This window comes from Chiloscyllium plagiosum, unplaced genomic scaffold (assembly GCF_037043375.1).
Source record: "Chiloscyllium plagiosum isolate Xiang-an unplaced genomic scaffold, Cpla_swu_hap1 HiC_scaffold_1, whole genome shotgun sequence".
Classification (NCBI taxonomy): Eukaryota; Metazoa; Chordata; class Chondrichthyes; order Orectolobiformes; family Hemiscylliidae; genus Chiloscyllium; species Chiloscyllium plagiosum.
In genome coordinates, this window is record NW_028270139.1 from 129637157 (window position 1) to 129925514 (window position 288358).

General features: G+C 42.8%; 1 protein-coding gene and 1 long non-coding RNA gene across 2 annotated transcripts in view; one reads left to right on the forward strand and one right to left on the reverse strand.

Moving 5' to 3' along the window:
• Window positions 1-239347: 239347 nt before the first annotated feature.
• LOC148152211 (uncharacterized) lies at window positions 239348-240645 on the reverse strand. The gene is made up of 3 exons (XR_015759422.1): window positions 240595-240645; window positions 240359-240497; window positions 239348-239565 (listed from the first exon to the last, which is right to left on the reverse strand). It is a non-coding gene; the product is annotated as an uncharacterized LOC148152211 (long non-coding RNA).
• A 47344-nt stretch (window positions 240646-287989) lies between these two features.
• The window catches only part of LOC122564980 (RNA-binding E3 ubiquitin-protein ligase MEX3C), a 49507-nt gene continuing 49138 nt past the window's right edge, over window positions 287990-288358 (forward strand). Inside the window, exon 1 of the mRNA XM_043720601.2 lies at window positions 287990-288358. This exon is cut by the window's right edge and continues 1208 nt beyond it. The gene's annotated coding sequence lies outside the window, so the exon portion shown is untranslated.

The following is a 288358-nucleotide window of genomic DNA, read 5'->3' on the forward strand; positions in this document are numbered from 1 at the left end:
AATATTCATGGTGTGGTATTACAAGCAGGAACTGACCGCTGGCTGATGTGAAGCTGCTGACTTAACCTCTACATCTTAACTCTCTTTCAGAAAACCAACATTTTGTATCCTGACTAATCAGCCATCCTTCCTGACTTGTTTCCCCCTGCTCTATACTCTCTGCAAAAGTCCAATCCCACACGGTGTCTTTTCAAATCACTTATATTTATTTGGGAACTCCAAGTGGAAACTTCACTGAGACTTCAGGCAGATTAAAATCACTTTTAGATCATGACTTATTGACAGTGGAATGAGTGAACTCTAAGTTCATTGAGATAAAAGCAAATTAAGAAAAATTAATAAATGAGACTGAAGGTCAACTGCAAGGCAGGAACTGCGATCGTGAATATGTAAAGATTTGAACTTCAGCACTTAGTTCATCAGTTCTTTATTTTTCTTTCACTAATTCTGACATCACTCCTTCTTGTTCTTGCTCACTTATTCACATGGGAGCTATCTCAGCTTGACTGAAACAAATGCTTTGTTCAGATGATTTAATTGGAGCCAGACCAACATTTCCAGTGAGACCGTTTGGTGAACAATTTGCCTGCGTAGGTGAACTCAGAACACAGATTTATGGAAAGCCAGCTTGAATGCATAATTTTGTGGCTGTCTGACATGAAATTCATGATATAACAGGAACACTGGCACCAAAATATTGAGGGGTCACCACTTGTGCATTGGAAAATTTTCTGATGCAATGCAAGAAAGAAGTATAAAGGGAGGAGCTAAGAATTAACTATCCTTTTACTCTAATAATAGCTACTGAGTATGTGCATAAGGAGGTATGTCTATGATGATATGATCATATGGAACTGAGGCCAGGTTTGTAAGGTTCTAGAGATGTCTTTTTTTTAACCAAATCTCCTTTCTGATTATACTTTAATAAAGATTGTTCACTGATTTGGGTGTAAACTAGCTTCCATCAACACCCTGATACTGGCCTGATAGAACAACACAGAGGAGAGGGGGACAGCATTTATTTATCATTTATTAAGACTACCAGAAGTTGCAAAGCACTTTCCAATCAATAAAATATTTTTGAAGTATAGCCACAATTGTAATATAGAAAACACAGCAGCCAATCCAAACACAGCCAACTCCCAAACACAGCAACATGATAAAGTCAGATAATCTTCTTTTCCAATATTGATGGAGAGAAAAGGAGAGAAGGATATTGGCCAGGAAATGAGGAATAAATCCTCTATTCTCCTTCAAAAAAATATGCAATGGGATTTTTTTACATCTCGCCAAGCAGGTGGATGGTCCCTCTGTTTAACATCTCAGCTGAAAGGCTGAACTTCCAGCAGTGATTGTTGTGCTGAAGCCATGGAGTGGGTCTTGAACCTGGTGACTCAGAGAAAATTGTGCCCAATCTAAGGAAGTGCTATTCCAGGCTTCCTGCCATGTTTTGAGGCAGGTGCCAAATGACCATTTGCTCAGGCTCACTGCTTCTTTGCAGTTGCTGCCTCTGCAGTCCATTTGCTGGACAATATAGAAAGGCTAATCAAAAAGATCTGGCAGCCAATACATCTGCCTTTTAGTGCCTCGTGTTTCTATTTTCATCAGACTTGTTTTCTCATCAGTTCCAATTTGAATTGTTTTATTTCACTTTGACTGCTTCCAGCCAAATTGTTCTCTTGGAGCAATTTTTCTTTTTACTTTTTTTTCTCTGCCATTGACTTTTCAGCCAAACTAACCCTGAATTGACAAGAAGATCTTCCCTGTGCTTTGCTTCAGTTATTACAAAGACAAGTGGTTACCATTTACTCTCTATTCTGATATTTGATTCTTTCCACTTAAACCCAGGAGCACTCTCTTCTGTGGACCGATTACTTTGAAATTTTAGATAAGTGGGGGTCTTCTGTCATATTTGGTACACTTTATATAACCAGCTCTGCTGCCGTAAGTTCAGTCTGTAATGTACAGACACAATATCTTTGAAATGTTGGGGCTGATTATCACTTTTAATATAAAATGCATGTACATTTGTAATTAATTATTTTGACATATCAGCAAATCTATATCTTCCATTTGAGTATAATTTTATCATTTAACACAAACAGATAATTTGATGTGCTTAGTTTCAATATCTGCAATCTTTCAGAAAGTACATATATTTTATATATCCCTTGTATTCAATTTTGAATATTAATATCTCTATTTTCTATGTCAGGCCTATTCCTCAGCAACTGAAATGTGTGAACAGCTCATTTAATCTTGTAAGTACAAGACATTACATGCACAGAGTAATTAATTGGAATGAGCTATTAAGGGTTCAGACACCAAATGCGAATATGGAGCATTCCACTTACAGAAGTACTCAATTACCTTTTATGTTTAGTTTTTTTTTCTGTAAACATTGCCTCATGTGAGCAATTAGATTTCACCTATATTGGCATCTAACTCTGAAACCTGAGTTCTACTGTAGTCACAAGGTCAAAATCCTGGAACTCCTCCCACGAACGGCATTGTGGATCGATTGTACGTACAGCACATGGATTGGAGCAGTTCAAGTAGGCAGCTCACCACCACCTTCTCAAGGGCAATGGGGAATGGTCAATGAATGCAGACCCAGACAGTGATGCCACACCTCACCTATGAATAAAAGAAGTTCAGACTGTGAGAAATCAAAGTTAAGGAGAAATTTCAGCCAATTTTAATCAGTACTGAGCTACATGAAGTAAGTCCCCTTAATCTAGCATTAATTGGGAATAAATTCAAATTAAAATTCAGATATCTCACAGAAAAAAAAACTGTAAAAATGCAACACATTCTCTGGAACATTTGAGGTGGACAGCTCATTTTGGGCTATGTCTTATCAGTATAACAGATTAGGCAGACACTCACATTGCAGATGGCAATGCTGCACCTGACCAGATAACTGGTACCAGAAACAGCAAAGTATTTGATTATTCCGTGCTGATGTTTTTCTCAATAAGTATAATCCAAGTATTTGGCTTCATATGCTAACTATCTTCTAAAATGTTATTTATAGTTCAATAATGTGCCCATCATAATTCAGAATTTAAACTGGCTGATTTCCCACTGAAACAGTTATTGTCTTGTGATAATGGGAAGTGTCTCTTTCTCTCTCTCTCTCTCTCTCTCTCTCTCTCTCTCCCTGGAACCTCCATTGTACTGAAGCTGTGAAAAGCTCAAAAACCAGACAAGAGATTTTCTTCAAAGCTGCAGTTGTTCTCATTGCTTTGGAGATGTGGAGCTGCCAGCGTTCAGATCAGAACTAATCCTCCATAGAATTCTGTTTTTACAAAGCGTCTGCTTTCTTTCATTCTGAAGCCACTAATATTTCTGAGAATGAAGTTCATTGCCCTGAAATGTTAACTCTGTTTTTCTCTCTATAGATGCTATCTGGCCTGTTGAATGTTTGTAGCCTTTTCAAGTTCGATTTAATACCCATTTTCGTATCTTAGTGAGACATAAACTAGATTTTCTAAAAAGGGGGTTACAACAGGAGTAAGATACTACCTACAAGCTAAATGTAAGGTACATTTTAGCAACCCTGAACTTTGAACAAACCACATGCCTAAGTCAGCAGAAATGACTGGAGAAGAAGCTCATGGAGTACGCCCTCCATACCCATGGGAGATATGTTCGAGCTCCTACTGCGGAAGACTGAAACCATAGATAGGAGCAAATCCATTCATTTCAATGGGAAATTGACCTTCCCAGCAGCCTCCTGGTCCCTGGTTCTGGAATGTTCCCTTTTATATATTCAGGCCATGCGAAACCACGGATAAGCAAAACCGCAGTAACTAGACCCACGGATACAGGGTCACCCTATACGTCCTAAGGCCTGCGCCAGCCTTGACAGCAGATGAGACAGTATAAACTGATACCAGCAGACAGGTTAAGAGAAGGATCTATGACAGAAGATTTCTGTTTATTTATTCAAGAATAAAATGTAAAAATAGAATCCCTACAGTGTAGAAAGAGGCCATTCAGCCCATTGAGTCTACACCAACCCTTCGAAGAACATCCCACCCAGACACTACCATTTTCCCATAACCCCACATTTACTGTGGCTAATCTGCCTGGCTTGTAAATCTCTGAACACTAGGGACAATTTTAGCATGGCCAATCTACCTAGCCTGCAAATCTTTGGAATGTGGAAGGAAAGGAGAAAGTGAGGACTGCAGATGCTGGAGATCAGAGCTGAAAACGTGTTGCTGGAAAAGCGCAGCAGGTCAGGCAGCATCCAAGGAGCAGGAGAATCAACGTTTCGGGCATGAGCCCTTCTTCAGGAATGAGGAAAGTGTGCCCAGCAGGCTAAGATAAAAGGTAGGGAGGAGGGACTTGGGGGAGGGGCGTTGGAAATGCGATAGGTGGAAGGAGGTTAAGGTGAGGGTGATAGGCCGGAGTGGGGGTGGGGGCGGAGAGGTCAGGAGGAAGATTGCCGGTGCTGAGTTCGAGGGTTGGGATGAGACAAGGTTGGGGGAGGGGAAATGAGGAAACTGGAGAAATCTGAATTCATCCCTTGTGGTTGGAGGGTTCCTAGGCAGAAGATGAGGTGTGGGTGTTCCAGAGAACACCTCTGGAACACCCACACCAACCAACCCAACCACCCCGTGGCTCAACACTTCAACTCCCCCTCCCACTCCACCAAGGACATGCAGGTCCTTGGACTGCTCCATCACCAGACCATAGCAACACGACGCCTGGAGGAAGAGCGCCCCATCTTCCGTCTAGGAACCCTCCAACCGCAAGGGATGAACTCAGATTTCTCCAGATTTCCTCATTTCCCCTCCCCCCACCTTGTCTCAGTCCCAACCCTCGAATTCAGCACCACCTCCCTAACGTGCAATCATCTTCCTGACCTCTCCGCCCCCATCCCCACTCTGGCCTATCACCCTCACCTTAACCTCCTTCCACCTATTGCATTTCCAATGCCCCTCCCCCAAGTCCCACCTCCCTACCTTTTATCTTAGCCTGCTGGACACACTTTCCTCATTCCTGAAGAAGGGCTCATGCCTGAAACGTCGATTCTCCTGCTCCTTGGATGCTGCCTGACCTGCTGCGCTTTCCCAGCAACACATCTTCAGCAATTTGCAAGGAAACCAGAGCACCCAGAGGAAACCCACACAGACACGGGGAGAATGTGCAGACTCCACACAGACACGGGGAGAACGTGCAGACTCCCCACAGACACGGGGAGAATGTATAGACTCCAAACAGACACAGGGAGAACGTGTAAACTCCACACAGACACGGGGAGAATGTGTAGATTCCACACAGACACAGGGAGAACGTGCAGACTCCACACAGACACGGGGAGAATGTGTAGACTCCACACAGACACAGGGAGAATGTGCAGACTCCATACAGACACGGGGAGAATGTGCAAACTCCACACAGACACGGGGAGAACGTGCAGACTCCACACAGACACGGGGAGAACGTGCAGACTCCACACAGACACGGGGAGAACGTGCAGACTCCACACAGACATGGGGAGAACGTGCAGACTCCACACAGACACGGGGAGAATGTGCAAACTCCACACAGACACGGGGAGAACGTGCAGACTCCACACAGACACGGGGAGAACGTGCAGACTCCACACAGACACGGGGAGAATGTGTAGACTCCAAACAGACACGGGGAGAACGTGCAGACTCCACACAGACACGGGGAGAATGTGCAAACTCCACACAGACACGGGGAGAACGTGCAGACTCCACACAGACACGGGGAGAACGTGCAGACTCCACACAGACACGGGGAGAATGTGTAGACTCCACACAGACACAGGGAGAATGTGCAAACTCCACACAGACACGGGGAGAACGTGCAGACTCCACACAGACACGGCGAGAATGTGCAAACTCCACACAGACACGGGGAGAATGTGCAAACTCCACACAGACATGGGGAGAATCTGTAGACTCCAAACAGACACGGGGAGAACGTGCAGACTCCACACAGACACGGGGAGAATGTGTAGACTCCACACAGACACAGGGAGAATGTGCAGACTCCACACAGACACGGGGAGAATGTGCAAACTCCACACAGACATGGGGAGAATGTGCAGACTCCACACAGACACGGGGAGAATGTGCAAACTCCACACAGACATGGGGAGAATGTGTAGACTCCACACAGACACGGGGAGAATGTGCAAACTCCACACAGACATGGGGAGAATGTGTAGACTCCAAACAGACACGGGGAGAACGTGCAGACTCCACACAGACATGGGGAGAACGTGCAAACTCCACACAGACACGGGGAGAACGCTTAGACTCCACACAGACATGGGGAGAACGTGCAAACTCCACACAGACACGGGGAGAACATACAGACTCCACACAGACACAGGGAGAATGTGCAAACTCCACACAGACACGGGGAGAACGTACAGACTCCACACAGACATGGGGAGAATGTGCAGACTCCACACAGACACGGGGAGAATGTGCAGACTCCACACAGACACGGGGAGAACGTGCAAACTCCACACAGACATGGGGAGAATGTGCAAACTCCACACAGACATGGGAGAACGTGCAAACTCCACACAGACATGGGGAGAATGTGCAAACTCCACACAGACACGGGGAGAATGTGAAAACTCCACACAGACATGGGGAGAACGTGCAGACTCCACACAGACATGGGGAGAACGTGCAGACTCCACACAGACATGGGGAGAACGTGCAGACTCCACACAGACACGGGGAGAATGTGCAGACTCCACAGAGACATGGGGAGAATGTGCAGACTCCACACAGACACAGGGAGAACGTGCAAACTCCACACAGACACGGGGAGAATGTGTAGACTCCAAACAGACACGGGGAGAACGTGCAGACTCCACACAGACACGGGGAGAATGTGCAAACTCCACACAGACACGGGGAGAATGTGTAGACTCCAAACAGACACGGGGAGAACGTGCAGACTCCACACAGACACGGGGAGAATGTGCAGACTCCACACAGACACAGGGAGAATGTGCAAACTCCACACAGACACGGGGAGAATGTGTAGACTCCAAACAGACACAGGGAGAACGTGCAGACTCCACACAGACACGGGGAGAATGTGCAAACTCCACACAGACACGGGGAGAATGTGCAAACTCCACACAGACACGGGGAGAATGTGCAGACTTCACACAGACACGGGGAGAACGTGCAGACTCCACACACACATAGGGACAATGTGCAGACTCCACACAGACAGTCACCCGAGGCAGAGAATCAGACCCAGATCCCTGGTGCTGCGAGGCAACAGTGCTAACCACTGAGCCACTGTGCTACCCTAAACAAAGTATACATAAATTATGGTGGGGTAATAAAGATTGATGCTGAAAATGTGTTGCTGGAAAAGCGCAGCAGGTCAGGCAGTATCCAGGGAACAGGAGAATCGATGTTTCGGGCATAAGCCCTTCTTCAGGAATAGATTGCCTTTCTGCTTGTTTCAGACAGAGATTTGTCTGGGTCAGATGGTGCCAGGAAGAGCTGGAAAGTGCATTAGACAGAATTTGTTCAGCCAGTCCAAGACTGACTCTGTCTGGTTGATTGAATAAACACACAAAGTTGATTGGCATTCCCGAGTGGTCCTCCTGTGGCCTGAGTTGGAGATTAGCTGCAACAATAGCGGAGTTGAGAAGGATGGTCCTATCAGATCCTGGGCTTGGCCCTACAAAGAGGTGAGTACATTTTATTTACCACCTACAATTAGTGCAGTAAGGCTACTCGAGAGCCACGCAGTTGATTATCAAAAGGACCTGAAGGGAGGACTCAGGTCAGAAGGTGCTGAACAGAAGAGGCAGAGTTAGAACAAAGAACAAAGAAAATTTACAGCCCAGGAATAGGTCCTTCGGCCCTCCAAGCCTGAGCTGATCCAAATCTACTGTCTAAACCTGTCAGTCAATTCCTAAGCATCTGTATCCCTCTGCTCCCCACCTACTCATGCATCTGTCCAGACACATCTTAAATGAATCTACAGTGCCTGCCTCTACCACCTCTGCTGGCAACGCATTCCAAATGCCCACCACCCTCTGTGTAAAATATTTACCGCATGTATCCCCCTTAAACCTTCCACCTCTCACCTTGTAAGCATGACCTCTCGTTATTGAATCCTTCACCCTGGGAAAAAGCTTGTCTCTCTCTACCCTGTCTATACCCTTCATGATTTTGTAAACCTCAATCAGGTTCCCCCTCAATCTCCTTTTTTCTAGTGAAAATAAACCTAACCTACTCAACCTCTCTTCATAGCTAGCACCTTCCATACCAGGCAACATCCTCGTAAAACTTCTCTGCATTCTCTCCAAAGCGTCCACATCCTTTTGGTAATGTGGCAACCAGAACTGTACACAGTATTCTAAATGTGGCCGAACCAATGTCTTGTACAATTTTAACATGACTTGCCAGCTCTTATACTCAACCCTGTACAATGAAGGCAAGCATATTATATGCCTTCTTGACCACTCTACCCACCTGTGTAGCAACCTTCAGGGTACAATGGACCTGCACTCCCAGATCTTTCTGCCCATCAACTTTTCCAAAGGCTCTTCCGTTCACTGTATAATTCGTTCTAGAATTAGTCTTGCCTAAATGCATCACCTCACATTTGTCTGGATTGAAAGCCATCTGCCACTTTTCCGCCCAACTCTCCAGTCTATCTATATCCTCCTGTATTCTCTGACAGTCCCTTATGCTTTCTGCCACTACACCAAGCTTTGTGTCATCTGCAAACTTGCTGATCATACCAACAGTGCCCTCTTCCAGATCATTTATGTATATCACAAACAACAGTGGCCCCAACACTGACCCCTGTGGAACAGCACTGGTCACCTTTCTCCATTTTGAGAAACTCCCTTCAACTACTACTCTTTGTCTCCTGTTGCTCACCTAGCTAGAACACCCTGCACACCATGTGACTTCACTTTCTCCATTAGTCTACAATGGGGAACCTTATCAAACGCCTTACTAAAGTCCATGTATATGACATCAACAGCCCATTCGTCATCTATCAACTTGGTCACTTCCTCGAAGAAATCTATTAAGTTGACAAGGCATGATCACCCCATACAAAACCATGTTGCCCATCACCAATAAGCTCATTCTTTTCCAAATATAAATAGATCCTATCTCTCAGTACCCTTTCCAGCAACATCCCCCCCCCACCGACGTCAGGCTCACCGGTCTGTAATTACCCGGAATATCCCTACTACCCTTCTTGTACAGGGGGACAACATGAGCAATCTTCCAGTCCTCCGGCACCTCACCTGTATTTAAGGATGCCACAAAGATATCTGTCAGGGTCCCAGCTATTTCCTCTCTCGCCTCCCTCAGCAACCTGGGATAGATCCCATCCGGTCCTGGGGATTTGTCACCTTAATAACCTCTAGCATACCCAACACTGATGGGTTGCTATTGGTAAGCAGAAAGTCATTAAAACTGTGAAGATTAGGCCAGACCACTCATTAGTAAAATGTTGCTGAAGTGTAAGGTATTGCTGAAAGGAGGGTTACCTCAGCAGATGATCCCACAGGAGTCAATGCTTAATTGGTTTTGAATTTGAGAAGCTGCATTCTTAGATTGAACTTACCAAGGCATTGGGATATTTTAGAATGCAACTGATAGATAGAAAGATTAGCAGAAAAAGATAGAAGCAACCGTAGAGGGAACTGTGCTGGAGATTGTAGATGTATGCCACATTAAATATGGGTCCGTCCATGATCAGCTGTTGAAAAAGATTTTTAAAGAAACAATTGAGTTCAAAACAGTCCTGAATAAGTTATGATGTGAACGTGCCGGTGTTGGGCTTGGCTTTCAGAGACCTGATCTTGACCAGTTAGGCCACTTACTGCCTTCTGAGAAAATCACCAAGTCTTGGCATAATCGTTTCTGAAATTGGGATCAATAAAGTTAAAAATCACACAACACCAATTTATAGTCCTAGCCAGTGACGAAACTACCTGATGAAGAAGCAGCACTCCGAAAGCTTGTATTTTCAAATAAACCTTTTGGACTATAATTGGTGTTTTCTGAATAAGTTAGACTGCAGTCTTTTCCAGCTTGATGAGAAAAATAAAGAAGTTGCAGACAAAAAAGGTGCAGGGTGAAAATGATTACCATTAGAAAATGCAATGTGCAACACAAGGAAAAATGCTGTAACTGGATATTCTAGACATTGATTTACAGACGGTTTATGAAACAACTTCTCCCCAATTTAGCAAAAATCAAAATATGTCAAACAGAAAACTATGGACAGATAACAGCTGTTTCAATTGCACAAAACAAGGCAGGACACCTTGAACTATAGTTGAAAGTGCTTTCCCCACTGTTCCACTTCTCCAATGTAGCGAGACAAAACTGACGTGCAATGTTACCCAGGACAGGGCAAATTCAGAGGCGGGTCAAAGTCCCTCCAATACAGTTAGAAAATGGGTCATGACCCTGAACCAGTCCCTTTCCTCCAGCACAGTAAAAGAAGTGCCAGAGAAAGTTGGATTGTAATAAGAGAGAGTTCCCACGACCATCACAATGTCAGCATTCCTTACCAACACAAAAACAAGGAATAGGCCACAAGCATCACAGATTCAAAACTGGTTTGATCAAAACAGTTTAACAAATGAATTTCTAGCCATGGAGCAAGTTCAACATGTTCCAAAACATACAGATAAGCAGGACTTTGGTAAGCATCTAATTTGAATATGTATGCATTTGTTCTACTTTCCAGGAGAAAAAAAGTGTAAGAAAGAGATATGAGCAAGGAAATAATGCAAGCACTCTTGTCACCTGGTGTTTGGGTTGCTGCCCCTTCTCAGATTAGAGAAGGTTAACCATTTCTGCTGACATACTGAACATCTTCTACGTGGCTAAATGTTTGATTTCTAAATTTAGAAATAACTGCAGCCACAGTGGAATTTGTTTTTGTATTGTTAAACAGGTCTCAAGATCTACCTTCTTACCACTATCAGGGGCCTGGAAATCTTGCAGATTACCCATGGACATCAAAGGCTAAAGGCTTTCAGAGACCTGATCTTGACCAGTTAGGCCACTTACTGCCTTCTGAGAAAATCACGAAGTCTTGCCATAATCGTTTCTGAAATTGGGATCAATAAAACAACCTGCTGTAATTGGTACCAGCAAAATGAGAAAGATTGTTGGGGAAGAAATGAACTGACCATGAACAAAAGCTGTCAGCTCAACAATTCTGCTCAACTACACATGAAAAACCCCTCAAGAATATTGTTGCTATAATTGAATTTGGGATAATTTTAAAAGAAAAAAACATCAAGAATCATATTCCAGAAGGTTACTTTTGAGAAAATGAAATGTGGCTTTTCAGAAAGAACAAAAAGGCAGTTAATAGTTTCTGAAACCACATCGTAACATTTAATTACTGTTTTAAAGTTGTGATGAAAATAAGTTTAGTTTTAAACGCGACAGTAAAGATTCTTCATTATTCCCGAATCAGACAGAATGATAGTTCATGGGATGGACCACTTCAAATAAAACATAATGATAGGAAAGCTACACAATATTGAATTGGAATAATTTGACTTAGATGCAGTTCAAAAAAAACGTATCAAGTGAAAGGAAAGTGTAGCTGAAATTAATTATTGACAGCATTCTCTTGGAGATATGTGCGTCACTGCCCATGAACCTTTTATTAAAGAGAACTGAGCTGGATGACTTGGCCACCACCAGAAATACTGGGGCCAGTTGGGGAGGATAGGTATGTTCCCCCAACACCCCTGGAATTTTAATCTTTTGAAATGATTATCTGAAAGCCCAGGATGCATGGCATGATCTTGGGATATGAGTGCAATTGCACAGAAGTGATTGTTACATTTGGAGTAAGAAACATAAGGAAATGCATGGTAAAAATACACTGAAGAACAGGTCTCAGATATGTTCATCGGCTCGACAAAATGGTTATTGTGCCCTGTAGAGCAAGAAAAGGCACTGACACATTATTCATAGAGAAACTGATTTTAAATCAATCAAAGTGGTCCTGGTGAGAGAGGGTAAAAAGTAAATTGTGCCAATTAAAGTTTAAAGGGGAAATACCATATTCCTAAATGCATGCTGTTGAAGGAAGAGCTGATGAATCTGGCTACAAGAAAGGGTCAGAGGCTAAGAATCCTACAACACCTACTCACCTCCTGGCTTCCACCATCCATAAAGCTCAGGCAGGGGTGTTATGGACTATTCTCCACTTCGTGGATGAGTGTTGTTAGGACAACACTCAAGAGACTAGACACTTTTCAGGGCAATGCAGTGCTCTTATTTGGTACTACATCCACAAGGATCCACTCCCTTCACCAACCACACTCAGCGACAGTATGTACTACCTATAAGACACACTGAAGAAATTTACTCAAGGTCCTCAGATAGCACATTCCAAGTCCACGACCTCTTCCACTTCGAGGATAATGACAGCAGTTCCATGAGAAAACCAAAGACTGCACAACACCCTCAGTGCTGTTTCTGCAGTATTGCTGTGTCAAAAGTCCTTGAATTGTCTCCCTAATGGCACTGTGAGTCTATCTATAGCACGTGGACAGCAGCAGTTCAAGAAGGCAGCTCACCAACACCATCTCAAAGTTGGACAGTAAATGCTGGCCTGACCAGGGTCGATCAGATCCCATAAATTATTTTTAAAATGAGCAACACAATCCAAATTAATCTTTACAATCTACATTGCTGAAGTTAGTGGATCAATTCCCACCCTCTTTGTGATGACTGCATGCTGTCTCGCCCAGTCAGTCATTATAATTGATTCAAATATGGGTCTGGCACAGCAAAACTCATTCTTGTCCTCACTTACTATTTACACTCGGATGGTAATCAAACATGTCAATTTTATTCTGGAAACAAGACAGGCTGGAAATCATAACGGGTCAGGCAGTATACATGGAGAGAGACCGTTTCAAGTCTAGATGATGCCCCAGTGCAGATTCCAACATCTACAGTAATTTGCTCCAACATTATATTTAATCAAATGCATGTCAATACTATTATATTGTATTTTCCTTCTACCTTCCATACACTGAACACAAGTGAATTTCCTTATTTGCTGATAGCACTAACTCATGTATGGTCAACTAAAGCCAGACATGACATATTCATGATGTATGTGGCTCATTCCACCTGGCCAGTGCAGTCAGTCTTTAATCTAGTGGGAAAGCCTTTCTTTAACCTCTCCCAGGGTGGTGGTCGTGGATTGTATAGACAGCAGGCCTACAGATAACATTGTTCTGCCTGTGATTCCACTCTCTGCTGATACTAGTTGGAATGTCAATGCGTTCAAATTCTAAGTCAGTATAAAGCTGATCACAGTGATGGCCTGAGATTACATCTACACTAATTCGAAAAATGGAGTTCAAACAGTTTACAGGAATAAAGTGGGTCAAAGCTTAGAAAGATCCAATTTCTATTACCAACACATGGAAGAGAATTGATTAAAATTCAGAAAACGCCTCCAGCTATTGAAGTCATATGTCGATTCAGATCCTCAGACATAGAATTAATAAGCCTCAAGAGAGATATGGGATTAGAAGGAATTTTATTTGCCCCCTGTAGAATTGTAGATTTTATTTTTGGAACAGACTTTAAACTGCAGCTGTGTTAATTAATGTTTTTAGATGAATATCTGGTTAAGAACAGGATTAAGTTCAGGTTGTGAGGTCCAATAAAGATATAGGGGGTTCCCAATTTACGAACACCTAATTTACCAACAGGCGTACTTACAACATGACCCCATACAGAGGTGTAATTTTAAAGATCCAATATACAAACATTTCCTGTACTTAGCAATGGCTATTTTATACTCTCCTGCATAATGCGCCGACTTGTTTACAAATCAACTTGTGAACAGACTCAAGAACAGAACCCATTCAAAATCCTGTATTGGTGACCACATGTTGCACTTCCAAGCTGTTGGAACTGAAACTTCACACACAAGAATCTACTTGTCGAGGTCCAATAACGTTCCCTCCCACGTAAGGTCAGAATTTATTGAATTGAATTGAATTTATTGAACTGAATTTATTGTCACGTGTACCGAGGCACAGTGAAAAGCTTTGTCTTGCGAGCAATACAGGCAGGTCACAGAGTTAAGTAGCATAGATAAGTAAATAATAGGTAAACAGTGGCAAAAACAAAAACACAGGTACAGGTAAATGCAAAGAGTTTGTGAGTCCATTCAGTATTCTAACAAAAGTACAGTAGAAACTGTTACGAAACTGGCTGGTGCATGTGTTGAGGCTTCTGTACCTTCTTCCTGATGGTAGAGGCTGTAGAAAAACATTGCCAGGGTGCGATGGATCTTTGAGAATGCTGGCGGCCTTTTTTTTCCCAGCAGGCCTGTAGATGGATTCTATATTTGAGAGGCTGGCCTTTGTGATTGCCCAGGCCAAGTTCACCATTGTCTCTAACCATCTCCGATCTTGAATGGTACAGTTGCCATACCAGGTAGTGATACATCCAGACAGAATAATCTCGATTGCGCACATATAAAAGTTGGCAAGGTTTTTCGCCGTCATGCCAAATTTTCTCAGCTGCCTGAGGAAGAAGAGACATTGTTGAGAGTTTGTAACTAGTATGTCCACATAAAGAGTCCAAGAAAGCTTGTTGTGGATGACCACTCTGAGGAGCTTGACAGCCTTCACTCATTCCACTTCTGTTCTGTTAACGTGTAGGGGGGCATGAGGAACATCCTGTCAAAAGTTAATAATGAGTTCCTTAGTTTTGCTGACATTGAGAGTTAGGTTGTTCTCAGTGCACCATTTTTCCAGGTCTTCCACCTCCCATCTGTGGTCTGTTTCGTCACCATCTGAGATGCGACTGACTATGGTGGTGTCACCAGTGAAATGGCATTAGTCTAGTATTTGGCAACGCAGTCATGTGTATACAGTGAGTACTGTAGGGGGCTGAGTACGCACCCCTGGGGGGAGGGGGGGCGGGGGGGCGGGGGGGCAGTGTTGAGTGTTAGTGAGGATTTTTGCTAAAGATTATACAGGGCTCAGTGTTTGGTGCTTTTTGGAATTCAGTTACTAAGCCATATGCAACATCACCTAAATATTCAGGTGTGGGTTGATAAGTGACAAAAGCATAAGAACACAAGTAACAATCAGACAATTCAAGTGCCAGGTAATGATCATCTCTAACAGAAGAGAATTTAACCATCCCCCAGTGACATTCAAAAACATTATCAACAATGAACCACCATCAAAATCCTGAGAGTCACCGTTTACCAGATATTGGATTGAACCAACATGAAAATACTATGGCCAGAGCAGATGATTGGGAATTCTCTGATGAGTAAATCCCCTCCTGACCTCCAAAATATATTCACCATCTGAAAGGCACACATCAGGAGCATGATTGAATATGCAGCAGTTGCCTGGATCATTGAGCCCCCAACCACATTGACACTATTCAGACTCAAAGCCCATTTGATCGACACCCCATCCATTACTGTTAACATTCATATTCTTCACCACTGGCTCATAATGGATGCAGTGCATGCTACCTGCAGATACTGGCAACTGACAATTTAAGTCAAGGAACAAGTCAGGAGAGATGCAGTGGCAAACATTTAAGGGCATATTCCAGAAAATGCAAACATACATTCCAATAAATAAGAAAAATTCTAAGAGGCAGATATTCATGGTTAGCTGAAAATGTCAAAGTATCAGATGCAAAAAAAACATATAATTCTGCAAAGAACAGTGGTAGATTGGACAGAATAGTTTTAAAAAGTGAAGAATTACTAAAAGATTAATCAGGCAGAACCAATATGGTTTGGTCAAAGGGAAATCATTACAAATTAATTTCATGAAGTTCTTTGAAGAAGAAACTCATGCTATAGATAAGGGAAACCAGTGGATGTATACTATTTAGAGTTCCAAAGGCCATTGATAAGGAGCCAGATCCACGGTTACTGTGGAAACTAAAGGCTCATGGTGCAGGGAGTAACCTATTGGCATGGATAGAAGATTGGCTGGCCAATACGAAGCAGAGGGTACAAATAAGTAGATCTTTTTCAGCCCAGCAGGATATTACAAGTTTCATGCCATATTTGTTGCTGGGGCCTCAGCTGTTTACAATTTAGAAAAATGATTTGGATAATGAGATCGAAGGTATGGTAGCTAAATTGACTGAAGGTATAAAGATAGGGAGGAAAGTGGGTTGTGAAAGGACATTAAGGAGTCTCCAAATGGATATAGACAGGTCAAGTGAGTGGGCAAAGATCTGGCACATAGAGTACAACTTGGAAAATTGCCCATTTTGGCAAAAAGAATAAAAAGCTTATTCTTACAATCGTGAAAGGTTGCAGAGGTAAGATGCAGAGAGTTTAAAGTGTTCTAATGCATGAATCACAGAATATTAGCATTCAGGTACTGCAAATAATCAGAAAAGCCGATATAATGCTCTGGTTTATTGCAAGGGGAATTGAATGCGATAGTGGTGAGGTTATATTTCAGTTATACAGTACATCAGTGAGAAATGTACACATTATTGGTCACCATCTTTACAGAAGGATGTTAATGCATTGGAAACAATTCAGGGCAGGTTGACTAGACTAATACCTGGGTGAGAGGAGGAAAGGCTAGACAGGTTAGGCTTGTGTTCTCTGGAGTTTAGAATAGAAGACAGATAAGAATCTGAGAGGAATTGACCCGGAGGATGTGGAAAGACTCTTTCCTCTTGTGGAGAATCTAGAACTTGGGGTCCGAGTTTAAAATTAAGAATGTACTAATTTAAAACAGAGATAAGGAAACATTTTTATTTCTGAAAGGATTGTGAGTCTTGGAATTCCCTTCCCCAAAAGGCAGTGGATGCAAACTCTTTAAATATTTTTAAGGCAGATTCCTGATTATCAAGAGGATAAAGAGATTATTGTGGATATGCAGGAATGTAGAGTTGAAGTTAAAATCAGATCAGCCATGATCTTATTGAATGGTAGAGTAGACTCGAAGGGACAAATGGCATACTCTTGTTCGTGTGTTCACACACGATGCAGCAACCTGTCAAGTCTCCTTCCACTGCATCTTTCAAACCCACAATCTCTACAATCTAGGAGGACAAGGGCTGAGGACATAAGGGAACATCACCACCTTCAAGTTCCCCTTTAAATCACATATCATCCTGATTTGGAAGCATACCAACAAGTCTTAATTGTTTTTTTTTTAAATTAAAAACCTGCAGTCTTCTCCCTAACAGCATTATGTGTGAAACGAGTAGTTTAGGAAGATTGTTCACAACCACCTTCGCAAAGATCATAGTCATAGAGATGAACAGCATGGAAACAGACCCTTCGGACCAACCCAATCAGATATCCCAACCCAATCTAGTCCCACCTGCCAGCACCCGGCCCATATCCCTCCAAACACTTCCTATTCATATACCCATCCAAATACCTCTTAAATGTTGCAATTGTACCACCCTCTGCGTGAAAAAGTTGCCCCTTAGGTCGCTTTTATATCTTTTCCCTCTCACCCTAAACCTATGCCCTCTAGTTCTGGACTCCCCGACCCCAAGGAAAAGACTTTGTCTATTTATCCTATCCATGCCCCTCATAATTTTGTAAACCTCTATAAGGTCACCCCTCAGCCTCCGACACTCCAGGGAAAACAGCCCCAGCCTGTTCAGCCTCTCCCCGTAGCTCAAATCCTCCAACCCTGGCAACATCCTTGTAAATCTTTTCTGAACCCTTTCAAGTTTCACAACATCTTTCCGATAGCAAGGAGACCAGAATTACAAGCAATATTCCAACAGTGGCCTAACCAATGTCCTGTACAGCCACAACATGACCTCCCAACTCCTGTACTCAATACTCTGACCAATAAAGGAAAGCATACCAAATGCCTTCTTCACTATCCTATCTACCTGCGACTCCACTTTCAAGGAGCTATGAACCTGCACTCCAAGGTCTCTTTGTTCAGCAACACTCCCTAGGACCTTACCATTAAGTGTATAAGTCCTGCTAAGATTTGCTTTCAGAGATGAACAAGAAGTTCTGGTCTTTTCAGTTATGTTCCAATGAGTCACTTAAAGAGATGAACATGGTGGTTTGGATATAGTTTTGGATTGGTTTCCCTGCAAGGCCTTTCCTTTTGAAATTCATTTGGTTGTATAGAGCCCAAAGTTCAGCAGAATGTTACAGACTATGCTGTGTCTATGCTCTCAAAGCCACATTAATTTGGATTGGAACTTAACGCTGACGCATAAGGTGAAAGGATAGATATCTCCATCGCTCAGTCCTTGTGAATGAAGTATTAACAAATATCATACATCAAAAATTATAGCGAAACTAAAACATTTTTAGGACCAAGAGAGGTTCTTTCCCTCCACGTGCTTGTCTCTTTTTGTTTGACCACAATCTCATGCAACATTTGGATGGGTATATGAATAGGAAGTGTTTGGAGGGATATGGGCCGGGTGCTGGCAGGTGGGACTAGATTGGGTTGGGATATCTGGTTGGGTTGGACCGAAGGGTCTGTTTCCATGCCTTCACACTATATCTCCTGATTTCTGGACACTTGCATGGCTTTCTCTGAAAAATCTTTCAATGATTCATTCACTCCTAGAATGCAATCATTTATTTTTACTGCCCATCTTCCTTGTTTTCCTGTCATTAATTTCCGCTAGTTGAACCCGAAAGACCTATCAAGTCTAAAATGATTCTATTTGTAAACCAGAACTAACTTTATTGACAGCAATTGTGCAATCCCACAGGGGATAGAGAAACTGTGCTAGTTTTGTGGCATAACATAAAACAACTTCAAATACTGCTCCATTAAGGAGAAGAACTAGCACAGCTCATTTTATTGCACTGGCGCTCAATCGTTTCCCCGTAACTTCTTCAGAAAATTTGCCATTGTGCTTGAAATATCATCAAGAAGTCTTGGTCAAATCATGTTACTGTGTTGAGCAGTCAGACAGTGTCGGAATTACAGTCAGAATTATTGTAGCCTTGGGAAATAACAGCCCAAGAGATTTTGGTAAAGGTCATTAGATGCAAAATGTCCAACTACTTTCAATCATTCTACTTTTGTGCGGAAAGGTTTGTGAACATATCTCCATTTCTCTTTCTCCTTTAACTGCAAAACAGTAGGTTCCCACAGCTCATTTTAAAAGTGCCAGGGTTTGTTGGTAGACTGGCATTGGGAAAAGGAACTGCCACCAACAATGACTGTCAAAATGAGGTTTGCTGCTTCTCTCTGTAGATGTTGGGGATACCAGTAATAAGGTGCAGATCACCTCGCATTCAGTTTGACCAACCTTGCAATCTGTTTCAGTACATGATTGAAGAGCTTCAGGGCAGAGGAGATGACCTGGGGGTTGCAGTGAGAGAGAGAGACTCACTGAGATTCTTGTGGAGAGAGGAGGAGAACTTCGTCAAGGTAGACATCCTTGCAAGAGAATTCTCAGTAAGTTTAAAATCAACTAGGCAAAAGTGACGACTGCAGATGCTGGAAACCAGAGTTTAGATTAGAGTGGTGCTGGAAAAGCACAGCAGGTCAGGCAGCATCCGAGGAGCAGGAACATCGACGTTTCGGGCAAAAACCCTTCATCAAGAATGAAGACAGGGAGCCTCTGGGGTGGAGAGATAAATGGGAGAGGGGTTGGAGCTGGGAAGAAGGTAGCAAAGAGTAGAATAGGTGGATGGGGGTGGGGATGAAGGTGATAGATCAGAGAGGAGGGTGGGGGAAGGTAGCAAAGAGTACAATGAGTGGATCCAAAAAGATGTTGGGAGAACTGAAGTGACTGTCTCCAGTCCCCATCACTATTAGGGATAGGCAATAAATGTAGCTTTCAAGGGATACCTACAACATCGAACATTACAGCACAGTACAGGCCCTTCAGCCCTCGATGTTTCACCGCCCAGTGAAACCAATCTGAAGCCCATTTAACCTATACTATTCTCATCCATATGCCTATCCAATACCATTCAAATGCCCTTAAAGTTGGTGAGACTACAACTGTTACAGGCAGTGAGTTCCACACCCCACTACTCTCTGAGTAAAGAAACTACCTCTGACATCTGTCCTATATCTATCATCCCTCAATGTGAAACTATGCCCCCTCGTGCTAGCCATCACCATGAGGAAAAAGGCTCTCTTATACACCTTTATACACTTAATGGTAAGGTCCTTGGGAGTGTTGCTGAACAAAGAGACCTTGGAGTGCAGATTTATAGCTCCTTGAAAGTGGAGTTGCAGGTAGATAGGATAGTGAAGAAGGTGTTTGGTATGCTTTCCTTTATTGGTCAGAGTATTGAGTACAGGGGGAGTTGGGACGTCAAGTTGCGGCTGTACAGGACATTGGTTAGATTGGTTAGGCCACTGTTGGAATATTGCTTGCAATTCTGGTCTCCCTCCGATCAGAAGGATTGTGAAACTTGGAAGGGTTCAGAAAAGATTTACAAGGATGTTGCCAGGATTAGAGGATTTGAGCCATAGGGAGAGGTTGAATAGGCTAGGGCTGTTTTCCCTGGAGCATCAGAGGTTGAGGGGTGACTTTATAGAGGTTTACAAAATCTTGAGGAACAAGGATAGGATAAATAAACAAAGTCTTTTCCCTGGGGTGGGGGAGTCCAGAACTAGAGGATGTAGGTTTAGGGTGAGAGGGGGAAGATATAAAAGAGACCTAAGGGGCAACGTTTTCACGCAGAGGGCGGTATGCATATGGAATGAGCTGCCAGAGGAAGTGGTGGAGGCTGGTACAATTGCAACATTTAAAAGGCATCTAGATGGGTATATGAATAAAAGGGGTTTGGAGGTATATGGGCCGGGTGCTGACAGGTGGAATTAGATTGAATTGAGATATGTGGTCGGCATGGATGAGTTGGACTGAAGGGTCCGTTCCGTGCAGTACATCTCTATGACTTTATGACTCTCACTGTCCACCCGATCTAACTCTCTGATTATCTTATATGTCTCAATTAAGTCACCTCTCAACCTTCTTCTCTCTAATGAAAATAGCCTCAAGTCCCTCAAACTTTCCTTGTAAGACCTCCCCTCCATACCTTCAACTTCTCTTTCCAATCCTAACCAGAGGCTAACAGATAGGTCATCCATTGCGCTACTTCCTCCAAACCAAAGGAGTAGCTATGGGCACCCGCATGGGCCCCAGCTATGCCTGCCTCTTCATTGGATATGTGAACAGTCCATCTTCCGCAGCTACACTGGCACCACCCCTCATCTTTTCCTCTGCTACATCGATGACTGTATCGGCGCTACCTCGTGCTCCCAAGAGGAGGTTGAACAGTTCATCCACTTTACTAACACCTTCCACCCCGACCCCAAATTTACCTGGACCCTGTCTCAGACTCCTCCCTCCCCTTCCTACACCTCTCCATTTCTATCTCGGGCGACCGACTCAACACGGACATTTACTATAAACCAACCAACTTCCACAGCTACCTAGATTACACCTCCTCCCACCCTGCCCCCTGTAAAAACGCCATCCCATATTCCCAATTCCTTCACCTCCACCGCATCTGCTCCCAGGAGGACCAATTCCAATACCGAACAACCCAGATGGCCTCCTTCTTCAAAGACCGCAATTTCCCCTCAGACGTGGTTAACGATGCTCTCCACCGCATCTCCTCCACTTCCCGCTCCTCTACCCTTGAACCCCGCCCCTTCAATCGCCTTCAGGACAGAACCCCACTGGTCCTCACCTACCACCCCACCAACCTCCAGATACATCGTACCATCCTTCGTCATTTCCGCCACCTCCAAACAGACCCCACCACCAAGGACCCCTCCCCTCCCATATCAGCGTTCCGGAAAGACCATTCCCTCCGCAACTCTCTCGTCAGGTCCACACCCCCCAACCAACCCAACCTCCACTCCCGGCACCTTCCCTGCAACCGCAAGAAATGCAAAACTTGCGCCCACACCTCCCCCCTCACTTCCCTCCAAGGCACCAAGGGATCCTTCCATATCCGCCACAAATTCACCTGCATCTCCACACACATCATTACTGCATCCACTGCACCTGATGTGGCCTCCTCTACATTAGGGAGACAGGCCGCCTACTTGCGGAACGTTTCAGAGAACACCTCTGGGACACCCGCACCAACCAACCCAACCGCCCTGTTGCTGAACACTTTAACTCCCCCTCCCACTCCGCCAAGGACATGCAGGTCCTTGGCCTCCTCCATCGCCAAACCATAGCAACACGACGCCTGGAGGAAGAGCACCTCATCTTCCGCCTAGGAACCCACCAACCACAAAGGATGAATGCAGATTTCTCCAGCTTCCTCATTTCCCCTCCCCCCACCTTATCTCAGTGCCAACACTCGGACTCAGCACCGCCTTCTTGACCTGCAATCTTCTTTCCGACCTCTCCGCCCCCACCCCCACTCCGGCCTATCACCCTCACCTTAACCTCCTTCCACCTATTGCATTCCAAACGCCCCTCTCCCAAGTCCCTCCTCCCTACCTTTTATCTTTGCCTGCTTGGCACACCTTCCTCATTCCTGAAGAAGGGCTTATGCCCGAAATGTCGATTCTCCTGCTTCTTGGATGCTGCCTGACCTGCTGTGCTTTTCCAGCAACACATTTTCAGCTCTGATCTCCAGCATCTGCAGTCCTCACTTTCTCCTTCCCTCCATACCAGGCAACATCCCAGTAAATCTCTTCTGAACCATTTCCAAAGCTTCCACATATATCCTATAATGCAGTGACCAGACCTGCACACACTACTCCAAGTGCTGCCACACCAGAGTTTTGTACAGCTACAACATGATCTCATGATTCTGAAATTTGATCCCTTTACTAATAAAAGCTAACAGTCCGTATGCCTTCTTAACAACCCTATCAACCTGATTGGCAACTTTGAGAGATCTAGGTACATGGACGCCAAGATCTCCCTGCTCATCTACACTACCAAGGATCTTACCATTAGGTCAGTACTCTGCATTCCTGTTACTCCTTACAAAGTGAATCACCACACATTTGTCTGCATTAATCTCCATTTGCCACCTCTCAGCCCAGCTCTATGTCCATCTGTAACCTACGACATCCTTCGGCACTATCCACAACTGTACTGACCTTAGTGTCATCTGCAAGTTTACTAACCCATTCTTCTATACCCTCATCCAGGTCGTTTATAAAAATGACAAACAGCGTGGACCCAAAACAGATCCTTGTGGTACACCACTGATAATTCAACTCCAGGATGAACATTTTCCATCAACCACTGACGATCTCGACCCCTGGGAGGGGTCTCTCGGTTCTGCGATCGGTCAAATAATCAACAGGAATGCGGACTGCTTCAGCAAGATTTCACAGTTTATTATGACGCCAGGCACAAGTTTGTCCAGCAACGCAGAGGTTAAAAGCTTCTGTGTTCCTTGAAGAAACTGCACAATTTCACTTGGAACAAAGGCAATTTTTATATGTTTCTTAAGAAATAGTACAGCCTTACTTACAGAATAAATCCAATAAATTGTAATAAAATGACATAATGGACAGCAGATTAACCCAGAGATATTTTCTAGGAAAAAAAGTTGTTTACTACACATTTATCTCTTCCCACTGCATTTCAAAGTTAACTGGGATGGTTAGTGATGTCCTATCTAGCTTAGTTAATTCCATACTGTGATGGCTCTATTGTCTGCTTTATCTTTTGATTCAGTTAGCTCAGCAAGGCAGGAATTCAGCCTTTAGCAGTGTGAGAAGCCATTTTAAACATTGTGTTAATATGCAGCCTGAAACCATTTTGTTATGTTACTTTGCATTAAGAAGCCATTTTGTGGTTAATAAAAGCATGCATAAAATGGTTACTCCTGACAACAGTCTAATTCCAGATTTTAGATCTTCACCACCATCCTCTGTCCTCTTATAGCTTGCCAATTTCTGATCCAAAATGCTAAATAACCCTCAATCCCATGCCTCTGTATTTTGTGCTGTAACCTACCATGGGGAACCTTATCAAACACTTTACTGCAATCCATAAACACCATATCAAGTGCTTTACCCTCCTTCACCTGTTTGGTCACCTTCTCAAAGAACTCAATAAGGTTTGAGAGGCATGACCCACTCTTCAAAAAACCAAGTTGACTATCCCTAATCAACTGATTCCTATCAAGATGATTATACATCCTATCTTTTATAATTCTTTCCAACACTTTACCCACACCGAAGCAAGGCTCACTGGTCTATCATTACCAGGGTTGTCTCTACTCCCTCCTTGATCAAGGGAACAACATTTGCTATCCTCTGGTCTTCTGGTACCATTCCTGTTGACAATGACAACATAAAGATCAAAGCCAAATGCTCTGCAATCTCCTCCCTGGCTTCCCAAAGAATCCTAGGATAAATCCCATCCAGCCCAGGGGATTTATCTATTTTCACACTTCCCAGAATTTCTAATACTTCCTCCTTGTGAACCTTAATTCCGTCTAGTCTAGTAGTCTGTTTCTCAGTATTCTCCTTGACAACATTGTCTTTGTCCAGTGTGAATACTGATGAAAAATATTCATTTTGCGCTTCCTCTATCTCTTCTGACTCCACACACAACTTCCCACTACTGTCCTGGATTGGCCCTAATCTTTCTCTAGTCATTCTTTTATCCCATATAATCCTGTAGAAAGCTTTTAGGGTTTTCCTTGCTCCTATCCACCAATGACGTCTCATGTCCCCTCCTGGCTCATCTTAGCTCTCTCTTTAGGTCTTTCCTGGCTACCTTGTAACTCTCAGGTGCCCTAACTGAGCCTTCACATCTCATCCTAACATAAGTCTTCTTCTTCTTGATAAGAGATTCAGTTTCCTCAGTAAACCACGGCTCCTGCGCTCGACAACGTCCTCTCTGCCTGACAGGTACATACTTATCAATGACTCGCAGTAGCTGTTCCTTGAATAACCTCCACATTTCTATTGTGTCCGTGCCCTGCAGTTTCCTTCCCCATCCTATGCATCCTAAATCTTGTCTAATTGCATGATAATTACCTTTCCCCCAGCTTTAGCTCTTGCCGTGCGGTGTATACATATCCCTTTTCATCACTAAAGTAAACATAACTGAATTTTGGTCACTACCATCAAAAGGCTTCCCTACCTCCAAATCTAATACCTGCCGGGTTCATTACCCAGTACCAAATCCAATGTGGCCTTGCTCTTTGTTGGCCTGTCTACGTACTGTCACAGACTTTAACAACAAGTGTGTGGAAGACTGCAAACTGAGGAAGTCAATCCAGGCATTCCCCAACAGGAAACCCTGGATGAATGAGGACATATAGAACCTGCTAAAACCAGGTGTGAGGCCTTCAGATCAGGAGACCAACTCAAATAAAAGGAATCCAAGGCTGACATTCACAGAGCCATTAAGAAGCCAAGGACCAATACCAATCCAAACTAGAGACCCAGGCAGATAGCCGGCGACTATGGCCAGGACTGAAGGACATCACAGGTTCTAAAAAGAGACAGTGCAAGATAGCAGATGATGACACATCCCTTCCTAATTATCTCAAAGTCTTCTATGTTCGCTTTGAACAGAGTTCCAGCAGAGAGGTAACACCTATTCCGACAAGTCCTGATGAACCTATCCCAACAATCACTGCATCAGAGATCAGATCAGTTTTCCTCCGTGTGAATCCAAGGAAAGCAATGGGACCAGATGGAGTACCAGGCCGTGCTCTCAGAGCATGCGCAGATCAATTGGCAAAGGTCTTCTCGGACACCGAGGAGAAAGTGAGGACTGCAGATGCTGGAGATCAGAGCTGAAAATGTGTTGCTGGAAAAGCACAGCAGGTCAGACAGCATCCAAGGAACAGGAGAATCGACGTTTCGGGCATAAGCCCTTCTTCAGGAAGCCATTCCTGAAGAAGGGCTTATGCCCGAAACGTCGATTCTCCTGTTCCTTGGATGCTGCCTGACCTGCTGTGCTTTTCCAGCAACACATTTTCAGCTCTTCTCGGACATTTTCAACCTCTCCCTGTAGCAGGCCACCGTCCCTGTCTGTTTCAAGAGGGCCAACATCATCCCTGTGTCTAAGAAGGCTCATGCAGCATGTCTCAATGATGACCGCCCCTTGTCCCTAACTTCAGTGATCACAGTGGTTGGTTGTGGCATTAATCAACTCCAGCCTCCCCACTACTCTTGACCCACTCCAATCTCCCCATCAAACCACAGATTCACGTCAGATACCATATCACTTGCCCTTCACTCCTCCCTAGAACATCTTGACACCAAGAACAGCTATGTAAGAATCCTACTCATTGACTACAGTTCAGCGTTCAATACCAATATCCCCTCAAGCCTGATTACCAAACTTAGTGATCTCAGACTAAGCCCCACTCTCTGTAACTAAATCCTCAGTTTTCAAGACCCACAGGCCACAATCAGTGAAGATTGGGGACAATATTTCATCGTCACTAACACTCAACACTGGAACCCCCACCCCCCCCCCGCCAGGGGTGCATACTCAGCCCCCTACTGTACTCACTGTATACCCATGACTGCGTCGCAAAATACAGATGGTACAGAAGCCTGAACACACCCACCAGCCAGTTTCATAACAGTTTCTGCTCTACTGTTGTTAGAATACTGAATGGACTCACAAATTCTTAACATTTGCCTGTACCTATGTTTTGTTTTTTGCCACTGTTTACCTATTACTTACTATCTACTTAATTGTGTGATCTGTCTGTATTGTTCACAAGACAAAGCTTTTCACTGTGCCTCGGTACACGTGACAATAAATTCAATTCAATTCAATTCCAATTCAATTCAAAACCCTCCTGCACACAATGGACAAAAACTGACCCATCTAAAGTATTTGACTATAGTATTCCCAGTCAATATTTGGAAAGTTGAAGTTCCCCCATAACAATTATCCTGTTACTCTCGCTTCTATCGAAAATCATCTTTGCTCTCCTTTCCTCTTCATCTCTGAAACTATTTGGAGGCCTATAGAAAACTTCCAACAGGGTGACCTCTCCATTCCTGTTTCTAACCTCAGCCCAGACTACCTCAGTTGATGAGTCCTCAAACGTCCTTTCTGCTACCGTAATACTGCCCTTGACTAACAGTTCCGCACCACCCCCTCTTTTACCATCTTCTTGCTCCTACTGAGACATCTAAATCCTGGAACCTGCAACAAACATTTCTGTCTCTGCTCTACCCATGTCTCTGAAATGGCCACAACATCAACGTCCCAGGGACCAACCAATACTGCAAGTTCACCTACCTTATTCCGGATGCTCTTGGCACTGAAATAGACACACTTTAAACCATCTTCTTGCTTGCTGGTGCCTTCTTGCAACCCTTATTTCGGACCTGCCTACTCTCAACCTCGTCTATCCTTGAACTACAATTTAAGTTCTCAACTCTCTGCTGAATTAGTTTAAACCTACCCGAAGAGCATTAGCAAATTTCCCCTCCAGGATATTGGCACCCCTCTGGTTCAGGTGAAGACCATCCTGTTTGTAGAGGTCCCACCTACCCCAAAGATAACACCAATTATCCAGGAATCCAAAACCCTCCATCCTGTACCATCCCTGTAGCCACGTGTTCAACTCTTCTCTCTCCCTATTCCTTGCCTCGCACCTACTTCCCCTAAACAAATAAAATAATAATTAAAAATTCTCAGTCATGACTCTCCCTCACCGACAATAGTCTGAGGCTGAATCTGATTGTACATCATAGTGATGTTATAATTAACCTTATGGTTAGCTTTCAAGTGCATATCCTCTCGATCCTGAAAGATGTTTACTTTGATTAGATTAGATTCCCTACAGTGTGGAAACAGGCCCTTCGGCCCAACAAGTCCATACCAACCATCCGAAGAGTACCCATCCAGACCCATTTCTCTCTGACTAATGCACCTAACACTATGGGCAATTTAGCATGGCCAATTCACCTGACCTGCACATAGAGTCATAGAGTCACAGAGATGTGCAGCACAGAAACAGACCCTTCAGTCCAAATTGTCCATGCTGACCAGATATCCCAATCCAATCTAGTCCCACCTGCCAGCTCCCGGCCCATATCCCTCCAAACCATTCCTATTCATATACCCATCCAGATGCCTTTTAAATGTTGCAATTGTACTAGCATCCACCACTTCCTCTGGCAGCTCATTCCATAACCCTATTTAAAATGGGAGAGAAGCAAAATGTGGGCTGATTAGCCTAACGCCTATTGTTGGAAAAGTATTAGAATCAATTATTAAAGAAGTAATAGCATAATTTAATCAAGTAGAGTCAGCATAGCTTCATGAAAGGAAATAGTGTCCGACTAATTTATTGGAGTTAGAGAGTCATAGAGCATGGAAACAGACCCTTCAATCCAATAGTCCATGTCGACCAACTTTCCTAAACTAAACTAGTCCCACTTGCCTGTTAAATGGAGGAAAACTGCAGAAAGCTGCAACACAAGGAACTTGGTAGTACTTGTGCACAAAACGCAAAGCGAGCAATAGGTGCAACAGGTAATCAGGAAGATGAATTGAATGTTGGCCTTTATTTCAAGGGAGTTGGAGTATAAGAGGATGTAAGTCTTACTGCAACTGTACAAGGTGCTGGTGAAACCATATCTAGAGTACTGTAAGCACTTTTGATCCCTTTATTTAAAGGAAAGAAATCTGTTCAAAATTAACTTATGGTGACTAAATAAGTCGATCTTCAATTCTATTAAATGAGACAATCCAGCCTATTCATCTTCTATTTAGAGTCATAGAATTATGGCATTGTACAGCACATAAACAGACCCTTCAGTCCAACTAGTCTATACTGACTAGATATTTGGTCCCATTAGCCAGCATTTGGCCTATATCCCTCTAAACCCTTCCTATTTATCCATCTATCCAGATGCCTTTTAAATATTGTAGTTATACCAGCCTCCACCACTTCATCTGGCAGCTCATTCAATACATGCACCCCCCTTTTCATGGAAAGATTGCCCTTTAGGTCACTTCTAAATCTCTTCCATCTCACCTTAAACCGATGCCCTCTACCCTCGGACAAAGATCCTCACTATTCACCCTATCCATGTCCCTCTTGTTTTATAAACTTTTACAACATCACTCCTAGGCCTCTGACTCCAGGGAAAATAGCTCCAGCTTATTCAGCCTCTCCCTATACTTCAAACTTTCCAACCCTGACAACATCCTTGTTAATCTTTTCTGAACCCATTCAAGTTTCACAACATCTTTCCTATAGTACAGGGACCAGAATTGAACGCAGTATTCCAAAAATGGTCTAACCAATGACCTGCGCAGCCATAACATGACCTCCCAACTCCAATACTCAATAAAGTCAAAATACCAAATGCCTTCTTCACCACCCTGTCCACTGGTGATAAGGAAATTTGCACTTGCACCCCTAGGTCTCTTTGTTTGGCAACACTCTCCTGGACCTTACCATTAAGTGTATATGTCCTGCCCTGGTTTACCTTTCCAAAATGCAATGCCTCACATTTATCTAAATTGAACTCTATTTGCCAATCCTTAGCCGACTGGACAATCTTATCAAAGTTCCGTTGTACCATGAGGTAACCTTCTTCACTGTCCACTACACCTCCAATTTTGGTGTCACCATCAAACCTACTAACCTTACCTCCTATATTCACATCCAAATCATTTATATAAATGAGAAGAAGAAATGGACCCCGCACCGATCCTTAAGGCACACCAATGGTCACAGGCCTTCAGTCCAAAAAGCAACCCTTCACCACAACCCTCTGTCTCCTACCTACAAGCCAATTTTGTATCCAAATGCTAGCTCTCCCTGTATTTCAACTGATCTAACCTTGCTAACCTGTCTACAATGAGGAACCTTGTTGAGCGCCTTGATGAAGTCCATATAGACAGCATCCACTGCTCCACCTTCATCTGTTTTTTTGTTACTTCTTCAAGAAACTTAATCAAGTTCGTGAGACATGATTTCCCATGCACAAAGCCACGTTGACTATTCCTGATCAGTCCTTGCCTTTCAAATACATGTAAATCCTGTCTTTCAGAATCCCCTCCAACAACTTATCCACCACTTACATGAGACTCACTCTATAGTTCCCTGGCTTTTCCTTACCACCCTTCTTAAATAACAGCACTGCATTAGCCAACCACCAGTCTTCCAGCACCTGACCCATGGCTATCAGTGCTACAAATATCTCGGTAAGGAACCCAGCAATCACTTCTCCAGCTTCCCACAAAGTTCTGGGATATACCTGATCAGGTCCTATCTTTTATGCGTTTTAAAACATCCAGCACCCCCTCCTCTGTAAAATGGACAATTTTCAAGATTTCACAATTAATTTCATGAGATTCCTCTTGCTTACATATCCTTCTTCACAGTAAACACTCATATGAAATACTTGTTTAGTATCCCACCCATCTCCTGTGGTTCCACACATTTCTCGCAATCAGTGGTATTTCATTTTTCACCTTAAAAACTACTTAATGTGAGGTGATTGAAACATCCCAGACGAATGTAGCATTGAAATGTATTGGCGATGTTTTGCCCGTTACTATTTACTTTCAAAATAAAGCAAGGAACTACACCAAAAACAACAGAAGAATGGCCACACACTGATTTGAAAAGGTTACTGTGCATAACCAGCAGAGAAAATCTTGCCTTTTTATTTTGCAGAGGGCAATAAGCAATGCTGAATTCTGATGAGTTGACAAAACATTTTTCATAATCAAACACCATTGTAATTGAAGGCTATTTACAGCCAGTATAAAATATTTGCTATAAATTGGGTGAAAATAACATTAACACAATGACAAGCATAAAATCACAGCAAGTGTAGTTGATGGCAGTTTTTTTCCAGTCTAGCATTTGGTTTAATCTTACAGTCCTCATGGATTTTTTACATAATTTATAAGTATTCAATATCTATCTCCTCTAATTAATTCTAATTATGCCCATTCAAGTTTTCAATTTCCAATTATGCTGGAAATGAGATGAAAGACTACCTCACTGGAGTTTTACCTTCGTAAAGGCAGAATCATGAGTGAAGACAGGGGGACTGAACAACAGTACAACAAAGGAAATTAATTGTTTTTCTCAATTGTCTTTCTCTTCATAGTTTAAATAATTGTAATCTTACCATTATGTTTATATGCAGGTTTGTGGACTCCCAGTCAGATCCATCTCTTTGGGAATGGTGTTTGATTAAAACCATGTAAATAGGAATTAGTGGGGTTAGATGACTAAATAAAAATGCATGTGAAGAAACTCTGTCACAAGACATCTACTAACAATACCTTTTCAATACACAATGATAATTTTGTTTTAATTCTTCAGAGAATACAGGAAAAAAAATCACCACTTAGAATCCCTCTCTCTTCCTCTGGCTCAAAGTGTTTCTTTTCTCCCATCTGATCATTATCCCATTTTCTTTCACTGTTTTATTAATACTACTGTCGTTTCTTCTATTCTGTATTTTCTCCTGTTCCACAAAAGCTCCACATATGGATTATAGTTGAATAAACATTTGACAAAAGGAAAACTTTCTCTGCAGTGTTCAATAAATTAGGCCTGGCCCCCAGTCATCTGATTAAACATATTCTATAGATGATGAGGAGGTGCTGGTGTTGGACTGGGATGGACAAGTTAAAAATCACACAACACCAGGTTATAGTCCAGCAGGTTTATTTGGAAACACTAGCTTTTGGAACACTGCTTTTTTTATATAAAACCTTAAGTTATCTTGGGAATGTGACTTGAAAGAAGTCCTGGGATTTACATATTAATGAATCAAAATCTGCAACCCAATCTAAAAGTTGAAAGACTTAACAGCAATCTAGGTTTGTTCAATATATCATATCAGTTGCATGACACTTTGATCCTGTGCTATAATTTCTGTGACCATTGAGACCACTAACTGCCGGTTCAAAGTGGAGAGGATCTCGAAGAAGATCGTGCATATCGACACAGACATCAAGTTTCTGCAGAAATGCAAGAAAGCAGGAAAGATCCCAAAAGGATTACAGATCACAAACCCACTTAAGTTGACCTACAACACAGACTACACCGAGACACTTTGCCGTCACTCCTCTCGCAAACTCATCAATCATCTCGTGCACCTACTCTACAGCAGGCGCCATAACCTTGAAATCAAGATAGAGTCCACACTCCCAGCTTGCACTTAAGATACAAACAATACAGTTACGAGACACTGCCAAGCAGATAAGGCAACAGAACTACACCACGTGCATGCACATGAAGAAGAAACTGGAGAAACTTGGCATTACCACCAGCAGTAGCCAAGCCTCCCCGGCATCACAGTTGAAAGCATTACCACAACGGGGAAATCGATCATCAACTTCTCAGACCACACTCTTCAACTGGAAGAGATTGAAGTTCTCACCTAAGGGCTCAATGACTGTCCCACCACCATTGGTCTTGCAGCAGACATGGAGGAATTCATCAGATGAATGAGACTCTGGGAACTCTTCCAAGATGTCAACAGTGATCCCAGTGAGAGAATTGACAAACCAGACCAGACTTCACGGAGGGATCTGTAGTGGAGTGAGCAAAGGAGGAGTCGATTTGGACCCCTCTGGAGGGTCGCTGCCCTAGGTTTGACATGTATGCTCAAACTGTCAGGAAATGTATAAATACCAGATTCATCAGCCGCACCCACAAGGTAGAGCAAAACATCACCGATCACAACCCAATGCCATCCAGACTCTCAAAACCACTGGCAACATTGTCATCAAACCAGCAGATAAAGGAGGTGCCATCATCATTCAGAATAGAACGGCCTACTGCAAGTAAGTGTACCGACAACTGTACAACCAGGAACACTTCCAAACAAAGAGCACACCTGTGAACTAAACACATTGGTCAAGACTTTCGATCTAGTCCTGCAGAGTTCCCTATGTTCTCTCATCCCACATACTTCTCGAAAGCGGACTTCTACTACCTTCCGAAGATGCACAAAACCAACTCACCTGGACGTCCCATTGTATCAGGCAAGGGGATGCTGTGTGAGAACCTCTCTGGCTATGTCGAGGGCATCTTGAAGCCCATTGCACAGGAGAACTCCAGCTTCTGTCGTAACACTACAGATTTCTGACAGAAACTCAACACCCACCGAGCATTCCTTGGCACAAGCTTCCCCAACAATGACAGAATTGCTACAGCAGCCTCAGTACTCAATACCAACAACTGCCAATCTCTGAGGACCATCCTACAACTCATCTGCTTCATCCCCGAGTGCAATGTTTTCATCTTTGACAACCAGTTCTTCATTCAGACACACAGCACAGCCACAGGGACCAAATTTGCACCCCAATATGCCAACATTTTCATGCACCAGTTCGAACAAGACTTCTTTGCTGCACAGAACCTCCAACACTATACACCAGATATATTGATGACATTTCTTCCTCAACGAAGAGTCACTGAAACAACTACACAGTGATATCAACAAGTTTCATCCCAACATCAGACTTACCATGGACTACTCTTTCGTATCTGTCTCATTCCTGGTTACATGCATCTCCATCAAGGATGGGCATGTCAGTCCCTCACTGTACCACAAATCCACAGATAACCTCACAATGCTGCACTTCCCTAGCTTCCACCCTAAACATATTAAAACAAACAAACACACACACAATTCTGAGGTGAACTTGCATTTGCAGAATTGTGTTTGCAGATATATTCTATTTTGCTCCAAAAGCACACAAAGTGCAGGCAGTCAATCCATGTGACATTTTATAAATTTCTACTTTGGAAATAGACCAGTCTGACTCAAGATTGGAATACAAACAAATTCTAACCTCACACCTTTAATGCATTATCTGAGCTGAGATGTCATTTTTGTTTATAAAATCTTAAGTCATCTCAAGAAAGCGACTTGAAAGTAGTTCTGGGATTTACATATTAATGAATGGAAGCCTGCAATCCATTCTAAGAGATGAAAGACTTAACAGCAATCCAAGTGTGTTCAATATATCGCATCAGTTGCATGACATTTTGAACTTTTGCTATAAATTTGTTACCTGACGAAGGAGCAGCACTCCAAAAGCTTCCAAATAAATATGCTGGTGTTGTCTGATTTTTAAACTAATATTTTATACAGTAGAGACTACTTGATTGCATTTCCCAGTCATACACATTTATTGATTGTACAGATGTTGCAATGGGGAAAGGTCCAAGTAATTCCTGTTGATCTGAAAAACAAACGCAGAATCATAGATTTTTCATAATGCCATTTGGCTCATTGTGTCTTGATCCATTCCCCAAATTAGCAATTTACACTTTTATGTTCATTCAGGAAATGTTGTTATTGCTAAATGGGCCAATATTTATTATCAGTCCTTAGTTGAAATTGAGAAAGTGGTGATGAGCTGTCTTCTTGAACCACTGCAATCCACATGCTGTAGGTAAGTGCACAATGTTATCTGAGGTGAGATCACAGAATTTTGACCCAGTGTCACTAAAGGAATAAAGATATATTTCCAAGTCGCCACCTTCTCAAGGGCAACTAGAGACAGGCAATAAATGCTGCCAGCCAGCAGCACCCATATCTCACAAGTAAATAAGTAAAACAAAAAGGCTGAATGGTGAACAGCTTGGAGGCAAACTTGCAGGTAGTGGTGTTCCCATGTATTTGCTGCCCTGCTAAACAGTAGTGATTATGCATTTGGAAGATGCTGTCTAAGGAGCTTTGGTCACAGGCCTTGCCATTAACGCAGCATTTGACCAAGTGTGGCATCAAGGAGCCCAAGAAAACCTGGAATCAATGCAGATCAGGGAAATAACACTTTGCAGGTTGCAGACATGCCTGACACAAAGGAAGATTGTTGTGCTTATTGAAGCTCATTCATTTAGTATCAGGAATCACTGCATTTGATCCCTGGAGTAGTGTCCTAAGTCCAGTGTGCAGCTGCTTCATCAACGACCTTCCCTCCATCATAAAGGTCCTTTAGAGAGGCAACCACTGATTAGGAATAGTCAGCATGGTTTTGTGCAAGGAAAATCATGTCTCACAAACTTGATTGTTTTTTTGAGAAAGTGACCAAAAAGATTGACGAGGGCAGACATTGCTTATTTGGACTTCAGTAAAACCTTCAACAAGGTTCCGCATAGTAGACTAATTAATAAAGTTATGCCACATGGGATTTAGGGTGAGCTTGCCAATTGGATACACAATTGACTTAGCAGCAGGAGATAGAGAATGGTGGCGGAGGGTTGTACTTCAGACTGGAGGCCTGTGACCAGTGGTGTTCCACAAGGATCGGTTCTAGCTCCTTTTTTGTTTGTCATTTACATGAATGATTTAGATGAGAATATAGAAGGCATAGTTAGTAAGATGTAGCATAGTTAGTAGATGACACCAAAATTGGTGACATTGTAGACAGTGAAGAAGGTTTTCTAAGATTATAAAAGAATCTTGATCAAATGGTTCAATGGGCTGAAAAATGGCAAAGTGGGACAAACATGAGGTAATGCATTTTGGTAAAAAAAATGGGTCGTGCTTATACAATTAATGGTAGTGCCTTAGGTAGTGTTGTATATACTAAAGGGACCTAGGGGTTCAGCTCCATAATTCTTTGAAGTTTGTGTCAAATGTATACAGGGTGGTTAAAAAAGCATTTAGTACACTTGCCTTCATTGCTCAGTCCTTCACGTAGAGGACTTGAGAAGCAATACTGAGGTTGCATAGGACATTGGTGAGGCCTCTTCTGGAATACTGTGTCCAGTTATGGTCGCTCAGTTATAGGAAGGAATTATTAAGCTGGAGACGATTCATAAGAGATTTACCAGGATGTTGCTGGGTTTGGAAGGTTTGAGTTATAAAGAAAGGCTGGAAAGATTGGGACTTTTTTCACTGGAGCACAGGAGGTTGAGAGGCAACCTTATTGAAGGGATATAGATAGAGTTAATGGTAGCTGCCTTTTCTCTAGGATGGGGGATTTCAAGACTAGGGGCCACATTTTTAAGGTGAGAGGAAAGAGATTTCAAAAAAACACGAGGGTCAAATTTTTTGCGTCAAAGCTGGTTTGCGTGTGGCATGAACTCCCTGAAGAAGTGGTGGATGTGTGTACAATTACAACATTAAAATAATTTGGATAATTACATGAATAGGAAAGGTTTGGAGGGATATGGGCTAGGAGCAGCCAGGTGGGACTAGTTTAGTGTGGAATTATGTTCAGCACGGTTGGACCGAAGAGTCTATTTCCGTGCCGTATGACTGTATGACTCTGTAAGGTCAGAGGTGGGGATATTTGCTTGGGGATTACAAAATGTTCAAAACTATTCATGACTCCTGTAGCAATCCATGTCCAAATGCAGAAAGACCTAGACAATATCCAGTTTGAGTGATCAATGGAAGTAACAATTGCACCACACAAATCCCAAGAAATCACCATCTCCAACAAGAGAGCATTTAACCAGATTTACTTCATATTGAATAGCATTACTGTGACTTTCACCAGAATTGGGAAAGATACACAATAAATCTTGAGTGAGTCTAAGGGAGTAGTGTGGGAGTAAGAATAAAACAGAAGATCTGTTACTTGGGTTAAAAAACAGGCGAGTTTCAATGACAATAGGTTTAATGGTGTATGGACAAAAGGAATGGAAATGGGACAAGTAAAGAAAAACAACGTATGTATCTAGAAGAGAATGCAGCCATTCTAACTCAAACTACAAGAAATCCAAGAGAAATGTGAGAGAAATACCAAATAAGCAAAAAAAAACAGAGAAAACAAAATTGGGCAGCAGCAATGAGCCAAAACTGCTGTATTCAGTGATGATTCTGGAAGGAGATAAAGTGCTCAATCGAAAGACAAGACGCATTCAGCTTCTTTAGGACATTCTTGCAGGCTCAGAAAGAAAGATCAGAGCAGAATCAACATGAAGAACTGGAAGTTCAGGGTCACTGGCTCAGATTTCAGAAGCTGTAGTATTTTGCTTTTGTATTTGTAGTTTTGTGAATCTGTTCTGTGTCTTATCTATTGCCTCAACATCCTGGATAATGCTTCAAGCTTGATCTTTCAATGTGCTATAAAGTGATCAGAGTTGTCACTGACAACACTTATTCATCAGTTTATATTTTAAGTATGTGAGTAGGTATGTGAATAGAGGTGTTATCGAATAAACATTTATCCGAACAGCTCAGATGATCGAGTGAGTAAAGTGAATGATGTCTTTTCTAATGTTTATAATGGTTCTAAGTAAATTTGAAGAAATCTATACTTGAGTTGCAAGCAACTACAAGTCAACAACACCGATTTATCAAAATACTTCAGTATTAACTAGCAATCTCATTCATTTCCAGAGGCCATATTGGAAGAAGAGATTTTATTTGAAATTGTGAGAGACTGTTAGAGAGAATCAGGCATTAACAAGCACTGTCATAAGTTTATGCTTCTGATTTCTGGGGCAGGTTCACTCTAGTCACCAATCTAAAAAAATGACATTGCCCTTTGCTAGATACTGTAAGGCAAAGATGGTAAAGTTGGCATTCCAGAAGGTTACACCCAAAAAGAATTTAAGTCCCTCATTATCTAAACCAATCATGTAGGAACTAAATGACCACCTCAGAGTTTATTATTGCCAGCAGCACAAAATTATTTTTGTGACTAGTCATGCCTTGATTCTGGAGGTAGGGAATGAAATGTCCTTCTAATTGTGCTCCATGTCTTTGAATGACTGGCAATATAATTGGCTAACAGAAGTAAAGCAACTCAAAAGATCATATTCTTAAATCAATGACAAAAGATACATGTGCAATGTTCTTGTTAAGATTTTATTAAGCATATAACAAAAAGCAGGAAAGCAGGGAGGCAATGATTTCCTCTGCAGCTCTGTCCAAATGCAGTAGGATCTTGGAAAAATAGTTTCAAATCATGCAGTGATTAGTATAATCAAATGGTGAAGCAGACTCTGGATTTCCAACAGATTTGTTTCCTTATCCACTCCTTCTGTTGTCATTCCATGGGATTGAGTGGCAAAAGATCTCAGTGCTTGGAGCAATTACTGCCCTTCCTCTGGTCTACATGGTGATGGGGATTTTGCCCCACCCTGCATGGTAAATCACTCTCAGGAAATATGTAGCTTTAGTTGTGACCTAAGAGCAAGGGCTCCACCTGAAGGTAATACCATCAAAAGAGGGAAATCCAGCCCCAGGTGTTAAGACTCCTTCTCCTGACACATCAGTGCTTCAAACAACTTTCCTGTTATCACTAACTTTATCAACAAATCATTGACTTGCACAAAGCTGGAACTAGAAACCTAATAATTGAGTTATTTTTGTGTCCTGTAACACCAGTAATACATAAGTAAATGCTTGCTGAGACAATATTAACAAGTGTAACAGAGTGCCCAAGTTAAACACTAAATTACACAAATTGATTAATCCACACATCCCAGATGAATTCATTTAATTGTTCTTTCCTGTTTCCTGTGTAAATGAATTGGTCCCCATGATAGTACTGTGCTTGCTAATCAGATGCCTGACGTAAGTATGCCTATAAGCTACAATAGGGCAGGTTCAGGTGAGTGCACCAACAGTCTCTGAGTCTTCATTCATTGCTGAATCAGCCAAGTATGTCTGACTGCCAATGTGCTGAGTTCAGCAAGGAACAAAACAACATCATTTTAGAACTACTTCAAAAACAAAATACTGTGAATTCTGGAAATCAGAAAGAATGAGTTTACTCGAGGGGCAGGAAAGATGGTGGACAGGCAGGCCAGAGGAAACAGATGGGAGGCTACCCATCTGACTAGCAGTGAAGGGGAGAAGTGTCCCTCAATGAGCGAGTCCCAGTGGTGATGGTAAAACAGCCAGGTTCATTAATGAGCTACTTGAGACTAATTATTGCTGAGCCTATTGGGATTGAATGTTGGGCTCAGGAATTTCATCAATACCCTGTTGTCAGCGAAAACAGACTAACAAATCTTGTTGCTTTTCCCAGCAGCCCATCAATACGACCCCTTGTTCATAGGTTAACAGTGCCCCCCACTTTTTAACAGACAAAGCATCAGGAAAGGAACGGCTATGGCAAGCCATATCTCCCCATCCACAGCCCTTCCATCTCACCACTCAAATCGCCTCTATTCAGTGAATCTCTGGTTGTGATTATTATCTGGCCACATATCTCCCTCCAGCGATCTTTAACAATAAGGTATATCTGTACTACAAGCAGCAGCTACCATCTCAAAAGATGCTCATGTCTGATTGACCAGCAGTTCTCAGTAACAGGATTTCTAACCTCCTGGGGCCTGAAGTCAGAGGCATTCTGAGGCTGTCCAGATTAGTGCCTGATTTAACTAAAATAATATTGACCCTCCCCGAAATATTCACCCTACTTCTCTTTCCTCAGATGCACAGACGTATTTCCATCCCTTTTTCCTTGAAACTATTTGGTGACCTCACAAGAACCTTATTGCAACTTTGAATTTTTGTCAAGCCTGTGCAAATTAGGAGAACAGTGAATTGTCCAAATGCTTTCTCTGTCAGTAGAACAGGTTCCCATATACAAAGAGTGGTATTGCTGGCATTTGCTGCCTTGACAGAATTTTTTACTGGTCTGTATGAAGAGCGGTGGGAAGAGGTTTCGAAAGAACATAAATTGGATCAGATGACTGGTTTCTATGCTGTATGTTCTTTATAAATCCATGTTAGGCAATTTGCCTGAAGGAAGGTGGGAAATCTGCAAACCCTGGGGAGCTCCATCAGTGGAGCATGCTGATCGCCTCAGGTACAGCTAAAGAATATGTTTCCCTGAAATTTCAAGGGACACCTTTGGGGGGTTATTTACATTTTAATTTCTGATCCCCCTCCCCCCACAGCATTCCTCCATGCAGCGAAACAATTTTGAAATTCAGGAACACTCAGCATTAATAATACAAAATATGCCATTACCATTTCACTGAAATATGCTTTGCATCTGTGGTCAGATAAATAATTTCGCTGTTCGAAAATCCTCGGGTGTTGCATCAAGCAGAAAAGGAGCAAAGGGAAACCTTCCCAACTAATATTTGCCTTTTACCCATAGGGATTCCAACATAACTCCTGTGGAAAATTGTCCCTTGTGCTTTTTACATTTTTTGTGTGTCAGTTTTCATTTCATTATGCCTTACTGTTGTTTACCTCTTCTCGTTTTGCCTTGCAAGGCCACTGTTGTTCATGCCTTTACCAACAATGGTCTTTCTGACAATGGCTGATGTCCTTACAGGAGAAAACCTGTTCAGGAACATGGAAGGAGAGTAGGCCATTCATCCCCTCTAGACAATTCTGCAATTCATTGAAATACTACTTGAGTTTTACCTCATAACTATTTGTCTGCCTTGGATTTTGTAACTCTTAAGAGCTTCCCAGAGGAAAGAACTGTAACATTTGGAAATAAAGCGGTGCCGTTGTGGTGGTGTCGAATAACGTTAAGATCCGGACAATTTCTGGTATGTTTGAGTCCCACCTTGGCAGATGGCGATAAAATATCTGAAATAAAAGGTGCTTTGTAATAAAAACCCAGAGAAAGTGAGCACTGCAGATGCTGGGGATCAGAGTCGAGACTGTGGTGCTGGAAAAGCACAGCAAGTCAGGCAGCATCTGAGGAGCAGGAGAATCAATGTTTCGGGCATAAGCCCTTCATGAAGAATGCTCCTGCTCCTGCTCCTGCTCCTCAGATGCTGCCTGACCTGTTGTACTTTTCTAGCAGGAGAAAGTAAGGACTGCAGATGCTGGAGATCAGAGCTGAAAATGTGTTGCTGGAAAAGCGCAGCAGGTCAGGCAGCATCCAAGGAGCCCTTCCTGAAGAAGGGCTCATGCCCGAAACGTCGATTCACCTGCTCCTTGGATGCTGCCTGACCTGCTGCGCTTTTCCAGCAACACATTTTCAGTACTTTTCTAGCATCACACTCTTGACTGTAATAAAAAGCTATCTGGTTCACTAATATGCTTTAGGACAGGAAACCAGCCATCCTTACCTGGTCTGGCTTACATGTGACTCCAGGTACACAATAATGGTTTTGAAACTTAAATGTACTTAGAGAATAAGAATGGGTAATTAATGCTGGATGAGTCAGTAATACCCATTTCCCATGAACAAATGATAAAAAAGGTCACACTGGCTCCATTTTGAAGGATACAAGATGAGTCAGACCAATTTCAAGTTCTGCTGGTTTTTGCTTCTGGTTGGAAGTAAAGTTGGAAAATTAAGATGACCCAGGACTTAGGGTGGGAATGTTTTTGGAGCAATCAATTAGTAATTCCAGATTTGGAGGAGGGAGAGCCAACTCTGTAGAGCGAAGAATAGCAGGTGAAACTGCAGACAGCATATTTTGCGCCTGGCTCATCGGTGTTCACTATATTGTTGGATGATGATCATTTCTGCAGGAGACAGTTAACCAATTTATTTTTCCTGAAATTTCATAAGCCACCTTTGCAATTGTACATTTGTCTTCTAAGCAGGATAATGAAGGCATAATCTAGGAACACACCAGTATCCTTTGCATAAGGTCTTGCTGTAGTGTTATAATGAGAAATATTTTTTATGATACTGTCTATTTCTTACATGATATTTTAAAGCGTTTCTGTACTTCATGAAATGTATTCCACAGTCTCCATCATTTCTTTTGGGAAACCTTGACTGTAACAGTTTCTGGCTGGTTTACTTTCCTAATTCTTTCTATTTGAAGTTGGGTGTTGATCTGCCAGCTCTTCTCTGCTCTCTTTTCCTCTTGCGTCTAGCTCTGTTTCATCTACCACCTTCTTTTCTCACGCTTGCTGGTATTTTTATGAATTGATGGCTGCATCTCTGATTTTTGTAACATTCTGTGAGTCTTTAAGATTGCATCAGAGTTATTCAACTCTGTTAGCAGTACTTTTTCTCTTTACTCTTTATAGGTCTGATCAATCTTCTGAGATCATACCTACCATCAAATGCTATTGTTCAGTTCTGTTGAATTCCAGGAAAGTCTGTTTTGCTTTTGATGAGAATTCTGAAATTATTGTCAATAGGTCCCTGGTGCCAGTTAATAGGCACCTATGTTTTCTTTGTTGCGAAAATATACTTTATTCATGAAACAATCTTTACCTGCATTCACAGATACCAAAGCAGCTCTGCATATCAAGAAAAACAAACGTTGGAAGTTGATATTCCTTACAGTTGCAAAAGCCAAAGGCATTTCTTACTCATGCAGGACTCCATTTACATTAATTGAGGCAACAAGAGAGTTTGCTAACTGAACAGACCCTCATTATGCTTCAGCAGAAAGACCTTAGATGGTAGTCTTCCCCCACCGCACTTTGGGGGCAGCTACCCCAAGCTTTAGTGAGTCCCTCACACAGAATCTTGGACTGTGCACTATATGCCAATGAACAACATTCATTCAAGGTCAGCTCTTTACATTGGGAGGCCAACAGGTTTCGGGGACACCAAAGAGTCGATGGCCCTCTAGGCACAGTCAATGTTTGTCTTGCTGTGTATCTCAGGGAACAGATCAAACAGCACAGAGTCCTGCATCACGGAGTTACTCCAGGGGTGATGAACCACTGCCTCTCTCTCTCTCCAGACCTTCTTTGCAAAGGCACATACCAAAAGGAGATGTGTGACAATCTCTTAACCAGCACAGCCGTTTCAAAGGCAATATGCGGTGGCAGAGAGAACCCGGACATACTTGAAGGATCTGACACGTGCTGCCCTTCTCCCCACCAGCCAAGATACATCTTGGTGCTTGCTGGAAAGTTCTGGAGAATGAGGAATTCTGCCAAATGACTCTGATAGTCTGCTGAGGGAAACAACTAACAGGATCCACCTTCCCCTTTTCCCACAGGGTCTTGAGAACTCCTCGTGCTGACCACTTGCTGAAGAACTTATAGTCAAGGGTGCTTTCTTTGCAAGACCTATCCTTCATAACATTGGGGGCAGGTGGAACCTCCGTGACACTTGGTATTTACCTACTGTGGGTCTAAGCACAACTTGGTGCAGCTACACACAAAAGTGGCCTTCTGGACTAGGGGAGCATTGGAAGCATCTTTCCACACACTTTTTGAGAGCTTTGTATGTGCTTTCCCTGCAGAAATTGTCCATCTTTGACCTCCAGAGGAAGTGGAAGAATGCTCAGGGGTCTGTAGTGATGCAGGCTTGGGGGATAGGCCAGATACAGCAATACTAAGAGTGCCTCACACCTGATGACCAGGTTTTATCTGCAATGGAGAGGGAGCAGTGCTCCCAAAAGCTCAGTTTCTGCTTCACCTTGGCACTGTGCTCCTCCCAAGTTTTGGCTCATGCACTTGCCCCCTCCAAACCATATTCCCAGCACCTTCAGGCAATCTGCTCTGATGGTGAATGGTATAAAGGATCGGTCAGCCCAGTTCCCAAAGAACATGGCCTCACTCTTGCCATGATTTACCTCGGCTCTCGAGGCTAGTTTGATCTGGTCTCTGATGCTCATGAGCCTGCGCACTGACAGAGGATCTGAGCAGAAGACGGTAATGTCACTCATGTACAGGAAGACTTTGACATGCAGGTCTCCACTGCCAGGAATAGTCACCCCTCACAAACTTGCATCCTTTCTGATGAACTCAGCAGCAGGACAATATACAACACATAAACAAGCCAGGAGAGAGTGGGCAGCTCTGCCAGACACCAGGTCTAATTGGCATCTTTGTCTGTTCACAACTGGCAGAACCCTCAAAATATTGCAGCCCTTTGTTATGATTTGGCTTTACATTAGGAGTGTCCAGGACTCTGCTAACCATTTTAACTACCCAGTCAGCTTCCCGAATTGCACATCCTCTTCTTCAAACTTGAGGACAGAATTAGCAATGCATTACAAAATCAAAGCATGTTTCCTTCTAAATTACCATCGATCAAAGGCAACTTCTCACTGGCTACTTCAACTGTCTCAGTTACTTTTCCTGCTGTGCCGAAAATTTTCTTATTTCCCTGGCTGGCAGTGCAGTAAATGGGGTTAATGGTTATATAACAATGGCTGGACTGCATCTTCAGTTGGAGTTTGGCTCAACCACTTGACAACATTTCAGGAGTAGGTGGGTGGACCTCTCAAAGCCTTCAGAAGCAAGCTGGCAGGCCCAAAGGAAGCTTAACCAAAAGTCATCAATTGTCGCGGGGAGAATGATGTGCTGAAGAGTCAGGCTTCGGCATCTTCAGCGGTGACATCCCACTTTCTGGAACTGCTAGCCAGAGTTCAGTGACTGGTTGCTTCCAGGATGGCAGACATGTATTCTAAATAATTACGGCACTCCACATTTTACAGATTGCTACTCTGAAAATGCCCCTTTCTCCAAAGTGCCAGAGGAAGTGGTGGAGGCTGGTACAATTGCAACATTTAAAAGACATCTGGATAGGAAGGGCTTGGAGGGATATGTGCCAGATGCTGGTATGTGGGACTAGCTTAGGTTGGGATATCTGATCAGCATGGACAAGTTGGACTGAAGGGTCTGTTTCCATGCTGTACGTCGCTATGACTCTACAACATTTCTCTATAACTCCCTGATTCCTAGGTGAAGATTGAAGGCATTAATAGCGCAGCACTGTTAGACAATGTGTAAGTAGCAGAAGTGTTTTTAAGATTTTTGGAATGTACACCTTAACTCTTCTCATTTCATGTGGCCTGATAGAGTCAAATAAATGGCTTCCTGTACTTTCTGGCCTTGTGCAGGGCTGTTGATTTAGCTCCCTGGGCTGCCTTTTGAGGTTCCTTAGTGCTTCCTTCAAAAGGCGGTCTCCTTGCTGCATCTCACTACTCACTCCAGCTCATGAAACTCTCTGCTCACCTAAAGACGTATAGATTGTGAATTTGGTTCACAAATATGATCATGATGATGCCTGCTTCGGGATTTTAAATCTGCCAAGGGGTTCCATGCCTCACCTCTAACTGAGTGAACTCTCCCTGAAGAATTTCTGATGCCCAGAGAATGCCCAAAGTATAATAATGAGGTTGACCACGGAGGTTATGTCAAGGTCAGTGTTCATGACATAAGTGGACATATACCATGTCAAAGAATGTGGTGCTGGAAAACCACAGCCGGTCAAGCAGGATCCAAGAAGCAGGGAAATTGATGTTTCAGGCATAAGCCCATCAGCAGGAATTCAGCCTGACACATCAATTCTCCTGCTCCTCGGATGCTGCCTGACCGACTGTGCTTTTCCAGCAACACACTTTGATCTCCAGCATCTGCTGTCCTCACACCCTGTGACACACTTGCAACTGGACTGAATCTTGCTCAGTAAATTATGCTCAGGTGTTGTTAACTATTTTGTCATAAAGGGTCTCACAATTAAACCTGGTTCTGCCCTCACTCAATGAACAGACTCTCCAGTTGGACGTCACTGATTCATCATATGATAAAGGAAAACTTGGATGGTATACTTTTCAACTGCTTAGCTCGCATGTTGAAACCAACCATAATATCACTTTCATTGCTCAAGCTGAGCCAGCAAGAATTGGGAACCAACGTCTGGACAGGTTAGCCTGTATGAGGTTGACCTGGATAATGACTTTACTGTTATGTCATTGATTTTTCTATTTGCCCCAAGCCTGTGACATTGCCATGTCACCCTACTCACTAACATAATTATATTGCATAGAATGTGCACACAGACAGCTCACACACACAGATATATATACAATGCCTATATACAGCTCACATATGTTTACACAAGGAACACATACAATCTGCACACAAACTCACATACAACATACAACACCTACAAAGACATGCATTCACAACTGCCCCAACAGGCACACGGACAGCACACGAAGTTGAAAACTTGATTAAAGAGGCAGACTTTTAAAAATGTCAGAAAGTGGGAGAGAGAAATGGTAAGATTTAGAGAGAGAAATCCTATCTACGTTGAAAATAATCTTCTGCAGTTCCTCCAGAACAAAATCAAGGGCAAATGTTACTGGACAGCTGAGTAAAGAGGCTATAAATGAACAATGTTCATTTTCCACAATTCACCAAGAAAGAGCACCTTGCAATGTTTTTGAATTGAAGATATTTTTTGAAGCTGTCTAGAAAGGGGACATGACAAATGGTAGCATATAATCTGAGGAAGGTAGTGTACTCAATTCAGATAAGGTAGTGGATATACAACAAATAAAATATATATGGAGAAATAACTATCTGGTTTTAATATTCCACAGACATACATCTTTTTGAGTCACACGGATTCTCAAACTCAAAGTTTTGAGTTCTACACACATCCAATGATCATTGTGAAATCTGAGAAAACCCCAGATAATCCTGCAATATCCATGTCCTTTTGCTATTTGCTTCTAATATTAAATATTATCGACAGCACCAAATCAGGCCACAAGCTGGATTACCCAATGCCAGTGAACCTAGCTGAGTCTTCTCACATTCTAATTATCCCTTCCCAGCCTGCCCTCTTTATTTGACTATTCCCTTCGCTTTCTCATAAATTTCAAGCCTAGCCTTAAAAGTATCAGCGCTATCTTCTTCAGCCACAGTGGGTTCTATATTCTCAATGCTTCTCAGTTGAAGACATTCTTCCTGAGTTACTCATTTGACCTAATAATGGCTATCTTATATTTATGCCTCCAGATGCAAAAGCTTTTAGTGAACAAACTGAATTCACCTCAGATCTGATTTTCCTATAAACATTGAAATGTTTAACCCAAGGATTATCCTTAGAAGTGCTGCTGCATATTAAACATTACGGTGGCTCAGTGGTTAGCACTACAGCCTCATAGCACTAGGGTCCCAGGTTTGATTCCAGCCTTTGGTGACTATCTGTGTGGAGTTTGTACATTCTCCCTGTGTCTGCGTGGGTTTCCTCCGGGTGCTCTGCTTTCCTCCCACAATCCAAAGATGTGCAGGTCAGGTAAATTGGCCATGCTAAATTGCCCATAGTGTTAGGTGCATTAATCAGAGGGAAATGGTTATGTGTGGGTTACTCTTCAGTGTGGGCTGAAGGGGTCTGTTTCCACACTGTAGGGAATTTAATTTAATGGCCAGGTGAGGAACAGTCAAATGGCTCCCCTCTTTACCTCATCTCATGTGACCCTAACAGGTCCTTTTGTGTTAGTTCCGTGAATATTTAATTGTTAACATGCTGTAGTTATGAAACAGACAAAAACAACTGCAGATGCTGAAATCCAAGGTAGACAAGCAATTATGAAAGAACCAATCAAACAAGATTTCTTGTGCTTAACAAAGGGTTATACACTGACTCTGCATGTGCATGAAGTCCAAACTCACAGAAATACGGATTACCGAGTGGGAAGGATAGTTTAACCAAATCAAGTTGATTAACACATGGGTAAACTTTAGATTCTGGATAAGTGGTGCTGGAAGAGCACAGCAGTTCAGACAGCATCCAAGGAGCATCGAAATCGACGTTTCGGGCAAAAGCCCTTCATCAGGAATAAAGGCAGAGAGCCTGAAGCATGGAGAGATAAGCTAGAGGAGGGTGGAGGTGGGGAGAAAGTAGCATAGAGTACAATAGGTGAGTGGGGGAGGGAATGAAGGTGATAGGTCAGGGAGGAGAGGGTGGAGTGGATAGGTGGAAAAGGAGATAGGCAGGTAGGACAAGTCCGGACAAGTCATGGGGACAGTGCTGAGCTGGAAGTTTGGAACTAGGGTGAGGTGGGGGAAGGGGTAATGAGGAAACTGTTGAAGTCCACGTTGATGCCCTGGGGTTGAAGTGTTCCGAGGCGGAAGATGAGGCGTTCTTCCTCCAGGCATCTGGTGGTGAGGGAGTGGCGGTGAAGGAGGCCCAGAACTTCCATGTCCTCGGCAGAGTGGGAGGGGGAGTTGAACTGTTGGGCCACGGGGTGGTGTGGTTGATTGGTGCGGGTGTCCCGGAGATGTTCCCTAAAGCGCTCTGCTAGGAGGTGCCCAGTCTCCCCAATGTAGAGGAGACCGCATCGGGAGCAACGGATACAATAAATGATATTAGTGGATGTGCAAGTAAAACTTTGATGTATGTGGAAGGCTCCTTTAGGGACTTGGATAGAGGTGAGGGAGGTGTGGGCGCAGGTTTTACAGTTCCTGCGGTGGCTGGGGAAAGTGCCAGGATGGGAGGGTGGGTTGTAGGGGGCGTGGACCTGAACAGGTAGTCACGGAGGGAACGATCTTTGCGGAAGGCGGAAAGGGGTGGGGAGGGAAATATATCCCTGGTGGTGGGGTCTGTTTGGAGGTGGCGGAAATGTTGGTGGATGATTTGGTTTATGCAAAGGTTGGTAGGGTGAAAGGTGAGCACCAGGGGTGTTCTGTCCTTGTTACGGTTGGAGGGGTGGGGTGCAGGATGTGGACGAGATGCGTTGGAGGGCATCTTTAAGCACATGGGAAGGGAAATTGCGGTCTCTAAAGAAGGAGGCCATCTGGTGTGTTCCGTGGTGGAACTGGTCCTCCTGGGAGCAGATCCGGAGGAGGGGGAGGAATTGGGAATACGGGATAGCATTTTTGCAAGAGGTAGGGTGGGAAGAGGTGTAATCCAGGTAGCTGTGGGAGTCGGTGAGTTTGTAAAAAATGTCAGTGTCAAATAGGTCGTCATTAATGGAGATGGAGAGGTCCAGGAAGGGGAGGGAGGTGTCAGAGATGGTCCAGGTAAATTTAAGGTCAGGGTGGAATGTGTTGGTGAAGTTGATGAATTGCTCAACCTCCTCGCGGGAGCATGAGGTGGTGCCAATGCAGTCATCAATGTAGTGGAGGAAGAGGTGGGGAGTGGTGCCGGTGTAATTACGGAAGATCAACTGCTCTAGGTAGCCAACAAAGAGACAGGCATAGCTGGGGCCCATACGTGTGCCCATGGCTACCCCTTTGGTCTGGAGGAAGTGGGAGGATTTAAAGGAGAAATTGTTAAGGGTGAGGACCAGTTCAGCCAAACGAATGAGAGTGTCAGTGGAAGGGTACTGTTGTGGACGTCTGGAGAGGAAAAAACAGAGGGCTTGGAGGCCCTGGTCATGGCGGATGGAGATGTAGAGGGATTGGATATCCATGGTGAAGATGAGGCGTTGGGGGCCAGGGAAACTGAGGTCTTGGAGGAGGTAGAGGGCGTGGGTGGTGTCTAGAACATATGTGGGGAGTTCCTGGACGAGGGGGGAAAGGACAGTGTCGAGGTAGGTAGAGATGAGTTCAGTGGGGCAGGAGCATACTGAGACAATGGGTCGGCCAGGGTGGTCAGGCTTGTGGATCTTGGGAAGGAGGTAGAACCGGGCAGTGCGGGGTTCCCGGACTATGAGGTTGGAAGCCGTGGGTGGGAGATCTCCTGAGGTGATGAGGTTCTGTATGGTTTGGGAGATGATGGTTTGGTGATGGGGGGTGGGGTCATGGTCAAGGGGGCGGTAGGAAGAGGTGTCCTCGAGTTGGTGTTTGGCTTCAGCAGTGTAGAGGTCAGTGCGCCAGACTACCATTGCGCCCCCTTTATCCGCTGGCTTGATACTGAGATTGGGATTGGAGCAGAGGGAATGGAGGGCTGCGTGTTGTGAGGGTGAAAGGTTGGAGTGGGGGAGGGAGGTAGACAGGTTGAGGCGGTTAATGTCCCGGCGGCAGTTGGAAATGAAGAGGTCGAGGGCAGGTAAGAGGCCAGCGCGAGGTGTCTAGGTGGATGCAGTGTGTTGGAGGTGGGCGAAGGGGTCCTTGGAAGGTGGGCGGGAATCCTGATTGTGAAAGTAAACTCGGAGGCGGAGGCGACGGAAGAATTATTCGACGTCACGGCGTGTATTAAATTCATTGATGCGTGGACGGAGGGGGATGAAGGTGAGTCCTTTGCTGAGGACTGATCGTTTGTCCTCAGTGAGGGGGAGGTCTGGAGGGATGGTGAAAACTCAGCAGGGCTGGGAGGTGGGATCTGGTGTGGGTGTAGAGCTGGGAAAGGGGGCGGAACTTGTAAGTGGAGTGGGTGTGATGGTCGGGGGAATGGGGGTGGAGTCATGAGCAGGGGTAGTGTTCCCCTCGGGGTTCTGGGGGGTGGGAATAGTGACAGTGGGGTCTGTGGGGGGGCATGTCAGCAGAATGCAGGTGAGTGGAGCTGGTGAGGGCAGAAGTGGTGGTTACCACGGCAGTAGGGGTGGCGGATGTCACTGAGCATGTGGCATCAGCGATGATGTGAAGGGCGGAAATGATGTCACGTGTGATGCATGATGAATTGTGAGGGGTGGAATTGGCCATGATGGGGGCGGAAGTGACAGCGGGGGTGGCAGCTGCATCAGCCGCATGGCTAATGGCGTCTGAGTAGATTGTGAGGCCAGGGGAATCTTCTGGAATGTTTGAGGAGCGCTGGCTATGGAGGTGGGTTGATAAAAGTTTGTTGTACTTACAATTTTTGATGTTTGAGGTGGAATTGAAATACTGTTTGTTGAGAGTATGAATTCTCCTGAGGATGTAGTACAGAGTGGGTCCTTTGCAATTCTGAGAGAGTGTGGCCCTCAGCTGGGGCAGGGCTGACTGTAGAGAGGTTAGGTGCCGGCGCATTGCTGCAAGCGTGGAGCGGAGGATCTTGAAGGAGAACTGTTGCTGGTGTTTTTGAATCTGTAGTCTGTACTGTTTGTCCTGTTTGGGTCCGAACTCTGCTGGTTTAAAGGTGGTCTGGAGTCCGTGTGGGATGAGTTGGTTACGGAGGCAGGCACTGAGGAAGCAAATGTGGCTGTGGTAGCGAGTTTGTTTCATGACATGGTTGAAGACCTTCAGGTCAGAGGAAATGACCTCGGAGTTGCAGTGGGAGAGGGACTCCGAGATTCTTGTAGAGAGAGGAGGAAAACTTCTTCAAGGCAGGCATCCTTGCAAGAGGATTCACAGTAGGGTTTAAATCAACTAGGTAAAAACAATGACTGCAGATGCTGGAAACCAGATTCTGGATTAGTGGTGCTGGAAGAGCACAGCAGTTCAGGCAGCACCAAGGAGCTTCGAAATCGACGTTTCGGGCAAAAGCCCTTCATCAGGAATAAAGGCAGTGAGCCTGAAGCATGGAGAGATAAGCTAGAGGAGGGTGGGGGTGGGGAGAAATTAGCATAGAGTATAATGGGTGAGTGGGGGAGGGGATGAAGGTGATAGGTCATGAAGGAGAGGGTGGAGTGGATAGGTGGAAAAGGAGATAGGCAGGTAGGACAAGTCATGGGGACAGTGCTGAGCTGGAAGTTTAGAACTAGGGTGAGGTGGGGGAAGGGGAAATGAGGAAACTGTTGAAATCCACATTGATGCCCCGGGGTTGAAATGTTCCGAGGCGGAAGATGAGGCGTTCTTCCTCCAGGCGTCTGGTGGTGAGGGAGCGGCAGTGATGGAGGCCCAGGACCTCCTTGTCCTTGGCAGAGTGGGAGGGGAAGTTGAAATGTTGGGCCACGGGGTGGTGTGGTTGATTGGTGCGTGTGTCCCGGAGATGTTCCCTAAAGCGCTCTGCTAGGAGGCGCCCAGTCTCCCCAATGTAGAGGAGACCGCATCGGGAGCAACGGATACAATAAATGATATTAGTGGATGTGCAAGTAAAACTTTGATGGATGTGGAAGGCTCCTTTAGGGCCTTGGATAGAGGTGGGGGAGGAGGCGTGGGCTTTAGAGACTGCGTTGTTTTCAGTCTGAATTTGATGGTCTTGATGCTTCTCAGTTAAAGATATAGGGAAGAGAAATAGTTTTTGGCAGCTTGGAGAGTTAAACTTTCTCTTTAAAATCTCTGACAGAGAGACAATCAACAATAGCAGGCAGAACTCAAAGCTGGCAAACTGAGAAAGGCCAACGGACCCCACATAATTTCTGTTACTTGGAGAATTGTGGAGAGAATCATTGGTTTCATAGACAAAGGTGTTGACTTGTCATGTGAATACTCTCTCGTTCTCTTTCAGTAATTTGAATTCAGTTGTATATTCCAATTGTAAGTTCATTGGTTTATTGATTAGTTGATGTCTTACAAGCTGTCTTAAACCAGAGTTCATTGTTCAAGCCATTAGCCTTTAATGATCTGTTTCCAAATGTTGAATGCTTTATGTGATTGTCATAGGTGCCTTGTTAAAGGGGCTGGAGATATGAGGATGTTTTCTCTTGTGGGTGAACCTCGAACTACAAAGTCTGTCTCTCAAAAATAAACCATTCAAAACAGAGATGTGAAGTTATTTTTCTCACCAAAGGTTATATTTCTGTGAAGCTTTTCCTCAAAAGGTGGTGGAAGGAGACTTAGAAATATTCAAAGGCAGGTGTAAATGGTTATATGCAAGTGGAAATGTAGGGTAATCACATCAGCCAAGATCTTACTGAATGGTGGAGTAGGGTGGAGGGGCAAAGTGAACTATTCCTTCTTCTAATTCATATGTTTGTACGTCCTCCTCACTGCTCAGATGGGCAGTGGTTTTAATGCATTTTTCAGGCTTGCAATCACTTTTCCAATTAGGTTGAAGTGAAAAATGTATGATAATGCAAATTAGGTGGCCATCTTATCTGAGTTTTTTTTCCCCAATTTATTCATTTTGTGGGATATAGGTGTCGCTAGTTGGCCAACATTTATTACCCTTCCCACGTGGTTGAAGATGCGCTCCAATGCATCTCATCCACATCCTACACCTCCGCTCTCAAACCCCACCTCTCTAACCGCAACAAGGACAGAACCACCACCATCTCCACCCCCCCACACCCCCCCCACCACCCCACCAGTCCTCACCTTGCACCCTACCAACCTTCGCATAAACCACATAATCCGCTGACATTTCCGCCACCTCCAAACGGATCCCACCACCAGGGATATATTTCCCTCCTCACCCTCCGCAAAGACCATTCCCTCCGTGACTACCTGGTCAGGTCCATGCCCACCAACAATCCACCTCCACCCTCCCCTCCTGGCACCAATTTCAAAACCTGCACCCACACTTCCTCCCTCACTTCCATCCAAGGCCCCAAAGGAGCCTTCCATATCCATCAAAGTTTCACCTGCACATCTACCAATGTCATTTATTGTATCTGTTGCTCTCAATGCAGTATCCGCTTCATTGGGGAGACTGGACACCTCCTAGCAGAGCGCTTTAGGGAACATCTCCAGGATACCCGTACCAATCAGCCCCACCGCCCTGTGGCCCAATATTTCAACTCCCCTTCCCACTCTGCCGAGGACATGCAGGTCCTGGGCCTCCTCCACCTCCACTCCCTAATCACCCAACGTCTGAGAAATAACGCCTCATCTTCTGCCTCGGAACACTTCAACCCCAGGTCATCAATGTGGACTTCACCAGTTTCCCCATTTCCCCTCCCACCCACTCCTCACCTTACCCCAGTTCTAACCTTTCAGCTCAGCACTGTCTCCATGACCTGTCCTACCTGCCAATCTTCGAGGAGAAAGTGAGGTCTGCAGATGCTGGAGATCAAAGTTGAAACTTTATTGCTGGAACAGCACAGCAGGTCAGGCAGCATCCAGGGAACAGGAGATTCGACGTTTCGGGCACAGGCCCTTCTTCAGGATTCCTGAAGAAGGGCCTGTGCCCGAAACGTCGAATCTCCTGTTCCCTGGATGCTGCCTGACCTGCTGTGCTGTTCCAGCAATAAAGTTTCAACTACCTGCCAATCTCCCTTCCCACCTATCTGTTCCACCCTCCCCTCTGACCTATCACCTGCACCCCCACCTCCATCCACCTATTGTACTCTTGGCGATCTTCTCCCCAGTCGTCGTTGTTAAAATGTCAGTCTGTTAGAAGTTTGATTTAATGTTTTTAGCTGCTGACATAAAACCTGATGCAAACATTCCTTTGGACAATTACATTTAAAAGTGGAGTATTAAATTCCAACTAACAATCCTCACATGGTTTGCTCCACTGTGGCATGCCAGAATTTCATCATTTCCGCACAATACTGGGAAAGGAAAATTCATTTTCATTTAGTACCTTTCAGTTAAGCTGGTATAATGCTGATTTGCTGAATAGCAAGAAAAGGAGAGAAAACAGCAATGGGTGCCAGATGATGAGGTTTCATGTCTCCTGATGGACTATGAATGAAACCTGCCATATATAAGAAGCAGCTGAGGGGTTGATGTGAAGGGACGATCCAAACAGAGGCCCAGCAATTATTTGGAGATCAGCATTAGAAGGAATATGAAAACACTCAAAATACATTGCCGTTTTGGTAGTATCTAGGGAAAATGAAGCAGGCTTAAAATTTCAGTTCAATTGCCTTATGTCTAATTGTAAGAAATTAGCTATTTAAGTTTATTGCTAAGTATAAACTTGCATTGTGAAAGGACAGGAGTTAAAAACAATTTGATAAACAGAACAAGTATTTGTTTCTGAGATGATGTGTTGGGTAGAGGGCATTGGAGTGAACTTCAACATGTTTAGAAATTAACATGCATACTTTATTCAGTTAATGTTAAAAACAAAGACTTCTAATCTTTTAACCTTAAGTGCCCAAATTATTATGCTATTGCAACCGACCTGCCTGCAAACATAGAGGAGGAGGAGGACAAGGGGAAGAGGAAAAGATGAATTAGTACATTCAAATCAAAGTAGTGTGACAAAGTTGATGATAAAAGAAACCCATTAACTTCTTAATATTTCAACTGATGTATGCTACAAAAGGTTTGGTAATAGGTGCATGAGGCTGCATTGTTCTTTGGAGTCATTCTGTGCTGTGGATGTCACTCCTTTCTTTGGGAACACCTGTGTCTCATGCTGCAGCATAATTACTGTGACCACGCCATTTCATTCATGTAATGGCAGTAATTTGTTCTGCCTTTCAGGACCTGGACAGCTGGTTCTATTGATGAGCTTGTCTAGGATAATCCCACCCTCCAACCTCAGACTAATGTATCCTTAGCAATACCAACCAATTCCATATTGCGAGGAAAAACTGCCAATTTATACCTTATTAGTTTAGCTTTCTTTATTACAGAATTTTACCTTTAATGTCTGCAAAAGCTGAAATGAATGGGCTACAGAATGCGGGTGTCAGAGCAGTTCAATAAAGATGTAAAACAGTTATGGAGAAGGGAATTGGGCTGTATAGCTGACTCTACAGGGGCTGCTTTTGCTCTTTATTATAACGAGTTGTGTGTTATTGTAATTTCTCAGTGTAAATGTGATCAGCTGAAACTTGTGACATCTCAGCAGCCATTACCTCCATCAAGATTCACTTGGTATTTCACCTCATCATTAAACAATAGGTCTGAGATTGTTCTGGAAAATTTTACTTTTGAGGAAATACAATAGTAGAATGATTCACACTTGAGCAGTATGTTGTGAAAATCCTAAGAAAAATGTAGGTTGTGAGTGTGTATTTTAGGATAGAATTGCCTCAGTCATTAAGATTTTAGAATCAATTATTAAGGGTAAAATGGCAGAGTAGTTGGAAGTGCATGGTAAAATAGGGCTGAGTTAGCACAGCTTCATCAAGGTGATGTCATGCCTGACAAATCTGTTTGAATTCTTTGAGGGGAGAATGAGTAAGCTATACAAAGGAGAGCCAACAGACATGATCTATTTAGATTTCCATAAGACCTTTGACAAGGTGCTGTGCAGGAGGCTGCTAAATAAGATAAAAGTCTGTGGTGTTCGGAACAAGGTACTGATGTGGATATAGGATTGGCTGACTAGCAGAAGGCAGAGTAGTGTAAAAGGGGTCTTCTTCAGGATGGCAGCCAGTGACTAGTGGAGTTCTGCAGCAGTCAGTGTTGAGACTACAGCTATTCACATTGTACGCAAACTACCTGCACAAAGCAACTGACATTGTTGCTAAGTTTGCAGATGGCACAGAGAGAGGTGGAGGGGCAGGCAATGTTGAGGAAGCGGGGAGTCTGCAGAAGGGCTCAGACAGGCCAGGAGACTGGGCAAAGAGGTGGAAGATAGAGTATAATGAGGGAAGGTGTGAGGTTATGCACTTCAGAGATGTACTGCTGACAGTGTATAAGGCTCTGATCAAACCACATTTGGAATATTGTGAGCACATTTGAGCCCCATATCAATAAAGTTAAAAATCACACAACACCAGGTTATAGTCCAACAGTTTATTTGGAAGTACTAGCTTTCAGAGGGCTGCTCTTTCATCAAGTGGTTGTGGAAGTTAAGATCATGCTCACAGAATTTATAGCCAAAGGAGCCCGGTGTCACGGAGATGCAGTAAACAGTCTTAGATTAAAAATTCCATCTTTTATAATATTATAAAATAAACTTTTTTTTGCAGAATTACATTTTATTTTGCTGCTCAAAAACTGCATGAATCCATATTAAACTCTGTAAAACTATACAGCGGGTGTGTCAGTCTGACATTGCAATGGGATACAGACAGACTTCATACCAATTGTTTAAAAAGCTGATCTATCTTGAGAGCGTAATTTAAAAGAAGTTCTGGGATTTACATTTCAAAGAATGGAACCCAGCATATCCCATTATTAAAGATTATATCCCAGACTAATGTTTTGTGGGCATGGGTTCAAATCCTACCATGGTAGATGGTAAAATTTGAATTCAGTGGTCTGGAATATAAAATTTACCTAATGGTAACTATGAAACCAAAGTAGAACTACAGAAAAAAAACTGTGAAACCACTCAGGGCAAGGGAAATTAGACCTTACCAGCCGTGCTCAGATATCAGTTTGGCTCCATTTAAAGAGTTCAGGCCTTTTAAAAGTTCCCTGTTCTGGAAATGACAACCCAACAAACATCAATGTTAAATACTTTCAAAATCTCTACTACTTCTTCCCTTCATTATACACATTCTTGTCTGGTAATTCAGACTTGCTTATTGCTCTAAAAATTGAACTGTACAATAAGTAGAATTAAGGGATACAAACAATATATCAAAATGAGATTTTAATACTAAAATATTTAAATTGTACAATTAGAATTATAAATAGACTGTAGCCTGTGCCGTTCAATTTGCCCAAAAGGTCATGCAACTTACTTGTTGAAATTTCAATTTATTTTATGCCACGTTCTGTTTTTTTTCTGTATTCCCTATTTTAGAACTATCTACAAAGATTTGCACACTTTCATCTCTAGCCCCAGACTATCTTATAAACACATGAATTCTCAGGAGCAGCAGTGTGTATTATCTACAAGATAAACTGCAGAAATCACACGGCTCCTTCGGCAGCACTTTTCAAAATTTGAACCACACAAGCTCGAAGGACAAGGGCAGCAGATACATAGGAACACCACCATCTGCAGGTTACTCTCCAAGTCATTCACCATCCATATATCACTGATCCTTCAGTGTCATTGGGTCAAAATGTTGGAATTCCATCCTTAATGACATTGTGAGTGTGTTTACACCAAATGGACTGCAACAGGTCAAGAAGGCAGCTCATCAACATCTTCTTGAGAGCAACCCCTAATGGGCAATAAATGCTGGCCCAGCCAACAATGCAAACATCTCTTAGGAGAATTAAAAAATATTCTGCTTTATTCTTTGCCTTTGAGACACCTTGTCAAATCCTCTCTGAAAAGGGGTTCCACAGTCAACTTTATTTGCAGCATCTTCCAAGAAGTTCAGGTGGTCTATCACATAGGACATTCTTTGTGCATCCACTTTTTAAAATCTTTCATGGAATTTAGGCCTCGCAGTCAGCAAATATTGCCCAATCCTGTTTGTACTTCAGAAGATGGTGAAGCATCGCCACATACTACAGCTTGAAGATGGTTGGACCTCAACCACTGCAAGGTGGTTTTCACCATCTTTGGACCAAGCCCTGATGCTAAGTTATCCTGGAGGAACCCAAATTGAGAAGTTTCTTGATAACACCACCTTCAGATTCTTTCCTTTATTATGTTTCTATTTCGACTAAGTGTGTGGGATTATAATTGGCTGAATTTAATTTGTTTTTGTAGTACAGAACATAATCATTGCTAAAGGGAGACATGAAAATTTAAGTTTTTCATCATGTACTCATCAGGACAATGATGCAAGAAACCTGACATGGAAAAGCAACTCCAACATATGCAATTTCAGAAAAGGATGTTGATTGGTTAGGCCATCATTGGCATAGGAATATAAATGTCAATAACATAGTTAAATGTCAATCTTGGTTCTCAAACCAGGCAGGTATCATCTGATTGCTTAGGGTGTTGCCATGGGAATGCAGCAGTGATTGAGAAAGTGATCATGATGACTGCCAATGAAAATGATGGACGGTAGGTACAAATGATTTCTGTTTATATAAAACAGGATCCCTTGTGGTATTATACATAGCTTCTAACACATGCAAATGCATCAATCTATTAATTGGTTTCCGATATAATATTTAGCACAATCTAGATTATTTAGGAAATGCCATCTAATGTTGGATGAGGTGTTCTGACCCTTGCAAGCACAGGCTAGTTCAGCGTGAACTAACATGCTACACACTCTGGTCACAAGGATATTTTGTTTATTGAGCATATCAATCTTGTCTGTTCTGAAGACTGAGATTGATAGTTAATTGGTCCTACTTGATCTCCATGCTAACAATGGGCCAATCAATCAGCAGCGTCTTCTCATGTTGTATAAATTGTGTTTTATTTTTCCCAAGTCTGTATTTTATTGTGTGTCCTCTTCCTGACAAGACCGTAAGATGTAAGAGCAGAAGTAAGTTTTTTGGCCCACTCTGAGTCTACTCTGCTATGTAATGAGATCATGTCTGATCTAATAATTCTAATCTCTTGCCTTATCTCTATAATCCCTGATTCCTTTATTGATTAAGAATATGTCTAACTCTGCCTTGAATATATTTAACAAACCTTGTGGTAAAGAATTCTACCATTTAACCACTCAGAAGAAAATAAATTCTTCCCCATATCTGTCTTAAATGGATGACTCCTTACACTAAGATTATGCCCCCTGGTCTATATTGTCCCACAAGGGAAACAATGTTTCTGTATCTACCCAGTATTCATCCCCTAAGAATAGTAAATGTTTTAATGGTTATCTCTTGTGTAGGCCCAATGTACAGAATCTCTCCTATAAGAAAATCTCTCCATATCTGGGAACAACCTGATGAACTCTCTCCAGTCTGCTTTCAATGTCATTATATGTTTTCTTATATAACGGTGACAAATATGTTCACAGTATTCCAGCTGTGGTCAACTAGTGCCTTGTAGAGTTTGAGTAAAAGTCCCTACTTTTATATTCCATTCCCTTTGAAATAAAGGCCAGCATTCCATTTGCCTTCCCTATTAACTATTGCACTTGGATGGCACTTTTTTGTGATTCATGCACTAGGATCCCAAATTTCTCTGTGCTGCAGCTTTCTGCAGTCTTTCCCCATTTGAATATTATTCAGCTCATCTATCCTTCCTGCCGAAGTGCATTACCTCACATTTTCCCAGATTATGTTCCACCTGCCAAGATTTTATCTGTCCAATTAACTTGTCTATATCCTTCTGGAGATTCCTGTGTCATCCTCACTATTTGTCTTTCCCATCTATTTTAGTGCCATCCCCAAACTTGGTGATCGTGCATTCACATCCGTCAACTAACTTATTGATATATATTGTAAATAATGGTGGCCCCAGTACTGACCCCTTGACTCTTCACTCCATTTTATTTTCTATTAGTTCAGTGATTTTCTATTAATGGTAATATAGTACCCCTAGCACCATGGGCCGTTATCTTATTAAGTAGTCTTGTGTGCGGTACCTTCTCACATGCCTTTTGGAAAATATGTCATATCTACTGGTTCCTCTTTATCTACCTTGCTTGTTGCCACTTCAAAAGAAAACAATAAATTAGTTTACCTTTGGGAGGCAATGGCCTAGTGGTATTATTGCTGGACTGTTTATCTAGAGGCGCAGATTGTGCAATCATCAGCGAACATCCCCACTTCTGACCTTTATGATAGAGAGAAGGTCATTGATGAAGCAGCTGACGATAGTTGGGCCAAGGACACTACCCTGAGGAACTCTAAGTTATTAGTCCAACAGGTTTTTTTTGGAAGCACTAGCTTTTGGAGCGCTGGTTGATAGTAAAGGAGTAGCACTCCAAAAGCTAGTGCTTCCAGTTAAACCTGTTGGACTATAACCAGGTGTTGTGTGATTTTTAACTTTGTACACCCCAGTCCAACACTAGGACCTCCAAATCCTGAGGAACTCCTGTTGAGATGTCCTGGAGCTGAGACGACTGACTTCCAGCAACCACAGCAACCTTCCTATTTGCCAGGTATGACTCCAACCAGTGGAGAGTTTGTCCCCAACACCCATTGATTCCAGTTTTGCTAGAACTCAATGATGGCAGACAGTTTTTAACCTGTCATATCTGCCACATTGTAATCTAAATGTAATCTAATTTAATAATATGAAAGGGAGTGTAAAGAAGTCTTTAAAAAAAGGGGCGGCACGGTGGCACAGTGGTTAGCACTGCTGCCTCACAGAGCCTGAGACCCGGGTTCAATTCCCGCCTCAGGCGACTGACTGTGTGGAGTTTGCACGTTCTCCCCGTGTCTGCGTGGGTTTCCTCCGGGTGCTCCGGTTTCCTCCCACAGTCCAAAAGATGTGCAGGGTCAGGTGAATTGGCCATGCTAAATTGCCCGTAGTGTTAGGTAAGGGGTAAATGTAGGGGTATGGGTGGGTTTCGCTTCGGCGGGTCGGTGTGGACTTTTTGGGCCGAAGGGCCTGTTTCTACACTGTAATGTAATCTAATCTAATCTAAAAAAATCTAATCTAATCTAATTGCTTCAACATTTCTGTATTTTAGATATCAAGCATTTCTGGAGGGTGTTTTCCTTCGGCCTTTGAAGTCTTTCCCAATTCAGAATGTTCACACGGTAGGTGACACTTGGACACATCAGAAGGCTGAGACAGACAGATTTTTAATTAGTAAGAAAATCAGGTTTGTTGGGATAAGGCAGGAAAGTGGAGTTGAGGATAATCAGATCAATCATGATCTCCTTGAATAGTGGAGCAGACTCAATGGCCAAATGGCCTATCTCAACTCCTGCAGCTTATGTAATGGAGGCCAACATGTAGTCCCAATTGGCATGAAAACATAATGCTGATAACAATAGCCTTTTAGCAAAGGTCTTCCTGAGCATGTTCAGAATTGTTTACTGTATTTTTAAATCAAATTTTATGGGGTAGATTCAATGTGTCAGCACAAACCGTTTTGCAACTAAAGCACAAATTTGCACATTCTGCACCTCATATCTCATGTCAGTGTTGCTAATACTGAATATTCTGCAACTGGAGAAAAAATGGCTCTCATTTATACAGCATTGTTCACCATCACAGTGTTCACCAAAATGCTTAGGAGTGATATAGGAATACTTGAAATGTAGTCATTGTTAGATTGTAAAAATATAGCAGCTGTTTTGTGCACAGCAAGCTCCCACAAATTGAAATGAGATCATCACTGGATAATCTATATTTGTGATGTTGATGGAGGGATAAGTATTTGCCAGGTCAACAGAATAATTCCCTGATCTTTCTTGAGATAGTGCCATCAGTGATGAATAATGATCCATGTTGGCCCCCCTCAGCATTACTGATGCTAGTTTTCAGCCAGTTTGATTCACTCCATGTGCTAAACGAAAGTAGTTGAAGGAACTCACCAGGTTCCATCAATGACACCGAGAAGGACAATGGGATACGTGGGGGAACATCTCCACTTGCAAGTTCACCTCCAAGTCACATGCCATCCAGACTTACAAGAGTACAGCACAGCACAGGCCTTTCAGCACCCGATGTTGTGCTGACCTCCTATCCTGCTCTAAGATCAGACCAACCTACATATCCTTCATTGTACTATCTTTTACGTCATGATCCAAGAGTCACTTAAATGTTCCTAATGTATCTGATTCTACTACCGTTGTTGGCAGTGTATTCCATGTGCCCACCACTTTCTGTGTAAAGAAGCTACCTCTGACATCTCCCCTAAACCTTCCTCCAATCACCTTAAAATTATGCCCTCTCATGATAGTCATTTCTGCCCTGGGAAAAAAGTCCATGGTTATCCACTCTACCTAAGCCTCTCAACACATTGTGTACCTCTATCAAATCACTTGTCATCCTCCATCGTTCCAATGAGAACAGCCCTAGTTCCCTCAACATTTCTTCATAAGACATGCCCTCCAGTCCAGGCAGCATCCTAGTAAATCTCCCCTGCACCCTCTCTAAAGCTTCTATATCTATCTTATAATGAGGTGACTAGAACTGAACACAATATTCCAAGTATGGTCTAACCAGGGCTCCATAGAGCTGTAGCATAACATTGCAGCACTTAAACTCAATCCTACTGCTAATGAAAGCCAACACACCATACGTTTTCTTAACTACCCTTTCAATTTGGGTGGCAACTTTGAGGGATCTGTGGACATGGACCCCAAGATCCCTCTATTCCTCTACATTCCCAAGAATCCTGCCTTTAACCCTGTATTCTGCATTCAAATTCAACCTTCCAAAGTGAATTTTGGAACTTTAAACTTTTCCAGGTTGAACTCCATCTGCCACTTATCAACCCAGTTCTGCATCCTGGCAATGTTGCAACCTACAACAGCACTATCTACAACTCCACCAACCTTTGTGTCATCAGCAAACATACTAACCCATCCTTCCACTTCCTCATCCAAGTCATTTATAAACATCACAAAAAGCAGAGGTCCCAGAACCAATCCCTGTGGAACACCACTGGTCATCGAGCTCCAGGCTGAGTACTTTCCATCTAACACCGCCCTCTGTCTTCTATGGGCCAGACAATTCTGCATCCAGACACAGGTTTTCCTTTGTCCCATGTCTCCTTACTTTCTGAATGAGCTTACCACTGGGAACCTTATCAAACGCCTTGCTAAAATCCATATACACCATATCTATTGCTCTACCTTCATCAATGTGTTTTGTCACATCCTCAGAGAATTCAGTAAGTCTTGTGAGGCATGACCTGCCTCTCTCAAAGCCATGCTATCTCTAATCAAACTATGCTTTTCCAAGTAATCATAAATCCTGTCTCTCAGAATCCTCTCCAATACTTTGCCTACCAATGACATAAGGCTGACTTATCTGTAATTCTCAGGATTACTCCTATTGCCTTTCTTGAGCAAGTGAATAACTTTTGCCACCTTTCAATTATCTGGCACTACTCCAGTGGACAAAGTGATGCAAAGATAATCGCCAAGGTGCAGAAATTTCTTCCCTTGCTTCCTGTAGCAACCTTGGGTATATCCTGTCTGGCCCGGGGACCTATCATTACGTTTTTTCAAAATTTTCAGCACATCCTCCTTCCTAACATCACCCTGTCCTAGCATATCACTCTGTTTCATGCTATCCTCAGAAATGTCAAGGTCCCTCTCAGTAGTGAGTACTGAAGAAAGGTATTCATTAAGGACCTCCCCTACTTCCTCTGACTTCAGGCACTATTTTCCTTGACTGTCCTGTATGGCCCTACCCTCACTCTGGCCATCCTCTTGTTCCTCACATAAGTGTAGAACACTTGAGATTTTTCTTTAATCCTACCTATTAAACCTTTTTCATGCCCCCTTCTAGCTCTCCTAAGTCCATTCTTCAGTTCCTTCCTGGCTACCTTGTAACCCTCTAGAGCCCTGTCTGATCCTTGCCTCCTCAACCTTAAGTAAGCATCTTTCTTCATCTTCACTCGATGTTCCACATCCCTTGTCACCCAAGGGACCCCAACACTGGTCTTCAACCGAGGGAAAAAGTGAGGACTGCAGATGCTGGAGATCAGAGTTGAAAAATATGGTGCTGGAAAACTCATGCCTGATGAAGGGCTTATGCTCGAAACATCGATTCTCCTGCTCTTCGGATGCTGCCTGACCAGCTGTCCTTTTCCAGCACCACACTTTTTGACTCTTCAACCAAGGGCTCAAGCATTTTGGGTGGTAGGGCTGTTTACAGTCCCATCAATTGACATGTCTCACCCTGGCTGCGTTACCGACAGAGCAACAGGCCAATTTCTCAAATTGGGACTTTCAATTGAGTGAGAAGCAGAGAGCCCATGGCCAGCTGATTAATATTCCTCATTATTAGTACTTGTCCGGTGCTGGGACAGGAAATTCCACCTATTGTTTTGGTTTACATGGTCCCAATTGCTTTTTAACTCTAAAGAAAATTATTAAGTGAAACTTCTTTTTAGCCTGGAATTTGCTGTTGGTCAATTATGGAAATTCTGAAGCTTGGATCAAAGGTGATACGGAAACCCAAATGCTTCACCAGAATCCTCCAAGGAAGAGAATCACTGCTCCTGCCTCCTCCAACATGTGACTTCCATTCCATTCTCTTGGTTGATTTTAAACTTATCATTCACAATATATTATTCCTTCTCAGGTTACTCAGATCCCATAAACAAATGAAGAAAAGAAGCCACTCAGCCCATTGTGTTTGTGCCAGCTCTTTATAGTAACACAAAGAGTAATCCTCTTTTCATGCTTTTGTGCTTCATGCTCCTGTATCCCTCGTTCAATTTTATTTAAAAATATAGAGCGGAATAAGCTGCAACAATACCTTCTCTGGACAAGTATTTCATGCTTCATAAACCATTTTTGTGAAGAATTGTTTTTCTCAAATTTCCTCACTTTCATGAAACAATTTTTAAATAGGTATTCTCTCACTCCTGCCATTCTATCCAATGGAAATGCTCTTTCACTCTGTTAAAATCATTCAAAATTTTAAATTCATATATACATCTATTCCGCCTATCCCAACAGACTGCAGAAAATGATAACCACCGAAACACAAAAGCAGATGCAATAATTCCCCAAACTGCAAAGGCTCATTTGCGAACAGCTTATGTATCAACTCTCATCCTAACCAGTTGCTAGTTGTTTCAAAATATCAGCAATTTACATTTATATATGATTTGGAGATGCCGGTGTTGGACTGGGGTGTACAAAGTTAAAAATCACACAGCACCAGGTTATAGTCCAACAGTTTTAATTGGAAGCACACTAGCTTTCGGAGCGACGCTCCTTCATCAGGTGATAGTGGAGGGCTCGATCGTAACACAGAATTTATAGCAAAAATTTACAGTGTGATGTAACTGAAATTTTACATTGAAAAATTGATTGTCTGTTAAGCCTTCCATCTGTTAGAATACAGTGATTGTTTCACTTCTTTCATGTGTAAATCATTAAACCTTATTTTTAAAGTTGCATTCTTGGGTTAGCTGTTAACAATGGTGATAGCTAGACAACATGTTGAAGGTGTTGGCCCCCTGTGTTCTCTGTCTATGCCATGAGGTTTAGATTGATTCTAATCTAAAAAGTGAGATAACAGAGTTCTACATGAATGCATGCAGTTTTTGAGCAAAGTACAATGTAACTCTGCAAGTACAAATTCACCCCACAAAATATGTGTGCATGTGGGTCTTTGTCTGTGTGTGTGTGTCTGTCTGGGGTGGGGGTTGTGAGTGTGAGAAAGTGTGTATGTGTGTATGTCCATACAACCCTGTCACGGTGGACGCTGCAAGACGTGTCAGATTGTGGACATAGATACCACTATTACGCGTGGGAACACCTCCCACCTTGTACATGGCAGGTACTCATGTAACTCAGCCAACGTTGTCTATCTTATACGTTGCAGGCAAGGATGCCTGGAGGCATGGTATATTTGGGAAACCGAGCAAAGGCTACGATAACGAATGAATGGGCACCGCACAACAATCAACAGACAGGATGGTTCCCTCCCAGTTGGGGAACACTTTAGTGGTCCAGGACATTCAGCCTCGGACCTTCGGGTGACCATCCTCCAAGGTGGACTTCGGGACAGGCAGCAGAGGAAAGTGGCCAAGCAGAGGCTGATAGCTAAGTTCGGTACCCATAGGGAGGGCCTCAACTGGGACCTTGGGTTCATGTCACATTACAGGTGATCACCATTGCACTACACACACACACACACTCTCACATACACACGGACACAGGTACACACAGATGCGCACACAGACACCCACACACACCCTTATAGATACACACACTCCCACACTCATACATGCACCCCCTCACAGACCTAAGACACTCTGCACTCACTACACACACACACACTTTCTCACACTCACAACCCCCACCCCAGACAGACACACACACACAGACAAAGACCCACATGCACACATATTTTGTGGGGTCAATTTGTACTTGCAGAGTTACATTGTACTTTGCTCAAAAACTGCATGCATTCATGTAGAACTCTGTTATCTCACTATAACCTGGTGCTGTGTGATTTTTAACTTTGTACATTTATATAGTTTTCTTCACAGTAAACAATATCAAAGATGGGAAAATGGGCACAATGTGTAAGGGAAGAATGAACAGGCAGAATAAATAAAACATAGGAAGGCATTTTAAACCAGAAAGGGAAAAGAAAGGATGAAACAATTTAGGGACAGATTTCCAGGAGGCAGTGACTCTACAATTGAACGAATGACCAATGCTACAAGGAACAAAAAGCAGCTCAGTGTAAGAGGAACACATTGCAAGAGAGGGGATTTAGGTTAGTCATTAAGCAAGGGTGGAATAGGAGTGAGAAGGAATTTGACGAATATTTTTCTGGGGGTCAAAGGGAACCTCTGAAGCCTAACTGGAACTGAGATCCTGGAAATTGAAGACTTTGAACAGGAGAGGACAGAATTAATGACCTTCTGAATGGATTGTAGCTATGGTGAGTGGAATCGGTCAGTTGGCTGGAACAACAATGATAAAGTTCCAATCTTTACATAGTAAATGTATGAGGTTACCATCTGGGAAGTAATGAGGAAAGAGCACAGCAGATGTGGCTGTCAACATAAAGAGAGACTATCTTGGTGATTGGCAAAGTTACAAAAGAAATTTACCACTAGATGAAGTAACAAGCCAGGTTTCTGAACTCCCACATTTTAGGAAGAGTAATGAAATTAAGAAAGGCACTCAAGCTGACAGGCAGCAGGCTGGAAGAACACAGCAAGCCAGGCAGCATCAGGAGGTGGAGAATTTGATGTTTCAAGTGTAACCCTTCTTTGAGACTGGGGTTGGGTGTAGGGGGAGCTGCAGATAAACGGGGTGAGGGTGGGCAGGGTGGTGAAGTGGGGATAGGTGAAGATAGGTAGAGGGTACAACCTGGTTGGTCAATGGGAAGAATGAATCCGGTTGATGGCAGCCCCTCCCCCTCCCCCTCCCTTCTACGAGCCACCAACTGGATTCTGATTGGTTCAGGTGAGACGATGGAAAGGTACAGATTAGCTAGAAAGGATTTAAAGAGGGAGTTAAGAAGAGCAAAGAGAGGACACGGGCAGTTTTTAGCAGGTAAAATAAAGGACAACCCTAATGCTTTCTATAGGTAAGTGAGGAATAAAAAGATGACTAGGGTAGAAATAGGGCCAGTCAAAGACAGAAGTGGGAAGTTGAGTGTGGATCATATGGAGATTGGAGTGGTGCTAAATGAACATTTCTCATTGGTTTTTACTCAGGCAAAGGGGAATATCGTACAGGAGAAGAATGAGACGTGAGATATTAGACTAGAAAGGATCAAGGTTAGTTATGATGAGGTGTTATCAATTCGAGAAGGAATGAAAGTAGACAAGTCTCCTGGGCCAGATGGGATTTATCCGAGGATTTTCTGGGAAGCGAGGCAAGAGATAGCGGAGCCTTTAGCTTTGATATGAGTCATTGTCTGCAGGTTTAGTACCAGAGGACAGGAGGATTGCAAATGTTGTGCCCTTGTTCAAGAAGGGCAGTAGAGCTGACCCAGGTAATTATAGACCAGTGAGCCTTACGTCTGTTGTAAGAAAGATTTTGGAAATGATTATAAGAGATAAGATTTAAAATCATCTAGCAAGCAACAATTTGATTTCAGATAGTCAACATGGCTTCGTCAAGGACAGGTTGTGTCTCACAAACCTCATTGAGTTTTTTGAGAAGGTGACCAAGCATGTAGATAAGGGTAGGGCAGTTGACGTGGTGTACATGGACTTCAGTAAAGCCTTTGATAAGGTTCCACATGGTAGGCTGTTGGAGAAAATGCAAAGGGATGGAATTGAAGGTGATTTAGCAGTTTGGATTAGAAACTGGCTTTCTGAAAGAAGGCAGCGAGTGGTGATTGATGGAAAATATTCAGTCTGGAGTCCGGTTACTAGAGGTGTGGCACAAGGATCTGTTTTGGGACCACTGCTGTTTGTCATTTTTATAAATGATTTAGACGCGGGCATAGGAGGATGGGTTAGTAAGTTTGCAAATGACACTAAAGTCGGTGGAGTAGTGGACAGTTTGGAAGAATGTTACAGGTTGCAGGGGGACTTGGATAAACTGCAGAATAAGGCTGAGAGGTAGCAAATGGAGTTCAATGCAGCTAAATGTGAGGTGATGCACTTTGGGAAGAATAACAGGAAGGCAGAATACTGGGTCAATGGAAAGATTTTTGTTAGTGTGGATGTGCAGAGGGATCTTGGAGTCCATGTACATAGATCCCTGAAAGTTGCCACCCAGGTGGATAGTGCTGTTAAGAAGGCATACGGTGTGTTAGGTTTCATTGGTAGAGGGATTGAGTTCCAGAACCACAATATCATGCTGCAACTATACAAAACGCTGGTGCGGCCGCACTTGGAATATTGTGTACAGTTCTCGTCACCTCAGACAGGAAGGAGGTGGAAGCATTGGAAAAGGTTGCAGAGGAGATTTACCAGGATGTTGCCTGGTCTGGATGGAAGCTGTTATGAGGAAAGGCTGAAAGACTTGGGTCTGTTTTCATTAGAAAGAAGAAGACTAAGAGGGGATTTGATAAAGACATACAAGATGCTCAGAGGATTAGATAGGATAGACAGTGAAAGTCCTTTTCCTAGGATGATGACATCAGTTTGTACGAGGGAGCATAACTACAAATTGAGGGGTGATAGATTTAAGACGGATGTCAGAGGCAGGTTCTTTACTCAGAGACCCTGCCTGCCAATGTCGTTAACTCTGCCACATTAGGGAGATTTAAACAATCTTTGGAGAAGCACATGGATAATGCTGGGATAGTGTCGGGGGTTGAACCTAGAATAGTTCACAGTTCGACGGAACATCGAGGGCCAAAGGACCTGTTCTGCACTGTATTGTTCTATGTTCTCTGTTCTATGTTCTAAATTTTCAGTTATTTAAAGTTTAATCCCTAGTATAGTTAAATACCAACAAAATCAGGTGAACTTGATTCTAACTAATGTCTGCTAATTTGTCTGCTAATTTAAAGGGTTTGCAACTCAAAGCTACAAAAATTATCATTGTACCTAGACTTTGCATTTGGTTTAAGCTCAAAGTGTCGTTCACTTAATAGACCTTATGCCCAGAATCAACCTGGTTTATTAGTATCTTAGTTTACATGTAAGTTTGTGGATGACACCAAAACTGGTGGCATAGTAGACAGTGAAGAAGGTTTTCTAAGATTACAAAGGGATCTTGATCAAATTGGTCAATGGGCTGAAAAATGGCAGATAGAGTTCAACCTGGATTAATGCAAGGTATTGCATTTTGGTACAACAAGCAAGTGTAGGATGTACACAATTAATGGTAGGGCCTTGGGTAGTTTTATAGAACAGAGGGACCTAGTGTTCAGGTACATAATTCTTTGAAGTTTGCATCACATATAGATAGTCTGGTTAAAAAGGATTTGCCATGCTTGCCTTCGTTGCTCAGTCCTTTGAGTATAAGAACTGGGAAACTATGCTGAGGTTGTATTGTACGTCAGTGAAACCACATCTGGAGTATTGGGTCCAATTCTGGTTGTCCAGTTAGAGGAAGAATGTTATTAAGCTGGAGAAGGTTCAGAAGAGATTTACAAGGATGTTGCTGGGTGTGGAAAGTTTGAATTATGAAGAAAAGCTGGGTAGGCTAGGACTTGTTTCACAGGACTGTAGGAGATTGAGAGGCGACATTGTAGCAGTTTATAAAATAATGAGGGGTATAGATAGGGTTAATGGTAGTTGTCTTTTCCTAGGATAGGGGATTTCAAGACTCGGAGACCACATTTTTAAGGTGACAGGAGAGAGAGATTTAAGATTAGATTACTTACAATGTGGAAACAGGCCCTTCGGTCCAACAAGTCCACACCGACCGGCTGAAACGCATCCCACCCATACCCCTACACCTAACACTGCAGGCAATTTAGCATGGCCAATTCACCTGACCTGCACATCTTTGGACTGTGGGAGGAAACCAGAGCACCCGGAGGAAACCCACGCAGACACAGGGAGAATGTGCAAATTCCACACAGTCAGTCGCCTGAGGCAGAAATTGAACCCAGGTCTCTTGCGCTGTGAGGCAGCAGTGCTAACCACTGTGCCACCGTGCTGCCCATTTAAGACATGAAGGGGCAAATCTTTTTATAGAGGGTGGCTCATGTGTGGAATGAACTCCCATCACTTTCTCTGGATGTGAGTGCAATTGCAACATTTAAAAAACATTTGGATAAGTACATGAATAGGTTTGGAGGGAAATGGGTCAAAGGCAGGCAGATGGGACTAGTTTAGTTTGGAATTAAGTTCAGCACGGACTCATTAGACGGAAGGGTCTATTTCTGAGCTGCATTACTCTATGATTCTAAGCTTTGCATGTGTGAAACGTTGCCTATGATTATATTTTCTTGTGGATATTGCATGCATTCACTTAATGCTAACTGATTTTGCATCTGACTGTCTTGATCCATTTTGAGCTATCGAATGGGAAAGCTTCATAAATTGAATTGAAGAATTGATCAATTTTTAATTATTTCTGGTTCACGTGTATTTTATTTCCATATCATCAATATATTCTGACTGTTGGACCAAGGATTCTAGACATCTATATCACATAGCTTATCAGGACTGCCAGAGTGTCTCTCTTCCTAATGCAGGAAAAAAGAATCTCAACTTTTGGTGAGTTTTGAATTTATTTTGGAAATGTTGGTCCGACCTTTTCTGATGCCTCTCTGAAAGCACAGTTTCTGTTGTGGTACAATTCACAGTTCTCTTCCAGACAACCATTCTTGAATCATAAACTTAGATAATGAACACCTACATGAAGTACTACTATAAAGCCCAGCCTTGGCCCCACACAATCCTATCCAGTGAGAATTGCTAGAAAACTATAAAGAACAAGACCCCTGCCTAACTATTGCACTTTATAACCCAAGAGTGTTGAGGCAATTGGGGATATCCTGCAAAATCTGCTTATGCAGCTTTCCTCAGACTTCTTGGGAAATGCTCTCCATAGCAAAAAGGGAAAGTCATCACAGTCTTACCAGATTATTCTCTCATTCAAGGAACTATTGGTAGTGGTTTAACCTGAAGGTCATCTCATCTCAGGCAAGGGGAGAGGTTGAGAATCAGAATCCTTTATGCGTAACCTCAGCCAGTGCAAGAAATGACCAATACCAGGCTGCAGGTATCACTCTGTATTGCAAACCATCAATCCAGCCAACTGAGCTAAACAATGCCTTGCACACTACAGTAACAAATACAGCAAAACCTGTTCAGTTGCATTTTTTTGTTCCTGCGTATCAAATATTCAGCTGCTTTGCATGTTGTTAGCTACTGGAGATAGGAGAGAAAGTGCATGGAAGAAAATGTTAAAAAGCATTGGAAAATGCAAAACAGCCTGCTGAGTAAAGCTGATCAGACTCATTACAGAATAAAACTATTGCTTAAAAGAGTATAATGTTGATGTGATAGTACATTCACTACTACAAATATCAAATCACAGCGGGAAAGCAACAAACAGGAATGCAGGATCAAACCAGGACAGGACTTACACAATTAATGGTAAAGCCCTGAGGAGTGTTGGTCAACAAAGAGACCCAGGGATGCAGATTCATAATTCTTTGACAAATTAGTGAAGAAGGCATTTGGTACACTTGCTTTCATTGGTCAAAATATTGAGTTCGGGAGTTAGGATGTCATGATGCAGTTGTACAGGACATTGGTGAGGCCACTTTTAAAATACTGCACGCAGTTCTGGTCAGCTTTCTGTAGGAAGGATGTTGTTAAACTTGAGAGGGTGCAGAAAAGCTTTGCAAAAATGTTGCCAGAATTAGACGGTTTGGGTTATAGTTAGAGGCTGAAAAGGCTGAGGCTCTTTTCCCCTGGAATGTCACAGGCTGAGGGGTGACCTTTTAGAAGTTTATAAAATCATGAGGGACATGGATAGGGTGAATATCCAGATCTTTTTCCATGGTGGGGAGGGGGGAGGGGGGGGGGGTGGCTGTTGGAGGGAGTCCAAAGCTAAAGATCATAGCTTGAAGGGAAAAGATTTTAAAAGGATCTGAGGGGTAACTTTTTCTCAGAGGGTAATATGTGTATGGAACAGGCTGCCAGAGGAAGTGGTGGATGCTGGTACAGTTGCAACATTGAAAAGGCATCCTGATTGGTGTATGAAAAGGAAGGGTTTAGAAGGAAATGGGCCAAATGCTGGCAAATTGGACTAGGTCAGATTGGGATGTCTGGCCAGAGTGAATGAGTTGGTCTGACAGGTCTGTGCCCGTGCTGTATAACTCTCTGATTCTATCAGAAATAGGAGTAGACCAATTGAACATATGTTACCTTGATCTTGCTCTACCATTCAATGTAATGGTAGCTGATTCTACATCAACTGCACTTTCCCATTTACTCCCCACATCCTTTGATTTTGTAAGAGATTAAAATCTTTCTATCCAGCCTAAATATTCTCTCCAATGCAAGTCTCCACTCAGTCGCGATCATGAATGAAGTCAGCACGGATATCCCTAGATGCTGCATTCTTCTGTTACTATTGTTGGAATTTTTCTAGTTCTAATTACCAAAAGCTTCCAGTTCTGTTTCAAATGTGTTTTCTCCTTTTACCCCTTGGAGAGTAATAACTTCAACTCCTATACCTCTAATTATGTGCAAAGGTTTATTTACTTCTCCAGCTCTGGCTTCATATCCAGTTTAGAAGTAATAATTCAAATTTTGTTTTCTCCAGGATGGCTAGTTTCCAAGATGGCCCATCACTGAAATGAACTCCTCCTGATCATTAATATTTTTGACTCTTTGGCTTCCTAATATTGCCAGGTTATAAGAGTTTCTCTTATAACCTTGGTGCTTCTATTAAGTTTTTATCTGTGCCTCATGGTATGCATGGGCACTTTTTTTCTCTAAATTCATGAGATTTGGGAGTTACTGGGTGGGCCTACATTTATTCACCATCCTCAATTGCCTTGAGAAGGTGATGTTGAGCTGCTTTCTTAAAACACTGCAGTCCATTTGATGCAGTTTCATTGTTTCATAGTATCATAATAATAGAAGCAGGAGTAGACCATTTGGCCCATCGAGCTTGCTCCACCATTCATTAAGATGGTGGCTGATCTACCATCATCTCAGCTCCTCCTACCTGCATTATCCACATAACCCTTATTTCCCCTACCATGCAAAAACCCATCCAACTATACCTTAAATATCCTTAATGAAGCCATCTCTACTGATTCCTTGGGCAGAGAATTCCATAAATTCACTACTCTTTGGGAAAAGCAGTTCTTTCTCATCTTGTTCCTAAATCTACTCCCGTTAATCATGAGGCTGTGTCCCCTAGTCCCAGCCTCACCCATCAGCGGAAACTACTTACCTGCCTCTATCATATCTATCCCTTTCATAATTTTATGTTTCCATAAGATCCCCTCTCATTCTTCTAAATTCTCGCAAGTACAGGCCCAGATGTGTGAACCTCCTCTGCACAGCCTCCAATATATCCTTCCTCAAGGAAGGAGACCAGAACTGCGCACAATACTCCAGGTGCAGCCTCACCAACACCTTGTATAATCCCTCTAGCAATGAAAGCCAATTTCCTGTTTGCCACACAGTTAGACACACACGAGGGAGGGAGTCCCAGGTTTCGACCCAGTATCACTGAAGGAACACTATATATTTCCAAGTCTAGATGGTGACTAGCTTGGAGGGGAGCTTGCAGGTGATGGTGTTCCCATCTATTAGCTGCCCCACTCCTTCTGAATGAAGATTTGGAAGAAACATAAGTGAATTTCTGCAGTGCTTCTTGTATGGTGCACTCTGCAGCTACCATGCATCAGTGATGGAGGGAAATTTGTGGATGTGGTGCTGATCAAGTGGGCTGCCTAGTCCTAGATAGTGTCAAACTCCTTGACTGTTGTTTGAATTGCTCTCATCCAAGCAAGTGGGGAGTACGCCAAGAAATTCCTGACTTGTGCCTTGTAGATGGTGGACAGGCTTCAGGGGGGTCAAGAGATGAGTTACTTATCACTAAGTTCCTAGGCTCTGATCTGATCTTTTAGCCACAGTATTTACTTGCATAGTTGGCTTCACTTTCTGGTCAATGTTAATGCCCAGAATGTGCGGTATAGTGGATGTGAGATTCAGTGACAGAAATTCCATTGAAGTGCAAAGAATGATGGTTAGATAGTCATGTGTTGGCGGCAGCCATTTCAAGGCACATTGTAGTGTGAATGTTTCTTGCCGCTTGTCATCTCAATCCTGAGTATTGGTCAGGTCTTGCTGCATTTAGACATTCCATATCTAAGGAGTTGCTAATTGTGCTGAAAATTGTACAATCATCAGCAAACATCCCCACTTCTCAACTAATAATTGCAACAAGGTCACAATGAAGCATCTAATGATGGTTGGGCCTAGGACAGTACATTGAGGAACTCCTGTAGCGATCTCCTGGAACTGAGATGACTGAACTCCAACAACATCAACCATCTTCCTATGTGCTATACATGCCCCCAATACCATTGATTCTAGTTTTACTAGGGTTCCCTAGTGTCACACTCAGTCGAACGCAACCTTGATATCAAGTGCTGTCAGTCACCTCATCTCTGGAATTCAACTGTGTTGTCCATGTTTGAACCAAGGTTGTAACAAGGTCAGAAGCTAAGTGGCCCTGATGAGACTTGCCATCACTTTAACTGGGTTGGATTTGTCTTGCTTTTTATGCACAGGACACACTTGGGCAATTTTCCACTTGTAACTGTACTGGAACAACTTGGCTAAGGCACAGCATGTTGTGGAGCACATGACTTCAGTACTATTACGACAATGTTGTTAAGGCCCATAGCCTTTCAGTGCATTTCCAGTGCTTTCAGCTAATTCTTGAAATGCAGAGTGAATACAATTGGCTAAAAAGTGGTATATGTAATGCTGGGGACCTCTTGGTGAAGGCTGAGATGAGTTATCCACTCAGCACTTCTCGCTTTAGATTGTGAACAAGGCTGAAGCATTTGATTTTACACTGATGTGTTGGGTTCCGTCATCACTGTGGACAGGGATATTTGTGGAGCCTTTGCCTTTTGTGAATTGTTTTGTTCATAACTAGATGTGGAAAGACTGCAGAGCTGAGATAAGATCTGTTGGTTGTGGAATCACTTAGTCCCATTTATCACTTAGTCCCATCTATCACTTGCTGCTTATGCTGTTTGGCCCATAGGTAGTCCGACTTTGTAGCTTCACCGGGTTGACATCTCATTTTTAGGTACGATTGATGCTGCTCCTGTTTTAGAGGGGACAGAGGCAGAAGACAGTAAATTATAGGCGGGTTAGCCTGACCTCAGTCATTGGTAAGATTTTAGGATGCATAATGAGGGATGAAATTGCTGAGTACTTGCAATTGCATAATAAAACAGGGCTGAGTCAGTATGAAATAAAAACTGAAAGAACTGCAGAAGCGGGAAATCAGAAACAACAACAGAAATTGCTGAAACACTCAGCAGATCTGACAGGACATTGGAGAGAAGTCAGAATTAACGTTTCGGGTCCAATGACCCTTCTTCAGAACTGATGGTAGCTAGGAAAATGTTGTCTTTTATGCAGAAGCTAGCGTGGAGGTGGTGGTTTAAGGAGTAAAGGATAAGTGGAGATTGAGCCCAAAGAGAGACAGAAAAGCAGTTGGACAAACAAAATGGGCAAGAAATTACTTCAGATGCTGGAATCTGTACTGAAAACAACAAATGTTTGAGATCACAGTGGATAAAACAGCATCCATGGAGGGAGACCAAGCGAATGTTTTGAGTCTGGATGACTCTTCATCAGAGCCAAAATGAAGTGTGGAGGGGGCAACATTTATGCTATAGTTTGGGAGGGGTAGGGATGGGGTAGTCTGTGTAGAGGGTGCTGATGGAGAAAAAATGTTGACAGTGAATCACTGCGCAAACTGGAGGAACAACATCTCATCTTCAAACTAGGCACTTTACAGCCTTCTGGACTTAATATTGAGTTTAACACCTTCGGATTGTGAACCAACTCTCAATTCTTCCCTTTCTTTTAGCTTGTTATCATGTCCTCTCCTTCCCCCTCCCGCCACTTACTGTCCTTTCAGATCTGACTGGAGACACAACATTGTTCTGCCATTCTCACATTCCAATCACTTAATCTGAACAATCGATATCTTTCCTCCATCAGCACCCTACACCCACTTCCCCCACTCTTCCCAAACTATTTAATAAATGCTGTCCCCTCCAAACTTCAGTTCATCAGTGCTAAAGTGTCATCTAGACCCGAAACGTTAGCGTGCTCTCTCTCCATGTCTGACCTGTTAAGATAGCCAACATTCGTTGTTTTTTTTGGATAAGATTCAGCCTGGGAGACTGAGTAGCTGCTAATGGGGACTATTAGTGGATAACAATAGGCTGTATGCAATTGCACACTATATGGCATGTGGGAGTTGGGGTGAGGAAATGGGAGAAGGTGCCTCAAGATGCAAAATTATTGTATTCGACCTTGAGACCAGAAAGCTTTAGTGATTCCAGGCAGAAAATGAAATTCTATTCATTCAGCTTGCACTGAGCTTCGCTAGAGCACTGCAACAAACCTTGGGCAGAGATGTTGGCCAGGAAACATGGCGATGTTTTGAAGTGACGGGTTGCAGTGTGTTGTGTCAGTTTGGCATTATCAAGAGGAGATTATGCCTGAAAATTCTGTTTGAAGTCTTTGAGGAGGTAACAAGCAAGTTGGACAAAGAAGAGCCAGTGGATGTGATCAATTTGGATTTCCAGAATGCCTTTGACAAGGTGCCGCACAGGAGCTGCTAAATAAGATAAGACTCCATGGTGTGAGGGGCAAGGTACTGACGTTGAGAAAGGATTGACTAAAAGGCAGAATGCACAGGATGCAGTTTAGGCCTTTTAGAGGGTGGCAGCTAGTGACTAGTGGAGTTCCACAAAGGTACATTTTGGGACCACATTATACATGAACAATCTCGATGAATGAATAGAATTTCATTTTCTGCCTGGAATCACTAAAGCTTTCTGGTCTCAAGGTCGAAGACAATAATTTTGCATCTTGAGGCACCTTCTCCCATTTCCTCACCCCAACTCCCACATGCCATATAGTGTGCAATTGCATACAGCCTATTGTTGCGGATGACACCAAAATAAGTGGATGGTCAAGAAGTGTTGAGATAGCAAGGAGGCTGTAGAAGGTTAACATACAAGTTCACTTGGCAGTTAGAAAGGCAAGGGCAATGTTAGCATTCATTTTGAGAGAGATAGAACACAATAGCACAGATGTACTGTTGAGGCTGTACAAGGCTCTGGTCAGACCGTATTTGGAATATGTGAGCATTTTTGGGCTGTGCATCCAAGGAAAGATGTGTTAGCGTTGAAGGGGGTCTAGAGGAGGTTTACAAGAATGATACTGGGTTGAAGAGATTATCATATGTGAAGCAATTGAGGACTCTAGGTCTGTAGTCAATGGAGTTTAGCAGGATGAGGAAGATCTGATTGATATTTGTAGAATATTGAGAGGCCTGGATTGAATGGATGTGGAGAAGATATTTCCACTAGTAGGAGAGACTAGGGCCAGAGCACAGCCTCTGAACGAAGGGATGATCCTTTAGAACTGAGATGAGTCAGAGGGTGGTGAATGTGTGGAACTCACTGCTGCAGGAGGCTGTGGATGCCAAGTTATTTAGTGTATTTATCAGAGATAGATATGTTCTTGATTAGCAAGGGGAATCAAGGGTTATGGGGAGGAGACAGGAGAATGGGGTTGAGAAACCTATTAACCACGATTGAATGGTGGAGCAGATTAATGGGCCGAATAGTCTAATACTGCTCGAATGGTCTTGTGGTCCTGGCAGGCCATCCTGCCCTCTTCATTTAACCAGGGTTGATTCCCTGGCTTGATACTCACGGGAGAGTGGGGAATATGCCAGGCCATGAAGTGTCAGATTGTACAATTCTGTAGCTGCTGGTGGTCCACAGTGCCTAGTGGATTCTCAGTCTTGAATTGCTAGACCTGTTTCAAGTGTATAGTATTTCACACAGTAATGGCACCACAAATCAGAATTAGGGGTATCCTCAGTGTGAATATAAAACTTTACTTCATTAAGGACCATGCAGTGGTCACTCACAGATTCATCTGCAAGAGTCAGATGGATGAGAATGAAGTCAAGTACATTTTTGCTTCTTATTGGTTCATTCACAAACTGCTGCTAATCCAGTTTAGCAACTTTGTGCATTAGGACCTGGCCAGCTCAGTCAGTAGTACTGCTATCAAGCCGCTCTTGCTGGTGGACATTGAAGTCACCCACCCAGAGTAGATTCTGCATCATTGTTACTCTTGGTGGTAAGCTAGAGAAGAAATTTTAAGGCCCTCAGCGGAGATACCTGTATAACCAACAGCCATGGGTAAAGCACAGAAAGACTGGAGGCTGGCTAATGTGGTGCCATTATTTAAGAAAGGCTGCAAAGAAAAGCCATAAAATAATAGTCTGATGAACCTGATGTCAGTGGTGGGTAAATTTTTAGAGGGATTCTGAGGGACAGGATCTACTTGCATTTGGAAAGACAAGAACTGATTAGGGCATTCAACATGGCTTTGTGTACGGGAAATGATGTCACACAAATTTGATAGAATCTTTTGAGGATGTGGCCATCAAGTAAGTGAAGGAAGAGTGGAAGATATTGCCTCCATGGACTTTAGCAAGGCCTTTGACAAGGTTCTGCATGATAGGCTGGGTTAGTAAAGTTAAATCACACGAGATCCAGGGAGAGACTACCTAATTGGATACAAAATAAGCTTGACTGTATGGGATAGAGGCTGGTGGGAGAAGGTTGTTGTTCAATGAGAGGTGTGTAACCAGCAGTGTGTGACAAGGATCGGTCCTGGGTCCACCTCTGTTCATCATTTAGATGGACGATTTGGATGAGAGTATAGGAGGCATGGTTCATAAATTTGCAGATGACTCCAAAAATAGTAGTACAGTGGATAACAGGATCTTGATCTACTGGGCCAGTGGACCAAGGATTGGCAGATGGAGTTTAATTTAGATAAAGGCAAGGTTTCGCATTTTGGTAAAAGAAACCATATCCGAACTTGCACAGTTAACAGTGGGGTTCTACAGAATGTTATCAGAGAGACCCATGGGTACCGGTGCATATTTCCTTGAAAGTGGCACCCCAGGTAGACAGTTGAAGAGTGTGGTGCTGGAAAAGCACAGTCAGGTAGATAGGGTGGTGAAGTAGGCGTCTGGCAGACTTGCCTTGCTCAGTCAGAGCATTGAGTACAGGAGATGGGACATCGTGTTGTGGCTGTATAAGACATTGATAAGGCCACATTTGGAGTACAGTGTACAGTTCTGGTCACCCTGCTATAGGAAGAATGTCATTAAACTGGGAAGAATTCCAAAAATATTTACAAGGATAAGACTGGAGGGTTGATTGAAAATGTGAAACAGGACAGGCAAGGACTTTTCTCCCTAGAACATAGAAGACTGAGGGGTGATCTTATAGAGGTTTATAAAATCATGAATGGCATAGATTAGATGAACAGCCAAGGAGTTTTTCCCCAGGTCAGGGGAGTCCAAAACTAGTGGGCATAGGTTTAAGATGAAAGGGGAAAGATTTAAAAGCAACCTGAGAGGCAACATTTTCACACAGAGCAGGTGTAAAAGTGGAACGAGCTGATAGAGGCAAGTACAATTCCAACATTTAAAAAATATTTAGACAGATATGTGGAAGGGAAAAGTATAGAAGTTTATAGATGGAAATGTGTTGCTGGAGAAGCGCAGCAGGTCAGGCAGCATCTAGGGAACAGGAGAATCGACGTTTCGGGCATTAGCCCTTCTTCAGGAATGAGGAAAGTTTGTCCAGCAGGCTAAGATAAAAGATAGGGAGGAGGGACTTGGGGGAGGGGCGTCGGAAATGTGATAGGTGGAAAAAGGTCAAGGTGAGGGTGATAGGACAGATTGGGGTGGGGGCGGAGAGGTCGGGAAGAAGATTGGCGGTGCTGAATTTGATGGATTTGACTGAGACAGGCTGGGGGGAGGGGAAATGAGGAAACTGGTGAAATCCGAGTTCATCCCTTGTGGTTGGAGGGTTCCTAGCCGGAAGATGAGGCGTTCTTCCTCCAACCGTCGTTTCGCTGTGGTCTGACGATGGAGGAGTCCAAAGACCTGCATATCCTTGGTGGAGTGGGAGGGGGAATTGAAATGTTGAGCTACAGGGTGGTTGGGTTGGTTGGTCCGGGTGTCCCAGAGGTGTTCTCTGAAACGCTCCGCAAGTAGGCGGCCTGTCTCCCCAATATAGAGGAGGCCACATCGGGTACAGAGGATGCAATAGATGATATGTGTGGAGGTACAGGTGAATCTGTGGCGGATATGGAAGTTTCCTTTGGGGCCTTGGAGGGAGGTGAGAGGGGAGGTGTGGGCGCAAGTCTTGCACCTCCTGCGGTTGCAGGGGAAGGTGCCGGGAGTGGAGGTTGGGTTGGTGGGGGGTGTGGATCTGACGAGGGAGTCACGGAGGGAGTGGTCTTTACGGAATGCTGATAGGGGAGGGGAGGGAAATATATCCTTGGTGGTGGGGTCCGTTTGGAGGTGGCGGAAATGACGGCGGATGATGCGCTGTACATGGAGGTTAGTGGGGTGGTAGGTGAGGACCAGTGGGGTTCTGTCCTGGTGGCGGTTGGAGGGGCGGGGTTCAAGGGCGGAGGATCAGGAAGTGGAAGAGATGCGGTGGAGGGCATCGTCGATCACGTCGGGGGGGAAATTGCGGTCCTTGAAGAAGGAGGCCATCTGGGATGTGCGTTTTTGGAACTGGTCCTCCTGGGAGCAGATGCGGCGGAGTCGAAGGAATTGGGAGAATGGGATGGCGTTTTTGCAGGGGGCAGGATGGGAGGAGGTGTAGTCCAGGTAGCTGTGGGAGTCGGTCGGTTTGTAGTAGATGTCCGTGTTGATCCGGTCGCCTGAGATGGAAATAGAAAGGTCGAGGAAGGGGAGGGAGGAATCTGAGATTGTCCAGGTGAATTTGAGGTCGGGGTGGAAGGTGTTGGTGAAGTGGATGAACTGTTCCACCTCCTCGTCCACTTCACCAACACCTTCCACCCCGACCTCAAATTCACCTGGACAGTCTCAGATTCCTCCCTCCCCTTCCTCGACCTTTCTATTTCTATCTCAGGCGACCGGATCAACACGGACATCTACTACAAACCGACCGACTCCCACAGCTACCTGGACTACACCTCCTCCCATCCTGCCCCCTGCAAAAACGCCATCCCATTCTCCCAATTCCTTCGACTCCGCCGCATCTGCTCCCAGGAGGACCAGTTCCAAAAACGCACATCCCAGATGGCCTCCTTCTTCAAGGACCGCAATTTCCCCCCCGACGTGATCGACGATGCCCTCCACCGCATCTCTTCCACTTCCCGATCCTCCGCCCTTGAACCCCGCCCCTCCAACCGCCACCAGGACAGAACCCCACTGGTCCTCACCTACCACCCCACTAACCTCCATGTACAGCGCATCATCCGCCGTCATTTCCGCCACCTCCAAACGGACCCCACCACCAAGGATATATTTCCCTCCCCTCCCCTATCAGCATTCCGTAAAGACTACTCCCTCCGTGACTCCCTCGTCAGATCCACACCCCCCACCAACCCTACCTCCACTCCCGGCACCTTCCCCTGCAACCGCAGGAGGTGCAAGACTTGCGCCCACACCTCCCCTCTCACCTCCCTCCAAGGCCCCAAAGGAAACTTCCATATCCGCCACAGATTCACCTGCACCTCCACACATATCATCTATTGCATCCTCTGTACCCGATGTGGCCTCCTCTATATTGGGGAGACAGGCCGCCTACTTGCGGAGCGTTTCAGAGAACACCTCTGGGACACCCGGACCAACCAACCCAACCACCCTGTAGCTCAACATTTCAATTCCCCCTCCCACTCCACCAAGGATATGCAGGTCTTTGGACTCCTCCATCGTCAGACCACAGCGAAACGACGGTTGGAGGAAGAACGCCTCATCTTCCGGCTAGGAACCCTCCAACCACAAGGGATGAACTCGGATTTCACCAGTTTCCTCATTTCCCCTCCCCCCAGCCTGTCTCAGTCAAATCCATCAAATTCAGCACCGCCTCCCTAACCTGCAATCTTCTTCCCGACCTCTCCGCCCCCACCCCAATCTGTCCTATCACCCTCACCTTGACCTTTTTCCACCTATCACATTTCCGACGCCCCTCCCCCAAGTCCCTCCTCCCTATCTTTTATCTTAGCCTGCTGGACAAACTTTCCTCATTCCTGAAGAAGGGCTAATGCCCGAAACGTCGATTCTCCTGTTCCCTAGATGCTGCCTGACCTGCTGCGCTTCTCCAGCAACACATTTCCATCTCTGATCTCCAGCATCTGCAGACCTCATTTTCTCTTCATAGAAGTTTATAGGCCAAATGCAGACAGATGGGACTAGTTCAGTTTAGTAAATATGGTCACCAAGGATGAGTTGGACTGAAGGTTTTAATTCCATGCTCTATAACCCTCATGCTTCCTCCAAGTGGTGATCAACATGATACGTCATACAATACTGATAGATCGGTTGTGGCATGTGGGAGTCAGCAGTAAGTTTCTTTGCTGATGTTTGTCCTGGTGACAGGAGGCCGCATGAAATCCAGAGTCAATGTGAATAACTCCAAGGGCAAGTCCCTACCAAGTGTTATAAGAGTGCGCTGACACCTCTGCTGGGTCTGCCAGTGTTCAAGACCAAGCGGTGGTGATGGTGTTGTCTGGGTTATTGACTGTAAGCTGTGATTCTGTGAGTATGACTACAGTAGGCTATTGTTTGACCAGAATACAAGACGACTCTCCCAAGTGTTGTAAGAACTTTTCAAGATCAACAAGGCAGTTATCATTTCCGGTGCCTAGGTGATCTGTCTGGTTTTATTATTTTGAGACTTTTTAGCAATTTGATACAATTGAGTTACATTCTAGGCCATTTGAGAGAGCAGATAATATTGAACTACTTCATTATGGGTCTGGAGTCTTGGAAGCTTAGAGCTAGAACAAACAGAGTTGTTGTCTCTGGTTTGTTGTCCGTGCCACATGCTAGTGAGGCAAACACGTGGCTACAGGGATGGTGCAGGAGGGAGGGTTTTGGATTCTTGGATAATTGGGGCTCTTTCTGGGGTAGGTGGGACCTCTACAAGCAGGATGGACTTCATCTGACCCAAAGGGGTACCAATATCCTGGGGGGGGAAATTCGCTAAGGCTATTGGCGTGGGTTTAAACTAATCCAGCAGGGGGATTGGAATCAAAATTGTAGTTCGAGTATAGAAAAGGTTGAGAGTAGGGAGGTCCGAAATCAAGTTTCGGGGACACAAGATGGCACCGGCAAGCAAGAAGTTGGTTTGAAGTGTATATACTTCAACACCAGGAGCATCCGGAATAAGGTGGGTGAACTTGCAGCATGGGTTGGGACCTGGGATTTCGATGTTGTGGCCATTTCGGAGACATGGATAGAGCAGGGACATGAATGGTTGTTGCAGGTTCCAGGATTTAGATGTTTCAGTAAGAACAGAGAAGATGTAAAAGAGGGGGAGGTGTGGCATGGTTGGTCAAGGACAGTATTGCAGTTGCAGAAAGGATGTTAGGGGACTTGTCAACTGAGGTAGTATGGGCTGAGGTTAGAAACCGGCAAGAAGAGGTCACCCTGTTGGGAGTTTTCTATAGGCCTCCGAATAGTTCCAGAGATGCAGAAAAAGGATAGCAAAGATGATTCTCGATAGGAGTGAGAGAGACAGGGTAGTTGTCATGGGGGACTTCAACTTTCCAAATATTGACTGGGAACACTATAGTAAGTACTATAGATGGGTCAGTTTTTGTCCAGTGTGTGCAGGAGGTCTTCCTGACACAGTATGTAGACAGGCCAACAAGGGGCGAAGTCACATTAGATTTGGTACTGGGTAATGAGCCCGGCCAGGTGTTAGACTTGGACATAGGTGAGCACTTTGGTGATAGCGATCACAATTCTGTTATGTTTACTTTCGTGATAGAAAGGGATAGATGTATACCACTGGGCAAGAGTTACAGCTGGGGGAAAGGCAATTACAATGCGATTAGGCAAGATTTATGAAGCATAGGATGGGGAAGGAAACTGCAGGGGATGGGCACATTAGAAATGTGGAGTTTATTCGAGGAAAAGCTTCTGAGTGTCCTAGATATGTATGTACCTGTCAGGCAGGGAGGAAGCTGTAGAGCGCAGTAGCTGTGGTTTACGAAGGAAGTGGAATCTCTGGTCAAGAGGAAGAAGCAGGCTTATGTTAGGATGAGATGTGGAGGCTCAGTTAGGGTGCTTGAGGATTACAAGGTAGCCAGGAAAGGCCTAAAGAGAGAGCTCAGAAGAGCCAGGAGAAAACATGAAAAGTTGTTGGCAGATAGGATCAGGGTAAACCCTAAGGCTTTCTCTAGGTATTAAAGGAATAAAAGAATAACGAGAGTAAGATTAGGGCCAATCAAGGATAGTACTGGGAAGTTGTGTGTGGAGTCAGAGGACATAGGGGAAGCACTAAATGAATATTTTTCGACAGTATTCACTCTAGAAAATGACAATGTTGTCGAGGAGAATACTGAGAAACAGGCTACTAGACTGGGTGGGATTGAGGTTCACATGGAAGAGGTATTAGAAATCCTGCAGAATGTGAAAATGGATAAGTCCCCTGGGCCAGATGGGATTTAACCTAGGATCCTCTGGGAAGCCAAAGGAGATTGCCGAGCCTTTGACATTGATCTTTTACTTGTCATTGTCTACAGGAATAGTCCCAGAAGACTGGAGGGTAGCAAATATGGTTCCCCTGTTCAAGAAGGGGAGTAGAGACAACCCTGGTAATTACAGACCAGTTAGCCTTACTTCAGTTGTTGATAAAGTGTTAGGATTTATAATCATCTGGAAAAGAATAATTTGATTAGCGATAGTCAGCACGGTTTTATGAAGGGTAGGTTGTGCCTCACAAACCTTATTGAGTAAACTGGTTGATGTGGTGTATATGGATTTCAGCAAGGCGTTCGATAAGGCTCCCCACAGTAGGCTATTGTACAAAATGCGGAAGAATGGGATTGTGGGTGATATAGCAGGTTGGATCAGTAATTGGCTTGCTGAAAGAAGACAGAGGGTGGTGGTTGATGGGAAATGTTCATCCTGAAGTCCAGTTACCAGTGGTGTACCGTAAGGGTTGGTGTTGAGTCCACTGCTGTTCATCGTTGTTATAAATGACCTGGATGAGGGCAAAGAAGGGTGGGTTTGTAAATTTGCAGACGACACTAAGGTCGGTGGACTTGTGGACAGTGACGAAGGATGTAGTAGGTTACAGAGCGACATGGATAGGCTGCAGAGCTGGGCTGAGAGGTGGCAAATAGAGTTTAATGTGGACAAGTGAGAGGTGATTCACTTCGGTCGGAGTAACCGAAATGCAAAGTACTGGGCTAATGGTAAGATTCTTGGTAGTGTAGATGAGCAGAGAGATCTCGGTGTTCAGGTACACAGATCCTTGAAAGTTGCCACCCAGGATGACGGGGTTGTTAAGAAGACATAGTGTTTTAGCTTTTATTAACAGAGGGATCGAGTTCCGGAACCATGAGGTTATGCTACAGCTATACAAAACTCTAATGCGGCCACACTTGGAGTATTGTGTACAGTTCTGGTCACCACATTATAAAAAGGATGTGGAAACTTTGGAAAGGGTGCAGAGGAGATTTACTAGGATGTTGCCTGGTATGGAGGGAAGGTCTTACGAGGAAAGGCTGAGGGACTTGAGGCTGTTTTCGTTAGAGAGAAGAAGGTTGAGAGGTGAGTTAATAGAGACATGTAAGATAATCAGAGGGTTAGATAGGGTGGACAGGGAGAGCCTTTTTCCAAGTATGGTGACAGCGAGCACGAGGGGGCATAGCTTTAAATTGAGGGGTGATAGATATAGGACAGATGTCACAGGTAGTTTTTTACTCAGAGAGTAGTAAGGGTATGGAATGCTTTGCCCGCAACAGTAGTAGATTCGCCAACTTTAAGTTCATTTAAGTCGTCATTGGACAAGCATATGGATGTACATGGAATCGTGTAGGTTAGGTGGGTTTCAGATTGGTATGACTGGTTGGCGCAACATCGAGGGCCGAACGGCCTGTACTGCGTTGTAATGTTCTATGTTCTATGTTGTACGTTCTATGGAGTCACATGTAAGCCAGACAAGTAAGGATGGCAGATTTCCTTCCCTAAAGGACATTAGTGAACCAAATGGATCTTAGAACAATGATCATCATTAATCTCTCTGCACTTTTATTCTTATTAATGCTCTCACTCATTTGAATTCTTTTAAGGTTTATGTGGTGTACTGTCTAATGAGAATCAGCTCGTACATTAAACAGGATGTTATTTATTGCAACTGTGCAACTAATTACAGGGGAAAAGAGCAGTTTCTATCTGACTACAAAGACTGTTCAAAGAACCCAGCCATTGCTCTTTCTCCGATGAGATTGTATTTTAATCTTCCATCTAGTCCTCATCCTTCAGGTGGTATTATTGAATTCAATTAGTATCAATGCTGTCAGATGCTTTCTGAACCATGTACTACAGAGATTTCCTGGTACAATATGATAAGATAGTCATTAAATATGGAGCATCAATTTTCAAATGCTGTATGATTTTAATACTTGGAAACTTCATTTATTAAAATGGCTTCTGAAAGGCAGGAAGAAAAATTTACTTAACATAGCACAGCAAGCTGTTTCGCCAAGCTTTGTGAAATTGAATGGAAAACAACCAAAAATATATCCCTTTCTATTCACTCAGACACAAAGCCAGGAACCTTGTCATAGGTGTCAGCAGTTCTTAATCATCAAGTGGGATACCCCTCAGTCAGGAGGTCCGGCACAGTAAGTCAACGACGGCCTCCGATACCAGTCCAAGGGCTTGTACGTTATCAGCTATCTAGGATGGTCATAGTCAGGCTCCTCTCTTCGTTAGGGTTGAAGAGCCAAAAGTTCAGCATCCCACCAGCTGCCTTGCCTCTTTTACCAATTTGTTTCCTACTGGAATGAGAGGAAACGGTGGGATTGAGAGAGGTGAGAGTGGCTGGCACAGCTTTAAAGTGCTGGTGCAAGTAGGGGAAAAGTGATGAATTGTCCTGAGTGAGTGAGAAGGCAGTGCAGAGGGTATGGAGGGTTGGTGAGGTTGGAGTGGGCAAACAAGAATGAGGGAAGATGTTTCATGCAATAATGGGAGAGCTACAGCATGAGCCTTAGTGCAAGATAGGTGCTGTACCAACGACAGAGTAAGAGTGAATAAAAATAGTGGAACTTGGTGCAGTGGAGAAGGTTATTGACCCTCTTTTGACACTGCTCCAGATGTATGAGACCACACTGCCCTGAGAGAGAAGCATGTGAAGAGGAACTGGGGATAAATACATGAGAAAAAAAGGAATAGAAGGGTTTGTTGATAGAATATGAAGTAAGGAGGCTCATGTGGAGCACATACAAAAGCATAGACCAGTTGAGCTGAATGGCTTGATTGCATTGTAAAATTTTACGTTAATATGCCAGAAGCAACAATAAATAAGAGTGCTCATAATAATGCAAACAGTGTGAATCAAACAGCTACAAAGCAGCTGCTTTATGAACTTCTGGTTAAATTGCACTTTGAAATAAGTGTTCCAGTGCTATATTTAGTCAGCACTAAAATGAAAAGTTATTTATGTGATCTGGGAGTCTCACATCTAGCAGCAGATTGCAAATGACTTATACATATTCCCATCCAAAGTTGTGTTACAGACGCTCAAGAGATTCAGAAGCAATTCATGGTGTAACATTGTCATTGTAAAATGTACCCATGTAGCAAACAAAAACGTTGCTACCAATATCACAGATGCTCAATTTATTTGGTTGTCCATTTTTCTTTTTCCCAAGTGAGTCTAGTCCACAAATAGTTTCTATTATGGGTTCTTGTTCAATTTAATTCTTATCTCCAACTTAACCCTTCAGTTTCTGAAAGTGCTGAAATAAAGTCCTAAAGGCCAGACATGGTTATAAAAGTTTGGATCATTAAATTATTGGGAAACTGATGAGATTGGAAATTCTCTGGTCAGCATTGATGAGTTTATTTCAAACTGAGATGTAGTTTAATATCTGACTTTAACTTGAAACTTAAAAACTGTAACAAAGAACTTCAAGCTCAATAATGAAAACTGACTGGAAGTAGAAGATAGCTGTCAATTGTCTGTAAGTGACTTCCTGAATAATTGCTAATTACTGTATGTAAGAATTTCTACAGGCAAAATGGTTTTGTTAAACCATACCTGTTGATACACAGCAAATTCAAAAGACGTACATCCTAAATAAAATGCAGGATGGAAAGACGTGATGCTTTTTGCCTCCAATACAAAAAGAAGTAAGAATATGATGAGAATTCTACATCAGCCCCTAATACAGGCTGTGAAGTGGTGAGTTGTACAAATGCAGGGATTGGGCAAGCCTGTAGCAATGGCTACATAAAAACAAAATAGTCATAATGAAAATGAAGTTCAGGACAGATATGGGCCGCATGCAGGCAAACGGGATTAGTTTATTTTGGGAACATGATTGACATGGACTGGTTGGACCAAAGGGTCTCTTTTCATGTTGTCTGACTCTGACACTATGGCTGAGAAGACAAATGAACACAACAACATTCAAGACTAGATAGCACAAAGATATCAAAAAGACAAAACTAAAGACTTTGAATCCAATTGCACTGATTACTCATAACAAAGTAAACACATTGATAAAGAACATTGAAGTAAATGAATACAACAAGATAGCTATTACGGACACTTGGCAACGACACAGCAAGGATTGGTTCCTGAATTTTGAGGCATGCATGACATTCTAGAATAGGAAGTTGGCGAAAGCTGGAGTCTCGGGAGTTTCAGCTCACAACTGAGGAAAACACGTTTGTAAAGTGCACATGGTTGCTGAGGTTCGTGCTGTTGGTTCTCTCAATTCAGAACAGGCCCATGTCTGGAAGCTGTGGTTCAGATAGCACTTGGTTGGTTTCCCCGCCTCTCAAATGTCCTTTGTTGTGAAGACAACCTTGGTTTGACTTCCACATTCAGCTTCTCTGTTCGGCCTCTGTGGTTCTTTCTTCTGAAGCTGCTTTTTGGGGCAGGAGCCTGTGAGGAAGCTGTTTCTGCAGAAACTTGTTGCTGAAGAAAGCTCTCCCTCAAGTCAGATTAAGCGAGCAGTTGTACAGACTGTATACCCTGTTATCTCTGCTCAAATCTGTCTTGTCCATTGCATTTCTTTTGAGGTCACTTGGCTTCCTGGCAGTATGTGTGAATGTATTTTGATTGAAATTGATTGTTCGGTATTTGTGTAGGTTTTATAATGTCAGCTGCTGGGTAGCCTGATGTGTAAAAGTTAGTTTCAGTTGAGAGTGTTAGGTTTGGTTGATTGTTCTCTTCAAGCGGAGGGTGAATTGGACTTCCAGGGTGAACGATAAACCCAGACAGAAATCACCCTGGCTCTGCATGTGTTTGTTGCAGACTGTGCTGAGGATCTTTAGTTGATTGGGACTTTTGCTACCTGTAGTATTGGTCAGACCAGGCCTTTGGTTCCCTAAAGGCTTTAATGGACATTAATAAACCAATGGGCTGTTAAAACAATCAACAGCAATTTCACATGTATCATTATACTTTTAATTGGCTTTTTGAATTCCGCAATTGGCTGTGCTGGGATTCGAATCCAGGTTCCTAGAACATTAATAGGGTCTCTGGATTATACCATAATGCCATCGCCACCCTGCAGAAATGCTGGAGATCTGAAATACAAATAGAAAGTGCTGGAGAAACTCAGTAGGTCCAGTCGCATCTGTGGAGAGAGAAACAGGGTTAATGTTTCAAGTGTAATGTGATTCCATTTCAGAACTAAATGGTGTTAGAACAATGGTGTGTTTTGTGTTGTAACAAATGGGGAGTAAGACCAAGTGGAACAAATGGTAATGGTACTCAGACCAAAAGGCAAAAAAGACCTTATCAGACCCTCGGAGGGAAAGAGAAAGCAATGGAAGTTAACAAGCAGATTCAAACAAAAATTCCATCAGAGTCATCTTAGACTCAACCAACATATTTATAGTGAAATAAGATATCTGACCTCCCCCAAGACCACCCACTCAAAACAGTCGACTTGCCAAAAGAAATACATGGATCATTAAATCGATAAAAGACAACATGAAACTAAAATAAAAAGTGCACAAAGTTGTAAGAAAACACAGATTAAGCAAGTAAGCATAACATAAAAAACAATAAAACCTTTTGAAAAAACAAATAAAACCAGCCAAAACGAAGTACGTAAAGATGTTTCTGAGTGGTATTGTTAGAAACAAAAATCAATAAAATTTAGACGTGACCACCAAAGCTGAAAACAAGACAATTTATTACGAACTTGTAAGTAAGGGCTTCAATTGCATAAGCAAATGAAAGCAAATTAGAACTCAGGTTAGTGTACAGTTATACCCTTTGAGCTGAGTGAGGTCATCTCTCCAGACTACTAATTACCCAATCTCTCTTACTGTGCCATACCACTGCCCAGCTGCGCTCCACCCTATCCTCGGACATTTCATTAACTTGTATCATTTTGTATAGCCCAAGCATTTTGGTTATCTCAGTTTTTTGCTGAAAACATAATTTTTAAAAAGAACTTATTTGCTATAATAATTACACACCAAAGTTAGTATTTAATTAACCACAATTATACACTGAAAAGTAGAGATACTCTTCCCTAAATACCTGCAGAGTTAATAGTTCTCTTGCTGTACCCCTTTTCTGTATGCTTTTTCTATATCTGCAAAAACAACACTTTTCCCCAATTCTAACAACTCCCCCATTTCTTTTCTTTTACCATTTGTTGTTTTTGCAATTTTTATTTTCTGCCCTCTTTTCACCCTAAGGTGTAGAGGTTCACAATCTTGCCAGTTCTGCTCTCCTAAGTCTGTTTTTTTTTCAAACTCTAGGAGTAATCTATTACTCTCTCTTTCTTGTGCGCTTATTTTGTCATGACCATCATTGATTGTTGTCCTCCTAAGGACATTATCAACTTACTCATTATCCACTTTAACACGTTAAATCCTATAATTAAACCTATTATTATCAGTAATACATAAATGCCTAAATTAGCTAACCATTTTCCCCAACCGGTCAGTCCCCATTTCTCATCTTTTTGAAGTTTATCCTCAATTTCTTTTATATTATTTATCTTTTTCTTTACTATTTCTGCCTTATCTTTCACTAGGGAAGAGGCGTCTGGGATGAAGGTGCAGCATTCCTTACCAATCATACACAGGTTCCCCCTTTTTCGGCCAAGAGATAGTCTAGAGCCATTTGATTCTGTAAGGCTGTTAGTCTTGTGGCAATCATTTCGGTGGCTATGGCCGATATTTGAGACTTAGTTTCTCCCATTACGTCGGCGGTATTATTAATTAATTTCTCAAGGGCATCTGCCAGTTTATGTATCTCTACCCCTGCCCTTGCAGTGCCGTAGTTTGGGAGTAGTGTCCACAACAGATGGTCAGAGACCTCTCGGACCAGGAAGGGGAGGGAGGTGTCAGAGATGGTCCAGGTAAATTTAAGGTCAGGGTGGAATGTGTTGGTGAAGTTGATGAGTTGCTCAAACTCCTCACGGGAGCACACCCCCTCCGTCCACACATCAATGAATTTAATACACGCCGTGACGTCGAACAATTCTTCCGTCGCCTCCGCCTCCGAGCTTACTTTCACAATCAGGATTCCCGCCCACCTTCCGAGGATCCCTTCGCCCACCTCCAACACACTGCATCCACCTGGACACCCCACACTGGCCTATTACCTGCCCTCGACCTCTTCATTTCCAACTGCTGCCGGGACATTAACCGCCTCAACCTGTCTACCCCCCTCCCCCACTCCAACTTCTCACCCTCACAACGCGCAGCCCTCCAATCTCTCTGCTCCAATCCCAACCTCCCCATCAAGCCAGCAGATAAAGGGGGCGCAGTGGTAGTCTGGCACACTGACCTCTACAATCCTCGGACGCCTCTATCCCATCTACTACAGTATATTCATTGTGCTTTTTACCCTCAATCATCTGGGAGGACCCATCGATAAATAACCGAGCTCTCGCATGCGACGGTACGTCTCTTAAGTTCATTCGCACTTTAGTCTGATATTCAGTAATATCAAGACAGTCATGTTCTGGGTTGCCAGGGGCCACCCCCCTTTCTCTGCCACAGAAATGCAGCTGGAGTCAAGCAACTGTCTGTGACTAACACAAGGTCATCCTGTTCTATTAAGATTGTCTCATATTTCAAGATCCTAGAGTCTGTGAGCCATTGTCCTGCATTCTGATTTAAGAATTCTTTGCCTTTTACTCCAGAAACCTTGAGATCTTTGTTAGTTAATTTAACACCGCTAGGTCTAAAGCTTAGGGATGATCGTGCTGCTCCCGTATCCACTAAAAATACCGTTTCCTCTCCTTCAGGTCCCACCTTTAAATTTATCAAGGGTTCCCGGTGGGTCTCCAGGAGGGAAGCCCTGACTCCCCTAATCTTCATCAAAAGTCATCAACGAAACTGCCTGTCTCACTTCAAAGGCTTTCATAAAATTCTGAGATCTAGGTGCCGCCACTTTAATACCCAAAATGACCATTTCTCGAAAGTCCCTCATTTTTCCTCTATCGTGTTCATCCATATCCTTCCAACGTGGTCCATATTGGGGAATTTGTTTTTGGCTGGTATCACTCCCTCACCCACCGGATGTCTCTTTTCCATTCCCTCAGAGCAGTTCTTCTAATCATGCCCCTTTCTTCTCCTGACCGTACCTGATGTGGGGTGCTGACCACTAAAATAAGTTTCCGACTCTCCTCTACCAATAAGGCTATTGCTGCCACTGCCTGCACACACTCTGGCCAGGAATGTAGCTTTCCGTTCTTTAATTAACAATGAATTAATGCAGTCATGTTTTAAATTAACCATGAATCAATATGACAGGTAATTGAGAATGTATGAAGGAATCCTGCCAATTAATATTGATTCAGGCTAACACAATTGAATTATATAATATATAATTAATAATTAATATTTAGGACCTTTTGTAGTTAATTCAATCCCCAATTTGGTGGCAATATCTCGTCATGAACGCAAAACTGATTCTTCATGCCTCTCATCACAAAACTGTTGCCATAATCCGATTACCTTTTTTTTTGTTCCCACTCCCTTGGGTTTAAAATTTAAGGATGACCTTGCTGCTCCCGTATCGACTAGGAAAACTACGTCCTCTTTGTAAGGTCCCACCTTTAAATTTATCAAAGATTCCTGGTGGGTCCCCGGGGGCAGGAACTCCTGACACCCCTATTTTCCATCAAGGTTCATAAACGGCACTGCTTTTAGTTCCTTTTTCGGATCTGGACACTCTCTCTTAAAGTGACCTGTCTTTCCACAGTAATAACACCCCGCCTGTGGGGATTTCTACTTTGATCCTTGTTCCTGTCTAACAGACCCCTTAACATCTCCTCCCCGATCCCTTCTCCTCCCCTTATTTTCAACATACTGCCCGCCACCATTCCAGTTTCCTTATCCTTTTAGTTTTGTCCTTTTCCTTATTGCCTCATCAACCGTGGCTTATCATTATTCTTGCCTTCTGTTTCTGCTTCTCATGTTACTTTGCCAGATCAATTGCTGAGCCGATTTAACCAACTGAACAGCTTTAGGGCAACCTCATGGCCATTCCTCATCACCCAATGTCTTGATTAGACCTTGACTTTTTAAAGAAATATTGCAATATTTCTTGCTCCCTGTAATCTCAAATTCAATTTATCAATTTATGCTTGCTTTTCTATAAAGCCTGTTCCTAACTATACATTTTGGAATCTTACTTGTAAATATATATTTATATTTTATAAATTCATTTAATCAGTGTTTAATATTCAAAATGCAAAATGCACACAGTTCCCAACTCTGAAATCCACCACAATCACCCGGTTCCAGTCCCCCGATTCAAATCCAAAACTAGTCCTCCCAAGTAGTCCTGACCAGTCATTGCTCAATTACAATGCTATAGGTCACGAAATAACCAGAGCTGCTTTAAAAAGGATTTATCTATTCAAGTTAAAACTTCAACTGTCCTCCATAAATCGCTTTTATGTAATGATAAAAGAGATTAGTTAGAAACTGATAGTAAGGCAGTCATGATCTGTAAAAAGAGCAGGAGTTAACATTTTATTTCCTTAATCTTAAAAGAAATCATGTTAAAATTTCCATAATAGAAATCAGATTCAAAACAATCCCGGATCTCAAACTCCAGGGAACAAAGCACTCACTCACCAACGAACAAATGTGTATTCAAACCGAATCACAAAGGGTTAAACTTTCTACGAGCTGTACAGCTCTTTTCTCTCTCTCTCTCACACACACACACACACACACACACACACACACACACACACACACACACACACACACACACACACACACACACACACACACACACACACACACACACACCCCGTGTCTCACAGACACGTTGAGTTTCCCGCAATGACCCCTCTAGCTTTTGAATATTTTTCTGGACGTCTGGTCATAAGCTAGTTACGAAGTGCACCCTCAGTAGCCCTTCAGCTACTAGCCCTTCTGACACGAAGCATAATCTGATTCCTCCTGACTGTAAGGCTGTTTGTCATTTACATTTTATCATTTGTTTTTTATCCTTTCCTCGCGTCCGAGGATTGTACTTCCAATCTCTTAACATTTTTCCCAAAGGACTGTCCATTGGGATGTGGTCCTCGGATGTCCCTCTCATGTCCCCTTCGACACTTAAACAACTATTCTTATTTCCCATTTTAATACTCGGCCGTTTCTTTATGTAATTTAATTAACCTTACTGAGGTCCGGTGTCACCTTCTTCCACACCCACTTCAGGGTCCTGACCTTCGCGTGGGGGATTTTCCCCTCTTAACAACCGGTCTAAGGCTGGGTGATCGAATCCGGTAGACATCTTACTCATCAGATTAATCTATCCAATTAAACACTTTATTTTAAAAGTTGCCAATTTCCCGTACTACTCGTACGTCCCGTACTTCTCGTACGTCCCCGACCACCTAAGGTAACCCCGACCACCAAGGTCATCCCAACCACCAAGGTAATACTTAAAGGTCCGTTTTCATACCTTGGTCTGTGCACAAGAGTTACCTGGTCAAATGCGCTCCATCCCGCGGCAATACCCGGCAGCAACCATTGTTGCTTACCCAGTAACCACTGTTGCTTATCCAGACCACTATCACTGCTCACCCTGGTTCGCCCAGTTGCCTGGGTCTTGTATACACTATACACAAGAGTTGTCCTGACCAAACCCACCGCGTGTCAGTGTGCCCTGTCCCACGGCCCCAGTCACCCAGAGATATACAAATATATCTTGCCCGGGTCTTCTGTACACAAATGTTACCCAACGAAACCTGCCGCACGCCAGTCCATGGCAATGGCAGCAACAACCGTTGCTTGCCCCGGTTGCCTGGAGATATACAAATATATCTTACCCAGGTTTTGTGTATAAAAGAGTTACCCGACCAGCCGTGTATCAGTGTTCTCTGCCCCGCGGTGATAGCAGCAAATACCGTTGTCTACCCCGGTCGCCCGGAAAATACTTATTCAAGACCTTTTTCTTACCCGGGTCCTGTGCACAAGAGTTACCCGACTGAACCCGCCGCGTCTCAACCCGTCTTGTTTCCAGGGTCTCAGTCCGGATCTTGCTCGCCCAAAGCCGCCTTGGCAACAAGGGGAAACTAGAGATCGCCGAAATCAGCGAGATGCACCTTCTCCGTTTCTCCAAGAATGCCAAGCGACCAGAGCTTGGGATCCCAGACAAGCCCCCAAATCCGTTAGAAACAAGTTCAATAAAATTTAGACGAGACCACCAAAACTGAAAACAAGACAATTTATTCTACGATCTTGCAAGAAAGGGCATCAAATGCACAAGCAAATGAGCAAATTAGAACTCAGGTTAGTGTACAGTTATACCCTTTGAGCTGAGTGAGGTCATCTCTCCAGACTCCTAATTACCCAATCTCTCTTACTGTGCCATACCACTGCCCAGCTGCGCTCCATCCTTATTACTTCCCCCTTCCCCAAGTTGGCAACCTTCCTCTCTGTAAGTGCTGACACACACATTATTTTGTCAACAGTACATCAAGATCTGGTTTAACATTTTGTATCAATTCTGCTGGTACATTCCAACCTCGGACATTTCATTAACTTGTATCATTTTGTATAGCCCAAGCATTTTGGTTATCTCAGTTTTTTGCTGAAAACATAATTTTTAAAAAGAACTTATTTGCTATAATAATTACACACCAAAGTTAGTATTTAATTAACCACAATTATACACTGAAAAGTAGAGATACTCTTCCCTAAATACCTGCAGGGTTAATAGTTCTCTTGCTGTACCACTTTTCTGTATGCTTTTTCTATATCTGCAAAAACAACACTTTTCCCCATTTCTAACAATATCAAAATCACTAAAAACATTTACATTCATGAAAGGGATAAAATGATGACCAGGAACAATGTACAGTCCTTGAAAACTGCTGATATTGTCAATAAAATAAGGAAATGATAGCCATGTTCAATAACTATTTTGTTTCAGTTTTTAATCACTGAAGAGTTCAACATTCTGTAGACCCTAAGGAAATCAATATTGGAGGGGTGGGTTTATAACAAAATTAATGTAAGCAAAACAATCATAGAAAAGAAAATTATGGACTAAAGTGTGAGAAAGCACTGGGACCACATGGTTTCCATCCCAGTGTTTTAAAATGTTTTAAAGTTTAGCCATGTACAAGCTCACATGCCGCCAGTCAGACGATGCCTTTTATTGTGCACGTGGAGGGACAGAACCAAAAACAAACACTTCTCAGGGTATGTCGGTGACACAGTTGATAGCTTATCATAAATACTACTGCACATCTGTAAACATTTTACTTTGCAGGAAACTAGCTACACAGCTTACCCAGCATTAGCATCATCCCTTATTAGCACCCTGTCTAAGGGAGTGCTACTATTTCCCCAGCATCCAGGTTAACCTAACGTCTGCTCAATGCACATTATGAGATCAGCACATACTGGAAAGAACTTCAAACAGTTGAAAACATTCACTTTTAGCAAGTCAAAATGAAGCATAAACAAATAAATCGGGTGGCAAGGTGGCTCAGTGGTCAGCACTTACAGTATCAGGGCTCAGGTTTGATTCTGCCCTTGGGTGGAGTTTTCACATTCTCCCTGTGGCTGTGTGGGTTTCTTTCCATAGTCCAAAGATGTGCAGGTTAGGTGGATTGGCTATGCAAAATTATCCATAGTATCCAGGGAGGTGCAGGCTAGGTGGATTAGCCATGTGAAAATGTGGGTTGATGGGGTGGGTCTGGGTGGAATGCCCTTCGGAGGATCAATGAGGACGTGGTGGGCTGAATGGCCTGGTTCCACACCGTTGGGATTCTACTAAATAGAAGCTGCATTTACCTCTGGGAATACTGTAGACAGGTACTGCTTGTCTTTTGAGCGTCTCCAAAGCCATCTACAGGATCTGGGTGTCAATTAAGTCCTATCTGACTGATTGCACTTGATGCTGCTGTACACTATCATGCGGAAGGTGACATTTCTCCTTCTCAATCTTTCTTGGAGGAGGACTGCTGTCTCACAGCTCTTCAGAGTTAGTCACATCCCCTTATGTCTGCTCCAGTTCTGCAGAGTACAGTACGTCAGGATAATGCAACATACTCTGTACAGCAAGGTTCCCCAGACTGATCCAAAAATAACAAAACCACTTCATCAGGAAGCCAACTGTCTGCTTCACCATGGCCCTTGTGGAAGAGCAGGCTACGTTATATATATTCTGGATTAGTGGTGCTGGAAGAGCACAGCAGTTCAGGCAGCATCCGAGAAGCAGTAAAATCGATGTTTCGGGCAAAAGCCATATATTCACCTCAGTCAGGGGTTTCTACAATGGAATCATCAGTCACGGTCACAGAGAGTAACCCTCATCTTCCAGTAACCATCCTTGGAAAGAATCCATCCCTTGAGTTGAAACAAGACACTAAAGAATTTTAGGATTTGATATCATTCCAGGGCTCCTGGCATAGACTTCAAGATGTCACACTGAGAGTCAGAGATGACTTGCACATTGACCTTTTTCTATTGATGAAGTTAACTGTGTTATGATATGGCTGTCTCAATGTAGCATGATTCAGTCTATAATGTTTAGTCACATGAAGCATTGTGCTGCACTGTTCCTCTGTTGCGTCAAAGGTGCTTATGACCATTGATGATCCCGCTCAAGGTAGCCCATGTTCTCCAATACACTATTGTTTACCTCTTAATAGACATGATTTGGAGATGCCAGTGTTGGACTGGGGTGTACAAGGTTAAAAATCACACAACACCAGGTTATAGACCAACAGGTTTATTTGGAAGCACTAGCTTTCGGAGAGCTGCTCCAGTTGTCAACCACCTGATGAAGGAGTGGCACTCTGGAAGCTAGTGCTTCCAAATAAACCTGTTGGACTATAATCTGGTGTTATCTGATTTTTAACTTTGTACACCCCTTCACAGAATTTTACAGCACAGAACCAGACCCTTCGGTCCAGCTCATCCATGCCGACCAAGTTTCGCAATATAAAGTAGTCCCATTTGCCTGCATTTGGCTCATATCCTGCTAAACCTTTCCAAATCATATATCAATCAAATGTCTTTCAAATGTTGTAATTGTACCTGCATCTACCACTTCCACTAGCAGTTCATTTTACATACAAAACACCCCCTGTGTGAAAAGGTTGCCCCTCAGGTCCCTTTTAAATCTTTCTCCTCTCAGCTTAAAATTATACCACCTTGATTTGAACTCCCCCACCCTAGGGAAAAGACCTTTGTTATTCACCTTATCTATGCTCTTCATGATTTAATAAACTCCTCAACCTCCAACATGTCAGTGAAAGAAGTCCCAGCCTATTGTTATAACTCAAACAACAACATCCAAGTCAATTTTTTCTGAACCCTCTCCAATAATATCCTTCATGTTGTATCTCCCCTCTTCACAATTATTGTTCCCTTTGCATCTCAGCGCGCTGCTTCCAATTCCCAGAATTGACTTCCTCCACTTCTCTACCACAGCAGGGACTCCTGATAACCCCATTGACTTTCATTGAGCTGAACCCCATGACCAACTGTGGTCCATTCCTGACTAATTTGGACAGATAGCCCCATTTGATGAGTGGCCAGATGACTTTGCTGAGACTTTCTCAACTGCTTGCACTGGACCTTCAGGACTGACCATGGTCCATTCCCTGAACTGTAGTGATACATTCCCTGACTGACTACCCAAAGTGGCCAACTGATTATGTCCAAGCCCTTAAACTGAAACTGGATGTTGCATTTGACTTACAGTGCAGGGACCCACCTTCCTAAATGTTGTCTCCCTTGAGGTGACTGAGGGTTATTGCCCCTGGACTTTAAGAATGGCTGACTTGTTGAAACACAGGCAGTGTATTTGCTGCATATGCTGTTGGTACATGACGCAGGTATGAGATTAATGTAGTACAGTGTCATACAGCAGCATGTCTGCCCTTTTGATTTATGAATGCTGACAACCACAGCAAGCTGCTTGGCTTTGTGTCTGTGCTAAAAAGGTACACTGTGCCGTTAAGTTCCAGTTGAGGAGGCAGAGCACGAAAAGGCAGGGCAGGGCAAGGCAGAGATACTGTGAGCATCCAAGTAGACACAAAGTGAGTGAACCTTAAGATCAAGCAAAGAACCAGAAATGCATCCTATATGAATACCTAAGATAAGTGCCTGCATGCAAGCTACTCTGGTAACAGCATTGCAATGTAAAGTGACCACGTGCTCTTAAATGCAACATTGTAATGCAAAACCATATTGTAAGTGGTTTGGTGATGTGCCATGAGCATGAAGAGATGCCAGTATATAGAATCCTGACAGTACAGAAAGAGGCCATTTGGCCTATCGAGTCTGCACCAACCATCTGAACAGCATCCACCCACATACAAACCATCTATCTATCCATGTAATTCCCATTTCCCTATGGCTAATCCACCTAGCCTGCTCGTCTCAGGGCACTATGGACAATTTATCATTGGGCAAAAGTGAGGACTGCAGATGCTGGAGATTAGAGTCAAGATTAGAGTAGTGCTGGAAAATCACAGCAGGTCAGGCAGCATCTGGGGAGCAGGAAAATCAATGTTTCGGGCAAAAGCCCTTCATCAGGAAATCAAAACTTTGATTTTCCTGCTCCTCGGACGCTGCCTGACCTGCTGTGCTTTTCAAGCACCACTCTAATCTTGAAAATTTATCATTGCCAATCTAACTAACCTGCACATCTTTGGACTGTGGGAAGAAACCCACACAGACACGGGGAGACAAACTCCCCTGAGGATGGCATCGGTCCATGGCACTGTGAGGTAGAGTGCTAATCACTGAGCCACTGAGTACATGCCGGATGTCAGCTTCCATGATTAGGTGGTACAGGTTACTGCCCATGGAGTGTGCCATGAGATGGTGATGTCTGCTGTCTATGATGGATGGATGGCTGGAGGACCAACCTACGAAGTAGGTACACCAGATGACTGCTCTGATTTTCATATCAGGAATTGTTGCCATCAAGTTTCTGTCCAGCAATTGGAGCATAGTTTCCACCAAGTCTCTGTATTTTCCCATTATTTCTCAATCCACACCAGGGAGGGGAAAGTTTGGCCCTATACACTATATTTACTGATACTATCAGTTGGACTTTGATGTTACTTCTTTTTTCCTTCAAGATCCAAAGCTATTCTCTTGCCCAATTCCATGTGACCTCACCAAGTTGGACGTTACTTAATTCTTTCAAACCCTTACCCCTTATACAACAGAGCAGGGCAAAAGGACAACAAGCATAGATAAATAAACATTTTAATTCTAATTTGTGTCAATTCAATTATAGAAATAATTAATGCTTTATTTGCATTCAATAAATCATGTAAGGAAGTTGCAAAATGAGAAACTACATCATTGTTGATTACTATGTCTAATTAACAAACCATTGCCATAAATTTATCCAGTTTAACAGAATATTTCTTCCATTTTACAGAAATAAAAGCATATTCAGAAACCAATACCAACTTGACTGCTTGAAAGAAAAAGGCAATTTTTTGTTTATTTGGAGTTCAGCTATGGAATAACCCCTGGAGGGGTTACAAAACATATTTTCCGCATACTTTTGCAGCAAGTCAGAAAAGGTCAGGTTTCTTTTGGGAGAAGAGCACATCCCCAAATACCAGCATTCCTTCTTCAAATTGAAAAAAAAAGTGATACCATTTTTGAACTATGCTTGATTCTCATCCCTTGCCAATATTCTGAATTAAAACTATTATCCTCCCTTTCTCTGGTACACAATGAAAAGGATGAGTCCCCATTGTGGCAATAAGAAATGCAGCTCCAAGTGAATTTCTAGAGTCTATTTTTGCTTCTCTCCCCTTTCCCCAAATGCTGCAATTAGAAGAAAAGCCTTTTAATTACTTGGCTGTTTAGCATTAAGTTTTCTTGAAACAAGTGCACAGAAACATGTCCCAGTGATCTTGATTCCAAACTATTTAACATGCTATGACTTGTCTTTGATGTACAACTGAGAGCTGCAAATGGAATTGCAGGCACATTAACCCTGAAGCTGAAGCATGCAGTAATTGCAATATCAGTCAGCAACCAAAGGCAATTAGGTTCAGTCTCCATTCTCCCAGACCCAATTGCAAATATGAATGAACAGAATTGTTTTTTTTTTAGTTGGAGAGTGGGCAGGTACTTAATTTAACATCGCTTTGGCAAGACATTAGATTCAGTGATTCATATCTAGTTTTAGAGTCAAGATGCACCTTATTCTAGGATGAAGGTGGATTCCAGCTTTATCATGTTTTTAGATCAAACTGTCCATGTACTGAATACCAATTTTTTTTTCTTTATTTCTGTACATAATTAACCTTTAGACAATAGACTACAAAATGATATTTTGCATCTAAAGCAGCAACATGTTTTAAGAAGTCTTCACTCGAAATGCATTCTGTATTTTCACATGCTTACTTCGCTCAAAACTGTTTGTTATAAATGTCCAAACACTTGTACTGGTGGCAGACATTGTTTTAAATAGTTTTACAATATCCTCTCTTATTTTGCAGTGATACCATAAAGGAAAGTGCCACCTTTTGACATTATCATAATTATTAAGTGAGCTGTAAATCTTCCTACAATTTATTTTGAAATACAGAACTATTTGCTTCTGTATATAGATTCTTCTGATTAGCATGTGGAATGGTAAATATTATAAAGTAATGTGGCAAGTTTTTTTTCAGGATCACAAGCTTGAAAATTCCTTTCTTAGGTGACTATTCAAAAGAACAGGGAGAAGGTGAGGACTGCAGATACTGGTGATCAGAGTCGAGAGGGTGGTGCTGGAAAAGCACAGCAGGTCAGGCAGCATCCGAGGAGCAGCCCTTGTGCCCAAAAGTCAATGCTTCTTGGATGCTGCCTGACCTGCTGCGCTTTTCCAGCACCACACTCTCGACATATTCTAAAGAACAGTCAAGAATGGGAACTGAATAGATCAAATGAATCCTACAGCTGTTGTTATATAAGCACTCCTTTAGGTTATATTTCTGCAGTTTAGCTTTGCAAGAACTAGCTCCTGGTGTTTGCACAATTAAGGTCTGGGTCATTTTTGCACAATGTTTATAAAAGATGACTGTTGAGAGAAAAGCTGAAGAATGCCTCGACCAATACCTGAAACAGATGAACTAGTCATGCATTTTATTGAAGTTTGTGACATGCTGCTGTACGCTGGTGCACTGTCTGCTGTCTTATCTATTACAATAACAGCTATTCTTCAAAAGTATTTTAACTTCAAAATGCTTTGGAATGTTCAAAAATTGTTGGAAGCACTTTATAAATGCAAATTCTATTTTTCTTTCTTAAATGTACAATAAAATGGCTTCCTGAAACTTAGCCTGAACAAGTACCAATGTAAAAGTTACATAGGCTCCTGTGAAGGATGGGAATATTCCGCACACACTCATCCATCATTCCCTGAGTGAAGAAAACGTTGTGAAGATGAATGGTATTAAAGTACCAATAGTATTCCACAGATTCACAGATACTAAACCGAGGCTGAAGAGTACAGTGAAAGAAAATCTTCCAGTTTATATAATGGGTAAAACTGCTGACTCCAGGCTTCTATTGTTATGACTGTTAAGGTTTCAGACTAGTCACAGAGTGCTTGTATATTGCGTAAATGAGGAATTTTTAAACCCAACTCTCACAATTTCATTCTTAATTTTGCTTATGCCCCCTTCCTGAGGCAAGATGCTAGCCTGTCTGTCTGGCAGAAAGCAGACAGTGGGGATAAAAGGGGTCCTACTCAGGATGGCAACTGGTAACAAGTGGTATTCCACAAGGCTCAGTGTTCGGATCACAACTTTTCACTTTATACATTAATGATCTAGATGAAGGAACTGAGGGCATTCTGGCTAGGTTTGCAAATAGGTAGAGGGACAGATAGTGAGGAGACAGGGAGGCTGCTCAAGGATTTGGACATGTCGGGAGAGTGAGCAAAAAATTGGCAGATGAAGTACAATATGGGAAAGTGTGAGTTTATATACTTTGATAAGAAGAATAGAGGCATATTTTGTAAATGGGGAGAAAATTCAGGAATCTGAAGTGCAAAGAGACTTGAGAGAGTTTTTAGTCCAGGATTATCCCAAGGTATAGGTTGAGTTGGTAATTAGGAAGGCAAATGCAATTATGGCATTTATTTTGAGAGGACTAGAATATAAAAGCAGGGATTAACCTCTGAGGCTCTATGAGGCTCTGGTCAGACCACATTTGGAATATTGTGAGCAGCCTTTAGCCCCATATCTCAGGAAGAATGTAATGGCTCTGGAGCATGTTCAGCGGAGGTTCAGGAGAATGAATTTGAATAAGAATTAGAATCCTACAGTGTGGAAACAGGCCCTTCAGCCCAAAAGTTCCACACTGATCTTCCAAAGAGTATCCCACCCAGACTGATTACCCTCCCCTATTACTATACATTTTCCATGACTAATGTAACTAACCTACACATCCCTGAACACTATGGGCAATTTAGCATGGCCAATTCACCTAATCTGCACACCTTTGGACTGTGGGAGGAAACCGGAGCACACCGAGGAAACTCACGCAGACACGGGGAGAATGTACAAACTTCACACAGACAGTTGTCCCAGGCTGGAATTGAACTCGGGTCCCTGGTGCTGTGAGGCAGCAGCACTAACCATTGAGCCACCATGCTGTCCAAAAGGTCACATGAATGAAAAGCTTAATATATGAGGAACATTTGAGGACTTTGGGTTATACTTGAGAGTTTAGAAGGATGAGGGCTGATCTAATTGAAACATACAGAATGCTCTATGGCATGGACAGAGTAGATGTTGGGAAGATTTTTCCATTGGTAGGAGAAACTACGACGTGAGGGCACAGACTTAGAATAAAGGGAAGACCTTTTAGAATGGAGATAAGGAGAAACTTCTTCAACCAGAGAGTGGTGAATCCATGGAATCCACATGAAGGCTGTGGAGGCCAGTTCATTGAGGATATTTAAGACGGAGATAGATGAGTTCCTGAATATCAAATGGATTATGGGTTATGGGAAGAAAACGGGAGAATGGGAATGAGAAACTTATCAGCCATGATTGAATGGTGGTGCAGACTTGATGGGCTAAATGGCCTAATTTCTGCTCCCATATCTTATGGTTTTATGGTCTTATGTCCCATTCACAACTCACCTTCCTACCTACCTTTATGTAATTTGCAATTGGAGATACCATACCTTTGGTCTCTTCATTCCAGTCATTTATATAAGCCCTAGCACTAATCCCTGTGACACATCATTTATGACATAGAGTCATAGAGTCATAGAGATATACAGCACGGAAACAGACCCTTCAGTCCAACCTGTCCATGCCGACCAGATATCCCAACCCAATCTAGTCCCACCTGCTGGCACCTGGCCCATATCCCTCGAAACTCTTCCCATTCATACACCCATAGATGCCTTTTAAATGCTGTAATTGTGCTAGCCTCCACCACTTCCTCTGGCAGCTCATTCCATAGACGAATAGCTCTGAGTGAAAAAGTTGTCCCTTAGGTCCCTTTTATATCTTACCCCTCTCACCATAAACCTAAGCCCTCTAGTTCTGACTCCCCCAGCCCAGGGAAAAAAACTTTGTATATTTATCCAATCCATGCCCGTCATGATTTTATAAACCTCTATAAGGTCACCCCTTAGCCGTTGATGCTCCAGGGAAAACAGCCCCAGCCTATTCAGCCTCTCCCTGTAGCTCAAATCCTCTAACCCTGGCAACATCTTTGTAAATCTTTTCTGAACCCTTTCAAGTTTCCAATAGGAAGGAGACCAGATGCACGCAATATTCCAAAAGTGCCTAACCAATGTTCTGTACAGCTGCAACATGACCTCTCAACTTCTATACTCAATACTCTGACCAATAAAGGAAGGCATACCAAATGCCTTCTTCACAATCCTATCTACCTGTGATTCTACTTTCAAGGAGCTATGAGCCTGCGCTCCAAGGTCTCTGCGTTCAGCAACACTCCCTAGGACCTTACCATTAAGTGTATAAGTCCTGCTAGGATTTGCTTTTCCAAAATGCAGCAACTCACATTTATCTCAATTAAACTCCATCTGCCACTTCTCAGCCCATTGGCCCATCTGATCAAGATCCCGTTGTAATCTGAGGTAACCCTTCACTGTCCACCACACCTCCAATTTTGGTGTCATCTACAAACTTACTAACTATGCCTCCCATGTTCACATCCAAATCATTTATATAAATGATGAAAAGTAGTGGACCCAGCACCGATCCTTATGGCACACCACTGGTCACAGGCCTCCAGTCTGAAAAACAACCCTCCACCACCACCCTTTGTCTTCTACCTTTGAGCCAGTTCTGTATCCAAATGGTTAGTTCTCCCTGTATTCCATGAGATCTAACCTTGTCAAATGCCTTACTGAAGTCCATATAAATCACATCTATCGCTCTGCTCTCATCAATCCTCTCTGTTACTTCTTCAAAACTCAATCAAGTTTAGTGAGAGATGATTTCCCATGCACAAAGCAATATTGACTATCCCTAATCAGTCCTTGCCTTTCCAAATACATATACATCCTGCTTCTCAGGATTCCATCCAACAACGTTCCCACAACCAACATCAGGCTCACTGGTCTATAGTTCCCTGGCTTGTCCTTACCACCTTTCTCAAATAGTGGCACTACATTAGCCAACCTCCAGTCTTCTGGCACCTCACCTGTGATTATTGATAATAAAAATATCTCAGCAAGGGGCCCAGCAAGGGGCTCCACCCTTCAGGCACTCTGCCTGGATTCCTGATGAAGGGCTTTTGCCCGAAACATCGATTTTACTGCGCCTTGTATGCTGCCTGAACTGCTGTGCTTTTCCAGCACTACTAATCCAGAATCTGGTTTCCAGCATCTGCAGTCATTGTTTTTACCCCATTTTTGCCCAGCAATCACTTTACTAGCTTCCCACTTCATTCTAGGGTACACCTGATCAGGTCCTGGGGATTTATCCACTTTTATGTGTTTCAAGATATCCAGTACCACATCCTCTACAATTTGGACATTTTTCAAGATGTCACCATCTATTTCCCCACATTCTATATTTTCCATGTCCTTCTCCACAATAAACATTGATGCAAAATACTTGTTTAGTATCTCCCTCATCATCCTGCCAATCTAATAAAAACCCATTTATTCCTACACTCTGCTTCCTGATAGCCAGTCAATCTCCTATCCATGCCAATATGTTACCCCACAACATAGGCTTTTATTTTCTGCAATTAACTTTGATGTGGAACCTTACCAAATTCCTTCTGGAAATTAACAGTACACCCACTAGTTTCCCCTTTATCTACAGCACAAGTTACTACTTCAAAGGACTCCAATAAATTAGCTGAACTTGATTTCTTTAGGCAAAACTAAGTTGGCTCTGCCTGATTACCTTGAATTTATTCAAATGCTGTTATAATATCACATCACTTGTGATGTTTTCTCAATGACAAATGTTGAGTGAACTGACCTGCAGTGTCCTGCTTTCTGTCTCCCTCCCTTTTCTTATTCGAGGAGTTGTATGAGCACCTAAAGGAATGTTCATTGAACCACAAGTTTTGGAAAATAAAACCAAAATGTTAACTATTCCACTTGCCATTATTTTTAAAACCGTAGGAAGGAATCCACTTGAGAGCTTGACAACTCACAATTCCTACAATTTACTCGGTACAACTTCCCTGGTAATTGTAATTTTCTTGAGTTTCCCGATTTAGAGTTATTTCCAGATTGCAACTTCTATTGTCTCTAGTGAAGTGACACAAAATATCTGTTCAACAACGTTATTGTTAGGTTTGTTAGTGCTGTTGGGAGCAGGGAAGGGAACACCATTATTAATTCAATAGGGATACCGAATTCTTTAGTCAGGGCAACAAGGCAGAGTGAATTTAGCCTCATTAAGCATCCACTCCCTCCACCATCGACCTTCAGTAGCAGCAGTGTATACTATCCACAATACGCACTCTAGAAATTCACCAAAGATTCTCAGACAGCACCTTCCAAACGTATGGCCACTTCAATCTAGAAGGACAAGAGCAGACACTGCATGCGAATACCATCATCTGCAGCGACCCCTCCAAACCACTCATCATTCTGACATGGAAACCTATCGCCATTCCTTTGACTGGGTCAAAATCCTGGAATTCCCTCTCTCGTTACCGTGAACTAACGGACAACACATGGACTGCAACACTTCAAGAAGACAGCTCAAGGGCATCTTCTCAAGGGCAACAGATGGACAATAAATGCTGGCTAGCCAATGACATCCACATCGCACGAATGAAAAAATATGCCTTATAGGCTCTCAAACAGTCAACAGGCAAGTGAGGGCTTTCCTGATGAAGGGATTTTGCCCGAAACGTTGATTTTCCTGCTCCTCAGATGCTGCCTGACCTGCTGTGCTTTTCCAGCACCACTCTATTTACAGCATCGGCAGTACACACTTCTGCCTAGGCAAGAGAGGGGCCTATAATGCTTAATAGGGTGTGTAAACATAATAATAAGGTATTTATATTAGAGGTTATCAACTGTTCCAAATTTGATTGGGATAGTTTAGAAGGGGCAGATTTCTTGGAATGCATTCAGCATTTTAAGTAAACATGTAGATGGTGCCACAAGGTATGCTGCAGTGCTCGTGCTAATTCTGAGGAATGAAGTGGGCAGCACAGTGGTTAGCACTGCTGCCTCACAGCGCCAGAGACCTGGGTTCAATTCCCACCTCAGGCGACTGACTGTGTGGAGTTTGCACATTCTCCCTGTGTCTGCGTGGGTTTCCTCCGGGTGCTCCGGTTTCCTCCCACAGTCCAAAGATGTGCAGGTCAGGGGAATTGGCTATGCTAAATTGCCCATAGTGTTAGGTAATTGGTGGGTTGCGCTTTGGCGGGGCAGTGTGGACTTGTTGGGCTGAAGGGCCTGTTTCCACACTGTAAGTAATCTAAACCAAGTCAGACAGGTGTTCAAGGTGTCCGTGGGACAACATTCTGGTGATTATAACCATAACACCACAGATTTTAAGTTTCTTATGGGAAAAGGAAAAGATGGTCTTCAAAAGGGGGGTTTTGGATGGGGAAGGCATATTTTATTAAAATTTGGAAGTATCTGGCCTGAAGAAGGGCTTATGCCGGAAACATCGATTCTCCTGCTCCTCGGATGCTATCTGGCCTGCTGTGTTTTTCCGGCACCACATTTTTCAACTCAAGAATCTGGCCAAGTAGACTGTGAATGCAGCTTGAGGGTAAAATTTCGCAAAACAGCAGGGGTGTTCAAAATGGAGTTGGGAAGAGTACAGAACCAACATGTTTCCCTTAGGGTCCAATGAAGGAGTAACAAGCCCAGAAAATCCTGGATGTGTAGGGGGTAAAATTCAGGAAAGCATAAGAATGAAAAGAGAGGTGTTTAACAGGTACAAAGGAAACAATTCAACGGAAGCTGTGGTAGAGTATAGACAGTACTGGTTTGATCATATGAAAGCAACTAATAGGTGTGAGAAAACTTTGGTGGGTAAGATCAAGGACAATCCCAAGATATTCGATAAGGATATCAAGGGGAAGTGGACCACCAAGGAGAGAGTAGAGGCTATTAGAGACCAAGGGGACAATCTGTGTGTGGAGCTGGAGGATATTGATAGGGTGTTAAATGAATATTTCACAACTGTCTTCACTCAGGAAAAGGGGATGTAGGTACAGAATTCAGGAAGAGGAACTGAGAGGTTTTTGAGCAGATCAACAAAGAAAGTGAGGAGGTATGGAGATTTTGGAAGGCTTAAAAGTAGACAAATCTCCAGGTACAAATGAGTTATATCCCAGGCTGCTATGGGAGGCAAAGAAGGAAATTACAGGGGTTCTGATCAAATCTTTTAAATAATCTCTGGCCACAGGGATGGTGCCAGAGAATTGGAGACAGTTCATGTGGTTCTACTTTTCAAGAAGGGTGGTATAGATAAACCAGGAATTAGAGACCAGTGAGTCTCACGTCAGTGATAGGGAAACTATAGAAAAATTCTAGAGAAGAAAATTAATCTCCATTTGGGGAGGCAAGATTTAATCAGGGATAGTATTATGACATGAGGTAAACCCTCCTGCTTAATTTAAACCAGTAACACAGAAGAGATTTACCCCATGCAGTAATCTGTGAAACTTGGAGAGAATAACAGAGAATAATTAACTAACAACTTTGCACCTCCTTCCTCTAAGAAGAGAAAATGAGGTCTGCAGATGCTGGAGATCAGAGATGGAAATGTGTTGCTGGAGAAGCGCAGCAGGTCAGGCAGCATCTAGGGAACAGGAGAATCGACGTTTCGGGCATTAGCCCTCCTTCCTCTAACCTATCTTTTACCTTCTACAATACTAATCTGATAAAACCCTTGATTAAGATTTACCAAAAATTCCAATTTTGAAAACCAGCCAGCTGTCGAATCTTCTATTTGGATCTTCCTGTATCGTCTTTTCTTCTTCTTAGGGATTATGCTTCACCGGTCACTGATGAATAAAAGTACCTTTAAGAGAGCGTTTCTCTGGGCACTCTGCAGATGTCATTGGCTTGGCAGTCCTCCTTCCAACTGTTCAATTTTCCCTGGTCTTATACCCCCAAAGCATTGGATTGTGTTATTGGCTTTTAAGATTGTCAATATACTAAATTCAAACATGATTGGAGTTTGGTATTTTGGGGGGTAAAATTTAAACTAATTGGCCTAATGCAAACCTGTCATTTCCAGGCAACCCAGCTAATCTAGCTTTCGACCAAATATTACATTGTTACCTTATTCAGAACACTTGGTGCTGTAATGTAGTTCTGCTATCTTATAACTCTCTTAAAGGTACAGTACACCCATACCTTCATAACAATAATCAGCATGATATTTTCAGAGGGAGGTCATACCTAACAATTTGATTGAATTTTTTGAAGAGGTAACCAAGTGTGTGGATCTGTTTCCAATCTGATGGTGTTTTCCCAATAACAACTAACACCCTCATAATAATTACCAACAACTATTGTTAGTCTCTCAACACTATCAATTGGAATTTCCTTTTTTAACTTGTTCAAGGCAATACAGGCATCACTGAGAGGGCAGCATTTGATTCCAATATCTAATCTTCTTGAGGCAGTGGAGCTGACTTCTTAAACTGCTGCAGTCCTTAAATAGCAGCAGCTACAGTGCTTTTATGAAGGAGGTTCTAGGTTTTGACAGTAGAGGAAAGGCAAGATTATTACATGTCAGCATAGTGAGTGACTTGTTTATTCACTCATGGGACATGGACATTGCTGGCTGTTCCTAGTTGTCCTGGAGAAGGTGGTGGTGAGCTACCTTCTTGAACCATTATAGTCCATGTGCTGTAGGTTGACCCACAATGCCCTTGAGGAAGAAATTCCAGGACTTGACCCAGCCACATTGAAGCAACGGCAATATATTTCCAAGTCAGGATAGTGAGTAATTTGGAGGGGAGCTTGCGGGTGGTCATATTCCCAGGTATCTATTGCCCTTGTCTTTGTAGGTGGAAGTGGTCGTAGGTTTGGAAGGTACTATCTAAGGAGTCTTGGAGAATTTATACAGTATATCTTGTAGATAGTAAATGCTGCTGCTACTGAGCATCGGCGGTGGAGGGAGTGGATCTTGTGGATGCAGCACTAATCAAGTGGACTGCTTTATCCTGGATTGTGTCAAGTGTATTGAGTGTTATTGCAGCTGCACTGATCTAGGCAAGTGGGGAGTATTCCATCACACTCCTGACTTGTTCCTTGTAGATGATGGACAGGCTCTGGGGAGTTAGGAGGTGAGTTCCTTACTGCAGTATTCTGACCCTCTGAATTGCTCTTGCAGCCACTATATTCATAAGGCAAGTCAAGTTGAGTTTCTGGTCAATGGTAACTCCCAAGATGTTGATAGTGGGGGATTCAAGGATGGTAACACCATTAAATGTCAAGATGTGGTGGTAAATTGTCTTTTACTGGAGATGGTCATTGCATGCCATTTGTGTCGTGCAACTGTTCTCAGCCCAAGTCCTGCAGATTGTTCAGATCTTGTTGGATTTGAACATGGACTGCTTCTGTATTTGAAGAGTCACTATCAGTGCTGAACATTGTGCAATCATTGGTGAACATTCCCACTTCTGACCTTATGATGGAGGGAAGGTCATTGATGAAATAGCTGAAGGTAGTTGGACCTAGGGCACTACTCTGAGGAACTCCTGAAGAGATTTCCTGGAGTTCCAACCAGCAGAGAGTTTGCCCCCGATACCCATTGATTCCAGTTTTCTGGAGCTCCTTGATGCCACACTCAATCAAATGCAGTCTTAATGTCGAGTGCTGTCACTCTCAACTCACCTCTGGAATTCAGCTCTCCTTTCCATGTTTGAACCAAGGCTGTAATGAGGTCAGGAGCTGAGTGGCCCTGACAGAACCCAAACTGGGCGTCACTGAGCAGGGGTTGTTGACGTTGAGCAGGCGCTACTTGATAACACTGTTGATGACACCCTCCATCACTTTATGATGATTGAAAGTAGACTGTTGACGCAATAGGGAGAGAGTGAGGTGTGCAGATGCTGGAGATCAGAGTTGAGAGTGTGTTGCTGGAAAAGCACAGCAGGTCAGGCAGAATCTGAGCAGTAGGCCGGAGCCCTTCATCAGGAATGGAGAGTACAGTGAGAGAGGAACTTACTGAGATCTTTGTAGAGAGAGGAGGAGAACTTCTTCAAGGTAGTCATCCTCGGAAGAGACTTCACAGTCAAGTTGAAATCAACTAGGAGAAAGTGAGAACTGCAGATGCTGGAGATCAGTGTTGAGAGTGTGTTTCTGGAAAAGCACAGCAGGTTAGGCAGCATCCGAGGAGCAGGAGAATCAACGTTTCGAACCGGAGCCCTTCATCAGGAACGCAGATTCCGGCCCGAAATGTCAATTCTCCTGCTCCTTGGATGCTGCCTGACCTGCTGTGCTTTTCCAGCAACACACTGTCGACACTGATGATGCAATAATTGGCCGGTTTGATTTATCCTGCTTTTTATGTATAGGATGTACCTGGGTAATTTTCCACATCGCTGGATAGATGCTTGTGATGCATCTGTGTTGAAGAGCTTGGCTAGTGGTCGTGGCAAGTTCTGGAGCACAAGTCTTCAGCACTACTGCCAGCATGTTGTCAGGCCCATAGCCTTTGCAGTACCTAGTGCCTCCAACCATTTTGATATTGTGTGGAACAAATTGAATTGGCTAAAGACTGGTATCTGTAATGTTGGGGACCAGTGGAGGAGGCTGACATGAATCATCCACCCAGCATTTCTGAATGAAGATTGCTGCAAATGCTTCAGCCTTATCTTTTGCAATGATCTGTTGCGCTCTTCAATCATTGAGGATGGAGATATTTGTGGATCCTACTCCTCCAGTGAGTTGTTTAATTGTCCACAACCATTCACAACTGAATGTGTCAGGACTGCAGAGCTTAGATCTAATTGACTGGTTGTGCAATTGCTTAACTCTGTCTATCACATGCTGTTTATGTACTGGCATGAAATTAATCCAATTTGATAGCTTCACCAGGTTGACATCTTATTTTTAGGTATGCCTAGTAATGCTACTGGTGATGCCCTCCTGCACTCTCCACTGAACCTGGGTTGATACCCTGGCAGATAGTAATGGTTGATTGGGGGATATGCCGGGCCATGAAAGTTGCAGATTGTACCGGTGTGCAATTCTGCTGCTGATGGCCTACAGTGCCTCATGGATTCCCAATCTTGGGTTGTTAGATTTGCTTGAAGTCTGTCCCACTTAGAATGGTGATAATGCTGCACAATACGATGGAGATTATTTTCAATATGAAGTCAGGACTTTATATCCACAAGTCGGTGATAATTCTTACTGATACTGTTATGGACTTTTGCATCTGTAGCTGGCAGATTTGTAAGGATGAGGTGAAGTATGTTTTGTCCCCTTGTAGGTTCCCTCACCACCTGCCAAACTGGTAACTATGTCCATTAGAACCTGAGCAGTCCAATCAATAGTACTGCTTTTGAGCCACTGTTGGTGGTGAATGTTGAAATCCCTAACCCAAAGAACATTTTGTGCACTTGCCACCTTCCCAGCTTCCTCCAGGCCTTGTTTAACATGGAGGAGTACTGATTCACTAGCTGAGGGAGGATGGTATATAGTAACCAGCAAGAGGTTTTGTTTGCCATGCTTAAGCTAAAGCCATGAGACTACATAGAGTCCAGAGTCAGTGGTTGTGTTCCCATATATCTGTTGCTCTTGCCCTTCTAGAAGTTAGAGTTCATGGGTTTGGAATAAGGACCTTGGGTGAATTTCTGCACCACATTTTGTCAATAGTATACACTGGTGCTGACTAGGGACCTTGGGTGAATTTCTGCACCACATTTTGTCAATAGTATACACTATTGCTACTGTGCAATAGTCGAGGAAAGAGAGAATGTTTCTGAATATGATGCCAATTAGGCAAACTACTTTGTCCTGAATGGTGTCCAGCATCTTGAGTATTGCTGGAGTTGCACGCATCCAGGCAAGTGGGAAATGATCTATCACACTCCTGACTTGTGTCCTGTAGATATGGATAGATCTTGGGGATCAGGCGATGAGTTACTCGCTGCAGTATTCCTAGCCTCTTCTTACCTGCTCTTGCAAAAACTGTATTTATATGGATAGTCCAGTTCAGTTTCAGGTCAATAGTAAGCCCCCACGATGTTGGCTGGGGACTAATGACCAAAGGGAGGTGCTTCTGATCAATTAATGAAAACGTTTTATTCGTCCACACAAGGTCTTGAATATATTTGCCTGTGTCTAATGCGGACCATCTGCAGTTACTTAGGACTTTCAAATGAGCTTTAGAGAGAGATAGATTGCTGGATAAAATGAGAAGTTAATCAGCGAGCTTAGAGTTCCAAAGCAGTAGATGTGGAAGAGTATTGATGAACCAGATACTCTTCTTCATATGTACTTTTAACATGTGTATTCAGTCATTTTGCTTCATGCTCTCATATTTAGTAACAACTCCTACTGTTATTGTTTTTCTATTTCACAGTTGCACCAGCACCTCCTCACTTTCTTGTCTATGCTACATTTTCATCCTGCGTTTTCATCAACTCACCTAATGCTCCCAATTCTCGCTTCTGTCACTTTAGTTTCTTATTACCTTGATAACAGCTCCACCCTTTCACTCCTGTTTCTCAGGCTAAGGTCATCCCATCCAGCAACTCCTATATTTTTAAGCTCAGCTGCAGCTTCACCACAATAAATAAGTGATAAACTCTGAGATAAACTCTAAACACCAGCCCCTTCCCAATGACTGTGTCTTCATATTACACTTAACAATGCAGATGATCCCACCGCAGCAAAGATAAAGATAGTTGTGCAATTATGTGGATTATTTTCAAATACCATTCCATATGTGCCATTTTATGGTGTTATTATTTCTTTAAGTTCTACCTAGACTAGCAGAGTGATTATCTAAGCAATTGAACTGAAACATAATACCTGTCTCTTTGATATGTTTAAATCCATAATAGTAAACAAAGCTGTGCCTGTCAGAGAAATAACTCTTATAAATTATTTCTCTGACAGGTGCAGAGAATGCCCTTTTTTTTAACACTGATCATGTGGCCTCTTGAGACTGAATAAAATAGTGATTTAAAATGAGTTTGGGGGTAGCTGAAATTTAGCTTTTTAGTGCAATTCAGCAAGAAATATGTTTTCTCCATAATTAATGAGCCACTAACAAAATCATTTTTGCAGAATTCCGTTGTTTTAAAGCTGCAATACTGTTAGTGGCTCATTAATTGTGGAGAGAAACAGGCTTATTTCTTCATTAAAGAAGCAATTCTCAAGAGACCTAAGGTTATAAACAGTAGGTCAACTTGTATTTCCAAGATTGCTCTTCCACAGAGGAACAAACTTTTTTTTTGACTTATGTCCCAGCAAAGATCACAGATGTTATAAATTGAAACATTCATGACTTCAGGATATGAAACATTTGGGTCTTTGATCAGACCTGTTCATCGGTAAAAACTTTGTCATTTAATTCAATATTAGTCTCTGCCATAACGTTGCTAAATAACAGAGCTGTCACTCTCTGATTGGACAGTGGCTCCAAGTGGGTGAGACTTTCTGGTCAGGGGTCCTAATTTGAGCTGAAAGCTAATCAGGTGCCTGATTGCATGAAAATCCAGAGGCTTTTACCTCAATAGTCTGCAGTTGTTGTCTTAGGAATATTCCCTCCTTCAACAGGAAAGCCTCCCACATCTCAAATGTGGACTTCCTTTCAAATAGCTGTGTCCAATCCACATTTCCTAGCTCCTGCCTAATTTTGATATAATTGGCCTTGGCCCAGTTTAGTACTCTTCCCTTAGGACCACTCTCTTCTTTATCTACGAGTATTCTAAAACTTACAGAATTGTGGTCACTGTTCCCAAAGAAATCCCCACCACAACTTCTACCACTTGTCCTGGCTCGTTCCCCAGTACCAGGTCCAATATGGCCCTTTTCCTTGTCAGACTATTGACATACTGCTCAAGAAAATTCTCCTGGCTACTTCGTACAAATTCTACCCCATCCAGACCTCTGACGCTAAGTGTATCCCAGTTAATGTTGGGAAAATTAAAATCTCCCATCACCACTACCCTATTGCCTCTACATCTATTCATAATCTGTTTGCCTATTTGTTCTTCTACCTCACACTCACTGTTGGGAGGTCTGTAATACAACCCCAACAGGATGACTGCACCCTTCTTATTTCTCAGCTCCACCCATAATGCCTCACTAGCCAAGCCCTCCATAGTGTCCTCCTTTAGCATAGCCATGATATCGTCCCTGACCAGCAATGCAACTCCACCCCCACTTTTACTTCCCTCCCTGTCCTGTCTGAAGCATCTATATCCTGGAACATTTAGTTGCCAATCATCATGCCCTTCCTTAAACCAAGTCTCTCTGATGGCAATAATGTCATATTCCCAGGCACCAATCCAAGCCCTAAGTTCATCTGCCTTACACACTATACTCCTTGCATTAAAGTAGATGCATTTCAGACCACCAATTCTTTTGTGCTCACCTGCTCTCTGCCTATTCTTCCCTTTATTAATGCTATCTTCGTAATTCTTACAGTCTCCAGTCTCCACCTCACTTCCTACTTGTTTTCTCTTCTGGTTCCCAGCCCCCTGCCACATTAGTTTAAAACCTCCCCAACAGCAGGAGCAAAAACTCCCCCAAGGACATTGGTTCCAGTCTGGTTCAGATGTAGACCATCCCTTTTGTAATATTCCCACAGTCCCAATGTCCAACAAATCTGAACCCCTCCCTCCTCTCACCATCTCTCAAGCCACATGTTCATCCTGCCTATTTTTTCATTTCTACCCTGGCTAGCACGTGGTACTGCTAGTAATCCCGAGATCACTACCTTTGAGGTCCTCCCCTTTAACTTCTCTCCTAGCTCCCTGAATTCTTCTTTCAAGACCTCATCTCACTTTCTACTTATATCGTTGGTGCCTATATGCACCAAGACAACTGGTTGTTCACCCTCCCCTTTTAGAATGCTTTGCAGCCGATTGGTGACATCCCTGACCCGAGCACCTGGGAGACAACATACCATCTGTAAGTCCCATTTTCGGCCACAGAACCGCCTATCTACTCCCCTCACAATAGAATCCCCTATGATTATGGCCCTACAAGTCTTTTCCCCGCCCTTCTGAACAGCAGTGCCTGCCACGGTGCCATGATCTGGACAACTGCTGCCCTCCCCTGGTGAGCCATCTCCCCTAACAGTATCCAAAAGGGTATACCTGTTTTGGAGGGAGATGACTGCAGGGCACACCTGCACTGCCTTCCTACTCTTTTTCTGTCTTTTGGTCACCCATTCACTGTCTCCCTCAGCAATTCTAACCTGCAGTGTGACCAATTCACTAAACATGCTATCCAAGACCTCCTCAGCATCGCAGATGCTCCACAGTGAGTCCATCCGCAGCTCCAGAGCCGTCATGTGGTCAAACAAGGGCTGCAGCTGGACACACTTCTTGCAAGTGTAAGAGTCAGGGACGTCAGACATGTTCCTAAGCTCCCACATCAAGCAAGAGGCAATTGCCATGGGTCTGAGGCCCCCTGTCATTGTAAGCTTAGCTTTATATGAACTAACTAAAACCAAACAATGAACTTAAATAAATGAAAAAGAAAGATAAAAAATAAAAGCCTTACCTTACAGGGTCTTTTTCTTCTGGTTAGAGGTGGGGGGGGGGGTGGTGGGAAGGAAATACTACACGTGTAGTGTCTCAGGTTTCGCCACTGCCCAAATATAAATTAAGCTCTTACCTTCCCAGCAGCCCTTGCTTCACTCCTCCTTCTCTCCTCACTGCTCTGGCAAAATGGAGGCCCGACTCCCGAGGTAAGTCCCTTTTTATGCGGGAAAAGTTACCCCTCCCAGCAGCCCTCGCTTCACTCCTCCTTCTCTCCTCACCGCTCTGGCAAAATGGAGCTAGGCAAAATGGATGAGAGGAGAAATTGTACGACTAGCCAAGAGGAAAAGGGAAGCGTACATAAGATCTGGGCAGCTAAGAACGGAACGGGCCTGGAGGAATATCGGAAGAGTAGGACAAGTCTTAAACAAGGAATCAAGTGGGCTAAAAGGGGTTATGAAATAGCTTTAGCAAACAGAATTAAGGAAAATCCCAAAGCATTTTATTCTTATATAAGAAGCAAGCGGGTAACTCGAGAAAGGATTTGTCCACTAAAAGATAATGAAGGAAGGCTGTGTGCCGAACCTGAGAGAATGGGTGAGATTCTGAATGATTACTTTGCATCAGTGTTCACTGAGGAAAGGAACATGATGAATCTTGAGATTAGAGATAGAAGTTTGATTAGTCTGGATCACGTTGGCATAAGTAGAGAAGTTGTGTTGGGTAGGCTAGAGGTTATTAAGGTGAACAAATCCCCAGGACCGGATGGGATCTATCCCAGGTTGCTGAGGGAGGCGAGAGAGGAAACAGCTGGGGCCCTGACAGATATCTTTGTGGCATCCTTAAACACAGGTGAGGTGCTGGAGGACTGGAGGTTTGCTCATGTTGTCCCCCTGTACAAGACGGGTAGTAGGGATATTCCAGGTAACTACAGACCAGTGAGCCTGAGTCGGTGGTGGGAAAGTTGCTGAAGAGGGTACTGAGAGATAGGATCCATTTATATTTAGAAAAGAATGAGCTTATCAGTGATAGGCAACATGGTTTTGTGCAGGGGAGATCGTGCCTTACCAACTTAATACAGTTCTTCGAGGAAGTGACCAAGTTGTTAGATGAAGGAAGGGCTGTTGATGTCATATACATGGATTTTAGTAAGGCGTTTGATAAGGTTCCCCATTGTAGACTAATGGAGAAAGTGAGGTCACATGGTGTGCAGGGTGTTCAAGCTCGGTGGATAAAGACCTGGTTGAGCAACAGGAGGCAAAGAGTAGTAGGGAGTAGTCGAAGGGAGTTTCTCGAAATGGAGAAAGGTGACCAGTGGTGTTCCACAGGGATCAGTGCTGGGGCCACTGTTGTTTGTAATATACATAAATGATCTGCAAGAGGGCACTGTTGGTATGATCAGCAAGTTTGCAGATGACACAAAGGTTGGTGGAGTAGCAGAAAGCATAAGGGACTGTCAGAGAATGCAGGAGGATATAGGTAGACTGGAGAGTTGGGCAGAAAAGTGGCAGATGGCTTTTAATCCAGACAAAAGTGAGGTGATGCATAGAGGCAAATCTAATTCTAGAGCGAATTATACAATGAATGGAAGAGCCTTGGGAAAAGTTGATGAGCAGAGATCTGGGAGTGCAGGTCCATTGTACCCTGAAGGTTGCTGCACAGGTGGATAGAGTGGTCAAGAAGGCATATAATATGCTTGCCTTCATTGGATGGGGTATTGAGTATAAGAGCTGGCAAGTCATGTTAACATTGTACAAGAAATTGGTTCGGCTGCATTTAGAATACTGTGTACAGTTCTGGTCGCCACATTACCAAAAGGATGTGGACGCTTTGGAGAGGGTGCAGAGAAGGTTTATAAGGAGGTTGCCTGGTATGGAAGGTGCTAGCTATGAAGAGAAGTTGAATAGGTTAGGTTTATTTTCATTAGAAAAAAGGAGATTGAGGGGGGACCTGATTGAGGTTTACAAAATCATGAAAGATATAGACAGGGTGGATAGAGATAAGCTTTTTCCCAGGGTGAAGGATTCAATAACCAGAGGTATGCTTTCCATGTCAGAGGTGGAAAGTTTAAGGGGGATATATACAGCAAGTATTTCACACAGAGGGTGATTTGGAACATGTTGCCAGCAGAGGTGGTAGAGGCAGGCACAGTAGATTCATTTAAGATGCGCCTGGACAGATGCATGAGTAAGGTAAAAACAATGACTGCAGATGCTGGAAACCAGATTCTGGATCAATGGTGCTGGAAGAGCACAGCAATTCAGGCAGCATCGAGGAGCTTCAGCAAAATCGACGTTTCGGGCAAAAGCCCTTCATCAGGAATAAATGAGTAGATGGGGAGAAGAGGGATACAAATGCTTAGGAATTGACCGACAGGTTTAGACAGTACATTTGGATCGGCTCAGGCTTGGAGGGCCAAAGGGCCTGTTCCTGGGCTGTAAATTTTCTTTGTTCTTTGTTCAAGATAAAAGATCCACGCCAGGTTTTTATGAAGGCTGATGCAACTGACCTCTACATTCCTGGTCTAGAGAAGGGACAAATCAACCAACATTTCTGTTCCTGACCATTTTCCAATAACTCCTTCTCAAAAAGGAGCAGTGTGAACATAAAGAGTCAGACCAAGTTTGACATGTGATCTTTAAAATGGTCTGTTCACAGCAATAGCATCTTGCATTTTATGTCATCTTTAACTTAATAAATATTTTAAGCATGAAAGCGAAAGCAGAATCCTGAAAATCTGAAATAAAAACAGATAATGCTTAATATTCTCCAGGCTATGATAGTATCTATGGAGGTAAGCTTTCTGTTCTTTTATCTTTCCATCAGAGAAAATGCCAAATTCATTATTCACCCCATGGAATGCAGGTATGTTCTCCCACAATTTGGTTTTCAGGAGCCTAATGGAAGGATGCCTGTGTGCTAATACGTCAGCTAGAATACCAGAGAGAAATACAATGAATTCCAGAGGGCTTTGGCTCAGCTGAGTTGATCTCTAAAGAAGTGAATGAACCATAAAGATTTCTTAAAACAATGGAACTCTTTAAAGTAAGTGACAAGTAGAATTGAGTTCATAGCATAAGTAGCTATAAACTGTATTTTTAGTTAATTGTGCTGGCTTTATTGAATTCCTACAAATTCAACATACTGATTCCTGCAGCAATTGCATGGGAGGATCTATATAATTCTATACAAATTATGGAGAATACTTGGATAATGTGTGGGTGAATGGAAAAGAAGGAGATGGGACCAGAGTGAGAAAATGCAGTTGCAGTGGTGCAATATAAATATTGTCATACATTATGTCATGATATGTGTAAGACCTCTGATATGCCATGCACATTGTTAAATCTTAATTGTGTCTCCAAAACATTTTCTCAATCTCAGTTCAATCAGTCAACCACTGCTCAAAGGAGTCAGGACAAAAGAGTTACAATTGGTTTTCAAAACCAGAAATTTCAAAATAACTGTTTAACTACCAACATCAATGCTACGGAAACATGCAGTGTGATAGCTTTAATGTTCAACTATCTGATTTTCCTGGATAATTCAAAAACTGATGTGTAGTTTTTATTGATTATCTTTTTGCTCTTATCTCTTATTTATAACCTGTATGTGTTTTGCTTTCCATCTATCTGTGTTTTGCTTTACAATTTGTTCTCATGCTCAGTCATTAATAAACTCTCTTTTTGTTAATTTAAGAAAGCCTGATTAAATTCATTGCTTTTATCCACAAGGAAAGGAATCCTTTAAAATATTAAACTTGTTGCGACCAATCAAGTGGGGGGGGGGGGACTAACCAAAGGATACTGCTCTTTAGAAACTTCCTCATCATGAGGTTAGCAGTTTGAACTATCTCATCTGGAACCATCACAAATTGGGGAACTTCACCCCAAGAATTGGTCAGTACAGATATTTAAGCTGGATGATCTGTTTCTGTGTTGCAGATTATATGTAAACCCATAAGTAGATCAGTGTTCCTTGAATCTTTTTTTGCGTAAAGAACCCCATTTCAGGTGAAATGGTAATGGCCCCCAACTAAATATAATACAATATAATATTCATAATATGAACGAGCTGAGTATAAAGAGCTTTAGTAATGATTTTAAGAGATCAGTTATTTACAGAAAGCAATTATGCAGAAAGGAAAGTAAATAGACTTTTTTTGCTAGAGGAGTTGAGTACAGGAGTTAGTAAGTCTTGCTGCAACTGTGTACAGCCTTAGTGAGACCATACCTGGACTATTGTGTATACTTCGAGGAGAAAGTGAGGGCTGCAGATGCTGGAGATCAGAGCTGAAAATGTGTTTCTGGAGAAGGGCTTATGCCCGAAACGTCAATTCTCCTGTTCCTTGGATGCTGCCTGACCTGCTGCGCTTTTCCAGCAACACATTTTCAGCTATTGTGTATACTGTTGGTCTCATTAAGGAAGGAAATATTTGTCTTGGAGGGCTGCATACAAATTCAACATACTGATTCCAGGTCTGATGGTATTGCCCTTCAAGGAGAGATTGTGGTCATTTGCCCCCTCTTCTGTAAAGTTTAGGAAAATGAAAGGTGATCTTATTGAAATGTAGAAACTTCTGACAGGACTCAACAGGATAGATACAGGCAGACTGCTTCCTTTGGCTGGGGAGTCTAGAGCGAGGGTACATAGTTATGAGGTAGGCCATTAAGGATTGAGATGAGGAGGAATTTCTTACTCAGAGGATGATGAATCTTTGAAACGCTCTCCCTCAGAGGTCTGTGTCAATCATTGCATATCCAAGACAAGGATTGATATATTTCTAGATATAGAGACTATGAGAATAATGTGGGAAAATAGAAAATGGGGGTTTTGTTGAATAGCATAGCAAGCTCAAGGGACATGTCTTCCCATTGACCAAATCTGCATGCAATGCTCCAGGTATGGTCTCACCAAGGCTCTCTATAATATTGATCAGACATTTTTACCCTTATTCTCAAGTTCTCTTGGAATAAAGGTCAACATTTTGTTTGTTATTCCTGCATGTTAACTTAATGGCTGACTCCCATTTTTAATTCCTACCTTTCTATATCAGTGGCATTGTTTTACCTGCTTTTCTTTGCAGTATTTCATTGGCTAGAATCAGGAGAGCGCGGGAGCACAGGAAGAGAAGAACGTGAAGAAAACACCAGGAGAGCAGAGATAGCAAAAGAGTAATAAGGAAGCAATCATGTGGTGGTGGAGGGTTGTTTTTCAGACTGGAGGCCTGTGACCAGTGGAGTGTCACAAGGATCGGTGCTGGGCCCTCTACGTTTTGTCATTTATATAAATGATTTGGATGTGAGCATAAGAGGTACAGTTAGTAAGTTTGCAGATGACACCAAAATTGGAGGTGTAGTGGACAGCGAAGAGGATTATCTCAGATTATAACAGGATCTTGACCAGATGGGCCAATGGGCTGAGAAGTTTAATTCAGATAAATGTGAGGTGCTGCATTTTGGGAAAACAAATCTTAGCAGGACTTATACACTTAATGGTAAGGTCCTAGGGAGTGTTGCTGAACAAAGAGACCTTGGAGTGCAGGTTCATAGCTTCTTGAAAGTGGAATCGCTGGTAGATAGGATAGTGAAGAAGGTGTTTGGTATGCTTTCTTTTATTGGTCAGGGTATTGAGTACAGGAATTGGGAGCTCGTGCTGGGACTGTACAGGACATTGGTTAGGCCACTGTTGGAATATTGCATGCAATTCTGGTCTCCTTCCAATCAAAGATGTTGTGAAACTTGAAAGGGTTCAGAAAAGATTTACAAGGATGTTGCCAGGGTTGGAGGATCTGAGCCAAAGGAAGAGGCTGAACAGGTTGGGGCTGTTTTCCCTGGAGCGTCGGAGGCTGAGGGGTAACCTTATAGAGGTTTACAAAATTATGAGGGGCATGGATAGGATAAATAGACAAAGTCTTTTCCCTGGGGTCGGGGTGTCCAGAACTAGAGGACATAGGTTTAGGGTGAGAGAGGAAAGATATAAAAGACACCTAAGAGGCAACTTTTTCACGCAGAGGGTGGTACTTGTATGGAATGAGCTGCCAGAGGATGTGGTGGAGGCTGGTACAATTGCAACATTTAAGAGGCATTTGGATGGGTATATGAATAGGAAGGATTTGGAGGGATATGGGCCGGGTGCTGGCAGGTGGGACTAGATTGGGTTGGGATATCTGGTCGACATGGACAGGTTTGACTGAAGGGTCTGTTTCCATGATGTACATCTCTATGACTCTATGACTCTATGTTGAGAACAGAGGCATGCGGGAAACAGAAAGGGCAAGAATGCTGTGAGAACAAGAGTCTGAACAGAGCATGAGAGGAACAAGGGGGGCACATAAACAAATTCAACTGTACACTGTAACAAGTCTCCTAGACAATATTTCTTTCAGCCTGGGAGATCTGCCCACTTGGTTAAATGCTGTAATAACCCTGCTTTCCTCATTTGGTGATATCAGTACCACTGACACAGGGATTTAGTGCTCACCTCATCTCCTGGGATTAGGATCAGCTTTGGTAGAGATACAGAATGGAGTGAGGCAGGACTAGGGAATTCAGGAATTAGAGACAGGAGATTGATCTATCGATCAGACAGGTGTGCATGCTTTAACAAGGTTCTTGAGTAAACTTTGCTGAAACAAGCACATGACCCTTCTTTGCATGGTTAAATCAACTTAATGCTACTTAGGATGCCAACAACAATAGGGACCAATATGCTGGTCTACGATATGATTCAAGAGTTTAAGCCTTGAATTTAAAAAGCATACTCAACCGATTTTACACCCCAAAAATAGCCAAACTTCAATTGCAGTAAAAACATTCGCATCTATCATAAAGGATGTGACACATAGGAAACAGAAAACAATGATTTGGCCTGAGTCAACTGACAGGAAATAAACCTTCAGCTTTTGAGGATGTTACTAGCTGAATAAAGAGAAGCCAGTGGTTATGATATATTTGACTTTCAGGAAGATTTTGGTAAGTTCCCACAAAAGAGGTTAGTAAGCAAAATTAGAGTTTAGTGACCGAGGGAAATATGGATTGAGAACTAGTTAATGGACTGACAACAGAGTGAAGGAATAAGTGGGCCGTGTTCAGGTTGGCAGGTTGTGACTAATGGGGTACTACAAAGATTCATACCAACTATTCCAATCTACATCAAAGATTTGAAGGTAGGGATCAAATATAATATTTGCAAATGACAGGAATCAGACTTGAAATATGAGTTGTGAGGAGGATGCAAGCAGGCACAAAGGGATTTGGAGATGAGATGTGAGTCAGCAGAAATTTAGCAAAAGTAGAGGAAGGCAAGATGATCCACTTTCAAATCCTGTTAGATACGAATATAAAGAGTGTTACTTAAATGGAGAAACGCTGAAAAGTGTTGAACTCCAAAGAGACTTGGGTGTTTTTATTCATGACTAATTGAAAATAAACTTGCAAGTACAGGAAACAATTAAGAAGGAAAATAGTATGTTGGCCTTTGTTATAAGAGATTTTGAGAATAGGAGTAAAGACGCCAGCTTGCGGACACCTCCTCCTACTGCCCCCTTGACCATGACCTCCCACCACCAAACCATTATCTCCCAGACCATCCAGAACCTCATCACCTCAGGGGATTTCCCATCCACCGCCTCCAACCTCATAGTCCCACAACCCTATATAAATGGAATTCCCTATATAAATGTCACCTTTTTTTTTTGATATACACTACTTAAAACCTACCTCTTTGACCAGATTTTGGTCTACTTCCCTAATGTCTCCAACCTCATAGTCCCACAACCCCGCACCTCCCGTTTCTACCTCCTGCCCAAAATCCACAAACCTGACTGCCCCGGCTGACCCATTGTCTCAGCCTGCTCCTGCCCCACCGAACTCATCTCTGCATACTTCGACACGGTCCTGTCCACCTTAGTCCAAGAACTCCCCACCTACGTTCGGGACACCACCCACGCCCTCCACCTCCTCCATGATTTTCACTTCCCCGGTCCCCAACGCCTTATCTTCACCATGCACATCCAGTCCCTGTACACCTCCATCCCCCATCACGAAGCCCTCCGCTTCTTCCTTTCCCGCCGTACCAAACAGTACCCTTCTACGGACACCCTCCTTCGACTGACTGAACTGGTCCTCACCCTGAACAACTTCTCTTTCCAATCCTCCCACTTCCTCCAAACCAAAGGAGTAGCCATGGGCACCCGCATGGGCCCCAGCTATGCCTGCCTCTTCGTAGGATATGTGGAACAGTCCATCTTCCGCAGCTACACTGGCACCACCCCCCACCTTTTCCTCCGCTACATCGATGACTGTATCGGCGCTGCCTCGTGCTCCCATGAGGAGGTTGAACAGTTCATCCACTTTACCAACACCTTCCACCCCGACCTCAAATTCACCTGGACCATCTCAGACTCCTCCCTCCCCTTCCTTGACCTTTCCATTTCTATCTCAGGTGACCGAATCGACACGGACATTTACTATACACCGACCGACTCCCACAGCTACCAAGACTACACCTCCTCCCACCCTGCCCCCTGTAAAAACGCCATCCCATATTCCCAATTCCTTCGTCTCCGCCGCATCTGCTCCCAGGAGGACCAGTTCCAAAACCGTACAACCCAGATGGCCTCCTTCTTCAAAGACCGCAATTTCCCGCCAGACGTGATCGACGATGCTCTTCACCGCATCTCTTCCACTTCCCGCTCCTCCGCCATTGAGCCCCGCCCCTCCAACCGCCACCAGGACAGAACCCCACTGGTCCTCACCTACCACCCCACCAATCTCCATGTACAACGTATCATCCGCCTTCATTTCCGCCACCTCCAAACGGACCCCACCACCAGTGATATATTTCCCTCCCCTCCCCTATCAGCGTTCCGAAAAGACCACTCCCTCCGTGACTCCCTCGTCAGGTCCACTCCCCCCACCAACCCAACCTCCACTCCCGGCACCTTCCCCTGCAACCGCAAGAAATGCAAAACTTGCACCCACACCTCCTCCCTTACTTCCCTCCAAGGTCCCAAGGGACACTTCCATATCCGCCACAAATTCACCTGCACCTCCACACACATCATTTATTGCATCTGCTGCACCCGATGTGGCCTTCTCTATATTGGGGAGACTGGCCGTCTACTTGCGGAACGTTTCAGAGAACACCTCTGGGACACCCGGACCAACCAACCCAACCACCCCGTAGCCCAACACTTTAACTCCCCCTCCCACTCCACCAAGGACATGCAGGTCCTTGGACTCCTCCATCGCCAGACCATAGCAACACGACCGTTGGAGGAAGAGAGCCTCATCTTCTGCCTGGGAACCCTCCAACCACAAGGGATGAACTCGGATTTCTCCAGTTTCCTCATTTCCCCTTCCCCCACCTTGTCGCAGTCAAATCCCTCAAACTCAGCACCACCTTCCTAATCTGCAATCATCTTCCTGACCTCTCCGCCCCCACCCCACTCCGGCCTATCACCCTCACCTTGACCTCCCTCCACCTATCGCATTTCCAAAGCCCCTCCCCCAAGTCCCTCCTCCCTACCTTTTATCTTAGCCTGCTGGACACACTTTCCTCATTCCTGAAGAAGGGCTTATGCCCGAAACGTCGATTCTCCTGTTCCTTGGATGCTGCCTGACCTGCTGCACTTTTCCAGCAACACATTTTCAGCTAAAGATGCCTTATTACAATTACACAAAGCCTTGGTGAGACCAATCCCTGTATTATGTGCAGTTTTGGCTTCCTTATCTATGGAAAGATATGCTTACCATAGAGAGAGTGCAGTGAAACCTCACCAAACTAATTCCTGTAATAAGTGATTGTCCTATGAAGAAAAATTAAATACTCTAAGTCTTTATTCTCTAGAGTTTCGTAGAATGAAAGGTGATCTCATTCAAAAGGTTTAGAGGGATAGGGGCCAAACAGGCAAATGGGACAGTTTAGTTTGGGAAACTTGGTCAGCACAAACAAGTTGGACTGAAGTGTCTGTTTCTGTGCTGTATGGCTCTATGACTCTAAACATACTAAATTACTACAAGGCTCAGCAGGGTAGATGTTGGAAGGTGGTTTTCCTTGATTAGATTAGATTCCCTACAGTGTGGATACAGGCCCTTCGGCCCAACAAGTCCACACCGACCGTCCGAAGAGTAACCCACCCAAATCCATTTCCCTCTGACTAATGCACCTAACACTACGGGCAATTTAGCATGGTCAGTTTACCTAACCTGCACATCTTTGGTCAGTGGGAGGAAACCGGAGCACCCAGAGGAAACCCACGCAGATACGGGGAGAATGTGCAAATTCTCACAGACAGTCGCCCGAGGCTGGAGTCAAACCTGGGAGCCTGGTGCTGTGAGGTAGCAATGCTAACCACTGAGCCACCGTGCCGCCCCATGTGAGTGTCTGGAATGGGTGATGCAGACTCAGGATAAGGGAGAACATGATGAATCTTTAGAACTTTCTGGCCCGAGGGCAGTGGAGGTTTGATCATAAAACATAGTACAGTACAGCACCAGATCAGGCCCTTCAGCCCACCATGTCTGTGCCAACCATGATGTAATTCTATACTAATTTCATATGCCTGCTCACTGTCATGATTGTAACAAGGTTAGCCAGGTGGACTTCACAGAATATGAGTTCTCTAATTGGGGCTATTAATCTGGTCCAGTTAGGAAGCTTTGGCTGACACATTAGAACAGGAATGTTAGAGGTTCTGCTCACTCTGAGAGCTGGCTCTGAAGAAATTGGATCAGAGTCAAGGACTCTGCATGTGTAAATGAAGGGTGACATGGTGATGGTGAAGCAGCCATAGAGAGAGTTATTTCCCTGCAGCAAGGAGAAATTAGCAACCTTGGAAGGAATTTGCTCATAACAGTCACCTTTGTGTTGGAGTAAGCATTTCTGGCATCATGCTGTTATTTGGGAAAATTGATCCGTTCAATTCTGCTGTTGAAAACTAAGCCTATGTGGAAAGAATGCGTTATTCTTTCTGGGCAAATGGCATTGGAACAGAGGAAAAGCAATGAATAAACCTGTGACCAGTGGTGTGCCACAAAGACAGGTGCTGGGTCCACTGCTTTTTGTCGTTTAATATAAATGATTAAATATGGTCATAGGAGATATAGTTAGTAAGTTTGCAGATAACATTAAAATTGGAGGTGTATTCGACAACGAAGAAGGTTATCTCAGAGTACAGAAGGATCTTGATCAGATGGGACAATTGCTGACAAGTGGTAGATGGAGGTCATCTAGATAGATGTGAATTGTTACATTTTGTAAAGGTAAATCAGGGCAGGACTTAAACACTTAATAGTAAGTTCCTGGAGAGTGTTGCTGAACAAAGACACCTTGGAATTTGGGTTCATAGTTCCTTGAAAATGGAGTTTCAGGTAAATAGGAGAGTGAAACAGGTATTTGGTATGTGTTCCTTTATTGGTCAGAGCGTTGATTGTAGGAGTTGTGAGGTCATGTTGCTACTGTACAGAACATTGGTAAGGCCACTTTTGGAATATTGCATGCAATTCAGGTCTCCCTCCTATTGAAGGAATGTTGTGAAACTTGAAAGGGTTCAGAGAAGATTTACAAAGATGTTGCCAGGGTTGGAGGATTTGAGCTATAGGTAGAGATTGAATAGGCTTGGGCTGTTTTCCCTCGAGCATCGGAGGTTGAGGGGTGACTTTATAGAAGTTTATAAAATCACAAGGGGCATGGATAGAATAAATAGACAAAGTCTTTTTCCTGGGATGGGGGAGTCCAGAACTAGAGGGCTTAGGTTTATGTGAGAGGGGAATGTTTTAAAAGGGACGTAAGGGGCAACCTTTTCACACAGAGGGTGGTGCGTGTTTGAAATAAGCTGCCAGAGGAAATGGTGGAATCTGGTACAATAACAGCATTTGAAAGGCATCTGAATGGGTATATGAATAGGAAGGATTTAGACCAATATGGGCCAAGTGCTGGCAAATGGGATGCAAGTAATTTAGGCTATCTGGTCAGCATGGACGGGTTGGACCAAAGGGTTTGTTTCGGTGCTGCACACCTCTATGACTCTAATTCTCCTGATGGCTTATGGACCTGCCGTATTTTCAGTTATTAGAAGTCTAACTTTCTCTGAAGTACAAATACTAAAATCTTTGAAGACTTGATGGATTTAGTTAAAGAATATTATGACCCCAAGCCTCCTCCAATTCAGAGATGCAACCATTCCAGAAACAGGGGGAATCCATATTGGGAGTTTTGACTAGATTAAGATGACTGACAGAGGCACGTAACTTTGGTTTAACCCTTAATGAGATACTGCGAGTCCACTTGGTACATGGGATTAATGATGTAACCATACAAAATCACCTATTGCTGAAGCCCAACAGGTATTCAAACACGCACTACAACTAGCTCTACCTTTGGAAAATGCAGCAAGTGGAGCATGAGTTCCATCATGGTATTCTGATGGAAGTGGACAACATCGCTAGGCTGACTGAGCTTGGGGAACACCACCTGAGTGAAAGCAATTGCAGAGCCTCACTCAGAGCATATGCTGAACCGAGGGACTCTAGGTCAACCCAGAGCCAAACCTCAAAACCAAGCCATGCCTTGACCAAACGGTTACAATTTACTTCAGAATCCGGACCGGCAAGCCATTGTAGTTGCTGCCAGTATGTGAACTCGAGACAGCAAAAGAGTCTCACTGGACCTAAATGGAGTAAGATAACTTCTCAACTGGTATCCAGGAGAGCACACAGCATGGTAAGTCCACCTATATGATTAGATGCCCTAAAGTGTGAAAACATGCCCTTTGGCCCAACTAGTCCACACTGACCCTCCGAAGAGTAACCCACCCAGACCCATTCCCCCTAACTCTATGGGCAATTTAGCATGACCAATTCACCTAACCTGCACATCTTTAGACTGTGGGAGGAAACCCATGCAGACACGGGGAGAATGTGCAAACTCCACACAGACAGTCACCCAAGGTGGTATTGAACCCGGGTCCCTGGCGCTGTGAGGCAGCAGTGCTAACCACTGAGCCACCGTGCTGCCCCAAGTCTGGTATTGAAAAGTTAAATTGCTTAGCAGCAACCAAATCAGGACCAATCAGAATGAACAACTGGTTAAATGGTCACCCGGTTCTAATGAACATCAATATTGGTGCAGCCATCTCAGTGATTGCAGAACCAGTCTTTAGCAAAATTCACTCTGGACGCCAACTCTTAAAGTTTCCACAAGGCCTTGGCCAGACTGAGAACCTGTACAGATTAGGGTTCAACTTCGATTCTGGTCTCTTATGAGGAGCAGTTGTTTAGTTACCACTGATTGTAGTAAAAGATTTGAGCCCAAGCTTAATGGGGTGAAATTGGTTGTGAGATTCACCTTGATTGGCTTAACATTGTTCATTAGAAAATGGCTGCCTGAGTGAAGTCCTTATTAGATACCTTAATGTTTTTCAGAATGGTCTGGGGACTATCAAAGAAACCAAGGCCACCTAGCACCAGGAAGCAATTCCATCATTCTGCAAGACCTGATCAGTGTCATTGTCCTTAAGGACAAAAGTAGAGACAGAAATCAGAAGGCTGGAAAGTGAAGGAATCGTCCATCACTGCTCGTACTGATGTAAAGACCAAAGGATCAGTTTGCCTTTTTGTGGATTTTAAACAAACAATAAACCTATTTTCAAAGCTGTATAAATACTTGATCCCTTGCATAGAGGATTTATATGCAAAGCTGACATGAAGGCTGTCCTTCACAAGCTGAATGTGAGCCATGCATATTCACAATTGCAGTTAGATGAGGATTTCCAGAAGTACATTACAATTAATACCCATAAGGGTTTGTATCAATATACAAGACTGCCATTTGGAGTATTGTCAGCATATGCAATTATTCAGGAGATGATAAACATTTTATAAGGTCTACCCCAGGTCGCCATTTATCTAGATGACATGCTAATGACAGGGAAGACCAATAAGGAGCACTTAGAGAACTTGGACATAGTCCTTAGATGTTTCTCACACACTGACATATGCCCAAGATGAGAAAAATGTGTTCCAGGCACCCCACTTGGGTTACAGAGTCGACAAGGCCAGGTAACACCAGTTACAAGATAAAGGTGATCAAAGGTGCCCCAATTTACACATCTGTACCTGAGCTTAGGTCTTTCCTTGGGCTGGTAAAATATTACAGGAAGTTCATCCATACCCTAGCATTTGTCCTGTGCACCTTTGTGGCAACTCTTAAAGGGTCAGCTTTGTAAATAGTCACAAGCCATAGCTTTCAAGGAAGTGAAGAAACAGCTATCATCCTCTAAGGTGTTGGAACACTCTGATACCAAGTGAAATCTGGATGCAATGCTTCCCCATACAACATCAGGGTAGCATTAGCTCATAGGTGGCCCAATGAAGAGGAACACCTAATGGTGTATGCATCCAGGACTTTGGCTAATGAAAAGCATAAATACACTCAGATAGAGAAGGAAAGTTTGGTGGTCATATTTGGAGTCAGGAAGTTCCACCAATTCCTCCACAGACACAAATTTGTAATAATCACAGATCACAAACCCCTGCTAGGTCTAGTAAAAGAGGCCAAAGCTGAGCCGCCTATAAACTTCAGGCTGAATTTAGTGTTGGGCTCTAATACTAAGTAGAAGTTGGAACTCCATCTGGGAGGCCAAGTAACAAAGAGCCACCTTCTGCTGGCAGATACAACACCGGTTATAGCACCACTGGAAGAGTCTATAATGGTTTTAAATTTTCTGGACACCACCAGTCACAGCTGACAATATCAGATTCTGGATGCAGAAAGATCCAGTCCTGGCAAAATTGAAACAGCTGGTGGTTATGGAGGAAGCCTTTTAGGACCTGGCGAGGCCAGATCACAGTAGGGGATACTATGTTATTATAGGGAGCAAGAGTGATTGTCCCGAGCAAAGGTCACAGCCAGATACTGGCCGCACTCCTCCAGGGTCTTCCAGGGGTTTCCAAAATGAAGAACATTTAGAAGAAGTTACATCTGATTGGATGCAGACAAAGCTGCGTTGGTGGGCCAGTGCCCACTATGCCAACAAGGACAAAAAATTACCGCCAGCAGTTTCCCTACATCATGGGAATGGCTGGGTAAACCCTGGACTTGGTTACACACCAACTGTGCAGGTCCTTTCATGGGCTGAATGTTCCAAGTCATTATGGGTGACCACTCAAAGTGGCTGGACATACACACAGTTCATTTGTCAAACACGAGATCAACAATAGAAAAACTGTTCACATCCTTTGCAGGCTCCAGGAAGTGTTGGCTTCAGATAACCAACCATCATAAACCAGCAGGAAATTTGAGCACATCCTAAAATCAAATTATATTTGTCATTTAAGGACAGCTCCATACCATCCATCATCCAACGGTGATGGGATACCTGCCTCTGTAGAGTTATTTCACACATGGTCTGTATCCCTCTGTTCCCTGCCTGCTCATGTGTCTGTCTAACTGCCTCTCAAACGTTGTTATTGTATCTGCTTCTACCACTTCCCCTGGCAGCACATTCCAGGCACCTCTGTGTAAAATGTCTGCCTCACGCATTTTCTTTAAACTTTTCTCCCTCTGTCCTTAAACCTATGCCCCTGAGGTATTTGACATTTCCATCCTGGGAAAAAGACTCCAAATATCCAACCTAACCATGACTTGCATAATTCTATATGTTTTTTAACAGGTCGCCCCTCAGCCTCTGACACTCTGCCAAAAACAATCCAAGTTTGTCCAACCTCTTCTTAAAGCTAAAAGTCTTCAATCCGGGAAACAGTCTGGTAAATCTCTTATGCACCCTCTCCAAAACCTCCACATCCTTCTGTAGTGAAGTGACCAGCAATGCACACAATATTCCAAATATGTTAGATTTCTATAAGGGATACGGGGAAAGTGCTGGAGTATGATGAAGAACTTCATGCAAGATCTCATTGAATGGCAGAACAGGCTTGACGGGCTGAATGGCCTACTCCTGACTCTCTTTATGATGTTGCTTTGTAACATATACTAATTTCAATTCCCGTGTAAACATATACGTTTTATTAAACATTGTCTCAGCCAGATCAGGCCCACCCCATTTGGAATTCAGGCACTAGAACATTCTCATCACATAATAAGTAGTACAAATGATGGATAATGTCTGTACCCATTAGGGACTTTCTCATCTCCCGTTAAAAGCATGCAGGTATCATAAGTATCATTTGCTGCCCTCAGAATTAAAAGCTGAAAATAATGCTCTGCATGAATGAACCTATTAAAAGCTAAAAAGCATTAAGTGAAACAACTTAGCAGCTACCATTTCCAATAACAAATTTCTAAACATTTTCCCAGTGGCACACTTCGGAGATGGGTTGTGCCATCATTTGAACCAGAATGTAAATCACTCCTCTCATAATTATCTACAATCCCAAATATTTTGAGGGATTTCGTTGGCTGGTGTACATTGTCTTTCATTCAGATTGACAATGGATAAACTGAATCTAATAATAGTGGCACACTTTACATCATGCTGCCAGAGTTCATGGATGTTTTCAGCGACTATTCTGGAAATTCCACCTTGCTGCCAGCTCCTGGAAACTGGGTGATTTGTTAAACTTGAGATAAGTTGAAAAATCTCAAGAAACTGTGCTGGAACAGAGGAGAAGTGTCAAATGTAACTCCATTGTTGTGGTTCTGTTCGCCGAGCTGGGAATTTATGTTGCAGACGTTTCGTCCCCTCTCTTGGTGACATCCTCAGTGCTTGGGAGCCTCCTATGAAGCGCTTCTGTGTTGTTTCCTCCAGCATTTATAGTGGTTTGTCTCTGCCGCTTCCGGTTGTCAGTTCCAGCTGTCCGTTGCAGTGGCCGGTATATTGGGTCCAGGTCGATGTGTTTGTTGATAGAATCTGTGGATGAGTTCCATGCCTCTAGGAATTCCCTGGCTGTTCTCTGTTTGGCTTGTCCTATAATAGTAGTGTTGTCCCAGTCGAACTCATATTGCCTGTCATCTGCTTGTGTGGCTACTAAGGATAGCTGGTCGTGTCATTTCATGGCTAGTTGATGTTCATGGATACGGATCGTTAGCTGTCTTCCTGTTTGTCCTATGCAGTGTTTTGTGCAGTCCTTGCATGGGATTTTGTACAGTACATTGGTTTTGCTCATGCTGGGTATCGGGTCCTTTGTTCTGGTGAGTTGTTGTCTGAGAGTGGCTGTTGGTTTGTGTGCTGTTATGAGTCCTAGTGGTCGTAGTAGTCTGGCTGTCAGTTCAGAAATGTTCTTGATGTATGATAACGTGGCTAGTCCTTTGGGTTGTGGCATGTCCTCATTCCACTGTCTTTCCCTTAGGCATCTGTTGATGAAATTGCGGGGGTATCTGTTTTTGGCGAATACATTGTAGAGGTGTTCTTCTTCCTCTTTTTGCAGTTCTGGTGTGCTGCAGTGTGTTGTGGCTCTTTTGAACAGTGTCTTGATGCAACTTCTTTTGTGTGTGTTGAGGTGGTTGCTTTCGTAGTTCAGGACTTGGTCTGTGTGTGTGGCTTTCCTGTTACATTTGTGGTGAATTCTCCGTTCGGTGTTCTCTGTACCATCACGTCTAGGAATGGGAGTTGGTTGTCCTTTTCCTCCTCTCTAGTGAATCGGATTCCTGTGAGTGTGGCGTTGATGATCCGGTGTGTGTTTTCTATTCCTGTGTTTTTAATTATTACAAAGGTGTCATCTACATATCTGACCTAGAGTTTGGGTTGAATTTGCGGTAAGACTGTTTGTTCTAATCTTTGCATTACAGCTTCCGCTATGAGTCCAGAGATGTGTCTCAGTCAAATCCATCAAATTCAGCACCGCCTTCCTAACCTGAGATCTTCTTCCCGACCTCTCCGCCCCCACCCCAGTCTGACCTATCACCCTCACCTTGACCTCTTTCCACCTATCACATTTCCGACACCCCTCCCCCAAGTCCCTCCTCCCTACCTTTTATCTTAGCCTGCTGGACCAACTTTCCTCATTCCTGAAGAAGGGCTTATGCCCGAAATGTCGATTCTCCTGTTCCCTGGATGCTGCCTGACCTGCTGTGCTTTTCCAGCAACACATTTCCAGCTCTGACCTCCAGCATCTGCAGACCTCACTTTCTCCTCAAAGATTTCAACCTACTGTGAATCCTCTTACAAGGATGCCTTCCTTGAAGAAGCTCTCTTCCTCCCTCTACAGAGATGGGTGAGCCCATGGGTGGGCCGTTGATTTGTTCATACAGTTAGTTGTTGAATGTGAAGTGTGTTGTGAGGCACAGGTCCAGTAGTTTGAGTATGCAGCCTTTGTTGATAGGTTCCCCGTCTTGTGTCTGTTCTGTATGTCCAGCAAGTTGACTATTGTTTCTCTGGGTAGAGTTTTGTTGATAGAGGTGAACAGTGCCGTTACATCAAATGAGATCATAATTTCTTTCTTGTCTATGTGCATATTTCTGATGATGTCCAAGAATTCCTGTGTTGACTGTATAGAGTGTCAAGACAGCTAACAATCCATATTCATGAACACCAACTAGCCATGAAATGACATGACCAGCTAACCTTAGTAGCCACACACGCAGATGACAGGCAATATAAGTTCGACTGGGACAACACTACTATTATAGGACAAGCCAAACAGAGAACAGCCAGGGAATTCCTAAAGGCATGGCACTCATCAACAGATTCTATCAACAAACACATCGACCTGGACCCAATATACCAGCCACTGCAGCGGACAGCTGGAACTGACAACCGGCAGAGGCAGAGACAGAGTTAACATTAGAGCATTAAAGAAAATTAGCATTTAGGTGCTTTATCTGAATGCTCAAAGCATTCATAACAAAGTAGATGAATTAACAGCACAAATCATCGTAAATGATTATGACATGGTAGGCATAACAGAGGCGTGGTTGCAGGAGGTTCGGGACTGGCAGTTAAACATCCAAGGATTTACAACTTATCGAAAAGGCAGGGAGGTGAGCAGAGGGGGTGGGGTTACCCTGTTAGTTAAGAATGAAATTAAATCTATACCATTAAATGATATAGGGTCAAATGATGTGGAGCCTGTGTGGGTGGAGTTGAGGAACCACAAAGGCAAAAAAACCATAATGGGAGTTATGCACAGACCTCCCAGCAGCAGGGAGAATTAGACAACCATGGCTGATGAAGGAACTCAGGAAATGTATCACAGAAAAACAGAGAGCTTATAAAGTGGCCAAGAGCATTGAGAAATCAGAAGATTGGGAAGACTACAAAAACAAACAGAGGATAACATAGAGAGAAATAAGGAAGGAGAGGATGAAATATGAAGGTAAGCTAGCCAGTAATATTAGAAATAATAGTAAAAGTTTATTTCAATGCATAAGAAACAAACCAGAGGCAAAAGTAGAGATTGGTTCACTCCAAATTGAGGAGTGTGTTGCTGGAAAGGCACAGCAGGTCAGGCAGCATCCGAGGAACAGGAGAATCGACGTGTCAGGCATAAGCCCTTCTTATGCCCAAAATGTGGATTCTCCTGCTCCTCAGATGCTGCCTGACCTGCTGTGCCTTTCCAGCAACACACTTTTCAACTCTGGTCTCCAGCATCTGCAGTCCTCACTTTCTCCGCACTCCAACTTTATGCAGCGGACAGCTGGAACTGACAACCGGAAGCGGCAGATACAAATCACTATAAATGCCAGAGGAAACATCACAGAAGCGCTTCACAGGAGGCTCCCAAGCACTGAGGATGTCACCTAGACAGGGGACGAAACGTCTGCAACACAAATTCCCAGCTCGGCGAACAAAACCACAACAACAACGAGCACCTGAGCTACAAATCTTCTCCCAAACCTTGATGCAGGAAGGCTAGTATTGGGAGAAAAGGAAATAGCTGAAGTACCTAATAAATACTTTGTGTCAGGCTTCACAGTGGAAGACTTGAGTAATATCCCAACAATTAAGGAGAGTCAGGGGCAGAGTTGAGTATAGTGACCATTACAAAGGAGAAAGTACTTGATAAACTTAAAGGTCTAAAAATTGATATATCTTCTGGCCCGGATGGGCTGCATCCTAGAGTTCTGAGGGAGGTGGCTGAAGAAATAGCAGAGGCTTGGGTTGTAATCTTTCAAAAATCACTGGAGTCAGGGAAAGTCCCAGATGATTGGAAAATCACTGTTTTAACTCCCTTGTTCAAGAAAGGATCAAGACAAAAGATGGAAAATTATAGGCCGATTAGCCTAACCTCGGTTGTTGGTAAAATTCTAGAATCTATCATTAAGGATGAGAATTCTAAATTATTGGAAGTGCGGGGTCGAATTAGAACAAGTCAGCATGGATTTTGTAAGGGGAAGCCATGCCTGACAAACCTGCTAAAATTCTTTGAAGAAGTATCAAGTAGGTTAGACCAGGGAAAACCAGTGGATGTTATCTACCTAGACTTCCAAAAGGCCTTTAATGAGGTGCCTCACAGGAGGCTGCTGAGTAAGATGAGGACCCATGGTGTTGGAGGTGAGCTACTGGCATGGATTGAGGTTTGGCTGTCTGAAAGAAGGCAGAGGTTTGGGATAAAAGGTTCTTTTTCGGAATGGCAGCTGGTGACAAATGGTGTCCCGTAGGGATCAGTGTTGGGGCTACAGTTGTTCACTTTATATATTAATGATCTGGATGAAGGAACAGGGGGCATTCTGGCGAAGTTCGCCGATGATATGAAGTTAGGCGGATAGGCAGGTAGTTCTGAGGAGGTGGGGAGGCTACAGAAAGATTTCGACAGTTTATGAGATTCAATGTGAGCAAATGCGAGGTCTTGCACTTTGGAAAAAAGAACACAGGCATGGGCTATTTTATAAACAATGAGAAAATTCATAAAGCCAAAGTACAAAGGGATCTGGGAGTGCTAGTACAAGATTCTCTAAAGGTTGACTTGCAGGTTGTGGTTAAGAAAGCAAAGGTAATGTTGCCATTTATCTCAAGAGGATTGGGATGTAGAAGCAGTGATGTGCTTCTGAGACTTATTAAAGCTCTGGTTAGGCCCCATTTAGAATACTGTGTGCAGCTTTGGGCCCCACACCTCAAGAAGGACATACTGGCACTGGAGTGTGTCCAGCGGAGATTCACACGGATGATCCCTGGAATGGTAGGCCTAACATACGATGAACGGCTGAGGATCCTTGGATTGCATTCGTTAGAGTTTAGAAAGTTGAGGGGAGATCTGTTAGGAACTTTCAAGATAATGCATAGCTTAGAAAGGGTGGACGCTGGGAAGTTGTTTCCGTTAGGCGGGGAGACTAGGACCTGTGGGCACAGCCTTAGAGATAGAGGGAGTCAATTTAGAATGAAAATGAGGAGATATTTCTTCAGCCAGAGAGTGGTGGGCCTGTGGAATTTACTGCCACGGAGTGCAATGGAGGCAGGGACGTTAAATATCTTCAAGGCAGAGATTGATAAATTTCTTAATCTCGCAAGGAATTAAGGGATTTGGGGAGAGTGTGGGTAAGTGGTGCTGAAATGCCTATCAGCCATGATTGAATGGCGGAGTGGATTCGATGGGCCAAATGGCCTTACATCCACTCCTAGTTCTTATGGTCTTATGGTCTTTAACATTCCAAGTCTGATGGGACTCTTCTCCTTTATTTCTGGATTTTTGTTTTGTCCAATATCTAGAACCACTCACTTCACTTTGGATTCTGTTATACCTGTGGTCTCTAACCTCCCTACACTCTAACCTTTCTCTGACCTACTTTCTGCCTTTTTGCTTCTTTGCACCTTTCTCAACAGCACAAAACTCATTATATTTTCACTTCGCTGAAGAGTCATTTTGGACTTGAAACATTAATTTTGTTTTTCTCTCTCCATAAAGCTGTCAGATCTGCTGAGTTCCTCCAGCATTTTCTGTTTTTTTTATTTCCTCACCTCATGTCTGGCTTTCATGAAGTCAAATTGTAATTGATTATCTTGATTTGTCAACAACTCCGTTATGGTTGAATTATTGATATTTTTAATCAACATGTTCTGACATTACTACACACCTCTGGAGCAGGTCAGACTTGGACTCAAATTAAAGCAAAATACTGCAGATGCTGGAAATCTGATATAAACACAGAATGCTCGAGAAACTCAGCAGGGCAGACAGAATCTGTGGAGAGAGAAACAAGAATAAACATTTTGAGTCCAGTATGAATCTAGTTGGACTTTAGTCCTTTTACCTCAACGAGTTCCTTTGTTCTGGTAATAGGAGATAGTGAGTACTGCAGATGCTGGAGAGTCAGAGTCAATAAAGTGTGGCACTAAAAAAAGCACAGCAGGTCAGGCAGCTTCGGATGTGCTTTGTCCAGCACCACACTTTATCGACCTTTTGCTCTGATAAACCTAATAACTAATGGGAAAAATAGCTTTTACAAAAATATTAAGCATTCATGCTACAACATGACTCAATTTAGTTTCTAGAGTTTCTATGCATGAACTCATATGACAAAAGTTTTTGTACAATTCATTTGGCTCCTTTCTCTCCTAGTTAACATGTAATCCAAACAATTTTCATGTAAAGAATAAATCCCTATACACAATACATGCAAGCCACTTAAGCTTACCCTAACAGCTCATTATGTAAGCAACTGCAGAAATATATGAAAGAGATGATCAAAAAGTTTCTTGAGCACATGTAATGAGGATTTTACAGCATTTTGGTACTTCATCGTAACATTAATAGCAATCCACAAAGGATCAAATTATGTCACCTTGTTTTCTTTTATGGCTTCAAACGAGTAAGTAACTGAATAATTAATATTGATGGTGTAAACAAACAAATGATTGTAGATGTTAAGTATGTGTCATATGCATGAGATTCGAAACAAAGCTTAATCATTTCCAATTTGACTGTAGTCAGGCTCAGAGGTGTACCATTTCAGATGCCAATATCCAGAATGGAACAGCAAGGAAATTCAGGCATTAAAGGGAGAACATGTATAAATCAATCGTTTTGCAATGCTGCTTCAAACCTGCTGCACAAACTGTCTCTGTTGGTTATCACAGCTACACATACAAGAGTGGCGAAAGGAGATCTCCCTGAAATTAAAGTGACACAGAATGGGGCAAATTTAAGAACAAAACTTTATTCAGTACCTAAGTCATCTTGCTGTTTTAACCACATTTTAAAAAATGATATGTAATTATTTTTTTATTTCTTCTCCTGCGCTGAATACCTTTTTACTTTGAAAGTACACTTCTGGTACAAAACTAAGTGCCATTAAATATGGACAAATTTCCATGATTGAATTATCTTTAACCTATTTTGCATATTATGCATAAATACTGGTCAAAATGCTTCAAACTTTCATGTTTTAAGCAGGAAAAATGGAAGTTCCATTCTTCGCTCGGGCTCCAGTTGTTTATGATGATTACCTCATGCTCTGAACAAGTTTATGTTCTGGCGTACACAAGAGTGAGAGGCAATTTTAGTATGAATTGCTTTTGGAGAAACAGTGTCCTTGCTGCACAAACAAGTGCAGATTTCTGACTGTCTCTTCACAGGAGATACCAAGTTATTCTCATTTTAAAAACAGCTACAAGTTGTGTAATTGCAACTTCTCATTGGGCTGAATTTTAACCACAGGCTTTGGGACCCCAGTGTCAAGATCAAATGGAAATCCCAGGCCCAACGTGTTGTACTGTTCCAATCCCCATAAAGAGTATCTCTTAATTGACCACCTCCATGTCCTCCACCTTAATAAGAACAGTGAGTAGGCACCCAGTTCTGCAAACCACATCAGAGAGCTGGCACCTACAGAGATTAGGAATGCCACAGGAATATATACTGAGTGATCAGGGACTCAATTCCCCCAAAGCTGCCTGTTTTAAGTTGGCAGCCTTCGTATGAAAAATTAAGCCAATTTGCAAGTAGAAAAATGCCAATAAGGCTGCAGACACACCCATAATTTTTACCTTTCCACTATCTTTGCAGAAAGCAGTCAAAGCACTGCCCAGGAACGTATCAGATTAATAAATGTTGTCATTGCTCAGTTCACTGAGAGCTCAGCAGACAGTCCTAGCAGGATCTGAGGGTGGATGGATCCCCTTCTTTAATGTTAGGCTTCAACATGGATGGGAATTTTCAGCTTGTTTTCCCAGGAGAGTTCAGCCCAATTTGTAGCACAAAGTCCACTAGATGCAGCTCCATTTCCTTCTGCTATTTAACACCCACATTCTGCCTCAGGAATTCTGTGACACATGAGGAAACTCAAGCCTAACTCTCTAGAACAAGTGTAAATATCTTCGAATCAGATCATGGATCAGCTACTGATGAGGAAAGAATGGAGGTTGTGGGGAAAGAGGAAAAGGAGGCTGGAATAGTGACTATGATAAGGAAACAAAAGGGAAGCAAGGTAACAGGAAGTGAGAAATTACTACAAAGGGGTAATGGAGAGTGCAATACAAAGTGGTGAGAAAGCTCAGATGGCCAACGCAGATGGATAAAAATCAGAAACCTTCCACTAGCTCAGAAAATCATTAACAGAGAGCTAGGTCTGGCAGGCAGATGTTTGCAGGATTTTGTGATGGTGGTTTAAGCTGAGGGTTACCATGCCTAAGGCAACAGGCGAGGTTGAGAAGGGGAATTCTTTATTTTAACCTTGGTGCAGGAATTAAACCCACACTGTTGGTGTCACGTTGCATAATAAACCAGTCTTTCAGCCAACTGAGCTCAACCAAGCCCCGCCAGCGATTTACCATAATGGTGCTGACTCAAATTCAATTGCAGTTCAAACATTTCGAAGAACTTCAATTTACATTGATTACTTCAAATATTCCTGTGCCATGGTAGTAGTGTCCCTACCTCAAGACAGAAGGGCTGGGTTCAAGACCCAGCTGCTCCAGACATGCGTCATACATTTCTGGGAAAATATCGACATTAATTCCTCAAGGCAATGCAGTGTCCAGTAGGACATGTGCCTGTAACAAGAAGGAAACAGTGTTAACATGTTAGGGATTTGGAAAATAGAGCTGTTTCACTTTAACAGCTTTCTGCACACTGTTTCCACCAGTGTTAAAATCTTTCCTTTTGTCTCTGAACAATGGCTTTGAACCCATAACCTTCTGACTGAACAGTAAAAGGGCAACCATTGGATAGAGGCTGAATATGAGTGAGACAGCGTGCACCATATTAATCAGAGAAAAGTAACTACAGGGGCAATTCAGGGGTTGAGACAAAAGATCCAGAGCCAAGAGTTCAAACCCATTACAGACTCGGTGAATTAAATAAATGTGGAATTAAAAGCTACGTCCATGATGGTGATCAGGAAGCTACCAGATCGTCAGAAGAATTTATCTTGTAAAATAATATATTTTAGCAAGAAATCCTGCTATCCTTAGCCACCCTGGCTTTTATGTGACTATAGATGCACAGCAATCCAGCATATACTCGTGATGGTCAGTGAGTAGGCCCAGTGCAGACTCGAGTGAGCCAAGCAGCATGGACTTGGTGCATTGGCTTCAGACATGAGTTTGGGTTCCTAGCAGCTTCTGCTTCGATGAGGTGGATCTAGCACTGACTCATGGCTGCTGCGGCAGAGGTGGGTTTGGGTTCCTGTAGTGTCTGCATCTAGACTCATGGAGGTGCCAGTGGAGGTGAGTGTGAACCCAGGGTGAAACCGGCAGCAGTGGCAGTGAAGTGGATTCATGCTAGCAGTGGAGTCGAGTTTGGGCCAGTGTGGTAATCGGCTGCACTAGTGGCACCTTCATTGGTGAGGTCCAGGAAGGACTTATAGTGATGTCAGTGGAGCAGCAACTTTCATTCCAGCGGTGGCACAGCAAAGTGTCTTGTGCCTGGCCACCAGAGTCATGGCCTGTGGAAAAACACTTAACAGAATGTAAAGTCAAACACTTTTTGTTTACTTCTTTATTCTTCAGTCTTTATATTCTATGTTTTGGTTTTTAAAATATATTTTAAGATGGCGACGGAGAATGATGACACTGTATTTTGTAACAAAATACATGTGGTAATAAATAAATCAAATCAAATCAATCTGAAATACTTTGTGAATTTGCCTAGCAGCCGTCCAGCTATATCCAACCACAAAGATAAAGTCTAATGAGAATAAAACCAGAAAGACCACCTGGCTCAGATAAGACACCAGACTTAATAAAGGCTCACACAGCCCAATCGATGCAGCATACGCCATCTCACTGATATTTGGGGACTTGAGCTAAACGAAGGAAGCGGTCCCTCAAACTTGACAAGCAGCAGATTGATGCTGGATGCATTCGAGAAATTTCAGCCTCGTCCATAACCGCAAGCAGTGGTGACTGCCAGGGGAGTAGTCCTGGGAGTTATCCACATTGATCCTGGACTCCAGGAAGTCTCAAAGTGTCAGGTTTATCATATGGCCCAGAGAACAATACCTTTGCTTAAAGAGTTTTTGATTTTAACAATTCCTTGATGACTTCCATATGCTAAATCTACAGCACATTACCCCAACAATGTGGAATGACAGCTCATTTGCTGCATAGAATGAGATCAGAAATGATTGTGCAAGTGAGCGAATTTCAAATATAGTGATAACACTATTATTTTAGCAATTTCCTTTGTAGACACACTCTCAAACATAACTTCTCAATTTGACAATTCCATAGCTATTGCAATGCCACACCTTGTTTTGTTACCAGTTAGTATCAGCTAGTTTTAGTCACTTTGGCATTACATTTAAGACTACACTGAGATAGACAGATTTTTAATCAATAAGGGAATCGAGGGTTATGGCGAAACAGCAGAGGAGTAGAGTCGAGACTTATCAGATCAGCTATGATCTCATTGAATGGTGGAGCAGACTCTTTGGATCGAATGGCCGACTTGTCCTTTAACATCTTATGGTTATATGCTTCATTTTTGACAGCACTACATCATTATGTACCACTGCATCATGTGATATGACGTAAAAAACCATCAAGTGGAAGGTAACTCAATTACTCAAACAGGCTGTACACCAGGCCAAATAATGTTCAATAATTTGTACAATGCCTATTTTGAATGCAAGACCTTTTGGATTGGGCATAATTTGTGTGCGGAACATCAAAACAGATAATCCAGCAATCATTATGGTGATGGGCAGCTCACTAATGTAGTTAAGGTATTTTTTTAATGATTAGTTGGACTAACTATTAGCAACAGATGTCATGGCATATATTCCACTGGGTTGAATTTGTCTGTCTGGTATTCAACATGAGTCTTATCAAATGATCATCTTATGTTCTGGATGAGTGGATGGCTTACTTGGTGCATAGTTGAACACTGGATTAGTGGTGCTGGAAGAGCACAGGAATGATGAAGGGCTCTTGCCCGAAATGTCAATTTTACTGCTCCTCAGATGCTGCCTGAACTGTTGTGCTTTTCCAGCACCACTAATCCAGAATCTGGTTTCCAGCATCTGCAATCATTGTTTTTACCTTTTTGCATAGTTGAACACGTTTACTATTGATCTGCAATCACTTATTACTTCAAATTCACCTGCAGACAAGTAGAGATGACAGTGTCAGCTATCCCATGAGTTTGAAAACGTGTCTCTCTCTCTGTGTTTGAAAATATGAACATATTAAACACCAGTTAGAATCAGAAGTACTCCTTTCGGGTCCACAGGCGTTAGTGAGCTGCCCATCACCACAATGATTGCTGGATTATCTGTTTTGATGTTCCGCACACAAATTATGCCCAATCCAAAAGGTCTTGCATTCAAAATAGGCATTGTACAAATTGTTGAACATTATTTGGTCTGGTGTACAGCCTGTTTGAGTAATTGAGTTACATAAAACATAGAAGAATACAGCGCAGTACAGGCCCTTTGGCCCTCGATGTTGCGCCGATCCAAGCCCACCTAACCTACACTAGTCCACTATCCTCCATATGCCTATCCAATGCTTGCTTAAATGCCCATAAAGAGGGAGAGTCCACCACTGCTACTGGCAGGGCATTCCATGAACTCACGACTCGCTGAGTAAAGAACCTACCCCTAACATCTGTCCTATACCTACCACCCCTTAATTTAAAGCTATGCCCCCTCGTAATAGCTGACTCCATACATGGAAAAAGGTTCTCACGGTCAACCCTATCTAAACACCTAATCATCTTCTACACCTCTATCAAGTCACCCCTAAACCTTCTTTTCTCCAATGAAAACAACCCCAAGTGCCTCAGCCTTTCCTCATACGATCTTCCTACCATACCAGGCAACATCCTGGTAAACCTCCTCTGCACCTGTTCCAGTGCCTCCACATCCTTCCTATAGTATGGCGACCAAAACTGCACACAATACTCCAGATGCGGCCGCACCAGAGTCTTATACAACTGCAACATGACCTCAGTACTCCGGAACTCAATTCCTCTACCAATAAAAGCCAGTACGCCATATGCCTTCCTCACCGCACTATTTACCTGGGTGGCAACTTTCAGAGATCTGTGTACATGGACACCAAGATCCCTCTGCTCATCCACACTACCAAGTATCCGACCATTAGCCCAGTACCCCATCTTTTTGTTACTCTTACCAAAGTGAATCACCTCACACTTAGCTACATTGAACTCCATTTGCCACCTTTCTGCCCAGTTCTGCAGTTTATCTATATCCCGCTGTAACCTGCCACATCCTTCCTCACTGTCAACAACTCCTCCGACTTTCGTATCATCCGCAAACTTGCTCACCCAATCTTGTAGCCCCTCCTCCAGGTCGTTTATAAAAATGACAAACAGCAATGGTCCCAAAACAGATTCTTGCAGAACACCGCTAGTAACGGCACTCCAAGATGAACCTTTGCCATCAACTACTGCCCTCTGTCTTCTTCCAGCCAGCCAATTCCTAATACAAATCTCCAACTCACCCTCAATGCCATACCTCCGTATTTTTTGAAGTAGCCTACCATGGGGAACCTTATCAAACGCCTTACTAAAATCCATATACACCACATCTACCGCTTTCCCCTCATCCACCTCCTTAGTCACCTTCTCAAAGAATTCAATAAGGTTTGTGAGGCACGACCTGCCCTTCACAAAACCATACTGACTATCCTTGATCACATTATTCCTATCCAGATGTTCATAAATCCTATCCCTTACAATTCTCTCTAAGACTTTACCCACAACAGAAGTGAGACTCACCGGCCTATAGTTACTAGGGTTACCCCTACTCCCCTTCTTGAACAAGGGAACTACATTTGCTAGCCTCCAGTCTTCTGGCACTACTCCTGTAGACAACGAGGACATAAAAATGAAGGCCAATGGCTCTGCAATCTCCTCCCTTGCTTCCCAGATAAATGCCATCAGGCCCAGGGGACTTATCTATTTTCACCCTTTCCAGAATTTTCAACACCTCTTCCCTACATACCTCAAAGCCATCCATTCTACTTAATTGTGACTCAGTATTCACATCGGCAACAACGTCCTGTTCCTGAGTGAATACTGACGAAAAGTATTCATTCAGTGTCTCCCCAATCTCTTCAGCCTCCACACGCAACTTCCCACTACTATCCTTGACTGGACCTATTCCTACCCTAGTCATTCTTTTATTTCTGACATACCTAGAGAAAGCCTTAGGGTTTTCCCTAATCCTACCAACTAAGGACCTTTCATGTCCCCTCCTTGCTGCTCTTAGCTCTCTCTTCAGGTCCTTCCTGGCTACCTTATAACTCTCAATCGCCCCAATTGAACCTTCACACCTCATCTTTACATAGGCCGCCCTCTTCCATTTAACAAGAGATTCCAATTCCTTATTAAACCACGGCTCCCTCACACGACCCTTTCCTCCCTGCCTGACAGGTACATACTTATCAAGGACACTCAATAGTTGCTCCTTGAACAAGCTCCACATATCAATTACGCCCTTGCCTTGAAGCCTATTTTTCCAAGCCACGCATCCTAAGTCATGCCTCACCGCATCATAATTTCCCTGCCCCCAGCTATAACTCTTGCCCTGCAGTGCACACTTATCCCTTTCCATCACTTGATGGTCTTTTATGTCATATCACATGATGCAGTGGTACATAATAATGTAGTGCTGTCAAAAATGAAGCACATAACCATAAGATGTTAAAGGACAAGAGGGCCATTCGATTGAAAGAGTCTGCTCCACCATTCAATGAGATCATAGCTGATCTGATAAGTCTCGACTCTACTCCTCTGCTGTTTCGCCATAACCCTCGATTCCCTTATTGATTAAAAATCTGTCTGTCTCAGTCTTGAACATACTTAACGACTTAGCCTCTACGACCCCTGCAGCAAAGAATTCAATACATTAATTACCCTGTCTGCATTTATGTTAACAAGCCATTAGTTTTGCGTTTAACCATTTTCCCCCTTTAACTCTAACTTGCTGCTGTTTATTAATTTGAGCAACTTATGTTCTAGATGAGTGGATGGTTTACTCAGTGGATAGTTGAATACATTCAAGACTGATTTGCAATTGCTTATTACTTCAAATTCACCTCCAGATAAATAGAGACAACAGTGTAAGTATCTCGTGTATTTGAAAATACTTCTCTCTCTGTTTGCAAATTCAAATGTATTACACACCAGTTAGAATCAGAACGAAGCCACTCAGCTCCACAGGTGTTAGTGAGCTGCCCATCACCATAGTAATTGCTGGGTTATCTGTCATCTCTTTCCACGCAGCAAATTATGACTAATGCTTTGTAGGATGCTTGTACATTCTTCCCCTTCCTGTCCCACCATGGGTATCATTATAAACATAGTTGCTCTGTAATGCTTCCCTATCTTTTTGTTTTGCTTTCTAGGCCTACGTAACCTCCTCCCAAACCCTCCACCCCACCTCTAATCCACACCTTATCAACCAGCTCTCTCAATAAACTGGCAAATACCAACTATTGACCTCAAATACCGAAAGTTAACTACATTATCATGATCTCCACATTGTCCGAATAGTCAGCTAAGGGTGAGAATGGGAAGACTCTCTGCTGGTGAGTTTTATTTAAGGCAATGTTGCATTATTATTAATGAGATTTACGCTGTAAATAAAGTAAAACTGTGATGTATATACCCGTACATTACTTAGTATGCGTTTTTACATTGATTATGTGGACCTCTTGATTATTTGGGATATTAATCAATTGGTACTCCCCTGGTCCTATAGATGCAGGTTAATTAAAAGAGAAAAAGAAAATTTGTGTAATTTAAAGCTGTTTCTACAGCCCTAGTTATTCAATTCACCAAGATACTGGTCCCAGCACAGTTCAACTGAAGCTCATCCCATTGGATCACCTCCCTTCTATCCCAGTACTGGTACCAGTGCTCCATGAACTGAAAGACATTCATGCCACACCATTCCTTAAGCCTTGAATTAAGCTCCTTGACAAAATTAACCCAATGTCAGGTTGCTTGTGGCTCAGATAGCGATGCCGAGATTACTACCTTGGAGATTCTGCTTTTTAATTTCACTCCTAAATGTTTAAATCCATTCAGTACAATCTTCTTTCCACTCCTATCAATGTCATTGGTACCAACATGGGTAATGACAACTGAATCCTTCAAGTTCTTCTGCAGTCTTGAGGAGATTGCTTTCGCCCTGTCACCAGGCAGGCAACACAGCCTTTGAGACTCATGCCTACAGTTATTGAGGACAGTATCTATCCTCCTAACCATACCATCCCCTACTACTATTGTACTTTTCTATCCTTCCCTCACTTGAATGGGGCCCTGTACCACAATGTTGTTGTTAATTCAACTTCCTTACTGTTCCTATTCTCATTCACACAGTTTTAAGAACGTGGAAACTTGGACAACTGCAGGTACAGAGGCTCCTCTTGAATCTCCATGCCTACCTCACCTACAGTCACATCCTCCTGGCCTTGATCACAGACCAATTTTGACTTATCTAAGCTGAGTGATGTGACATCCACTTGAAGCAAAGTATCCAGATAATATTCCCTTCCCTGATGTCTGCATGCCTGGACTCCAGATTCTCAATTCAGATCAAAAATTGCTCAAGCTGCAAACATTTGCTATCGATATGTTCACGATGGATAACTTCATTATCCAGAATCTCCCACATACTGCAGCTACAACACATCACCAAACCTGCCATCTCTACCATTTTTAAATTTCGGCTATTAATCAAATCACTCTAGTATGCCTGCTCTTTACACATGAAAAATCCCCACATGGAACTCTTTGTTTTATTTTTGTTTCTTTTTATACGCACTCATAACAATCTTATATCTATCAAGCTATTTTTAAGTTAAAAAGACAAACACAAATTAAAGACTTCACGTTACTTTAAAGACAATAATTCTCACCAGTCAGTTGTATTATTTAGTCAAAAGCAACCGAAGACTTGTCCTTCCACTGCTAAAATTCTTAAGACCGTCATGTCTAAAACTCTGTTGAAAGTCACACTCAAGTATATGAATAGGAAGGGTTTTGAGGGATATGTGCTAAGTGCTGACAAATGGGACTAGAGTAATTTAGGATATCTGGTCAACATGGACAAGTTGGACCAAAGGGTCTATTTCTGTGCTATACATCTCTATGACTCAATGACTTTAAGTGCTAAATTACACGAAGTTGGCTGTTTATGTATGTGAAGGCTGGATCTCTGACAATCTTTCCATACTATTCCCATCTTACACCTCAATTACAAATGAGAATGGAAAGAAAGAGAGGTTTACATTTATATAGCACATTTTATGATCTCAGGACATCCTGAGCCAATTAAATTATTTTGTCTTCTGGGCAAGGAAGACAGCAGCAGATGAGTTGAGATAAGGTAGAGTCAGGCAATGTTAATTCGCAAACCATCATTTATCTCTCAAAATCATTTTATGATCTGTCAATTGACTACTGTCTCCATGAATCAAGGTAGAGTTGGACCTATGGCAGAACTTATAGTGAACATTCTATCTACTCAGCAAACATAGTCCATTTAACAGCACCATACAGCTGTTTATTGACACCAAACTGAATTTATCTTAAAAGAGTCTTTGTCGCCACAAAAAAGAAAAGTGATGACTGAAACTACTGCAATAAAAGCACAGTGACTTCTCCAGCAATATGCAGTGAATGGAGAATGGTTGCAGAAGGAAAAAAGGTATAAACATCGATTGCGTTAATTACAGTAGTGCAATTTCCAAGTGTAAGTAATAAAGGAATTACTCAATTATCTCCATACTGATTCAGATTTGTAATACCTCTATAATTATCAAAGATTACTTGTAAGATTAGTTTTATGTATTTTGATGGCATTTGAGCCTTGTTGATTCGGCCAGCACAAGGGAGGGAATGGCCTAGTGGTGTTATCACCACTGTTCATCCAGCGACCCAGGTAATGTCTTGGGGTCGAGAGTGTTGTGCAGGTTAGGCAGCATCCGAGGAGCAGGAGAATCGATGTTTCCGGTATAAGCCCTCCATGGACCAGGTTCAAATCCTACTGGAGCATATGGAGGAATTTGAACTCAGTAAAAAATTTGATGACCATGAAACAATTGGTGGTTGTTGGAAAAACCTGATAGTTCACTAATATCCTTTAGGGAAGCAAACTGCCTTCCTTACATGTTCTGGCCTACATGTGACTCTAGTTCCATTCTTAACTTCCCTCTGGTAAAGGTGGAAGTGAGCTGCTTTCTTGAACTGTGCAGTTCCTCGGAATGGGACTGTTTGGCACCGACCTTTTGGCACCAATCATTTGTCCCCGCCATTTCAGTTCTAAACCTTTTTGGCACTCATTACTTTGGCGATGAGCTGTTTTGGCGCCAATACATATAGATAACCATCGTGTGAAAACTTTGGTTTGTCTCCCTTGCTTAGAATATTTTCAGCCATTTCTGGTAGGGGCTCTACAAGAAAATAGCAAGTAAATTGTATTACAGCTTTCCAATGTGAAGACAGAAGGGCTTAAGTATCATCAAGGCAGTAGATGACTATTAACAATTGTTAAATGAGAAAATGATTACAAAATGAGATTTAAATCTACAGCAGGTCATTACAGCTTTGACTATCAACTTTTGCTAGTTGAGAAAATTACATCAGGTCGTTAGTCATGCTCTCTTCTTTAACCAAACACAACTTTTTTTTATTCTGAATTGGCGCCAAAACAGCTCAGTGCCAAAATAATGAGTTCCAAAACAGTTTAGAGCCAAAACGGCAAGGCCAAATGATCGGCGTCAAAAGGGCGGCGCCAAAACATACCTTACCCACAGTTCCTGGGGACTAGGTGCACCCACAGTACTGTGAGGGAATATGAGAAATCTGACCCAGCCATTGTAAAGAAACAACACTATTGCTCCAAGTCAAGATGGTATGTGGCTAGGAAGTGAAGGTGATGGGATTACACTGACCTTGTCCTTCTAGATGGTAGAAATTATTGGGATTAGAAAGTGCTGTCAAGAGAGGTGGTGAAATTTGACCTACTGGGAGGCCGATTTCTTACTAGTTCAGACTCACTGAATGGTTATAGAATGGGGATGGCAAACACGAGGGGACACATCTTTAAAGTGGGGGGAGATAGGTATAAGACAGATGTCAGAGGTAGTTTCTTTGCTCAGAGAGTAGTAAGGGTATGGAATGCTTTGCCTGCAACGGTAGTAGATTCGCCAAATTTAAGTGCATTTAAGTTGTCATTGGACAGGCATATGGACGTACATGGAATAGTGTAGGTGGGATGGGCTTCAGATTAGTATGACAGGGCAGCACAACATCAAGGGCCGAAGGACCTATACTGCGCTGTAATGTACTATGTTCTATGTTCTATGTTCTATGTAATCACAAAGACCTGCAGCACAGAGAGAGGACCTTCAGCCCATCGCATCTGCATAGGTCAAAAACAACCACCTAATCCCATTTTCCAATAGTTGTCCCATAGCTTTCTGAGTGCAAATCTGAGTACTTCTTCGACGTTATGTGTGTTTCTGCCTCTACTACCATTCCAAGCAGGGAGGTCCAGATTTCCATCAACATTTTTCCTCACATCTCCTCCAAACCTTCTACCCTTACTTTTATGTCCCCGGTCATTGATCAAGGGGAAAAGTTTCTTCCTGTCTACCCAAATATGCCTCCAATTACATTATATACCTCAAATGTCCCACTCAATCTCCTCAGCTGTTAGGAGAACAAACCCAGTCTGTCTAATCTCTCCTCATAACTAAAACTCTCCAGCAAGGGAACTCCTGGTAAATTTCCTCTGCACCTTCTCCATGCAATCACATCTCACCCATAATTGTTTGGTCCAACTATTTTCAAAATTTCCATCCAAACTTTGACAGTTCTTTTTTGGAATCTTGTGTTTGAATTATATATCTATCCAAGTTTGACATAGCTTTAAGATTTTTTAGGAAGTTAATCTATACCATGGAGTTTGTAACTCATTGGCAAAAAGTGCAAGTGCCTGAATTCCAAAGGTGATAATTTAACTTGATTGTAACAAGCTTCTTAGCTTTTTACAGTAAAGCAGGAAACCGCCTGTTTATTACTGGCTCTTCGAGATATGTGTCTGAAATGGATGCAGGGTATTCTTTGGATTACATTGTGGGAAAGTGTAGGAATAGAGGTGTAGACTATTTTCTAAATGAGGAAAGACTTCAGAAAACTGAAGCACAAAAGGACTTCAGAGTCCTAGTTCAGGACTTTCTCCATGTTACCATGTAGGTTCAGTTGGCAGTTAGGAAGGAAAATGCAATGTTAACATTCACTTCAAGAGGGCTAGAATCCAAAAGCATATTGCTGAGGCTGTGTAAGGCTCTGATTGGACTGCATTTGGAATATTGTGAGATTTTGGGCCCTGTATCTCAAGAAAGATGCGCTAACATTGGACAAGGTCCAGACAAGGTTTACAAGAATGATCCCAGGGATAAAGGGGTTATCAAATGAGGAGTGATTGAGGACATTGGATCTGTGCTCAATAGGGATTAGAAGGATGAAAGTGGATTTCATTAAAATTTACAGAATACTGAGGCTGATAGAATGGACATGGAGAAGATTTTTCCACAAATAGAAGAAAGTAGAACCCAAGTGAAGGGGTGACCCTTGAGAACTGAGATGAGGAGGAATTTCTTCAGCCAGAGGTTAGTTAATCTATGGAACTCATTTCTGCAGAAAACTGTGGAGGTCACATCATTGAGTGTACCTAACATGGAGATAGATGGATTCCAGATGAGTAAGGGGATCAAGGATTGTGAGGAGAAGGCAGAAAAATGGGATTGAGAAACAGATCAGCTACGATCGAATCATGGAGTAGATTTGATTATCCAAAAGGCCTAATTCTGCTCCTATATCTTATGGTCTTATGGACTATAGACAGACCACATACACTGACAATAGCCCATTAAGTTTTGTGGAAAAGTTTTCCATCAGCCTCTGGATGGAAACATTTTTCCTCACATCTCCTCCAAACCTCTGCCCTTACCTTAAATTTATGTTCCCAGTCATTGATCAAGGGGAAAAGTTTCTTCCTGTCTACCCAAATATGCCTCTAATTACATTATATACCTCAAATGTCCCACTCAATCTCCTCAGCTGTTAGGAGAACAAACCCAGTCTGTCTAATCTCTCCTCATAACTAAAACTCTCCAGCAAGGGAACATCCTGCTAAAGCGAACTTAGCCCAATAGAACTTGCTTCTACCCCCATTCAAATTAAAAATCAGGTACATTGCTTCAGGTGGCACAGTGGTTCAGTGGTTAGCACTGCTGCCTCACAGCACCAGGGTCCTAGGTTCAATTCCAGCCTCAGGTGACTGCCTGTGTGGAGTTTGCACATTCTCCCCATGTCTGCGTGGGTTTCCTCCAGGTACTCTGGTTTCCTCACACAATCCAAAGATGTGCAGGTCAGGTGAATTGGCCATGCTAAATTGCCCATAGTGTTAGGGGCATTAGTCAAAGGGAAATGGGTCTGGGTGGGTTACTCTTCGGAGGGTCAGTGTGGACTGGTTGGGCTGAAGGGCCTGATTCCACACTGTAGGGAACCTAATCTAAAAGAAATTGCAGGCTCCTCATCCTGAACTGAAAGAGGCAGGTTAGAACTGAAAAGACAATGCTGTCTAAGGCAAGGGAAAGGAATGCATCTGAGTATATTTATTATTTTATGTTCAAATGTTTTTCTCCTTTGCAGTGAAATGAGAATGGATCTCATTCATCAGTTACGAATTTAGAATATGCTGTCAAAAAAGCCTAGGTCTTTTGCTGTAATGCATCTTGTAGATGGTACACACTGCTGTCATTGCGTGCCAGTGAGAGAGTTATTGAATATTTAACTTTAACTTTGTGGATGGCATGCTGATCAATGGTCTTATTCGTCCTGGATGGTGCCAAGTTACTTGCATGTTGTTGGAGCTCACCCAGACGGGTGTTTGATAGCACTTCTGAATTATGCCTTGTAGATGGTAGAAGTCAAGGGCTAAGTTACTTGCCACTGAATTTCCAACTTCCTGACCTGTTTTGTAGCCATATTACTGATGTGGCTGGTTAACTTATGTCAATCGTAAGGAAGCAAGATCTTGATGCTGGGGAATCAATGATAGTAACACCATTGAATGTGAAATGGAGACAGTTAGATTTTCTCTTGTTTGACATGGTAATTGCTGGCAATTTTGGGAAACAAATGTTACTTGCCTTTTAATTGCTCATTTGGGGCAGAGCCTAGTATAGCCAGCATTTAAAAGTGTCCTTAAAATTCCAATTGTATGAGCTGTGGGCAGATGTTCCACCTGAGCCTCCAGAATTTAGTTGCCTGCTTCCCTCCAACCCTCCAGGAGTGTGCTTTGTATTGGCCTGCCAGAGAGTCAAGGGGGAAGGCAAGAGGGAGAGAGTCTATCACTTTCCCAGCTTCCCAACAAAGTCAGGGTGGGGTGGTCAAGGACAGCCATCTTGCTCAAAGATCAATTGAACTTCTTAAGTAATCAAACAATTGGCTACTTAAGGATATCTTCCCATCAACACTGGTACTCTACCAGCAACAAGGGTTGGCAAGTCCAGGCAATGGCCTAGTGATATGATCTGGACTATTAATCCAGTGACCCAGGTAATGTTCCATGGACCCAGGTTTGAATCCTGCCATGACATGATGGAATTCGAACTCTAATGAAGAAATCTAAAAACAAATTAAGAGTCTTATGGTTACCTCAAATCCATTGTCAATTTTCAGAAAAACTCAGCTGGTACACGAATGTCCTTTAGAAAAGGAAACTGCCATCTTTACCTGATCTGCCTGATATGTGATTCAAACCCAGAGCAAAGGGGTTGACCCTTAATGGCCCTCTGGACAATTAGGGATGGGCAACAAATGCTGGTCTAGCCAGTGATGCGTACATCCTGTGAATGAATGAATAATAAAATAAAATATATCACTGATATCCTACCAACCGTGTGCATGACAGCAACAAGTTTCTCAGTTTGTCTAGAAATTTTCCATTTACATTTTTGCAAAATCTCTGTTAGATCTTAGTACTGTTGTAACATTTTGCTAGACCTCAAACTATATCAACACTAAGTTAGTCATCTGGAGGCCAAACGGTTTCATAGAATCATATAATCCCTATAGTGTGGAATCAGGCTATTTAGCTCATTGAGTCCACACCACCTCCATACCGTATCCCTTCAAATAGCCTAACCTACAAATCCCTAGACACTATGGGGAATTTAGCAATCCACCCAACCTGCATATAGAGTCATAGAGATGTACAGCATGGAAACAGGCCCTTCAGTCCAACCCGTCCATGCCGACCAGATATCCCAACACCATCTGGTCCCACCTGCTAACACCCTGCCCATATCTCTCCAAACCCTTCCTATTCATATACTCATGCAGATGCGTTTTAAATATTGCAATCGAACTAGTCTCCACCACTTCCTCTGGCAGCCCATTCCATACCATCCTCTGTGTGAAAAGGTTGCCCCTTAGGTCTCTTTTATATCTTTCCCCTCTCACCCTAAACCTATGCCCTTTAGTTCTGGACTCCCCCACCTCAGAGCAAAAGCCTTGTCTATTTACCCTATCCATGCCCCTCATGATTTTGTAAAACTCTATAAGGTCACTCCTCAGCTTCCGATGCTCCAGGGAAAACAGCCCTAGCCTATTCAACCTCTCCCTATAGCTCGAATCCTCCAAACCTGGCAACATCCTTGTAAATCTTTTCTGAACCCTTTCAAGTTTCACAACATCTTTCTGATAGGAAGGAGACCAGAATTCAACGCAATATTCCAAAAGTGGCCTAACCAATGTCCTGTAGAGCCGCAACATGGCCTCCCAACCCCTGTACTCAATACTCTGACCAATAAAAGAAAGCATACCAAACGCCTTCTTCAGTATCCTATCTATCTGTGACTTCACTTTCAAGGAGCTATGAACTTGCACTCCAAGATCTCTTTGTTCAGCAACACTCCCTAAACCTTACCATTAAGTGTATAAGTCCTGCTAAGATTTGCTTTCCCAAAATGCAACACCTCGCATTTTAATAAATTAAACTCCATCTGCCACTTCTCAGCCCATTGGCCCATCTGATCAAGATCCCATTGTAATCCGAGATAACCTTCTTCGCCATCCACTACACCACCAATTTCTTTGGATTGTGGGAGGAAACTGGCGCCCTCAGGCAAAGGGAGAATGTAGTTCATTCTTTCCTTTTGCTTTACTGGGCCACAGGAACCTTCAGTTTTGGGTGCCTGGAGCTTACTGCCCCTCACAAGAATAAGACAGGCAGGTATCATGGATGTGATGCCGTAGTGGCCCAGGGAGATTGGCAACTTCCCCTGACTGGGAAGAGATTCCATGGCATCAAAGCATCAGAAATTTCAGCCCCATATTATTTTCGAAAAAAATTCTATAGCTCCCTTGCAGTGAGTGTTATGCTTTCGTTTAATATTTTCTTTCAGCTTATTACTGGCAATACTGAGAATAATCATTTCTCAAAAGGAAAAAAAAGGTTAAACTTGCGAATGATACCTACTGTTCTGAATTGTATTGTATACATTGAAAGGGAACTCTAGTATGAGCATGTAACACCAAGCTTTTTTAACAGTGATATTTTTTCCTTCTGGGTGTGTGAAAAGCATCAATCCCTGGTGCATACCACTCATTAGTTTGCACCACTCTGAGAGTGCCGCTTGGATTCCACATCCGTGCCATGAGGCTGAGTCCAATTCCATGGACTGTGTTAAGAACCTCACTAACTGCCTTCTGAAAATCCAATAATAAGGTATCCATGGATCCTTTTCTATCAAATAGCCCAATGACTCTGTCAAAGAACTCCATTAGGTTAGATAGATATGAATTACCTTTCAAAAACACCTTGCCAACTCTCTCTAATCAGCTTATATCTTGCCAAGATTTTGCTTTCTCTGTCCCTGATGATGGATTTTAGTAATTTTCCCACTGCTGACATTAAATTAATTGCACGTTACTCTCCTGGGTCTTTCCCTTAGTTCTTTATAGCATTTGTCATTTTCCAATTCTTTAACACTATTCTAAATTCAGTGAGCTTTGGGCAAATACAGTGAGTGCATCCTCATTCCCTCAGCCAGTTATTTTAATACTTTCCGGCACAAACCTGATCTTGTTGATCTATCCAGCTTCAATCCCAATTTTCCCATTACTCCTTTTAATTCCCCATTACTGTCTCTATGTTCCTCCCCTTTGTTCACCTTCTTTGTACCACTACTATCACAAGCTCCTTCATCACTTTGAAGACTGAACAAGATATTCATTTAGCACTTTTGCCCTGTTGTAATTCTCTACCAATGTCACATCTAAAAATCTGTTTGTATTAGGTCTACTTACCACATTATTTTTCCTCGAAGAATTTTTCAAAGGTTGTTACTTTTAATGATATACTTGCAAGTTTTGGCCTTACATTCTTCCTTATCCTCATTATTGTTGTCCAAGATATTGGTTCTGATGGGGTTAATACTGATGTTATATCAACTCCACCCATTACTCTGTTATCAGGCACGGTTGGTGGCATAAGTCTGATTTTCATCATGATACAGAGCATTTCCATTGGAGAGAAAATGCCAGCCGTCAGGAATCCCAAATCCCCTATCTTAACCAAGCATTTCTCATTATTGTGGGGTGGAAATAGAGTTTGGTTGTAGTAAAGGCATCTGGAAAAGCACCTGATGAAAGGCTTTTGCCCGAAATGTCGTTTTCCTGCTCCTCCGATGCTGCCTGACCTGCTGTGCCTTTCCAGCAACACTCTAATCTAGACTCTGATCTCCAGCATCTGCAGTCCTCACTTTTGCCTGTAATGGGCCATTTAATTAATCAGCTCCTCCACTGAAATTACATTTTGAAATCCCTGGTGTCTGCACCTGTAATGTGCAGATTTGACTAAGGTCTGTTCTTAGTTCATTATCTTTTTTTTTTGGTCAACCAGGGTACCCCTTGGAAAGGTAAGAAAACTCCTTTGGGTCATAGGACACCTGGGAGTAGATGTCAGGGGGCTTTCAGGGCAGCATCATCCTTTGAGGATGGTGGGGTCAGGTTTCCTTTAGTGGGTGGGCTGATGCTAAATGAGTATTTTGCATCAGTGTTTGCTGTGGAGAAGGACATGCGATATAGAATGTGGGAAAATACATGGTGACATCTTGAAAATGTCCATATTACAGAGAAGGAGGTGCTGGATATTTTAAAATGCACAGAAGTGAATAAATCTCCAGGACCTGATCAGGTGTACCCAAGAACTCCATGGGAAGCTAGGGAAGTGATTGCTGGGCTCCTTACTGAGATATTTGTATCATCAATAGTCACAGATGAGGTGCTGGAAGACTGGAGGTTGGCTATTTAAAAACAGTGGCAAGGAAAAGCCAGAGAACTATAGCCCAGTGAGCCTACATTAGTGGATGGAATCCTGAGGGACAGGATGTACATGTATTTTGAAAGGCAAAGACTGATTAGGGATAATCAATGTGGCTTTGTGCAGGTGAAACCATGTCTCACGAACTTGATTGCTTTTTTTGAAGAAGTAACAAAGAGGATTAATGACGGCAGAATGGTAGACATGATCTATATGGGCTTCAATTAGGCCTTCAACAAGGTTCCTCATGGTAGGCTGGTTAGCAAGGTTAGATCACATGAAATACAGGGAGAGTATGCTTTCCTTTATTGGTCAGAGTATTGAGTACAGGAGTGGGGAGGTCATGTTGCGGCTGTACAGGACATTGATTAGGCCACTGTTGGAATATTGTGTGCAATTCTGGTCTCCTTCCTATCGGAAAGATGTTGTGAAACGTGAAAGGGCTCAGAAAAGATTTACAAGGATGTTGCCAGTGTTGAAGGATTTGAGCTGTAGGGAGAGGCTGAGGCTGGGGCTGTTTTCCTTGGAGCATCAGAGGCTGAGGGTGACCTTATAGAGGTTTACAAAATTATGAGGGGCATGGATAGGATAAATAGACAAAGTCTTTTCCCTGGGGTCAGGGAGTCCAGAACTAGAGTGCATAGGTTTAGGATGAGAGGGGAAAATTATCAAAGAGACCTAAGGGGCAACTTCTTCACGCAGAGGGTGGTACGTGTATGGAATGAGCTGCCAGAGGAAGTGGTGGAGGCTGGTACAATTGCAACACTTAAGAGACATTTGGATGGGTACATGAATAGGAAGGGTTTGGAGGGATACGGGCCGGGTGCTGGCAGGTGGGACTAGATTGGGTTGGGATATCTGGTCGACATGGACAGGTTTGACTGAAGGGTCTGTTTCCATGATGTATATCTCTATGACTCCATGACTCGATGAACTAGCCATTTGGATACAGAACTGGCTCGAAGGTAGAAGACAGAGGGTGGTAGCGGAGGGTTGCCTTTCAGACTGGAGTGGTGTGCCACAAAGATTGGTGCTGGGTCCGTTGCTTCTCGCCTTTTATATAAATGATTTGGTTGTGATCATAAGAGGTATAGATAGTAAGTTTGCAGATGACACCAAAATTGGAAGTGTAGTGAACACCAAAGAAGACTATCTCAGAGTAAATGAGATCTTGATCAGATGGGCCAATGGGCTGAGGAATGGCAGATAGAGTTTAATTTAGATAAATGTGAGGTGCTGCATTTTGGAAAGGCAAATCAGAGCAGGACTTACACACTTAATGGTAAGGTCCTGGGGTGTTGCTGAACAAAGAGACCTTGGAGTGCAGGCTCATAGTTCCTTGAAAATGGAGTTGCAGGTAGATAGGATAGTGAAGAAGGCATTTGGTATGCTTTTCTTTATTGGTCAGAGCATTGTACAGGTGTTGAGAGGTCATCATGTGGCTGTACAGTACGTTGGTTAAGCCACTTTTGGAATATTACATGCAGTTCTGGTCTCCCTCCTATAGGAAGAATGTTGTGAAATTTGAACAGGTTCAGAAAAGGGAGAGTTTGGGCTGCAGGGAGAGGCTGAGTAGGCTGGGGGTGTTTTCCCTGGAACGTTGGAGGCTGAGGGGTGACCTTATAGAGGTTTATAAAATCATGAGGGGCATGGATAGGATAATAGACAATGTCTTTTGCCTGGGATGGGGTAGTCCGGAACCAGAGGTTTAGGGTGAGAGAGGAAAGATATAAAAGAGACCTAAGGGGCAACTTCTTCACGCAGAGGGTTGTGCATGTTTGGAATGAGCTGCCAGAGGGAGTGGTGGAGGCCAGTACAATTACAGCATTTAATCGGCATCTGGATGGGTATATATATATATATAGGAAGGGTTTAGAGGGATATGGGCCAAGAGCTGACAATTGGGATTAGATTAATTTAGGATATCCGATTGGCATGGACAATTTGGACCGAAGGGTTTGTTTCCGTTCTGTACATCTCTATGACTCTATGTCTTTTAGGACTGTTAACCATGCAGAAGATTATATGTGAAAGATCCATAAATGTCTTGGAAATAGCCAAATTGTCAAGACCTGTCAAGAAATGTTGACAATATCAATGAGTGGCTAGATCTCTAAGTAAGTATCTGGAAGTGTCACCTGTCAAAAATGACAGCCAGTGCCAAAATGTGGTTTCATGGAGAAGACTTCTCTTAATAGATTATAGTCAGCAATACAGAACATTAAATATTGGACCTGTACTTTTTCTCCTGTCAGCTTGGGTACTTGTGGATACTTAGTGAGTTGAAATGGTTATGTGACACAGAAAGCTGCCATTAATTTGGCATATAATCTTTGTTTTTTTTGAAAAACATTTATTGCTAACTCATGCTTGTTGCTTTGTGCAAGTTTCAATACTGTGGTGATTGACAAGGAAATTAATGCTTTCCTATTTGTTTTGGCTCACATTAATATTTTTAGATATTAATGAATTCTTCTAATCCTGTTTCTTTGTGCAAATAAATCTCTCATTTACAGGCAGTACTGTTAGTAAATGACTGTATCACTGAAAGATAACATCGTGCAACTGTGTGGAGTTTGCACATTCTCCCAGTGTCTGCGTGGGTTTCCTCCGGGTGCTCCGGTTTCCTCCCACAGTCCAAAGATGTTTAGGTTAGGTGAATTGGTCATGCTAAATTGCCCAGAGTGTACAGGGATGTGTGGGTTAGTTAGGAGTAAATGTCAAGTAAAAGGTGGAAGGTGGGGGGGGGGGGGGGGAGGTGGGGCTTACTCTTCAGACGGTCGGTGTGGAGTTGTTGGGCCAAATGGCCTGTTTTCACACTGTAGGGATTCTATGATTCTGTGATTCTATGTAGTCCTTGGGAGATGGATAGAAAAGCATATGGTGGCATGGAAAATGTGAGAAGCCATGTGAATGAGTAGAAGGCATTAGGTTGTATGGGTTGGCATTATTGGGGCATGAGCAATGTGTGAGGGTGAGGAAGTGCTAGGAGTTATGAGGGGTGAGGGCTGGCAATTGTTTTATAATCCCCCTCTTTTGGAGAAGTAAGGTAGTCATTTTGGATGTGATATTGGGACATCTTTGCTAAAGGTGATGTTAAGAGGCATGCTTGAATGTAAGATACACATAAACCTATTGGGACTGACACAGTTGTTAAGGAAATGGCTCCAAATAAAAGCATGTGGCTTGTAAAAAAACAGGGCTAAGAATTTCAGAGCATCTGTTCACATGAAACTATCACAAGGCATGTGCTGCATGACTGATTTCCAAGACTATAATTTTCACACGGGGTGCTGATTGATGTTCATTGAAATACTTAAAAGGTAAACACAGAAGTGAAATATTTGCTGTGTAAGGTTCAATGTATCGGAGCCTTTCGCATCAATGAGAGGATGCCTTTTTTTTCAATAACAGCATCAATAATATACCAGTAACTTTATTTTCTGCCAGAATGCATCTTGATGTATGCTCATGCCAATAGTCACTGAGTTTATATGGAGGCCCAATGGTAAACAGCAGTATGGTGAGGAGGGGCAGTGGGGTACAAGTTGTCACTGAGTTGGCAAAAAAAAAGTTGTAAGGGGCCAAGGGGGATCATTAGGGCATATGGGGTATGATGGAATACACCCTAATTGCCTGAATGAGTGCAGCTCCAACAGCATTCAAGAAGTTTGACCTTTCAGGACAAAGCAATCCTCTTGATTAGCACCAGATACACAAACATCAATTCCCTTCATTCTGATGCTGAGTAGCAGCAGTGTGTGCCATCTATAAGATGAGCTGCTAAAATTCATTGAGGTTCCCAAGACAGAACCTTCCAAACCCATGACCACAGCCACCAGAAGGGCAAGAGCAGCAGATATATGGGATATATACCACCACCTACAAGTTCCCCAAACCCCAAACCCCAAACAATAATGATTTGGAAATATATTGTTATTTCTTCAGTGTTGTTGGATCGAAATTCTGGAACTCCCTCTTAACCACATTGTTGAGCAAAGAACTGCAGAGTTTGAAGGAGCAGCCCACCATCACCTTCTCAATTGCAACGGGAATAGGCAATAAATACAGAGCCATCCAGCAATGCCCTTATTCCTTGATTTTTTTTTTTAAATTGTCGAACACATATTCCAATAATTCCACTTATTTTATTCCAATCAAATCACCCTGCACCCTTCTGAAGTTAGTTATGATTAAATCCTTCCTTTATCCACTTCTAGTCTAATATTGATTTCAATCATATGGGGGTTTTTTTAGATTAGATTAGATTACTTTACAGTGTGGAAACAGGCCCTTCGGCCCAACAAGTCCACACCGACCCACCGAAGCGCAAACCACCCATACCCCTACATTTACCCCTTACCTAACACTACAGACAATTTAGCATGGCCAATTCACCTGACCTGCACATCTTTGGACTGTGGGAGGAAACCGGAGCACACCCATGCACACAGGGGGAGAATGTGCAAACTCCACACAGCCTGAGGCGGGAATTGAACCCGGGTCTCTGGCACTGTGAGGCAGCAGTGCTAACCACTGTGCCATCGTGCTGCCCACGGTGTGGCATGATAATTCAGTGGTTAGCACTGCTGCCTCACAGCACCAGGGACCCAGGTTTGATTCTCACCTTCGGTGACTGTGTGAAGTTTACACATTCTCCCCATTCTGTGTGGGGTTCCTCCAGGTTCTCTCCCACAGTCCAAAGATATGTAGGTTAGAAATAAATTGAATTAGCTTTAATGTCACATGTACTCAAATGAGTACAGTGAAAAGTTTGTAAATCACCAAATACAGCAGCATCTTAGGTACAGAGTACATAGTTACAATCCTTAGTTCCAGAATAGAGAAATGAAGAAAACAAAAATTATATTAAAACTATACATAGTACAGAAACAGGCCATAAAATCAAGAGTTAAAAACACAAACATCACTGTCTCTCTCCAAGGACTCTCTGCAGCAAACCACATGGGGGCCATCACTACTCCAGCTGCCGGTCACTGGTGTGACCACTTCAGGTGGATTGACCATGCTAAATTGTCTGGGACGCGTGGGCTAGAGGAATTACTCATGGTTAATGCCAGGTCACCTGGCAAGGATGGGAAAGTGGGTCTGAGTGGGATGCTCTTCAGAGGGTTGGTGCACACATGATGGGCTGAATGGCTTCTATCTGCACTGTAGGGAAATCTTCAATATTATAGTCATGACTTCCAAGATGCTGTCAGATCTAATTGTTCTTTTGCTACAATTTGAAATGAAACCCAATAGCTGGTCCACCAGCTGATACATGATCTGCTTTTGTTAAAAACTGTCTTGCATGTATAAACCTACACTTTTTTCTCAATTTACAAGCAGGTTAAAAAAATGCAGTGTTATTTGTAAATCACCGTGATTTGTTTTGTTTTGTTAGGTCAGGCACAGGCTGGAACAGAAATTGTTGGAAAAACACAGCAGGTTTGGTAGTACCTGTGGAGAAGTCAATGTGATTTGGCTTGATAGTGCTGAGAGAAGAACATTTTATGAAGAAAATTCCACTGATGTAACATCCAATCTCATATTCAGAAGCTTCATCCTGAATTTAACGCAGTCAGCCTCAAGCAGCAAGGTGGCTCAGTGGTTAGCACTGCTGCCTCTCAGCACCAAGAACCCAGGTTTGATTCCAGCCTCGGGCAACTGTCTGCATGGAATTTGCACATTCTGCCTGTGTCTGCGTGGGTTTCCTCTGGTTTCCTCCCACAGTCCAAAGATGTGCAGGTCAGGTGAATTGGCCATGTTAAATTGCCCATAGTGTTAGGTCAGAGGGAAATGGGTGTGGGTGGGTTACTCTTCAGAGGGATGGTGTGGACTTGTAGAGGAGTCTAATCTTTCTCAATAGGCCATTCATGCCCTCTAGCTGGTTACACTATTTGATTAGATTATGTCTGATCTATTCTAAGATTTCTTTTAACCTACCTTTGTTCCATCACCCTTGATGGCCTCACACTTAATGTTTCTATTGAGTCAACAACCTCAGTCTATTGATAATTGAGTTCCAAACTCTCATTGTGGCTTGTGTGAACTGTTTTGAACCTGTCAACATCTTAACTGCCAGGCTTTGGGCAGAGAAAGTTCTGCCTACCATGGGCAGGCAGGATCCCTAGTAACATCTAAAAGTCAGGGTCTAGTCAAGTCATTCACACCCTAACACAGTTCCAATTGGCAATGGTGTCAGTGACGCAAACTGCCAAGTGTGCCAGAGAAAGCTGGTGGCCGACAAGATGGTTACTGGAAGAGGACTAACTGACCATAACATTGTCTTTTTCTTAGTGCCTCCTTATGGTACCAGAATGGCAGAATGTGAGCAATTTTGGAACCACATAATGTAAACAGTAGACTTGAAGGATCAATGGAGTAGCAGTCCCAAGGATCTCTGCAGCAAGAAGAAAGTCCCCAAATTCTGATGGACCATGGATGTTCTATTGAATAAAATAAGGACTCCACAAGACAACTTCCTCAAAAATGGGTGTGAGAAATGTCATGAAGGGAGCTGACTGAAGCAGTCAATGCAACCCCTACCTCCACATGAACAATCACCCACTGCAGACAATGTTTCAAGATGTCACCTAGTAACCCACATTAACTGAAGGCTCTGTTAGAATGATAAAGGAATTGCACTTTCCCTTCCCTATCATGTCATTGTGTGATGAACAGAGTGAAACAAAACCTGCACATTTCACAAACAGCCTCTGGAATGAATATTATTCTTTCATTAGGTGTGGACATCACTGGTGTGACAAGCATTTGTTGCCCCTTGGATTAGATAGCTTGTTAGATCATTTCAGAGACGAATTAAGAATCATGTATAGATTAGACCAGGTAGACAGGGAAGATTCCCCACTGAAGAGACTTTGATGAACCAGATGGGCTTTTCAACAGTCACTGATAGATTTATATTCCAGAATTATTCATTGAATTTAAAATCCACCATCTGCAATATTGCATGTCACCTGAGCCTTAAGCTCACTGGTCCACTACCCCACTGTCTCCACAGTGCTCTCTAGAATTGAGTGGAACACTGTTGGTACTACATTTACCAGGAGTCATCACTGAAAGGCTCCATCCATCATCCATTGTCCTCTCAGCCTTCAAACTTACCTCCAGGGACAAAGCATAACAATTTGCCCAAGGAAACTGGAGATTTAGAAGCTTGAATGTACATTGAGCCGAGAGCTCTGCAGATTATTGGAGGATATACGGGAGACTCTGTAAAAGCTGCCAAAAGCAAGCTGGTAAAAGCAAACCCTCTGAGAGTCCTGAAATCTCTAGAACTATTAACAGTTAATCTCTGAGACACTGCTGTTAGTAACACTGGAGGAAAATCTTAGAAAAGGTGATTTATTTTATTTAACTCTAAAATTTTCATATATTGGTTTAAAAATAATAGATTAGAAAACCAACAGTAAAGAATCATCTGACCATGTAACACTTTTGCTTAAAATTTGGCACAGGAAGGCAAGGTAGAGGGGCAATGAACTTATGGGTAGTTCAAGGCAGGCAGCCTCGTCATGCAATGGGCAATTGCCAATCTGGTGGTATAATTCTGTGGCATATATTAATTAAATTAACTGTAACCTTGCTAAAGCTGATTTTTACATTTCCATCAAATCGCCTTTGATGTCCCCTGTTCTAATCAAAACAATCCCAATTACTCAAGGCAACTGATTATTCCTGTAATACATTCTACAGCCACAAACCTGGGTGTGTAAAATAATTTGCCTGATCCCTGTATGATCTCTTGCATTTCAGACCCCCTCAAATGACTGAAAACAGTCTTAGTTAGAGTGGTGCAGGAAAAGCACAGCAGGTCAGGCAGTATCCAAGGAGCAGGAAAATCAATGTTTCAGGCAGGAGCCCTTCATCAGGAATTGCTGCCTGAAACATCAATTTTCCTGCTCCTCGGATGCTGCCTGACCTGCTGTGCTTTTCCAGCACCACTCTAATCTTGACTCTGATCTCCAGCATCTGCAGTATCCACTTCTGCCTAGTTGAAAACAGTCTTGGGCCTATAAGCATGAACAAAAGGAGAGAGAAAGTGAGTAAATGCTGAAACGAAAACAAGGAAGCCTTCGTAAATAGGAGCGGTATAAGGCCTTTTGGTCCTTTGAGCCTGTTCTGCCATTCAACATGATCAAGTTTGATCATTCAATTCAGTACCAAGTTCTCGCTTCCTCCCCATAGCCAATTGGGAGAGAGAGCAGGGACAATCTCAACAAATAAAAAAAGCAGCGACTTATTCTAGAAATATTAAATGTGTGGTGAGGTCCCCGAAAGAATTGTGAGTAGGGATTAGGTAGAAGTTGGTTGAGATGCAAGCGTTTGGTCCATGTTTAAAAAAGAGAAAAGCATTGAGACAAAGTTAAATCTGAATTGGTTAAAAATGAGATGGGAAACATAATTAACAAAAAACATATTGGAGAAGTCAATTAAAGTGAACGAGGAAACAGTGCTGGAAGCAGATCTAATTAATTTAAGGATCTGGAGGGAAATGTATTGCTATCAGAAAGGTGCATCAGCCTGCTGCAAAACAGATAACTGACCAGCTTTTGCCCAATATCCTGCAATTTTAGGGACCTAGAATGAAAAGATGAAATGAAGAAAGTACAAGGGGGTTGTACAGCTTTGCAAAACACTACACGAGCTGATGATTGTAACAGTAGCCATGTCAATAATTAAAATAAATTTGTTACATGGTTGAAAACAATGGAAACAATGGGATATTAGAACAGACAATCACAGGGCATCACGATTGATGGTCATGAGCAGTTGAATATCAATGTGGGCCAGTGAATTAAGAAGCCAGTTTCCATGTTGTGACTTCTATTTAATTCTAATGCAAAGCATCTCCACAGCCTTCTCTGTTATCATGACATCAACATGCCCAAACACAACCCCAACCCTGCTGCCACAAGTTGGCATTACAGGGTCTACTCAAGATCATAGTACTGGGCCTATTCAAGTCTGTGTTACAGTGTCTACTCAAGTCTGTATTACTGGGTCTGCTTGAGTCCACGTTACTGGGTCAACTCGAGTCCACATTACTGGGTCTACTCGAGTCTGTGTTACATGGTCGACCTGAGTCTGTATTACTGTGTCTATTCAAGTCTGCATTACTGGGTCTGCTCAAGTCTGTGTTATTGTGTCTACTCAAGTCTGCGTTACTGTGTCTACACGAGTCTGTGTTGCTGAGTCGACTGGAGTCTGCGTTATTGTGTCTACTCAAGTCAGCATTATTGTTCTACTCAAGTCTGTGTTATTGTGACTACTTGAGTCCATGTTACTGGGTCTACTCCAGCCTGTGTTACAGGGTTGACCCGAGTATGTGTTACGGGTCAACTCAAGTCCGTGTTAATGTGTCTATTCGAGTCTGTGTTACTGGATCTACTTGAGCCTGTGTTACTGTGTGTACTCGAGTCTGCATTACTGTGTCTATTCGGGTCTGTGTTACTGTGTCTCCTCGAGTCTGCATTGCTGTGTCTACTCGAATCTGTGTAACTGTGTCTACCCAAGTCTGTGTTACTGTGTCTAATCAAGTCTGCATTACTGTGTGTACTCGAGTCTGCATTACTGTGTCTACTTGAGTCTGTGTTGCTGTGTCTACTCGAGTCTGCATTACTGTGTCTACTCGAGTCTGTGTAACTGTCTACTCGAGTCTGTGTTACTGTGTCCAATCAAGTCTGTGTTACTGTGTCTTCTCGAGTCTGCATTATTGTGTCTACTCGAGTGTGTGTTACTGTGTCTATTCGAGTCTGTGTTGCTGTGTCTACTCGAGTCTGCATTACTGTGTCTACTCAAGTCTGAGTAACTGTGTCTACTCTAATGTGTGTTACTGTGTCTACTCGGGTCTGTGTTACTGTGTCTACTCAAGTCTGTGTTACTGTGTCTTCTCGAGTCTGCATTACTGGATCTACTTGAGTCTGCATTACTGTGTCTACTCGAGTCTATGCAACTGTGTCTACTCAAGTCTGTGTTACTGTGTCTACTCGAGTCTATGTAACTGTGTCTACTCAAGTCTGCGTTACTGTGTCTACTCGAGTCTATGCAACTGTGTCTACTCAAGTCTGCGTTACTGTGTCTACTCGAGTCTATGCAACTGTGTCTACTCAAGTCTGCGTTACTGTGTCTACTCGAGTCTATGTAACTGTGTCTACTCAAGTCTGTGTTACTGAGTCGACTCGAGTCGGTGTAGCTGTGTCTACTCAAGTCTGTGTTACTGTGTCTATTCGATTCTGCATTACTGTGTCTACTCGAGTCTATGTAACTGTGTCGACTCAAGTCTGTGTTACGGAATCTACTCGAGTCTGTGTAACTGTGTCTACTCAAGTCTGTGTTACTGTGTCTACTCGAGTCTGCGTTACTGTGTCTACTCAAGTCTGCGTTGCTGTGTTAACTCAAGTCAGCATTACTGTGTCTACTCGAGTCTGTGTTAGTGTGTCTTCTCGAGTCTGTATAACTATGTCTGTATAACTATGTCTATAGTACTGTGTCTACTCGAGTCTGTGCTACTGGGTCTACTCAAGTCTGCGTTACTGGATCTACTTGAGTCTGTGTGACTGTGTCTACTCGAGTCTGTATGACTGTGTCTACTCAGGTCTGTGTTACTGTGTCTACTCGAGTCTGCGTTACTGAGTCTACTCGAGCCTGCGTTACAGAGTCTACTCGAGTCTGCATTACTGTGTCTACTTGAATCTGTGTTACTGTGTCTACTCAAGTCTGTGTTACTCTGTCTAATCAAGTCTGCATTACTGTGTCTATCCGAGTCTGTGTTACTGTGTCTACTCGAGTCTGCATTACTGTGTCTACCCGAGTCTGTGTTACTGTGTCTACTCGAGTCTGCATTACTGTGTCTACTTGAATCTGTGTTAATGTGTCTACCCAAGTCTGTGTTACTGAGTCTAATCAAGTCTGCATTACTGTGTCTACCCGAGTCTGTGTTACTGTGTCTACTCGAGTCTGGGTTGCTGGGTCTACACGAGTCTGCATTACTGTGTCTACTTGAGTCTACATTACTGTGTCTACTCGAGTCTACGTTACTGTGTCTACCCGAGTGTGTGTTACTGTGTCTACTCGAGTCTACATTACTGTGTCTACTCGAGTGTGTGTTACTGTGTCTACTCGAGTCTACATTACTGTGTCGACTCGAGTGTGTGTTACCATGTCTACTCGAGTCTGTGTTACTGGGTCTATTCGAGTCTGCGGTGTTGTGTCTACTCAAGTCTGCGTTACTGTGTCTACTCGAGTCTGCATTACTGGATCTACTTGAGTCTGTGTTAGTGTGTCTACTCGAGTCTGTGTAACTGTGTCCACTTGAGTCTATGTTACTGTGTCTACTCGAGTCTGCATTGCTGTGTCTACTCGAATCTGTGTTACTGTGTCTACCCAAGTCTGTGTTACTGTGTCTAATCAAGTCTGTGTTACTGTGTGTACTCGAGTGTGTCCTACTGTGTCTACTCAAGTCTGCATTACTGTGTCTACTCAAGTCTGTGTTGCTGTGTCTACTCGAGTCTGCATTACCGTGTCTACTCGAGTCTGTATAACTGTGTCTATTTGAGTCTGCGTTGCTGTGTTAACTCAAGTCAGCATTACTGTATCTACTCGAGTCTGTGTTATGGTGTCTACTCGAGTCTGTATAACTGTGTCTACTTGAGTCTATAGTACTGTGTCTACTCGAGTCTGTGCTACTGGGTCTACTCAAGTCTGCGTTACTGGATCTACTTGAGTCTGTGTGACTGTGTCTACTCGAGTCTGTGTTACTGTGTCTACTCGAGTCTGCGTTACTGAGTCTACTCGAGCCTGCGTTACAGAGTCTACTCGAGTCTGCATTACTGTGTCTACTTGAATCTGTGTTACTGTGTCTACTCAAGTCTGTGTGACTGTGTCTAATCAAGTCTGCATTACTGTGTCTATCCGAGTCTGTGTTACTGTGTCTACTCGAGTCTGCATTACTGTGTCTACCCGAGTCTGTGTTACTGTGTCTACTCGAGTCTGCATACTGTGTCTACTTGAATCTGTGTTAATGTGTCTACCCAAGTCTGTGTTACTGTGTCTAATCAAGTCTGCATTACTGTGTCTACCCGAGTCTGTGTTACTGTGTCTACTCGAGTCTGCATTACTGTGTCTACTCAAGCCTGTGTTGGTGGGTCTACACGGGTCTGCATTACTGTGTCTACTCGAGTCTACATTACTGTGTCTACTCGAGTGTGTGTTACTGTGTCTACTCGAGTCTACATTACTGTGTCTGCTCGAGTGTGTGTTACTGTGTCTACTCGAGTCTACATTACTGTGTCTACTCGAGTGTGTGTTACCATGTCTACTCAAGTCTGCGTTACTGTGTCTACTCGAGTCTGCATTACTGGATCTACTTGAGTCTATGTTACTGTGTCTACTCGAGTCTGCATTGCTGTATCTACTCGAATCTGTGTTACTGTGTCTACCCAAGTCTGTGTTACTGTGTCTAATCAAGTCTGTGTTACTGTGTGTACTCGAGTGTGTGCTACTGTGTCTACTCAAGTCTGCATTACTGTGTCTACTCAAGTCTGTGTTGCTGTGTCTACTCGAGTCTGCATTACCGTGTCTACTCGTGTCTGTGTAACTGTGTCTACTCGAGTCTGTGTTACTGTATCTACTCGAGTCTGCGTTACTGTGTCTACTCGAGTCTGCATTACTGGATCTACTTGAGTCTATGTTAGTGTGTCTACTCGAGTCTGTGTAACTGTGAATAATTGAGTCTATGTTACTGTGTCTACTCGAGTCTGCATTGCTGTGTCTACTCGAATCTGTGTTACTGTGTCTACCCAAGTCTGTGTTACTGTGTCTAATCAAGTCTGTGTTGCTGTGTGTACTCGAGTGTGTGCTACTGTGTCTACTCGAGTCTGCATTACTGTGTCTACTCAAGTCTGTGTTGCTGTGTCTACTCGGGTCTGCATAACCGTGTCTACTCGAGTCTGTGTAACTGTGTCTACTTGAGTCTATGTTACTGTGTCTACTCGAGTCTGCATTGCTGTATCTACTCGAATCTGTGTTACTGTGTCTACCCAAGTCTGTGTTACTGTGTCTAATCAAGTCTGTGTTACTGTGTGTACTCGAGTGTGTGCTACTGTGTCTACTCGAGTCTGCATTACTGTGTCTACTCGAGTCTGTGTTGCTGTGTCTACTCGAGTCTGCGTTACCGTATCTACTCGTGTCTGTGTAACTGTGTCTACTCGAGTCTGTGTTACTGTATCTACTCGAGTCTGTGTTACTGTGTCTACTCGAGTCTGCGTTACTGTGTCTACTCGAGTCTGCATTACTGGATCTACTTGAGTCTGTGTTAGTGTGTCTACTCGAGTCTGTGTAACTGTGTCCACTTGAGTCTATGTTACTGTGTCTACTCGAGTCTGCATTGCTGTGTCTACTCGAATCTGTGTTACTGTGTCTACCCAAGTCTGTGTTACTGTGTCTAATCAAGTCTGTGTTGCTGTGTGTACTCGAGTGTGTGCTACTGTGTCTACTCAAGTCTGCATTACTGTGCCTACTCAAGTCTGTGTTGCTGTGTCTACTCGAGTCTGCATAACCGTGTCTACTCGAGTGTGTGTAACTGTGTCTACTCGAGTCTATGTTACTGTATCTACGCGAGTCTGTGTTACTGTGTCTACTCAAGTCTGTGTTACCGTGTCTTCTCGAGTCCGCATTACTGTGTCTACTCGGGTCTGTGTTACTGGGTCTACTCGAGTCTACTTTACTGTGTCTACTCGAGTGTGTGTTACTGTGTCTTTTTGAGTCTGTGTTACTGTGTCTACTCGAGTCTGTGTTACTGTGTCCACACAAATCTGTGTTACTGGATCTACTTGAGTCTGTGTTACTGTGTCTACTCGAGTGTGTGTTACTGTGTCTACTCGATTCTGTGTTACTGGGTCTACTCGAGTCTACATTACCGTGTCTACTCGAGTGCGTGTTACTGTGTCTACACGAGTCTGTGTTACTGGGTCTACTCGAGTCTGTGTTACTGTGTCTACTCGAGTCTACATTACCGTGTCTACTCGAGTAATTGTGTTACTGTGTCTACACGAGTCTGTGTTACTGTGTCTACTCGAGTCTACATTACCGTGTCTACTCGAATGCGTGTTACCGTGTCTACATGAGTCTGTGCTACTGTGTCTACTCGAGTGATTGTTACTGAGTCTACTCAAGTCTGCATTACTGTGTCTACTTGAGTCTGTGTTACTGTGTCTACTCAAGTCTGCATTACTGTGTCTATTCAAGTCTGCGTTACTGTGTCTACTCAAGTCTGTGTTGCTGTGTCTACTCGAGTCTGCATTACCGTGTCTACTCGAGTCTGTATAACTGTGTCTATTTGAGTCTGCGTTACTGTGTCTACTCAAGTCTGCGTTGCTGTGTTAACTCAAGTCAGCATTACTGTATCTACTCGAGTCTGTGTTATGGTGTCTACTCGAGTCTGTATAACTGTGTCTACTCAGGTCTGTGTTACTGTGTCAACTCGAGTCTGCGTTACTGAGTCCACTCGAGCCTGCGTTACAGAGTCTACTCGAGTCTGCATTACTGTGTCTACTTGAATCTGTGTTACTGTGTCTACTCAAGTCTGTGTTACTGTGTCTAATCAAGTCTGCATTACTGTGTCTATCCGAGTCTGTGTTACTGTGTCTACTCGAGTCTGCATTACTGTGTCTACCCGAGTCTGTGTTACTGTGTCTACTCGAGTCTGCATTACTGTGTCTACTTGAATCTGTGTTACTGTGTCTACTCAAGTCTGTGTTACTGTGTCTAATCAAGTCTGCATTACTGTGTCTATCCGGGTCTGTGTTACTGTGTCTACTCGAGTCTGCATTACTGTGTCTACCCGAGTCTGTGTTACTGTGTCTACTCGAGTCTGCATTACTGTGTCTACTTGAATCTGTGTTAATGTGTCTACCCAAGTCTGTGTTACTGTGTCTAATCAAGTCTGCATTACTGTGTCTACCCGAGTCTGTGTTACTGTGTCTACTCGAGTCTGCATTGCTGTGTCTACTCGAATCTGTGTTACTGTGTCTACCCAAGTCTGTGTTACTGTGTCTAATCAAGTCTGTGTTACTGTGTGTACTCGAGTGTGTGCTACTGTGTCTACTCAAGTCTGCATTACTGTGTCTACTCAAGTCTGTGTTGCTGTGTCTACTCGAGTCTGCATTACCGTGTCTACTCGAGTCTGTATAACTGTGTCGATTTGAGTCTGCGTTACTGTGTCTACTCAAGTCTGCGTTGCTGTGTTAACTCAAGTCAGCATTACTGTATCTACTCGAGTCTGTGTTATGGTGTCTACTCGAGTCTGTATAACTGTGTCTACTTGAGTCTATAGTACTGTGTCTACTCGAGTCTGTGCTACTGGGTCTACTCAAGTCTGCGTTACTGGATCTACTTGAGTCTGTGTGACTGTGTCTACTCGAGTCTGTGTTACTGTGTCTACTCGAGTCTGCGTTACTGAGTCTACTCGAGCCTGCGTTACAGAGTCTACTCGAGTCTGCATTACTGTGTCTACTTGAATCTGTGTTACTGTGTCTACCCAAGTCTGTGTTACTGTGTCTAATCAAGTCTGCATTACTGTGTCTACCCGAGTCTGTGTTACTGTGTCTACTCGAGTCTGCATTACTGTGTCTACCCGAGTCTGTGTTACTGTGTCTAATCAAGTCTGCATTACTGTGTCTACCCGAGTCTGTGTTACTGTGTCTACTCGAGTCTGCATACTGTGTCTACTTGAATCTGTGTTAATGTGTCTACCCAAGTCTGTGTTACTGTGTCTAATCAAGTCTGCATTACTGTGTCTACCCGAGTCTGTGTTACTGTGTCTACTCGAGTCTGCATTACTGTGTCTACCCGAGTCTGTGTTACTGTGTCTACTCGAGTCTGCATTACTGTGTCTACTCAAGCCTGTGTTGCTGGGTCTACACGGGTCTGCATTACTGTGTCTACTCGAGTCTACATTACTGTGTCTGCTCGAGTGTGTGTTTCTGTGTCTACTCGAGTCTACATTACTGTGTCTGCTCGAGTGTGTGTTACTGTGTCTACTCGAGTCTACATTACTGTGTCTACTCGAGTGTGTGTTACCATGTCTACTCGAGTCTGTGTTACTGTATCTACTCGAGTCTGCGGTGTTGTGTCTACTCAAGTCTGCGTTACTGTGTCTACTCGAGTCTGCATTACTGGATCTACTTGAGTCTGTGTTAGTGTGTCTAATCGAGTCTGTGTAACTGTGTCTACTTGAGTCTATGTTACTGTGTCTACTCGAGTCTGCATTGCTGTATCTACTCGAATCTGTGTTACTGTGTCTACCCAAGTCTGTGTTATTGTGTCTAATCAAGTCTGTGTTACTGTGTGTACTCGAGTGTGTGCTACTGTGTCTACTCAAGTCTGCATTACTGTATCTACTCAAGTCTGTGTTGCTGTGTCTACTCGAGTCTGCATTACCGTGTCTACTCGTGTCTGTGTAACTGTGTCTTCTCGAGTCTGTGTTACTGTATCTACTCGAGTCTGCGTTACTGTGTCTACTCGAGTCTGCATTACTGGATCTACTTGAGTCTATGTTAGTGTGTCTACTCGAGTATGTGTAACTGTGAATAATTGAGTCTATGTTACTGTGTCTACTCGAGTCTGCATTGCTGTGTCTACTCGAATCTGTGTTACTGTGTCTACCCAAGTCTGTGTTACTGTGTCTAATCAAGTCTGTGTTGCTGTGTGTACTCGAGTGTGTGCTACTGTGTCTACTCGGGTCTGCATTACTGTGTCTACTCGAGTCTGTGTTGCTGTGTCTACTCGAGTCTGCATAACCGTGTCTACTCGAGTCTGTGTAACTGTGTCTACTTGAGTCTATGTTACTGTGTCTACTCGAGTCTGCATTGCTGTATCTACTCGAATCTGTGTTACTGTGTCTACCCATGTCTGTGTTACTGTGTCTAATCAAGTCTGTGTTACTGTGTGTACTCGAGTGTGTGCTACTGTGTCTACTCGAGTCTGCATTACTGTGTCTACTCAAGTCTGTGTTGCTGTGTCTACTCGAGTCTGCATTACCGTATCTACTCGTGTCTGTGTAACTGTGTCTACTCGAGTCTGTGTTACTGTATCTACTCGAGTCTGTGTTACTGTGTCAACTCGAGTCTGCGTTACTGTGTCTACTCGAGTCTGCATTACTGGATCTACTTGAGTCTGTGTTAGTGTGTCTACTCGAGTCTGTGTAACTGTGTCCACTTGAGTCTATGTTACTGTGTCTACTCGAGTCTGCATTGCTGTGTCTACTCGAATCTGTGTTACTGTGTCTACCCAAGTCTGTGTTACTGTGTCTAATCAAGTCTGTGTTGCTGTGTGTACTCGAGTGTATGCTACTGTGTCTACTCAAGTCTGCATTACTGTGCCTACTCAAGTCTGTGTTGCTGTGTCTACTCGAGTCTGCATTACCGTGTCTACTCGTGTCTGTGTAACTGTGTCGACTCGAGTCTATGTTACTGTATCTACTCGAGTCTGTGTTACTGTGTCTACTCAAGTCTGTGTTACCGTGTCTTCTCGAGTCCGCATTACTGTGTCTACTCGAGTCTGTGTTACTGGGTCTCCTCGAGTCTACTTTACTGTGTCTACCCGAGTGTGTGTTACTGTGTCTTTTTGAGTCTGTGTTACTGTGTCTACTCGAGTCTGTGTTACTGTGTCCACACAAATCTGTGTTACTGGATCTACTTGAGTCTGTGTTACTGTGTCTACTCGAGTGTGTGTTACTGTGTCTACTCGATTCTGTGTTACTGGGTCTACTCGAGTCTACATTACCGTGTCTACTCGAGTGCGTGTTACTGTGTCTACACGAGTCTGTGTTACTGGGTCTACTCGAGTCTGTGTTACTGTGTCTACTCGAGTCTACATTACCGTGTCTACTCGAGTAATTGTGTTACTGTGTCTACACGAGTCTGTGTTACTGTGTCTACTCGAGTCTACATTACCGTGTCTACTCGAATGCGTGTTACCGTGTCTACACGAGTCTGTGCTACTGTGTCTACTCGAGTGATTGTTACTGAGTCTACTCAAGTCTGCATTACTGTGTCTACTTGAGTCTGTGTTACTGTGTCTACTCAAGTCTGCATTACTGTGTCTATTCAAGTCTGCGTTACTGTGTCTACTCAAGTCTGTGTTGCTGTGTCTACTCGAGTCTGCATTACCATGTCTACTCGAGTCTGTATAACTGTGTCTATTTGAGTCTGCGTTACTGTGTCTACTCAAGTCTGCGTTGCTGTGTTAACTCAAGTCAGCATTACTGTATCTACTCGAGTCTGTGTTATGATGTCTACTCGAGTCTGTATAACTGTGTCTACTCAGGTCTGTGTTACTGTGTCAACTCGAGTCTGCGTTACTGAGTCTACTCGAGCCTGCGTTACAGAGTCTACTCGAGTCTGCATTACTGTGTCTACTTGAATCTGTGTTACTGTGTCTACTCAAGTCTGTGTTACTGTGTCTAATCAAGTCTGCATTACTGTGTCTATCCGAGTCTGTGTTACTGTGTCTACTCGAGTCTGCATTACTGTGTCTACCCGAGTCTGTGTTACTGCGTCTACTCGAGTCTGCATTACTGTGTCTACTTGAATCTGTGTTAATGTGTCTACCCAAGTCTGTGTTACTGTGTCTAATCAAGTCTGCATTACTGTGTCTACCCGAGTCTGTGTTACTGTGTCTACTCGAGTCTGCATTACAGTGTCTACTCAAGCCTGTGTTGCGGGGTCTACACGAGTCTGCATTACTGTGTCTACTCGAGTCTACATTAATGTGTCTACTCGAGTGTGTGTTACTGTGTCTACTCGAGTCTACATTACTGTGTCTACTCGAGTGTGTGTTACTGTGTCTACTCGAGTCTACATTACTGTGTCTACTCGAGTGTGTGTTACCATGTCTACTCGAGTCTGTGTTACTGTGTCTACTCGAGTCTGCGGTGTTGTGTCTACTCAAGTCTGCGTTACTGTGTCTACTCGAGTCTGCATTACTGGATCTACTTGAGTCTGTGTTAGTGTGTCTAATCGAGTCTGTGTAACTGTGTCTACTTGAGTCTATGTTACTGTGTCTACTCGAGTCTGCATTGCTGTATCTACTCGAATCTGTGTTACTGTGTCTACCCAAGTCTGTGTTACTGTGTCTAATCAAGTCTGTGTTACTGTGTGTACTCGAGTGTGTGCTATTGTGTCTACTCGAGTCTGCATTACTGTATCAACTCAAGTCTGTGTTGCTGTGTCTACTCGAGTCTGCATTACCGTGTCTACTCGTGTCTGTGTAACTGTGTCTACTCGAGTCTGTGTTACTGTATCTACTCGAGTCTGCGTTACTGTGTCTACTCAAGTCTGCATTACTGGATCTACCCAAATCTGTGTTACTGTGTCTAATCAAGTCTGCATTACTGTGTCTACTCAAGTCTGTGTTGCTGTGTCTACTCGAGTCTGCATTACCGTGTCTACTCGAGTCTGTATAACTGTGTCTATTTGAGTCTGCGTTACTGTGACTACTCAAGTATGCGTTGCTGTGTTAACTCAAGTCAGCATTACTGTATCTACTCGAGTCTGTGTTATGGTGTCTACTCGAGTCTGTATAACTGTGTCTACTTGAGTCTATAGTATTGTGTCTACTCGAGTCTGTGCTACTGGGTCTACTCAAGTCTGCGTTACTGGATCTACTTGAGTCTGTGTGACTGTGTCTACTCGAGTCTGTATGACTGTGTCTACTCAGGTCTGTGTTACTGTGTCTACTCGAGTCTGCGTTACTGAGTCTACTTGAGCCTGCGTTACAGAGTCTACTCGAGTCTGCATTACTGTGTCTACTTGAATCTGTGTTACTGTGTCTACTCAAGTCTGTGTTACTCTGTCTAATCAAGTCTGCATTACTGTGTCTATCCGAGTCTGTGTTACTGTGTCTACTCGAGTCTGCATTACTGTGTCTACCCGAGTCTGTGTTACTGTGTCTACTCGAGTCTGCGTTACTGTGTCTACTTGAATCTGTGTTAATGTGTCTACCCAAGTCTGTGTTACTGTGTCTAATCAAGTCTGCATTACTGTGTCTACCCGAGTCTGTGTTACTGTGTCTACTCGAGTCTGCATTACTGTGTCTACTCAAGCCTGTGTTGCTGGGTCTACACGAGTCTGCATTACTGTGTCTACTCGAGTCTACATTACTGTGTCTACTCGAGTGTGTGTTACTGTGTCTACCCAAGTCTGTGTTACTGTGTCTAATCAAGTCTGTGTTGCTGTGTGTACTCGAGTCTGCATTACCGTATCTACTCGTGTCTGTGTAACTGTGTCTACTTGAGTCTATGTTACTGTGTCTACTCGAGTCTGCATTGCTGTATCTACTCGAATCTGTGTTACTGTGTCTACCCAAGTCTGTGTTACTGTGTCTAATCAAGTCTGCGTTACTGTGTGTACTCGAGTGTATGCTACTGTGTCTACTCGAGTCTGCATTACTGGGTCTACTCAAGTCTGAGTAACTGTGTCTACTCTAATGTGTGTTACTGTGTCTACTCGAGTCTGTGTTACTGTGTCTACTCGAGTCTGTGTAACTGTGTCCACTTGAGTCTATGTTACTGTGTCTACTCGAGTCTGCATTGCTGTGTCTACTCGAATCTGTGTTACTGTGTCTACCCAAGTCTGTGTTACTGTGTCTAATCAAGTCTGTGTTGCTGTGTGTACTCGAGTGTGTGCTACTGTGTCTACTCGAGTCTGCATTACTGTGTCTACTCAAGTCTGTGTTGCTGTGTCTACTCGAGTCTGCATAACCATGTCTACTCGAGTCTGTGTAACTGTGTCTACTTGAGTCTGTGTTACTGTATCTACTCGAGTCTGCGTTACTGTGTCTACTCGAGTCTGCATTGCTGTATCTACTCGAATCTGTGTTACTGTGTCTACCCAAGTCTGTGTTACTGTGTCTACTCGAGTCTGTGTTACTGTGTGTACTCGAGTGTGTGCTACTGTGTCTACTTGAGTCTGCATTACTGTGTCTACTCAAGTCTGTGTTGCTGTGTCTACTCGAGTCTGCATTACCGTATCTACTCGTGTCTGTGTAACTGTGTCTACTCGAGTCTGTGTTACTGTATCTACTCGGGTCTGCGTTACTGTGTCTACTCGAGTCTGCATTACTGGATCTACTTGAGTCTGTGTTAGTGTGTCTACTCAAGTCTGTGTAACTGTGTCCACTTGAGTCTATGTTACTGTGTCTACTCGAGTCTGCATTGCTGTATCTACTCGAATCTGTGTTACTGTGTCTACCCAAGTCTGTGTTACTGTGTCTAATCAAGTCTGTGTTGCTGTGTGTACTCGAGTGTGTGCTACTGTGTCTACTCGAGTCTGCATTACTGTGTCTACTCAAGTCTGTGTTGCTGTGTCTACTCGAGTCTGCATAACCGTGTCTACTCGAGTCTGTGTAACTGTGTCTACTTGAGTCTATGTTACTGTGTCTACTCGAGTCTGTGTTGCTGTGTCTACTCGAATCTGTGTTACTGTATCTATTCGAGTCTGTGTTACTGTGTCTACTCAAGTCTGTGTTACCGTGTCTTCTCGAGTCCGCATTACTGTGTCTACTCGAGTCTGTGTTACTGGGTCTACTCGAGTCTACTTTACTGTGTCTACTCGAGTGTGTGTTACTGTGTCTTTTTGAGTCTGTGTTACTGTGTCTACTCGAGTCTGTGTTACTGTGTCCATACAAATCTGTGTTACTGGATCTACTTGAGTCTGTGTTACTGTGTCTACTCGAGTGTGTGTTACTGTGTCTACTCGATTCTGTGTTACTGGGTCTACTCGAGTCTACATTACTGTGTCTACTCGAGTCTACATTACCGTGTCTACTCGAGTGCGTGTTACTGTGTCATCACGAGTCTGTGTTACTGTGTCTACTCGAGTCTACATTACCGTGTCTACTCGAATGCGTGTTACCGTGTCTACACGAGTCTGTGTTACTGTGTCTACTCGAGTGATTGTTACTGAGTCTACTCAAGTCTGCATTACTGTGTCTACTTGAGTCTGTGTTACTGTGTCTACTCGAGTCTGTGTTACTGTGTCTATTCAAGTCTGCGTTACTGTGTCTACTCAAGTCTGCGTTATTGGGTCTACTCAAGCCCGAGTTACTGGATCTACGCGAGTCCGTGGTACTGGGTCTGCCTGAATCTGTGTTACTGAGTCTACTTGAGTGTGTGTTACTGTGTCTACTTGAGTCTGCGTTACTGTATCTACTCAAGTCCGTATTATTGGGTCAACACAAGTCTATGTTACTGGGTCTACTACTCAATTCAATGTTACTGGGTCTACTCGAATCTGCGTTACTCGGTCTGCTCCAGTCTGCATTACTGGGCTTATCTGGGTCTTTGTTACTGTATCTGCTTGAGTCTGCGTTACTATGTCTACTTGAATCTGCGTTACGAGGTCTACATGAGTCTGCGTTACTGAGTCTACTTAAGGCTGTGTTACCGAGTGTACTCAAGCCTGCGTTACTGTGTCTAGTTGAGTTTGCAATACTCTGTCTACTCTCTGTGTTACTGTGTCTACCCAAGTCTGTGTTACTGTGTCTAATCAAGTCTGTGTTACTGTGTCTAATCAAGTCTGTGTTACTGTGTGTACTTGAGTCTGCATTAATGTGTCTACTTGAGTCTGTGTTGCTGTGTCTACTCGAGTCTGTGTAACTGTGTCTATTCGAGTCTGTGTTACCGTGTCTTCTCGAGTCTGCATTATTGTGTCTACTCGAGTGTGTGTTACTGTGTCTACTCAAGTCTGCATTACTGTGTCTACTCAAGTCTGTGTTAGTGTGTCTTCTCGAGTCCGCATTATTGTGTCTACTCGAGTGTGTGTTACTGTGTCTACTCGAGTCTGTGTTACTGTGTCTACTCAAGTCTGTGTTACTGTGTCTTCTCGAGTCCGCATTATTGCGTCTACACGAGTGTGTGTTACTGTGTCTATTCGAGTCTGTGTTACTGTGTCTACTCGAGTCTGCATTACTGGGTCTACTCAAGTCTGAGTAACTGTGTCTACTCTAATGTGTGTTACTGTGTCTACTCGACTCTGTGTTACTGTGTCTACTCAAGTCTGTGTTACTGTGTCTTCTCGAGTCTGCAGTACTGGATCTACTTGAGTCTGTGTTACTGAGTCTACTCGAGGCTATGTAACTGTGTCTACTCAAGTCTGTGTTACTGAGTCTAATCAAGTCTGTGTTGCTGTGTGTACTCGAGTGTGTGCTACTGTGTCTACTCGAGTCTGCATTACTGTGTCTACTCAAGTCTGTGTTGCTGTGTCTACTCGAGTCCGCATTACTGTGTCTACTCGAGTCTGTGTTACTGGGTCTACTCGAGTCTACTTTACTGTGTCTACTCGAGTGTGTGTTACTGTGTCTTTTTGAGTCTGTGTTACTGTGTCTACTCGAGTCTGTGTTACTGTGTCCACACAAATGTGTGTTACTGGATCTACTTGAGTCTGTGTTACTGTGTCTACTCGAGTGTGTGTTACTGTGTCTACTCGATTCTGTGTTACTGGGTCTACTCGAGTCTACATTACTGTGTCTACTCGAGTCTACATTACCGTGTCTACTCGAGTGCGTGTTACTGTGTCATCACGAGTCTGTGTTACTGTGTCTACTCGAGTCTACATTACCGTGTCTACTCGAATGCGTGTTACCGTGTCTACACGAGTCTGTGCTACTGTGTCTACTCGAGTGATTGTTACTGAGTCTACTCAAGTCTGCATTACTGTGTCTACTTGAGTCTGTGTTACTGTGTCTACTCGAGTCTGTGTTACTGTGTCTATTCAAGTCTGCGTTACTGTGTCTACTCAAGTCTGCGTTATTGGGTCTACTCAAGCCCGAGTTACTGGATCTACGCGAGTCCGTGGTACTGGGTCTGCCTGAATCTGTGTTACTGAGTCTACTTGAGTGTGTGTTACTGTGTCTACGTGAGTCTGCGTTACTGTATCTACTCAAGTCCGTATTATTGGGTCAACACAAGTCTATGTTACTGGGTCTACTACTCAATTCAATGTTACTGGGTCTACTCGAATCTGCGTTACTCGGTCTGCTCCAGTCTGCATTACTGGGCTTATCTGGGTCTTTGTTACTGTATCTGCTTGAGTCTGCGTGACTATGTCTACTTGAATCTGCGTTACGAGGTCTACATGAGTCTGCGTTACTGAGTCTACTTAAGGCTGTGTTACCGAGTGTACTCAAGCCTGCGTTACTGTGTCTAGTTGAGTTTGCAATACTCTGTCTACTCTCTGTGTTACTGTGTCTACCCAAGTCTGTGTTACTGTGTCTAATCAAGTCTGTGTTACTGTGTCTAATCAAGTCTGTGTTACTGTGTGTACTTGAGTCTGCATTAATGTGTCTACTTGAGTCTGTGTTGCTGTGTCTACTCGAGTCTGCATTACTGTGTCTACTCAAGTCTGTGTAACTGTGTCTATTCGAGTCTGTGTTACTGTGTCTACTCAAGTCTGTGTTACTGTGTCTTCTCGAGTCTGCATTATTGTGTCTACTCGAGTGTGTGTTACTGTGTCTACTCAAGTCTGCATTACTGTGTCTACTCAAGTCTGTGTTAGTGTGTCTTCTCGAGTCCGCATTATTGTGTCTACTCGAGTGTGTGTTACTGTGTCTACTCGAGTCTGTGTTACTGTGTCTACTCGAGTCTGTGTTACTGTGTCTACTCAAGTCTGTGTTACTGTGTCTTCTCGAGTCCGCATTATTGCGTCTACACGAGTGTGTGTTACTGTGTCTATTCGAGTCTGTGTTACTGTGTCTACTCGAGTCTGCATTACTGGGTCTACTCAAGTCTGAGTAACTGTGTCTACTCTAATGTGTGTTACTGTGTCTACTCGAGTCTGTGTTACTGTGTCTACTCAAGTCTGTGTTACTGTGTCTTCTCGAGTCTGCAGTACTGGATCTACTTGAGTCTGTGTTACTGAGTCTACTCGAGGCTATGTAACTGTGTCTACTCAAGTCTGTGTTACTGAGTCTAATCAAGTCTGTGTTGCTGTGTGTACTCGAGTGTGTGCTACTGTGTCTACTCGAGTCTGCATTACTGTGTCTACTCAAGTCTGTGTTGCTGTGTCTACTCGAGTCTGCATAACCATGTCTACTCGAGTCTGTGTAACTGTGTCTACTTGAGTCCATGTTACTGTGTCTACTCGAGTCTGCATTGCTGTATCTACTCGAATCTGTGTTACTGTGTCTACCCAAGTCTGTGTTACTGTGTCTACTCGAGTCTGTGTTACTGTGTGTACTCGAGTGTGTGCTACTGTGTCTACTTGAGTCTGCATTACTGTGTCTACTCAAGTCTGTGTTGCTGTGTCTACTCGAGTCTGCATTACCGTATCTACTCGTGTCTGTGTAACTGTGTCTACTCGAGTCTGTGTTACTGTATCTACTCGAGTCTGCGTTACTGTGTCTACTTGAGTCTGCATTACTGGATCTACTTGAGTCTGTGTTAGTGTGTCTACTCAAGTCTGTGTAACTGTGTCCACTTGAGTCTATGTTACTGTGTCTACTCGAGTCTGCATTGCTGTATCTACTCGAATCTGTGTTACTGTGTCTACCCAAGTCTGTGTTACTGTGTCTAATCAAGTCTGTGTTGCTGTGTGTACTCGAGTGTGTGCTACTGTGTCTACTCGAGTCTGCATTACTGTGTCTACTCAAGTCTGTGTTGCTGTGTCTACTCGAGTCTGCATAACCGTGTCTACTCGAGTCTGTGTAACTGTGTCTATTTGAGTCTATGTTACTGTGTCTACTCGAGTCTGCATTGCTGTGTCTACTCGAATCTGTGTTACTGTATCTATTCGAGTCTGTGTTACTGTGTCTACTCAAGTCTGTGTTACCGTGTCTTCTCGAGTCCGCATTACTGTGTCTACTCGAGTCTGTGTTACTGGGTCTACTCGAGTCTACTTTACTGTGTCTACTCGAGTGTGTGTTACTGTGTCTTTTTGAGTCTGTATTACTGTGTCTACTCGAGTCTGTGTTACTGTGTCCACACAAATCTGTGTTACTGGATCTACTTGAGTCTGTGTTACTGTGTCTACTCGAGTGTGTGTTACTGGGTCTACTCGAGTCTACATTACTGTGTCTACTCGAGTCTACATTACCGTGTCTACTCGAGTGCGTGTTACTGTGTCATCACGAGTCTGTGTTACTGTGTCTACTCGAGTCTACATTACCGTGTCTACTCGAATGCGTGTTACCGTGTCTACACGAGTCTGTGCTACTGTGTCTACTCGAGTGATTGTTACTGAGTCTACTCAAGTCTGCATTACTGTGTCTACTTGAGTCTGTGTTACTGTGTCTACTCGAGTCTGTGTTACTGTGTCTATTCAAGTCTGCGTTACTGTGTCTACTCAAGTCTGCGTTATTGGGTCTACTCAAGCCCGAGTTACTGGATCTACGCGAGTCCGTGGTACTGGGTCTGCCTGAATCTGTGTTACTGAGTCTACTTGAGTGTGTTTTACTGTGTCTACTTGAGTCTGCGTTACTGTATCTACTCAAGTCCGTATTATTGGGTCAACACAAGTCTATGTTACTGGGTCTACTACTCAATTCAATGTTACTGGGTCTACTCGAATCTGCGTTACTCGGTCTGCTCCAGGCTGCATTACTGGGCTTATCTGGGTCTTTGTTACTGTATCTGCTTGAGTCTGCGTTACTATGTCTACTTGAATCTGCGTTACGAGGTCTACATGAGTCTGCGTTACTGAGTCTACTTAAGGCTGTGTTACCGAGTGTACTCAAGCCTGCGTTACTGTGTCTAGTTGAGTTTGCAATACTCTGTCTACTCTCTGTGTTACTGTGTCTACCCAAGTCTGTGTTACTGTGTCTAATCAAGTCTGTGTTACTGTGTGTACTTGAGTCTGCATTAATGTGTCTACTTGAGTCTGTGTTGCTGTGTCTACTCGAGTCTGCATTACTGTGTCTACTCAAGTCTGTGTAACTGTGTCTATTCGAGTCTGTGTTACTGTGTCTACTCAAGTCTGTGTTACTGTGTCTTCTCGAGTCTGCATTATTGTGTCTACTCGAGTGTGTGTTACTGTGTCTACTCAAGTCTGCATTACTGTGTCTACTCAAGTCTGTGTTACTGTGTCTACTCGAGTCTGCATTATTGTGTCTACTCGAGTGTGTGTTACTGTGTCTACTCGAGTCTGTGTTACTGTGTCTACTCAAGTCTGTGTTACTGTGTCTTCTCGAGTCTGCAGTACTGGATCTACTTGAGTCTGTGTTACTGAGTCTACTCGAGGCTATGTAACTGTGTCTACTCAAGTCTGTGTTACTGAGTCTACTCGAGTCTGTGTAACTGTGTCTACTCAAGTCTGCGTTACTGTGTCTACTCGAGTCTGTGTAACTGTGTCTACTCAAGTCTGTGTTACTGAGTCTACTCAAGTCTGTGTTGCTGTGTCTATTCGATTCTGCATTACTGTGTCTACTCGAGTCTGCGTTGCTGTGTTAACTCAAGTCAGCATTACTGAGTCTACTCGAGTCTGTGTTACTGTGTCTACTCGAGTCTGTATAACTGTGTCTACTCGAGTCTGCGTTACTGTGTCTACTCGAGTCTGCGTTACTGTGTCTACTCGAGTCTGCATTGCTGTGTTAACTCAAGTCAGCATTACTGTGTCTACTCGAATCTGTGTTATGGTGTCTACTCGTGTCTGTATAACTATGTCTACTAAAGTCTGTAGTACTCTGTCTACTCGAGTCTGTGCTACTGGGTCTACTCAAGTCTGCGTTACTGGATCTACTTGAGTCTGTGTGACTGTGTCTACTCGAGTCTGTATGACTGTGTCTACTCAGGTCTGTGTTACTGTGTCTACTCAGGTCTGTGTTACTGTGTCTACTCGAGCCTGCGTTACAGAGTCTACTCGAGCCTGCGTTACAGAGTCTACTCGAGTCTGCATTACTGTGTCTACTTGAATCTGTGTTACTGTGTCTACCCAAGTCTGTGTTACTGTGTCTACTCAAGTCTGCGTTACTGTGTCTACTCGAGTCTGCATTACTGGATCTACTTGATTCTGTGTTACTGTGTCTAATCAAGTCTGTGTAACTGTGTCTACTTGAGTCTATGTTACTGTGTCTACTCGAGTCTGCATTGCTGTGTCTACTCGAATCTGTGTTACTGTGTCTACCCAAGTCTGTGTTACTGTGTCTAATCAAGTCTGTGTTACTGTGTGTACTCGAGTGTGTGCTACTGTGTCTACACGAGTCTGCATTACTGTGTCTACTCAAGTCTGTGTTGCTGTGTCTACTCGGGTCTGCATTACTGTGTCTACTCGAGTCTGTGTTACTGTGTCTAATCAAGTCTGCATTACTGTGTCTACCCGAGTCTGTGTTACTGTGTCTACTCGAGTCTGCATTACTGTGTCTACTCAAGCCTGTGTTGCTGGGTCTACACGGGTCTACATTACTGTGTCTACTCGAGTGTGTGTTACTGTGTCTACTCGAGTCCACATTACTGTGTCTACTCGAGTGTGTGTTACTGTGTTTACTCGAGTCTGTGTTACTGTGTCTACTCAAGTCTGTGTTACCGTGTCTTCCCGAGTCCGCATTACTGTGTCTATTCAAGTGTGTGTTACTGTGTCTTCTCGAGTCCGCATTATTGCGTCTACACGAGTGTGTGTTACTGTGTCTATTCGAGTCTGTGTTACTGTGTCTACTCGAGTCTGCATTACTGGGTCTACTCAAGTCTGAGTAACTGTGTCTACTCTAATGTGTGTTACTGTGTCTACTCGACTCTGTGTTACTGTGTCTACTCAAGTCTGTGTTACTGTGTCTTCTCGAGTCTGCAGTACTGGATCTACTTGAGTCTGTGTTACTGAGTCTACTCGAGGCTATGTAACTGTGTCTACTCAAGTCTGTGTTACTGAGTCTAATCAAGTCTGTGTTGCTGTGTGTACTCGAGTGTGTGCTACTGTGTCTACTCGAGTCTGCATTACTGTGTCTACTCAAGTCTGTGTTGCTGTGTCTACTCGAGTCCGCATTACTGTGTCTACTCGAGTCTGTGTTACTGGGTCTACTCGAGTCTACTTTACTGTGTCTACTCGAGTGTGTGTTACTGTGTCTTTTTGAGTCTGTGTTACTGTGTCTACTCGAGTCTGTGTTACTGTGTCCACACAAATGTGTGTTACTGGATCTACTTGAGTCTGTGTTACTGTGTCTACTCGAGTGTGTGTTACTGTGTCTACTCGATTCTGTGTTACTGGGTCTACTCGAGTCTACATTACTGTGTCTACTCGAGTCTACATTACCGTGTCTACTCGAGTGCGTGTTACTGTGTCATCACGAGTCTGTGTTACTGTGTCTACTCGAGTCTACATTACCGTGTCTACTCGAATGCGTGTTACCGTGTCTACACGAGTCTGTGCTACTGTGTCTACTCGAGTGATTGTTACTGAGTCTACTCAAGTCTGCATTACTGTGTCTACTTGAGTCTGTGTTACTGTGTCTACTCGAGTCTGTGTTACTGTGTCTATTCAAGTCTGCGTTACTGTGTCTACTCAAGTCTGCGTTATTGGGTCTACTCAAGCCCGAGTTACTGGATCTACGCGAGTCCGTGGTACTGGGTCTGCCTGAATCTGTGTTACTGAGTCTACTTGAGTGTGTGTTACTGTGTCTACGTGAGTCTGCGTTACTGTATCTACTCAAGTCCGTATTATTGGGTCAACACAAGTCTATGTTACTGGGTCTACTACTCAATTCAATGTTACTGGGTCTACTCGAATCTGCGTTACTCGGTCTGCTCCAGTCTGCATTACTGGGCTTATCTGGGTCTTTGTTACTGTATCTGCTTGAGTCTGCGTGACTATGTCTACTTGAATCTGCGTTACGAGGTCTACATGAGTCTGCGTTACTGAGTCTACTTAAGGCTGTGTTACCGAGTGTACTCAAGCCTGCGTTACTGTGTCTAGTTGAGTTTGCAATACTCTGTCTACTCTCTGTGTTACTGTGTCTACCCAAGTCTGTGTTACTGTGTCTAATCAAGTCTGTGTTACTGTGTCTAATCAAGTCTGTGTTACTGTGTGTACTTGAGTCTGCATTAATGTGTCTACTTGAGTCTGTGTTGCTGTGTCTACTCGAGTCTGCATTACTGTGTCTACTCAAGTCTGTGTAACTGTGTCTATTCGAGTCTGTGTTACTGTGTCTACTCAAGTCTGTGTTACTGTGTCTTCTCGAGTCTGCATTATTGTGTCTACTCGAGTGTGTGTTACTGTGTCTACTCAAGTCTGCATTACTGTGTCTACTCAAGTCTGTGTTAGTGTGTCTTCTCGAGTCCGCATTATTGTGTCTACTCGAGTGTGTGTTACTGTGTCTACTCGAGTCTGTGTTACTGTGTCTACTCGAGTCTGTGTTACTGTGTCTACTCAAGTCTGTGTTACTGTGTCTTCTCGAGTCCGCATTATTGCGTCTACACGAGTGTGTGTTACTGTGTCTATTCGAGTCTGTGTTACTGTGTCTACTCGAGTCTGCATTACTGGGTCTACTCAAGTCTGAGTAACTGTGTCTACTCTAATGTGTGTTACTGTGTCTACTCGAGTCTGTGTTACTGTGTCTACTCAAGTCTGTGTTACTGTGTCTTCTCGAGTCTGCAGTACTGGATCTACTTGAGTCTGTGTTACTGAGTCTACTCGAGGCTATGTAACTGTGTCTACTCAAGTCTGTGTTACTGAGTCTAATCAAGTCTGTGTTGCTGTGTGTACTCGAGTGTGTGCTACTGTGTCTACTCGAGTCTGCATTACTGTGTCTACTCAAGTCTGTGTTGCTGTGTCTACTCGAGTCTGCATAACCATGTCTACTCGAGTCTGTGTAACTGTGTCTACTTGAGTCCATGTTACTGTGTCTACTCGAGTCTGCATTGCTGTATCTACTCGAATCTGTGTTACTGTGTCTACCCAAGTCTGTGTTACTGTGTCTACTCGAGTCTGTGTTACTGTGTGTACTCGAGTGTGTGCTACTGTGTCTACTTGAGTCTGCATTACTGTGTCTACTCAAGTCTGTGTTGCTGTGTCTACTCGAGTCTGCATTACCGTATCTACTCGTGTCTGTGTAACTGTGTCTACTCGAGTCTGTGTTACTGTATCTACTCGAGTCTGCGTTACTGTGTCTACTTGAGTCTGCATTACTGGATCTACTTGAGTCTGTGTTAGTGTGTCTACTCAAGTCTGTGTAACTGTGTCCACTTGAGTCTATGTTACTGTGTCTACTCGAGTCTGCATTGCTGTATCTACTCGAATCTGTGTTACTGTGTCTACCCAAGTCTGTGTTACTGTGTCTAATCAAGTCTGTGTTGCTGTGTGTACTCGAGTGTGTGCTACTGTGTCTACTCGAGTCTGCATTACTGTGTCTACTCAAGTCTGTGTTGCTGTGTCTACTCGAGTCTGCATAACCGTGTCTACTCGAGTCTGTGTAACTGTGTCTATTTGAGTCTATGTTACTGTGTCTACTCGAGTCTGCATTGCTGTGTCTACTCGAATCTGTGTTACTGTATCTATTCGAGTCTGTGTTACTGTGTCTACTCAAGTCTGTGTTACCGTGTCTTCTCGAGTCCGCATTACTGTGTCTACTCGAGTCTGTGTTACTGGGTCTACTCGAGTCTACTTTACTGTGTCTACTCGAGTGTGTGTTACTGTGTCTTTTTGAGTCTGTATTACTGTGTCTACTCGAGTCTGTGTTACTGTGTCCACACAAATCTGTGTTACTGGATCTACTTGAGTCTGTGTTACTGTGTCTACTCGAGTGTGTGTTACTGGGTCTACTCGAGTCTACATTACTGTGTCTACTCGAGTCTACATTACCGTGTCTACTCGAGTGCGTGTTACTGTGTCATCACGAGTCTGTGTTACTGTGTCTACTCGAGTCTACATTACCGTGTCTACTCGAATGCGTGTTACCGTGTCTACACGAGTCTGTGCTACTGTGTCTACTCGAGTGATTGTTACTGAGTCTACTCAAGTCTGCATTACTGTGTCTACTTGAGTCTGTGTTACTGTGTCTACTCGAGTCTGTGTTACTGTGTCTATTCAAGTCTGCGTTACTGTGTCTACTCAAGTCTGCGTTATTGGGTCTACTCAAGCCCGAGTTACTGGATCTACGCGAGTCCGTGGTACTGGGTCTGCCTGAATCTGTGTTACTGAGTCTACTTGAGTGTGTTTTACTGTGTCTACTTGAGTCTGCGTTACTGTATCTACTCAAGTCCGTATTATTGGGTCAACACAAGTCTATGTTACTGGGTCTACTACTCAATTCAATGTTACTGGGTCTACTCGAATCTGCGTTACTCGGTCTGCTCCAGGCTGCATTACTGGGCTTATCTGGGTCTTTGTTACTGTATCTGCTTGAGTCTGCGTTACTATGTCTACTTGAATCTGCGTTACGAGGTCTACATGAGTCTGCGTTACTGAGTCTACTTAAGGCTGTGTTACCGAGTGTACTCAAGCCTGCGTTACTGTGTCTAGTTGAGTTTGCAATACTCTGTCTACTCTCTGTGTTACTGTGTCTACCCAAGTCTGTGTTACTGTGTCTAATCAAGTCTGTGTTACTGTGTCTAATCAAGTCTGTGTTACTGTGTGTACTTGAGTCTGCATTAATGTGTCTACTTGAGTCTGTGTTGCTGTGTCTACTCGAGTCTGCATTACTGTGTCTACTCAAGTCTGTGTAACTGTGTCTATTCGAGTCTGTGTTACTGTGTCTACTCAAGTCTGTGTTACTGTGTCTTCTCGAGTCTGCATTATTGTGTCTACTCGAGTGTGTGTTACTGTGTCTACTCAAGTCTGCATTACTGTGTCTACTCAAGTCTGTGTTAGTGTGTCTTCTCGAGTCCGCATTATTGTGTCTACTCGAGTGTGTGTTACTGTGTCTACTCGAGTCTGTGTTACTGTGTCTACTCGAGTCTGTGTTACTGTGTCTACTCAAGTCTGTGTTACTGTGTCTTCTCGAGTCCGCATTATTGCGTCTACACGAGTGTGTGTTACTGTGTCTATTCGAGTCTGTGTTACTGTGTCTACTCGAGTCTGCATTACTGGGTCTACTCAAGTCTGAGTAACTGTGTCTACTCTAATGTGTGTTACTGTGTCTACTCGAGTCTGTGTTACTGTGTCTACTCAAGTCTGTGTTACTGTGTCTTCTCGAGTCTGCAGTACTGGATCTACTTGAGTCTGTGTTACTGAGTCTACTCGAGGCTATGTAACTGTGTCTACTCAAGTCTGTGTTACTGAGTCTAATCAAGTCTGTGTTGCTGTGTGTACTCGAGTGTGTGCTACTGTGTCTACTCGAGTCTGCATTACTGTGTCTACTCAAGTCTGTGTTGCTGTGTCTACTCGAGTCTGCATAACCATGTCTACTCGAGTCTGTGTAACTGTGTCTACTTGAGTCCATGTTACTGTGTCTACTCGAGTCTGCATTGCTGTATCTACTCGAATCTGTGTTACTGTGTCTACCCAAGTCTGTGTTACTGTGTCTACTCGAGTCTGTGTTACTGTGTGTACTCGAGTGTGTGCTACTGTGTCTACTTGAGTCTGCATTACTGTGTCTACTCAAGTCTGTGTTGCTGTGTCTACTCGAGTCTGCATTACCGTATCTACTCGTGTCTGTGTAACTGTGTCTACTCGAGTCTGTGTTACTGTATCTACTCGAGTCTGCGTTACTGTGTCTACTTGAGTCTGCATTACTGGATCTACTTGAGTCTGTGTTAGTGTGTCTACTCAAGTCTGTGTAACTGTGTCCACTTGAGTCTATGTTACTGTGTCTACTCGAGTCTGCATTGCTGTATCTACTCGAATCTGTGTTACTGTGTCTACCCAAGTCTGTGTTACTGTGTCTAATCAAGTCTGTGTTGCTGTGTGTACTCGAGTGTGTGCTACTGTGTCTACTCGAGTCTGCATTACTGTGTCTACTCAAGTCTGTGTTGCTGTGTCTACTCGAGTCTGCATAACCGTGTCTACTCGAGTCTGTGTAACTGTGTCTATTTGAGTCTATGTTACTGTGTCTACTCGAGTCTGCATTGCTGTGTCTACTCGAATCTGTGTTACTGTATCTATTCGAGTCTGTGTTACTGTGTCTACTCAAGTCTGTGTTACCGTGTCTTCTCGAGTCCGCATTACTGTGTCTACTCGAGTCTGTGTTACTGGGTCTACTCGAGTCTACTTTACTGTGTCTACTCGAGTGTGTGTTACTGTGTCTTTTTGAGTCTGTATTACTGTGTCTACTCGAGTCTGTGTTACTGTGTCCACACAAATCTGTGTTACTGGATCTACTTGAGTCTGTGTTACTGTGTCTACTCGAGTGTGTGTTACTGGGTCTACTCGAGTCTACATTACTGTGTCTACTCGAGTCTACATTACCGTGTCTACTCGAGTGCGTGTTACTGTGTCATCACGAGTCTGTGTTACTGTGTCTACTCGAGTCTACATTACCGTGTCTACTCGAATGCGTGTTACCGTGTCTACACGAGTCTGTGCTACTGTGTCTACTCGAGTGATTGTTACTGAGTCTACTCAAGTCTGCATTACTGTGTCTACTTGAGTCTGTGTTACTGTGTCTACTCGAGTCTGTGTTACTGTGTCTATTCAAGTCTGCGTTACTGTGTCTACTCAAGTCTGCGTTATTGGGTCTACTCAAGCCCGAGTTACTGGATCTACGCGAGTCCGTGGTACTGGGTCTGCCTGAATCTGTGTTACTGAGTCTACTTGAGTGTGTTTTACTGTGTCTACTTGAGTCTGCGTTACTGTATCTACTCAAGTCCGTATTATTGGGTCAACACAAGTCTATGTTACTGGGTCTACTACTCAATTCAATGTTACTGGGTCTACTCGAATCTGCGTTACTCGGTCTGCTCCAGGCTGCATTACTGGGCTTATCTGGGTCTTTGTTACTGTATCTGCTTGAGTCTGCGTTACTATGTCTACTTGAATCTGCGTTACGAGGTCTACATGAGTCTGCGTTACTGAGTCTACTTAAGGCTGTGTTACCGAGTGTACTCAAGCCTGCGTTACTGTGTCTAGTTGAGTTTGCAATACTCTGTCTACTCTCTGTGTTACTGTGTCTACCCAAGTCTGTGTTACTGTGTCTAATCAAGTCTGTGTTACTGTGTGTACTTGAGTCTGCATTAATGTGTCTACTTGAGTCTGTGTTGCTGTGTCTACTCGAGTCTGCATTACTGTGTCTACTCAAGTCTGTGTAACTGTGTCTATTCGAGTCTGTGTTACTGTGTCTACTCAAGTCTGTGTTACTGTGTCTTCTCGAGTCTGCATTATTGTGTCTACTCGAGTGTGTGTTACTGTGTCTACTCAAGTCTGCATTACTGTGTCTACTCAAGTCTGTGTTACTGTGTCTACTCGAGTCTGCATTATTGTGTCTACTCGAGTGTGTGTTACTGTGTCTACTCGAGTCTGTGTTACTGTGTCTACTCAAGTCTGTGTTACTGTGTCTTCTCGAGTCTGCAGTACTGGATCTACTTGAGTCTGTGTTACTGAGTCTACTCGAGGCTATGTAACTGTGTCTACTCAAGTCTGTGTTACTGAGTCTACTCGAGTCTGTGTAACTGTGTCTACTCAAGTCTGCGTTACTGTGTCTACTCGAGTCTGTGTAACTGTGTCTACTCAAGTCTGTGTTACTGAGTCTACTCAAGTCTGTGTTGCTGTGTCTATTCGATTCTGCATTACTGTGTCTACTCGAGTCTGCGTTGCTGTGTTAACTCAAGTCAGCATTACTGAGTCTACTCGAGTCTGTGTTACTGTGTCTACTCGAGTCTGTATAACTGTGTCTACTCGAGTCTGCGTTACTGTGTCTACTCGAGTCTGCGTTACTGTGTCTACTCGAGTCTGCATTGCTGTGTTAACTCAAGTCAGCATTACTGTGTCTACTCGAATCTGTGTTATGGTGTCTACTCGTGTCTGTATAACTATGTCTACTAAAGTCTGTAGTACTCTGTCTACTCGAGTCTGTGCTACTGGGTCTACTCAAGTCTGCGTTACTGGATCTACTTGAGTCTGTGTGACTGTGTCTACTCGAGTCTGTATGACTGTGTCTACTCAGGTCTGTGTTACTGTGTCTACTCAGGTCTGTGTTACTGTGTCTACTCGAGCCTGCGTTACAGAGTCTACTCGAGCCTGCGTTACAGAGTCTACTCGAGTCTGCATTACTGTGTCTACTTGAATCTGTGTTACTGTGTCTACCCAAGTCTGTGTTACTGTGTCTACTCAAGTCTGCGTTACTGTGTCTACTCGAGTCTGCATTACTGGATCTACTTGATTCTGTGTTACTGTGTCTAATCAAGTCTGTGTAACTGTGTCTACTTGAGTCTATGTTACTGTGTCTACTCGAGTCTGCATTGCTGTGTCTACTCGAATCTGTGTTACTGTGTCTACCCAAGTCTGTGTTACTGTGTCTAATCAAGTCTGTGTTACTGTGTGTACTCGAGTGTGTGCTACTGTGTCTACACGAGTCTGCATTACTGTGTCTACTCAAGTCTGTGTTGCTGTGTCTACTCGGGTCTGCATTACTGTGTCTACTCGAGTCTGTGTTACTGTGTCTAATCAAGTCTGCATTACTGTGTCTACCCGAGTCTGTGTTACTGTGTCTACTCGAGTCTGCATTACTGTGTCTACTCAAGCCTGTGTTGCTGGGTCTACACGGGTCTACATTACTGTGTCTACTCGAGTGTGTGTTACTGTGTCTACTCGAGTCCACATTACTGTGTCTACTCGAGTGTGTGTTACTGTGTTTACTCGAGTCTGTGTTACTGTGTCTACTCAAGTCTGTGTTACCGTGTCTTCCCGAGTCCGCATTACTGTGTCTATTCAAGTGTGTGTTACTGTGTCTTCTCGAGTCCGCATTATTGCGTCTACACGAGTGTGTGTTACTGTGTCTATTCGAGTCTGTGTTACTGTGTCTACTCGAGTCTGCATTACTGGGTCTACTCAAGTCTGAGTAACTGTGTCTACTCTAATGTGTGTTACTGTGTCTACTCGACTCTGTGTTACTGTGTCTACTCAAGTCTGTGTTACTGTGTCTTCTCGAGTCTGCAGTACTGGATCTACTTGAGTCTGTGTTACTGAGTCTACTCGAGGCTATGTAACTGTGTCTACTCAAGTCTGTGTTACTGAGTCTAATCAAGTCTGTGTTGCTGTGTGTACTCGAGTGTGTGCTACTGTGTCTACTCGAGTCTGCATTACTGTGTCTACTCAAGTCTGTGTTGCTGTGTCTACTCGAGTCCGCATTACTGTGTCTACTCGAGTCTGTGTTACTGGGTCTACTCGAGTCTACTTTACTGTGTCTACTCGAGTGTGTGTTACTGTGTCTTTTTGAGTCTGTGTTACTGTGTCTACTCGAGTCTGTGTTACTGTGTCCACACAAATGTGTGTTACTGGATCTACTTGAGTCTGTGTTACTGTGTCTACTCGAGTGTGTGTTACTGTGTCTACTCGATTCTGTGTTACTGGGTCTACTCGAGTCTACATTACTGTGTCTACTCGAGTCTACATTACCGTGTCTACTCGAGTGCGTGTTACTGTGTCATCACGAGTCTGTGTTACTGTGTCTACTCGAGTCTACATTACCGTGTCTACTCGAATGCGTGTTACCGTGTCTACACGAGTCTGTGCTACTGTGTCTACTCGAGTGATTGTTACTGAGTCTACTCAAGTCTGCATTACTGTGTCTACTTGAGTCTGTGTTACTGTGTCTACTCGAGTCTGTGTTACTGTGTCTATTCAAGTCTGCGTTACTGTGTCTACTCAAGTCTGCGTTATTGGGTCTACTCAAGCCCGAGTTACTGGATCTACGCGAGTCCGTGGTACTGGGTCTGCCTGAATCTGTGTTACTGAGTCTACTTGAGTGTGTGTTACTGTGTCTACGTGAGTCTGCGTTACTGTATCTACTCAAGTCCGTATTATTGGGTCAACACAAGTCTATGTTACTGGGTCTACTACTCAATTCAATGTTACTGGGTCTACTCGAATCTGCGTTACTCGGTCTGCTCCAGTCTGCATTACTGGGCTTATCTGGGTCTTTGTTACTGTATCTGCTTGAGTCTGCGTGACTATGTCTACTTGAATCTGCGTTACGAGGTCTACATGAGTCTGCGTTACTGAGTCTACTTAAGGCTGTGTTACCGAGTGTACTCAAGCCTGCGTTACTGTGTCTAGTTGAGTTTGCAATACTCTGTCTACTCTCTGTGTTACTGTGTCTACCCAAGTCTGTGTTACTGTGTCTAATCAAGTCTGTGTTACTGTGTCTAATCAAGTCTGTGTTACTGTGTGTACTTGAGTCTGCATTAATGTGTCTACTTGAGTCTGTGTTGCTGTGTCTACTCGAGTCTGCATTACTGTGTCTACTCAAGTCTGTGTAACTGTGTCTATTCGAGTCTGTGTTACTGTGTCTACTCAAGTCTGTGTTACTGTGTCTTCTCGAGTCTGCATTATTGTGTCTACTCGAGTGTGTGTTACTGTGTCTACTCAAGTCTGCATTACTGTGTCTACTCAAGTCTGTGTTAGTGTGTCTTCTCGAGTCCGCATTATTGTGTCTACTCGAGTGTGTGTTACTGTGTCTACTCGAGTCTGTGTTACTGTGTCTACTCGAGTCTGTGTTACTGTGTCTACTCAAGTCTGTGTTACTGTGTCTTCTCGAGTCCGCATTATTGCGTCTACACGAGTGTGTGTTACTGTGTCTATTCGAGTCTGTGTTACTGTGTCTACTCGAGTCTGCATTACTGGGTCTACTCAAGTCTGAGTAACTGTGTCTACTCTAATGTGTGTTACTGTGTCTACTCGAGTCTGTGTTACTGTGTCTACTCAAGTCTGTGTTACTGTGTCTTCTCGAGTCTGCAGTACTGGATCTACTTGAGTCTGTGTTACTGAGTCTACTCGAGGCTATGTAACTGTGTCTACTCAAGTCTGTGTTACTGAGTCTAATCAAGTCTGTGTTGCTGTGTGTACTCGAGTGTGTGCTACTGTGTCTACTCGAGTCTGCATTACTGTGTCTACTCAAGTCTGTGTTGCTGTGTCTACTCGAGTCTGCATAACCATGTCTACTCGAGTCTGTGTAACTGTGTCTACTTGAGTCCATGTTACTGTGTCTACTCGAGTCTGCATTGCTGTATCTACTCGAATCTGTGTTACTGTGTCTACCCAAGTCTGTGTTACTGTGTCTACTCGAGTCTGTGTTACTGTGTGTACTCGAGTGTGTGCTACTGTGTCTACTTGAGTCTGCATTACTGTGTCTACTCAAGTCTGTGTTGCTGTGTCTACTCGAGTCTGCATTACCGTATCTACTCGTGTCTGTGTAACTGTGTCTACTCGAGTCTGTGTTACTGTATCTACTCGAGTCTGCGTTACTGTGTCTACTTGAGTCTGCATTACTGGATCTACTTGAGTCTGTGTTAGTGTGTCTACTCAAGTCTGTGTAACTGTGTCCACTTGAGTCTATGTTACTGTGTCTACTCGAGTCTGCATTGCTGTATCTACTCGAATCTGTGTTACTGTGTCTACCCAAGTCTGTGTTACTGTGTCTAATCAAGTCTGTGTTGCTGTGTGTACTCGAGTGTGTGCTACTGTGTCTACTCGAGTCTGCATTACTGTGTCTACTCAAGTCTGTGTTGCTGTGTCTACTCGAGTCTGCATAACCGTGTCTACTCGAGTCTGTGTAACTGTGTCTATTTGAGTCTATGTTACTGTGTCTACTCGAGTCTGCATTGCTGTGTCTACTCGAATCTGTGTTACTGTATCTATTCGAGTCTGTGTTACTGTGTCTACTCAAGTCTGTGTTACCGTGTCTTCTCGAGTCCGCATTACTGTGTCTACTCGAGTCTGTGTTACTGGGTCTACTCGAGTCTACTTTACTGTGTCTACTCGAGTGTGTGTTACTGTGTCTTTTTGAGTCTGTATTACTGTGTCTACTCGAGTCTGTGTTACTGTGTCCACACAAATCTGTGTTACTGGATCTACTTGAGTCTGTGTTACTGTGTCTACTCGAGTGTGTGTTACTGGGTCTACTCGAGTCTACATTACTGTGTCTACTCGAGTCTACATTACCGTGTCTACTCGAGTGCGTGTTACTGTGTCATCACGAGTCTGTGTTACTGTGTCTACTCGAGTCTACATTACCGTGTCTACTCGAATGCGTGTTACCGTGTCTACACGAGTCTGTGCTACTGTGTCTACTCGAGTGATTGTTACTGAGTCTACTCAAGTCTGCATTACTGTGTCTACTTGAGTCTGTGTTACTGTGTCTACTCGAGTCTGTGTTACTGTGTCTATTCAAGTCTGCGTTACTGTGTCTACTCAAGTCTGCGTTATTGGGTCTACTCAAGCCCGAGTTACTGGATCTACGCGAGTCCGTGGTACTGGGTCTGCCTGAATCTGTGTTACTGAGTCTACTTGAGTGTGTTTTACTGTGTCTACTTGAGTCTGCGTTACTGTATCTACTCAAGTCCGTATTATTGGGTCAACACAAGTCTATGTTACTGGGTCTACTACTCAATTCAATGTTACTGGGTCTACTCGAATCTGCGTTACTCGGTCTGCTCCAGGCTGCATTACTGGGCTTATCTGGGTCTTTGTTACTGTATCTGCTTGAGTCTGCGTTACTATGTCTACTTGAATCTGCGTTACGAGGTCTACATGAGTCTGCGTTACTGAGTCTACTTAAGGCTGTGTTACCGAGTGTACTCAAGCCTGCGTTACTGTGTCTAGTTGAGTTTGCAATACTCTGTCTACTCTCTGTGTTACTGTGTCTACCCAAGTCTGTGTTACTGTGTCTAATCAAGTCTGTGTTACTGTGTGTACTTGAGTCTGCATTAATGTGTCTACTTGAGTCTGTGTTGCTGTGTCTACTCGAGTCTGCATTACTGTGTCTACTCAAGTCTGTGTAACTGTGTCTATTCGAGTCTGTGTTACTGTGTCTACTCAAGTCTGTGTTACTGTGTCTTCTCGAGTCTGCATTATTGTGTCTACTCGAGTGTGTGTTACTGTGTCTACTCAAGTCTGCATTACTGTGTCTACTCAAGTCTGTGTTACTGTGTCTACTCGAGTCTGCATTATTGTGTCTACTCGAGTGTGTGTTACTGTGTCTACTCGAGTCTGTGTTACTGTGTCTACTCAAGTCTGTGTTACTGTGTCTTCTCGAGTCTGCAGTACTGGATCTACTTGAGTCTGTGTTACTGAGTCTACTCGAGGCTATGTAACTGTGTCTACTCAAGTCTGTGTTACTGAGTCTACTCGAGTCTGTGTAACTGTGTCTACTCAAGTCTGCGTTACTGTGTCTACTCGAGTCTGTGTAACTGTGTCTACTCAAGTCTGTGTTACTGAGTCTACTCAAGTCTGTGTTGCTGTGTCTATTCGATTCTGCATTACTGTGTCTACTCGAGTCTGCGTTGCTGTGTTAACTCAAGTCAGCATTACTGAGTCTACTCGAGTCTGTGTTACTGTGTCTACTCGAGTCTGTATAACTGTGTCTACTCGAGTCTGCGTTACTGTGTCTACTCGAGTCTGCGTTACTGTGTCTACTCGAGTCTGCATTGCTGTGTTAACTCAAGTCAGCATTACTGTGTCTACTCGAATCTGTGTTATGGTGTCTACTCGTGTCTGTATAACTATGTCTACTAAAGTCTGTAGTACTCTGTCTACTCGAGTCTGTGCTACTGGGTCTACTCAAGTCTGCGTTACTGGATCTACTTGAGTCTGTGTGACTGTGTCTACTCGAGTCTGTATGACTGTGTCTACTCAGGTCTGTGTTACTGTGTCTACTCAGGTCTGTGTTACTGTGTCTACTCGAGCCTGCGTTACAGAGTCTACTCGAGCCTGCGTTACAGAGTCTACTCGAGTCTGCATTACTGTGTCTACTTGAATCTGTGTTACTGTGTCTACCCAAGTCTGTGTTACTGTGTCTACTCAAGTCTGCGTTACTGTGTCTACTCGAGTCTGCATTACTGGATCTACTTGATTCTGTGTTACTGTGTCTAATCAAGTCTGTGTAACTGTGTCTACTTGAGTCTATGTTACTGTGTCTACTCGAGTCTGCATTGCTGTGTCTACTCGAATCTGTGTTACTGTGTCTACCCAAGTCTGTGTTACTGTGTCTAATCAAGTCTGTGTTACTGTGTGTACTCGAGTGTGTGCTACTGTGTCTACACGAGTCTGCATTACTGTGTCTACTCAAGTCTGTGTTGCTGTGTCTACTCGGGTCTGCATTACTGTGTCTACTCGAGTCTGTGTTACTGTGTCTAATCAAGTCTGCATTACTGTGTCTACCCGAGTCTGTGTTACTGTGTCTACTCGAGTCTGCATTACTGTGTCTACTCAAGCCTGTGTTGCTGGGTCTACACGGGTCTGCATTACTGTGTCTACTCGAGTCTACATTACTGTGTCTACTCGAGTGTGTGTTACTGTGTCTACTCGAGTCCACATTACTGTGTCTACTCGAGTGTGTGTTACTGTGTCTACTCGAGTCTGTGTTACTGTGTCTACTCAAGTCTGTGTTACCGTGTCTTCCCGAGTCCGCATTACTGTGTCTATTCAAGTGTGTGTTACTGGGTCTACTCGAGTCTACTTTACTGTGTCTACTCGAGTGTGTGTTACTGTTTCTATTTGAGTCTGTGTTACTGTGTCTACTCAAGTCTGCGTTATTGTGTCTACTCGAGTCTGCGTTGCTGTGTCTACACAAATCTGTGTTACTGGATCTACTTGAGTCTGTGTTACTGTGTCTACTCGAGTCTGTGTAACTGTGTCTACTTGAGTCTGCATTACTGTGTTTACTCGAGTGTGTGTTGCTGTGTCTACTCGATGCTGTGTTACTGGGTCTACTCGAGTCTACATTACTGTGTCTACTCGAGTCTACATTACCATGTCTACTCGAGTGACTGTGTTACTGTGTCTACATGAGTCTGTGTTACTGTGTCTACTCGAGTGATTGTTACTGAGTCTACTCAAGTCTGCATTGCTGTATCTACTTGAATCTGTGTTACTGTGTCTACTCGAGTCTGTGTTACTGTGTCTATTCAAGTCTGCGTATTGGGTCTACTCAAGCCGGAGTTACTGGATCTACGCGAGTCCGTGGTACTGGGTCTGCCTGAATCTGTGTTACTGAGTCTACTTGAGTTGTGTTGCTGTGTCTACTTGAGTCTGCGTTACTGTATCTACTCAAGTCCGTATTATTGGGTCAACACAAGTCTATGTTACTGGATCTACTACTCAATTCCATGTTACTGGGTCTACTCGAATCTGCGTTACTGGGTCTACTCCAGTCTGCATTACTGGGCTTATATGGGTCTTTGTTACTGTATCTGCTTGAGTCTGCGTTACTATGTCTACTCGAATCGGCGTTACGAAGTCTACATGAGTCTGCGTTACTGAGTCTACTCAAGGCTGTGTTACCGAGTGTACTCAAGCCTGCGTTACTGTGTCTAGTTGAGTTTGCATTACTCTGTCTACTCTCTGTGTTACTGTGTCTGCTCAAGTCTGCATTACTGGTTTTACTCGAGAGTGCATTACTGTATCTACTCAAGTCTGTGTTACAGTATCTACTCATGTCCGCGTTACTGGGTCTGGTTGAGTCTGTGTTACTGTGCCTAGTCAAATCAGTGTTACTGTGTCTACCCGAGTCTGTGTTACTGGGCTTACACAAGTCTGTGTTGCTGTATCTGCTCGAGTCTGCGTTATTGTGTCTACTCGAGTCTGCGGTACTGGATCTACCCGAGTCTGTATTACTGTGTCTACTCAAGTCAGCGCAACTGTGTATTCTCGAGTATGTATTACTGGGCCGACTGAAGTCTGCGTTACTGTGTCTAATCAAGTCTGCGGTACTGGGTCTACTTGAGTTGTGTTACTGGGTCTACTTGAGGCTGCGTTGCTATGTCTACCCGGGTCTGTGTTACTGGGACTACTTGAGTCTGCGATGCTGTGTCTATTCGAGTCTGTGATGCTGTGTCTACTCGGGTCTGCTTTACTGTGTCTACTCGAGTCTGTGTTATTGGGTCTATTCAAGTCTGCATTACTGTTGTTAGAAACAAACTTAACAAAATTAACTGAGACCACCAAAGTCTGGAAACAAGACAATTTATTTTACGATCTTGCAAGAAAGGGCAGCAGGTACTTGCTGAACTAAATGAGCAATGAACATTGGCACACGTACACAGTTATACCTTTGAGCTGCATGAGGTCACCTCTCCTGACTCCCATGTTACCCAATCACCCTAGTTCTATACCTAACTTGTGACCTGGCAGCCTTATTTGTGACCTGGCGGCCTCTACGTGACTTCTCCTTTTTCTTGGGCCGTTATTTGCAATCCACACTAGCACCTGCTGTGCTAGGAGTTTTCCATTGTCTTGTTTTTGTGCAAGCTTGCTTTTTTTAAGAAGTCTGCTAATTTTACCATGTCTGGTAGCTGCCTTCTGTCAGCACTTTATGCTTAAAGCTTATCATCATTACCTTTTTGCTATATCTGCAAAAACAACACTCTTCCCTATTTCTCACACTGTGCATACTCGGTGATGCGTTACTGGGTCTACTTGAGTCTGCATTGCTGTGTCTTCTCAAGTGTGTGTTACTGTGTCTACTCAAGTCTGAGTTGCTGGATCTACACGAGTCCATGTTACTGGGTCTGCCTGAATCTATGTTACTGGATCTACTTGAGTTGTGTTACTGTGTCAACTCAAGTCTGCGTTACTGGGTCTACTACTCGAATTCATGATACTGCATCTACTCGAGTCTGCGTTACTGTGTCTAATCTATTCTGCAGTACTGGGCATATGTGGGTCAGTGTTACTGTATCTTCTCGAGTCTGCGTTACGAGGTCTACATGAGTCTGCATTACTGAGTCTACTGAAGCCTGCGTTACTGTGTCTAGTTGAGTTTGCATTACTCTGTCTACTCAAGACTGTGTTACTGTGTTTACTCAAGTCTGCATTACTGGTTTTACTCAAGAGTGCATTACTGTATCTACTCAAGTCTGTGTTACAGTATCTACTCATGTCCGCGTTACTGGGTCTGGTTGAGTCTGCGTTATTGTGTCTACTCGAGTCTGTGTTACTGGGCTTACATGAGTCTGTGTTACTGTATCTGCTCGAGTCTGCGTTATTGTGCCTACTCGAGTCTGTGTTATTGAAGAAAGTGAGGACTGCAGATGCTGGAGATCAGAGCTGAAAACGTGTTGCTGGAAAAGCACAGCAGGTCAGGCAGCATCCAAGGAGCAGGAGAATCGACGTTTCGGGCATGAGCCCTTCTTCAGGAATGAGGAAAATGTGTCCGTCAGACAAAAGGTAGGGAGGAAGGACTTGGGGAGGGGCGTTGGAAATGCGATAAGTGGAAGGAGGTCAAGGTGAGGTGATAGGCCAGAGTGGAGGTGGGGGCAGAGAGGTCAGGAAGAAGATTGCAGGTTAGGAAGGTGGTGCTGAGTTTGAGGGTTGGGACTGAGATAAGGTGGGGGGAGGAGAAATGAGGAAACTGGAGAAATCTGAGTTCATCCCTTGTGGTTGGAGGGTTCCTAGGCGGAAGATGAGGCGCTCTTCCTCCAACCCTCGTGTTGCTATGGTCTGGCGATGGAGGAGTCCCAGGACCTGCATGTCCTTGGTGGGGTGGGAGGGGGAGTTGAAGTGTTGAGCCACGGGGCAGTTTGGTCTGGGTGTCCCAGTGGTGTTCTCTGAAACGTTCCGGAAGTAGGCGGCCTGTCTCCCCAATGTAGAGGAGACCACATTGGGTGCCGCGGATGCAGTAAATGATGTGTGTGGAGGTGCAGGTGAATTTGTGGCGGATATGGAAGGATCCCTTGGTGCCTTGGAGGGAAGTAAAGGGGGAGGTGTGGGCACAAGTTTTGCATTTCTTGCGGTTGCAGGGGAAGGTGCCGGGAGTGGAGGTTGGGTTGATGGGGGGGTGTGGAACTGATGAGGAAGTCACGGAGGGAATGGTCTTTTCAGAACGCTGATAGGGGTGGGGAGGGAAATATATCCCTGGTGGTGGGATCTGTTTGGAGGTGGCAGAAATGACGACAGATGATACAATGTATATGGAGGTTGGTGGGGTGGTAGGTGAGGACCAGTGGGGTTCTGTCCTGGTGGCAATTGGAGGGGCGGGGCTCAAGAGCGGAGGAGCAGGAAGTGGAGGATATGCGGTGAAGAGCATCGTCGATCACGTCTGGGGAGAAATTACGGTCTTTGAAGAAGGAGGCCATTTGGGTTGTATGGTATTGGAACTGGTCCTCCTGGGAGCAGATGCGGCAGAGACAAAGGAATTAGGAATATGGGATGGCGTTTTTACATGGGGCAGGGTGGGAGGAGGTGTAGTCTAGGTAGCTGTGGGAGTCGGTCAGTTTATGGTAAATGTCCGTGTTGATTCGGTCGCCCGAGATAGAAATGGAGAGGTCTAGGAAGGGGAGGGAGGAGTCTGAGACGGTCCAGATAAATTTGAGGTCGGGGTGGAAGGTTGTTGTTAAAGTGGATGAACTGTTCAACCTCCTCATGGGAGCACGAGGCAGCGCCGATACAGTCATCGATGTAGCAGAGGAAAAGGTGGGGGGTGGTGCCAGTGTAGCTGCAGAAGATGGACTGTTCCACATATCCTACGAAGAGGCAGGCATAGCTGGGGCCCATGCGGGTGCCCATGGCTACTCCTTTGGTTTGAAGGAAGTGGGAGGATTGGAAAGAGAAGTTGTTCAGGGTGAGGACCAGTCAGTCAGTCGAAGGAGGGTGTCAGTGGAAGGGTACTGGTTGGTACGGCGGGAAGGGAAAAAGCGGAGGGCTTTGAGTCCTTCGTGATGGGGGATGGAGGTGTACAGGGACTGGATGTCCATGGTGAAGATAAGGCGTTGGGGACCAGGGAAGCGAAAATCATGGAGGAGATGGAGGGCATGGGTGGTGTCCTGAACGTAGGTGGGGAGTTCTTGGACTATGTTATTGGGTCTACTTTAGTCTGTGTTACAGGTTCTACTTGAGCCTGCGGTACTGGATCTACCCGAGTCTGTGTTACTGTATCTACTCAAGTCTGCGCGACTGTGTATTCTCGAGTCCGCGTTACTGGGCCGACTGAAGTCTGCGTTACTCAGCCTAATCAAGTCTGCGGTACTGAGTCTATTTGAGTTGTGTAACTGGGTCTACTTGAGCCTGCGTTGCTGTGTCTACCTCGTAATTGACATTTCTACTCTGAAGTTCATCAGCCTCTGCAGATGTTTGTCTGGACTGCTGAGGATTACCAGAATTTTCTGTTTTAAACTTCAGTTGGAGTGGGAATGGGTCAGACATCTGAAAGCAGTGGGCCAACTGGCTGTCGGTCTGCTCAGTGTCGAGAGGATTGCGTCACAAGCAGTGAGTAGAATATACTATATTGAAGGAAGTCCAAGCGAATCCTTGTTTTTACCTGTAAGGTGTGTTTGGGGCCCTTCCCATTGGTAGGGGAAGTGGTAAAACGGCCTGTATAGATTGTCCAAGTATCATAGGAAAAGGAGAGGGTTTTGAGGGGCAATTAAAACGTGAGCAATGTTGTCTTAGAGAAAATACTCCCTTTAGAATGTTGTAAAGAGGGGAGGGAAAGACCAACTATTGGTGGTGTCTCATTAGAGGTGGCAGTAATGGGAGAGAATGATCCGTGGAATGTGGAGGCAGCTGGAAAGGGATTAGATTTGGCCCACAATTTGGCAACATTGCTGGAGGCGCTTTATAAATTGCTTAATTCCTGGCTTCTATACTGGTATACATAATAAAATCAAGAATTTTTTAAAAATGGTGCCTGAGGGTCTTGGGTCTCACCCACTAGAACTGTGAGAAATAGCTTTTATTAAAGCTAAAACTTCACTTGCCTGCTTAATTACACAGCTGACGGGTAATGGTTCACGGACAGAATACCTATTTGAATTGTCACAGTAAAATCTGTTCATTTGGTGTCTATCTGCTTCACGCCTCAAGACATCACACATTTTCATTCTAATTAGTCACTTCTTTTCACAGTTTGAGGCTGATCATTTCTTTCTGACATCATCCATTCAGCTCCCTTTCACCTGGGTGTTAAGCATCCGATATTTTGTGACAAGTTCAATATTAACTATTATATGTGTTCAAAACTGCTGAGAATGTGAAGGCTGGTGCTCAGAAACTTAGAGCAGAAAAATACGTTCCTGGAATTTTGTTACTTTGCTCAGAGACATTTAGTTAGCCATTAAACCTAGGAAGTCCAAGTCTCAATCTATCAGACTGAATAAATTATCTGGTTTCAGTTAAGGTAGAACATCCTCTGACTTTGTGCATTCTGTCTGGTTTACAATGTGAGGTTATGTCCCACAGCAACAGAGTAACAAGCAATGTTGTGGTGAAATCTTGCCCTGATGTTACTGCAATCAGCAGCAAATTAAAACCACTTCTCTGTGGGAATTTCAACAAAGTAGCCCCATTTTCCTGACAGCACCACCACCACAGTTGTTCTGTATCAGGAATTCCAGTGATCACAGAAGGTGAAGCAGAATAATTTTGCAGAATTGAAGTTAAATAGTCTGATTTTGGGGTGGGGTATCTCAAGCTGGGTATTATTTGCACTTCAAGATATTTCGTGACAGAAAGAAGCTAGGGAGAGTGCAGAGAAGTAATGAAGCAGTGCATCACTCGACCTCCTCAATAATGGCGAGTGAATTGCAAATGCTGATGAATGTGATAAATGAAGAAAAATATGCCATTTACAGGTGTCCAAGGCACCCTCGTTGCTTGGGTTATGCCCAGAAAAAGGAGGTGGTCGGGATCATTACTATGTATCAAGCCGAGAAGGCTTGGAAACAGATGCAGGGAGCTGGAATCTGTGCCAAATGTCAGGTAGATGACTCAAAACTGATACATACCAAGCCTTGAACAAATTATTAATTGGCTACAAGCAATAGGATTTGTTTATGATGCACAACACTGTCAATATTTACTTGAAAACAGCAAACTTTGGGAATTCTTAACGTTTTCAGTGTTTCTGAAGCAGAAACTTTTATTCTCTTAAATGGTCCCAAAACCTTTGGAAGTAGTTCACTTGACTTTTTGCATGTTCGCTCATAAAGGTATGTGCCTTTTCACACCAGAAGGAGCAATGTTTCTGATATTTGTAACGTTTTTTAGGCTAACACGATGCTTTGAGATTAATGCCAGTGTCCTATTGGAGTCGGACCTCAGGTCCAGCCTTCTAATGAGATATGTGGCTGAATATTCATGATCTTCTTCTGGTGGTGAGCCAACAACTGGCTTCATTAGGTGTTCTAGACTTGGGCTATCTGCATAAAACTGGCACTTTTTACACCAGCCTTTGTACAGACTGTGTACCTGTTGTGACAGCATCACATTAATGATTATCATCAGATCTCAGAAAAGTCTCTTGGGAAGCTACTTTTCAGGGAAATACAATGTGGACCATGTTTACATTCCTCAACTCAACCAGACACCAGGGATATTGCCAGTTTCCATATCATTCCTGGGACCAGGAATGTGGGGAGATAAATGCATTTGAATTAACCTGTCAACTCAACCAATATTGGTTTCTGCCTTATGGCTTCCTCATTACCACAAATTCCCAACCTTGTCTTTGCTTATATCTTTACCTGCCCAATATTTTTAATTGTACTCATATCCATATATTCAACAGAAACCCATTGCCCTCTGCTTTGTACATCGACTATATCACATAACACCCTGTGATTCTGTAGTTCATTAAATGAACTGAATCAACATTCAATAGCCAAATCTTGAGCTATAACCTGACACATGAATTTATTTAGCACTCTGCAAATTAGTAAACAGTTTTGAGTACAAATGGTGTAATTACAGTAATTATAACCTTTGCTATTCTCTTCAAGATGTCAAAACAATAAAGATGTTTCCCATGCGCTGCTCTAACACAGACTGATCCTTGAAACATAATCACTTATTATGTGATGAGACACTACCTCAGAGCCATTGATTTATTTCAGATTTCCTGCTGGCTTCACGCTGATTGTTACAAACAGTAAAAAGTATAAACCGATTATTAAGACTCCTTAATTCAGAGCTTTCAACTAAAGGAGCTGCAAAGAATTATTGGTTCTGACTTCCTGATGAAAACAGTGGTGAATGCTGAGATGCTCACTGCTGTTGCATGTCAGGATCTTTGACAAGGTACATTCCCTTTGCAGCTTCGACAATGCTCATCTCACCCCCTCAACCGCCCTCATCACAAGAATGTTTACCCTGACCCTTGACAATGCTCCAGCCTACCTATTGACCTGAGCTGGTGACATCAGAAGAAGGTGTAACCTCGCTGGCATTCCTCCTCACCAATCCCCTACTGTTTCCCTTTAATGTTGTCTCATTTCTTAACCTGAGACAGGAAGGCACAGGAAGATTGTGAAATGAAAAGGGGTCTTTCAATCATGGTTAGTGTTGATCAACATGGCAGCGTCACTGACTAATAGACTTGAGCCATAGGCCCAGCCTTTTCCTCGAGATGGATCAAAACTTGACCTCTGACATTAATGTCATACAAAACCTGCATGTTTGAATTAGCTTGAATATTTCACTTTTTATTCCACTTAATCCCAATTTAGAGACTTCTGAGCCTATCTCTTCCCATTATAAGACAATTAGGAAACCCTCAAAAACCCTCAAAAGCATTTCTATTAATGTTGATAAAGGAAAAAGAGTAAGATAAATGAGTCTTGATCCTCTAGAATGTGAGAATGGGGATTTAGTAGATAATAAAGAAATGGTAGATGTAACAAATAAATATTTTTTTCAATCACTATAGACAATACAAAAGCATCCTGGTCATAATCAGGACTTTGAAGGATGAATGGAATTATAATATTAAAATTATAATCATGAGGGGAGTGGTGCTGAGCAAACAGATGGACTGTGAGCTGACAAGTCTCTGGTTTCTGATGCACTGCATCCAAGGATCTTAAAAGAGGTACATAACAATGCATTGGCTTAATTTCCTAAAATTCATTAGATCCCGGAAAAGCTCCATTAGAGTGAAAAATATTTCAGGAACAGAGGGAAGCAGAAAACTTTAGGCTAGTTACCTTGATATCCATCGTAGGAAAGGTGATAGATTAAATTATTAAGGAAGTTATAACTGGACTCTTAGGAAATCTTAGGGCAATCAGGATGAGTCAGAAAGATTTTGTAAAATCTCATTCAACCAATTTATGGGAATTATTTGAGGGAACAACATGATGTGGATGAAGGGGAGTCTGTTAATGTGCTATCCTTGGATTTCCAGAAGACATTTTACAAGGTTTGCAATGCACAAAGTAGGAGTGCATTATATACAGTTAAACATACTGGCATGGATAATAAAAGATTGACTAGCTGCAAACAGCAAATATGCATAATTGGTTATTTTTCAGATTGGCAGGATTTCATGAGTAAAATCCAGCAGGGACTTGTGCGGGGTCCTCAATATTTACAATTTCTATTCATTATTGAAGGCATGATAGCTCAATTTGCAAATGAAATTAAGATTGGTGGGAAATTATGTTGTGCAGATGACATATCAAGGATGCATATTAATATAGAAAGGAAAATCAGTGGACAAAAATCTGGCAGGTGGAGTATAATGTGGGAAAATGCTCACAGGAAGAATTTAAAAGCAAAGTGTTATTTAATTGGTGAATGACGACTGAATTCTGAGATGCAGAGAGATCTAGGTGCTCTACTGCACGAGTCACAAAAAGTTAGTATGCTCGTATAGTGAGGGATTAAGAAGACTAATGGAATGTTGTCCTTTATTACAAGAGGAGTTGTGCACTAAAAAGGATACTCTAGTTATTTTGAGAATTGGTAAGACGACATTCTTGATACTGTGCCATTTTTCTCTTCATGTTTAAGGAAGGATAAAAGTGCATTGGAGATGACTTGAAGGAGATTTACTAGATTGACACCAGAAATGAGCAGGTTATGTTATGAGGAAGGATTTCATAGGCTATGCTGAGTTTAAAATAGCAAGGGAGATTTGATTGAAATTTACATGGTCTTAAATGGTCTTTACAATGTGTAAATGGTGTTGCCTCTTGTCGATGCAGAGCCAGGGTGCACCATTTTAAAACTAGGGTCACCCTTTCAGGACTGAGGTGAGATTTTGTTTCCTCTCAGAGGGTTGGAACTCTTTGCTTCAGAAAACTATAGTGGCAGGTTATTATTGAATAGTTTTAAGGCAGAAGTATATAGATTCTTGTCAGGCATGGAAATCAAGGGAGGTCAGGGGTGGATGGACTTTGGAACTTGGAACACAAACAGACCAACCATTAAGTTATTGAATGGCAGAGCTGAATTGAAGCGTTAAATGAATGACTTCTGCTCCTAATTTGTTTGTTTGTTTCAATGTAACGCTGGTGACCCCTTACAGCTAGTCATACTTTCCTGAATGTCTGTCAATTTTGAGCTAAAGTTAGAACAGATAACAAGTGGGAGCACAAAAATCATTTGTCAATATGTTCATGACCTTGATATCAAATGATGAAGTTCTCATCGAAATTCGTTTCTACATTATCAATGCAAACTTCCAAAATTGGCACCACAGCAAGTAATTGAGCATTCAACTAAATGTGAGCAGCAGTCCTTCTGGAGCTGCCAGTGAAAGTTGTGTTAAACTAAGTCACATGGGTTGACCTCACAAGATTTCAAAGGGTTAACCCACTTCGCTTGAAGCATGATACTAAATTTGCTTACAGTCATCACAGCAGCCTTTCCATCCATAAGTGACCCTGGTATTCCACAAAAGTCACAGACTGTTAGTACCTAATCCAAATACTTATTCGTCAAGTATCAGTCCAAATAGTGAAGATGCTAGGCCATTACTTTCTGAGATGCAGAAGTTGTGCTGCAACTCCACAAAACCCTGGTTAGATCCTGCTTGGAGTACTGTGAGTAGATATGGGCACTGCATCTTAGGAAGGATATGGAGAAAGTACAGGAATGATACTTGGACTTCAGCAGTTAAGTTAAGAGGAGAGATTATACAAATTAGACTTGTTTTCTTTGGAATTTAGAAGGCTAAGGGGTATTCAGATACTAACAGGAAAAGACAGGATAGATAAAGATAAACTATTTCCACTGTTTGGGGATTGTAGAGCCAGAGACATCGTCTGAGAATTAGGGTCAGACCATTCAGGAGAGATGTTAGGAAGCACTTCTACACAAAAAGGGTGCCAGATGTTTTGAACTCTCTTCCACAAACTGCACTAGATGCTGAATCAGTTGTTAATTTTGAATCTGAGATAGATACTTTTTGGTTATGCAAAGGTATTAATGGATATGTCCCAAAGGCAGATACAGGGGGTTAGGCCACAGAGGAGCCATGATCTCATTGAATGGAGGAACAGGCTCAAGGGGTTGAATGGCTTATTCCTAGTCCTATGTTTCTGTGTTGAATAGGAATATAAAGAGGTGGCAGTAGGATAAAAACTGAGTATGCTCCTGATACACTCAACATGTACACATATATACTAGCCAGTAGGGTCAAGTTGCTGCTTTATTTCCCCACACGTCTTAGCCCAGGGCTTCAGAGTCCTTTCAAGGAACCATTATTTTCACATCAGCTACAACAGCTAATCAGCTCAAACCAGAAGTCAATGCAAGTACTGTTTATAAATCAACTTTTAATTTGTTATCCCAAAGAATGGATGCCTTTTGACCTTGAACTACGTCAAGAACATTTGCCTCCATAGTATTTTTAAAATATATTGTTTGAAATAAATAGCCAAGGAAGCCCAGCAGCATCTCTACTTTCTGCGCAGGCTGAGGAAACCCCACCTCCCAAGCCCCCCCCCATCCTCACCACATTCTACAGAGGGATCATTGAGAGTACTCTGAGCTGCTGCATCACTGCCTAGTTCGGGAATTGCACTGTCTCAGATTATAAGACCCTTCAACGGATAGTGAGGACAGCTGAGAAGATCATCACGGTCTCTCTTCCCTCCATTACAGACATTTACACCACACGTTGCATCCGAAAGGCTGAGAGCATTGTGGAAGACCCCACACACCCCTCACTCAAACTCTTCTCCCTCCTGTCATCTGGCAGAAGATATCGGAGCATTTGGTGTCTCACAGCTAGACTGTGCAATGGTTTCTTCCCCCAATCCATCAGGCTCCTTAACACTGTATGATCGGACTCTTTACCATCTGAATTTCTTTACACGACTTCGAATTGCTGTGAGAAAAATGTCTATAATTCATCATTCTTCTATTACACTGTAACTTGCATGTTTTGCACTTCTTATGCACTTTATGCCATGTACAATTGTGTAGCTTGTGCTGTCCATGTAGCATCATCGGTCCTGGAGGAACACTGTCTCATTTTTACTGTATCTGCTGTATATAGTAGAAATGGCAAATAAAAGCTACTCTACTACTCTAAATGTTACAATGAACTGACCAAATGCAGCTCTAACATCCAGGCTCACAGTCTCCATAACATTGTTGCAACAGCTCATTTTCATTAATACAACAATCAATGGTCATTAATCTTCACCAACATGACCTTTTTGTTTGCTTTAACAGTTGCAAGTTCAAGGTGAGGAGACTCACAAGTAAATCTAGTTTTCTCCTTTTTTATTTGAGAAATGCACAAAAAAGCTAATTGTGCTTTCTCATTACAGTTTGTTACAGTTACAAGATAATGATAGACAAGGGTTCATTCCACCTTACTTCATTCATCCAGAGAGATCTTAATGCCTACCCACACTTTTGTTTCTTAAATCATTCCAATGATTTTCTGCTCTGCTTACAATGTATCCATCAATCACTCTCAGTGTTAGGGAAGAATTTGCTGCTTTCAGTCCCAGAATTAACTTGCATTAGTTTGAATCTGTGTATCCTGATTCTATTCCAGATCAATTTCAAGTAATATTCTTGGTTGATAATTCCATTTACCGCTACACGATCAGTTCTCTTCTCCAGGCTGAAAGCAAGTATTACCTTCCTACTTGTAGTTTTCAAACTGCTCTACATTAAATGTAATATCCCTCAGTTCTGCCCACTTTATGCGCACTTTGTTCTTTTCATTCTGTAACTTAACCTCATTCTCCAATTTCACTTTCCCTCTGAGATTGGTATCATATGACAATTTATCCACTTTGCATTGAGTTCCTAAAATCCTGGTTTCTTATGGATACAAAGTTAGTTAAGCGATTGGAACAGAGTAGTCATGAGCGGTTACAATTTAAACTGGAGGAAGGAAGTGGTATATCCTACAGCTTGTTGTCAGAACCACTGCTTTTCTTTACATACATATTAATGACTGAGATTTGGGTGTATAGGGCACAATTTCATCAAGATGAAGAGTTCCAGCCCAAAATGTCGATTTTCCTGCTTCTCGGTTGCTGCTTCCAGCAACTCTCTCAACTTTAAGAATACATTGACAGTCTGACAGAATGGGCAGAGAAATGTGAAGTGATGCATTTTGCTCAGTAGAAGAATGAAGAGAAATAATAGAAAGTAAAGGGTAAAATTCTGAAGAGTTTTCCAGGAGAGAGATTTAGGGTTTGCTATATATATGCAAATCATTTAATGTGGCGACACAAGTTGAGAATGCGGTTTAAAAAAATCCTCAGGATCCTGAGCTTTATGAAGAGAAGTACAGTGCAAGAAAGCAATGACATTCTGATGATCAAAATCTTGGTTTGGGTTCAAGTAGAGTATTTTCTCCCATGCTGGGAACTGAACTTCCAGAAGATCATAACGGCTTTAGTCAGGCTGAAGAAAAGATTTACAACCATGGTTCCAGTGATGAGGGACATCAGTCACTTCGATAAATTGGGAAGCTGGGCCCATTCTTAGGAAAAAGAAAGTTGGGAGGAGATTTGTTAGCGGTGTACAAAATCATGAGGACAGAGTGGACAGAGAGCAGTTGTTGTCATTGATGGCAGTACTGAGAACTAAGGGACACAGATGTTACAGGAATGACAACAAGACCAAACAACAAGTTGATGAAAAGCTTTTGTAATGTGATGAGTCATTGGGATGTGAAATGCATTGCTCAGCATGTGGTGCAAGGAGATTCAATCAACACCTATTCTGTGATTCAATGTAAATACATTTACAATAGTCGTGATCCCAATATCAACTCGAGAAGCACCCCATTCTCTTCACTACAATTATATTCTCAATAAATATTTACCTTTGCTACCTTCCAGTGAGTTTCTTTTCTCTATTCCAAGAATTGATCCTAAATCACCATGCCAGAGGATTTAATTAATACATTTTCTTGTGGAACGGAGGAACATAGGAACTGGAGTAGACCATTCAGCCACACAAAACCTTTACGCCAAACATAATCAAAGTCTATCAAACTCTATTTTAAATATACCTGTAATTAAAAGACTGAGTCCTCTGGGCCAGAGAATTCCAAAAATTCACAACCCTCTCTGAAAAAAATTTCTCATCCAGGCCAGAAATGGCATCCACCTTATTTTTACATTGTAATCCCTAGTTCTGGATTCCCAACCAGGGGAAATATCTTACACATATCTGCCTTGTCTATCCCCTTAAACAGTTTGTAGATTTTAATGAAATCACCTCTAATTGTTTGAAACTGCACAGAATCCAGGTCCAGTTTGTCAAATCTCCAAACAAAGAACAGTTCAGCAATCCCAGGAATTATTTTTTTTAATTACTCACGGGTTGTAGGCATCACTGGCTGGATCAGCATTTATTGCCCATCCCTAGTTGCCCTTGAGAAGATGGTAGTGAGCTGTCTTCTTAAACTGCTATGGTCTGTTTGGTATAAGTTAGTGTGGAGAAAGTGAGGACTGCAGATGCTGGAGATCAGAACTGAAAATGTGTTGCTGGAAAAGCGCAGCAGGTCAGGCAGCATCCAAGGAACAGGAGAATCGACGTTTCGGGCATAAGCCCTTCTTCAGTAAGTTAGTGTGGTTTGGTAATCACAACACCATTAGGGAGGGAGTTCCAGGATTTAGATCCAATCACACTGAAGGAACAATAATATAGTTCCAAGTCAGGATGGTGAGCGGCTTGGAGAAGAACTTGCAGGTGATAGTATTCTGATGTAACTTCTGCTCTTATCCTTCAAGATGGTAGTAATCATGGATTTAGAAGGTACTGTATAAGGAAACTTGGTGAATTTCTACAATACATCTTGCAGAGTATACACACTGCTGCTCCTAAGTGGTGGTGATCATGGTGGGACTGAATGTTTGTTCAGTGGTGCCAATCAAGTATGCTGCTTTGTCCTAGATGACATTAAACTTCTTGAGTGTTGTTGGAATTGCACTCATCCAGGGAAATGGGATGTAACTTGTCGATGGTGGACAGGTTTTGAGGAGTCAGGAAATTAGTTGCATGGCACAGTATTGCAAGCCTCTGACCTGCTCTGATATGACCAATCCAGTTCAGTTTATGATCAGTGGTAACTTCCAGGATGTTGACAGTGGAATGAACATTTGTTGCATAATGTCCTTCCTGAGTTAAGGAAACTGAATTTTACACATGTTCTAACTAAGCCCCTATACAACTTCATTGCTCCTGTACTCACATTCATTTGCATTCTATTAGCCTGTCTAATACCTGTTTATTAGTCTGCAGTGACTTATTGACAAGGACACTGTGGTACATCTGTGCTTAACAATTTACAATTTAAGAAATACTCCGCACATCTGTTCTCCTCCCAAGGTGGATATTTCACATTTTCCCTCATTATACTCCATTTGCGATGTCTTGTCCCTTCCCTGAGCCTGTTGAAATCCTTCTGAAGCTGTATAACACCTTCTTTATAACACATATTCCTGCTTAGCTTTGTATCATCTGTAACTCTGGAAATATTACATTTGATCCCCACATAATTGATATTTCTTATAAACAGCAGGATTCTAAGCACTAACCCTTGCAGAACCCCACTAGTGAGAGCCTGCTGATGTAAGAATGACTGGTTTATTTATACTCTCTGTTTTCCACCTGTTAGCCAATCCGCAATACATGTTGAAATAACTGCACAGAGGCCAGTATCCATTACCAAGTCAGCCTTTATTTACACATGAACAGTTCTTGATTTTAGGACTGCCTCATTCAGAGGCAGGTACCAGAGTGTCAGGATCTCTGACACTCACCCTTTCTATCTGTCTGTCAGGGCTCCCTAATCGGACCACATTGACAGCTCCAATCAGGGAACTCATATTCTATGAGATCCAGCTGGCTGACTTTGTTACGATCAATACTATCCCATGTACTTTCATTATGATAAAGAGAATTGACAAAGTAGTCAGAGAGTGGATAGGAACAGGAGTACGGCATTCAAGCTCTCAAGCTTATTCCACCATTCAATGAGATCTTGCCTGATTTGTGACCTAATTATATATACAGGCCTTTAGTACATATCCCATAATACCTTTGCTTAACAAAATTGTATCTGTTTCAGACTTAAAATTAACACCAGATCCAGCATCCACTGCCACTTGTGGAAGAGAGATCCAAACATTTGCCACCATTTGTGTGTAGAAATACTTTCGCACATCTCTCCTGAACAGTCTGGCTCTGATTCTCACACAACGCCCCGATTCTAGAATTCCCAACCATTCAAAATCTCTATCTACCCTGTCTCTTCCTGTTAATATCTTGAACACTTCAATTAGATCATCCTTAAATGTGCTATATTCTAAAGAAAAAAGGCCTAGTTTATGTACTCTCTCTTCATAATTTAACTCCTGAATTCCAGTTATCATTCTTGTAAATTGACGTTGTAATCCCCCCGGCCATTATATCCTCCCTAAGGCCTGGTGCCCAGATCTGCTCACAGTACTCCAAGTGTGATCGAACCAGGGTTTTATATAACTGCAACACTACTTCTGGATCCTTCTACTCCAGTCCTCTCAATATAAAGGCCAGAATTCCATTAGCTTTCTTGATTATTTTCTGCACCTGTTTGTGCTACTTTAAATATCTACACACGTGAACTCCCAACCTCAATCCTGATCTATCCTTTCTTGGTCCAAAATGGATAACCTCACAAAGGGATCTCAATCACCTTGTGGGAAAATCTAGAACAAGAGGGGTTTAGTTTTAGGCCAAGGGGTGGCAGATGAAAAGTATAATGGAGAGTGGGCAGGAAAAAGGAGTTGAGGCCAAGATGAGATCAGCCGTGATCCTAGTAAATAGTGGGATAGGCTCAAGGAGCTGAATTGCCTCCTCAAAGTTCTTATGTTCTTTATATTCTAACCAGCCTCCTGCTGGGGACCTTACCAGGAGCTTGATTACACCCCTTGATTTTTCTTTACCAATTTTGCTAGTAACATCCTCAAAACACTTCAACAAATTCATCAAACATAATTTCCCATTTGCAACTCTATACTAACTATAACCAATCATAGAATCCCTACAGTGCAGAAAGAGGCCATTCAGCCCATCGAGTACACACCGACCTTCTGAAGAACACCCCACTCAGACTCACCTGCCCCCTTACCCTATCCTGCATTTTTCCCATGGCTAATCCACTTAGTCTGCATATTCCTGTACATTATGGGCAATTTAGCACGGCCAATCCACCTAACCTGCACATCTCTGGACTGTGGGAGGAAACCAGAGCCCCTGGAGGAAATCCATGCAGACATAGGGAGAACTTGCAAATTCCACACAGATGGTTGCCCAAGATGGAATCAAACCCAAGTCCCCATCGTTGTGAGGCAATAGTGCTAACCACTGTGCCATCATGCCCCCTCCCAACCATTACTATCCAAGTATCCAATTATATCATCCTTTGTGATAGAATCTAATATTTCCACTCTTACTGATGTAAGACTAACAGATTTGTAGTTCGCTGTGTTCTCTTAAATAATAAAGTGACATTTGCTCCTTTCCAAGCGACGGGAATCATTCCAGAATTGATAGAATTTTGGAAAATGATCACCAGTGCCTATCTTTATAGTCAGCTCCTTCAACCCTCCCAGATGGAGGTAATCAGGTCCTGGGAAATTATCATCTTTCAGCCCCATTCATTCCTCCAGTGCAATCTTCTTACTGACATCAATTTCCTTCAACTTCTCATTCTCCCTGTTCAGTTGGATCTCTAATTCTGAGAGATTTCTTCTGTCTTCCCCAGTGAAAACAATACAAAGTAATCATTTAGCTTCTGTGCCATTTCTCTACTCCCCATTACTAAATATTCATTGGACTCTGCCAGAAATGGATCCACATTTGTCTTAGCCAAAGCATTTTCTTTTTAGGTACATATAGAAACATTTACAGTCTGATTCTGTGCTTTTTGTTTGCAAGATTGCATTCATGTTCTATTCACCCTTTCTTTATCAGTTTCTTTGTTCTTTGCTTTATTGTAAAATCCTCTCAATCATTGGGATGAGAAAGTCTGCTGACACCGCCAAAATATACTCAGTACATTTGTGCAAAATGTGCATGTGCAGTCCCCCTGAAAGTACTGCCAATGATGTCACTCCATCCTGTTCACTTTGAATGATTGTGAAGCATGCATCTACAGAACCTTCCACATGAGTAACATGAATCTTTCGGGGGTGCCAGGAGACACAGCCTCCTCAGATTTTCTGCTATTTCTGGCAACTTTATAACCCTTTTCTTTTAATCTTACACAATACCCGAACTTCCTTTGTTAGCAACAACTGACTGACCCTTTTTTGAGTGTTTGCACTTTGAAGGGATGCGTAGTTGCTGTAAGCCTTGTAACAGCTCTCTATTAACAATCCACTGCCTCGATGGATTTTCCCAAACCCCCACAGCTAATTTGTACTTCATGCCTTCATGGTTTCCCTTATTTGAATGTAACTCTCTTGCTTCAGAATGAACTACCTTACTTTCAAACATAATGTAAAATCATATCATATCATTAAAAGTTCTATTACAGTAAGATTATTCCTCAAATAATAAGAACTGCAGATTCTGGAACAAAAACAGAAATTGCTGGAGAAATGTGGCAAGTAGGCAGTATCTGTGTAGAGAAAACAGAGTTAACGTTTTGAGTTGTGGACTTCCTTCAGAACTTAAGGCTCACTGGACCCAAAACATTAACTCTGCTTCCTCAACACAGGTGCTGCCAACTTCTCCAAGGTTATCAATTAGCTCTTTCTTATGACATAATACTAGATCTAAAATAGCTTGTCCTCTAGTTAGCTTTTCAACATACTGCTCTCGAAAACCATTCCCACACACTCCAGAAACTCATCCTCCACAGCTTTAGTATTCAATTGGTTTACCCAGTCGAAATGCAGATTGAGGTCACTGTGTTGTCCATGTTTCTCTCACTTTGATTTATACCAAGCCCCACACTACCATTATTTGGTGCCATATAAATGACTCCAACCAATATCTATTGCCCCTTGCTGTTTCTTAGTTCCTCCTAAATAGATTCTACACATTGTTCTTCCAATCTGAGTTCCTCTCTTACTAATGTACTAATCCCATCCCTTATTATCACTGCAACTCCACTTCCTTTTCATTCTTATCAATTTTTGAATAATTCCCAGTCCTGAATACAAGTAGTCATGTTTCTGTAATGACAATTGGATCACCCCATTTACCTCTATTTAGATCATCAATTTTGTTGTGAATGCTTCAAGTATTCAGGTAGAGTACCCTTAATTTTGTCTTTATAACATAATCCATATATGAATGCATTCTGCACTCAATGCTTAACATTGTTTTCCTTGTTTTCTAATATCCTTCATAGTTTTTCCGCTTAGTGACATTGCTTCCTTCAAATTTGAGTTATTCAATTTCCTGTCCCCCAGGCAAGCTAGGTTAAATGCACCCGACAGCACCAGTAAATCTCTGCAAAAAAGTTGGTCCCAGTCCTGTTAAGATGTTTCCTATCCAGCCTGCACAGGTCCCACTGGTCCCAGAACTGATCCTCATGTCTCAGAAATTTGGTAGAAACATAGAAAATAGGAACAGGAATAAGCCCTTTGAGCCTGCTCCATCATTCAATATGATCATGGCTTGATTGTCTAACTCAGTCCTCTGTTCCTGCTTCCGCCCCATAGCCTTTGATCCCTTTCCCTCCAGGAACAAAGCCTAACTCATTCTTGAAAATAAGAAGCCTTCCTACCTACACATCAATCCACCCTTTTTTTAATGCTCACTAGTAGATGGCACTGGGACCAAAGGGCTCTAACTATTTCTGCTGATCAGCATATGCAGAACTTCCTAGCAGCTGTGTTGACTGGAAGTAAAGCTGAGATTATGGAGCTTAAGGTCCTGCCTCATAATTTCTTCTCTAACCCCCTGAAATCTGCTTACAGGATCCTGTCTCTCTTCCTACCTATGTAGTTGGTGTATGTAATTTAATTTATATTAAATTGATTAAAAGCTTTTTGAATGTTCATGTAAACTGAAAATGATGGGATAAAAGGGTAAGCCAAGCTTACTACAGTCTCCTTGGGTTACTACAGAAATTTAAAGCAGTCACTAATGCACTGGTGTGGGACTCACATTGTTCATAAAATAATTGCATCTAATGTCACATATGCACAGACACAAACACATATACACATGCACAGACACAAACACATATACTCATGTGCAGACACGCACACATATACACATGCGCAGACACAAACACATATACACATGCGCAGACACACACACATATACACATACGCAGACACAAACACATATACACATGCACAGACACAAACACATATACACATGCATAGACACACACATATACACATGCGCAGACACAAACACATATACACATTAACAGACACATACACATATACACATGCGCAGACACACACACACACATACACATGCGCAGACACACACACATATACACAGCGCAGACACACACACATTTACACATGCGCAGACACACACACCGATGCATACACAGACACACATCCCTTCATACCCATTGCATTTTTAATCTGTGAGGATTCACTGCCCTCCCATGAGAAACCATGTGGCTATACATGCCAGCTGTTTCCACAATGTCCAACTTAACTCATCACTATCCTCATCCCACTTACCTAATCCTCTGCATAAATATTCCTACCACCCATCATAGTCAAATAAAATTCTGGTATATTTATCTTTCCCCACATCTCCAGCCTGTTACCCTTCTGCCAACAGCATTTCCTGTCACAGCAGCCTGAGGCTACCATGTTACCCACAATATTTGATCATTTCTGCTTATACTTAATCTGGCTAATAGTATTTAAATGTTAGATGTGTTTAATTTCTTAATATAACTTGATTTAATTTGATTTATTATTGTCACATGTACCAAGATACAGTAAAAATGTTCTGGTTTGCATTTAACCAGACAAATCATACCTTACATAAGTACATCAGGGTAATAGATCTCAATGCAGAATATTGTGTTACTCAGGCATCTATTAAAAAATAATTATTCCAATATCAGAGCACTATTGTTAAACAGAGTTTTAATGCTAACCAAACTCTAAGCAGCAGCAGTTGAGAACCACAAGCAAGGTGTGTATTTGTCAAGGATTTACAGTCACAATGGACTGAATTGGCATCAGATGAATGAGATCACAGCACAGTGCTGGTAAAACCTGGTTACTCCCACAGCTTGAAGTTCATTATTGTTGACAGATTAGAGGACTTGAAATTTATCTTTAGCTTCTCACTGTGATTCTCTTGGCTTCATGGCAACAGTTTTAATGTTGAATAGTAAAGCAAATTTTAATCGAGTTAAAGGGGTAATGTTGTCATCATAGATACCTGATGCTACGAATGTATGTTTGTTTCCTACTTATGACATAGAAGTAAGTAATTTACCTGATAGCATGAAGGTGAGGAACTTTTCAATCATTCAAAGATTTCTAAAGATGTTTAAAACAAAAAATATTTCAAATATAAAACAACATTTATTGTTTAATGGAACAAAACACCAAGCTCAGTTTTGCACAACTCAGTGAATGACCTAAATCAAAAAAGTTTGAGAGAAGGCCAAGCTATGAATGTTATTAAATGTTGCTGAGTTGGTTTTAAATGTTTATGGGAATAAAGATTAAAGGTGATGGAATAGAATGTAGAGGTGTAGTAGATCCCATTAATCTGGGAGTGAGTATTATTTGAAATTTTCAACCATATCTTTTTACTTCTCCCTATGTCTATAATCACCAACATTGATATAACTTCCTTCAAAACTTTCCATTCCTCTGACTCTAGTCTTTTATTATCTCTTGTAATCAGCAGAAAAATGCCTCCCCAGCCTTTAGCTATTGAGATCCTCATTCAAGGATTCATTTCCTAAACCCTCAAGTTTCTGTGGAAATGTCACTCTCCTATTTTCAGACAACTCTTAAAACCCACCCTTTTAACTGAGCTCTCAGTGATTCTTTTGGCCATTCTGAAAAATTGGTTCTATACTCATGCACTATCCAATTCCATTGGATCACAATGGATCAGTGGTTAGTACTGCTGCCTTACAGCGCCAGGGATATGAGTTTGATTCCACCCTTGGGTGACAATCTATGTGGAGTTTGTACATTCTCCCCGTGTCTGCATGGGTTTCCTCCGGGTGCTCTGGTTTCGTCCCACTGTCCAAAGATGTGCAGGTTAGGTCGCTTGGGCATGTTAAATTGTCCATAGTGTCCAGGGATGTGCAAACTGGGTGGATTAGCTGTGGGAAATGCAGGGTTACAGGGATAAGGTAGTGGGGTGGATCTTGGTGGGATTCTCTTCAGAGTGTCAGTGTAGACTCAATGGGCTGAATGACCTGCATTCACACTACACTGATTCTATGAATTTCAGGTTGTGAAGTTCAATTTTAAATGGCAAAATATTTTAATCCTTGGAAAAAACGATGTTCAAGATCAAGATTTATTCGCAATAATAAATAGAGATTTTTTAAAAAATTTGTCTGAAGTGTTCTGAGTATTCTAAAGGAAACTTCCATGTATTGAATGTGCTCATTATCAGTTATGCTTCAGTTATTGCTACAAACAAATTATCTCAAAATTACAGTTTATGAAAATAGTGAATGGATACTGAATACTTGATACGGTATTAGTCTGGTTGATATTTGAGTGCAAGCATTAACCAATGTTTTGTCCAGGTATCTGGCCGTAACTCATTTGAAGTAAAGTTTATTCTTTAATCAGGAAAAGAGTTGGGAGTTGTATTTAAATATTGTAATCAAATTTTAATACATGTTAATGAAGCAAGGGAAATTCTTCATAATTTACATCATTAATTACAGTGTGCATTGATCCCAGAAGCATATAATAGCTGTTGAAGGCTGCTTGGATGTAAGCTGAGAGCAAACCAACAATTTTTTCTTATGATTTTTTTTGCTGTTTATACCTTTATACTTTTAATATATTTAGATGCAAAGAATTTCAGTGCTGCATTCTTTACCCAAAATCTTTTAAAATCTGAGCTTGATATGGAATCAGTTTAATGCCAATGTTAGTTTGACTTTAAAAAATACCATGCATCTTAGGCTTTACATCACACCTGCAATTAACCTAGTAGAATATAATATCCTTTATTGTCATGTGTACTCAAGTACAGAAGTACAGGAGTACAGTGAAAAGTTTATGATATGACCATCTTAGGTACAAAGTACCGAGGTACAAATCTTAACTATAAAAAGAGGAATAAAAAAGAAGTTGCATTCCCTTACAGTAATTCATAGCATAAGTTAGAAGTAAGACAGTTAAAAGGATAAACATTAGATTAGATTACTTACAGTGTGGAAACAGGCCCTTCGGCCCAACAAGTCCACACCGACCCACCGAAGCGTATACCACCCAGACCCATACTCCTACGTTTACCCCTTCACTTAACACTACGGGCAAGTTAGCATGGCCAATTCACCTAACCTGCACATTTTTGGATTGTGGGAGGAAACTGGAGCACCCAGAGGAAACCCACGCAGACACGGGGAGAATGTGCAAACTCCACACAGAGAGTCGCCTGAGGCGGGGGTTGAACCCGGGTCTCTGGTGCTGTGAGGCAGCAGTGTTAACCCCTGTGCCACCGTGCCGCCCACATTACAGTCAGATAAACAAATTACAGATAAATATTGCATTGTTCCATCGTATTGTCAAACTAATTCAGGCCTGTAATAAGACTGCAATAAGAATTGTGATGCAGGCTCACGTCTAAGGCTAGATTTCCACTTTGAGGACCAGGTGTGGTCTGAGGGCAAAGTGCAGTCCAAAGTGCAGCCATTTAGAGAAATGTGTTCTTTCCCCTCAGATTTCCACTCAAACTCATTTGCATAACACTAAAATGTACTATGAAATACCACAGCTAAACAGCATTTTCAAGGGTTTTCTAAAAATGTTTGCACATTTGATTTGAAAATTATTCAGTTGGTAGCTTTTTTTAAATGTGGTAATTGGTAGTTTTATTAATACCTGAAGATGCTTTCATTCTAAAAAACATTTTATTTGCAGTATCTCCTCCACCAACTGTCGTAATCCTATTTTAAATAATTGAAAGTGCATCAAAATGCTATACAAAGCCATTTGCTAGTAACATTACTGTACGGTCAGTTTCTTAATAAATGATAAAAAGTAAAAGCTTTTACAGTGTGCCCATTAGTGCTCTTGTGCCTTAAAAAAATTAACCTTAAAAGCCTCCTTGAAGGCCTGCAAACTAATGCAATTAGCAGAAATTAGCAATGATGAGTAATTCAATCTGGGGAATTGGAAGATTTTGAAGTTGGGCTGATAGATGCATGATTTTTTTTAAACAGTACAAAAATATCTCAGGAACCCAATTCAGATGACTGCAGTTGCTGTTTAAAATTCAACAATCTGTTGTGTTAATTTCTCAGATTTGGAGTGATGTACACTGAGGAACAACCATGCATCTGTATGGAAACTAATCTTCACTCAAACTCATTCACAGCCAGAGCACTATTGTAATCCTCCTGCAGAGGCAGAGGTGCTCAAACTAACCAGGGAAGAGGGCAGATGCTAAATTGCAGATAATGAGATTAGTTTATTATTAACAGAGTGAGAATGAGGATATCTCTAGCCTAATGTTGAGAACTGTGCATACAACTGTGCATGAGTGATCCAACACCGGGAATTAGGTTTGTGAATAACCTCAAACTTTTGTGACCTAAAGGGCCTTGAAGTCAGGAGACATGTTACCCACAAGCTGCAGAAAGCCAGTACTCCATCTCTGAGGGTAATGATATGAAACACATTACTCTTTGCTAGTATAGGGACAGTCACCATGATGCCAATCCATTTCCAACTAGACGAGGGATCACAATTTGGTGAGCGCATCCATCCTCCTGCCTTCGGCAAACCCTTGGGATTGAGGATGACCTGCTTCTGCTCTGGTTCAATTCCATGATTGCTGATGAGTCCAGTGTAAATTATACAGCGTTTGGCACATGTCGAGCAGGTTATGCTGGAAGGGTTGACTGAATGTGTTGTGTAGGCAAAATTGAGGACTGTAGATGCTGGAGTCGAGAGTGTGGTGCTGGAAAAGCACAGCAGGTTCAGGTAGCATCCTAGGAGCAGGAAAATTGACATTTTGGGCAAAAGCCTTTCATCAATAGATAATAGACAATAGGTGCAGGAGTAGGCCATTCTGCCCTTCGATCCTGCACCACCATTCAATATGATCATGGCTGATCATTCTTAATCAGTATCCTGTTCCTGCCTTATCTCCATAGCCTTTGATTCCACTATCCTTGAGAGCTCTATCCAACTCTTTCTTAAATTAATCCAGAGACTGGGCCTCCACTGCCCTCTGGGGCAGAGCATTCCACACAGCCACCACTCTCTGGGTGAAGACGTTTCTCCTCATCTCTGTCCTAAATGGTCTACCCCGTATTTTTAAGCTGTGTCCTCTGGTTCGGCACTCACCCATCAGTGGAAACAAGCTGCCTCCAGAGTGTCCAATTCTTTAATAATCTTATATGTCTCAATCAGATCCCCTCTCAGTCTTCTAAACTCAAGGGTATACAAGCCCAGTCGCTCCAGTCTTTCAGCGTAAGGTAGTCAGCCCATTCCAGTAATTGACCTCGTGAACCTACACTGCACTCCCTCAATAGCCAGAATGTCTTTCCTCAAATTTGGAGACCAGAACTGCACACAGTAAAATGAGATTGGGTGCCTCTGTGGTAGAGAGATAAATGGAAGGGGCGTGGGGCTGGGGGAAAGTGGCTGAGAGTGCAATAGATGGATGGAGGTGGGGTTAAAGGTGATAGGTCGGAGGGGAGGGTGGAGTGGATAGGTGGGAAGGTAAATGGAAAGGTGGGACAGGTCGTGAGGGCAGTGCTGAGCTGGAAAGTTGGAACTGGGAAAATGTGGGAGGAGGGGAAATGAGGAAACTGTTGAAATCCACATGGAGGCCATGGGGTTGGAGGATCCCGAGGCGGAAGATGAGGCATTCTTCCTCCAGGCGTCAGGTGGTAAGGGAGCAGCAATGGAGGAGGGCCAGGAATTGCATGTCCTCGGTGAAGTCGGAGGGGGAGTTGAAGTGTTTGGTGAATTTAAGGTCGGGGTGGAATGTGTTGGTGAAGTTGATGAACTGTTCAACCCCCTCGTGGGAGCACGAGGTGGTGCCGATGCAGTCGTCAATGCAGCGGAGGAAAAGGTGGGGAATGGTGCCGGTGTAACTGTGGAAGATAGACTGTTCCATGTAGCCGAAAAAGAGACAGTTATGGGTACGGCCCATACAGTGCTCATGGCTACCCCTTTTGTCTGGAGGAAGTGGGAGGATTCGAAGGAGAAATTGTTGAGGGCGAGGACCAGTTCAGCCAAACAAATTAGAGTGTCAGTGGAAGGGTACTGGTGTGGACATCGGGAGAGGAAGAAATGGAGGACTTGGAGGCCCTGGTCATGGCAGAATGGAGCTGTATAAGGACTGGATGTCCATGATGTCCATGAGGCATTGGGGGCCAGGGAAATGAAAGTCTTGGAGGAGGTGGAGGGTGTGTGTGGTGTCCTGAACATATGTGGGGAGTTCCTGGACCGGGGGGATAGGACAGTATCAAGGTTTGTGGAGATGAATTCAGTGGGGCAGGAGCAGGCTGAGACAATAGGTGGACCAGGGTAGTCAGGCTTGTGGATCTTGCGAAGGAGGTAGAACCAGGCGGTGTGGGGTTCCCAGACTATGAGGTTGGAAGCTGAGGGTGGGAGATCTCCTGAGGTGATGAGGTTGTGTAAAGTCTGAGAGATGATGGTTTCGTGATAGGAAGTGAGGTCATAGTCGAGGAAGCAGTAGGAGGAGGTGTCTTCAAGTTGGCACCTGGCTTCAGCAGTGTAGAGGTCAGTGTGCCAAACTACCACTTCCCCCCCTACCCCCTGTCCGCTGGTTTGATGGTGAGGTTGGGTTTGGAGTAGAGGGAGTGGAAGGCTGTGCATTGTGAGGGTGAGACACGGGGGTGGCACGGTGACACAGTGGTTAGCACTGCTGCCTCACAGCGCCAGAGACCCAGGTTCAATTCCCGCCTCGGGCAACTGACTGTGTGGAGTTTGCACATTCTCCCCGTGTCTGCATGGGTTTCCTCCGGGTGCTCCGGTTTCCTCCCACAGTCCAAAGATGTGCAGGTTAGGTGGATTGGCCACACTGAATTGCCCGTAGCGTTAGGTGCAGGGGTAAATGTGGGGGAATGGATCTGGATGGATGCGCTTCGACGGGTCGGTGTGGACTTGTTGCGCCGAAGGGCCTGTTTCCACACTGTAAGTAATCTAATCTAATGAGACAGGTGGTTTGTTGATGGGAGGTGAGGTCGTGGTCGAGGGGTGGTGATTCCCTTGTTCCCGCTGACGCCTCAACTTTACTTAAACACAAACTCAACGAAGTCTCTCAATGTATTCAGTGCCTCATGCTTTTAGCCATCCCAAGCCAGAGTCTCCCATATGTTGGTAAGACTGGATATCATTACGTTACTTCAAAAGTAAATACTAAGTCTGAAATTAAGCATGTTGATACATTATTATGTTCAGTAGATCTAATTTCAGATGATGTTATTAATCAACAGAATGTGCTTGAAGATGTCCTAAAAGCACTTTAAAATTACTTCAATTGAAGAACAAATAAAACTCACCATGAAAGACAAAATTTAACCATTCAGCTTCCAATAGAAACTATAGATAATTTCATTAATGATCTCTAAAGATTAGCGCAAAACACTGACCACGGGATGTCTGAAATCAGAATTCATAAGAAACAGCCCTTTTTTTGTTGGAACTATTGATAAAATTTTATCAGATTTCCTCTAGTCCAAAAGGAGATTTAACTTTGGAGAAAACTATTGAAACCATGATGGAAAAAGAAACCAGGAACTATAGATGGATCCTGAAAAGTGTAAATCCTTGGTGATTGCACCTGGAGATTTGAGAGTTGGGGGCATAGATAGGCGCTTCTGTGGCCACGAGAGAGATTCCAGGATAGTTAGTTGCATCGCTGGTGCCAAGGTCTTAGACGTCTCTGAGCGGGTACAGGACATTCTGAAATAGGAGGGTAAACAGAGAGAAGTCATTGTCCATATTGGCACAAACGATAAGGTCCTGCAACAACAATTCAAGGATGAGTATGTAAGTTAGGTTGCAGAGCTAATTCAGGGAGTTAGGTAGTAAACCAAAATCTCAAGATTACTCCCCGTGCACTTAAACTGGAGGGGCACCAATATCCTGGCAACAAGGTTTAAAGTGCCACTTGGGAAGGTTTAAACTAGTGCTTCAGGAGTGTGGGAACCAGAGAGCAGATTAGTGAGTATAGAGATTGGGGAAGCGTTTGAGTCTAAAACAAATGTAGCTAAGAGAAAGAGCATTTAGGGAGAAGTTACTGAGATCAGCCGGAACTGAAGGCTTTGACTGTATTTGCTTCAATGCAAGAAGTATAACAGAAAAGACAAATGAATTGAGAGCCAGGATTAATGCTCGCAGTTATGATGTTGTTGCTATCATAGAGACATGGTTGAAACAGGGATATGGTTGGCAGCTTAATGTTCTGGAACATCCAAGTTTTAGACAAGACAGAAGAGGAAGCAAAAGGGTTGGGGGAGTTGCATTACTGGTTAAGGAGAATATCACAGCTGTGTTAGTGTCCAGGAGGGATTTTGCAGTGAGGCATTATGGGTAGACCTCGGGAATAGAAATGGTGCAATTACAATGTTGGGTTTGTACTACAAGTCTCCCAGCTGTCAGAGGGAGATAAAGGAAGAAATATGTAATCAGATTCTGGAAAGATGTGAAAAACAACAGAGTTGTGTGATGGGTGATTTCAACTTATATTGAAATATAAGTCTATATTGAATGGAACTCTCTTGGACAAGTCAACATAATAAAGGAGGAAGTGTTGGGTGCATTGAAATGCACGTAGGTAGACAAGTCCCCATGACCTGATGGGAACTATCTCAGTATACTGTGGGAGGCAAGGGAAATATTTGGGCCCTTAGCAGAAGTCTATGGCCTCAGGCGAGGTTCCAAATCACTGAAGAATGGACAATGTAGTTCCTTTGTTTAAGAATCCAGGTAATTATAGGTTGATGAGTCTGACATCAGTGTGGGGAAGTTATTGGAGAAGATACTGAGAGACAGGAATTGGAAGCAAATGAATTTGTTATTGATAAGCAGCATGGATTTGTGCAGGAAAGGTCAAGTCTCACCAACTTGTTGAGTTTTTTGTGGACGTATACAAGATAATGAGAGGCATGAATAAAGTTAATAGCCAGAGGCTTTTCCCCAGGGCAGGATTGACTGGCATGAGGGGTCATAGTTTTAAGATATTAAGAGAAAGGTATAGAGGGGACAACAGAGGAAGGTTCTTTATGCAGAGAGTTGTGAATGCATGGAATGCATTGCCAGCTGTGGTGGTGGAAGCAAAGTCATTAGGGACATTTAAGCGACTGCTGGACATGCACATGGATAGCAGTGAATTGAGGGGTGTTTAGGTTAGGTTATTTATTTTACATTAGGATTAATCCTCGGCACAAGATCGTGGGCTAAGGGGCCTGATCTGTGCTGTACTTTTCTATGTTCCATGTTCTATGAGGTGACAAGAATGATTGATGAGGGAAGTGCAGTGGATGTTGTCTACATGGACTTTAGTAAGGCATTTGGTAGGGTACCTTATGACAGACCAGTACAAAAGGTAGAGTCTCATGGGATCCAGGGTGAGCTGGCTAGATGAATACAAAACTGGCTTGATCATAGAAGACAGAAAATAGCAGCGGAAGGATACTTTTCAGAATGGGGATCAGTAACTAATGGTATTCCACAGGGATCAGTGCTGGGAACTTTGTTGTTTGTCACACACACATATGGATACAGTGGGATATCAGTAGATTGCAGATTTGGGCAGAGAAATGTGTTATGGACCATACCAGACCCCCTCAAAGCATTTCAAGAAAGTAGCCCAGCCCCTGCCTTTGCTAGTTGTTTTAAGCAGGTGTACAGTATATATTCCAGGGGAGTTGCCGTTGGTCAAACCACTTAGTTTTAAACAAATTTATTTACAAGATTACCAAACTAAACACATAAACAAAAGAGAACAGATCACACAATAACGTAACCTATCTGAAAACCCAACAGGTTATCCCAACTTAATGATGGTGGTCCAAATACATGCAACAATCCCCATAAACACCCCTTGGCATAAAACATAAAATTAAACACAGGTTCTTACAGGAGAGGTGGCAGAGAAAGAGGGTCAGCACGGAGCTGTCTTTCTCGGGTCCAGCAGCTTCACAATTGCCTGACTGCTTTCAGTGAATAGCCAGACTGCTAAAAACCAAACTAAACCCGAACAAGGCTGAGCTGGGAGAACTGGCCACTCCCCTTTCATTGTACTGTTTTTTAACTTGAAAGCTTTTTCCTAAGGCAGTATCTGTTAACTATAATCAAATTGGTCCTAAAACCCTTTAACCCCAGACTTTTCGGAACCTGTGTCTTTATGATTTACAGAAAAAAATCCAACGACAACCTAACCTTGTTAAAGGAGCAGCATCATCAAAAATGGCACATGGAATTTAATCTGGACAAATGTGAGCTGATGCATTTTGAAAGATCAAATTCATAATAAATGGCAGAACCCTTAGGAACATTGACTAACAGAGGGATATGGGCATAAAGCTCCCTGAAAGTGGCAACGCAGATTGCTAAGGTGTTCAAGAAGGTATACAGCACGTCTGCCTTCATCAGCCAGGGCAGTGAATATAAGAGTTGGCAAGTTTTGTTGCAGCTGTATAAAACTTTAGTTCTGCAACATTTGCATGCTGTTCTGGTCATCACATTACCAGAAGGACATGGATGTTTTGAAAAGGGTGCATAGAAGGTTTACCAGGATGTTGCCTAGTCTGGATGATTTTAGTTATAAGGAGAGGTTGAATAAACTCAGATTGTTTTCACTGGAAAGGCAGAGGCTGAGAGGCAACCTGATAGAGGTCTATAAAATTATGAGAGATGTAGAGGCTTTTTCCCAGGTGGAAAGGTCAATAACAAGAGGGCACACGTTCAAGGAACGTTTAGAGGAGAAGTGCAGGAAAACTTTTTTAAACAGAGGGTGGTGGGTGCCTGGAATGTACTGTCAGTGGAGATGGTCGAAGCAGGCGTGTTAGCAACAATTAAGACATAGCTTGTTAGACACATGAACAGGAGATAAACAGAGGGATAGAAACCATGCATGGACAATAAGTTGCAGGTCTAAATAAGAAATACGAATTGGCGCAGGCTTGGTGTGTCAAAGGGCCTATTCCTCTACTCTATTGTATCATTGTATTGCATTTATATGGCTAGTTGAATTTATTGTTACCACCAGGATGTTGATAGTGTGAGATTCCGTGATGGTAATGCTATTGAATGTCATGGGGCAGTGGGTAGATTGTCTCTTATTGGAGATGGTCATTGTCTGGCATTTGTGTGGTGAAACTGCTTCTTGCCAATTGTCAGTTCAAATATTTGTCCAAGTTTTGTTGCAGTTGAACATGGACTGTTTCAGTATCTGAGGAGCCACAATGATGCTGAACATTGTACAATCATCAGCGAATATCCCCACTTCTGACCTTATGATGGAGAGAGCTTCATTGATAAAGCAGCTAATGATGGTTAAGCCTAGGCCACTACCCTGAGGAACACATGCAGAGATGTCTTGGAGCTGAGATGACTGGTGTTCAACAACATTAACTATCTTCTTATGTGCTAGTTATCTCTTCAACCAGTGGGGAGTTTTCCTCCTGATGCCCATTGATTCCAGTTTTGCTAGGATTCCTTGATGCCACAGTCAGTCAAATGCAACCTGGTAGATGGAGGACAGGCTTTGGAGATATCATGGATTGTCACTCTCACCTCACCTTCATGATTAAGCCTTCATGCATGTCTCAATATCAACTTCACCAGAAGAACAACTCACCTGGAAATAAACTATTGTACTAACATTTTTCCACGAGCAACCATGTTTGACTCAAGTGGTTAAGGGACAACTAATACAAAACTTAGTTGTTCATTTGGGCTTCCCAGAATCATGGCAGAATCCAAACTCAAGAAAGTAACTAGTGAGATGTTGGCACAGGTGAGCTGTTTAATAGTGTCCAAACAGTGAAAGTTACAGACTTTACAGGACCTGTGGAAATTTTCACTTCTCTATCTTCTAAAACAAAACAGTCAATGCCAGAAACCGAGTTAATGCTAAGTGAGCAGCAATCTTTCAGTAACATGATTGAAAGTCTGAAAAGTCTACTTTGCCAGTCAATCAAACTCAAAATGCCCAGTCCAATCAACAAATAGAAGGAGATGAGCTGAATTGAGCTCATCGGAGATAGACCAATGTCTACATATGCAGGGCATGGTCTAGAAGAGGAAACTCTTCGCATCCAGGATACTACAATAAAGAGACTACCTCTTCCAATTAGAAAAATATTGCCTTATTCAAAAATCTTTGATACTGTGGGGAGAAAGTACTTGTTTCAATAGGGCAGCTGACTTCCAAAATGAATATTCACAAGGTTATAATGACCCCCACGATTGTTTATGAGGCAACTACCTGAGTTAACAGGGAAGAACACCTTTGCAAAAGAAATTCTGGAAATTAAGGTTCCTCTGTATAAGGTAATGGACCAAAATCTAAATCTAAAAAAAACGAGGATATCCAAATGATACAAGATTCTCCAGCAGAGATATAATCCACAAATCTGATTCATTATCAACAGTGTTCAAGTGAAAGACCTCCCAAGTCCAAGGAGATCACATTCTGAAAATAATCGTGAAAGGTCCAGACCATCTACATTCGCGGAATCAGAGACTTGAGGGGGATATGGGGTAGAAATAAATGTTATGTCAATTTATGTCATTGTATAAAGGTTAATTATGGTGCAAGAAGCTTGAGGAGAGAGAAGAAAGGTAATGGCTTAACCTTTTGGATATATCACAAACAGTTTGAAGATAAGGACAGTGAGTTTTATTCAAACTATCAATGGGAGCAGATATGTTCTGTACAGCTTCTGAGTGTCTGAATAATTATGACTGACTTGTAACATTGTTTCATTTATCAGACGATAAAAACTGTGTCTTGAGAGGGTCTTGCAACGCATTTTTACCAGGGTGTAAAAACTATCCAGAAGTCTCAACTTGTGTTAAACAGTGTCTGGACTGGGAATGACAAGAGTTGGGAAAAGAACAAAATAGAAAAACAACTTGTTAAATATTAGAAAGACTTCCATTTATGATAATGTAATTAAAGGATCAACGTTTAAACTAATATGCAAATTACAACTTAATATGGCTATTATACATTTCTTAATAAAAGGGACACCATCATTGACAAAATGCAACAAACCTGTTTTGATCTCGGATGGAGGAGTTTGATTGGCTATAATTCAATTTCAGGGAGGTAAAAACAATGACTGCAGATGCTGGAAACTAGATTTTGGATTAGTGGTGCTGGAAGAGCACAGCAGTTCAGGCAGCATCATTGCCCGAAACGTCGATTTTGCTGCTCCTCGGATGCTGCCTGAACTGCTGTGCTCTTCCAGCACCACTAATCCAAAATATAATTCAATTTCACCCAACAGCATTCCATACAAAAAGTGTAACTATTTAATTCACATTTTTTTGTGTGTGTTTGCACCGGTTTGTGTGAATGGAAGCTCATTAAAAGGAATTTTCCAAGTACTTTCCTTGTGAAGACAGGACTCTTCAGGCCATTTTGTAGATTAAACTTAGATGCAATTACACATCACAACAAAGGGGAACTGGGGAAGGACCACTAAAGAATGACCAATCTTTTTTAAAATCACACATTGTTTGTAAGACTCTATGATTGACTCCTTCGTACATGGTTATTAATTAAGTAATTGGTCCCTTCCTGCTGTGAACCATCTGTTATCATTGGTGTGTCTCAGCCCCTAATCTGCAAGAGCTGATCAATGGCGCCATCTAGCAGAACAAAACACCAGCTTTAGTTTTGTAAATGGAGAAAACTGTTTTGTGACAGCTTTTCTTTTTGCAGCTTATGTGTGTGGAACGAATGTTTCTTTGATCCCACCCAAGCCTGCATGATCACTGCAGCCAGAATGTGGATGTTGCCGGGAGTTGGGTTGAGGATAATGCTCCAGATTTAGACCAATGCAATGCCCACGTAGCTGTCTGGGGTGCACAAAAGTAGGTAGAATTTATTTTGTGCCCATTATACTTTGCTGGATATCTCCCACGCTTGAACACTCAGCATTCTCTCCTCACCTTCCTACTCAGTGAGCAACACAGAAACAGTGTGATATTTACTCCTGTGTTTCATCTAAAACTATTCCACGCTGTACTTTGGCATAACCTGTTCTTTCTATCATCCTCACCATCTCTGTAAAATGCTCATTGCCGTACATCCTCAAGCTCCTTCTTTGCTAAAATGTCCTTACACGTGTCCTCAGCTAGTCTTTACATTGCACAGCTTCTTCTTGACTAATATCATCTTGAAATCCTTCGAGTTCATCATTCTTTTCAATTTCATTGAACATTCACATTGATCCTCTCCAATGCACTCGGAGGTCACTCTGAACCTCTGCACTTCTTAGGGTCCTACCATTCAATGCGAACTCCATTGCTTTATTAGTCCTCCCAAAGAATATCACTTCACACCTTCAGGATTAAATTCCATTTATCACCCGCCTGACCAACCTATCAATGAGCTGATTGAAATTTACAAAGTTCTTACAGCTTGTGATATGGTGGATGTAGCTAAGATATGTCCCTTGGCTGCTTGGCTGCTGATCCTAGAAGCAGGGAATATAAATTCAAGATAAGAGGTAGATAATTTAGTTTTGAGATGAGAAGGAATTTCTTCACTCAGAGGATAAAGATTCGATGGAATTCTTACCCCTGAAAGCTGTCAAGCTCAGCTGTTGAATATGCTCAAGACAGAAATCAATAGATTTCTGGTAGTAATGACATCAAAAAGTCTGGGGGTGACCATGGAAAAGTGGTTTTGAGGGAGCTGGTCAGCCACTGAATGGTGGAGCAGTCTAAACAGGCTGAATGATCTATTCCTGCTCCTTTATGTATCTAACAGAAAAGATGCTGCCACGGTCACAAGAGAATAAAGAGATCATTGTTATAATGTGACAGATAAAATTTGATGAAGAGGAAGAATTAAAAAGGTTTACTGTACATCAATGTGATAAGTTGACCAGCATCAGGTGGGATGCATCCAAGGATACTGAAGGATATAAGTGGTAGAAATTGTGGAGCCACACCCTTCCAATCGATTCCAGGGATAAGGGACTACAGCTACCATTAACTGTTCACAAATGCACTGCCTGAAAGGAGGCAGATTCATGTCAGTGGTTTGCAAAGAGGTTTGATGAAGAGAAACATTTTCAGTTCTACATTGAAAGCGTGGGTAGTGGGATTGGGTCAATTTTTCTCTAGAATGATCTCAACAAGCCAAATGGCCTCCTTCCAGATTGCTGTCATTCTGTGATTCTGGAATAGAACTGAATGATCAAGGACACAAATATCATTAATCCGCCAAAGAATTTGATCATACTTTATTGTATTCCAACAAATATTCATACATGCACCCACAACTCAACAATGAAAATGAACAGAAAAATGGTGTAATTCTTTTTTTAATTAACCTGTGATACCAAGACCCCAGCAAATATGATGGATAAACTTAATTGGTAAAACCCAAAATATGATATTGTTTGTGTGCATATAGAATGAGAAGTGTCAAATTATTCAATGGCATTCTCTTGAATGGCCTGTGTCACTTTGAATACAAATCATCCAATCAGAGGTAAAATTGCTCAATTTGGGTGAATTTACATTTTGAATATAATTCACCATTTATTCCTACTGTCAGCGTTTACAGGATACAAAAGAGGTAAGTCATTAAAGGACTTAGATATAACAGAAATAAAAGCAGAACAGCCATATTAGGTTATCATAGACAAATGACACTCCTGAGACTGTCGTAATTGCTTTGTCAATGTTGGATGTTGTATGCAAGGTCACAGTATGGCAGAGAGCCTCACAGTGAGAGGATGTGGCGGTTGTGGATTATTTTGTCTCATAAGAAGTAAATCATATTTGATTGATTTCTTTTCTTGAAGTGCTCATTGGGGATCATTATAGATTCATGGTGATTTATGTTTAAGGTAACTATGATAGCTCTTCATACTGGCACTTCCACTATTACCATGGTTCTTCTTTTATTTAAGTCTTCCCTCTGTCTTGTGAAGCAGAAACAATGATGCAAGATTTATCTAACATATGTTGGATCAGTGAAGAGCGTCAGCAAAATGACTCAAGGAGCATTGTACCTTTTGGTGCCTTCTGGATTTATCATCCTTGCAGCAAGTAAACAAAACTCAAAGAAATATATAACTTCACCCTCCCCTACATTGAAGATAAAAATGAAGAAATTGCAAGGAACAGTTTGGCAGACTGCTTACATTGGCTGCTCTGATTTAATTGAACTATTTTTTGTCCTATAAAGGGGTGCTGAGATTCAAAGAGGTGGCCTCCTTTGTTCCAATCATCCCACTCTACAGAGTTCATGTCATCTTATTAACAGATCTCCATGGTTCCAATCCTATAATGAACTTTCTTTATTGCCGTTTCTCTATTGCACGAACACCCAGCTCTGGCTCCCTGATTCACTCATTTCTTTCATCTGATTGCTATCTTTGCCTTCAAGATTATCAACTTTTTTCAGGGAAACTATTACCCTCTAAAAAGGTTAGCAGATTTTATCACCCACACTATAATCTATGTCCTACTCTACATCTCATCCAGCTACTTTCCATTCCAACAATTGAAAAATTACCCCCAGGTTCCATTGCAAATGGTTGTATCTCACTCAAAACCACAAAGACAGGGATTAACTAACATACATCTCACTTCACTTTATGAACAATGTTAATACATATGGTAACTGTATTTGCTGATGTAATGAACCACTACACTTCAAAAGTAAATTGTTTTATGAGTTTTCCAACATGATCTGTTGTGATTAAATATGATACATTACATTATTAGTCAGAGAAAACTAGGCAAAACCTTGTTTCCCCTCAGAAGTTGACAGGTTTGTAATGCACTTAAACCAATTTCTGACTTTATTTCAAACTTCCAGAGTCACGTTTCCTTTTTATTTTAGACTGAAGACCTCACAAACAAGTTAAACTTTAAGTCTTAAGAATCCAGCTAATAACATTTCTAATGGAATTGTGCATCTTTGCCTTTGCTATTTTTCATAATATTGTTCTTTCTGCTTTACAAATAAATTTATCAATTTGTATTGTCCATGTGGTATTCCATATCCAGGTTCAATATTACGTTTGTTCTTCTATTGTTTAAACAATGGTTCTGTGAAAATTGTAATAAAGCGTTAAATTGATTAAACAACAGAAAATTGATCATAAAGGATTACCTCCACCTTCTTCTGCAAATGTAAATGCTAAATGGTTAAGTTCAAAATCTCTTTACCACTTTCCATCTTCCTTTCCTATTACAATCACAGGGTTTTAAGTCTGAATATGGTACTTCCAAAAAGCTTTTGATCTGCTGTATCTTCTTTCCTTAGGTTTCTCTGTAGATCCGTGGTTGTGATTTCATTCCGATAGAAACTCTTACCCTGAAAGAGAAAGAAGAATGGAAGGAAATGAAAAACATATTTTCTTTAAAATGCAGCTGCTGATGTGACATTGACCTGTGCCATACAGTAGCAAGTTTTCATATCTATCTGTTACTTTGATTTCGGAACCAAACCTCACAGGTGGACCTGCTGGTTGAGTATTATATGTGACAGGGTGCTAACGCTAAATTGGAGTTTATCTATTCAGCAATGCTCAAACAATCAAGAAAGCTGGTTTCATTTGTCAGTGGTAAAGCTTCCAAGGTAAATAAAGCAGGCTCATTCATACATGATGGACTTTTCTATACACTATTGTGGTTGTATATATGGCAAAGATAATTCTAGAGACTTGCTTAAAACAATGGGTCAAAATGAAAAAGAAGATTGTTTTGCTCTTTGGAAATATACATGTACATACAGAAAGCTTATGACAATGGGTATGAACTAGAGATGACAAAACAGTCTCGAATTTGAGAGAATAATTTCAATGAATGGTTGTTGTGAAGGATGCCTTGAGACATAACTTTCTTAAACAAATCAACTTGGGATGGTAAAAGAAAACCTCAATTCAGAATGAATAGAATACTGAATAAGTGTTTCCCAAAGACTGGTAAGCATCGGTTTTAACATTATCAATTTAAATGGATGATGTGAACTGACATCTCTTGACTACCACCCACAGCTCTCTTTAACTGGAAAATTATTAGGTCTACGTGCTGAACACCACCTAAAGGAAGCACTGAGGAAAGCAACGGCAAAATACACTCTGAGTGAAGGATTCAATGAGCATCACCTGTTGGCTCAGTAGCATTGTGGTAGGTAGGTGATGGCGTAGTGGCATTAACATGAGGACTACTAATCCAGAGGCCCAGGTAGTGTTCTGGGGTCAAATTCCATCATGATAGTTGGTAGAATTAGAATCCAATAATAATCTGAAAACAAGAGTTTAATGATGATCATTGCCAAGTGTCAGGAAAAATCCATTTGTTTCAACAATGTCCTTTAACAAAGGAAATCTGCCATCCTTACCTGGTCTGGCCTACATGTAACTCCAGACCCACAGCAATGCGCTTAACGTTTAATTGCCCTCTGGACACTTAGGGATGGGCAATAAATGCTGGTCCAGCCAGTGACACTCACACTCCATGAATGAATTTTAAAAACCATACATGCAGCAAGTTGGTTGAATCTGCAAGAACATAGGTATGAGAATGGACCTAAGTTACATAATGAGGAACAAATCTGAGGCAGTGAACCACCTGATGCCATTCACAGCAGCTGACCTGTTACATACACTCAGTATATAGCATTGGTAAGCATGACCAATGCAAAATTCTTGTGGTGATAACATCTAAACCTTTCAATAAGGCAAACTCTTCTTGTCCTAAGACTGACTAATCCATAATCATTGTGACATTAATATAAAAAACCTCTCAAATCTAACATGTCAAGGTTATCTGAATAATAATGGTACCCCAGAATTCTCACATTAAACAAGATAGACAAGCAGGAGGCTGGAAGAACACAGCAAGCCAGGCAGTATCAGGAGATGGAGAAGTCAACGTTTCAGGTATAACTCTTCTTCAGGATTGGGGATGGGTGTAGGGGGAGCTGCAGATAAAGGGAGTTGGGGGCAGGGTGTGAGATAGGTGAAGACAGGTAGAGGGAACGACCTGGTTGGTCGATGGGAGGAATGAATCCAATTGGTAGCTGGAAGGAAGGGTCAATGAGAGGAATGGCAGGGAAGGGGAGGGGCTGGGGTGGGACTCTGGGGATGGAAAAGGAGTTTATTTGCAATTGGAGGACTCAATGTTGAGTCCTCCAGGCTGCAGGCTGCCCAAGTGAAAGATGAGGTGTTGTTCCTCCAATCATTCATTGCGGTCATAGAGGAGGCCAAGGATGGTCATGTTGGAAAGGGAGTGGTCAGGGGAATTAAAATGGGCGGTGACTGGGAGGTCCGGTCAGTCTCTGCGGGCCTGGCTGAGATGCTCGGCAAACTGTTCCCTAAATTTATGCTCGATCTTCCTGATGTAGAGAAGACCACATTGGGAGCACCTGATGCAGTAAACTAGGTTGGAAGAGAGGCAGGTGAACCTCTGTCTCACCTGGAAGGGCTGTTTGGGGCCCGGATGGAGCTGAGGGGGGTGGTGTCCCGGCTGGTTTTGCCTCTTTTCCGGTTGCACAGGAAGGTAACTGGGGGTTCAGAGGAGTCAGTGGGAAGAGTAGAGCAAACCAAGGATTGGCAAAGGGAACGGTCCTTGCAAAGGGCAGAGAGGGGTGGGGAAGGGAAGATGTTCTTGGTGGTGGGATATAGTTGGAGTTAGTGGAAGTGTTTAACGATGATACATGGGATGTGGATCTTTGGCCTCCTCCATCGGCACAGCGAATCAAAATGCTAGAACATCAACCACAAGAGGGATCACCAAAGGGAGCTCAATCTTTTCACAAAAAAGATCAATATTCCAAATTAACAACACTGCCCTCAGTAAGACCCACCATCTAAGAAAGAGGCAACTGAAGAACAAACAGGGAATTGGAATGGATCTTGGATGCATTGCCAGAACTCCCCAGTTTTACTGACAAAAGGCTCATCTTGAACTCAACTATAGAATCATTGTGCCACAATCTTCTACAACTTTTGCCCTTGCCTGAATTGGAATGTTAAGGAAAAGTTTGACTCAGACTTTATGAATTTATTATTGCTATCCCAAAATAGGAAATCCTCTTTCTGATGGGCTTTAATGTTCAGGTTTGGCTATGACTGCGATATCAGAGTCGAGAGTCGAACCCCACCCCTCCAACAGCAACAAGGACAGAACCCCCCCCGGGCCTCACCTTCCACCCCACCAACCTCCATATACATTGCATCATTCTCCACCATTTCTGCCACCTGCAAACACACTCCACCACCAGAGATATATTTCCCTCCATACCCCTATCTGCGTTCTGTAAAGACCATTCCCTCCACAGCTCTGTCAGGTTCACACCCCACCAACCCACCCTCCCCTCCTGCACCTTCCCTGCCACTGCAAGAATTGTAAAACTTGCACCCACACCTTCCCCCCCTCAACTCTAATCTGTCAGAGATTTACCTGCACTTCCACACATGTCATTTATTGCATCTGTTGCTTCCGTTGTGGTCTCCTCTACACTGGGGAGACAAGGCACCTACTTGCAGAATGCTTCAGAGAACATCTCCAGGACTCATGCATGAAGCAATCCTACCGGCCCGCAGCCAAACACTTTAAACCCCCTTCCCACTTCTCCAAGGACATGAATGTGCTGGGCCTTCTTCATCGCCAAACGCTTACCACCCATTGCCTGGAGGAGGAATGCCTCATCTTCTCCCTTGGGACCCTCCAACCACATGGGATCAATATGGATTTCACCAGTTTCCTCATTTCCCCTCATCTCCCACCTTATCCCAGATCCAGCTACCTGGACTACACCTCCTCCCATCCTGCCCCCTGTAAAAACGCCATCCCATTCTCCCAATTCCTTCGACTCCGCCGCATCTGCTCCCAAGAGGACCAGTTCCAAAAACGCACATCCCAGATGGCCTCCTTCTTCAAGGACCGCAATTTCCCCCCCGACGTGGTCGACGATGCCCTCCACCGCATCTCTTCCACTTCCCGATCCTCCGCCCTTGAACCCCGCCCCTCCAACTGCCACCAGGACAGAACCCCACTGGTCCTCACCTACCACCCCACTAACCTCCATGTACAGCGCATCATCCGCCGCCATTTCCGCCACCTCCAAACGGACCCCACCACCAAGGATATATTTCCCTCCCCTCCCCTATCAGCATTCCGTAAAGACCACTCCCTCCATGACTCCCTCGTCAGATCCACACCCCCCACCAACCCAACCTCCACTCCCGGCACCTTCCCCTGCAACCGCAGGAGGTGCAAGACTTGCGCCCACACCTCCCCCCTCACCTCCCTCCAAGGCCTCAAAGGAAACTTCCATATCTGCCACAGATTCACCTGTACCTCCACACATATCATCTATTGCATCCTTTGCACCCGATGTGGCCTCCTCTATATTGGGGAGACGGCCCGCCTACTTGTGGAGCGTTTCAGGGAACACCTCTGGGACACCCGGACCAACCAACCCAACCACCCTGTAGCTCAACATTTCAATTCCCCCTCCCACTCCACCAAGGATATGCAGGTCTTTGGACTCCTCCATCGTCAGACCACAGCGAAACGACGGTTGGAGGAAGAACGCCTCATCTTCCGGCTAGGAACCCTCCAACCACAAGGGATGAACTCGGATTTCACCAGTTTCCTCATTTCCCCTCCCCCCAGCCTGTCTCAATCAAATCCATCAAATTCAGCACCGCCTTCCTAACCTGCAATCTTCTTCCCGACCTCTCCGCCCCCACCCCAGTCTGACCTATCACCCTCACCTTGACCTCTTTCCACCTATCACATTTCCGACGCCCCTCCCCCAAGTCCCTCCTCCCTATCTTTTATCTTAGCCTGCTGGACCAACTTTCCTCATTCCTGAAGAAGGGCTAATGCCCGAAACGTCGATTCTCCTGTTCCCTAGATGCTGCCTGACCTGCTGCGCTTTTCCAGCAACACATTTCCATCTCTTTATCCCAGATCCAACCTTCCAACTTGGCATCGCCCTCTTGACCTGTCCATCTTCCTTCCCACCTATCCACACCTCCCTCCTCTCTGATCAATCATCTTCACCCACACCTTCAATTGCCTATCACATTCCCAGCTACCTTCCCCCCAACCCCACCCTCCTCCCATTTGTCTCTCAGCTCCCCAGCCCACAAGTCTCTATCCTGATGAAGGACTTTAGACCAAAACATCAATTCTCCTTCTCCTCAGATGCTATCTGACCAACTGTGCTTTTCCAAACTCTCAACTCTGATCTCCAGCGTCTGCAGTTCTCCCTATGACTGCAATAAATCTAGAGATGAACATTCAGGAAAAATGGCATGGGAAATTCCAACATAAATAAAGCCCTCATGCACACAGGTTTGCTCAGCATGACTTCATTATAACAAACACTCATTTTTCTAGATCAAAACATTGATAACTCAGATTTCAAGTCACTGTTGGAGTCAAAGATCTAAGTGACGTCAGTATCATTTGAACTATGTGACAGTCTAATACTGGCTGGACCAATCATCAACTTGTTTAATTATAGAGGTTTATAAAATCATGAAGGTTATAGATAAGGTGAGTGGCAAATGTCTTTTCCCAAGAGTTGGGCATTTCAAGATCAATGGGGCATTTTTTAAGGTGAAAGGAGAAAGATATAAAAAGGATATATGGGGTAAGTTTTTTCACACAGAGAGTGGTTCATGTGCAGAATGAATTTCCGGAGGAAGTCATAGATATGGGTACAGTTATAACATTTAAAGGACATTCAGATAAGTACATGAATAAGTAATGTTTGGAGGGATGCGGGCAAAGCAGAGGCAGGCGGGACTAGTGTAGTTTGGGATTATGCCAGCATGGACTGGTTGGACCAAAGGGTCTGCTTCCATGCTGTAAAACTCTATATTCTATGACACACCCAAACATCCATTTACTACAATGACATTGCAAGAATTAAAATCTGAGAGGAAGAAGATTGATATCTCATCTCAAAAACAATGCAACCAAAGTTGGAAATTTCAAAAACATTTCAATTAGTTCACAACTAATTTGGAAAAATATTCACACACTCAACTCTTTTTGAAAGTACTGTCAGTAACTAAAATCAGCTGCAGTAGACTACCCTTAGGCTGGACTACTCATTGTAGATCATGTCGTTTATCAAATATATTTTACTTTTAGAAAAAAAGTATTGAACCAGACCTGCCTGATTTTTGAAAAGCAGTCATTGTTTCAAGAAAAAGCCTATAATCTAATCTCTCATGATTATTTTGATGATCATGAATGCTTATTATTTGCCAAGTGGAGACTACTTTAATCATGTCAAACTAAATATCAAACTATATTGTCATGAACAATCTCTTGTTATTCTATGATTTGGATCCCTGAAATTATCTATTGAAGGTTGTGCCTTCAATGTTATTGTACTGTCCATAGTATATGTTTGTTTCTGATATAGTGCAGCCAAGACAAAGTGCTTTTCAGTAAACTACTGTTCAGACATGTAATTATACTCCATCCCATTTCTCATCTTAATGAGCAGCAATATTGATCTGAATTTGGAATTGAATCAACATTCAATTATAAACCCTAAAACCAAACCAAAACCTTTCTGGACCTATAGGATTTGTCAGCAACCTTTAACAGATTGTAGTAAATTTATTCAAGAACACAACAGAGACAATAAAGTCAAACTAAATTAATCAATGATCAGACCTCTCTGGATCTCTATTTCAAGTCAGAATCAACTATAGATTGTGGGTTGGAAAGTGTTGAAATACATTGGTGAAGAAAAGCCATTAAAAATCTGTTTCTAGTTCTTTGGTATTGATTGCATTTAATACGAAGATATTAAATGAGATTCATTAAGTTAGTTGAGTCCCTTTCATTCTCCTATTATGTTCAGTTTAACAATATGCCGAAACCATTTGCTTTTGAGGATAGTTCTATTTTAAAATTTCATAATTTGAAAAGATATTCAAATAAAATCTTTGTCTATATCTACTTTAGTTCCAGATCAGTATGTATCTCAGGTTCACTCACAAAAAATAGCCCAGCTCATTTTAGTAGAAGACTATTGGACAGTGGGATTATGTGATATGCCATATTTCACAACACTGAATGCAGGAGATAGAAACATGTTACTGGCATTTAGAATTTATACAATAGCTTGCAAAACAATTAAATGTTCCAATCCACTGCTAGGAGTGTAATCAATTGTGAGGTCTGTTACTTATAGTCAGTGCTGAATAAGGCTTGTGCTGGCCTCCATGTTTATGCAGCCTGCTGTTTTGATTTACACACACTCCATGGTCACTTAGTTAAGAGGACTGCCTTACACCTGAGTAAGTATCACTGAATGAGTGGGTACGATGGTAAGGAAAGAAAACATTGAGGAATTGGGAGATGGGTAAAAGCTGAGTTAGCCAAATAATTTTATGTTGTGCAGTAAGGCATGCTATTGGCATCTTTGAAATAACAGCTGAGGAACATTGGACTCAGGAGCAGGAGTAGGCCGTTTGGTGTTTGAGTTTGCTCCACCACTCAGTAAGATCGTAGCAGATCTGGTTAAAGTCTCAGCTCCGTTTTCCTGCCTGCACCATATAACACTTGACATCTTTGGCTAAAAATTTCATTGAACCCAGCCTTAGTAAATTTGAAAACAAAGGTGTAAATAATTGCAACCTGTAACCACCTTCTAAGAAACAAATTCTCCTCACTTCCATCTTAAAAGGGAGACCTCTTATTCTTAAATAATATCCATCATAATAGGAAACATCCTCCTAATAGCTATACGAGGCAAGCCCCTCAACATTATATGTTTCAATAAGATCACATCTTATCCATCCACACTCCAAGATACAGGTGTAATTTGTTTAGCTTTTTTCATAAGATAAGACCTTCATTCCAGAAACAAGTCAAGAGATCTTGCCCTGAACTGTTTCAACAGTAATTATATGTTCTTCAAATAAAGGGAGTAAAGCAGTGCACAGTACTCCAGTATTGGTCTCACAAACACCCTGTACAACTGTAGGAAAATTGCACTACTTTTATATTCAATTTCTCCTGCAGTAAATGGCAACATTCCATTTGCCTTCTTAATCACCTGCATACTAATTTGATGTGATTCATATACTGGTACAACCAGATCCTTCTCTATTATCAAGTACTCCTATTTCTCTCTCTGTTTAAATAGTTTACTACTGGTCTATTCTTTCTACCAAAACGGGCAAGTTCACATTCTACTTCATCTACCTAACTTTTACCCACTCTCTTCATCTTTATATTACAATCTCTCTCTTCTTGTCAACTTCCTTTCCTATCTGCTTGAATGTTGTCAACAGATTTAGCTACTATATCTTCAGTCCCCTCATCTAAATCATTTATATAGATTGAAAAAGGTTCAGGCCCCAGCACTGGTCTCTGTGACACTCCAGTACTTGCAGTTTGTGAATTCAAAAAATAACTATTTATCCTTCCTCTACTCCCTGCTGGTTAATAAACTATTTATCCATGCTAATAAGTTACCCCCTATACCATGTACTCTTATCTTGCAATACCAACCTTTGACATGACACCTCATCAAACGCCATTTGAAACTCCAAGTACACCACATTTATCAGTTCCCCTCAGGCTACCATGAATGTTACTTTATCAAAGAGTCCAATAGTTCAATTAAAGTCAATTCATTTTTTTACAGACTTATTGGTTCTGCCTGATCACATTGTGATTTTCCAAGTATCCTGTTAGAACCTCCTTAAATAATGGATTCTAGAACTTTCTCCATGATAGAGATAGGAATAAATGCCCTATACTCTCCTGTTTTTGCCTCCCTTCTTTTTTGAATAAAGATGATATATTTTGTATTTTCCAATCTGTTCGGACCCTTCCAGAATCTAAGAAATTTTGGAACCAAAAATCTTTCTATCTGTGTCACACTTCTCTGAAGACCCAAGGATGGAGGCCACTGGTCATGAGGATGTGTCAGGCTTTAGGCCCAGTAGTTTTTCGAGAGCTTCCTTCCTGATGATGGTGATTGCTTGCAGTTCCCCTCTTTGTATCAACTCCTAATATTCAATTGGCTTTGAGTAATTTTCTACCGTGAAGACGGACACAAAATGACTTCTGCTGTTTCTTTAATTATAATCAATTTTTTAAAAAACCAACACTATTTTTGGTTACTGTTTGCTTATTCAAATACTTGCAGAAATTCTTAATGATTTTATATTTCTAGCTGGCTTTCTCTAATAATCTGAGCTTGCTTCCCAGTTTGGTGGTTCAGGCAGAAACCCTCACCTCATTTAAAAATGATCTGATCTGCATGTGAAGCCCTGTAACTTGCAAGGCTATGAAACAGCTGCTGGAAAGTGCGATTAGAATTAGCTAGTTTATACAACCAATGCAGACATAATGGACTGAATGGCCTCATTTTGTGTTGTACTGTTTCTACGGCTCTATGGAGACAGCAAAGAGCCATCTTGCTCTCGATTCTGCTCTGCCATTCAATAAGGTTATGGCTGATCTTTTTGAGGACACAGCTCCACAAGCCCACCTATCCACCATTACTCTTAATCCCTTTACTGTTCAACTATCTATCTATCTTTGCCTTAAAAACATTCTAAGAGGTAGTCTCAACTGCTTCACTGGGCAAGGAATTCCACAGATTCATAACCCATTGGGTGAAGAAGTTCTTCCTCAACTCAGTCCTAAATTTGCTCACCCTTACTTTGAGGCGATGTCACTTAGTTCTAGTTTCACTCACTAGTGGAAAAAAACCAACTGCTTCCATCCTATCTATTCCCTTCATAACATGATATAATTCAATAAGATTCCGTCTCATTTTTCTCATTGTTCTTAATTCTAATGAGTCTCAGCCGAAAGGTGATACATCCAGTAATACAGCACTCCATCAGTACTACACTGAAATTTTAGCCCAGAATAACGGGTAAAAACATTTTGGGCAAAACTAAAGGAGAATCTTCCCACAAGTCCTGCTATTGGATCATTGCTGCCGTTTCTTTTAAGTAAGTTAAAATTAGGATCCCAAATTCCCTTACACTTCCACTTACATGAAAGAAATTAACTGTGGGATAAAATGTTCACAAGGCAACAGTATAAAGACTGAGGAGTGGTATAAGGGAGTTGCCAATGTGGTGAGCTAGTATGGACATAATGGGTCATATGGCCTCTTTCTGTGCTGTAGCCATTCTCTGATTCAATCGTCCTGTGTTTGTTTTTAAATGCAAAACTAACTTACAAAAGGCAGAGCCAGAAAGAACTTTACCTTAACCCGGTCTTGAACTTATACACAGGATTCTCACATAAATTTTTGAATATTTATTTCTGTAACTCTTAACGCAAATCTATTTTATTCTGATAAATGAGTTTCCTTTTACTGGATCTTAAATATAGCAAACACAGCAGCTCTTTCTCCCCCTCTCTGTTTATTGACAAAGTTATATCAATGAATGCATTGTTTTGATTAACCTTGATGAATTAAATTGCTTTTCAATTTTTGCAGTGTTGTGTGTTATATTCATCAGACAAATTCCCTGTAATTTTTGAATGACATTAATGTTTGGGAAGATTTTTATTGCTACGATAATGCAATGAAGTGGTGATATCAATATTTCTGGGAAATGATTAATTAAGTTGTTCCACTCTATTAAATATTTCATGTATAAGGCAATGAACTGCATAAAAATGATAAATAAGAGAGGAATGAACAAAGCAATATTTTGTTAAGAAATGTTTTTCAGTTATGTTTTGCTTAACATGAAAACAAATGCTTGATTGAAGATAGATGGAAATAATTGCTGCATCTATTTGCATGTATGGTTAGTTCCTCCAGTTTACACTCCATCCCTCATAAAGTAGTTTCCAATGGGAAAGCAATTTGGTTTTTCAAATGTATCCATTCAAAAGATCTCTAACTCATTTTTGCAGCTTACAATTGTTTTGTAAATGCATCTCTGATGTTCTCCTCTAATACATTACTCTAATTGAAATTCTATTAATTAAAAAAAATCCTGAGATTTATCCCACCAATAGCTCATTAGCACTTCTCTTTGTTCATCCAATACTCAACTTATTTTAAAATAATAGTGTTCAAAGTTTGGGAGAAGATTTGTAGCTCGGGTGCTCGTTGTTGTGGTTCTGTTCGCCGAGCTGGGAATTTGTGTTGCAGACGTTTCGTCCCCTGTCTAGGTGACATCCTCAGTGCTTGGGAGCCTCCTGTGAAGCGCTTCTGTGATGTTTCCTCCGGAATTTATAGTGGTTTGTCTCTGCCGCTTCCGATTGTCAGTTCCAGCTGTCCATTGCAGTGGTCGGTATGTTGGGTCCAGGTCGATGTGCTTATTGATTGAATCTGTGGATGAGTGCCATGCCTCTAGGAATTCCCTGGCTGTTCTCTGTTTGGCTTGTCCTATAATAGTAATGTTGTCCCAGTCAAATTCATGTTGCTTGTCATCTGCATGCGTGGCTACTAAGGATAGCTGGTCGTGTCATTTCGTGGCTAGTTGGTGTTCATGGATGCGGATCGTTAGCTGTCTTCCTGTTTGTCCTATGTAGTGTTTTGTGCAGTCCTTGCATGGGATTTTGTACACTACCAATGTACATTGTACCAATGTAGTGTACAAAATCCCATGCAAGGACTGCACAAAAGTTCTGCAAAAAATAAAAGCTTATGATATAGAGTGTCATACACAAACATGCTTGAAGATTGGCTGGCTGGCAGAAATAGGAGAGATCTCAAATTCCCTCACACTTCCACTGGGTTGGCAAAGAATGGAGTCCCACAGGGGTCTCAATTGTTCCAAATCTACATAAATTATTTTGATGAGGGCAGCTAAGTAACTAAATTTACAGGTAATATAAGATAAGTGAAAAAGCTTATTGTGAAGAAGTCATTAAGAGAATTTTTCAGACAGATAGTTAGGGTGAGTGACAAATGAAGAATTAAGTAAGAAAATCTGAAGTTGTCCACCTTCACAGGAAAAATTTTAAAAAAAAATTTTATGTAAGCGGAATGTGGAATTGTGAGGTACCGAGTGATCTAGATGTTCCAGTGCGTGAGTCACAAAATCTCAGCATTCAGGTACAACATTGTTATGGACCAGGCCAGACCCCCTCAAAACATTTCAAGAAAGTAGCCTGGGCTCTAACTTTGCTCATTGTTTCAAGCAGGTGTTCAGTGAATATTCCAGGAGGGATGTAGCTGCTGAAACCACTTAAACATAACAGAATTTATTTACAAGATTACCGAATGAAACACAAAGGAAAACAGAATACTGAATAACGTAACCTATCCGAAAACCCAACAGATTATACCAACTTAATGATGCTGTTCCAAATACTTGGAATCAATCCCCATAAACACCCCTTGGCTCAAAAGGTAAAAGCAAACATAAGGTTTTACAGGAGTGATCTCAGAGAGAGAATACCAGCATGCACCTGCTTCTTTGCGTCCAGCAGCTTCAAAACATTCCTAATGAAGAGCTTATGTTCGAAACATCAACACTCCTCCTCCTCAGGTGCTGCCTGACTGGCTGTGCTTTTCCAGCACCATGCTTTTTGACTCTGATTTCCAGCATCTGCAGTCCTCACTTTCTCCCTGCCAAAAAGCAAACCAAACCAGAGAAAAGCTGAGCTGGGAGAACTAGCCACTCCCCTTTCATTGTACCAGTGACTTTTTTTTATTTGAAAGCTTTCTACCTGAGGCAGTATCTGTTATCTAAATTTAAATTGGCCCTAGAACCTTTCAACTTAGACTTTTCAGAGTCTGTGTCGTTTATGACATCTGTGAAAAAAAGGACAATATAACCTTGTTAAAGGAGCAGCATTTTCACAACGTGTAATCAAAAGGCTAACAGGATGCTATTGATTATTCTGAGAGGAATTAAACATAAATGTAAGGATGTTATGCTTCAGTTACACAGGGCTGCGTCTCAAGTGCTGTGTGCAATTTTGGTCTTCTTATTTAAGGACGGATGTAAATATGTTTGAGGTAGTTTAGAAGAAACTCACTTGACTGATATCTGGAAAGGGGCAAATTGCCTATGACATCAGATTGGACAGTCTGAGTTTGTTGCTACTGGAGTTTTGAAGAGTGAGTTGTGACTTGATTGAAGTGTAGCAGCTCCTGAACAAACTTGATAAGATAGATGTGAAGAGGATGTTTCCACTTGCAGGTGAGACTAAAACTAGGGGTCACTGTTTTAAATTTTGGGTCATGTTTTCAGGACAGGGATGAGAAAAAATATTTTCCGCAGAGGGTTGTGCAACTTTGGAACTCTACCTCAGAAGGCAGTGGAGGTGAGTTCATTGAATTTTCTTAAGGCAGAGATAGATAGATTTTTGTTTGGCAGGAGAATCAAAGGTTAACATAGATGGAAATTAGATTACTTACAGTGTGGAAACAGGCTCTTCAGCCCAACAAGTCCACACCGACCCGCCAAGGTGTGATCCACCCCCCTACACCTAACGCTACAGGTAATTTAGCATGGCCAATTCACCTAACCTGCACATTTTTGGACTGTGGGAGGAAACCGGAGCACCCAGAGGAAACCCACACAGGCACGGGGAGAATGTGCAAACTCCACACATTCAGTCACCCGAGGCGGGAATTGAACCCGGGTCTCTGGCGCTGTGAGGTAGCAGTGCTAACCACTGTGCCACCGTGCCACCCACAAATGTGGAATTTGAAACACAAACAGATCAGCCATGATATTAATAAATGGTGGAGCAGCAAGAGGGCCTAAAAGGCTGACTTATGTTCCTATTCCATATGTTTCCCCTTTACGTTACACACAAAATCCTGACTTGGAACCATATTACCATTACTTCATGCACCATCACCATACGGAACTCTCCAGTTCAAGAAGACAGCACAGCACCACCATCTCACTGGTAACTATAAATGCTGGCCTTGCTAACAATGCTCATCTTCTTTAAGGGAAAAATTAAAAGTCAAACAATGCAGTGCTCCGATCAGCACAGATCCTGTGCCCAGTTGTGTTTGCTGAAACACAAGGGAGACTTTCAAACACATGAAGCTGGAAAGAATGAGCTCTAGTTTATACAATCGAGTTATTAAAAAAACACACGTACATTAGGAGCACAAGGCCGCCCCAAAATTCAGCCTGGAGCCTCATAAATATTAATAGTCTACCGGGACAGAAATGTGACAGATGGCAGCAACAAGTGACTGCTACCATCTGGTCAGCACTTGGGATGTCACCTGCTGTTACAAGGGTGATCCGAATCCAAGGATGGCCAGCACTGCCAGCAGTTGTAACTTCCCAGTAATTAATCCTAGCCCAGTTACCAGAATGGTACAGCCATGGAATTTTAGCATCTCAAAGATGTGCAAATTTCTATATTTCTTGAAGAACATTGCTTTTTCAAACAACTTGGGAGACTGGTTAGGCTGGCCTGTTCCTTTTTAAGTTTGTATTGACCACTCTTCATGGCGTCTTATATTATTAGGGTTTAAGATTAGTTTGACCATTTATACACAGACAAACATCAGAAGGATGGATAGAGTTTAATAGTAATATTTGTATTTAAAGCATGTTTATTAATAAATCCTTGTTTTTCAAAATACCGCATAGCCAAAAAGCAATTGACATGTTAATTTTTACCATGGACTATAAATAGGCAATGCCATGCTATGATGTCTGTTGGTCTGAGTACTCAATAAGGATTATCTGGCAGACCTCCCACTCTATATGTGCAGCTACAAAGTGAGTCAGTTTTAAAATTATAATTGCCATTGATGGTAGGTACTTCTGTAAACCATCCAAGTTGCTTACATGAAGACATGTGCCCAGATTATTAAATAAGTAAACATATTAAGTAAGTAAACATAAATAAACATAGCCTTAGTGCTAATAGTTTGGATGGATCAGACTTTGTCAGGTGAGTCCAGGAAGGATTCCTGACTCAATATGTAGACAGTCCGACTAGAGGGGATGCCATATTGGATTTGGTGCTTGGCAATAAATCAGGTCAGGTGTCAGATCTCTCCATTGGAGAATATTTCAGTGATAGTGATCACAACTCCCTGACCTTTACTATAGTCATGGAGAGGGATAGGAGCAGATGGTGTGGGAAAATATTTAATTGAGGAAAGGGGAATTGCAATGTTATTTGGTAGGAGCTGTGGAGCATAAATTGGGAACAGGTATTCCAAGAGAAATGCACAACAGAAATGTGGAGATTGTTTAGGGAGCATTTGCTGCGAGTGCTGGATAGGTTTGTCCCACTGAGGCAAGGAAGGAATGGTAGGGTACAGGAACCCTGGTTGCCTCTGCTTCATCCATCCCCACCCCCCTCCCCATCCCCCACATATTTTGTCACATAGGCTTCATATTTTGTCACACAAGGCTTCAGCCTTGGTCATTCCCAGCTCCTAATCTCCCTATAATCTCTCTATGCACTGTCAGTATCACCTCTTTATTGCTACTTTTGCTTCTGGAGCCATGACTCACCTTCTCTCAGCCTCGTATAAATGCCTCCCTATTTCTCCCTTTTTTTAGCTTTGACAAAGGGTCAGTTAGACTCGAAATGTCAGCTCTTTTCTCTCCTTACAGATGCTGCCAAACCTGCTGAGATTTTCCAGCATTTTCTCTTTTTGTTGACAAGAGATGCGGAACATCTAGTCAACAGGAAGAAGGAAGCTTACTTAAGGTTTAAGAAGCAAGGATCAGACAAGGCTGTAGAGGATTATCAGATAGCCAGGAAGGAACTGAAAAATGGACTTAGAAGAGCTAGAAGGTGGCAAGAGAAAGCCTTGGTGAGTAGGATCAAGGAAAATCCCAAGATATTCTACACTTAGGAATAAGGGGATGGCCAGAGTGAGGATAGGACCTATCAGGGATAGTGGAGGGAGCTTGAGGCTGGAGTCAGAGGAAGTAGGGGAGGTCCTTAATGTATTCACCAGTGAAAGTGACCTTGATGTTTGTGAGGACAGCGTGAAACAGGCTGATATGCTCAAACAGGTTGATGTTAAGAAGGAGGATGTGCTGGAAATTTTCAAAAACCTGAGGATCGGTAAGTCCCCTGGGCCAGACTGGATATACCCAAGGTTTCTACAGGAAGTGAGGGAACAGATTGCTGTGCCTTTGACGATGATCTTTGCGTCCTCACTGTCCACTGGAGTACTGCCAGATGATTGAAGGGTGGCAAATGTTATTTCCTTGTTGAGGAAAAGGAATAGGGATAACCCTGGGAATTATAGACCAGTCAGTCTTACATCAGTGGTGGGTAAATTATTGGAGAGGATTTTGAGAGACAGGATTTGTGAGCATTTGGAAATGCATACTTGATTAGAGATATGATGTGGAGGTGTTGGACTGAGGTGGACAAAGTTAAAAACCACACAACACCAGGTTGTAGTCCAACAAGTTTATTTGGAAGTACTAGCTTTTGGATGAAGGAGCAGCACTCCAAAGACTAGTACTCCCAAATAAACCTGTTGGACTATAACCTGGTGTTGTGTGATATTTAACTGATTAGAGATAGTCAGTATGACTTTGTGAGGGGCAGATCAGGCCTCACAAGCCTTACTGAATTCTTTGAAGATGTCACAAAACACATTGATGAAGGTAGAGCAGTGGATGTGGTGTATATAGATTTTAGCAAGGCGTTTGATAAGGTTCCCCATGGTAAGATCATTCAGAAAGTAAGGAGGCAGGAGATACAGGGAAACTTGTCTGTCTGTCCAGATACCGAATTGGCTGGCAATTGAACCCATGTCTCCTGGATCAAAGGTAAGGACACAACCATTACACCACAAGAGCCCAATCCCAGCATTGTACACTTAGGCATTTCACAAGATCAGATTTCAGTCATATGATGAAGACAAATATTTCAGATGCTGTGGACCCTCTTCAATGGGATCATTAACAGGTCATTAAGCTATAGTTTTCTGATCCCCATCAGCAGTTTCCATTGTGAGGTAACTGTTTACAGAGTGGGTCTTGAGATTTCCCTTTGTTCGGAGTTGGCTGGAGGCAGATGTCTTGTCTCCTAGCCCATTGTGTCAGTTTCAACTGTAAAGTTAATACAGTGCAGGGGTTTAGAAGCTTCTGGAAATATGATCATGTGATCAGCTTCAGCCATTTTATAGATTAGATTACATTACAGATTAGATTAGATTAGATTACATTACATTACAGTGTGGAAACAGGCCCTTCGGCCCAACAAGTTCACACCGACCCGCCGAAGCGAAACCCACCCATACCCCTACATTTACCCCTTACCTAACATTACGGGTAATTTAGCATGGCCAATTCACCTGACCCTGCACATCTTTTTGGACTGTGGGAGGAAACCGGAGCACCCGGAGGAAACCCACGCAGACACGGGGAGAACGTGCAAACTCCACACAGTCAGTCGCCTGAGGCGGGAATTGAACCCGGGTCTCAGGCGCTGTGAGGCAGCAGTGCTAACCACTGTGCCACCGTGCCGCCCACCGTGCAGCAAGGTTGTCAATTTTTAAAAGGAACAGAAGCAAAGAAGACAATATGTTTTTCCTTGGAATTTCTCCCTGTGCCTTCTGGCCAAGACAGTTAATAAAACTGTTATGATTGTTTAGACTTCACAGAGTCATATATATAGGAATCCAATAAACGATTCCCTCAGTAGTCAAGAAGTTCACGTCATTGTACATGACCTACTTTCCCAATCACAATGTTGACTTGGGAACACTCATCTTCTCACTATATTGATGGTAAATTAAATGAATAATGAAACATAACAGAGATGTCACAGCAACTTTTAAAGTAAGATGCAGAAAAGTTTGTGCCACTGAATATGTTCTCACAAAAAGAAACAGAAATTTCTCTTTGTAACTGGGGTTCAAACTAGGACAGTGTTGTAAAGTTAGATAATATCCTGCTACAATTTTCCCTCAGTTTCAATGTGTAATTAATTCAACTGAAGCAAAGTTGCTCAGTTCACTTTGCTAGTTCCCAAGTATGCAAGCGGTATACTTGGTGAGCGAGAGACATGGAACTTTGAGTTGGCTGCGGTTAAGGAATATAATTCCAAATAAAATATTCAGAAAGAGTTCATTTGGTTGATTCCTGGAATGAAGAGGTTGGCTTACTTTTGGTTTGATGCCAAGCAATGAGTTTGGATTTAAGACAGATTGGTCAAGGACAGGCAACATTAAAAATTGCCTTTGGGTTTAGACTTCAAAGTAACAGCATTAATACACATTAAAACTAAATACTGTACATGGCAATCATAGATATACCAGTCTCTGATCTTATTTTATTGAGATTAATCTATCCCCTACATGTGTTCATGTCCATGTTGTGGTCTGGTCTGCTTTACATTACTAATCATACTTAGCAGTATGCAGCTCTAAAACATTACTGCAGAGTCCTGATGCCCTGACACAACACATCTCCTAAGCACTTTTTACCCATGCATAAATGTTATCAGATATATGTAGATGCTCAAATAAATTACATTGAATAAAAAAAACCAAAGCACTGCAAATGCTGGGAATCAAAAACAAGATCAGAAATTGCTAGAAAAACTCAGCAGGTCTGGCAGCATCTGTGAAGAGAAAGCAGTGATAACTTTTCAAGTCCAGTGAAGTTCAGAAGAAGGGTGCCCTGGACTTGAAACGTCAACCCTGCCTTCTTTCCACAGATGCTGCCAGACCTGCTGAGTTCTTCCAGCAATTTCTGATTTTGTTTTTAAGTTACTTTGATTTCAGTGCTTTTACAATATTTGCTGTATTATTTCTTATCTGTCTTACCTCTCCCAAGTCTTTGACTTGACTCATGTGCTTCAATAGAAAGATCAGGCAAGTTTATGACCAGCTGTAGAAAGTAAAGTTGATGATTTTGCCTTTTCTTCCATTTTATCAAAGATTCAATCGCTCTAATAGCCTGAACGCATGCCCTGAATGGATCATTTAAACAAAGAGATCCAGCTGGTGCTTCATGGCACACTGCCGGTGACATCTAATCCTTTCTTTCCAGTTGAGCAGGAGGTCCCTGCAATCAGAATGTTAAGTGGCTCTGACATTCAGATGAGTTAACAGTGGCTGGGTCTAAAAGGTATGATCACTTCTATCCAGGCAGTTGGTTTCTAACAGCACCCCACTAATGAAGGCCCTTTATCCAGACTGGTCCTCCATGCTCCAATGTCCCAATGTCCTCAATATTTGGTGCAGTAGTTTTATTCTAGTCTTGAGCCTGCTTACTTCAGGATTGATGCTCCATCTGGGAAGCAACCTGAATTGCCCTAGTATTGTTTCTGAGAACTAAGCTACTTGTCAGTGTAGGAGTTGAGTTTTTAATCTGAACCCCATCACAGTTCTGGAGGCACAGCCCTAAGGAGAAGGGAGTGGAGCAGTAAATAACCAGAGCAGTGAGAAAACCTAGACTTTCTCCCAGAAGATTTATTCGATGTCTGAACTATTCATTCAGCCTCTCCATTTGACTGAGGGTATCCAGGAGAACATGTGACATGTTGAAAGCCAATTGTCACATGAAAATGCTCTGAACATCTCATCAGTAATCTGTAGGCCTTTGTCAGAAACAACAATATCTGGAATACCATAAGTGGCAAAAATCTCCCATAGAGCTCCCACAACCATTTCAGTGGTTATTGACAACAATTTTTTAACTTCAAAATATCTTGAGTAATAACTAATCATGATTATGGAAGAACAATGTTAATCAATAAAGAGGCTCATGTCCAAATGAGTCCACAGTCCACTGGAAAAAAATAGAGATAAGACGTTCCTGTTGTTCATTACAGCATGCACATTACAATTAAAAACAAGGTTCTCTAACTGTTTTGAGATCCCTGACCATTAAACTGTGTCCAAAGCTCTGGCTCTGCATTTGATTATGCCTCAGTGCCCTTGGCAAATTCTCCATAGTAAACTAGGAATTGCCAGTCAATTGTAGAAAATGAGTGAATCCGACCAAAGGGTCTGTTTCCGTGCTGTATGACTCCATGACTTTTTAATAGGAACATAGGAAAGGTAATAGGCCACTTAGACCCTCAAGCCTTTCCACCATTCAATGAGATCATAGCTGATTGGTAGCCTAACTCCATTTACCTGCCTTTGGACCATATCCCTTAATACATTTGCTTAACAAAAGTTTAGTTACCTCAGATATTAAATTAATAACTGATTCTGCATCAAGTGCCATTGGTGGAAGAGAGTTCCAAACATCTACCACATTTTGTGTATATATGTGCTCCCAAAGGGCCTGTTCTGTGCTGTATTGTTCTATGTTCAATGTTCTATGTCTCTCTGTTATTCTTTTTCCTCACTTTATATCATGCTGTTTTTTTTCTTAACTCAAGTCTTTTCATTTCTCCAAGTCCAGTTTTTACTTTTCATTTCTGACTATATTATGGATAATTCTAGCCATGATATCTCAATTTCCTTTCAGTCCTTCTAATTGTTGGATAATCTCTTGAAGCTTATCCTCCTTACAGATCCTGCTGTCTCTTCTACCTTCAATTTCTCTGCAACTCAATTAAGCTTTGGTCTAGAATTTCAAATAATCCTCTGTTTATACCTTCCACTTTGAGAAAACTCATCAACATTCAAAGTCATCTTCAAATTCTTTGCAGTAAACTTCACCATAACATGCATTCATAGCCTCCACATACCTATTATTTTAAAAATTGTTGTGTATTTGTGTAAAGATGGTAGACTAGCACTTTAAGAAGCAGTCACATGACATACTATTTTGGGTAGGCAAACAGGTCTCTCTAATCTTGCTACCTGTCGAATGAACACCTACATAATAACGTTTCTGCTGCTTAACACTTCAGCCTCCTGGTTCTTCTTGGAGCTTAAAAGTAAAGGCACAGCTCTCTCTTAAATCCAATGAATTCAAATGCCACAACAGCTCCGAATTATTATGATCTAAACTGACAATACAACCAGAAAACTTAAATCCCAGGTTTACATATGGCTTCTGTGATGAAGCTGCCACTTTAACAAGGTTATGCAGTCCTTGGATGTTTGTTTTCAGAGAGGTTGTAAATGACACAGACTGTGAAACGTCTTGGGGTTGAAGGGTTTTAGGTCCAATTTGTTTATAGCTCACTGATATTGCCTCAAGCAGAAGGCTTTCAAGTTTAAAAAAATGTATACAATGAAAGGGAAGTGGTCAGTTCTCCCAGCTCAGCTTTTCTCTGATATTCTTTTAGCCGTAGTGTGAAAGAAAGGCTGCGAGACCTAAAGAAGCAGGTCCAGGCTGGTACACTCTCGGACTTCTCTCCTGTAAGAACCAGTGTTTGATTTTACCTTTTGTGCCATGCGATGTTTATAGGGATTGTTGCAAGTATTTGGAGCAGCATCATTAAGTTGGGATACTCTGTTGGGTTTTCAGATAGGATAAGTTATTCAGTATTCTGTTTTCTGTTGTTTGTGTTTCAGTCAGTAACCTTGTAAATAAGTTCTATTTTGTTTAAAACTAAGTGTTTTGAATTAACAGAGACCATGTTTGATCAAATGCTTGACACAAACCAGGAGCAGATAGATGACAATGCAGACATCTTTAGCTCAGATAAATTAACTGAGTTACAGCAGAAAGATGAAGACTTAAAGCAATTGTATCAAAAGAAACACACATAAAAGGAATCTGAGTGTATCCCTGAATATTATTGTCTTAAAGGGTCAAACTTCACCTCCAAATTATTCAAGGATGTTATGGACAGCTTTGGAATAAAAAATTCAAACCTACTGCATACCATCCAGACATTAAAGACCATGAGCGTTTATAGTCAAGACTATCCAGATGATTGGGATAAGGGAATTCTGTTTGTCCTTTTTGTGATCAGAGATGACTCACCAAATGAATCAACCAAATTCACTCCATTTGAATTAGTTTTTGGGCATGAAGTGAGAGGACTATTAAAATTGTTTAAGAGAAATTATTAAGTCAGAATTACGAGAGCTCACATTTGGAATCTGTGTCAAATTTTTGAGAAAGATTAAATAGAGCAGGGGAGTTGGCTAGTCAGCATTTAAAACTATCACAGCATACAATGAAACAGGAAGCAGACAAGAAATCAAAAATTTGCGATTTTGTTATCGAGGATAAGGTATTAGTGTTACTTCCAGTGATAGGTAATGTTTAAAAGCAAGGTTTAGTGGACCTTATCTAGCCTAAAGGAAATTGAGTGAGGTGAACTACTTAGAGTCACAACTTGATCGGGACTCCAGACAGAAAGAAATCCCACACAGTGTGTCATGTGAATATGTTCAAGAGGTGTTTTGTTAAGGAAGGAAAGCAAGAGGAGAAGGTGTTAATGATGACAGCACAGAAGGAAGAACCAAGTTTAGAGGATTCTGAAATGGGTATTCCTCAAATTAAATTGGACAAAGAGGAAGTTGTCAAAAATTGGGACAAATTATTGAGTTACCATCCGAGGAAAATCGAAATGACCTGAAAGAGTTATTACTATTATGGGATGATAAGTGGAAATAAGCTGGGAAGTACTACCTAATTATGCATGATGTAGATATAGGAGATGCTGTTCCGATTAAGCAACATCCTTATAGGCATAACCCGTGGAGGTTGGCACAGGTTCAAAAGGAGATTGAACGCATGCTCCAAAGTGACATAATCAAAGTGAGTTACAGTGACTGGAGCTCACCCATAGTAATGGTGCCAAAGCCTGATGGTACTCAACGGTTATGGGTGGACTATCGCAAAGTCAATGCAGTTACAAAGACTAATGCATATCTGATTCCGTGTTTGGAAGACTGTGTGAGAAGGTGGGACAAGCAACCTATGTTTCTAAGTTGGACTTGCTCAGAGGATACTGGCAGGTAATTTTGTCAGAAAAAGCAAAGGCAATTTCAGCTTTCTGAATGCCGAATGGACTATATCAATTTAAATTCATGCCATTTGGCATGAAAAATGTGCCAGCCACATTTCAAAGACGAACCAATAAGGTCATTGCCGGACTACCCAATTGTGTCCTATATATTGATGACCTAGTGATTTTTAATCACACATGGAAGGAACATTTACAACATTTATCAGACGTGTTCGAACGACTTCAGAAGGCAGGCTTGGTGATTATCCTGGCTAAAAGTGAATTTTCCAAAGCCCAAGTCACCTCCCTGGGCCATGTTATTGGACATGGGCAAATGACACCACGGAATCCAAAAACAAAGGTAATTGGGGAGTTTCCCATACCATCAACAAAAAGAGCAATTCCTGGGATTGGGTGGATTGTATCGAAAATTTGTACCAAATTTTAGCAGTGTGGTTGCTCCACTGACTGAAACGCTAAAGAAAAGCAAGAGGTTTCAGTGGTCAGCAGACTGTCAAAAGGCATTTAACAGCCTGAAAGCTGCATTAATCACTGCCCTGGTATGGGCAACACTCAGTTACATAAACCCACTCAGTTATTTATGAACATCTGGATAGGAATAATGTGATCAAGGATAGTCAGCATGGTTTTGTGAAGGGCAGGTCGTGCCTCACAAACCTTATTGAATTCTTTGAGAAGGTGACTAAGGAGGTGGACGAGGGGAAAGCAGTAGATGTGGTGTATATGGATTTTAGTAAGGCGTTTGATAAGGTTCCCCATGGTAGACTACTGCAAAAAATACGGAGGTATGGCATTGAGGGTGAGTTGGAGGTTTGGATTAGGAGTTGGCTGGCTGGAAGAAGACAGAGGGTAGTAGTTGATGGCAAAGGTTCATCTTGGAGTGCCGTCACTAGCGGTGTTCCGCAAGGATCTGTTTTGGGACCATTGTTGTTTGTCATTTTTATAAATGACCTGGAGGAGGGGTTAGAAGGTTGGGTGAGTAAGTTTGCGGATGATACGAAAGTCGGAGGAGTTGTAGACAGTGAGGAAGGATGTGGCAGGTTACAGCGGGATATAGATAAGCTGCAGAACTGGGCAGAAAGGTGGCAAATGGAGTTCAATGTAGCTAAGTGTGAGGTGATTCACTTTGGTAAGGGTAATAAAAAGATGGGCTACTGGGCTAACGGTCGGATACTTGGTAGTGTGGATGAGCAGAGGGATCTTGGTATCCATGTACACAAATCTTTGAAAGTTGCCACCCAGGTAAATAGTGCGGTGAGGAAGGCATATGGCGTACTGGCTTTTATTGGTAGAGGAATTGAGTTCCGGAGTACTGAGGTCATGTTGCAGTTGTATAAGACTCTGGTGCGGCCGCATCTGGAGTATTGTGTGCAGTTTTGGTCGCCATACTATAGGAAGGATGTGGAGGCACTGGAACGGGTGCAGAGGAGGTTTACCAGGATGTTGCCTGGTATGGTAGAAAGATCGTATGAGGAAAGGCTGAGGCACTTGGGGTTGTTTTCATTGGAGAAAAGAAGGTTTAGGGGTGACTTGATAGAGGTGTATAAGATGATTAGGGGTTTAGATAGGGTCGACAGTGAGAATCTTTTTCCACGTATGGAGTCAGCTATTACAAGGGGGCATAGCTTTAAATTAAGGGGGGGTAGGTATAGGACAGATGTTAGGGGTAGGTTCTTTACTCAGCGAGTCGTGAGTTCATGGAATGCCCTGCCAGTAGCAGTGGTGGACTCTCCCTCATTATGGGCATTTAAGCGGGCATTGGATAGGCATATGGAGGATAGTTGGCTAGTGTAGGTTAGGTGGGCTTGGATCGGCGCAACATCGAGGGCCGAAGGGCCTGTACTGCGCTGTATTCTTCTATCTATCTATCTATCACTCAAGGTGGCTATTGATGCAAGTGATGTGGGCGTCGGTGCTGTGATCTTGCAGGAAGACAATGAGAAGATAGAAAGACCTATCAGGTATTTCTCCAGGAAGTTAAACATTCATCAACAGAAGTATTCGATGGTTGAGGAGAATTTGAGCTTGGTGTTAGCATTACAGCATCTCAGTGATTTATGTTACCAGTAACGTTTCTGAGACATATACATTACACTGACTGCACATTTGTAGTCAGTGTAATGTGTATGGTTGGTTTAGAGTACTAACGAGTGTTTTTAAGGATTTTTAAAATGAAGCCATCTTTGGATATGGATGGTTCACTTTTTCTTAAGGAGGAGTTGTGATGAAGCTGCTCCTTTAACAAGGTTATACAGTCCTTGGCTTTGTTTTCCCAGAGAGGTCATAAATGACACAGACTCCAAAAAGTCTGGGAGTTGAAGGGTTTTAGGTCAACTTGTTTATAGCTAACAGATACTGCCTCAGGCAGATGGCTTTCAAGTTAAAAAAACACACTGATACAATACAGTTCTCCCAGCTCAGCATTTTTCTGATTTAGCTTTTTTTTTTAGCCGTAGTGTGAAAGGCTGTTGGACCTAAAGAAGCAGGTCCAGGTTGGTACTCTCTCTCTGACTTCTATCTTGTAAGAACCTGTGTTTGCTTTACCTTTTGTACCAAGAGGTGCTTATGGGATTGTTGCAAGTATTTGGAACAGTGTCATTAAGTTGGGATGATCTGTTGGGTTTTCGATTAGGATAAATTATTCAGTATTCTGTTTTAGAGTCAGAGAGATGTACAGCATGGAAACAGACTCTTCAGTCCAATTCATCCATGCCGACCTGATATCCTAACCTATTCTAGTCCCACTTTCCAGCACTTGGCCCATATCCCTCTAAACCATTCCTATTCATATGCCCATCTAGATGCCTTTTAAATGCTGTTGTTGTACCAGCATCCACCACTTCCTCTGGCAGCTCATTCCATACATGCACCACCCTCTATGTGAAAAAGTTGCCCCATAGGTCCCTTTTATATCTTTCCTCTCACCCTAAACATATGCCCTCTAGCTCTGGACTCCCCTATCCCAGGGAAACAAATACAGAGAATGCTAGAGAAACTCAGCAGGTCTAGCAGCATCTGTGGAGAAATAAACAGAGTTAACATTTTGAGTCTGGTGTGATTCTTCTTCAGAACGTCTGAAGGGGTTGTCAGCGTCAAAACATATCTCCATAATGGCTGTAAGATCATACCTTTTAACCTCTATTTGTGCAATGTTATTTTGTTCCAATATTTTTTCTGCACTGGGGGTTAAATGCCAGTGTTTTAGTTGTTGTAAAGCATTTCAGTAAAAGGCTATTAATTTTGCCTTCATACGATTTTTCCTCATTTAACCCTATTTGCTGTTTTATCTTCTTCGTTTGTACATTCTGTTACTTTCTTTCCCACTCTGGGTAATGTTATCAAATAGTTGCCATCCACTCCATTACTACTCTCAATCATCAGGAAAGTATTGAAAGGGGTTGTCAATGTTGCTATCGATCACAATTATTCAACAACTTGCTCAGTGACACTTAGGTTTGGTTCAGCCTGGTCCACTCAGCTTCTGACTGCATTACAGTCTTGGCCAGAAGGGCTGAATTAGAGGTGAGGTGAGAGTGACTACTCTTGACATCAAGGTAGCATTTAACCAAGTATGGTACCACAGAGCCCTAGTAAAACTAGAATCAGAGGAACATTTTCCACTAATATGAATTACAGAGGAAGGTGGTTTTGGTTTTTGGTATCAATCATCTCAGTTGCAAGACATCACTCAGAAGTTCCTCAGGGTAGTGTTCTCGTTGCAACCATCTTGATCTGGTTCATCAATGACCTTTCCTCCATCATAAATCCAGATATTCACTGATGATTGCACAATATTCCAGCACCACTTATGACTCTTCAGATACTGAAGCAGTCAGTGTCAAATACAGCAAGACTTGGACAACATTTAGGTTAGGAATGTTAATTCACAAGTAACATTCACACAATACAAGTGCAAGGCAATGACCATCTCCAAAAAGAGGGAACGCCTTGAAATTCCACAATATCAGCATCGCTGGATTCCCCCAATATCAACATCCCTGGTGTTGCCGCTGACCAGAAACTGAACCAGGCCTACCATACCAATCCTGTGTTATAAGAGAAGTTGAGAGGATAGGAAAGTGTGACATGTAACTGACCTCCTGACTCCTCAAAGCCAATCCACCATCTAAAGGCACTAGTCAGGAATGTGTTGGAATACTCCCCACTTGCCTGGATTAGTGCAGTGCCAACAACACTCAAAAACTCAATACCATTCAGGATAAAGCAACCCACTTGATGTGTTTCCCATCCAACTCTTTGCCATTCAATCCCTTGACCACCAAAGGACAGTAGAAGCAGCAACTGACCAAAGCTCCATCAACAGGTTCTTCTAAACCAGTGAGTTCCACCATCCAGAAGGACATCAGATACACTGGAACACCATCACCTCTCCAAGCCAGACATCATCCTAACTTTGAACTGCATGTCAAAATCCTTCCTGACAGCACTAGAGATGAACCTACACAATGTGGATTGCAGTACTCCAATAAGGTCTCCCCATTCTCAAGGGCAATTAAGGATGGAAAATAAATGCTAGCCTAACCAGCAAGACCCATGTCTAAGTTAATTGAAACACAGCCAAGTAGGCTTCTTTTAAGAGGATTTTCTCTTGACAGCAGCTGTGCCTTCATCTGATGATGTACTGATTAATCAGTAAAATTATGTCTCTAAGGATAACAGTCCAGAGCCTGAACAGTATCATAAAAAGCTGCCATTCAACTTAATGTTGCTGGTTCTTTCTGAAAAATAGTGCAATGAAGGTCACTACTCTGCTCCCTGAGTTTTACCAAATATCATTTGACCACCTAAAAAATAAAAATAAGGAGATTTTTTTTAAAAATGTCATAAATTGAAAATCTGCTTAATAACATTTTCGACATTTAATCAAGTATACCTTATTCGATATGTGGCATCCCACTTCTGAGAGTAAATCTCAATACTGCGGATTTTGGTGCAGAAATTTCCAAAGGTAAGTGAACTCATAGTCCTGCAGTTTGGAGGCTGAACTCAGAAGGAAATCACAGCTTCTTACATTTGGAAGACTGAAGAAAGTAACTAATTAGGTAAAGTCCCACTTGGGAATGAAGTGGTGACACCAACAGTATATTCCCAGTGGTAGATAAATATTCCTTTGAGGCCAAAACATGACTGTAGTGATTGTAACGAGGTCAGCCAGGTGGACCTCATAGAATATGAGTTCCCCAATTGGGGCTATTAATCTGGTCCAATCAAAGAGCCCTGGCTGATAGATAAAAACAGGAGTGTCACATCGCTTTGAGAGCTGGCTCTGATGGAGCTGCATCAGTGTCAAGGATGCTCCAAGTGTAAATAAAGAGTGACTTGGTGACAAGATACCAGCCTCTGTAGAGTTATTTCAACAACTACTGTCTGGGACTGTCCTCCGATCAGCAAGTGGGGGAGGTGATGGTGAGGGATAGGGTGGTGGTTCTGGAGGGTGGCTATTAGTGCAACTTTAGATCCAACTTTCAGAGATATAGGGATCACTGGATTACAGCTGCAACAACAGTGATGGCCTGACAACTTTATTTTAACAAGGTCATAATACTTCAAGGGTGTTCCATTTGATGCCCCCCTAATTGGACATATTTCCTGAAGGAAGCTTCTTAATTGGTCACATAAGAAAGATTGGAACTAATGACCCACCAAGTTTACTTACAGATTGCAGATTCAGAATTGAAGCTGACATCAGGATTATGACCAAGCTGGGAAAATGCAATGCATTGTTTCTAAGAGAATTATAACACTGTCCTTCTTATATATATATATGTATGTATAGTATCTATTTATAAGTAGATTACACAAACTAAAGGCAAAACATAGTTTAATCACCATCCATTTAACTTATACAGTATAGCACAGGAACAGGCCCTTCATCCCACTATGTCTGTGCTAACCATGATGCCATAATAAACTAATCCCATCTGCCTGCACATTGGCCATATCCCTCTATTCCCCGCCATTCGTGTGTCTGTCTAAGTGCCTCTTAAACATTACTATTGTCCATGCTTCTACCATGTCCCCTAGCCGTGCATTGCAACCATCCTCTAAGTAAAAAGATTTGTCTCACACATCTCCATTAAACTTTTACCCTCTCACCTTAAACTTATGCCCCTAGTATTTGACATTTCCACCCCACACTATCCACCTTATCTATGTATCTCATAATTTGATATACTTCTATCAGATCACCCCCCAGGTTCTGACTCTCTAGCAAAAACGATCCAAGTTTCTTCAACCTCTCCTTATAGCTAATACAGTAGCGCCTCGACATACGAACGACCCCGTTCACGAACAAATCGGTTTACGAACAGGATTATATATAAAATTTTGCTTCAACGTACGTACGAAATTCGAGGTACAAACGAAGGTATGAATGCAAAAAGCCCGTGTGCGACCATGTGGTTTCATTGTTCTGCTTTGCTACGCGCTTGTTGAACACTAAAGCTCTTGGGCCCCGCGTGATCTCATTCAGTTTGTCTTTGGCGTGTGCGCTGTGAACAGCGTTCGTTGCTACGTCCAAGCATTCTTATGCTATCCGAACAATGGGGAAAATTGGTTCAGTTCGCGAACTTTTCGGTTCACGAACCGGGTCCCGGAACGGATTAAGTTCGTAAGTCGAGGCGCTACTGTACACTCCAATCCAGGCAACATCCTGGTAAACCTGTTTGACACTCTTTCCAAAGCCTCCACATCCTTTCTAGTGTACAATGACCAGAACTGCACAAATTACTCCAAATGTCACCAAGATAAAGATTTATACAGCTACAACATGACTTGCTAACATGTATACTCAATACCCTGACCAAAGAAGGCAAGCAGATCCGGTGCCTTCCTTACCACCTTATCCACTTGGATTGCCAGTTTCAGGGAAGTTCAGATGGTAAGAAAAGATCACTCCTCCACTGAAAACTGCAGTGTTGTGATAATAGTGACGCAGTTCACCTTAAATAGTTCATTTTTAAATTATTAGCACCTTACTGTGGCACAGTGGCTCAGTGGTTAGCACTTCTGTCTCACAGCACCAGGGTCCCAGGTTCAATTCCAGCCTCAGGCAACTGTCTGTGTGGAGTTTTCACATTCTCCCCATGTCTGTGTGGGTTTTCTCAGGGTGCTCCAGTTTCCTCTCAAAGATGTGCAGGTTAGGTGAATTGGCCATGCTAAATTGCCCAGAGTGCTAGGTACATTAGTCAGAGGGAAATGGAAATGGGTGAGTTACTCTTTGGAGGGTCGGTGTGGACTGGTTGGGCCAAAGGGCCTGTTTCCGCACTATAGGGAATCTAATCTAATCTACTACCATGGTAGTATTGTCTCAACAACGAAAGAACTAAAAGTTAATCACTGCCAGAATAATTTTTATAAACAGAAAAGAACATAATTTTAAATTTGGGCAATTTTGCATTATGAGGACACATGGCAATGATTATCGTATATACTCAAGTAAAAGTCGATCCCATGTAAAAGTCAACCCTCTATTTTTGTCTAAATAATCTGGAATTTTCCAAATATCTCATGTAAAGGTCGACCCTAATTCTTCACAGATAAGAGAGCAACATTTATGAGTCAGCGTGCCGGCCATCATGTCTCGCTCCAGCTTTCCAGTCTGCCAGTTGTTCAACTCCACTCCCAATCTTCTAGTCCGCTGGCTGTTGTATTCCACTTTGGGTTTTCAGAATTACCGTAATTCATTGTTTATTTTTCTTTATTCATTTAGAGATGAATTGGACTTCTGCTAATGATACAATATGAATTTTAATTGGCATGAATTTCAGCCCCTCAACACTGGTATCCATTTAATAGTCGACTCCATAAATTTAACCTTAAAAAGTGGTCAAAAAAGTTTGACTATTACTCGAGTATATATGTTATTTGTGAAGCTGATATACTGACAAACAGGCCCAGTCTTGATGTGATAAGTGCTCAGAAATTCCATGTAAATTACCTTGCATGCAAACTTTGCAACCTTTAGAAGAGGGAAAATAATCTGTAGGGGAAGTTTGATTTTTTGCTTTTTAGAATATAGTCAAACAGCAAGGTAACTTAAGATCAGTTAATCACCAGTTCATCTATTGCTTAATTTCTTGACAATGTTACTTGAGGTTCCAGTCATGGATCACCATTATGTTTGCTGACCTCTATAGGCATCCAGAATAATCAATCCCTTATTTTAAAATTTTCATACTTGTTTTCAGCTTTCACTTTGACCACATCCTTCCTAATATGTGTATTTTCAGCCCCACAGTCCTCTGTGATATGAGTTTCTCTTACTCTGGTATCCTTGATTTTAATTGGTTAGTGCTTGGTGGCTCTGCATAAGCTATTCAGGCATGAGGTTTTGGCATTCCCTCTCTAAAGCCTTTCAATTCTCTTTCCACTTTTATGATTCTCCTTTAAAGCTACCGATTTACAAAAGCTTTTGGCCATCTACTTTAATATCACCTTTTGGGCCTGGGGTGAAATTTTATTTAATAATGCTACTAGGAAGCAGACTGTGATATTTTATTATGTTGAGCTATAGCACAAGTACAAGTTTGTTAAATTTGTTGGAGGGGGAATGCTCATAAACCAGAAAGGCCCAGATTTTCACTCTAGGGTCAGAAGTATAGAATCAGGACCTAACATAGACACATAGTGGAACTGGAGTAGGCTATTCAGCCCTTCGAGCCTGCTTCACCATTAAATATGATCATGGCTGATCATCCATGAATGTGTACTTTGCACTTGAGGTTGCAGTATATAAATATGTTTTTAAAACCTCTGTTCTCTTAAATAAGACTGAACTTACCTGGTGCTCACTATCTTGGTTCTATCTGTGAACTGTGTTTTCTCTCTGTGTGGCATTCACCCCACCACCACTATAGGTAAAAGTCAGTCTGTTTGCACTGCACATGTAAAGGCCACATTCCACTTGCAACTGGTACCAAGTTCATCTCTAGCTGCCACTCACACCTATTCTTCAGGATAGTGCCCCATAACTAAGGTAAATTGGGTAGTTGCCTAATCATTACAGAATCGTGTAATTTTTATGTTGCAGAAGGAAGTAATTCACAAGATGGTGTTTTGGAGCACCTTGTGGTAAACTCTACTAGTGAACAAGTGTGAACAAGTAATTCTGGATTTGTTGATGTGTAATGAGGCAGAGTTGATTAGGAAGCTTAAGTTAAAAGAACCTCTCGTTAGTATAGACAGACACCCTCGTTAGTATAGTGGTTAGTATCCCTGCCTGTCATGTGGGAGATGGGGATTCAATTCCCTGATGGGGAGTTCATCATTTAGGGTGGCACGGTGTTTCAGTGCTTAGCACTGCTGCCTCACAGTGCCAGGGACCCGAGTTCAACTCCAGCCTCGGGTGAATGCCTGTGTAGAGTCTTCCCATGTCTGTGTGGGTTTCGTCTAGGTGCTCCAGTTTCCTCCCACAGTCAAAAAATGTGCTAGTTAGAAGGATTGGTCATGTTAAATTGCCCATAATATCCATGGATGTGTTGGTTAGCTGGAATAGCGATGGGAAATGCGGGGTTTCCGGGATAGGGTGGGGGTCAATCTGAATGGGATGTTCCTCGGAGAGTCAGAGTGGACTTGTTAGGCTGACTTGTAGGGATTCTAAAAATAGAATCTCGGGGTGGGGGGCAGTGACCACAATAAGGTAGAATTTACCCTGCTGTTTAAGAAGGAAAAGCTGGAATCAGATGTAATGGTATTACAATTGAGTAAGGGCAACTGCAGAGACTAAAGAGGAAGTAGCCAGACTTGATTGGAAGGTGAGTCTCACAGAGAAGATGCTGAGGCAGCAAAGGCAGGAGCTTCTGGGAGTAATTCGGGAGGCACAGCAGAAATTCAGCCCAACAAAAACAAAACATATTAAGCAGAGGATGAGGCGGTCGTGGCTGACAAGGGAAGTCAGGGACCGCGAAAAAGCAAACAATGTGGTGAAGATTAGTGGAAAGCCAAAGGATTGGAAACTGTTAAAATGTAGCACAGGAGAACTAAAAAAGTGGGGAGAAGGTGAAATATTAGATTAAGCTAGCTAGAATCATAGAATCCCTACAGCAAGGAATTAAGGCCATTTGGCTCATTGAATCCAGACCAACCCTCTGAAAAGCATCCCATTCCATCCCTGCAACCCTACATTTTCCGTGGCTAATCTACCTAACCTGTGCATCTTTAAACTGTGAGAGGAAACTGGAGAGCACAGAAAACCCACATGGACATGGCAAGAATGTGAAACTCCATGGGCAACAGTTCTAATCATGGACCCACCATGCTGCCCATAATATACTAGTAATATTTAAAAGATGATTGCAAGAGTTTTTTATTAAATATATAAAATGTAAAAGGGAGGCAAGAGTGGACATTGAACCACTGGAAAATGATGCTGGAGTAGTAGTTACGGGGAACAAAGAAATGCAGAACAACTGAACAGGTACTTTGCATCAGTCTTCATAGTTGAAGATAACAGTAGCACACCAGAACTTACAAGAGAGTCTAGGGACAGAGGTGTGTGCAGTAGCCAACATTAAGGAGAAGAGGCTGAGGAAGCTGAAAGGTCTGAAGTTGGATAAATCACCCAGAACACAAAGTTCTGAAGGAGATAGCCGTGGAGATTGTACAGGCATTGGTGATGATCTTTCAGGAATCACCAGAGTAGGGGAGGGTCCCAGGTGACCGGAAAATGGCTAATGTAACAACCCTATTTAAGAAGGGGGTCAGAAGTTGGGAAATTATAGGTTAGTTATCCTGACCTCGGTCAATGTTAAGATTTTAGACTCCATTACTAAGGATGAAATTCCAGAGGACTTAGAAGTGCAAGATAAAATAGGGTTGAGTCAGCACAGTTTCGTCAAGGGGAAGTCATGTCTGAGAAATCTGTTAAAATTCTTTAATGTAAGTAACATGCAAGTTAGACAAAGCACAACTAGTGGATGCAATCTATTAGGATTTCCAGAAGGACTTCAAAAAGGTGCCACGTAGGAAGCTATTAGGAAGCTATTAGATAAGAGCCCACAGTGTTAGGGGCGGGGTACTGGCATGGATAGAGGTTTGGCTGACTGGAAAAAGGCACAGCAAAGGGATAAAGAGTCCATGTCCAAATATAGCAAGCCCTAGAAACTATCCATATATAGGTTGAGAAGTGGGGTCGAGAGTGTGGTGCTAGAAAAGCACAGCAGGTCAGGCAGCATCCGAGGAGTAGGAAAGTCGTTGTTTTAGTCAAAAGTCTTTCATCAGGAATGAATCACTTTCTCCATAGGTTGAGAAGTAGCAAGTAACATTGTACCACACAAGTGTCAGACAATGAGCATCTCCAACCAGAGAGAATTTAACCATCGGCACTTGGAATCAATGGCATAATCATCACTCAATACCCCGCTGTTAACATCCTAGGGGTAGGGTTACCATCACCAGAAAATGAACAGGACTAAGCATATAAATAAAAGAGCAGATCATAAGCTCAGAATCATGCAGCAATTAACTTGCATCCAAAGTCCCAATATGCTGTCTACCATCTACTTGTCAGGTTAGGAATGTGGTGGAATAGTCTGGAAGACTGCACTTTCAAAAATCACTCAAAAAGCTTGTCATCATCCAACACAAAACAGCCTGCTTGACTAGCAATCAAATTCACAAACACACATTATCTCCACTACCAGTACTTGGTAGCAGTAGAGTGCACCTTCTTTATTTTGCACTTCAGAAATTCAACAGATTTCTTAGACAATACCTTCTGAATCCATGACCATTTTAATCTGGAAGGACAAGAACAGCAGATTTAAAGGAACATCACTATATCAAAGTTCCTCTCCAAACTACTCACCATATTGATTTGGAAATAAATCATGCTGCCCTCAGTATTGCTGGGTCAAAATACTAGAACTCGTTAACAGTGAAGAAGTTCTTAAGTTAGCATCCAAGGAGAGAAAGCAGAACTGAAGGAGGGACACTGGACCTGAAACATTAGCTTTGCTTTCTCTTCACAGATGCTGTCAGGTCTACTGTTTTTCCAGCAATCTGCTTTTGTTTCTGATTTACATTATCAGGAGGGGTTTTTTTTGTTTAGAAGTTATATTGAAGCTGCAGAAGACTTTGGTTATGCCACAGGAGTACTGAGTCCTGTTCTGGTCACTACACTGTAGGAATGATGTGATTACATTGGAAGATATGCAGAGGAGATTCACTTGGATACTGCCTGCAATGGAGGAGTTCATCTATGAAGAGAGGCTGGATAAGCTTGGATTGTTTTCTTTGAAGGAGAAAGGGTTGATTGAGTTCCTGATAGAGGTGTATAAGCTGATAAAGGGAATAGACAGGGTGAGTAGGAAGCAGCTGTTCCCCTTATTCATAGGGTCATGAACAAGGAGGTGCACTTTTAAAGTGAAAGGTTTACAGGAGATTTGAGGAAAACATTTTTCCCAAAGAGGGTGATGGGGGGTGTCTGGAGAGAGTAGCTGAGGCAGGTAATCTCACAACCTTTAAAAAGCACATGGAAGAGTACTTAAAGTGTCATAACATTCAAGGTTATGGACCTAGTGCACATGTGGGATTAATGTAGGTCGGTGGTACAGATTCGATAGGCTAAAGGAGCTCTTTTATACTGTATGATTATATGGTCCCTACCTAATAGTATGGCTACACAAAATGGACTGCAGCAGTTCAATAAGGCAGCTCACCATCACTCTCTCCAAGGAAACTAGGGATGGTCAATGGCACCCAGCCAGTGATGTCGACAACAGAAAAATGAATTTTTAAAATCATAAAACAATCAGACAGAGTCAACATGATTTTGGAAAAGGAGTTTATTACAATGGGAATGGAATATAAAAATATGAAAGTGTTGCTATAGCTGTACATACCTAAGTTATAGGACCAGAAATTAGCCATTCAGTCTCTCAAGTCTGTGCCACCATTCAGTGAGATCTTGGCTGGTCTGTTGTCTAACTCCGTATACCTGCCTTTGGCACATATCCCTGAATACCATTGTTTAACAAACATTTATCGATCTCAGATTTAAAATTAACATTTGATCCAGCATCCACTGCCATTTGTGGAACATCCACCAACTTTTGTGAAAACTCTGACGCTAATTCTTGAATTATGCCCCTAGTTCTATAATCCCCAATCAGTGGAAACAGTTTTTCTGTCTTTTCCTGTTAATATTGTGAAGACTTCAATCAGATCATCCATTAACATTCAAAATTCTGGAGAAAAGAGGCCTAATTTGTGTAGTCTCTTCATAACTTAACCCCTTAAGTTCAGATATTATTCCTATAAACCTGTGTTTATAAATCTCTAAGGTCAATACAGAGGAACCTCGATTATCTGAACATATAGAACATAGAACATTACAGTGCAGTGCAGGTCCTTCGGCCCTCAATGTTGCGCCGACCTGTCACACCAATCTGAAGCCCATCTAACCTACACTATTCCATGTACGTCCATATGCTTGTCCAAGGACAGGGGCGTGGAGTATTTCATTCGGTTAATAAAATTCTAGATAATCGAATGCCGGATAACATTGTTTAGTCAAGCATCAGGACCTTGCAATCTTGCCGGATAATTTGATATTCAGATAATCAAATGCTGGATAATCGAGGTTCCTCTGTACATCCTTCCTAAGGTGTGGTATCCAGATTTGCTCACAGTACTGCAAAAGGGGTCTAACAAGGGTTTTCTATAACTGCAGCATTACTTCTGCATCCTTGTATTCCAGTCCTCAAGATATAAAGACCAGCAATTCTTGATTATTTTGTGCACCTGTCATATGTTAAAGATCAATGAGGCCGTCTGTGTGTTGAATGTCAGGAGATAGGGGATATATGATTAGATTAGATTACATTACAGTGTGGAAACAGGCCCTTCAGCCCAACAAGTCCACACCGACCCGCCGAAGCGCAACCCACCCATACCCCTACATTTACCCCTTACCTAACACTATGGGCAATTTAGCATGGCCAATTCACCTGACCTGCACATCTTTGGACTGTGGGAGGAAATCGGAGTACCCGGAGGAAACCCACGCAGACACAGGGAGAACGTGCAAACTCCAGACAGTCAGTCGCCTGAGGCAGGAATTGAACCCAGATCTCTGGCGCTGTGAGGCAGCAGTGCTAACCACTGTGCCACTGTGCCGCCCACAAAATATTAAATATTTTGCATCAATTTTACTGTAGAGAAAGAAATAGAGGCTAGAGAACTCAGGGAAATAAATAGATGTTTTGAAAACAATTCACATTACAGAAGAGGAAGTGCTGAGGTCTTAGAAAACAGAAAAGTGGATAGATCTTCAGGATTTCATCAAGTGTATCCCAGGACATTGTGGGAGGTTATTGAGGAAATTGCAGGCCCCTAGCAGAAATATTTATATCATCTATAACCACAGGTGAGGTGCCAGAGGTCTGGAAGGTGGCTAATGTTGTGCCTTTATTTAAGAAAGGCTGTAAGAAGTCTAGGAACTACAGACCTGTCAGCCTGACATAAGTGGTGAATATGTTGTCGGAGGTGATTCTAAAAGATAGGATTACATGCATTTGGAGAGGCAAGCATTGATTACTGATAGTCAGCATGGTTTTGTGCAAGGAAAATAGTGTCTCATAAACTGCGTTTTCTTGGGAAAGTAGCCAAAATGATTGATATGGGTAGATCAGCAGACATTGTTTACTTAGACTTTAGTAAAGTCTTTGATAAGGTTCCGTATGGTAGACTAATTAGTAAAGTTAAATCACATTGGTTTTATGGTAGGAGACAGAGGGTGGTGATGGAGGGTTGTTTTTTGGACTGGATGCTGGGACCAGCATTGCTTCACAGGGACCAATACTGGGTCCGCATTTGTTTGTCCTTTATATAAATTATTTGGATGAGAATGTAGAAGGCATGGTTAGTATGCTTACAGATGACACCAAGAATGGTAGTATAGTGGACTGTGAAGAAGGTTAGAGCTGAAAATGTATTGCTGGAAAAGCGCAGCAGGTCAGGCAGCATCCAAGGAGCAGGAGAATCGACGTTTCAGGCATGAGCCCTTCTTCAGGGAAGAGGAAAGTGTGTCCAGCAGGCTAAGATAAAAGGTAGGCAGGAGGGACTTGGAGGAGGGGCGTTGGAAATGCGATAGGTGGAAGGAGGTCAAGGTGAGGGTGATAGGCCGGAGTGGGGTGGGGGCGGAGAGGTCAGGAAGAAGATTGCAGGTTAGGAAGGCGGTGCTGAGTTCGAGGGATTTGACTGAGACAAGGTGGGGGGAGGGGAAATGAGGAAACTGGAGAAATCTGAGTTCATCCCTTGTGGTTGGAGGGTTCCTAGGCAGAAGATGAGGCGCTCTTCCTCCAACCGTCGTGTTGCTATGGTCTGGCGACGGAGGAGTCCAAGGACCTGCATGTCCTTGGTGGAGTGGGAGGGGGAGTTGAAGTGTTGACCCACGGGGTGGTTGGGTTGGTTGGTCCGGGTGTCCCAGAGGTGTTCTCTGAAACGTTCCGCAAGTAGGCGGCCTGTCTCCCCAATATAGAGGAGGCCACATCGGGTGCAGAGGATGCAATAAATGTTGTGTGTGGAGGTGCAGGTGAATTTGTGGCGGATATGGAAGTATCCCTTGGGGCCTTGGAGGGAAGTAAGGGGGGAGGTGTGGGCGCAAGTTTTACATTTCTTGCGGTTGCAGGGGAAGGTGCCGGGATTGGAGGTTGGGTTGGTGGGGGGTGTGGACCTGGCGAGGGAGTCACAGAGGGAGTGGTCTTTTTGGAACGCTGATAGGGGAGGGGAGGGAAATATATCCTTGGTGGTGGGGTCCGTTTGCAGGTGGCGGAAATGACGGCGAATGATACACTGTATATGGAGGTTGGTGGGGTGGTAGGTGAGGACCAGTAGGGTTCTGTTCTGGTGGCGATTGAAGGGGCGGGGCTCAAGGGCGGAGGAGCAGGAAGTGGAGGAGATGCGGTGGAGGGCATCGTCGACCATGTCTGGGGGGAAATTGCGGTCTTTGAAGAAGGAGGCCATCTGGGTTGTACGGTTTTGGAACTGGTCCTCCTGGGAGCAGATGCGGCGGAGACGAAGGAATTGGGACTATGGGATGGCATTTTTACAGGGGGCAGGGTGGGAGGAGGTGTAGTCTAGGTAGCTGTGGGAGTCGGTCGGTTTATAGTAAATGTCCGTGTTGATTCGGTCGCCCGAGATAGAAATGGAAATGTCTAGGAAGGGGAGGGAGGAGTCTGAGACGGTCCAGGTGAATTTGAGGTCGGGTTGGAAGGTGTTGGTAAAGTGGATGAACTGTTCAACCTCCTTGTGGGAGCACGAGGCAGCGCCGATACAGTCATCGATGTAGCGGAGGAAAAGGTGGGGGGTGGTGCCGGTGTAGCTGCAGAAGATGGACTGTTCCACATATCCTACGAAGAGGCAGGCATAGCTGGGGCCCCTGCGGGTGCCCATGGCTGCTCCTTTGGTTTGGAGGAAGTGAGAGGATTGGAAAGGATTCTCTTTACCAACACCTTTCACCCCGACCTTAAATTCACCTGGACCGTCTCAGACTCCTCCCTCCCCTTCCTAGACATTTCCATTTCTATCTCGGGCGACCGAATCAACACGGACATTTACTTTCAACCGACCGACTCCCACAGCTACTTAGACTACACCTCCTCTCACCCTGCCCCCTGTAAAAACGCCATCCTATACTTCCAATTCCTTCGTCTCCGCCGCATCTGCTCCCAGGAGGACCAGTTCCAAAACCGTACAACCCAGATGGCCTCCTTCTTCAAAGACCGCAATTTCCCCCCAGACGTGGTCGACGATGCCCTCCACCGCATCTCCTCCACTTCCCGCTCCTCCGCCCTTGAGCCCCACCCCTCCAACCACCACCAGGACAGAACCCCACTGGTCCTCACCTACCACCCCACCAACCTCCACATATAGCGTATCATCCGCCGCATTTCCGCCACCTCCAAAAGGATATATTTCCCTCCCCTCCCCTATCAGCGTTCCACCTATCGCATTTCCAACGCCCCTCCCCCAAATCCCTCCTCCCTACCTTCTATCTTAGCCTGATGGACACACTTTCCTCATTCCTGAAGAAGGGCTTATGCCCGAAACATCGATTCTCCTATTCCTTGGATGCTGCCTGACCTGCTGCGCTTTTCCAGCAACACATTTTCAGCTCTGATCTCCAGCATCTGCAGTCCTCGCTTTCTCCTGTGAAGAAGGTTATCTAAGTTTATAATTAATCAATTGGATCAAAGAGCTGAGGAGTGGCAGTTGGAGTTTAATTTGGATAAATGCAAGGTATCGCATTTTGGTAAAACAAACCAAGGGCAGGACCTTTTTAATTAAAAGTAGACCTTGGGTAGTGTTGTGAACAGAGATATCTAGGGGTTCAGGTACATAATTGTTTGAAGTTCGCATCACGTGTAGACAGGCGGTTAGCACGCTTGCCTTCATTACTCAGACCTGCGACAACAGGAACTCAGACGTCATGTTGAGGTTGTACAGGATGTTGATGAGGCCTCTTCTGGAGTACTGTGTGCCGTTCTGGTCGCTGTATTATTGGAAGGATATTATTAAACTGAACAGGATTCAGAAAAAAATTACCAAGGTGTTGCCAGGAATGGAGGATTTGGGTTATAAAAATAGACTGGATAGTTTAATTTGGGAACATCGTTGGTGTGGAGTAGTTGAACCAAACGGTCTGTTTCCATGCTGTATGGCTCTATGACTTTATCTATGCACCTGAACTCCCAAGTTTCTTTGGACAGCCACTTTGTATTTAACTTCACACTATCTAGAAGGTACGCTGATCTGTCCTTTTTTGGTCTGAAATGGATAACTTCACACTTACTTACATTGAATTCCATCTGTCACAATTTTGCTCATTCACTTAATCCAGCAACATCTTTTTGTAATTTCATTCTATCATCTACACTATCTACGATGCCATCTAGTTCTGTCATCAGTAAATGTGATACATAACTTTCTATGCCATTACACAAGTCTTTAATCGATAATGTGAAATATCGAGGCCCGAACATAGATCCTGGTGGGACATCACTGGTCATATTATGCCAATTTGACTACCTATCTCACTTCCTGTCGCCTGCCCCTCAACCAATTTGCCAACCATGTCAGTAATCTGCACTCGATTTCTTGGAGTCCTACCTTAGCTAACAGTCTCTTATGTGGGACTTTATGAAATGACTTCTGTAAGTCCATATAAACGACAACCACAGACATTCTCATGTACACTACCTTAGTCACTTCCTCAAAATAGTTAATAGATGATCTACCCGTCACAAATCACGCTGACTTTCTCTGATCAACAGGAAATTTTCAAGATGTTCAGTTTCCCCAATCTTGATTATAGATTCCAGCAATTACCCCACCATGGATGTTAGGTTAACTGGTCTGAAATTCCCTGGCTTTCTTCTTTCACCTTTTTTAAAAAGGGGAGCAACATTCAATTTTCCAATTCAGAGGGCTGACTCTTCTATCCAGAGAACTCAGATTATTTATATCACACTTGTATACTGTTTCAGTCGCCATTCTTAAGAAATTGCAGTATACAGAGGAACCTCAATTATCCGAATATCAATTATCCGAATATCAGATTATCCGAAGGAGATTTCAAGGTTCCAATAGAAACATTACAACAAAAAGCCGTTTCAACCCTGATCGCGTCTTTTGTTTACAGGTGCAATGATTAAAAACAAACTCGGCTCACTGAAATGCTGCTAAGAACTGTCCTGGACAGTCCAGGTACCATCTCCAAATGACTGACCTCCCGCCCTCTCTCTCCCCGCCAACTTTCCCTGGAATTCTACACAGGGGGTGTACCCTAAAACCCCCTTATCCCAAATAATCTCTCCAACATTGTCCTGTACAGGGCAGAGCTGGAACCTGTCAAAAAGTTGTGTGTGTGTGTGTATGCTATTTGGAGACTTACCCCAGAAAGGCAGCAGCAGTCTTACTGTTGCTGTACAGTCTGGCTGCCGAGGGGGCGGGTGGTGCGGGCGGTATGGGAATGGACGGGGCTGCGGGCGGGGGGAGGCAGGGTAGGAGTGGAAAGGGTTGGGGTGAGAGCGGACAGGGTGGCAGTGGTTAGGATTGGGGGCGGGGTCTCGTGCACAGTGTGCTTTTGCCAAGTCTCCCGAACCCCTCCATCTCGATCGGATAATCGATGTTCCTATGTACCTGGTTGAGGGAAGGTTCACTCAGCTGATTCCTGAGATAATTACGAGGAATGGTTGAGCTTATCGGGCCTTCATCCTTTGGAGTTTTGAAATATGAGAGTTTATCTGGTCGGCATGGACGGGTTGGACCGAAGGATCTGTTTCCATGCTGTACATCTCTATGACTCTATGTACACTCAAGAATGTGTTAAAAGTTTTCATGAGGGGGGGCAAGGTTTGTGGCGCAAAGACAGGAAAGTAGTTTGATCCTCAATCAGATAAGCATGATTTAATTAAATGGTGCAACAGGCTGATGGATTTTGTTGTAGAGGTTCAATTATTGAAAACATGTAAGGCTGAGATAGATGGATGTTTGTTAAAAGTGTAGTTCTGGAAAAACACAGCAGGTCAGGCAGCATCCAAGTAGCAGGAGAATTGATGTTTCGGACACAAGCCCTTCATCCTGACGAAGGATAACTCAGGAGATATTATTAATGGAAATACTAGAATTCATAAAGTGGGTATAAAAACTAGCATAAAGGCACTTTATCTGAATGCTCATAGCATTCGAATCAAGGTTAATGGCATAAATCATCACGAATTAGTATGATTTAGCAGCCATTATGGAGACACGACTGACGAAGGGCTGCTCCTCGAATGCTGCCTGACCTGCTGTGTTTTCCAGCACCACACTCTCGACTCTGATCTCCAGCAGCGGCAGTCCTCAATTTCTCACAGATGGATCTTTGGTCTCTCGGGGAATGGAGGCATATGGTGAGCAGATAGAAAAGCAGCATCAAGGCCAAAAATTAGCCACGATTGTATTTTAATGATATAGAAGGATTTCCTTTTTCTTCTTCAAATTTCTAATTTCCACTCAAATAGATTCAACCTTATTCTTCATAGAACCGCCCTGATGTCATCCTTAAATATTAGAGCTCCACCACCTCCCTGACTTTCCTGTCTGTCCTTCCAAATAGTCTAATACCCTTGGATATTTAACTCCCAGTCATGACCATCCTGCAACCATGTCTGCATAACGGCTATTAAAATATACTCATTCGTGCTGACTTATGCCGTTAACCTTGTTTCGAATGCTACAAGCATTCAGGTAAAGTGTCTTTATGCTAGTTTTTATACCCTCTTGATGAATTCTAACATTCATAACATCTCCTTTTAACTTATCTCATAGTCTGTCGCGGAGTGAAACTCTCCTGCACACATGCTAACCTGCTGCTTTCTATTTACCATCACACTTGCTGTTGCTTTCCCTTCCTGTTCTGAGATAAGAATAATTAATGATCTCATTGTTAGTGATCCTCTTGGAAGGTGCAATCACAGTATAGTTGAATTTAAAATACAGGTGGAAAGAGCAAATATAAAATCCAATACCAGTGTCCTATGCTTAAAGGGGATGACAATGGGATGAGGGAGGAGTTGGCTAAAGTAGATAGGAAACAAAGACTTTATGGTGGGACAGCTGATGAGCAATGGAGGATATTAAAAGCAATTTTTCAAAGTGCTCAGCAACAGTACATAAAGAGGAACCTCGATTATCTGAACGAGGTGGGCGGGCATTATTTTGTTCAGATAATTGATTATTCGGTTAATTGATTTCCTCTGAGGCTCGGAGTTTTCTGTGAAGCCTGCTTCCTGTTCAGGAGACGAGGCAGCAGCACATCTCACGCAAGCCCCCACCCCCCCCCAACCCCGTCCGCGCCCACCCCACCCCAATTCCGTCCACCCCCCAAACACCATCCACCCCTCTGCCCACCCACCAACCCATCTGCCTCAACCCTACCCCTCCGCCCGCCCCTACCCTGCCCCTCCATCCACTCCCAACCCTGCACCCCTGTCCACCTCCCCCCACTGTCGAAACCCCGTTCATGTCCCCCCCCCCCCGGCCCCAGGAAGCTGAACCGTACGCCAACAGTCGGACTGCTGCTGCCTTTGTGGGGTGAGTCTCCAAACAGTGCACAAACACACAGACGCAGCCACACATAACTTTTTACTGCAACATTTTGACAGGTTCCACCTCTGCCCTATACAGGACAATGTTGGAGAGATTATCTGGGGAAGGAGGGTTTAGGGTACACACCCGTGTAGACCTTCAGGGAAAGTGTATGTAGAGAGAGAGAGAGAGAGAGAGATCAGTCATTTAGAGACAGTGCCTGGACTGTCCAGGACTGTTATAGAGACATGGAGATGTACAGCGTGGGAACAGACCCTTCAGTCCAACCCGTCCATGCTGACCAGATATCCCAACCCAATCTAGTCCCACCTGCCAGTAACCGGCCCATATCCCTCCAAACCCTTCCTATTCATATACCCATCCAAATGCCTCTTAAATGTTGCAATTGTACCAGCCTCCACCACTTCCTCTAGCAGCTCATTCCACAGACGTACCACCCTCTGCGTGAAAAGGTTCCCCTGTAAGTCTTTTTTGTATCTTTCCCCTCTCAACCTAAACCTATGCCATCTAGTTCTGGACTCCCCGACCCCTGGGAAAAGACTTTGCCTATTTACCCGATCCATGTCCCTCAGAATTTTGTAAACCTCTATAAGGTCAGCCCTCAGCCTGCGATACTCCAGAGAAAACAGCCCCAGCCTGTTCAGCCTTTCCCTATAGCTCGAATCCTCCAACACGAGCAACATTCTTGTAAATCTTTTCTGATCCCTTTCAAGTTTCACAACATCTTTCCAATAGGAAGGAGACCAGAATTGCACACAATATTCCAACAGTGGCCTAACCAATGTCCTGTACAGCCGCAACATGACCTCCCAACTCCTGTACTCAATACTCTGACCAAGAAAGGAAAGCATACCACTATCCTATCTACCTGCGACTCCACTTTCAAACAGCTATGAACCTGCACTCCACGGTCTCTTTGTTCAGCAACACTCCCTAGGACCTTACCATTAAGTGTATAAGTCCTGCTAAGATTTGCTTTCCCAAAATGCAGCACCTCGCATTTATCTGAATTAAACTCCATCTGCCACTTCTCAGCCCATTGGCCCATCTTGTCAAGATCCTGTTGTAATCTGAGGTAACCCTCTTCGCTGTCCACTACACATCCAATTTTGGTGTCATCTGCAAACTTACTAACTGACCACTTATGCTCACATCCAAATCATTTATGTAAATGACAAAAAGTAGAGGACCCAATACCGATCCTTGTGGCACTCCACTGGTCACTGGCCTCCAGTCTGAAAAACAACCCTCCACCACCACCCTCTGTCTTCTACCTTTGAGCCAGTTCTGTATCCAAATGGCTAGTTCTCCCTGTATTCCATGAGATCTAACCTTGCTGATCAGTCTCCGATAGGGAACCTTGTCGAACGCCTTACTGAAGTCCATATAGATCACATCTACTGTTCTTCCCTCATCAATCCTCTTTGTTACTTCTTCAAAAAACTCAATCAAGTTTGTGAGACATGATTTCCCATGCACAAAGCCATGTTGACTATCCCTAATCAGTCCTTGCCTTTCCAAATACATGTCCATCCTGCCCCTCAGGATTCCCTCCAACAACTTGCCCACCACCGAGGTCAGGCTCACTGGTCTATAGTTTCCTGGCTTGTCCTTGCCGCCCTTCTTAAACAGTGGCACCACGTTTGCCAACCTCCAGTCTTCTGGCACCTCATCTGTGACTATCGATGATACAAATATCTCAGCAAGAGGCCCAGCAATCACTTCTCCAGCTTCCCACAGAGTTCTCGGGTACACCTGATTAGGTCTTGGGGATTTATCCATCTTTACCCGTTTCAAGACATCCAGCACTTGCTCCTCTATAATATGGACATTTTGCAAGATGGCACCATCTATTTCCCTACAGTCTACATCCTCCATATCCTTTATCTCGGCAGCATTTCAGTGAGCCGAGTTTGTTTTTAATCGGGACCTCGAGATCTCCTTCCAATAATCCGATATTCGGATAATTGATATTGGGATAATCAAGGTTCCTCTGTACCAGTGAAAACGAAGGACTGTATGAAATGAGGTAACCTGCTATGGGTGTCTAAGGAAATAAGGGAAGCTCAAATTAAAAGAGAAGTGGCATACCAAATGGCAAAGTTTGGGAAAACTTTAAAGGTCAACAGAAAGCCACAAAAAAAAATGCTATAATGAAAAGTAAGACAAATTTTGAGAGTAAGCTAGCTCAGAATATAAAGACAGATAGCAAACATTTCTATGAATATATAAAAAAAGAGTGACTAAGGTAAACATTGGTCCTTTACAGGATGATCAGGGGGATTTAGTAATAGGTTATGAGGAAATGACTGAGGCATTGAACAGGTATTTTGTGTCAGTCTTCACAGTAGAGGACACGAATAACATGCCAGTAATTGACAAGGAGTCGAAGGTAGGTGAGGACCTGGAAACAATCATTATCACGAAAGAGGTAGAGTTGAGCAACTAAATGGAGCTAAAGGTAGACAAGCCTCCTGGCCCTGATGGAATGGATCCGAGGGTACTAAACTAGCATAAAGACACTTTACCTGAATGCTTGCAGCAATCGAAACAAGGTTAACGGCATAAGTCAGCACGAATGAGTATAATTTAGTAGCCGTTATGCAGACATGGTTGCTGATTGGTCATGACTGGGAGTTAAATATCCAAGGGTATTAGACTACTCGGATAGCAAGTGCACTTGTGGTAATTTTCCAGAATTCAATGGACTCTGGGGCAGTTCCAACAGAGAATCATCGAGATGTCCAGCACGGAAACAGACTCTGGTCCAACTCGTTCATGCCGACCGAACCTAATCTTGTCCCATTTGCTAGCACTTGGCCCATATCCCTCTTAAGGAGAAAGTGAGGGCTGCAGATGCTGGAGATCAGAGTCGAGATTGTAGTGCTGTAAAAGCACAGCCAGTCAGGTAGCAACTGAGGAGGAGAATTGACGTTTTGAGCATAAGCTTTCCTGATGAAGAGCTTATGCTCAAAATGTCGATTCTCCTGCTCCTCAGATGCTACCTGACTGGTTGTGCTTTTACAGCACCACAATCACAATCCATATCCCTTTCAACCTTTCCTATTCATACACCCATCCAGATGCCTTTTAAATGTTGTAATTGTACCAACCTCCACCACTTCCTCTGGTAGCTCATTCCATACACACACCACCCTCTTTGTGAAAAAGTTGCCCATCATGTCCCTTTTAAATTTTTCACCTCTCACCCTAAACCTATGCCCTCTAGTTCTTGACTCCCCCCAATCCAGGGAAAAGACCTTGTCTACTTATCTTACCCATGCCCCTCATGATTTTATAAACCTCTATAAGGTTGATTACAAAACAGCAAATGTGATGTCACTGTTTAAAAAAGGAGACAGACAAATCATGGGGAATTATAGACCAGTTAGCTTAACTTCTGTAGTGGGGAAAATGCTTGAATCTATTATCAAGGAAGAAATAGCAAGACATTTAGATAGAAATGATCCTGTTGGGCAGATGCAGCGTGGGTTCATGAAAGGCAGGTCATGCTTAACTACTCTACTGAAATTCTATGAAAATGTTATGAGCACCGTGGACGAGGACCCAGTAGATGTGGTGTATCTAGATTTCCAAAAGGCATTCAACAAGGTGCCGCACAAAAGGCTGTTGCATAAAGATGGATGGTGTTACAGGTAATGTATTAGCATGGGTAGAGTTGGTTAACAGAAAGCAAAGAGTGGGGATAAATGAGTGTTTTTCTGGTTGGCAAGCAGTGATCAATGTTGGGACTACAATTATTCACAATTTACATAGATGATTTGGAGTTGGGGACCACGTGTAGTGTATCATAGTTTGCAGATGACTGGTAGAACAAGGTCTGCAGAGGGACATAGATAGTTTAAGTGAGTGGGCAAAGGTCTGGCAGATGGAGTACAATGCTAATAAGTGTGAAGTTATCCATTTTGGTGGGAAGAACAGTAAAAAGAACTATTATTTGAATGGTAAAAAGTTGCGAGAGGGACCTGGGTATCCTTGTGCATCAATCACAGAAGGTTGGTCTGCAGGTACAACAGGTAATTAAGAAGGCAAATGGAATTTTGTCCTTCATTGCTAAAGGGATTGAATTTAAAAGCATGGAGGTTGTATTACAGCTATACAGGTGATGGTGAGGCCACACCAGTCGTATTGCATGCAGTTTTGGTCTTCTTACCTAAGGATATACTGGCACCAGAGGCAGTGCACAGCAGCTTCACTAGGTTGATTCTGGAATTGAGGAAATTCGCTTGAGGAGAGACTGAGTAGACCAGGAATATATTCATTAAAATGCAGAAGAATGGGGCGGGGTGGGGAGTGAACTTATAGAAACATATAAAATTATGAAGGAAATAGATAGAATAGAAGTAGAGAGGATTGAAGGCCATCTCCACTGGTGAATGAAACTAGAACAAGAGGGCACTGCCTCATAGTTAGGGGGGAGTAGATGTCCGATCAAATTGAGAAGGAACTTCTTCACCCACAGGGTTGTGAATCTGTCGAATCCCATGCTCAGTGATGTAATTGAGGCTCTCTCATTGAATGTTTTTAAAGCTAAGCTAATTTTTTGAATAGTAATGGAATTAAGGGTTATAGTGAAAGGGCAGGTAAGTGGAACTGAGGCCACAAAAAAGATCAGCCATGATCTTATTTAGTGGCAGAGCAGGCTTTGGGGGGGGGCAGCAGATAGCCTGCTTCCGCTCCTATTTCTTACGTTCTTATGCATGTTCTTACTGCATATTTCTTATAATGCTCAAATTCTAACATGGCAGTATTTTGTTTCCACATCAATGCAACTTACTGTTTAAAATAAAACACAGATACAAAATACATCAGATAATTCATTGCACTGTAGAGCTTTAAACATTCACTGGAGGCAAATTGGCATTGACCACCAATTGTCATTCCAAAGCAGAATTTGCGTGTGTCTTACATCTTTAACACATTGTGGAGTACAAGGATGAAACTTAGAGCATGCACTAGCAATTTTAAACCAGATGCATTGGTAAAGACGTCCTGCAACGAGTGGGATATGAACCACCTCCTTTATTTCCAAGCTCCCACAGCTGGTGGGAGGGATCGGGGCTCGCGGTCACATGTCGCCGTAAGGCACGATATCAGCAGCCGAGCAGGATAGGGCGACCCCAGGTGCTTTACCTCCTTGCGGCCCTAACGTTAACTTACAAATGTCAGAAGCCGCTGTTAAAACCGCGCTCTTTAAC